The sequence below is a fragment of the Ranitomeya imitator genome, chromosome 2 (assembly GCF_032444005.1).
Source record: "Ranitomeya imitator isolate aRanImi1 chromosome 2, aRanImi1.pri, whole genome shotgun sequence".
Taxonomy (NCBI): domain Eukaryota; kingdom Metazoa; phylum Chordata; class Amphibia; order Anura; family Dendrobatidae; genus Ranitomeya; species Ranitomeya imitator.
Genome location: NC_091283.1, coordinates 437,413,129 through 437,701,486, shown reverse-complemented (window position 1 = coordinate 437,701,486; position 288,358 = coordinate 437,413,129).

Here is a 288,358-nt window from a genome sequence, read left to right as displayed (position 1 = left end):
TAGCATCTCTAGTATCAGCACAGGGCACTCTCTGTACTGAGCAGCATCTCTAGTATCAGCACAGGGCACTCTCTGTACTGAGTAGCATCTCTAGTATCAGCACAGGGCGCTCTCTGTACTGAGTAGCATCTCTAGTATCAGCACAGGGCACTCTCTGTACTGAGTAGCATCTCTAGTATCAGCACAGGGCACTCTCTGTACTGAGTAGCATCTCTAGTATCAGCACAGGGCACTCTCTGTACTGAGTAGCATCTCTAATATCAGCACAGGGCACTCTCTGTACTGAGTAGCATCTCTAGTATCAGCACAGGGCACTCTCTGTATTGAGTAGCATCTCTAGTATCAGCACAGGGCACTCTCTGTATTGAGTAGCATCTCTAGTATCAGCACAGGGCGCTCTCTGTACTGAGTAGCATCTCTAGTATCAGCACAGGGCACTCTCTGTACTGAGTAGCATCTCTAATATCAGCACAGGGCACTCTCTGTACTGAGTAGCATCTCTAATATCAGCACAGGGCACTCTCTGTACTGAGCAGCATCTCTAGTATCAGCACATGGCACTCTCTGTACTGAGTAGCATCTCTAATATCAGCACAGGGCACTCTCTGTACTGAGCAGCATCTCTAGTATCAGCACATGGCACTCTCTGTATTGAGCAGCATCTCTAGTATCAGCACAGGGCACTCTCTGTACTGAGTAGCATCTCTAGTATCAGCACAGGGCACTCTCTGTACTGAGTAGCATCTCTAGTATCAGCACAGGGCACTCTCTGTACTGAGTAGCATCTCTAATATCAGCACAGGGCACTCTCTGTACTGAGCAGCATCTCTAGTATCAGCACATGGCACTCTCTGTATTGAGCAGCATCTCTAGTATCAGCACAGGGCGCTCTCTGTACTGAGTAGCATCTCTAGTATCAGCACAGGGCACTCTCTGTACTGAGTAGCATCTCTAGTATCAGCACAGGGCACTCTCTGTACTGAGTAGCATCTCTAGTATCAGCACAGGGCACTCTCTGTACTGAGCAGCATCTCTAGTATCAGCACAGGGCACTCTCTGTACTGAGTAGCATCTCTAGTATCAGCACAGGGCGCTCTCTGTACTGAGTAGCATCTCTAGTATCAGCACAGGGCACTCTCTGTACTGAGTAGCATCTCTAGTATCAGCACAGGGCACTCTCTGTACTGAGTAGCATCTCTAGTATCAGCACAGGGCACTCTCTGTACTGAGTAGCATCTCTAATATCAGCACAGGGCACTCTCTGTATTGAGTAGCATCTCTAGTATCAGCACAGGGCACTCTCTGTACTGAGTAGCATCTCTAATATCAGCACATGGCACTCTCTGTACTGAGTAGCATCTCTAGTATTAGCACAGGGCACTCTCTGTACTGAGTAGCATCTCTAATATCAGCACAGGGCACTCTCTGTACTGAGTAGCATCTCTAGTATCAGCACAGGGCACTCTCTGTATTGAGTAGCATCTCTAGTATCAGCACAGGGCACTCTCTGTACTGAGTAGCATCTCTAGTATCAGCACAGGGCACTCTCTGTATTGAGTAGCATCTCTAATATCAGCACAGGGCACTCTCTGTACTGAGTAGCATCTCTAGTATCAGCACAGGGCACTCTCTGTATTGAGTAGCATCTCTAGTATCAGCACAGGGCACTCTCTGTACTGAGTAGCATCTCTAGTGTCAGCACATGGCACTCTCTGTATTGAGTAGCATATCTAGTATTAGCACAGGGCACTCTCTGTATTGAGTAGCATCTCTAGTATTAGCAAAGGGCGCTCTCTGCACTGAGTAGCATCTCTAGTATCAGTACAGGGCACTCTCTGTACTAAGTAGCATCTCTAGTATCAGCACAGGGCACTCTCTGTACTGAGTAGCATCTCTAGTATCAGCACATGGCACTCTCTTTATTGAGTAGCATCTCTAGTATTAGCAAAGGGCGCTCTCTGTACTGAGTAGCATCTCTAGTATCAGCACAGGGCACTCTATGTATTGAGTAGCATCTCTAGTATTAGCACAGGGCACTCTCTGTACTGAGTAGCATCTCTAGTATCAGCACAGGGCGCTCTCTGTACTGAGTAGCATCTCTAGTATCAGCACAGGGCACTCTCTGTATTGAGTAGCATCTCTAGTATCAGCACAGGGCACTCTATGTATTGAGTAGCATCTCTAGTATCTAGGGCACTCTCTGTACTGAGTAGCATCTCTAGTATCAGCACAGGGCACTCTCTGTATTGAGTAGCATCTCTAGTATCAGCACAGGGCGCTCTCTGTACTGAGTAGCATCTCTAGTATCAGCACAGGGCACTGTCTGTACTGAGTAGCATCTCTAGTATCAGCACAGGGCACTCTCTGTATTGAGTAGCATATCTAGTATCAGCACAGGGCACTCTCTGTATTGAGTAGCATCTCTAGTATTAGCAAAGGGCGCTCTCTGTACTGAGTAGCATCTCTAGTATCAGTACATGGCACTCTCTGTACTGAGTAGCATCTCTAGTATCAGCACAGGGCACTCTCTGTATTGAGTAGCATCTCTAGTATTAGCAAAGGGCACTCTCTGTACTGAGTAGCATCTCTAATATCAGCACAGGGCACTCTCTGTATTGAGTAGCATCTCTAGTATCAGCACAGGGCACTCTCTGTATTGAGTAGCATCTCTAGTATCAGCACAGGGCACTCTCTGTATTGAGTAGCATCTCTAGTATCAGCACAGGGCGCTCTCTGTACTGAGTAGCATCTCTAGTATCAGCACAGGGCACTCTCTGTACTGAGTAGCATCTCTAATATCAGCACAGGGCACTCTCTGTACTGAGTAGCATCTCTAATATCAGCACAGGGCACTCTCTGTACTGAGCAGCATCTCTAGTATCAGCACATGGCACTCTCTGTACTGAGTAGCATCTCTAATATCAGCACAGGGCACTCTCTGTACTGAGCAGCATCTCTAGTATCAGCACATGGCACTCTCTGTACTGAGTAGCATCTCTAGTATCAGCACAGCGCACTCTCTGTACTGAGTAGCATCTCTAGTATCAGCACAGGGCACTCTCTGTATTGAGTAGCATCTCTAGTATCAGCACAGGGCGCTCTCTGTACTGAGTAGCATCTCTAGTATCAGCACAGGGCACTCTCTGTACTGAGCAGCATCTCTAGTATCAGCACAGGGCACTCTCTGTACTGAGTAGCATCTCTAGTATCAGCACAGGGCGCTCTCTGTACTGAGTAGCATCTCTAGTATCAGCACAGGGCACTCTCTGTACTGAGTAGCATCTCTAGTATCAGCACAGGGCACTCTCTGTACTGAGTAGCATCTCTAGTATCAGCACAGGGCACTCTCTGTACTGAGTAGCATCTCTAATATCAGCACAGGGCACTCTCTGTACTGAGTAGCATCTCTAGTATCAGCACAGGGCACTCTCTGTATTGAGTAGCATCTCTAGTATCAGCACAGGGCGCTCTCTGTACTGAGTAGCATCTCTAGTATCAGCACATGGCACTCTCTGTACTGAGTAGCATCTCTAGTATCAGCACAGGGCACTCTCTGTACTGAGTAGCATCTCTAGTAGCAGCACAGGGCACTCTCTGTATTGAGTAGCATCTCTAGTATTAGCACAGGGCACTCTCTGTACTGAGTAGCATCTCTAATATCAGCACAGGGCACTCTCTGTACTGAGTAGCATCTCTAGTATCAGCACAGGGCACTCTCTGTATTGAGTAGCATCTCTAGTATCAGCACAGGGCACTCTCTGTACTGAGTAGCATCTCTAGTATCAGCACAGGGCACTCTCTGTATTGAGTAGCATCTCTAATATCAGCACAGGGCACTCTCTGTACTGAGTAGCATCTCTAGTATCAGCACAGGGCACTCTCTGTATTGAGTAGCATCTCTAGTATCAGCACAGGGCGCTCTCTGTACTGAGTAGCATCTCTAGTATCAGCACAGGGCACTCTCTGTACTGAGTAGCATCTCTAGTGTCAGCACATGGCACTCTCTGTATTGAGTAGCATATCTAGTATTAGCACAGGGCACTCTCTGTATTGAGTAGCATCTCTAGTATTAGCAAAGGGCGCTCTCTGCACTGAGTAGCATCTCTAGTATCAGTACAGGGCACTCTCTGTACTAAGTAGCATCTCTAGTATCAGCACAGGGCACTCTCTGTACTGAGTAGCATCTCTAGTATCAGCACATGGCACTCTCTTTATTGAGTAGCATCTCTAGTATTAGCAAAGGGCGCTCTCTGTACTGAGTAGCATCTCTAGTATCAGCACAGGGCACTCTATGTATTGAGTAGCATCTCTAGTATCAGCACAGGGCGCTCTCTGTACTGAGTAGCATCTCTAGTATCAGCACAGGGCACTCTCTGTATTGAGTAGCATCTCTAGTATCAGCACAGGGCACTCTATGTATTGAGTAGCATCTCTAGTATCAGCACAGGGCACTCTCTGTATTGAGTAGCATCTCTAGTATCTAGGGCACTCTCTGTACTGAGTAGCATCTCTAATATCAGCACAGGGCACTCTCTGTATTGAGTAGCATCTCTAGTATCAGCACAGGGCGCTCTCTGTACTGAGTAGCATCTCTAGTATCAGCACAGGGCACTGTCTGTACTGAGTAGCATCTCTAGTATCAGCACAGGGCACTCTCTGTATTGAGTAGCATATCTAGCATCAGCACAGGGCACTCTCTGTATTGAGTAGCATCTCTAGTATTAGCAAAGGGCGCTCTCTGTACTGAGTAGCATCTCTAGTATCAGTACATGGCACTCTCTGTACTGAGTAGCATCTCTAGTATCAGCACAGGGCACTCTCTGTATTGAGTAGCATCTCTAGTATTAGCAAAGGGCACTCTCTGTACTGAGTAGCATCTCTAATATCAGCACAGGGCACTCTCTGTATTGAGTAGCATCTCTAGTATCAGCACAGGGCACTCTCTGTATTGAGTAGCATCTCTAGTATCAGCACAGGGCACTCTCTGTATTGAGTAGCATCTCTAGTATCAGCACAGGGCGCTCTCTGTACTGAGTAGCATCTCTAGTATCAGCACAGGGCACTCTCTGTACTGAGTAGCATCTCTAATATCAGCACAGGGCACTCTCTGTACTGAGTAGCATCTCTAATATCAGCACAGGGCACTCTCTGTACTGAGCAGCATCTCTAGTATCAGCACATGGCACTCTCTGTACTGAGTAGCATCTCTAATATCAGCACAGGGCACTCTCTGTACTGAGCAGCATCTCTAGTATCAGCACATGGCACTCTCTGTACTGAGTAGCATCTCTAGTATCAGCACAGGGCACTCTCTGTACTGAGCAGCATCTCTAGTATCAGCACAGGGCACTCTCTGTACTGAGTAGCATCTCTAGTATCAGCACAGGGCGCTCTCTGTACTGAGTAGCATCTCTAGTATCAGCACAGGGCACTCTCTGTACTGAGTAGCATCTCTAGTATCAGCACAGGGCACTCTCTGTACTGAGTAGCATCTCTAGTATCAGCACAGGGCACTCTCTGTACTGAGTAGCATCTCTAATATCAGCACAGGGCACTCTCTGTACTGAGTAGCATCTCTAGTATCAGCACAGGGCACTCTCTGTATTGAGTAGCATCTCTAGTATCAGCACAGGGCGCTCTCTGTACTGAGTAGCATCTCTAGTATCAGCACATGGCACTCTCTGTACTGAGTAGCATCTCTAGTATCAGCACAGGGCACTCTCTGTACTGAGTAGCATCTCTAGTAGCAGCACAGGGCACTCTCTGTACTGAGTAGCATCTCTAGTATTAGCACAGGGCACTCTCTGTACTGAGTAGCTTCTCTAGTATCAGCACAGGGCACTCTCTGTACTATAAAGCATCTCTAGTATCAGCACAGGGCACTCTCTGTATTGAGTAGCATCTCTAGTATTAGCAAAGGGTGCTCTCTGTACTGAGTAGCATCTCTAGTATCAGCACATGGCACTCTCTGTATTGAGTAGCATCTCTAGTATCAGCACAGGGCACTCTCTGTATTGAGTAGCATCTCTAGTATCAGCACAGGGCTCTCTCTGTATTGAGTAGCATCTCTAGTATCAGCACAGGGCACTCTCTGTACTGAGTAGCATCTCTAGTATCAGCACAGGGCACTCTCTGTACTGAGTAGCATCTCTAGTATCAGCACAGGGCACTCTCTGTATTGAGTAGCATCTCTAGTATCAGCACAGGGCACTCTCTGTACTGAGTAGCATCTCTAGTATCAGCACATGGCACTCTCTGTACTGAGTAGCATCTCTAGTATCAGCACAGGGCACTCTCTGTATTGAGTAGCATCTCTAGTATCAGCACAGGGCACTCTCTGTACTGAGTAGCATCTCTAGTATCAGCACATGGCACTCTCTGTACTGAGTAGCATCTCTAGTATCAGCACAGGGCACTCTCTGTACTGAGTAGCATCTCTAGTATCAGCACAGGGTGCTCTCTGCACTGAGTAGCATCTCTAGTATCAGCACATGGCACTCTCTGTACTGAGTAGCATCTCTAGTATCAGCACAGGGCGCTCTCTGTATTGAGTAGCATCTCTAGTATCAGCACAGGGCCCTCTCTGTACTGAGTAGCATCTCTAGTATCAGCACAGGGCACTCTCTGTATTGAGTAGCATCTCTAGTATCAGCACAGGGCACTCTCTGTATTGAGTAGCATCTCTAGTATCAGCACAGGGCGCTCTCTGTACTGAGTAGCATCTCTAGTATCAGCACAGGGCGCTCTCTGTACTGAGTAGCATCTCTAGTATCAGCACAGGGCACTCTCTGTATTGAGTAGCATCTCTAGTATCAGCACAGGGCGCTCTCTGTATTGAGTAGCATCTCTAGTATCAGCACAGGGCGCTCTCTGTACTGAGTAGCATCTCTAGTATCAGCACAGGGCACTCTCTGTACTGAGTAGCATCTCTAGTATCAGCACAGGGCACTCTCTGTACTGAGTAGCATCTCTAATATCAGCACAGGGCACTCTCTGTATTGAGTAGCATCTCTAGTATCAGCACAGGGCACTCTCTGTACTGAGTAGCATCTCTAGTATTAGCACAGGGCACTCTATATACTGTGTAGCTTCTCTAGTATCAGCACAGGGCGCTCTCTGTACTGAGTAGCATCTCTAGTATTAGCACAGGGCACTCTATATACTGTGTAGCTTCTCTAGTATCAGCACAGGGCGCTCTCTGTACTGAGTAGCATCTCTAGTATCAGTACAGGGCGCTCTCTGTACTAAGTAGCATCTCTATATATCAGCACAGGGCACTCTCTGCACTGAGTAGCATCTCTAGTATCAGCACAGGGCACTCTCTGTACTGAGTAGCATCTCTAGTATCAGCACAGGGCACTCTCTGTACTGAGTAGCATCTCTAATATCAGCACATGGCACTCTCTGTACTGAGTAGCATCTCTAGTATCAGCACAGGGCGCTCTCTGTACTGAGTAGCATCTCTAGCATCAGCACAGGGCACTCTCTGTATTGAGTAGCATCTCTAGTATCAGCACAGGGCGCTCTCTGTACTGAGTAGCATCTCTAGTATCAGCACATGGCACTCTCTGTACTGAGTAGCATCTCTAGTATCAGCACAGGGCACTCTCTGTATTGAGTAGCATCTCTAGTATCAGCACAGGGCACTCTCTGTATTGAGTAGCATCTCTAGTATCAGCACAGGGCGCTCTCTGTACTGAGTAGCATCTCTAGTATCAGCACAGGGCACTCTCTGTACTGAGTAGCATCTCTAGTATCAGCACAGGGCACTCTCTGTACTGAGTAGCATCTCTAGTATCAGCACAGGGCACTCTCTGTACTGAGTAGCATCTCTAGTATCAGCACAGGGCACTCTCTGCACTGAGTAGCATCTCTAGTATCAGCACAGGGCGCTCTCTGTACTGAGTAGCATCTCTAGTATCAGCACAGGGCACTCTCTGTACTGAGTAGCATCTGTAGTATCAGCACAGGGCACTCTCTGTATTGAGTAGCATCTCTAGTATCAGCACAGGGCGCTCTCTGTACTGCGTAGCATCTCTAGTATCAGCACAGGGCGCTCTCTGTACTGAGCAGCATCTCTAGTATCAGCACAGGGCACTCTCTGTACTGAGTAGCATCTCTAGTATCAGCACAGGGCACTCTCTGTAGTGAGTAGCATCTCTAGTATCAGCACAGGGCACTCTCTGTACTGAGTAGCATCTCTAGTATCAGTACAGGGCACTCTCTGTACTGAGTAGCATCTCTAGTATCAGCACAGGGCACTCTCTGTACTGAGTAGCATCTCTAGTATCAGTACAGGGCACTCTCTGTACTGAGTAGCATCTCTAGTATCAGCACAGGGCGCTCTCTGTACTGAGTAGCATCTGTAGTATCAGCACAGGGCACTCTCTGCACTGAGTAGCATCTCTAGTATCAGCACAGGGCGCTCTCTGTACTGAGTAGCATCTCTAGTATCAGTACAGGGCACTCTCTGTACTGAGTAGCATCTCTAGTATCAGCACAGGGCGCTCTCTGTACTGAGTAGCATCTGTAGTATCAGCACAGGGCACTCTCTGCACTGAGTAGCATCTCTAGTATCAGCACAGGGCACTCTCTGTACTGAGTAGCATCTCTAGTATCAGCACAGGGCGCTCTCTGTACTGAGTAGCATCTCTAGTATCAGCACAGGGCACTCTCTGCACTGAGTAGCATCTCTAGTATCAGCACAGGGCACTCTCTGTACTGAGTAGCATCTCTAGTATCAGCACAGGGCACTCTCTGTACTGAGTAGCATCTCTAGTATCAGCACAGGGCACTCTCTGCACTGAGTAGCATCTCTAGTATCAGCACAGGGCGCTCTCTGTACTGAGCAGCATCTCTAGTATCAGCACAGGGCACTCTCTGTACTGAGTAGCATCTCTAGTATCAGCACAGGGCACTTTCTGTAGTGAGTAGCATCTCTAGTATCAGCACAGGGCACTCTCTGTGCTGAGTAGCATCTCTAGTATCAGCACAGGGCGCTCTCTGTACTGCGTAGCATCTCTAGTATCAGCACAGGGCGCTCTCTGTCCTGAGTAGCATCTCTAATATCAGCACAGGGCGCTCTCTGTATTGAGTAGCATCTCTAGTATCAGCACAGGGCACCCTCTGTATTGAGTAGCATCTCTAGTATCAGCACAGGGCACTCTCTGTATTGAGTAGCATCTCTAGCATCAGCACAGGGCACTCTCTGTATTGAGTAGCATCTCTAGTATCAGCACAGGGCGCTCTCTGTATTGAGTAGCATCTCTAGTATCAGCACAGGGCACTCTCTGTACTGAGTAGCATCTCTAGTATCAGCACAGGGCGCTCTCTGTATTGAGTAGCATCTCTAGTATCAGCACAGGGCACCCTCTGTATTGAGTAGCATCTCTAGTATCAGCACAGGGCACTCTCTGTATTGAGTAGCATCTCTAGCGTCAGCACAGGGCACTCTCTGTATTGAGTAGCATCTCTAGTATCAGCACAGGGCGCTCTCTGTACTGAGTAGCATCTCTAGTATCAGCACAGGGCGCTCTCTGTACTGAGTAGCATCTCTAGTATCAGCACAGGGCGCTCTCTGTACTGAGTAGCATCTCTAGTATCAGCACAGGGCACTCTCTGTATTGAGTAGCATCTCTAGTATCAGCACAGGGCACTCTCTGTACTGAGTAGCACAGGGCCGCCATCAGGGCATGACGGCCGTGACTGGCGTATGGGGCCCGGTGAGCAGAGGGGGCCCGCATCGGGCCCCCTCTTATCTGCTCACCGGGCCCCTACCGGCAGCCGCTGGCTAATCGGGCCCTTAGCGCCGACGCTGCAGCTGTTTAAAGCTATTGACGTGCGGGCGCGGGCCCGCACGTCAATAGTTAACAGCCGCGGCGCCGCCAGCCAATCTGAGGCTGGCAGGCGCTGACGTCAGCCGCAGCGTGCGTGCATGTTGCCGGCGTCTGACATCATTGTCAGTCGCCGGCGAGTGCATGCACGCTGCAGCTGCGTGGAGACTTCGCCCGCCGCAGGAGCGCGGCAGGTAAGAAGAACTTCTTTTTTTTTTTTTTAGAGCGGCGATCCGGGGGCCCAAGGAAGAACGCTGGACAGAGATGGGGCAGAGTGCTGGGAAGAGATGGGGCAGAGTGCTGGGAAGAGATGGGGCAGAGTGCTGGACAGAGATGGGGCAGAGTGCTGGACAGAGATGGGGCAGAGTGCTGGACAGAGATGGGGCAGAGTGCTGGACAGAGATGGGGCAGAGTGCTGGACACAGGGGCAAAACGCTGGACAGAGATGGGGCAGAGTGCTGGGAAGAGATGGGGCAGAGTGCTGGGAAGAGATGGGGCAGAGTGCTGGGCAGAGTGCTGGACAGAGATGGGGCAGAGTGCTGGACAGAGATGGGGCAGAGTGCTGGACACAGGGGCAAAACGCTGGACAGAGATGGGGCAGAGCGCTGGACAGAGATGGGGCAGAGCGCTGGACAGAGATGGGGCAGAGCGCTGGACACAGATGGGGCAGGATTGGACACAGATGGGGCAGAGTGCTGAACACAGATGGGGCAGAGTGCTGGACACAGATGGGGCAGGATTGGAAACAGATGGGGCAGAGTGCTGGACACAGATGGGGCAGAGTGCTGGACACAGATGGGGCAGGATTGGAAACAGATGGGGCAGAATGGAGACAGATGGGGCAGGATTGGAGACAGATGGGGCAGGATGGATACGATGGAGACAGATGGGGCAGGATGGGGAGATCATATGGGGCAGAATGGATACTCATGAGGGCAGGATGAGAGAACATATGGCTGGAGCCTGCAATGAGACACACGGGGGCTAGGATGGCGAATATTACCATAGGGGCTAATTAAGGGATATTATTATTGCAGTGATGTATTTATTTTATTTTTTGAGTATACTGTTTTAAATGGGGGGAGGTCCTGTTACTGTGCAGAGTGATACTATGTCACCTTCTTTATGTGGTGTAATGTAGAGGCTGTGAAAATTAAGTAATGTATTCTGCAAGTGGAACTCGAGATAACTGTGTTATTTCCTGCAGAGACGAGTCCTGGCTGGAAGAAATGATGGCGGTCTGTGCTGGATGAAAGATGAAGGACTTCTCCTAGAGACGTCACTGGTGAGTCAGTGTTAACTATACACTGACACTATACACTGTATACTATATACAGAGCTCCTGTGTATAATGTCACCGGTGATCACTGTATTACCTGTACACAGACACTGCTTACTAATTACAGATCTCCTGTGTATAATGGCACTGATGGTGATAGTATTGTGGTTGTTTTTTTTTATTACTGATCAGTATTGTAGTATTCAGTCACTATGTGGTGGTAATATGCGGTCTGGTCATGGTGTTGTGGTATTTGTTCCTTGTATTTTATATTATTCGATCACTGTGGTGGTAATATGTCATCTGGTCATAGTGTTGTGGTATTTGTTCCTTGTATGTAGTATTATAGGTCATTTTAAAAATTGAAAAATAAATAAAAATATACCTAAATTGTATTGCATATTTTAACAAATATTTAGTAGGTTACAGTACAGTAGGGCCCGGCCAAAAGTGTCTACCGTGTTCTGGTGGCGGCTTAAAAAATCTTTTGGCCAAAACAAAAGCTGCCGGCTATATGTGTGATCTGGTGATGGGAACTGTTAATGTGTGATAGGTGAGAAGTGGATATTTTCCAAGAGATAGCGGTGGGACTGTGGACAGTTCGAGGGGTGGAGCCTGGAGGCGGAGCTGGGGTGGAGCCTGGGCGGAGTCTCAAGGGGGCCCCGAAAATTTTGCCAGTATGGGGCCCCAAAATTTCTAGTGGCAGCCCTGGAGTAGCATCTCTAGTATCAGCACAGGGCACTCTCTGTATTGAGTAGCATCTCTAGTATCAGCACAGGGCACTCTCTGTACTGAGTAGCATCTCTAGTATCAGCACATGGCACTCTCTGTACTGAGTAGCATCTCTAGTATCAGCACAGGGCACTCTCTGTACTGAGTAGCATCTCTAGTATCAGCACAGGGCACTCTCTGTATTGAGTAGCATCTCTAGTATCAGCACAGGGCGCTCTCTGTACTGAGTAGCATCTCTAGTATCAGCACATGGCACTCTCTGTACTGAGTAGCATCTCTAGTATCAGCACAGGGCACTCTCTGTATTGAGTAGCATCTCTAGTATCAGCACAGGGCACTCTCTGTATTGAGTAGCATCTCTAGTGTCAGCACAGGGCACTCTCTGTATTGAGTAGCATCTCTAGCATCAGCACAGGGCACTCTCTGTATTGAGTAGCATCTCTAGTATCAGCACAGGGCGCTCTCTGTACTGAGTAGCATCTCTAGTATCAGCACATGGCACTCTCTGTACTGAGTAGCATCTCTAGTATCAGCACAGGGCACTCTCTGTACTGAGTAGCATCTCTAGTATCAGCACAGGGCACTCTCTGTACTGAGTAGCATCTCTAGTATCAGCACAGGGCACTCTCTGTACTGAGTAGCATCTCTAGTATCAGCACAGGGCACTCTCTGTACTGAGTAGCATCTCTAGTATCAGCACAGGGCACTCTCTGTATTGAGTAGCATCTCTAGTATCAGCACAGGGCACTCTCTGTACTGAGTAGCATCTCTAGTATCAGCACATGGCACTCTCTGTACTGAGTAGCATCTCTAGTATCAGCACAGGGCACTCTCTGTACTGAGTAGCATCTCTAGTATCAGCACAGGACACTCTCTGTATTGAGTAGCATCTCTAGTATCAGCACAGGGCACTCTCTGTATTGAGTAGCATCTCTAGTATCAGCACAGGGCGCTCTCTGTACTGAGTAGCATCTCTAGTATCAGCACATGGCACTCTCTGTACTGAGTAGCATCTCTAGTATCAGCACAGGGCACTCTCTGTACTGAGTAGCATCTCTAGTATCAGCACAGGGCACTCTCTGTATTGAGTAGCATCTCTAGTATCAGCACAGGGCACTCTCTGTATTGAGTAGCATCTCTAGCATCAGCACAGGGCACTCTCTGTATTGAGTAGCATCTCTAGTATCAGCACAGGGCGCTCTCTGTACTGAGTAGCATCTCTAGTATCAGCACAGGGCACTCTCTGTACTGAGTAGCATCTTTAGCATCAGCACAGGGCACTCTCTGTACTGAGTAGCATCTCTAGTATCAGCACAGGGCACTCTCTGTACTGAGTAGCATCTCTAGCATCAGCACAGGGCACTCTCTGTATTGAGTAGCATCTCTAGTATCAGCACAGGGCGCTCTCTGTACTGAGTAGCATCTCTAGTATCAGCACATGGCACTCTCTGTACTGAGTAGCATCTCTAGTATCAGCACAGGGCGCTCTCTGTACTGAGTAGCATCTCTAGTATCAGCACAGGGCACTCTCTGTATTGAGTAGCATCTCTAGTATCAGCACAGGGCACTCTCTGTATTGAGTAGCATCTCTAATATCAGCACAGGGCACTCTCTGTACTGAGTAGCATCTCTAGTATCAGCACAGGGCACTCTCTGTACTGAGTAGCATCTCTAGTATCAGCACAGGGCACTCTCTGTACTGAGTAGCATCTCTAGTATCAGCACAGGGCACTCTCTGTACTGAGTAGCATCTCTAGTATCAGCACAGGGCACTCTCTGTACTGAGTAGCATCTCTAATATCAGTACAGGGCGCTCTCTGTACTGAGTAGCATCTCTAGTATCAGTACAGGGCGCTCTCTGTACTGCGTAGCATCTCTAGTATCAGCACAGGGCGCTCTCTGTCCTGAGTAGCATCTCTAATATCAGCACAGGGCGCTCTCTGTATTGAGTAGCATCTCTATTATCAGCACAGTGCACTCTCTGTATTGAGTAGCATCTCTAGTATCAGCACAGGGCACTCTCTGTATTGAGTAGCATCTCTAGTATCAGCACAGGGCACTCTCTGTATTGAGTAGCATCTCTAGAATCAGCACAGGGCGCTCTCTGTACTGAGTAGCATCTCTAGTATCAGCACATGGCACTCTCTGTACTGAGTAGCATCTCTAGTATCAGCACAGGGCGCTCTCTGTACTGAGTAGCATCTTTAGTATCAGCACAGGGCGCTCTCTGTACTGAGTAGCATCTCTAGTATCAGCACATGGCACTCTCTGTATTGAGTAGCATCTCTAGTATCAGTACAGGGCACTCTCTGTACTGAGTAGCATCTCTAGTATCAGCACAGGGCACTCTCTGTACTGAGTAGCATCTCTAGTATCAGTACAGGGCACTCTCTGTACTGAGTAGCATCTCTAGTATCAGCACAGGGCACTCTCTGTATTGAGTAGCATCTCTAGTATCAGTACAGGGCACTCTCTGTACTGAGTAGCATCTCTAGTATCAGCACAGGGCACTCTCTGTACTGAGTAGCATCTCTAGTATCAGTACAGGGCACTCTTTGTACTGAGTAGCATCTCTAGTATCAGCACAGGGCGCTCTCTGTACTGAGCAGCATCTCTAGTATCAGCACAGGGCACTCTATGTATTGAGTAGCATCTCTAGTATCAGCACAGGGCACTCTCTGTATTGAGTAGCATCTCTAGTATCAGCACAGGGCACTCTCTGTACTGAGTAGCATCTCTAGTATCAGTACAGGGCACTCTCTGTACTGAGTAGCATCTCTAGTATCAGCACAGGGCACTCTCTGTACTGAGTAGCATCTCTAGTATCAGCACAGGGCACTCTCTGTACTGAGTAGCATCTCTAGTATCAGCACAAGGCGCTCTCTGTACTAAGTAGCATCTCTAGTATCAGCACAGGGCGCTCTCTGTACTAAGTAGCATCTCTAGTATCAGCACAGGGCACTCTCTGTACTGAGTAGCATCTCTAGTATCAGCACAGGGCACTCTCTGTACTGAGTAGCATCTCTAGTATCAGCACAGGGCACTCTCTGTATTGAGCAGCATCTCTAGTATCAGCACAGGGCCCTCTCCGTACTGAGTAGCATCTCTAGTATCAGCACAGGGCACTCTCTGTATTGAGTAGCATCTCTAGTATCAGCACAGGGCAATCTCTGTATTGAGTAGCATCTCTAGTATCAGCACAGGGCGCTCTCTGTATTGAGCAGCATCTCTAGTATCAGCACAGGGCACTCTCTGTACTGAGTAGCATCTCTAGTGTCAGCACAGGGCGCTCTCTGTACTGAGTAGCATCTCTAGTATCAGCACAGGGCGCTCTCTGTACTGAGCATCATCTCTAGTATCAGCACAGGGCACTCTCTGTATTGAGTAGCATCTCTAGAATTAGCACATGGCGCTCTCTGTACTGAGTAGCATCTCTAGTATCAGCACAGGGCACTCTCTGTATTGAGTAGCATCTCTAGTATCAGCACAGGGCACTCTCTGTACTGAGTAGCATCTCTAGTATCAGTACAGGGCGCTCTCTGTACTGAGTAGCATCTCTAGTATCAGTACAGGGTACTATCCGTACTGAGTAGCATCTCTAGTATCAGCACAGGGCACTCTCTGTACTGCGTAGCATCTCTAGTATCAGCACAGGGCGCTCTCTGTACTAAGTAGCATCTCTAGTATCAGCACAGGGCACTCTCTGTACTGAGTAGCATCCCTAGTATCAGCACATGGCACTCTCTGTACTGAGTAGCATCTCTAGTATCAGCACAGGGCACTCTCTGTATTGAGTAGCATCTCTAGTATCAGTACAGGGCGCTCTCTGTACTGAGTAGCATCTCTAGTATCAGCACAGGGCACTCTCTGTACTGAGTAGCATCTCTAGTATCAGCACAGGGCACTCTCTGTATTGAGTAGCATCTCTAGTATCAGTACAGGGCACTCTCTGTACTGAGTAGCATCTCTAGTATCAGCACAGGGCACTCTCTGTACTGAGTAGCATCTCTAGTATCAGTACAGGGCACTCTCTGTACTGAGTAGCATCTCTAGTATCAGCACAGGGCGCTCTCTGTACTGAGCAGCATCTCTAGTATCAGCACAGGGCACTCTATGTATTGAGTAGCATCTCTAGTATCAGCACAGGGCACTCTCTGTATTGAGTAGCATCTCTAGTATCAGCACAGGGCACTCTCTGTACTGAGTAGCATCTCTAGTATCAGCACAGGGCACTCTCTGTACTGAGTAGCATCTCTAGTATCAGCGCAGGGCGCTCTCTGTACTGAGTAGCATCTCTAGTATTAGCACAGGGCGCTCTCTGTTCTGAGTAGCATCTCTAGTATCAGCACAGGGCACTCTCTGTACTGAGTAGCATCTCTAGTATCAGCACAAGGCGCTCTCTGTACTAAGTAGCATCTCTAGTATCAGCACAGGGCGCTCTCTGTACTAAGTAGCATCTCTAGTATCAGCACAGGGCACTCTCTGTACTGAGTAGCATCTCTAGTATCAGCACATGGCACTCTCTGTACTGAGTAGCATCTCTAGTATCAGCACAGGGCACTCTCTGTATTGAGTAGCATCTCTAGTATCAGCACAGGGCACTCTCTGTATTGAGTAGCATCTCTAGTATCAGTACAGGGCACTCTCTGTATTGAGTAGCATCTCTAGTATCAGTACAGGGCACTCTCTGTACTGAGCAGCATCTCTAGTATCAGCACAGGGCACTCTATGTATTGAGTAGCATCTCTAGTATCAGCACAGGGCACTCTCTGTATTGAGTAGCATCTCTAGTATCAGCACAGGGCACTCTCTGTATTGAGTAGCATCTCTAGTATCAGTACAGGGCACTCTCTGTATTGAGTAGCATCTCTAGTATCAGTACAGGGCACTCTCTGTACTGAGTAGCATCTCTAGTATCAGCACAGGGCACTCTTTGTACTGAGTAGCATCTCTAGTATCAGCACAGGGCACTCTCTGTACTGAGTAGCATCTCTAGTATCAGCACAGGGCACTCTCTGTACTGAGTAGCATCTCTAGTATCAGCACAGGGCGCTCTCTGTACTGAGTAGCATCTCTAGTATCAGCACAGGTCACTCTCTGTACTGAGTAGCATCTCTAGTATCAGCACAGGGCACTCTCTGTACTGAGTAGCATCTCTAATATCAGCACAGGGCACTCTCTGTACTGAGTAGCATCTCTAGTATCAGCACAGGGCACTCTCTGTACTGAGTAGCATCTCTAGTATTAGCACAGGGCACTCTATATACTGTGTAGCTTCTCTAGTATCAGCACAGGGCGCTCTCTGTACTGAGTAGCATCTCTAGTATCAGCACAGGGCCCTCTCTGTACTGAGCAGCATCTCTAGTATTAGCACAGGGCACTCTATATACTGTGTAGCTTCTCTGGTATCAGCACAGGGCGCTCTCTGTACTGAGTAGCATCTCTAGTATCAGTACAGGGCGCTCTCTGTACTAAGTAGCATCTCTATATATCAGCACAGGGCACTCTCTGCACTGAGTAGCATCTCTAGTATCAGCACAGGGCACTCTCTGTACTGAGCAGCATCTCTAGTATCAGCACAGGGCACTCTCTGTACTGAGTAGCATCTCTAATATCAGCACATGGCACTCTCTGTACTGAGTAGCATCTCTAGTATCAGCACAGGGCGCTCTCTGTACTGAGTAGCATCTCTAGCATCAGCACAGGGCACTCTCTGTATTGAGTAGCATCTCTAGTATCAGCACAGGGCGCTCTCTGTACTGAGTAGCATCTCTAGTATCAGCACAGGGCGCTCTCTGTACTGAGTAGCATCTCTAGTATCAGCACATGGCACTCTCTGTACTGAGTAGCATCTCTAGTATCAGCACAGGGCACTCTCTGTATTGAGTAGCATCTCTAGTATCAGCACAGGGCACTCTCTGTATTGAGTAGCATCTCTAGTATCAGCACAGGGCGCTCTCTGTACTGAGTAGCATCTCTAGTATCAGCACAGGGCGCTCTCTGTACTGAGTAGCATCTCTAGTATCAGCACAGGGCACTCTCTGTACTGAGTAGCATCTCTAGTATCAGCACAGGGCGCTCTCTGCACTGAGTAGCATCTCTAGTATCAGCACATGGCACTCTCTGTACTGAGTAGCATCTCTAGTATCAGCACAGGGCCCTCTCTGTACTGAGTAGCATCTCTAGTATCAGCACAGGGCACTCTCTGTATTGAGTAGCATCTCTAGTATCAGCACAGGGCACTCTCTGTATTGAGTAGCATCTCAAGTATCAGCACAGGGCGCTCTCTGTACTGAGTAGCATCTCTAGTATCAGCACAGGGCACTCTCTGTCCTGAGTAGCATCTCTAGTATCAGCACAGGGCACTCTCTGTACTGAGTAGCATCTCTAGTATTAGCACAGGGCGCTCTCTGTACTGAGTAGCATCTCTAGTATCAGTACAGGGCACTCTCTGTACTGAGTAGCATCTCTAGTATCAGCACAGGGCGCTCTCTGTACTGAGTAGCATCTCTAGTATCAGCACAGGGCCCTCTCTGTACTGAGTAGCATCTCTAGTATCAGCACAGGGCGCTCTCTGTACTGAGTAGCATCTCTAGTATCAGCACATGGCACTCTCTGTATTGAGTAGCATCTCTAGTATCAGCACAGGGCACTCTCTGTACTGAGTAGCATCTCTAGTATCAGCACAGGGCGCTCTTTGTACTGAGTAGCATCTCTAGTATCAGCACAGGGCGCTCTCTGTACTGAGTAGCATCTCTAGTATCAGTACAGGGCGCTCTCTGTACTAAGTAGCATCTCTATATATCAGCACAGGGCACTCTCTGCACTGAGTAGCATCTCTAGTATCAGCACAGGGCACTCTCTGTACTGAGTAGCATCTCTAGTATCAGCACAGGGCACTCTCTGTACTGAGTAGCATCTCTAGTATCAGCACAGGGCACTCTCTGTATTGAGTATCATCTCTAGTATCAGCACAGGGCGCTCTCTGTACTGAGTAACATCTCTAGTATCAGCACAGGGCACTCTCTGTACTGAGTAGCATCTCTAGTATCAGCACAGGGCACTCTCTGTACTGAGTAGCATCTCTAGTATCAGCACAGGGTACTCTCTGTAATGAGTAGCATCTCTAGTATCAGCACAGGGCGCTCTCTGTATTGAGTAGCATCTCTAATATCAACACAGGGCACTCTATGTGTTGAGTAGCATCTCTAGCATCAGCACAGGGCACTCTCTGTATTGAGTAGCATCTCTAGTATCAGCACAGGGCGCTCTCTGTACTGAGTAGCATCTGTAGTATCAGCACAGGGCGCTCTCTGTACTGAGTAGCATCTCTAGTATCAGCACAGGGCGCTCTCTGTACTGAGTAGCATCTCTAGTATCAGCACAGGGCGCTCTCTGTACTGAGTAGCATCTGTAGTATCAGCACAGGGCGCTCTCTGTACTGAGTAGCATCTCTAGTATCAGCACAGGGCGCTCTCTGTACTGAGTAACATCTCTAGTATCAGCACAGGGCACTCTCTGTACTAATTAGCATCTCTAGTATCAGCACAGGGCGCTCTCTGTACTGAGTAGCATCTCTAGTATCAGCACAGGGCGCTCTCTGTATTGAGTAGCATCTCTAATATCAACACAGGGCACTCTATGTGTTGAGTAGCATCTCTAGCATCAGCACAGGGCACTCTCTGTATTGAGTAGCATCTCTAGTATCAGCACAGGGCGCTCTCTGTACTGAGTAGCATCTGTAGTATCAGCACAGGGCGCTCTCTGTACTGAGTAGCATCTCTAGTATCAGCACAGGGCACTCTCTGTACTGAGTAGCATCTCTAGTATCAGCACAGGGCGCTCTCTGTATTGAGTAGCATCTCTAGTATCAGCACAGGGCGCTCTCTGTACTGAGTAGCATCTCTAGTATCAGCACAGGGCACTCTCTGCACTGAGTAGCATCTCTAGTATCAGCACAGGGCACTCTCTGTACTGAGTAGCATCTCTAGTATCAGCACAGGGCACTCTCTGTATTGAGTAGCATCTCTAGTATCAGCACAGGGCACTCTCTGTACTGAGTAGCATCTCTAGTATCAGCACAGGGCACTCTCTGCACTGAGTAGCATCTCTAGTATCAGCACAGGGCACTCTCTGTGCTGAGTAGCATCTCTAGTATCAGCACAGGGCACTCTCTGTACTGAATAGCATCTCTAGTATCAGCACAGGGCACTCTCTGTACTGAGTAGCATCTGTAGTATCAGCACAGGGCACTCTCTGCACTGAGTAGCATCTCTAGTATCAGCACAGGGCACTCTCTGTACTGCGTAGCATCTCTAGTATCAGCACAGGGCGCTCTCTGTACTGAGCAGCATCTCTAGTATCAGCACAGGGCACTCTCTGTACTGAGTAGCATCTCTAGTATCAGCACAGGGCACTCTCTGTACTGAGTAGCATCTCTAGTATCAGCACATGGCACTCTCTGTAGTGAGTAGCATCTCTAGTATCAGCACAGGGCACTCTCTGTACTGAGTAGCATCTCTAGTATCAGTACAGGGCACTCTCTGTACTGAGTAGCATCTCTAGTATCAGCACAGGGCACTCTCTGTACTGAGTAGCATCTCTAGTATCAGTACAGGGCACTCTCTGTACTGAGTAGCATCTCTAGTATCAGTACAGGGCACTCTCTGTACTGAGTAGCATCTCTAGTATCAGCACAGGGCACTCTCTGTACTGAGTAGCATCTCTAGTATCAGCACAGGGCACTCTCTGTACTGAGTAGCATCTCTAGTATCAATACAGGGCACTCTCTGTACTGAGTAGCATCTCTAGTATCAGCACAGGGCACTCTCTGTATTGAGTAGCATCTCTAGTATCAGCACAGGGCGCTCTCTGTGCTGAGTAGCATCTGTAGTATCAGCACAGGGCACTCTCTGCACTGAGTAGCATCTCTAGTATCAGCACAGGGCACTCTCTGCACTGAGTAGCATCTCTAGTATCAGCACAGGGCACTCTCTGTACTGAGTAGCATCTCTAGTATCAGCACAGGGCACTCTCTGTACTGAGTAGCATCTCTAGTATCAGCACAGGGCACTCTCTGTACTGAGTAGCATCTCTAATATCAGCACAGGGCACTCTCTGTACTGAGTAGCATCTCTAGTATCAGCACAGGGCGCTCTCTGTACTGAGCAGCATCTCTAGTATCAGCACAGGGCACTCTCTGTACTGAGTAGCATCTCTAGTATCAGCACAGGGCACTTTCTGTAGTGAGTAGCATCTCTAGTATCAGCACAGGGTACTATCCATACTGAGTAGCATCTCTAGTATCAGCACAGGGCGCTCTCTGTACTGAGCAGCATCTCTAGTATCAGCACAGGGCACTCTCTGTACTGAGCAGCATCTCTAGTATCAGCACAGGGCACTCTCTGTACTGAGTAGCATCTCTAGTATCAGCACAGGGTACTATCCATACTGAGTAGCATCTCTAGTATCAGCACAGGGCACTCTCTGTATTGAGTAGCATCTCTAGTATCAGCACAGGGCACTCTCTGTACTGCGTAGCATCTCTAGTATCAGCACAGGGCGCTCTCTGTCCTGAGTAGCATCTCTAGTATCAGCACAGGGTACTATCCATACTGAGTAGCATCTCTAGTATCAGCACAGGGCACTCTCTGTACTGAGTAGCATCTCTAATATCAGCACAGGGCGCTCTCTGTATTGAGTAGCATCTCTAGTATCAGCACAGGGCACCCTCTGTATTGAGTAGCATCTCTAGTATCAGCACAGGGCACTCTCTGTATTGAGTAGCATCTCTAGTATCAGCACAGGGCACTCTCTGTACTGAGTAGCATCTCTAGTATCAGCACAGGGCACTCTCTGTATTGAGTAGCATCTCTAGTATCAGCACAGGGCGCTCTCTGTACTGAGTAGCATCTCTAGTATCAGCACAGGGCACTCTCTGTATTGAGTAGCATCTCTAGTATCAGCACAGGGCACTCTCTGTACTGAGTAGCACAGGGCCGCCATCAGGGCATGACGGCCGTGACTGGCGTATGGGGCCCGGTGAGCAGAGGGGGCCCGCATCGGGCCCCCTCTTATCTGCTCACCGGGCCCCTACCGGCAGCCGCTGGCTAATCGGGCCCTTAGCGCCGACGCTGCAGCTGTTTAAAGCTATTGACGTGCGGGCGCAGGCCCGCACGTCAATAGTTAACAGCCGCGGCGCCGCCAGCCAATCTGAGGCTGGCAGGCGCTGACGTCAGCCGCAGCGTGCGTGCATGTTGCCGGCGTCTGACACCATTGTCAGTCGCCGGCGAGTGCATGCACGCTGCAGCTGCGTGGAGACTTCGCCCGCCGCAGGAGCGCGGCAGGTAAGAAGAACTTCTTTTTTTTTTTTTTAGAGCGGCGATCCGGGGGCCCAAGGAAGAACGCTGGACAGAGATGGGGCAGAGTGCTGGGAAGAGATGGGGCAGAGTGCTGGGAAGAGATGGGGCAGAGTGCTGGACAGAGATGGGGCAGAGTGCTGGACAGAGATGGGGCAGAGTGCTGGACAGAGATGGGGCAGAGTGCTGGACAGAGATGGGGCAGAGTGCTGGACACAGGGGCAAAACGCTGGACAGAGATGGGGCAGAGTGCTGGGAAGAGATGGGGCAGAGTGCTGGGAAGAGATGGGGCAGAGTGCTGGGCAGAGTGCTGGACAGAGATGGGGCAGAGTGCTGGACAGAGATGGGGCAGAGTGCTGGACACAGGGGCAAAACGCTGGACAGAGATGGGGCAGAGCGCTGGACAGAGATGGGGCAGAGCGCTGGACAGAGATGGGGCAGAGCGCTGGACACAGATGGGGCAGGATTGGACACAGATGGGGCAGAGTGCTGAACACAGATGGGGCAGAGTGCTGGACACAGATGGGGCAGGATTGGAAACAGATGGGGCAGAGTGCTGGACACAGATGGGGCAGAGTGCTGGACACAGATGGGGCAGGATTGGAAACAGATGGGGCAGAATGGAGACAGATGGGGCAGGATTGGAGACAGATGGGGCAGGATGGATACGATGGAGACAGATGGGGCAGGATGGGGAGATCATATGGGGCAGAATGGATACTCATGAGGGCAGGATGAGAGAACATATGGCTGGAGCCTGCAATGAGACACACGGGGGCTAGGATGGCGAATATTACCATAGGGGCTAATTAAGGGATATTATTATTGCAGTGATGTATTTATTTTATTTTTTGAGTATACTGTTTTAAATGGGGGGAGGTCCTGTTACTGTGCAGAGTGATACTATGTCACCTTCTTTATGTGGTGTAATGTAGAGGCTGTGAAAATTAAGTAATGTATTCTGCAAGTGGAACTCGAGATAACTGTGTTATTTCCTGCAGAGACGAGTCCTGGCTGGAAGAAATGATGGCGGTCTGTGCTGGATGAAAGATGAAGGACTTCTCCTAGAGACGTCACTGGTGAGTCAGTGTTAACTATACACTGACACTATACACTGTATACTATATACAGAGCTCCTGTGTATAATGTCACCGGTGATCACTGTATTACCTGTACACAGACACTGCTTACTAATTACAGATCTCCTGTGTATAATGGCACTGATGGTGATAGTATTGTGGTTGTTTTTTTTTATTACTGATCAGTATTGTAGTATTCAGTCACTATGTGGTGGTAATATGCGGTCTGGTCATGGTGTTGTGGTATTTGTTCCTTGTATTTTATATTATTCGATCACTGTGGTGGTAATATGTCATCTGGTCATAGTGTTGTGGTATTTGTTCCTTGTATGTAGTATTATAGGTCATTTTAAAAATTGAAAAATAAATAAAAATATACCTAAATTGTATTGCATATTTTAACAAATATTTAGTAGGTTACAGTACAGTAGGGCCCGGCCAAAAGTGTCTACCGTGTTCTGGTGGCGGCTTAAAAAATCTTTTGGCCAAAACAAAAGCTGCCGGCTATATGTGTGATCTGGTGATGGGAACTGTTAATGTGTGATAGGTGAGAAGTGGATATTTTCCAAGAGATAGCGGTGGGACTGTGGACAGTTCGAGGGGTGGAGCCTGGAGGCGGAGCTGGGGTGGAGCCTGGGCGGAGTCTCAAGGGGGCCCCGAAAATTTTGCCAGTATGGGGCCCCAAAATTTCTAGTGGCAGCCCTGGAGTAGCATCTCTAGTATCAGCACAGGGCACTCTCTGTATTGAGTAGCATCTCTAGTATCAGCACAGGGCACTCTCTGTACTGAGTAGCATCTCTAGTATCAGCACATGGCACTCTCTGTACTGAGTAGCATCTCTAGTATCAGCACAGGGCACTCTCTGTACTGAGTAGCATCTCTAGTATCAGCACAGGGCACTCTCTGTATTGAGTAGCATCTCTAGTATCAGCACAGGGCGCTCTCTGTACTGAGTAGCATCTCTAGTATCAGCACATGGCACTCTCTGTACTGAGTAGCATCTCTAGTATCAGCACAGGGCACTCTCTGTATTGAGTAGCATCTCTAGTATCAGCACAGGGCACTCTCTGTATTGAGTAGCATCTCTAGTGTCAGCACAGGGCACTCTCTGTATTGAGTAGCATCTCTAGCATCAGCACAGGGCACTCTCTGTATTGAGTAGCATCTCTAGTATCAGCACAGGGCGCTCTCTGTACTGAGTAGCATCTCTAGTATCAGCACATGGCACTCTCTGTACTGAGTAGCATCTCTAGTATCAGCACAGGGCACTCTCTGTACTGAGTAGCATCTCTAGTATCAGCACAGGGCACTCTCTGTACTGAGTAGCATCTCTAGTATCAGCACAGGGCACTCTCTGTACTGAGTAGCATCTCTAGTATCAGCACAGGGCACTCTCTGTACTGAGTAGCATCTCTAGTATCAGCACAGGGCACTCTCTGTACTGAGTAGCATCTCTAGTATCAGCACAGGGCACTCTCTGTACTGAGTAGCATCTCTAGTATCAGCACAGGGCACTCTCTGTACTGAGTAGCATCTCTAGTATCAGTACAGGGCGCTCTCTGTACTGAGTAGCATCTCTAGTATCAGTACAGGGCGCTCTCTGTACTGCGTAGCATCTCTAGTATCAGCACAGGGCGCTCTCTGTCCTGAGTAGCATCTCTAATATCAGCACAGGGCGCTCTCTGTATTGAGTAGCATCTCTATTATCAGCACAGGGCACTCTCTGTATTGAGTAGCATCTCTAGTATCAGCACAGGGCACTCTCTGTATTGAGTAGCATCTCTAGTATCAGCACAGGGCACTCTCTGTATTGAGTAGCATCTCTAGAATCAGCACAGGGCACTCTCTGTACTGAGTAGCATCTCTAGTATCAGCACAGGGCGCTCTCTGTACTGAGTAGCATCTCTAGTATCAGCACATGGCACTCTCTGTACTGAGTAGCATCTCTAGTATCAGCACAGGGCACTCTCTGTATTGAGTAGCATCTCTAGTATCAGTACAGGGCGCTCTCTGTACTGAGTAGCATCTCTAGTATCAGCACAGGGCACTCTCTGTACTGAGTAGCATCTCTAGTATCAGCACAGGGCGCTCTCTGTTCTGAGTAGCATCTCTAGTATCAGCACATGGCACTCTCTGTACTGAGTAGCATCTCTAGTATCAGCACAGGGCACTCTCTGTATTGAGTAGCATCTCTAGTATCAGTACAGGGCACTCTCTGTACTGAGTAGCATCTCTAGTATCAGCACAGGGCACTCTCTGTACTGAGTAGCATCTCTAGTATCAGCACAGGGCACTCTCTGTATTGAGTAGCATCTCTAGTATCAGTACAGGGCACTCTCTGTACTGAGTAGCATCTCTAGTATCAGCACAGGGCACTCTCTGTACTGAGTAGCATCTCTAGTATCAGTACAGGGCACTCTCTGTACTGAGTAGCATCTCTAGTATCAGCACAGGGCGCTCTCTGTACTGAGCAGCATCTCTAGTATCAGCACAGGGCACTCTATGTATTGAGTAGCATCTCTAGTATCAGCACAGGGCACTCTCTGTATTGAGTAGCATCTCTAGTATCAGCACAGGGCACTCTCTGTACTGAGTAGCATCTCTAGTATCAGCACAGGGCACTCTCTGTACTGAGTAGCATCTCTAGTATCAGCGCAGGGCGCTCTCTGTACTGAGTAGCATCTCTAGTATCAGCACAGGGCGCTCTCTGTTCTGAGTAGCATCTCTAGTATCAGCACAGGGCACTCTCTGTACTGAATAGCATCTCTAGTATCAGCACAAGGCGCTCTCTGTACTAAGTAGCATCTCTAGTATCAGCACAGGGCGCTCTCTGTACTAAGTAGCATCTCTAGTATCAGCACAGGGCACTCTCTGTACTGAGTAGCATCTCTAGTATCAGCACAGGGCACTCTCTGTACTGAGTAGCATCTCTAGTATCAGCACAGGGCACTCTCTGTACTGAGTAGCATCTCTAGTATCAGCACAGGGCACTCTCTGTATTGAGCAGCATCTCTAGTATCAGCACAGGGCCCTCTCCGTACTGAGTAGCATCTCTAGTATCAGCACAGGGCACTCTCTGTATTGAGTAGCATCTCTAGTATCAGCACAGGGCACTCTCTGTATTGAGCAGCATCTCTAGTATCAGCACAGGGCCCTCTCTGTACTGAGTAGCATCTCTAGTATCAGCACAGGGCACTCTCTGTATTGAGTAGCATCTCTAGTATCAGCACAGGGCATTCTCTGTATTGAGTAGCATCTCTAGTATCAGCACAGGGCGCTCTCTGTATTGAGCAGCATCTCTAGTATCAGCACAGGGCACTCTCTGTACTGAGTAGCATCTCTAGTATCAGCACAGGGCACTCTCTGTATTGAGTAGCATCTCTAGTATCAGCACAGGGCGCTCTCTGTATTGAGCAGCATCTCTAGTATCAGCACAGGGCACTCTCTGTACTGAGTAGCATCTCTAGTATCAGCACAGGGCACTCTCTGTATTGAGTAGCATCTCTAGTATCAGCACAGGGCGCTCTCTGTACTGAGTAGCATCTCTAGTATCAGCACAGGGCACTCTCTGTACTGAGTAGCATCTCTAGTATCAGCACAGGGCACTCTCTGTACTGAGTAGCATCTCTAGTATCAGCACAGGGCATTCTCTGTATTGAGTAGCATCTCTAATATCAGCACAGGGCGCTCTCTGTATTGAGCAGCATTTCTAGTATCAGCACAGGGCACTCTCTGTACTGAGTAGCATCTCTAGTATCAGCACAGGGCACTCTCTGTATTGAGTAGCATCTCTAGTATCAGCACAGGGCATTCTCTGTATTGAGTAGCATCTCTAGTATCAGCACAGGGCGCTCTCTGTACTGAGTAGCATCTCTAGTATCAGCACAGGGCACTCTCTGTACTGAGTAGCATCTCTAGTATCAGCACAGGGCACTCTCTGTACTGAGTAGCATCTCTAGTATCAGCACAGGGCATTCTCTGTATTGAGTAGCATCTCTAGTATCAGCACAGGGCGCTCTCTGTACTGAGTAGCATCTCTATTATCAGCACAGGGCACTCTCTGTACTGAGTAGCATCTCTAGTATCAGCACAGGGCACTCTCTGTACTGAGTAGCATCTCTAGTATCAGCACAGGGCACTCTCTGTACTGAGTAGCATCTCTAGTATCAGCACAGGGCACTCTCTGTACTGAGTAGCATCTCTAGTATCAGCACAGGGCACTCTCTGTACTGAGTAGCATCTCTAGTATCAGCACAGGGCACTCTCTGTATTGAGTAGCATCTCTAGTATCAGCACAGGGCGCTCTCTGTACTGAGTAGCATCTCTAGTATCAGCACAGGGCACTCTCTGTACTGAGTAGCATCTCTAGTATCAGCACAGGGCACTCTCTGTACTGAGTAGCATCTCTAGTATCAGCACAGGGCACTCTCTGTACTGAGTAGCATCTCTAGTATCAGCACAGGGCACTCTCTGTACTGAGCAGCATCTCTAGTATCAGCACAGGGCGCTCTCTGTATTGAGTAGCATCTCTAGAATTAGCACAGGGCGCTCTCTGTACTGAGTAGCATCTCTAGTATCAGCACAGGGCACTCTCTGTACTGAGCAGCATCTCTAGTATTAGCACAGGGCACTCTCTGTATTGAGTAGCATCTCTAGAATTAGCACAGGGCGCTCTTTGTACTGAGTAGCATCTCTAGTATCAGCACAGGGCGCTCTCTGTACTGAGTAGCATCTCTAGTATCAGCACAGGGCACTCTCTGTACTGAGTAGCATCTCTAGTATCAGCACAGGGCACTCTCTGTACTGAGTAGCATCTCTAGTATCAGCACAGGGCACTCTCTGTACTGAGTAGCATCTCTAGTATCAGCACAGGGCACTCTCTGTACTGAGCAGCATCTCTAGTATCAGCACAGGGCGCTCTCTGTATTGAGTAGCATCTCTAGAATTAGCACAGGGCGCTCTCTGTACTGAGTAGCATCTCTAGTATCAGCACAGGGCCCTCTCTGTACTGAGCAGCATCTCTAGTATTAGCACAGGGCACTCTCTGTATTGAGTAGCATCTCTAGAATTAGCACAGGGCGCTCTTTGTACTGAGTAGCATCTCTAGTATCAGCACAGGGCACTCTCTGTATTGAGTAGCATCTCTAGTATCAGCACAGGGCACTCTCTGTATTGAGTAGCATCTCTAGAATTAGCACAGGGCGCTCTCTGTATTGAGTAGCATCTCTAGTATCAGCACAGGGCGCTCTCTGTATTGAGTAGCATCTCTAGTATCAGCACAGGGCACTCTCTGTACTGAGTAGCATCTCTAGTATCAGCACAGGGCACTCTCTGTATTGAGTAGCATCTCTAGTATCAGCACAGGGTGCTCTCTGTATTGAGTAGCATCTCTAGTATCAGCACATGGCACTCTCTGTACTGAGTAGCATCTCTAGTATCAGCACAGGGCGCTCTCTGTATTGAGTAGCATCTCTAGTATCAGCACAGGGCACTCTCTGTACTATAAAGCATCTCTAGTATCAGCACAGGGCACTCTCTGTATTGAGTAGCATCTCTAGTATCAGCACAGGGCCCTCTCTGTACTGAGCAGCATCTCTAGTATCAGCACAGGGCACTCTCTGTATTGAGTAGCATCTCTAGTATCAGCACAGGGCGCTCTCTGTATTGAGTAGCATCTCTAGTATCAGCACAGGGCACTCTCTGTACTGAGCATCATCTCTAGTATCAGCACAGGGCACTCTCTGTATTGAGTAGCATCTCTAGTATCAGCACAGGGCGCTCTCTGCACTGAGTAGCATCTCTAGTATCAGCACAGGGCGCTCTCTGTACTGAGTAACATCTCTAGTATCAGCACAGGGCACTCTCTGTACTGAGCAGCATCTCTAATATCAGCACAGGGGACTCTCTGTATTGAGCAGCATCTCTAGTATCAGCACAGGGCGCTCTCTGTACTGAGTAGCATCTCTAGCATCAGCACAGGGCACTCTCTGTATTGAGTAGCATCTCTAGTATCAGCATAGGGCACTCTCTGTACTGAGTAGCATCTCTAGTATCAGCACAGGGCACTCTCTGTACTGAGTAGCATCTCTAGTATCAGCACAGGGCGCTCTCTGTACTGAGTAGCATCTCTAGTATCAGCACAGGGCACTCTCTGCACTGAGTAGCATCTCTAGTATCAGCACAGGGCACTCTCTGTACTGAGTAGCATCTCTAGTATCAGCACAGAGCACTCTCTGTACTGAGTAGCATCTCTAGTATCAGCACAGAGCACTCTCTGTACTGAGTAGCATCTCTAGTATCAGCAGATGGCACTCTCTGTACTGAGTAGCATCTCTAGTATCAGCACATGGCGCTCTCTGTACTGAGTAGCATCTCTAGTATCAGTACAGGGCACTCTCTGTACTAAGTAGCATCTCTAGTATCAGCACAGGGCACTCTCTGTACTGAGTAGCATCTCTAGTATCAGCACAGGGCACTCTCTGTATTGAGTAGCATCTCTAGTATCAGCACAGGGCACTCTCTGTACTAAGTAGCATCTCTAGTATCAGCAGATGGCACTCTCTGTACTGAGTAGCATCTCTAGTATCAGCACATGGCGCTCTCTGTACTGAGTAGCATCTCTAGTATCAGTACAGGGCACTCTCTGTACTAAGTTGCATCTCTAGTATCAGCACAGGGCACTCTCTGTACTGAGTAGCATCTCTAGTATCAGCACAGGGCGCTCTCTGTATTGAGTAGCATCTCTAGTATCAGTACAGGGCACTCTCTGTACTAAGTAGCATCTCTAGTATCAGCACAGGGCACTCTCTGTACTGAGTAGCATCTCTAGTATCAGCACAGGGCACTCTCTGTACTGAGTAGCATCTCTAGTATCAGCACAGGGCGCTCTCTGTATTGAGTAGCATCTCTAGTATCAGTACAGGGCACTCTCTGTACTAAGTAGCATCTCTAGTATCAGCACAGGGCACTCTCTGTACTGAGTAGCATCTCTAGTATCAGCACAGGGCACTCTCTGTACTGAGTAGCATCTCTAGTATCAGCACAGGGCGCTCTCTGTATTGAGTAGCATCTCTAGTATCAGTACAGGGCACTCTCTGTACTAAGTAGCATCTCTAGTATCAGCACAGGGCACTCTCTGTACTGAGTAGCATCTCTAGTATCAGCACAGGGCACTCTCTGTATTGAGTAGCATCTCTAGTATAAGCACAGGGCACTCTCTGTATTGAGTAGCATCTCTAGTATCAGTACAGGGCGCTCTCTGTACTGAGTAGCATCTCTAGTATCAGCACAGGGCGCTCTCTGTACTGAGTAGCATCTCTAGTATCAGCACAGGGCGCTCTCTGTACTGAGTAGCATCTCTAGTATCAGCACAGGGCGCTCTCTGTACTATAAAGCATCTCTAGTATCAGCACATGGCACTCTCTGTATTGAGTAGCATCTCTATTATCAGCACAGGGCACTCTCTGTATTGAGTAGCATCTCTAGTATCAGCACAGGGCACTCTCTGTATTGAGTAGCATCTCTAGTATCAGCACAAGGCGCTCTCTGTACTGAGTAGCATCTCTAGTATCAGCACAGGGCACTCTCTGTACTGAGTAGCATCTCTAGTATCAGCTCAGGGCACTCTATATACTGTGTAGCATCTCTAGTATCAGCACAGTAGACTCTCTGTATTGAGTAGCATCTCTAGTATCAGCACAGCGCACTCTCTGTACTGAGTAGCATCTCTAGTATCAGCACAGTGCACTCTCTGTACTGAGTAGCATCTCTAGTATCAGCACAGTGCACTCTCTGTATTGAGTAGCATCTCTAGTATCAGCACAGCGCACTCTCTGTACTGAGTAGCATCTCTAGAATCAGCACAGCGCACTCTCTGTACTGAGTAGCATCTCTAGTATCAGCACAGGGCACTCTGTACTATAAAGCATCTCTAGTATCAGCACAGGGCACTCTCTGTATTGAGTAGCATCTCTAGTATCAGCACAGGGCACTCTCTGTACTGAGTAGCATCTCTAGTATCAGCACAGGGCACTCTCTGTACTGAGTAGCATCTCTAGAATCAGCACAGCGCACTCTCTGTACTGAGTAGCATCTCTAGTATCAGCTCAGGGCACTCTGTACTATAAAGCATCTCTAGTATCAGCACAGGGCACTCTCTGTATTGAGTAGCATCTCTAGTATCAGCACAGGGCACTCTCTGTACTGAGTAGCATCTCTAGTATCAGCACAGGGCACTCTCTGTACTGAGTAGCATCTCTAGTATCAGCACAGGGCACTCTCTGTACTGAGTAGCATCTCTAGTATTAGCACAGGGCGCTCTCTGTACTGAGTAGCATCTCTTTTATCAGTACAGGGCGCTCTCTGTACTGAGTAGCATCTCTAGTATCAGCACAGGGCACTCTCTGTATTGAGTAGCGTCTCTGATATCAGCACAGGGCACTCTCTGTATTGAGTAGCATCTCTAGCATCAGCACAGGGCACTCTCTGTATTGAGTAGCATCTCTATATATCAGCACAGGGCACTCTCTGTACTGAGTAGCATCTCTAGTATCAGCAGATGGCACTCTCTGTACTGAGTAGCATCTCTAGTATCAGCACATGGCGCTCTCTGTACTGAGTAGCATCTCTAGTATCAGTACAGGGCACTCTCTGTACTAAGTAGCATCTCTAGTATCAGCACAGGGCACTCTCTGTACTGAGTAGCATCTCTAGTATCAGCACAGGGCACGCTCTGTATTGAGTAGCATCTCTAGTATCAGTACAGGGCACTCTCTGTACTAAGTAGCATCTCTAGTATCAGCACAGGGCACTCTCTGTACTGAGTAGCATCTCTAGTATCAGCACAGGGCACTCTCTGTACTGAGTAGCATCTCTAGTATCAGCACAGGGCGCTCTCTGTATTGAGTAGCATCTCTAGTATCAGTACAGGGCACTCTCTGTACTAAGTAGCATCTCTAGTATCAGCACAGGGCACTCTCTGTACTGAGTAGCATCTCTAGTATCAGCACAGGGCACTCTCTGTATTGAGTAGCATCTCTAGTATAAGCACAGGGCACTCTCTGTATTGAGTAGCATCTCTAGTATCAGTACAGGGCGCTCTCTGTACTGAGTAGCATCTCTAGTATCAGCACAGGGCGCTCTCTGTACTGAGTAGCATCTCTAGTATCAGCACAGGGCGCTCTCTGTACTGAGTAGCATCTCTAGTATCAGCACAGGGCGCTCTCTGTACTATAAAGCATCTCTAGTATCAGCACATGGCACTCTCTGTATTGAGTAGCATCTCTATTATCAGCACAGGGCACTCTCTGTATTGAGTAGCATCTCTAGTATCAGCACAGGGCACTCTCTGTATTGAGTAGCATCTCTAGTATCAGCACAAGGCGCTCTCTGTACTGAGTAGCATCTCTAGTATCAGCACAGGGCACTCTCTGTACTGAGTAGCATCTCTAGTATCAGCTCAGGGCACTCTATATACTGTGTAGCATCTCTAGTATCAGCACAGTAGACTCTCTGTATTGAGTAGCATCTCTAGTATCAGCACAGCGCACTCTCTGTACTGAGTAGCATCTCTAGTATCAGCACAGTGCACTCTCTGTACTGAGTAGCATCTCTAGTATCAGCACAGTGCACTCTCTGTATTGAGTAGCATCTCTAGTATCAGCACAGCGCACTCTCTGTACTGAGTAGCATCTCTAGAATCAGCACAGCGCACTCTCTGTACTGAGTAGCATCTCTAGTATCAGCACAGGGCACTCTGTACTATAAAGCATCTCTAGTATCAGCACAGGGCACTCTCTGTATTGAGTAGCATCTCTAGTATCAGCACAGGGCACTCTCTGTACTGAGTAGCATCTCTAGTATCAGCACAGGGCACTCTCTGTACTGAGTAGCATCTCTAGAATCAGCACAACGCACTCTCTGTACTGAGTAGCATCTCTAGTATCAGCTCAGGGCACTCTGTACTATAAAGCATCTCTAGTATCAGCACAGGGCACTCTCTGTATTGAGTAGCATCTCTAGTATCAGCACAGGGCACTCTCTGTACTGAGTAGCATCTCTAGTATCAGCACAGGGCACTCTCTGTACTGAGTAGCATCTCTAGTATCAGCACAGGGCACTCTCTGTACTGAGTAGCATCTCTAGTATTAGCACAGGGCGCTCTCTGTACTGAGTAGCATCTCTTTTATCAGTACAGGGCGCTCTCTGTACTGAGTAGCATCTCTAGTATCAGCACAGGGCACTCTCTGTATTGAGTAGCGTCTCTGATATCAGCACAGGGCACTCTCTGTATTGAGTAGCATCTCTAGCATCAGCACAGGGCACTCTCTGTATTGAGTAGCATCTCTATATATCAGCACAGGGCACTCTCTGTACTGAGTAGCATCTCTAGTATCAGCAGATGGCACTCTCTGTACTGAGTAGCATCTCTAGTATCAGCACATGGCGCTCTCTGTACTGAGTAGCATCTCTAGTATCAGTACAGGGCACTCTCTGTACTAAGTAGCATCTCTAGTATCAGCACAGGGCACTCTCTGTACTGAGTAGCATCTCTAGTATCAGCACAGGGCACTCTCTGTACTGAGTAGCATCTCTAGTATAAGCACAGGGCGCTCTCTGTATTGAGTAGCATCTCTAGTATCAGTACAGGGCACTCTCTGTACTAAGTAGCATCTCTGGTATCAGCACAGGGCACTCTCTGTACTGAGTAGCATCTCTAGTATCAGCACAGGGCACTCTCTGTACTGAGTAGCATCTCTAGTATCAGCACAGGGCCCTCTCTGTATTGAGTAGCATCTCTAATATCAGTACAGGGCACTCTCTGTACTAAGTAGCATCTCTAGTATCAGCACAGGGCACTCTCTGTACTGAGTAGCATCTCTAGTATCAGCACAGGGCACTCTCTGTATTGAGTAGCATCTCTAGTATAAGCACAGGGCACTCTCTGTATTGAGTAGCATCTCTAGTATCAGTACAGGACGCTCTCTGTACTGAGTAGCATCTCTAGTATCAGCACAGGGCACTCTCTGTACTGAGTAGCATCTCTAGTATCAGCACAGGGCGCTCTCTGTACTATAAAGCATCTCTAGTATCAGCACAGGGCACTCTCTGTATTGAGTAGCATCTCTATTATCAGCACAGGGCACTCTCTGTATTGAGTAGCATCTCTAGTATCAGCACAGGGCACTCTCTGTACTGAGTAGCATCTCTAGTATCAGCATAGGGCACTCTCTGTACTGAGTAGCATCTCTAGTATCAGCACAGGGCACTCTCTGTACTGAGTAGCATCTCTAGTATCAGCACAAGGCGCTCTCTGTACTGAGTAGCATCTCTAGTATCAGTACAAGGCACTTTCTGTATTGAGTAGCATCTCTAGTATTAGCACAGGGCGCTCTCTGTATTGAGTAGCATCTCTAGTATCAGCACATGGCACTCTCTGTACTGAGTAGCATCTCTAATATCAGCACAGGGCACTCTCTGTATTGAGTAGCATCTCTAGTATCAGCACAGGGCGCTCTCTGTATTGAGTAGCATCTCTAGTATCAGCACAGGGCGCTCTCTGTATTGAGTAGCATCTCTAGTATCAGAACAGGGCACTCTCTGTACTGAGTAGCATCTCTAGTATCAGCACAGGGCACTCTCTGTATTGAGTAGCATCTCTAGTATCAGCACATGGCGCTCTCTGTATTGAGTAGCATCTCTAGTATCAGCACAGGGCGCTCTCTGTATTGAGTAGCATCTCTAGTATCAGAACAGGGCACTCTCTGTACTGAGTAGCATCTCTAGTATCAGCACAGGGCGCTCTCTGTACTGAGTAGCATCTCTAGTATCAGCACAGGGCATTTTCTGTATTGAGTAGCATCTCTAGTATCAGAACAGGGCACTCTCTGTACTGAGTAGCATCTCTAGTATCAGCGCAGGGCGCTCTCTGTACTGAGTAGCATCTCTAGTATCAGCACAGGGCACTCTCTGTACTGAGTAGCATCTCTAGTATCAGCACAGGGCACTCTCTGTACTGAGTAGCATCTCTAGTATCAGCACAGGGCACTCTCTGTACTGAGTAGCATCTCTAGTATCAGCACAGGGCACTCTCTGTACTGAGTAGCATCTCTAGTATCAACACAGGGCACTCTCTGTACTGAGTAGCATCTCTAGTATCAGCACAGGGCACTCTCTGTACTGAGTAGCATCTCTAGTATCAGCACAGTGCACTCTCTGTACTGAGTAGCATCTCTAGTATCAGCACAGTGCACTCTCTGTATTGAGTAGCGTCTCTAGTATCAGCACAGCGCACTCTCTGTACTGAGTAGCATCTCTAGTATCAGCACAGGGCACTCTCTGTACTGAGTAGCATCTCTAGTATCAGCACAGGGCACTCTCTGTACTGAGTAGCATCTCTAGTATCAGCTCAGGGCACTCTGTACTATAAAGCATCTCTAGTATCAGCACAGGGCACTCTCTGTATTGAGTAGCATCTCTAGTATCAGCACAGGGCACTCTCTGTACTGAGTAGCATCTCTAGTATCAGCACAGGGCACTCTCTGTACTGAGTAGCATCTCTAGTATCAGCACAGGGCACTCTCTGTACTGAGTAGCATCTCTAGTATTAGCACAGGGCACTCTCTGTATTAAGTAGCGTCTCTAGTATCAGCACAGGGCACTCTCTGTATTGAGTAGCATCTCTAGCATCAGCACAGGGCACTCTCTGTATTGAGTAGCATCTCTATATATCAGCACAGGGCACTCTCTGTACTGAGTAGCATCTCTATATATCAGCACAGGGCCCTCTCATTACTGAGTAGCATCTCTATATATCAGCACAGGGCACTCTCTGTACTGAGTAACATCTCTAGTTTCAGCCCAGGGCTCTCTCTGTATTGAGTAGCGTCTCTAGTATCAGCACAGGGCACTCTCTGTATTGAGTAGCATCTCTAGCATCAGCACAGGGCACTCTCTGTATTGAGTAGCATCTCTAGTATCAGCACAGGGCGCTCTCTGTACTGAGTAGCATCTCTAATATCAGCACAGGGCACTCTCTGTATTGAGTAGCATCTCTAGCATCAGCACAGGGCACTCTCTGTACTGAGTAGCATCTCTAATATCAGCACAGGGCGCTCTCTGTACTGAGTAGCATCTCTAATATCAGCACAGGGCACTCTCTGTATTGAGTAGCGTCTCTAGTATCAGCACAGGGCGCTCTCTGTACTGAGTAGCATCTCTAGCATCAGCACAGGGCACTCTCTGTATTGAGTAGCATCTCTAGCATCAGCACAGGGCACTCTCTGTATTGAGTAGCATCTCTAGTATCAGCACAGGGCGCTCTCTGTACTGAGTAGCATCTCTAGTATCTGTCGGATCGGGGGGTGTCGATGGACCGTATCCTCTTTTGGGTACGGTACATCGACGACATTTTCCTGATCTGGCAGCGGAATCACATCCAATTATCAGAATTTATGGAGGCAGTCAATCAGAATGATAAAAACATTCATATCACCTACCACCAGGATGTCACCTGTGTTGACTTCCTGGATGTTAAGGTATGGAGGGATTCTGAAGATACTCTGCAAACGACCATCTTTAGGAAAGAAACTGCATCGAATATGTTGCTACATGCTTCCTCTGCCCACCCGAGGCCGCTCATTGACTCGATTCCGGTCGGACAATTCCTGCGTCTCCGCAGGATTTGTTCTGACGAGAGTGATTTCAAAGTTAAAGCCCATGAGCTAAGCGTGAGGTTTCGTGAAAGGGGCTACAGTGGACGCTCTATAAAGAGAGCATACAATAGAGCTCAACATTCAACTAGGCAATCTTTGCTCTATAAAAATAAAACCCCCAAGAGTAACCAAAACGTTAGGTTTATTACCAACTATCACGCTCAGTTTTCACGGATGCGGAGTTGTCTTCAAAAAGCATGGCCGATTTTACAAACCGATCCGATCTTGAATCAATTATTGCCCGCTGCCCCTAGTATTACGGTAAGACGTTCTCGGAATTTGAGAGATCATCTGGTGCATAGTCACTATCAGGGTGAAAGTAAATCTACGTTTCTTGATGGGGGTCGTCCTGGGTGTGGCTGTGCTCCTTGTGGCCGGTGCGTCGCCTGCCCCAATGTTGAACGCACCCGCTCCTTTGTTAATTCTGCTGGTACCAAGACATACGAGATCAGGAGGCACATCACATGCACCTCACGGTATGTGGTGTATTTTGCTACGTGCCCCTGTAATCTCATATATGTCGGTATGACTACTCGCCAGCTCAAGGTGCGGGTGCGTGAACATGTGTTGGGGATACGGGCGGCGGCCGGCCATGATGACGTAGCCACGCTCAGGACGTTACCACGTCATTTTAAAATCCATCATGATTGTGACAGCTCCCTTCTTAGGGTTAGGGGCATTGATACCATCATTCCTGGAATCCGTGGGGGTAGCTTGAGCCAAAAACTAGCCCGCTGCGAAACGAGGTGGATTTGGGTTTTGGACACTGTACAGCCCAAGGGGCTGAACGAAACAATTAGTTTTGTTTCCTTTTTATGAGGTTGTTCTCTCTCTCTCTCTCTGGGCCTGAAACGTATATCTACCTACATATTATTATGTAGGGTTTCCTCTGTTGTGTGCGCAAGTAGGCGGTTCTTTGTTTTTAACTTTTTTACATTATATTTTTTATTTAGCATTCATCCGCTTCCTTGCTGCTCAGTTTTTGCATCGCTGACGATGTCTGGATATTTTGGAATATGCTGGAGTGATGTGACATCATGTTGATTGAAGATATGCGGCCATACTAACATCTGGACGTACCCCATACTATCATCTATACCCATGAAGGATTGCTCTTTGTGTATATTAACATGATGTATTTATATACTTTATTATTGTTGTGTATTATTACAGTTGGACAATTTATGCTATCGATGTGAACAGCTATGCTCATTTTTATATGTTATTCTGTTTCATTTTTGTAGGATCATATATATATCTCTATGGGTGGATTGTAATGTATGGTATGCCTCTGACATGCTACACACATGTCTTATGGTGCCGCCGCCTTACTCTTGCCCCCAATGGCTGTCACTCTGACGCGTGCGCGCTGAGGCGCCTGGTCCGGCGTCCGGCTTCCGGCGTCTTAGTTGTTGTGGAGTGAGGAGTCTTTCCTCGGTCCCGGCTTCTGACGCCGGCGCCGCTCGGCGTCTCTGGTTGCCTCGGTGATGTACGCGTCACTCGAGGTGGGCGGTCATTGGTGGGTTCGGGCACTTCCTGTACCGTCTTCCGTCTGTTGCCAGACGCCGGCATTGCCTGGCGTCTATTGTTGTTATGGTGACGAACTTGTCACCGGAAGTGGGTGTGCTCTACCTCAGTTGGGCGCATGTTGCCGGCATTGCCTGGCACTGCCTGGCGTCCATTGTCGCTATGGTGACGTCTTAGTCACCGGAAGTGGGCGGGCACTAGCTGAGTTGGGCGTGTGAGGTCATTCTATCATGGCGGCGACTCCATGACATGTGGTAATGGCGGTATAGTAGTATCTGAGTGACCGGTATGGCTGTAATATGTGGTTTCATTACATCTCACTTCCGGCATCCTCCAATTGTGATGATATTGTCTAGCTGATGCTCTGAGCGGTGATTGGTGGGCGTCTGCTATTTTATCCTTCCTACTTTCCTTGACCCATCACCCCTTGAAAAAGGCTCATTACGCCGAAACGTGCGTTGGGGTGGGTACACGCTGTGGTCCGTGGTTATATTCTGTGCCTACGCAGGTAATTATTTGTCATCTTTGATGTATTTTGTGATTTTTTGATTCCTGCCATGGCGATTCTTAGGACTCCTTATTTGGAACCTAGTTATTGATAAGTTCTATTTGGTCCACATGCCTGTACCCCTGGCCGTTTCTTGCTGCATATGTGATCTGAGTGTTTTCATTCTTCCCCCCTGGTTCTTTCCTGAATACCCTGTTTTATGTATATTTAATAAAGCAACATTTTTCCATTATATAGTTTCTGGGTGTTTGATCGTCTTTTTTCTATGGCAGTATAGTTTCAGTCAGCGATTATCCCATAGTTTATCCTATATGGCCCATTACTACTTTTGATTATATTTTATGTTGTTATTACTGTTATATGGGCATGCTTCTCATGAAGTTGTGGTTCTTATGTTTTGTTACTGTGTTTTGCACAGGTGTTTTATCCTTCTGGGATATGGATTTCCGAGCCAAAGATAAGACCTGGCTTGGCCAAATTGATCAGGTATTCGGGGCCAGTGGTGTGGATCCTCAGCCACCATTGGATCAAGCAGTGGAAAATCAGGCCCATGAGATTGAGAGACTACTGATTAAAAGGACAAAGATTTGGTGGAATCGAGTATTTTTAGAACGCTATATCTCTAATAAACTTGTTCCGCGAGGCTTGCGGGTGAGGGTTATCCCCTCATTTCCAGTGGAAGATGACGATTTCATTACCAAATGGGAGGAAGCATGTGGTACATGCTCATTAACCTTCATGCAATTACTAGTAGAGTTAAATACGAAATCAATTTCCAACCTTGATAAGACTATTGATGAGGTGGAGAATAATTTTAAAAAAATATGCCCTGTTGAGAAAATCAACGGATATGAATCCAAGATTGAGAAAAGCCTGGATGCGTGTGTCAAGAAGATTCTTGATTCGCAAGCCTCTAAATTTCAGAGGGATACCAGAGATTTTTCATCCAAAAATGTCTATCATTGGAGGAAGGCTAATTTACATATCCCGCGCTTGACAGGTGCTCCATCTGAGAGTTCATTGTCTAATATGAGTGATTCATCAGAATGGTCCACCCCGTCTATGGTAACACGCTCGGGGCCTAGAAATAAAAGAACGAGAGATGTGGACTTTCATCCATATAAACGGTTACAACATAGATCGCCTGAACGTAAAAAGAATAACAACCAGGTAATTAACCTTAGCTCCCATCCACTTACTGACACTGACTTGACTCTTCTGGGTAGGGGTCTTACCTTCTCGCCTAAATCAAGATTTGACATATTTACAGCGATCAAGGACTTACACTTATTTGCTAGGACCTTGATATTTAAAAGACACTTTTTTGATCCCCATTTGCAATCTTTGTTCCCTACAGAAAAGGAACAAATAGCACTACAAGATCTGGAGGAATTGGCGTTGGAGCATCAAATTGGTGAAGGAGGTAAGATCCCGCCATCCATTAGAGTCAAGTCTAAGAAATTTCCCCCCCTATCTACATGTACAGCTATAGATCTATTTGTGCAAGTTGTCACAAGGGAATTTGATAAAATTCCCAGAGATAACCTTACTCGTACTGAACGTGAGAGATTGGAGGTCCTGCGGGAGCTTCCGGATGTAGTGCTAAAGCCAGCCGATAAAGGCGGTAATGTTGTAATCTGGCCCAAATCCTCTTATGAAGCTGAAGCCTTTCGTCAGTTGGGGAATAAGACATGTTACAGACGGCTGACATTCAACCCTCTGTTGTCCTTTACTGACCAGCTTAAGAAAATTCTCAAAACTGCTGTAAATAATGAGGTTATTACGAAAGAGCTGGCTTTGGCACTACTGGTGGATGAACCAACCATTTCCACCATGTATCTGTTACCAAAGATACACAAGAACTGTGAGGCTCCCCCGGGACGTCCAATCATCTCGGGTTCAGGGAATTATCTCGAGAGGGTTAATTTGTGGTTGGACTCTAAACTTCAACCTCTCGTTGAGAGTCTCCCTTCATTTCTGTTAGATACGGGGGAGTTCCTTAGGAGGGTGGATGGTCTCCATATTGGACCAGAAACCATACTTGTAACAGGTGATGTTGAATCCCTGTATACAAGTATTAAACATGAAGATGGTCTGGCCGCAACCAAATTCTTTCTGGACATGTCCAATTTAGATATGGGGATCATCCACCTGATTATGGAACTCCTTCATTTTGCCCTTACCCATAATTTTTTTATTTTCAAGGGGTCCTTCTTCCTACAGCTCCAGGGCACTGCCATGGGTGCGGCCTTTGCCCCGGCATATGCTAACTTGTTCCTGGGGCTGTGGGAGAGGGACCTCCCCCTGTCGGATCGGGGGGTGTCGATGGACCGTATCCTCTTTTGGGTACGGTACATCGACGACATTTTCCTGATCTGGCAGGGGAATCACATCCAATTATCAGAATTTATGGAGGCAGTCAATCAGAATGATAAAAACATTCATATCACCTACCACCAGGATGTCACCTGTGTTGACTTCCTGGATGTTAAGGTATGGAGGGATTCTGAAGATACTCTGCAAACGACCATCTTTAGGAAAGAAACTGCATCGAATATGTTGCTACATGCTTCCTCTGCCCACCCGAGGCCGCTCATTGACTCGATTCCGGTCGGACAATTCCTGCGTCTCCGCAGGATTTGTTCTGACGAGAGTGATTTCAAACTTAAAGCCCATGAGCTAAGCGTGAGGTTTCGTGAAAGGGGCTACAGTGGACGCTCTATAAAGAGAGCATACAATAGAGCTCTACATTCAACTAGGCAATCTTTGCTCTATAAAAATAAAAACCCAAGAGTAACCAAAACGTTAGGTTTATTACCAACTATCACGCTCAGTTTTCACGGATGCGGAGTTGTCTTCAAAAAGCATGGCCGATTTTACAAACCGATCCGATCTTGAATCAATTATTGCCCGCTGCCCCTAGTATTACGGTAAGACGTTCTCGGAATTTGAGAGATCATCTGGTGCATAGTCACTATCAGGGTGAAAGTAAATCTACGTTTCTTGATGGGGGTCGTCCTGGGTGTGGCTGTGCTCCTTGTGGCCGGTGCGTCGCCTGCCCCAATGTTGAACGCACCCGCTCCTTTGTTAATTCTGCTGGTACCAAGACATACGAGATCAGGAGGCACATCACATGCACCTCACGGTATGTGGTGTATTTTGCTACGTGCCCCTGTAATCTCATATATGTCGGTATGACTACTCGCCAGCTCAAGGTGCGGGTGCGTGAACATGTGTTGGGGATACGGGCGGCGGCCGGCCATGATGACGTAGCCACGCTCAGGACGTTACCACGTCATTTTAAAATCCATCATGATTGTGACAGCTCCCTTCTTAGGGTTAGGGGCATTGATACCATCATTCCTGGAATCCGTAGGGGTAGCTTGAGCCAAAAACTAGCCCGCTGCAAAACGAGGTGGATTTGGGTTTTGGACACTGTACAGCCCAAGGGGCTGAACGAAACAATTAGTTTTGTTTCCTTTTTATGAGGTTGTTCTCTCTCTCTCTCTCTGGGCCTGAAACGTATATCTACCTACATATTATTATGTAGGGTTTCCTCTGTTGTGTGCGCAAGTAGGCGGTTCTTTGTTTTTAACTTTTTTACATTATATTTTTTATTTAGCATTCATCCGCTTCCTTGCTGCTCAGTTTTTGCATCGCTGACGATGTCTGGATATTTTGGAATATGCTGGAGTGATGTGACATCATGTTGATTGAAGATATGCGGCCATACTAACATCTGGACGTACCCCATACTATCATCTATACCCATGAAGGATTGCTCTTTGTGTATATTAACATGATGTATTTATATACTTTATTATTGTTGTGTATTATTACAGTTGGACAATTTATGCTATCGATGTGAACAGCTATGCTCATTTTTATATGTTATTCTGTTTCATTTTTGTAGGATCATATATATATCTCTATGGGTGGATTGTAATGTATGGTATGCCTCTGACATGCTACACACATGTCTTATGGTGCCGCCGCCTTACTCTTGCCCCCAATGGCTGTCACTCTGACGCGTGCGCGCTGAGGCGCCTGGTCCGGCGTCCGGCTTCCGGCGTCTTAGTTGTTGTGGAGTGAGGAGTCTTTCCTCGGTCCTGGCTTCTGACGCCGGCGCCGCTCGGCGTCTCTGGTTGCCTCGGTGATGTACGCGTCACTCGAGGTGGGCGGTCATTGGTGGGTTCGGGCACTTCCTGTACCGTCTTCCGTCTGTTGCCAGACGCCGGCATTGCCTGGCGTCTATTGTTGTTATGGTGACGAACTTGTCACCGGAAGTGGGTGTGCTCTACCTCAGTTGGGCGCATGTTGCCGGCATTGCCTGGCACTGCCTGGCGTCCATTGTCGCTATGGTGACGTCTTAGTCACCGGAAGTGGGCGGGCACTAGCTGAGTTGGGCGTGTGAGGTCATTCTATCATGGCGGCGACTCCATGACATGTGGTAATGGCGGTATAGTAGTATCTGAGTGACCGGTATGGCTGTAATATGTGGTTTCATTACATCTCACTTCCGGCATCCTCCAATTGTGATGATATTGTCTAGCTGATGCTCTGAGCGGTGATTGGTGGGCGTCTGCTATTTTATCCTTCCTACTTTCCTTGACCCATCACCCCTTGAAAAAGGCTCATTACGCCGAAACGTGCGTTGGGGTGGGTACACGCTGTGGTCCGTGGTTATATTCTGTGCCTACGCAGGTAATTATTTGTCATCTTTGATGTATTTTGTGATTTTTTGATTCCTGCCATGGCGATTCTTAGGACTCCTTATTTGGAACCTAGTTATTGATAAGTTCTATTTGGTCCACATGCCTGTACCCCTGGCCGTTTCTTGCTGCATATGTGATCTGAGTGTTTTCATTCTTCCCCCCTGGTTCTTTCCTGAATACCCTGTTTTATGTATATTTAATAAAGCAACATTTTTCCATTATATAGTTTCTGGGTGTTTGATCGTCTTTTTTCTATGGCAGTATACTCTCTGTATTGAGTAGCATCTCTAGCATCAGCACAGGGCACTCTCTGTATTGAGTAGCATCTCTAGTATCAGCACAGGGCACTCTCTGTACTGAGTAGCATCTCTAGTATAAGCACAGGGCGCTCTCTGTACTGAGTAGCATCTCTAGTATCAGCACAGGGCGCTCTCTGTACTGAGTAGCATCTCTAGTATCAGCACAGGGCACTCTCTGTACTGAGTAGCATCTCTAGTATCAGCACAGGGCATTCTCTGTATTGAGTAGCATCTCTAGTATCAGCACAGGGCACTCTCTGTATTGAGTAGCATCTCTAGTATCAGCACAGGGCGCTCTCTGTACTGACTAGCATCTCTAGTATCAGCACAGGGCACTCTCTGTATTGAGTAGCATCTCTAGTATCAGCACAGGGCACTCTCTGTATTGAGTAACATCTCTAGTATCAGCACAGGGCACTCTCTGTATTGAGTAGCATCTCTAGTATCAGCAAAGGGCACTCTCTGTACTGAGTAGCATCTCTAGCATCAGCACAGGGCACTCTCTGTACTGAGTAGCATCTCTAGTATCAGCACAGGGCACTCTCTGTACTGAGTAGCATCTCTAGTATCAGCACAGGGCGCTCTCTGTATTGAGTAGCATCTCTAGTATCAGCACAGGGCACTCTCTGTACTGAGTAGCATCTCTAGTATCAGTACAGGGCGCTCTCTGTATTGAGTAGCATCTCTAGTATCAGCACATGGCACTCTCTGTACTGAGTAGCATCTCTAGTATCAGCACAGGGCACTCTCTGTATTGAGTAGCATCACTAGTATCAGCACAGGGCACTCTCTGTACTGAGTAGCATCTCTAGTATCAGCACAGGGCACTCTCTGTACTGAGTAGCATCTCTAGTATCAGCACAGGGCACTCTCTGTACTGAGTAGCATCCCTAGTATCAGCACAGGGCACTCTCTGTATTGAGTAGCATCTCTAGTATCAGCACAGGGCACTCTCTGTATTGAGTAGCATCTCTAGTATCAGCACAGGGCGCTCTCTGTACTGAGTAGCATCTCTAGTATCAGCACAGGGCCCTCTCTGTACTGAGTAGCATCTCTAGTATCAGCACAGGGCACTCTCTGTATTGAGTAGCATCTCTAGTATCAGCACAGGGCACTCTCTGTATTGAGTAGCATCTCTAGTATCAGCACAGGGCGCTCTCTGTACTGAGTAGCATCTCTAGTATCAGCACAGGGCACTCTCTGTATTGAGTAGCATCTCTAGTATCAGCACAGGGCACTCTCTGTATTGAGTAACATCTCTAGTATCAGCACAGGGCACTCTCTGTATTGAGTAGCATCTCTAGTATCAGCACAGGGCACTCTCTGTACTGAGTAGCATCTCTAGCATCAGCACAGGGCACTCTCTGTACTGAGTAGCATCTCTAGTATCAGCACAGGGCACTCTCTGTACTGAGTAGCATCTCTAGTATCAGCACAGGGCGCTCTCTGTATTGAGTAGCATCTCTAGTATCAGCACAGGGCGCTCTCTGTACTGAGTAGCATCTCTAGTATCAGCACAGGGCGCTCTCTGTATTGAGTAGCATCTCTAGTATCAGCACAGGGCACTCTCTGTACTGAGTAGCATCTCTAGTATCAGCACAGGGCGCTCTCTGTATTGAGTAGCATCTCTAGTATCAGCACAGGGCACTCTCTGTACTGAGTAGCATCTCTAGTATCAGTACAGGGCGCTCTCTGTATTGAGTAGCATCTCTAGTATCAGCACAGGGCACTCTCTGTATTGAGTAGCATCTCTAGTATCAGCACAGGGCGCTCTCTGTACTGAGTAGCATCTCTAGTATCAGCACAGGGCACTCTCTGTACTGAGTAGCATCTCTAGTATCAGCACAGGGCACTCGCTGTACTGAGTAGCATCTCTAGTATCAGCACAGGGCACTCTCTGTACTGATTAGCATCTCTAGTATCAGCACAGGGCGCTCTCTGTACTGAGTAGCATCTCTAGTATCAGCACATGGCACTCTCTGTACTGAGTAGCATCTCTAGTATCAGCACAGGGCACTCTCTGTATTGAGTAGCATCTCTAGTATCAGCACAGGGCGCTCTCTGTACTGAGTAGCATCTCTAGTATCAGCACAGGGCACTCTCTGTACTGAGTAGCATCTCTAGTATCAGCACAGGGCACTCGCTGTACTGAGTAGCATCTCTAGTATCAGCACAGGGCACTCGCTGTACTGATTAGCATCTCTAGTATCAGCACAGGGCGCTCTCTGTACTGAGTAGCATCTCTAGTATCAGCACATGGCACTCTCTGTACTGAGTAGCATCTCTAGTATCAGCACAGGGCACTGTCTGTATTGAGTAGCATCTCTAGTATCAGCACAGGGCGCTCTCTGTACTGAGTAGCATCTCTAGTATCAGCACAGGGCACTCTCTGTACTGAGTAGCATCTCTAGTATCAGCACAGGGCACTCGCTGTACTGAGTAGCATCTCTAGTATCAGCACAGGGCACTCGCTGTACTGATTAGCATCTCTAGTATCAGCACAGGGCGCTCTCTGTACTGAGTAGCATCTCTAGTATCAGCACATGGCGCTCTCTGTACTGAGTAGCATCTCTAGTATCAGCACAGGGCACTCTCTGTACTGAGTAGCATCTCTAGTATCAGCACAGGGCACTCTCTGTACTGAGTAGCATCTCTAGTATCAGTACAGGGCGCTCTCTGTATTGAGTAGCATCTCTAGTATCAGCACAGGGCACTCTCTGTATTGAGTAGCATCTCTAGTATCAGCACAGGGCGCTCTCTGTACTGAGTAGCATCTCTAGTATCAGCACAGGGCACTCTCTGTACTGAGTAGCATCTCTAGTATCAGCACAGGGCGCTCTCTGTACTGAGTAGCATCTCTAGTATCAGCACATGGCACTCTCTGTACTGAGTAGCATCTCTAGTATCTGCACAGGGCACTCTCTGTATTGAGTAGCATCTCTAGTATCAGCACAGGGCACTCTCTGTACTGAGTAGCATCTCTAGTATCAGCACAGGGCACTCTCTGTACTGAGTAGCATCTCTAGTATCAGCACAGGGCGCTCTCTGTACTGAGTAGCATCTCTAGTATCAGCACAGGGCACTCTCTGTACTGAGTAGCATCTCTAGTATTAGCACAGGGCGCTCTCTGTACTGAGTAGCATCTCTAGTATCAGGACAGGGCGCTCTCTGTACTGAGTAGCATCTCTAGTATCAGCACAGGGCACTCTCTGTACTGAGTAGCATCTCTAGTTTCAGCACAGGGCGCTCTCTGTACTGAGCAGCATCTCTAGTATCAGCACAGGGCACTCTCTGTACTGAGCAGCATCTCTAGTATCAGCACAGGGCACTCTCTGTACTGAGTAGCATCTCTAGTATCAGCACAGGGCGCTCTCTGTACTGAGTATCATCTCTAATATCACCACAGGGCACTCTCTGTATTGAGTAGCATCTCTAGTATCAGCACAGGGCACTCTCTGTATTGAGTAGCATCTCTAGTATCAGCACAGGGCACTCTCTGTATTGAGTAGCATCTCTGGTATCAGCACAGGGCGCTCTCTGTATTGAGTAGCATCTCTAGTATCAGCACATGGCACTCTCTGTATTGAGTAGCATCTCTAGTATCAGCACATGGCACTCTCTGTATTGAGTAGCATCTCTAGTATCAGCACAGGGCACTCTCTGTACTGAGCAGCATCTCTAGTATCAGCACAGGGCACTCTCTGTACTGAGTAGCATCTCTAGTATCAGCACAGGGCACTCTCTGTACTGAGTAGCATCTCTAGTATCAGCACAGGGCACTCTCTGTATTGAGTAACATCTCTAGTATCAGCACAGGGCACTCTCTGTACTAAGTAGCATCTCTATATATCAGCACAGGGCGCTCTCTGTATTGAGTAGCATCTCTAGTATCAGCACAGGGCACTCTCTGTACTGAGTAGCATCTCTAGTATCAGCACAGGGCACTCTCTGTACTGAGTAGCATCTCTAGTATCAGCACAGGGCACTCTCTGTATTGAGTAGCATCTCTAGTATCAGCACAGGGCGCTCTCTGTACTGAGTAGCATCTCTAGTATCAGCACAGGGCACTCTCTGTACTGAGTAGCATCTCTAGTATCAGCACAGGGCACTCTCTGTATTGAGTAGCATCTCTAGTATCAGCACAGGGCACTCTCTGTATTGAGTAGCATCTCTAGTATCAGCACAGGGCGCTCTCTGTACTGAGTAGCATCTCTAGTATCAGCACAGGGCACTCTCTGTATTGAGTAGCATCTCTAGTATCAGCACAGGGCACTCTCTGTATTGAGTAACATCTCTAGTATCAGCACAGGGCACTCTCTGTATTGAGTAGCATCTCTAGTATCAGCAAAGGGCACTCTCTGTACTGAGTAGCATCTCTAGCATCAGCACAGGGCACTCTCTGTACTGAGTAGCATCTCTAGTATCAGCACAGGGCACTCTCTGTACTGAGTAGCATCTCTAGTATCAGCACAGGGCGCTCTCTGTATTGAGTAGCATCTCTAGTATCAGCACAGGGCACTCTCTGTACTGAGTAGCATCTCTAGTATCAGTACAGGGCGCTCTCTGTATTGAGTAGCATCTCTAGTATCAGCACATGGCACTCTCTGTACTGAGTAGCATCTCTAGTATCAGCACAGGGCACTCTCTGTATTGAGTAGCATCACTAGTATCAGCACAGGGCACTCTCTGTACTGAGTAGCATCTCTAGTATCAGCACAGGGCACTCTCTGTACTGAGTAGCATCTCTAGTATCAGCACAGGGCACTCTCTGTACTGAGTAGCATCTCTAGTATCAGCACAGGGCACTCTCTGTATTGAGTAGCATCTCTAGTGTCAGCACAGGGCACTCTCTGTATTGAGTAGCATCTCTAGTATCAGCACAGGGCGCTCTCTGTACTGAGTAGCATCTCTAGTATCAGCACAGGGCCCTCTCTGTACTGAGTAGCATCTCTAGTATCAGCACAGGGCACTCTCTGTATTGAGTAGCATCTCTAGTATCAGCACAGGGCACTCTCTGTATTGAGTAGCATCTCTAGTATCAGCACAGGGCGCTCTCTGTACTGAGTAGCATCTCTAGTATCAGCACAGGGCACTCTCTGTATTGAGTAGCATCTCTAGTATCAGCACAGGGCACTCTCTGTATTGAGTAACATCTCTAGTATCAGCACAGGGCACTCTCTGTATTGAGTAGCATCTCTAGTATCAGCACAGGGCACTCTCTGTACTGAGTAGCATCTCTAGCATCAGCACAGGGCACTCTCTGTACTGAGTAGCATCTCTAGTATCAGCACAGGGCACTCTCTGTACTGAGTAGCATCTCTAGTATCAGCACAGGGCGCTCTCTGTATTGAGTAGCATCTCTAGTATCAGCACAGGGCACTCTCTGTACTGAGTAGCATCTCTAGTATCAGTACAGGGCGCTCTCTGTATTGAGTAGCATCTCTAGTATCAGCACAGGGCACTCTCTGTATTGAGTAGCATCTCTAGTATCAGCACAGGGCGCTCTCTGTACTGAGTAGCATCTCTAGTATCAGCACAGGGCACTCTCTGTACTGAGTAGCATCTCTAGTATCAGCACAGGGCACTCGCTGTACTGAGTAGCATCTCTAGTATCAGCACAGGGCACTCGCTGTACTGATTAGCATCTCTAGTATCAGCACAGGGCGCTCTCTGTACTGAGTAGCATCTCTAGTATCAGCACATGGCACTCTCTGTACTGAGTAGCATCTCTAGTATCAGCACAGGGCACTGTCTGTATTGAGTAGCATCTCTAGTATCAGCACAGGGCACTCTCTGTACTGAGTAGCATCTCTAGTATCAATACAGGGCGCTCTCTGTATTGAGTAGCATCTCTAGTATCAGCACAGGGCACTCTCTGTATTGAGTAGCATCTCTAGTATCAGCACAGGGCGCTCTCTGTACTGAGTAGCATCTCTAGTATCAGCACAGGGCACTCTCTGTACTGAGTAGCATCTCTAGTATCAGCACAGGGCGCTCTCTGTACTGAGTAGCATCTCTAGTATCAGCACATGGCCCTCTCTGTACTGAGTAGCATCTCTAGTATCTGCACAGGGCACTCTCTGTATTGAGTAGCATCTCTAGTATCAGCACAGGGCGCTCTCTGTACTGAGTAGCATCTCTAGTATCAGCACAGGGCACTCTCTGTACTGAGTAGCATCTCTAGTATCAGCACAGGGCGCTCTCTGTACTGAGTAGCATCTCTAGTATCAGCACAGGGCACTCTCTGTACTGAGTAGCATCTCTAGTATTAGCACAGGGCGCTCTCTGTACTGAGTAGCATCTCTAGTATCAGCACAGGGCGCTCTCTGTACTGAGTAGCATCTCTAGTATCAGCACAGGGCACTCTCTGTACTGAGTAGCATCTCTAGTTTCAGCACAGGGCGCTCTCTGTACTGAGCAGCATCTCTAGTATCAGCACAGGGCACTCTCTGTACTGAGCAGCATCTCTAGTATCAGCACAGGGCACTCTCTGTACTGAGTAGCATCTCTAGTATCAGCACAGGGCGCTCTCTGTACTGAGTATCATCTCTAATATCACCACAGGGCACTCTCTGTATTGAGTAGCATCTCTAGTATCAGCACAGGGCACTCTCTGTATTGAGTAGCATCTCTAGTATCAGCATATGGCACTCTCTGTATTGAGTAGCATCTCTGGTATCAGCACAGGGCGCTCTCTGTATTGAGTAGCATCTCTAGTATCAGCACATGGCACTCTCTGTATTGAGTAGCATCTCTAGTATCAGCACATGGCACTCTCTGTATTGAGTAGCATCTCTAGTATCAGCACAGGGCACTCTCTGTACTGAGCAGCATCTCTAGTATCAGCACAGGGCACTCTCTGTACTGAGTAGCATCTCTAGTATCAGCACAGGGCACTCTCTGTACTGAGTAGCATCTCTAGTATCAGCACAGGGCACTCTCTGTATTGAGTAGCATCTCTAGTATCAGCACAGGGCACTCTCTGTACTAAGTAGCATCTCTATATATCAGCACAGGGCGCTCTCTGTATTGAGTAGCATCTCTAGTATCAGCACAGGGCGCTCTCTGTATTGAGTAGCATCTCTAGTATCAGCACAGGGCACTCTCTGTACTGAGTAGCATCTCTAGTATCAGCACAGGGCACTCTCTGTACTGAGTAGCATCTCTAGTATCAGCACAGGGCACTCTCTGTATTGAGTAGCATCTCTAGTATCAGCACAGGGCACTCTCTGTACTGAGTAGCATCTCTAGTATCAGCACAGGGCACTCTCTGTATTGAGTAGCATCTCTAGTATCAGCACAGGGCACTTTCTGTACTGAGCAGCATCTCTAGTATCAGCACAGGGCACTCTCTGTACTGAGTAGCATCTCTGGTATCAGCACAGGGCACTCTCTGCACTGAGTAGCATCTCTGGTATCAGCACATGGCACTCTCTGTACTAAGTAGCATCTCTATATATCAGCACAGGGCGCTCTCTGTATTGAGTAGCATCTCTAGTATCAGCACAGCGCACTCTCTGTACTGAGTAGCATCTCTAGTATCAGCACAGGGCACTCTCTGTACTGAGTAGCATCTCTAGTATCAGCACAGGGCGCTCTCTGTACTGAGTAGCATCTCTAGTATCAGCACAGGGCACTCTCTGTATTGAGTAGCATCTCTAGTATCAGCACAGGGCGCTCTCTGTACTGAGTAGCATCTCTAGTATCAGCACATGGCACTCTCTGTATTGAGTATCATCTCTAGTATCAGCACAGGGCACTCTCTGTATTGAGTAGCATCTCTAGTATCAGCTCAGGGCACTCTGTACTATAAAGCATCTCTAGTATCAGCACAGGGCACTCTCTGTATTGAGTAGCATCTCTAGTATCAGCACAGGGCGCTCTCTGTACTGAGTAGCATCTCTAGTATCAGCACATGGCACTCTCTGTATTGAGTAGCATCTCTAGTATCAGCACAGGGCACTCTCTGTATTGAGTAGCATCTCTAGTATCAGCACAGGGCGCTCTCTGTACTGAGTAGCATCTCTTGTATCAGTACAGGGCACTCTCTGTACTGAGTAGCATCTCTAGTATCAGCACAGGGCGCTCTCTGTACTGAGTAGCATCTCTAGTATTAGCACAGGGCGCTCTCTGTACTGAGTAGCATCTCTAGTATTAGCACAGGGCGCTCTCTGTACTGAGTAGCATCTCTAGTATCAGCACAGGGCGCTCTCTGTACTGAGTAGCATCTCTAGTATTAGCACAGGGCGCTCTCTGTACTGAGTAACATCTCTAGTATCAGCACAGGGCGCTCTCTGTACTGAGTAGCATCTCTAGTATCAGCACAGGCCCTCTCTGTATTGAGCAGCATCTCTAGTATCAGCACAGGGCCCTCTCTGTACTGAGTAGCATCTCTAGTATCAGCACAGGGCACTCTCTGTATTGAGTAGCATCTCTAGTATCAGCACAGGGCACTCTCTGTACTGAGTAGCATCTCTAGTATCAGCACAGGGCGCTCTCTGTATTGAGTAGCATCTCTCGTATCAGCACAGGGCACTCTCTGTATTGAGCAGCATCTCTAGTATCAGCACAGGGCACTCTCTGTATTGAGTAGCATCTCTAGTATCAGCACAGGACACTCTCTGTATTGAGTAGCATCTCTAGTATCAGCACAGGGCGCTCTCTGTATTGAGTAGCATCTCTAGTATCAGCACAGGGCGCTCTCTGTATTGAGTAGCATCTCTCGTATCAGCACAGGGCACTCTCTGTATTGAGCAGCATCTCTAGTATCAGCACAGGGCACTCTCTGTACTGAGTAGCATCTCTAGTATCAGCACAGGGCACTCTCTGTATTGAGTAGCATCTCTCGTATCAGCACAGGGCACTCTCTGTATTGAGCAGCATCTCTAGTATCAGCACAGGGCACTCTCTGTATTGAGTAGCATCTCTAGTATTAGCACAGGGCACTCTCTGTACTGAGTAGCATCTCTAGTATCAGCACAGGGCACTCTCTGTACTGAGTAGCATCTCTAGTATTAGCACAGGGCACTCTCTGTACTGAGTAGCATCTCTAGTATTAGCACAGGGCACTCTCTGTACTGAGTAGCATCTCTAGTATCAGCACAGGGCACTCTCTGTACTGAGTAGCATCTCTAGTATCAGCACAGGGCACTCTCTGTATTGAGTAGCATCTCTAGTATCAGCACAGGGCATTCTCTGTATTGAGTAGCATCTCTAGTATCAGCACAGGGCGCTCTCTGTACTGAGTAGCATCTCTAGTATCAGCACATGGCACTCTCTGTACTGAGTAGCATCTCTAGTATCAGCACAGGGCACTCTCTGTACTGAGTAGCATCTCTAGTATCAGCACAGGGCACTCTCTGTGTTGAGTAGCATCTCTAGTATCAGCACAGGGCGCTCTCTGTACTGAGTGGCATCTCTAGTATCAGCACAGGGCACTCTCTGTACTGAGTAGCATCTCTAGTATCAGCACAGGGCACTCTCTGTACTGAGTAGCATCTCTAGTATCAGCACAGGGCACTCTCTGTACTGAGTAGCATCTCTAGTATCAGCACAGGGCACTCTTTGTACTGAGTAGCATCTCTAGTATCAGCACAGGGCACTCTCTGTACTGAGCAGCATCTCTAGTATCAGCACAGGGCGCTCTCTGTATTGAGTAGCATCTCTAGAATTAGCACAGGGCGCTCTCTGTACTGAGTAGCATCTCTAGTATCAGCACAGGGCGCTCTCTGTATTGAGTAGCATCTCTAGTATCAGCACAGGGCCCTCTCTGTACTGAGCAGCATCTCTAGTATTAGCACAGGGCACTCTCTGTATTGAGTAGCATCTCTAGAATTAGCACAGGGCGCTCTTTGTACTGAGTAGCATCTCTAGTATCAGCACAGGGCACTCTCTGTATTGAGCAGCATCTCTAGTATCAGCACAGGGCACTCTCTGTATTGAGTAGCATCTCTAGAATTAGCACAGGGCGCTCTCTGTATTGAGTAGCATCTCTAGTATCAGCACAGGGCGCTCTCTGTATTGAGTAGCATCTCTAGTATCAGCACAGGGCACTCTCTGTACTGAGTAGCATCTCTAGTATCAGCACAGGACGCTCTCTGTATTGAGTAGCATCTCTAGTATCAGCACAGGGCGCTCTCTGTATTGAGTAGCATCTCTAGTATCAGCACAGGGCACTCTCTGTACTATAAAGCATCTCTAGTATCAGCACAGGGCACTCTCTGTACTGAGTAGCATCTCTGGTATCAGCACAGGGCACTCTCTGTACTGAGTAGCATCTCTAGTATCAGCACAGGGCCCTCTCTGTACTGAGTAGCATCTCTAGTATCAGCACAGGGCGCTCTCTGCACTGAGTAGCATCTCTAGTATCAGCACAGGGCGCTCTCTGTACTGAGTAACATCTCTAGTATCAGCACAGGGCACTCTCTGTATTGAGTAGCATCTCTAGTATCAGCACAGGGCACTCTCTGTATTGAGTAGCATCTCTAGTATCAGCACAGGGTGCTCTCTGCACTGAGTAGCATCTCTAGTATCAGCACAGGGCGCTCTCTGTACTGAGTAACATCTCTAGTATCAGCACAGGGCACTCTCTGTACTGAGCAGCATCTCTAATATCAGCACAGGGGACTCTCTGTATTGAGCAGCATCTCTAATATCAGCACAGGGCGCTCTCTGTACTGAGTAGCATCTCTAGCATCAGCACAGGGCGCTCTCTGTATTGAGTAGCATCTCTAGTATCAGCACAGGGCGCTCTCTGTACTGAGTAGCATCTGTAGTATCAATACAGGGCGCTCTCTGTACTGAGTAGCATCTCTAGTATCAGCACAGGGCACTCTCTGCACTGAGTAGCATCTCTAGTATCAGCACAGGGCACTCTCTGTACTGAGTAGCATCTCTAGTATCAGCACAGGGCACTCTCTGTACTGAGTAGCATCTCTAGTATCAGCACAGAGCACTCTCTGTACTGAGTAGCATCTCTAGTATCAGCACAGTGCACTCTCTGTACTGAGTAGCATCTCTAGTATCAGCACAGAGCACTCTCTGTACTGAGTAGCATCTCTAGTATCAGCAGATGGCACTCTCTGTACTGAGTAGCATCTCTAGTATCAGCACATGGTGCTCTCTGTACTGAGTAGCATCTCTAGTATCAGTACAGGGCACTCTCTGTACTAAGTAGCATCTCTAGTATCAGCACAGGGCACTCTCTGTACTGAGTAGCATCTCTAGTATCAGCACAGGGCACTCTCTGTATTGAGTAGCATCTCTAGTATAAGCACAGGGCACTCTCTGTATTGAGTAGCATCTCTAGTATCAGTACAGGGCACTCTCTGTACCAAGTAGCATCTCTAGTATCAGCACAGGGCACTCTCTGTACTGAGTAGCATCTCTAGTATCAGCACAGGGCACTCTCTGTACTGAGTAGCATCTCTAGTATCAGCACAGGGCGCTCTCTGTATTGAGTAGCATCTCTAGTATCAGTACAGGGCACTCTCTGTACTAAGTAGCATCTCTAGTATCAGCACAGGGCACTCTCTGTACTGAGTAGCATCTCTAGTATCAGTACAGGGCGCTCTCTGTACTGAGTAGCATCTCTAGTATCAGCACAGGGCACTCTCTGTACTGAGTAGCATCTCTAGTATCAGCACAGGGCGCTCTCTGTACTATAAAGCATCTCTAGTATCAGCACATGGCACTCTCTGTATTGAGTAGCATCTCTATTATCAGCACAGGGCACTCTCTGTATTGAGTAGCATCTCTATTATCAGCACAGGGCACTCTCTGTATTGAGTAGCATCTCTAGTATCAGCACAAGGCGCTCTCTGTACTGAGTAGCATCTCTAGTATCAGCATAGGGCACTCTCTGTACTGAGTAGCATCTCTAGTATCAGCTCAGGGCGCTCTCTGTACTGAGTAGCATCTCTAGTATCAGTACAAGGCACTCTCTGTATTGAGTAGCATCTCTAGTATTAGCACAGGGCGCTCTCTGTATTGAGTAGCATCTCTAGTATCAGCACAGGGCACTCTCTGTATTGAGTAGCATCTCTAGTGTCAGCACAGGGCACTCTCTGTATTGAGTAGCATCTCTAGTATCAGCACAGGGCGCTCTCTGTATTGAGTAGCATCTCTAGTATCAGCACAGGGCGCTCTCTGTATTGAGTAGCATCTCTAGTATCAGAACAGGGCACTCTCTGTACTGAGTAGCATCTCTAGTATCAGCACAGGGCGCTCTCTGTATTGAGTAGCATCTCTAGTATCAGCACAGGGCGCTCTCTGTATTGAGTAGCATCTTTAGTATCAGAACAGGGCACTCTCTGTACTGAGTATCATCTCTAGTATCAGCACAGGGCACTCTCTGTACTGAGTAGCATCTCTAGTATCAGCACAGGGCGCTCTCTGTATTGAGTAGCATCTCTAGTATCAGCACAGGGCACTTTCTGTATTGAGTAGCATCTCTAGTATCAGCGCAGGGCGCTCTCTGTACTGAGTAGCATCTCTAGTATCAGCACAGGGCACTCTCTGTACTGAGTAGCATCTCTAGTATCAGCACAGGGCACTCTCTGTACTGAGTAGCATCTCTAGTATCAGCACAGGGCACTCTCTGTACTGAGTAGCATCTCTAGTATCAGCACAGCGCACTCTCTGTACTGAGTAGCATCTCTAGTATCAGCAAAGTGCACTCTCTGTACTGAGCAGCATCTCTAGTATCAGCACAGGGCACTCTCTGTATTGAGTAGCATCTCTAGTATCAGCACAGCGCACTCTCTGTACTGAGTAGCATCTCTAGTATCAGCACAGGGCGCTCTCTGTATTGAGTAGCATCTCTATTATCAGCACAGGGCGCTCTCTGTGCTAAGTAGCATCTCTAGTATAAGCACAGGGCGCTCTCTGTATTGAGTAGCATCTCTAGTATCAGTACAGGGCACTCTCTGTACTGAGTAGCATCGCTAGTATCAGCACAGGGCGCTCTCTGTACTGAGTAGCATCTCTAGTATCAGCACAGGGCACTCTCTGTACTGAGTAGCATCTCTAGTATCAGCACAGGGCACTCTCTGTACTGAGTAGCATCTCTAGTATCAGCACAGGGCACTCTCTGTACTAAGTAGCATCTCTAGTATCAGCACAGGGCACTCTCTGTACTGAGTAGCATCTCTAGTATCAGCACAGGGCACTCTCTGTACTAAGTAGCATCTCTAGTATCAGCACAGCGCACTCTCTGTACTGAGTAGCATCTCTAGTATCAGCACAGGGCACTCTCTGTACTAAGTAGCATCTCTAGTATCAGCACAGGGCACTCTCTGTACTGAGTAGCATCTCTAGTATCAGCACAGGGCACTCTCTGTACTGAGTAGCATCTCTAGTATCAGCACAGGGCACTCTCTGTACTAAGTAGCATCTCTAGTATCAGCACAGGGCACTCTCTGTACTAAGTAGCATCTCTAGTATCAGCACAGGGCACTCTCTGTACTGAGTAGCATCTCTAGTATCAGTACAGGGCGCTCTCTGTACTGAGTAGCATCTCTAGTATCAGCACAGGGCACTCTCTGTACTGAGTAGCATCTCTAGTATCAGCACAGGGCGCTCTCTGTACTATAAAGCATCTCTAGTATCAGCACATGGCACTCTCTGTATTGAGTAGCATCTCTATTATCAGCACAGGGCACTCTCTGTATTGAGTAGCATCTCTAGTATCAGCACAGGGCACTCTCTGTATTGAGTAGCATCTCTAGTATCAGCACAAGGCGCTCTCTGTACTGAGTAGCATCTCTAGTATCAGCATAGGGCACTCTCTGTACTGAGTAGCATCTCTAGTATCAGCTCAGGGCACTCTATATACTGTGTAGCATCTCTAGTATCAGCACAAGGCGCTCTCTGTACTGAGTAGCATCTCTAGTATCAGTACAAGGCACTCTCTGTATTGAGTAGCATCTCTAGTATTAGCACAGGGCGCTCTCTGTATTGAGTAGCATCTCTAGTGTCAGCACATGGCACTCTCTGTACTGAGTAGCATCTCTAATATCAGCACAGGGCACTCTCTGTATTGAGTAGCATCTCTAGTATCAGCACAGGGCGCTCTCTGTATTGAGTAGCATCTCTAGTATCAGCACAGGGCGCTCTCTGTATTGAGTAGCATCTCTAGTATCAGCACAGGGCCCTCTCTGTATTGAGTAGCATCTCTAGTATCAGAACAGGGCACTCTCTGTACTGAGTATCATCTCTAGTATCAGCACAGGGCACTCTCTGTATTGAGTAGCATCTCTAGTATCAGCACAGGGCCCTCTCTGTACTGAGTAGCATCTCTAGTATCAGCACAGGGCACTCTCTGTACTGAGTAGCATCTCTAGTATCAGCGCAGGGCGCTCTCTGTACTGAGTAGGATCTCTAGTATCAGCACAGGGCACTCTCTGTACTGAGTAGCATCTCTAGTATCAGCACAGGGCACTCTCTGTACTGAGTAGCATCTCTAGTATCAGCACAGGGCACTCTCTGTACTGAGTAGTATCTCTAGTATCAGCACAGCGCACTCTCTGTACTGAGTAGCATCTCTAGTATCAGCACAGGGCACTCTCTGTACTGAGTAGCATCTCTAGTATCAGCACAGTGCACTCTCTGTATTGAGTAGCATCTCTAGTATCAGCACAGCGCACTCTCTGTACTGAGTAGCATCTCTAGTATCAGCACAGGGCACTCTCTGTACTGAGCAGCATCTCTAGTATCAGCACAGGGCACTCTCTGTACTGAGTAGCATCTCTAGTATCAGCACAGTGCACTCTCTGTACTGAGCAGCATCTCTAGTATCAGCACAGCGCACTCTCTGTACTGAGTAGCATCTCTAGTATCAGCACAGGGCACTCTCTGTACTGAGTAGCATCTCTAGTATCAGCACAGGGCGCTCTCTGTACTGAGCAGCATCTCTAGTATCAGCACAGTGCACTCTCTGTACTGAGCAGCATCTCTAGTATCAGCACAGCGCACTCTCTGTACTGAGTAGCAACTCTAGTATCAGCACAGGGCACTCTCTGTATTGAGTAGCATCTCTAGTATCAGCACAGGGCGCTCTCTGTACTGAGTAGCATCTCTAGTATCAGCACAGGGCACTCTCTGTACTGAGTAGCATCTCTAGTATCAGCACAGGGCACTCTCTGTACTGAGTAGCATCTCTAGTATCAGCACAGGGCGCTCTCTGTACTGAGTAGCATCTCTAGTATCAGCACAGGGCACTCTCTGTACTGAGTAGCATCTCTAGTATCAGCACAGGGCACTCTCTGTACTGAGCAGCATCTCTAGTATCAGCACAGTGCACTCTCTGTACTGAGCAGCATCTCTAGTATCAGCACAGCGCACTCTCTGTACTGAGTAGCAACTCTAGTATCAGCACAGGGCACTCTCTGTATTGAGTAGCATCTCTAGTATCAGCACAGGGCACTCTCTGTATTGAGTAGCATCTCTAGTATCAGCACAGGGCGCTCTCTGTACTGAGTAGCATCTCTAGTATCAGCACAGGGCACTCTCTGTACTGAGTAGCATCTCTAGTATCAGCACAGGGCACTCTCTGTACTGAGTAGCATCTCTAGTATCAGCACAGGGCGCTCTCTGTACTGAGTAGCATCTCTAGTATCAGCACAGGGCACTCTCTGTACTGAGTAGCATCTCTAGTATCAGCACAGGGCACTCTCTGTATTGAGTAGCATCTCTAGTATCAGCACAGCGCACTCTCTGTACTGAGTAGCATCTCTAGTATTAGCACAGGGCACTCTCTGTACTGAGTAGCATCTCTGGTATCAGCACAGGGCGCTCTCTGTACTGAGTAGCATCTCTAGTATCAGCACAGGGCACTCTCTGTACTGAGTAGCATCTCTAGTATCAGCACAGGGCGCTCTCTGTACTAAGTAGCATCTCTAGTATCAGCACAGGGCACTCTCTGTACTGAGTAGCATCTCTAGTATCAGCACAGGGCACTCTCTGTACTGAGTAGCATCTCTAGTATCAGCACAGTGCACTCTCTGTATTGAGTAGCATCTCTAGTATCAGCACAGCGCCCTCTCTGTACTGAGTAGCATCTCTAGTATCAGCACAGGGCACTCTCTGTACTGAGTAGCATCTCTAGTATCAGCACAGGGCACTCTCTGTACTGAGTAGCATCTCTAGTAATAGCACAGGGCACTCTCTGTACTGAGTAGCATCTCTAGTATCAGCACAGGGCACTCTCTGTACTGAGTAGCATCTCTAGTATCAGCTCAGGGCACTCTGTACTATAAAGCATCTCTAGTATCAGCACAGGGCACTCTCTGTATTGAGTAGCATCTCTAGTATCAGCACAGGGCACTCTCTGTACTGAGTAGCATCTCTAGTATCAGCACAGGGCACTCTCTGTACTGAGTAGCATCTCTAGTATCAGCTCAGGGCACTCTGTACTATAAAGCATCTCTAGTATCAGCACAGGGCGCTCTCTGTATTGAGTAGCATCTCTAGTATCAGCATAGGGCACTCTCTGTACTGAGTAGCATCTCTAGTATCAGCACAGGGCACTCTCTGTATTGAGTAGCATCTCTAGTATCAGCACAGGGCACTCTCTGTACTGAGTAGCATCTCTAGTATCAGCACAGGGCACTCTCTGTACTGAGTAGCATCTCTAGTATCAGCACAGGGCACTCTCTGTACTGAGTAGCATCTCTAGTATTAGCACAGGGCGCTCTCTGTACTGAGTAGCATCTCTTGTATCAGTACAGGGCGCTCTCTGTACTGAGTAGCATCTCTAGTATCAGCACAGGGCGCTCTCTGTATTGAGTAGCGTCTCTGATATCAGCACAGGGCACTCTCTGTATTGAGTAGCGTCTCTGATATCAGCACAGGGCACTCTCTGTATTGAGTAGCATCTCTAGCATCAGCACAGGGCACTCTCTGTATTGAGTAGCATCTCTATATATCAGCACAGGGCACTCTCTGTACTGAGTAGCATCTCTAGTATCAGCAGATGGCACTCTCTGTACTGAGTAGCATCTCTAGTATCAGCACATGGCGCTCTCTGTACTGAGTAGCATCTCTAGTATCAGTACAGGGCACTCTCTGTACTAAGTAGCATCTCTAGTATCAGCACAGGGCACTCTCTGTACTGAGTAGCATCTCTAGTATCAGCACAGGGCACTCTCTGTATTGAGTAGCATCTCTAGTATAAGCACAGGGCGCTCTCTGTATTGAGTAGCATCTCTAGTATCAGTACAGGGCACTCTCTGTACTAAGTAGCATCTCTGGTATCAGCACAGGGCACTCTCTGTACTGAGTAGCATCTCTAGTATCAGCACAGGGCACTCTCTGTACTGAGTAGCATCTCTAGTATCAGCACAGGGCGCTCTCTGTATTGAGTAGCATCTCTAGTATCAGTACAGGGCACTCTCTGTACTAAGTAGCATCTCTAGTATCAGCACAGGGCACTCTCTGTACTGAGTAGCATCTCTAGTATCAGCACAGGGCACTCTCTGTATTGAGTAGCATCTCTAGTATAAGCACAGGGCACTCTCTGTATTGAGTAGCATCTCTAGTATCAGTACAGGGCGCTCTCTGTACTGAGTAGCATCTCTAGTATCAGCACAGGGCACTCTCTGTACTGAGTAGCATCTCTAGTATCAGCACAGGGCGCTCTCTGTACTATAAAGCATCTCTAGTATCAGCACATGGCACTCTCTGTATTGAGTAGCATCTCTATTATCAGCACAGGGCACTCTCTGTATTGAGTAGCATCTCTAGTATCAGCACAGGGCACTCTCTGTATTGAGTAGCATCTCTAGTATCAGCACAAGGCGCTCTCTGTACTGAGTAGCATCTCTAGTATCAGCATAGGGCACTCTCTGTATTGAGTAGCATCTCTAGTATCAGCACAGGGCGCTCTCTGTATTGAGTAGCATCTCTAGTATCAGCACAGGGCGCTCTCTGTATTGAGTAGCATCTCTAGTATCAGAACAGGGCACTCTCTGTACTGAGTAGCATCTCTAGTATCAGCACAGGGCGCTCTCTGTACTGAGTAGCATCTCTAGTATCAGCACAGGGCATTTTCTGTATTGAGTAGCATCTCTAGTGTCAGCGCAGGGCGCTCTCTGTACTGAGTAGCATCTCTAGTATCAGCACAGGGCACTCTCTGTACTGAGTAGCATCTCTAGTATCAGCACAGGGCACTCTCTGTACTGAGTAGCATCTCTAGTATCAGCACAGGGCACTCTCTGTACTGAGTAGCATCTCTAGTATCAGCACAGCGCACTCTCTGTACTGAGTAGCATCTCTAGTATCAGCACAGGGCACTCTCTGTACTGAGTAGCATCTCTAGTATCAGCACAGTGCACTCTCTGTACTGAGTAGCATCTCTAGTATCAGCACAGTGCACTCTCTGTATTGAGTAGCATCTCTAGTATCAGCACAGGGCACTCTCTGTACTATAAAGCATCTCTAGTATCAGCACATGGCACTCTCTGTATTGAGTAGCATCTCTATTATCAGCACAGGGCACTCTCTGTATTGAGTAGCATCTCTAGTATCAGCACAGGGCACTCTCTGTATTGAGTAGCATCTCTAGTATCAGCACAGGGCACTCTCTGTATTGAGTAGCATCTCTAGTATCAGCACAAGGCGCTCTCTGTACTGAGTAGCATCTCTAGTATCAGCACAGGGCACTCTCTGTACTGAGTAGCATCTCTAGTATCAGCTCAGGGCACTCTATATACTGTGTAGCATCTCTAGTATCAGCACAGGGCACTCTCTGTACTGAGTAGCATCTCTAGTATCAGCACATAGCGCTCTCTGTACTGAGTAGCATCTCTAGTATCAGTACAAGGCACTCTCTGTATTGAGTAGCATCTCTAGTATTAGCACAGGTCGCTCTCTGTATTGAGTAGCATCTCTAGTATCAGCACATGGCACTCTCTGTACTGAGTAGCATCTCTAATATCAGCACAGGGCACTCTCTGTATTGAGTAGCATCTCTAGTATCAGCACAGGGCGCTCTCTGTATTGAGTAGCATCTCTAGTATCAGCACAGGGCGCTCTCTGTATTGAGTAGCATCTCTAGTATCAGCACAGGGCGCTCTCTGTATTGAGTAGCATCTCTAGTATCAGCACAGGGCGCTCTCTGTATTGAGTAGCATCTCTAGTATCAGAACAGGGCACTCTCTGTACTGAGTATCATCTCTAGTATCAGCACAGGGCGCTCTCTGTACTGAGTAGCATCTCTAGTATCAGCACAGGGCACTCTCTGTACTGAGTAGCATCTCTAGTATCAGCGCAGGGCGCTCTCTGTACTGAGTAGCATCTCTAGTATCAGCACAGGGCACTCTCTGTACTGAGTAGCATCTCTAGTATCAGCACAGGGCACTCTCTGTACTGAGTAGCATCTCTAGTATCAGCACAGGGCACTCTCTGTACTGAGTAGTATCTCTAGTATCAGCACAGCGCACTCTCTGTACTGAGTAGCATCTCTAGTATCAGCACAGGGCACTCTCTGTACTGAGTAGCATCTCTAGTATCAGCACAATGCACTCTCTGTATTGAGTAGCATCTCTAGTATCAGCACAGCGCACTCTCTGTACTGAGTAGCATCTCTAGTATCAGCACAGGGCACTCTCTGTACTGAGCAGCATCTCTAGTATCAGCACAGGGCACTCTCTGTACTGAGTAGCATCTCTAGTATCAGCACAGTGCACTCTCTGTACTGAGCAGCATCTCTAGTATCAGCACAGCGCACTCTCTGTACTGAGTAGCATCTCTAGTATCAGCACAGTGCACTCTCTGTACTGAGCAGCATCTCTAGTATCAGCACAGTGCACTCTCTGTACTGAGCAGCATCTCTAGTATCAGCACAGCGCACTCTCTGTACTGAGTAGCAACTCTAGTATCAGCACAGGGCACTCTCTGTTCTGAGTAGCATCTCTAGTATCAGCACAGGGCACTCTCTGTATTGAGTAGCATCTCTAGTATCAGCACAGGGCACTCTCTGTATTGAGTAGCATCTCTAGTATCAGCACAGGGCGCTCTCTGTACTGAGTAGCATCTCTAGTATCAGCACAGGGCACTCTCTGTACTGAGTAGCATCTCTAGTATCAGCACAGGGCGCTCTCTGTACTGAGTAGCATCTCTAGTATCAGCACAGGGCACTCTCTGTACTGAGTAGCATCTCTAGTATCAGCACAGGGCACTCTCTGTACTGAGTAGCATCTCTAGTATCAGCACAGGGCACTCTCTGTACTGAGTAGCATCTCTAGTATCAGCACAGGGCGCTCTCTGTACTGAGTAGCATCTCTAGTATCAGCACAGGGCACTCTCTGTACTGAGTAGCATCTCTAGTATCAGCACAGGGCACTCTCTGTATTGAGTAGCATCTCTAGTATCAGCACAGCGCACTCTCTGTACTGAGTAGCATCTCTAGTATTAGCACAGGGCACTCTCTGTACTGAGTAGCATCTCTGGTATCAGCACAGGGCGCTCTCTGTACTGAGTAGCATCTCTAGTATCAGCACAGGGCACTCTCTGTACTGAGTAGCATCTCTAGTATCAGCACAGGGCGCTCTCTGTACTAAGTAGCATCTCTAGTATCAGCACAGGGCACTCTCTGTACTGAGTAGCATCTCTAGTATCAGCACAGGGCACTCTCTGTACTGAGTAGCATCTCTAGTATCAGCACAGTGCACTCTCTGTATTGAGTAGCATCTCTAGTATCAGCACAGCGCACTCTCTGTACTGAGTAGCATCTCTAGTATCAGCACAGGGCACTCTCTGTACTGAGTAGCATCTCTAGTATCAGCACAGGGCGCTCTCTGTACTGAGTAGCATCTCTAGTATCAGCACAGGGCACTCTCTGTACTGAGTAGCATCTCTAGTATCAGCTCAGGGCACTCTGTACTATAAAGCATCTCTAGTATCAGCACAGGGCACTCTCTGTATTGAGTAGCATCTCTAGTATCAGCACAGGGCACTCTCTGTACTGAGTAGCATCTCTAGTATCAGCACAGGGCACTCTCTGTACTGAGTAGCATCTCTAGTATCAGCACAGGGCACTCTCTGTACTGAGTAGCATCTCTAGTATTAGCACAGGGCGCTCTCTGTACTGAGTAGCATCTCTTGTATCAGTACAGGGCGCTCTCTGTACTGAGTAGCATCTCTAGTATCAGCACAGGGCACTCTCTGTATTGAGTAGCGTCTCTGATATCAGCACAGGGCACTCTCTGTATTGAGTAGCATCTCTAGCATCAGCACAGGGCACTCTCTGTATTGAGTAGCATCTCTATATATCAGCACAGGGCACTCTCTGTACTGAGTAGCATCTCTAGTATCAGCAGATGGCACTCTCTGTACTGAGTAGCATCTCTAGTATCAGCACATGGCGCTCTCTGTATTGAGTAGCATCTCTAGTATAAGCACAGGGCGCTCTCTGTATTGAGTAGCATCTCTAGTATCAGTACAGGGCACTCTCTGTACTAAGTAGCATCTCTGGTATCAGCACAGGGCACTCTCTGTACTGAGTAGCATCTCTAGTATCAGCACAGGGCACTCTCTGTACTGAGTAGCATCTCTAGTATCAGCACAGGGCGCTCTCTGTATTGAGTAGCATCTCTAGTATCAGTACAGGGCACTCTCTGTACTAAGTAGCATCTCTAGTATCAGCACAGGGCACTCTCTGTACTGAGTAGCATCTCTAGTATCAGCACAGGGCACTCTCTGTATTGAGTAGCATCTCTAGTATAAGCACAGGGCACTCTCTGTATTGAGTAGCATCTCTAGTATCAGTACAGGGCGCTCTCTGTACTGAGTAGCATCTCTAGTATCAGCACAGGGCACTCTCTGTACTGAGTAGCATCTCTAGTATCAGCACAGGGCGCTCTCTGTACTATAAAGCATCTCTAGTATCAGCACATGGCACTCTCTGTATTGAGTAGCATCTCTATTATCAGCACAGGGCACTCTCTGTATTGAGTAGCATCTCTAGTATCAGCACAGGGCACTCTCTGTATTGAGTAGCATCTCTAGTATCAGCACAAGGCGCTCTCTGTACTGAGTAGCATCTCTAGTATCAGCATAGGGCACTCTCTGTATTGAGTAGCATCTCTAGTATCAGCACAGGGCGCTCTCTGTATTGAGTAGCATCTCTAGTATCAGCACAGGGCGCTCTCTGTATTGAGTAGCATCTCTAGTATCAGAACAGGGCACTCTCTGTACTGAGTAGCATCTCTAGTATCAGCACAGGGCGCTCTCTGTACTGAGTAGCATCTCTAGTATCAGCACAGGGCATTTTCTGTATTGAGTAGCATCTCTAGTATCAGCACAGGGCACTCTCTGTACTGAGTAGCATCTCTAGTATCAGGACAGGGCACTTTCTGTACTAAGTAGCATCTCTAGTGTCAGCGCAGGGCGCTCTCTGTACTGAGTAGCATCTCTAGTATCAGCACAGGGCACTCTCTGTACTGAGTAGCATCTCTAGTATCAGCACAGGGCACTCTCTGTACTGAGTAGCATCTCTAGTATCAGCACAGGGCACTCTCTGTACTGAGTAGCATCTCTAGTATCAGCACAGCGCACTCTCTGTACTGAGTAGCATCTCTAGTATCAGCACAGGGCACTCTCTGTACTGAGTAGCATCTCTAGTATCAGCACAGTGCACTCTCTGTACTGAGTAGCATCTCTAGTATCAGCACAGTGCACTCTCTGTATTGAGTAGCATCTCTAGTATCAGCACAGGGCACTCTCTGTACTGAGTAGCATCTCTAGTATTAGCACAGGGCGCTCTCTGTACTGAGTAGCATCTCTAGTATTAGCACAGGGCACTCTCTGCACTGAGTAGCATCTCTAGTATCAGCACAGGGCACTCTCTGTATTGAGTAGCATCTCTAGTATCAGCACAGGGCACTCTCTGTACTGAGTAGCATCTCTAGTATCAGCACAGGGCACTCTCTGTACTGAGTAGCATCTCTAGTATCAGCACAGGGCACTCTCTGTATTGAGTAGCATCTCTAGTATCAGCACAGGGCACTCTCTGTACTGAGTAGCATCTCTAGTATCAGCACAGGGCGCTCTCTGTACTGAGTAGCATCTCTAGTATCAGCACAGGGCACTCTCTGTACTGAGTAGCATCTCTAGTATTAGCACAGGGCGCTCTCTGTACTGAGTAGCATCTCTTGTATCAGTACAGGGCGCTCTCTGTACTGAGTAGCATCTCTAGTATCAGCACAGGGCACTCTCTGTATTGAGTAGCGTCTCTAGTATCAGCACAGGGCACTCTCTGTATTGAGTAGCATCTGTAGCATCAGCACAGGACACTCTCTGTATTGAGTAGCATCTCTATATATCAGCACAGGGCACTCTCTGTACTGAGTAGCATCTCTATATATCAGCACAGGGCCCTCTCATTACTGAGTAGCATCTCTATATATCAGCACAGGGCACTCTCTGTACTGAGTAGCATCTCTAGTTTCAGCCCAGGGCTCTCTCTGTATTGAGTAGCGTCTCTAGTATCAGCACAGGGCACTCTCTGTATTGAGTAGCATCTCTAGCATCAGCACAGGGCACTCTCTGTATTGAGTAGCATCTCTAGTATCAGCACAGGGCGCTCTCTGTACTGAGTAGCATCTCTAATATCAGCACAGGGCACTCTCTGTATTGAGTAGCGTCTCTAGTATCAGCACAGGGCACTCTCTGTATTGAGTAGCATCTCTAGCATCAGCACAGGGCACTCTCTGTATTGAGTAGCATCTCTAGTATCGGCACAGGGCGCTCTCTGTACTGAGTAGCATCTCTAGTATCAGCACAGGGCGCTCTCTGTACTGAGTAGCATCTCTAATATCAGCACAGGGCACTCTCTGTATTGAGTAGCATCTCTAGTATCAGCACAGGGCACTCTCTGTATTGAGTAGCATCTCTAGTATCAGCACAGGGCACTCTCTGTATTGAGTAGCATCTCTAGTATCAGCACAGGGCACTCTCTGTACTGAGTAGCATCTCTAGTATCAGCACAGGGCACTCTCTCTACTGAGTAGCATCTCTAGTATCAGCACAGGGCACTCTCTGTATTGAGTAGCATCTCTAGTATCGGCACAGGGCACTCTCTGTATTGAGTAGCATCTATAGCATTAGCACAGGGCACTCTCTGTATTGAGTAGCATCTCTAGTATCAGCACAGGGCACTCTCTGTACTGAGTAGCATCTCTAGTATAAGCACAGGGCACTCTCTGTATTGAGTAGTATCTCTAGTATCAGCACAGGGCACTCTCTGTACTGAGTAGCATCTCTAGTATCAGCACAGGGCGCTCTCTGTACTGAGTAGCATCTCTAGTATCAGCACATGGCACTCTCTGTACTGAGTAGCATCTCTAGTATCAGCACAGGGCACTCTCTGTATTGAGTAGCATCTCTAGTATCAGCACAGGGCACTCTCTGTACTGAGTAGCATCTCTAGTATCAGCACAGGGCACTCTCTGTACTGAGTAGCATCTCTAGTATCAGCACAGGGCACTCTCTGTATTGAGTAGCATCTCTAGTATCAGCACAGGGCACTCTCTGTATTGAGTAGCATCTCTAGTATCAGCACAGGGCACTCTCTGTATTGAGTAGCATCTCTAGTATCAGCACAGGGCGCTCTCTGTACTGAGTAGCATCTCTAGTATCAGCACAGGGCACTCTCTGTACTGAGTAGCATCTCTAGTATCAGCACAGGGCACTCTCTGTAGTGAGTAGTATCTCTAGTATCAGCACAGGGCACTCTCTGTATTGAGTAGCATCTCTAGTATCAGCACAGGGCGCTCTCTGTACTGAGTAGCATCTCTAGTATCAGCACAGGGCACTCTCTGTATTGAGTAGCATCTCTAGTATCAGCACATGGCACTCTCTGTACTGAGTAGCATCTCTAGTATCAGCACAGGGCACTCTCTGTATTGAGTAGCATCTCTAGTATCAGCACAGGGCACTCTCTGTACTGAGTAGCATCTCTAGTATCAGTACAGGGCGCTCTCTGTATTGAGTAGCATCTCTAGTATCAGCACAGGACACTCTCTGTATTGAGTAGCATCTCTAGTATCAGCACAGGGCACTCTCTGTACTGAGTAGCATCTCTAGTATCAGTACAGGGCGCTCTCTGTATTGAGTAGCATCTCTAGTATCAGCACAGGGCACTCTCTGTATTGAGTAGCATCTCTAGTATCAGCACAGGGCACTCTCTGTACTGAGTAGCATCTCTAGTATCAGCACAGGGCGCTCTCTGTATTGAGTAGCATCTCTAGTATCAGCACAGGGCACTCTCTGTATTGAGTAGCATCTCTAGTATCAGCACAGGGCGCTCTCTGTACTGAGTAGCATCTCTAGTATCAGCACAGGGCACTCGCTGTACTGAGTAGCATCTCTAGTATCAGCACAGGGCGCTCTCTGTACTGAGTAGCATCTCTAGTATCAGCACATGGCACTCTCTGTACTGAGTAGCATCTCTAGTATCAGCACAGGGCACTCTCTGTATTGAGTAGCATCTCTAGTATCAGCACAGGGCGCTCTCTGTACTGAGTAGCATCTCTAGTATCAGCACAGGGCACTCTCTGTACTGAGTAGCATCTCTAGTATCAGCACAGGGCGCTCTCTGTACTGAGTAGCATCTCTAATATCAGCACAGGGCACTCTCTGTATTGAGTAGCATCTCTAGTATCAGCACAGGGCACTCTCTGTATTGAGTAGCATCTCTAGTATCAGCATATGGCACTCTCTGTATTGAGTAGCATCTCTGGTATCAGCACAGGGCGCTCTCTGTATTGAGTAGCATCTCTAGTATCAGCACATGGCACTCTCTGTATTGAGTAGCATCTCTAGTATCAGCACATGGCACTCTCTGTATTGAGTAGCATCTCTAGTATCAGCACAGGGCACTCTCTGTACTGAGCAGCATCTCTAGTATCAGCACAGGGCACTCTCTGTACTGAGTAGCATCTCTAGTATCAGCACAGGGCACTCTCTGTACTGAGTAGCATCTCTAGTATCAGCACAGGGCACTCTCTGTACTGAGTAGCATCTCTAGTATCAGCACAGGGCACTCTCTGCACTGAGTAGCATCTCTAGTATCAGTACAGGGCACTCTCTGTACTAAGTAGCATCTCTATATATCAGCACAGGGCGCTCTCTGTATTGAGTAGCATCTCTAGTATCAGCACAGGGCACTCTCTGTACTGAGTAGCATCTCTAGTATCAGCACAGGGCACTCTCTGTACTGAGTAGCATCTCTAGTATCAGCACAGGGCGCTCTCTGTACTGAGTAGCATCTCTAGTATCAGCACAGGGCGCTCTCTGTATTGAGTATCATCTCTAGTATCAGCACAGGGCACTCTCTGTATTGAGTAGCATCTCTAGTATCAGCACAGGGCACTCTCTGTATTGAGTAGCATCTCTAGTATCAGCTCAGGGCACTCTGTACTATAAAGCATCTCTAGTATCAGCACAGGGCGCTCTCTGTATTGAGTAGCATCTCTAGTATCAGCACAAGGCGCTCTCTGTACTGAGTAGCATCTCTAGTATCAGCACAAGGCACTCTCTGTACTGAGTAGCATCTCTAGTATCAGCACAGGGCGCTCTCTGTACTGAGTAGCATCTCTAGTATCAGCACAGGGCACTCTCTGTACTGAGTAGCATCTCTAGTATCAGCACAGGGCACTCTCTGTACTGAGTAGCATCTCTAGTATCAGCACAGGGCACTCTCTGTACTGAGTAGCATCTCTAGTATTAGCACAGGGCGCTCTCTGTACTGAGTAGCATCTCTAGTATCAGTACAGGGCACTCTCTGTACTGAGTAGCATCTGTAGAATCAGCACAGGGCACTCTCTGTACTGAGTAGCATCTCTAGTATCAGCACAAGGCACTCTCTGTACTGAGTAGCATCTCTAGTATCAGCACAGGGCACTCTCTGTATTGAGTAGCATCTCTAGTATCAGCACAGGGCGCTCTCTGTACTGAGTAGCATCTCTAGTATCAGCACAGGGCACTCTCTGTATTGAGTAGCATCTCTAGTATCAGCACAGGGCGCTCTCTGTATTGAGTAGCATCTCTAGTATCAGCACAGGGCGCTCTCTGTACTGAGTAGCATCTCTAGTATCTGCACAGGGCACTCTCTGTACTGAGTAGCATCTCTAGTATCAGCACAGGGCACTCTCTGTACTGAGTAGCATCTCTAGTATTAGCACAGGGCGCTCTCTGTACTGAGTAGCATCTCTAGTATCAGCACAGGGCACTCTCTGTACTGGGCAGCATCTCTAGTATCAGCACAGGGCACTCTCTGTACTGAGTAGCATCTCTAGTATCAGCACATGGCACTCTCTGTATTGAGTAGCATCTCTAGTATCAGCACAGGGCACTCTCTGTACTGAGTAGCATCTCTAGTATTAGCACAGGGCGCTCTCTGTACTGAGTAGCATCTCTAGTATCAGCACAGGGCACTCTCTGTACTGGGCAGCATCTCTAGTATCAGCACAGGGCACTCTCTGTACTGAGTAGCATCTCTAGTATCAGCACATGGCACTCTCTGTACTGAGTAGCATCTCTAGTATTAGCACAGGGCGCTCTCTGTACTGAGTAGCATCTCTTGTATCAGTACAGGGCGCTCTCTGTAATGAGTAGCATCTCTAGTATCAGCACATGGCCCTCTCTGTACTGAGTAGCATCTCTATATATCAGCACAGGGCACTCTCTCTACTGAGTAGCATCTCTAGTATCAGCACAGGGCACTCTCTGTACTGAGTAGCATCTCTAGTATCAGCACAGGGCACTCTCTGTATTGAGTAGCATCTCTAGTATCAGCACAGGGCACTCTCTGTATTGAGTAGCATCTCTAGTATCAGCACAGGGCGCTCTCTGTATTGAGTAGCATCTCTAGTATCAGCACAGGGCGCTTTCTGTACTGAGTAGCATCTCTAGTATCAGCACATGGCACTCTCTGTACTGAGTAGCATCTCTAGTATCAGCACAGGGCACTCTCTGTATTGAGTAGCATCTCTAGTATCAGCACAGGGCACTCTCTGTATTGAGTAGCATCTCTAGTATCAGCACAGGGCACTCTCTGTATTGAGTAGCATCTCTAGTATCAGCACAAGGCGCTCTCTGTATTGAGTAGCATCTCTAGTATCAGCACAGGGCACTCTCTGTATTGAGTAGCATCTCTAGTATCAGCACAGGGCGCTCTCTGTATTGAGTAGCATCTCTAGTATCAGCACAGGGCGCTTTCTGTACTGAGTAGCATCTCTAGTATCAGCACATGGCACTCTCTGTACTGAGTAGCATCTCTAGTATCAGCACAGGGCACTCTCTGTATTAAGTAGCATCTCTAGTATCAGCACAGGGCACTCTCTGTACTGAGTAGCATCTCTTGTATCAGCACAGGGCACTCTCTGTACTGAGTAGCATCTCTAGTATCAGCACAGGGCACTCTCTGTATTGAGTAGCATCTCTAGTATCAGCACAGGGCACTCTCTGTATTGAGTAGCATCTCTAGTATCAGCACAGGGCACTCTCTGTACTGAGTAGCATCTCTAGTATCAGCACAGGGCACTCTCTGTACTGAGTAGCATCTCTAGTATTAGCACAGGGCGCTCTCTGTACTGAGTAGCATCTCTTGTATCAGTACAGGGCGCTCTCTGTAATGAGTAGCATCTCTAGTATCAGCACATGGCCCTCTCTGTACTGAGTAGCATCTCTATATATCAGCACAGGGCACTCTCTGTACTGAGTAGCATCTCTAGTTTCAGCCCAGGGCTCTCTCTGTATTGAGTAGCGTCTCTAGTATCAGCACAGGGCACTCTCTGTATTGAGTAGCATCTCTAGCATCAGCACAGGGCACTCTCTGTATTGAGTAGCATCTCTAGTATCAGCACAGGGCGCTCTCTGTACTGAGTAGCATCTCTAATATCAGCACAGGGCACTCTCTGTATTGAGTAGCATCTCTAGCATCAGCACAGGGCACTCTCTGTATTGAGTAGCATCTCTAGTATCAGCACAGGGCGCTCTCTGTACTGAGTAGCATCTCTAATATCAGCACAGGGCACTCTCTGTATTGAGTAGCATCTCTAGTATCAGCACAGGGCACTCTCTGTATTGAGTAGCATCTCTAGTATCAGCACAGGGCACTCTCTGTATTGAGTAGCATCTCTAGCATCAGCACAGGGCACTCTCTGTACTGAGTAGCATCTCTAGTATCAGCACAGGGCACTCTCTGTATTGAGTAGCATCTCTAGTATCAGCACAGGGCACTCTCTGTATTGAGTAGCATCTCTAGTATCAGCACAGGGCACTCTCTGTACTGAGTAGCATCTCTAGCATCAGCACAGGGCACTCTCTGTACTGAGTAGCATCGCTAGTATCAGCACAGGGCACTCTCTGTACTGAGTAGCATCTCTAGTATCAGCACAGGGCACTCTCTGTATTGAGTAGCATCTCTAGTATCAGCACAGGGCACTCTCTGTATTGAGTAGCATCTCTAGTATCAGCACAGGGCACTCTCTGTACTGAGTAGCATCTCTAGTATCAGCACAGGGCACTCTCTCTACTGAGTAGCATCTCTAGTATCAGCACAGGGCACTCTCTGTATTGAGTAGCATCTCTAGTATCAGCACAGGGCACTCTCTGTATTGAGTAGCATCTCTAGTATCAGCACAGGGCGCTCTCTGTATTGAGTAGCATCTCTAGTATCAGCACAGGGCGCTTTCTGTACTGAGTAGCATCTCTAGTATCAGCACATGGCACTCTCTGTACTGAGTAGCATCTCTAGTATCAGCACAGGGCACTCTCTGTACTGAGTAGCATCTCTAGTATCAGCACATGGCACTCTCTGTACTGAGTAGCATCTCTAGTATCAGCACAGGGCACTCTCTGCACTGAGTAGCATCTCTAGTATCAGCACAGGGCACTCTCTGTACTGAGTAGCATCTCTAGTATCAGCACAGGGCACTCTCTGTACTGAGTAGCATCTCTAGTATCAGCACAGGGCACTCTCTGTATTGAGTAGCATCTCTAGTATCAGCACAGGGCACTCTCTGTATTGAGTAGCATCTCTAGTATCAGCACAGGGCACTCTCTGTACTGAGTAGCATCTCTAGTATCAGCACAGGGCACTCTCTGTACTGAGTAGCATCTCTAGTATTAGCACAGGGCGCTCTCTGTACTGAGTAGCATCTCTTGTATCAGTACAGGGCGCTCTCTGTAATGAGTAGCATCTCTAGTATCAGCACATGGCCCTCTCTGTACTGAGTAGCATCTCTATATATCAGCACAGGGCACTCTCTCTACTGAGTAGCATCTCTAGTATCAGCACAGGGCACTCTCTGTACTGAGTAGCATCTCTAGTATCAGCACAGGGCACTCTCTGTATTGAGTAGCATCTCTAGTATCAGCACAGGGCACTCTCTGTATTGAGTAGCATCTCTAGTATCAGCACAGGGCGCTCTCTGTATTGAGTAGCATCTCTAGTATCAGCACAGGGCGCTTTCTGTACTGAGTAGCATCTCTAGTATCAGCACATGGCACTCTCTGTACTGAGTAGCATCTCTAGTATCAGCACAGGGCACTCTCTGTATTAAGTAGCATCTCTAGTATCAGCACAGGGCACTCTCTGTACTGAGTAGCATCTCTTGTATCAGCACAGGGCACTCTCTGTACTGAGTAGCATCTCTAGTATCAGCACAGGGCACTCTCTGTATTGAGTAGCATCTCTAGTATCAGCACAGGGCACTCTCTGTATTGAGTAGCATCTCTAGTATCAGCACAGGGCACTCTCTGTACTGAGTAGCATCTCTAGTATCAGCACAGGGCACTCTCTGTACTGAGTAGCATCTCTAGTATTAGCACAGGGCGCTCTCTGTACTGAGTAGCATCTCTTGTATCAGTACAGGGCGCTCTCTGTAATGAGTAGCATCTCTAGTATCAGCACATGGCCCTCTCTGTACTGAGTAGCATCTCTATATATCAGCACAGGGCACTCTCTGTACTGAGTAGCATCTCTAGTTTCAGCCCAGGGCTCTCTCTGTATTGAGTAGCGTCTCTAGTATCAGCACAGGGCACTCTCTGTACTATAAAGCATCTCTAATATCAGCACAGGGCACTCTCTGTATTGAGTAGCGTCTCTAGTATCAGCACAGGGCACTCTCTGTATTGACTAGCATCTCTAGCATCAGCACAGGGCACTCTCTGTATTGAGTAGCATCTCTAGTATCAGCACAGGGCGCTCTCTGTACTGAGTAGCATCTCTAATATCAGCACAGGGCACTCTCTGTATTGAGTAGCATCTCTAGCATCAGCACAGGGCACTCTCTGTATTGAGTAGCATCTCTAGTATCAGCACAGGGCGCTCTCTGTACTGAGTAGCATCTCTAATATCAGCACAGGGCACTCTCTGTATTGAGTAGCATCTCTAGTATCAGCACAGGGCACTCTCTGTATTGAGTAGCATCTCTAGTATCAGCACAGGGCACTCTCTGTATTGAGTAGCATCTCTAGCATCAGCACAGGGCACTCTCTGTACTGAGTAGCATCTCTAGTATCAGCACAGGGCACTCTCTGTATTGAGTAGCATCTCTAGTATCAGCACAGGGCACTCTCTGTATTGAGTAGCATCTCTAGTATCAGCACAGGGCACTCTCTGTACTGAGTAGCATCTCTAGCATCAGCACAGGGCACTCTCTGTACTGAGTAGCATCGCTAGTATCAGCACAGGGCACTCTCTGTACTGAGTAGCATCTCTAGTATCAGCACAGGGCACTCTCTGTATTGAGTAGCATCTCTAGTATCAGCACAGGGCACTCTCTGTATTGAGTAGCATCTCTAGCATCAGCACAGGGCGCTCTCTGTACTGAGTAGCATCTCTAGTATCAGCACAGGGCACTCTCTGTATTGAGTAGCATCTCTAGTATCAGCACAGGGCGCTCTCTGTACTGAGTAGCATCTCTAGTATCAGCACAGGGCACTCTCTGTACTGAGTAGCATCTATAGTATCAGCACAGGGCGCTCTCTGTACTGAGTAGCATCTCTAGTATCAGCACAGGGCGCTCTCTGTACTGAGTAACATCTCTAGTATCAGCACATGGCACTCTCTGTACTGAGTAACATCTCTAGTATAAGCACAGGGCACTCTCTGTACTGAGTAGCATCTCTAGTATCAGCACAGGGCACTCTCTGTATTGAGTAGCATCTCTAGTATCAGCACAGGGCGCTCTCTGTACTGAGTAGCATCTCTAGTATCAGCACAGGGCACTCTCTGTACTGAGTAGCATCTCTAGTATCAGCACACGGCACTCTCTGTACTGAGTAGCATCTCTAGTATCAGCACAGGGCGCTCCCTGTACTGAGTAGCATCTCTAATATCAGCACAGGGCACTCTCTGTATTGAGTAGCATCTCTAGTATCAGCACAGGGCACTCTCTGTATTGAGTAGCATCTCTAGTATCAGCACATGGCACTCTCTGTATTGAGTAGCATCTCTGGTATCAGCACAGGGCGCTCTCTGTATTGAGTAGCATCTCTATTATCAGCACAGGGCACTCTCTGTACTGGGCAGCATCTCTAGTATCAGCACAGGGCACTCTCTGTACTGAGTAGCATCTCTAGTATCAGCACAGGGCCCTCTCTGTATTGAGTAGCATCTCTAGTATCAGCACATGGCACTCTCTGTATTGAGTAGCATCTCTGGTATCAGCACAGGGCGCTCTCTGTACTGAGTAGCATCTCTAGTATCAGCACAGGGCACTCTCTGTACTGAGTAGCATCTCTAGTATCAGCACAGGGCGCTCTCTGTACTGAGTAGCATCTCTAGTATCAGCACAGGGCACTCTCTGTACTGAGCAGCATCTCTAGTATCAGCACAGGGCGCTCTCTGTACTGAGCAGCATCTCTAGTATCAGCACAGGGCGCTCTCTGTACTGAGTAGCATCTCTAGTATCAGCACATGGCACTCTCTGTATTGAGTAGCATCTCTGGTATCAGCACAGGGCACTCTCTGTACTGAGTAGCATCTCTAGTATCAGCACAGGGCGCTCTCTGTACTGAGCAGCATCTCTAGTATCAGCACATGGCACTCTCTGTATTGAGTAGCATCTCTGGTATCAGCACAGGGCACTCTCTGTACTGAGCAGCATCTCTAGTATCAGCACAGGGCGCTCTCTGTACTGAGCAGCATCTCTAGTATCAGCACATGGCACTCTCTGTATTGAGTAGCATCTCTGGTATCAGCACAGGGCACTCTCTGTACTGAGTAGCATCTCTAGTATCAGCACAAGGCACTCTCTGTACTGAGCAGCATCTCTAGTATCAGCACAGGGCGCTCTCTGTACTGAGTAGCATCTCTGGTATCAGCACAGGGCACTCTCTGTACTGAGTAGCATCTCTAGTATCAGCACATGGCACTCTCTGTACTGAGCAGCATCTCTAGTATCAGCACAGGGCCCTCTCTGTACTGAGTAGCATCTCTAGTATCAGCACAGGGCGCTCTCTGTACTGAGTAGCATCTCTAGTATCAGCACAGTGCACTCTCTGTACTGAGTAGCATCTCTAGTATCAGCACAGGGCACTCTCTGTACTGAGTAGCATCTCTAGTATCAGCACAGGGCACTCTCTGTACTGAGTAGCATCTCTAGTATCAGCACAGTGCACTCTCTGTACTGAGTAGCATCTCTAGTATCAGCACAGGGCACTCTCTGTACTGAGTAGCATCTCTAGTATCAGCACAGTGCACTCTCTGTACTGAGTAGCATCTCTAGTATCAGCACAGGGCACTCTCTGTACTGAGTAGCATCTCTAGTATCAGCACAGGGCACTCTCTGTACTGAGTAGCATCTCTAGTATCAGCACAGGGCACTCTCTGTACTGAGTAGCATCTCTAGTATCAGCACAGGGCGCTCTCTGTACTGAGTAGCATCTCTAGTATCAGTACAGGGCACTCTCTGTACTGAGTAGCATCTCTAGTATCAGCACAGGGCACTCTCTGTACTGAGTAGCATCTCTAGTATCAGCACAGGGCGCTCTCTGTACTGAGTAGCATCTCTAGTATCAGTACAGGGCACTCTCTGTACTAAGTAGCATCTCTATATATCAGCACAGGGCACTCTCTGTATTGAGTAGCATCTCTATGTATCAGCACAGGGCACTCTCTGCACAGAGTAGCATCTCTAGTATCAGCACAGGGCGCTCTCTGCACTGAGTAGCATCTCTAGTATCAGCACAGGGCACTCTCTGTACTGAGTAGCATCTCTAGTATCAGCACATGGCACTCTCTGTATTGAGTAGCATCTCTGGTATCAGCACAGGGCGCTCTCTGTACTGAGTAGCATCTCTAGTATCAGCACAGGGCACTCTCTGTACTGAGTAGCATCTCTAGTATCAGCACAGGGCACTCTCTGTACTGAGCAGCATCTCTAGTATCAGCACAGGGCGCTCTCTGTACTGAGCAGCATCTCTAGTATCAGCACAGGGCGCTCTCTGTACTGAGTAGCATCTCTAGTATCAGCACATGGCACTCTCTGTATTGAGTAGCATCTCTGGTATCAGCACAGGGCACTCTCTGTACTGAGTAGCATCTCTAGTATCAGCACAGGGCGCTCTCTGTACTGAGCAGCATCTCTAGTATCAGCACATGGCACTCTCTGTATTGAGCAGCATCTCTGGTATCAGCACAGGGCACTCTCTGTACTGAGCAGCATCTCTAGTATCAGCACAGGGCGCTCTCTGTACTGAGCAGCATCTCTAGTATCAGCACATGGCACTCTCTGTATTGAGTAGCATCTCTGGTATCAGCACAGGGCACTCTCTGTACTGAGTAGCATCTCTAGTATCAGCACAAGGCACTCTCTGTACTGAGCAGCATCTCTAGTATCAGCACAGGGCGCTCTCTGTACTGAGTAGCATCTCTGGTATCAGCACAGGGCACTCTCTGTACTGAGTAGCATCTCTAGTATCAGCACATGGCACTCTCTGTACTGAGTAGCATCTCTAGTATCAGCACAGGGCGCTCTCTGTACTGAGTAGCATCTCTAGTATCAGCACAGGGCACTCTCTTTATTGAGTAGCATCTCTAGTATCAGCACAGGGCACTCTCTGTACTGAGCAGCATCTCTAGTATCAGCACAGGGCCCTCTCTGTACTGAGTAGCATCTCTAGTATCAGCACAGGGCGCTCTCTGTACTGAGTAGCATCTCTAGTATCAGCACAGTGCACTCTCTGTACTGAGTAGCATCTCTAGTATCAGCACAGGGCACTCTCTGTACTAAGTAGCATCTCTATATATCAGCACAGGGCACTCTCTGTATTGAGTAGCATCTCTATATATCAGCACAGGGCACTCTCTGTACTAAGTAGCATCTCTAGTATCAGCACAGGGCACTCTCTGTATTGAGTAGCATCTCTGGTATCAGCACAGGGCGCTCTCTGTACTGAGTAGCATCTCTAGTATCAGCACAGGGCACTCTCTGTATTGAGTAGCATCTCTGGTATCAGCACAGGGCGCTCTCTGTACTGAGTAGCATCTCTAGTATCAGCACAGGGCGCTCTCTGTACTAAGTAGCATCTCTAGTATCAGCACAGGGCACTCTCTGTACTGAGTAGCATCTCTAGTATCAGCACAGGGCGCTCTCTGTACTGAGCAGCATCTCTAGTATCAGCACAGGGCACTCTCTGTATTGAGTAGCATCTCTAGTATCAGCACAGTGCACTCTCTGTACTGAGTAGCATCTCTAGTATCAGCACAGGGCACTCTCTGTACTAAGTAGCATCTCTATATATCAGCACAGGGCACTCTCTGTATTGAGTAGCATCTCTATATATCAGCACAGGGCACTCTCTGTACTAAGTAGCATCTCTAGTATCAGCACAGGGCACTCTCTGTATTGAGTAGCATCTCTGGTATCAGCACAGGGCGCTCTCTGTACTGAGTAGCATCTCTAGTATCAGCACAGGGCACTCTATGTATTGAGTAGCATCTCTGGTATCAGCACAGGGCGCTCTCTGTACTGAGTAGCATCTCTAGTATCAGCACAGGGCGCTCTCTGTACTAAGTAGCATCTCTAGTATCAGCACAGGGCACTCTCTGTACTGAGTAGCATCTCTAGTATCAGCACAGGGCGCTCTCTGTACTGAGCAGCATCTCTAGTATCAGCACAGGGCACTCTCTGTACTGTGTAGCATCTCTAGTATCAGCACAGGGCACTCTCTGTACTGAGTAGCATCTCTAGTATCAGCACAGGGCGCTCTCTGTACTGAGCAGCATCTCTAGTATCAGCACAGGGCCCTCTCTGTACTGAGTAGCATCTCTAGTATCAGCACAGGGCGCTCTCTGTACTGAGTAGCATCTCTAGTATCAGCACAGTGCACTCTCTGTACTGAGTAGCATCTCTAGTATCAGCACAGGGCACTCTCTGTACTAAGTAGCATCTCTATATATCAGCACAGGGCACTCTCTGTATTGAGTAGCATCTCTATATATCAGCACAGGGCACTCTCTGTACTAAGTAGCATCTCTAGTATCAGCACAGGGCACTCTCTGTATTGAGTAGCATCTCTGGTATCAGCACAGGGCGCTCTCTGTACTGAGTAGCATCTCTAGTATCAGCACAGGGCACTCTCTGTATTGAGTAGCATCTCTGGTATCAGCACAGGGCGCTCTCTGTACTGAGTAGCATCTCTAGTATCAGCACAGGGCGCTCTCTGTACTAAGTAGCATCTCTAGTATCAGCACAGGGCACTCTCTGTACTGAGTAGCATCTCTAGTATCAGCACAGGGCGCTCTCTGTACTGAGTAGCATCTCTAGTATCAGCACAGGGCGCTCTCTGTACTGTGTAGCATCTCTAGTATCAGCACAGGGCACTCTCTGTATTGAGTAGCATCTCTAGTATCAGCACAGGGCGCTCTCTGTACTGAGTAGCATCTCTAGTATCAGTACAGGGCACTCTCTGTACTAAGTAGCATCTCTATATATCAGCACAGGGCACTCTCTGTATTGAGTAGCATCTCTATGTATCAGCACAGGGCACTCTCTGCACAGAGTAGCATCTCTAGTATCAGCACAGGGCGCTCTCTGCACTGAGTAGCATCTCTAGTATCAGCACAGGGCACTCTCTGTACTGAGTAGCATCTCTAGTATCAGCACAGGGCACTCTCTGTACTGAGTAGCATCTCTAGTATCAGCACAGGGCACCCTCTGTATTGAGTAGCATCTCTATATATCAGCACAGGGCACTCTCTGTACTGAGTAGCATCTCTAGTATCAGCACAGGGCACTCTCTGTACTGAGTGGCATCTCTAGTATCAGCACAGGGCACTCTCTGCACTGAGTAGCATCTCTAGTATCAGCACAGGGCGCTCTCTGTATTGAGTAGCATCTCTAGTATCAGCACAGGGCGCTCTCTGTATTGAGTAGCATCTCTAGTATCAGCACAGGGCACTCTCTGTACTGAGTAGCATCTCTAGTATCAGCACAGGGCACTCTCTGTACTGAATAGCATCTCTAGTATCAACACAGGGCACTCTCTGTATTGAGTAGCATCTCTAGTATCAGCACAGGGCACTCTCTGTACTGAGTAGCATCTCTAGTATCAGCACAGGGCACTCTCTGTATTGAGTAGCATCACTACTATCAGCACAGGGCCCTCTATATACTGTGTAGCATCTCTAGTATCAGCACAGGGCACTCTCTGTACTGAGTAGCATCTCTAGTATCAGCACAGGGCACTCTCTGTACTGAGTAGCATCTCTAGTATCAGCACAGGGCACTCTCTGTATTGAGTAGCATCTCTAGTATCAGCACAGGGCACTCTCTGTACTGAGTAGCATCTCTAGTATCAGCACAGGGCACTCTCTGTACTGAGTAGCATCTCTAGAATCAGCACAGGGCACTCTCTGTATTGAGTAGCATCTCTAGTATCAGCACAGGGCGCTCTCTGTATTGAGTAGCATCTCTAGAATCAGCACAGGGCACTCTCTGTATTGAGTAGCATCTCTAGTATCAGCACAGGGCACTCTCTGTATTGAGTAGCATCTCTAGTATCAGCACAGGGCACTCTCTGTACTGAGTAGCATCTCCAATATCAGCACAGGGCACTCTCTGTATTGAGTAGCATCTCTAGTATCAGCACAGGGCACTCTCTGTATTGAGTAGCATCTCTAGTATCAGCACAGGGCACTCTCTGTATTGAGTAGCATCTCTAGTATCAGCACAGGGCACTCTCTGTACTGAGTAGCATCTCTAGTATCAGCACAGGGCGCTCTCTGTATTGAGTAGCATCTCTAGTATCAGTACAGGGCACTCTCTGTACTAAGTAGCATCTCTAGTATCAGCACAGGGCACTCTCTGTACTGAGTAGCATCTCTAGTATCAGCACAGGGCACTCTCTGTACTGAGTAGCATCTCTAGTATCAGCACAGGGCACTCTCTGTACTGAGTAGCATCTCTAGTATCAGCACAGGGCACTCTCTGTACTGAGTAGCATCTCTAGTATCAGTACAGGGCACTCTCTGTACTGAGTAGCATCTCTAGTATCAGCACAGGGCACTCTCTGTACTGAGTAGCATCTCTAGTATCAGCACAGGGCACTCTCTGTACTGAGTAGCATCTCTAGTATCAGCACAGGGCACTCTCTGTACTGAGTAGCATCTCCAATATCAGCACAGGGCACTCTCTGTATTGAGTAGCATCTCTAGTATCAGCACAGGGCACTCTCTGTATTGAGTAGCATCTCTATGTATCAGCACAGGGCACTCTCTGCACAGAGTAGCATCTCTAGTATCAGCACAGGGCACTCTTTGTACTGAGTAGCATCTCTAGTATCAGCACAGGGCACTCCCTGTACTGAGTAGCATCTCTAGTATCAGCACAGGGCACTCTCTGTATTGAGTAGCATCTATAGTATCAGCACAGGGCGCTCTCTGTACTGAGTAGCATCTCTAGTATCAGCACAGGGCGCTCTCTGTACTGAGTAGCATTTCTAGTATCAGCACAGGGCACTCTCTGTACTGAGTAGCATCTCTAGTATCAGCACAGGGCACTCTCTGTACTAAGTAGCATCTCTAGTATCAGCACAGGGCGCTCTCTGTACTGAGTAGCATCTCTAGTATCAGCACAGGGCGCTCTCTGTATTGAGTAGCATCTCTAGTTTAAGCACAGGGCACTCTCTGTACTGAGTAGCATCTCTAGTATCAGTACAGGGCACTCTCTGTACTGAGTAGCATCTCTAGTATCAGCACAGGGCACTCTCTGTATTGAGTAGCATCTCTAGTATCAGCACAGGGCACTCTCTGTACTGAGTAGCATCTCTAGTATCAGCACAGGGCACTCTCTGTACTGAGTAGCATCTCTAGTTTCAGCACAGGGCACTCTCTGTACTAAGTAGCATCTCTAGTATCAGCACAGGGCGCTCTCTGTATTGAGTAGCATCTCTAGTATCAGCACAGGGCGCTCTCTGCACTGAGTAGCATCTCTAGTATCAGCACAGGGCGCTCTCTGTATTGAGTAGCATCTCTAGTATCAGCACAGGGCGCTCTCTGCACTGAGCAGCATCTCTAATATCAGCACAGGGCACTCTCTGTACTGAGTAGCATCTCTAGTATCAGCACAGGGCGCTCTCTGTACTGAGTAGCATCTCTAGTATCAGCACAGGGCACTCTCTGTACTGAGTAGCATCTCTAGTATCAGCACAGGGCGCTCTCTGTACTGAGTAGCATCTCTAGTATCAGCACAGGGCACTCTCTGTACTGAGTAGCATCTCTAGTATCAGCACAGGGCACTCTCTGTACTAAGTAGCATCTCTAGTATCAGCACAGGGCGCTCTCTGTACTAAGTAGCATCTCTAGTATCAGCACAGGGCACTCTCTGTACTGAGTAGCATCTCTAGTATCAGCACAGGGCGCAATCTGTACTGAGTAGCATCTCTAGTATCAGCACAGTGCGCTCTCTGTACTGAGTAGCATCTCTAGTATCAGCACAGGGCGCAATCTGTACTGAGTAGCATCTCTAGTATCAGCACAGTGCGCTCTCTGTACTGAGTAGCATCTCTAGTATCAGCACAGGGCACTCTCTGTATTGAGTAGCATCTCTAGTATCAGCACAGTGTGCTCTCTGTACTGAGTAGCATCTCTAGTATCAGCACAGGGCACTCTCTGTACTAAGTAGCATCTCTAGTATCAGCACAGGGCACTCTCTGTACTGAGTAGCATCTCTAATATCAGCACATGGCACTCTCTGTACTGGGTAGCATCTCTAGTATCAGCACAGGGCGCTCTCTGTACTAAGTAGCATCTCTAATATCAGCACATGGCACTCTCTGTACTGGGTAGCATCTCTAGTATCAGCACAGGGCGCTCTCTGTACTAAGTAGCATCTCTAGTATCAGCACAGGGCGCTCTCTGTACTGAGTAGCATCTCTAATATCAGCACATGGCACTCTCTGTACTGGGTAGCATCTCTAGTATCAGCACAGGGCGCTCTCTGTACTAAGTAGCATCTCTAGTATCAGCACAGGGCGCTCTCTGTACTGAGTAGCATCTCTAGTATCAGCACAGGGCACTCTCTGTACTGAGTAGCATCTCTAGTATCAGCACAGGGCACTCTCTGTACTAAGTAGCATCTCTAGTATCAGCACAGGGCACTCTCTGTACCGAGTAGCATCTCTAGTAACAGCACAGGGCACTCTCTGTATTGAGTAGCATCTCTAGTATCAGCACAGGGCACGCTCTGTACTGAGTAGCATCTCTAGTATCAGCACAGGGCACTCTCTGTACTAAGTAGCATCTCTAGTATCAGCACAGGGCGCTCTCTGTACTAAGTAGCATCTCTAGTATCAGCACAGGGCGCTCTCTGTACTGAGTAGCATCTCTAGTATCAGCACAGGGCGCTCTCTGTACTGAGTAGCATCTCTAGTATCAGCACAGGGCACTCTCTGTACTGAGTAGCATCTCTAGTATCAGCACAGGGCGCTCTCTGTACTGAGTAGCATCTCTAGTATCAGCACAGCGCACTCTCTGTACTGAGTAGCATCTCTAGTATCAGCACAGGGCACTCTCTCTACTAAGTAGCATCTCTAGTATCAGCACAGGGCGCTCTCTGTATTGAGTAGCATCTCTAGTATCAGCACAGGGCACTCTCTGTACTGAGTAGCATCTCTAGTATCAGCACAGGGCCCTCTCTGTACTGAGTAGCATCTCTAGTATCAGCACAGCGCACTCTCTGTACTGAGTAGCATCTCTAGTATCAGCACAGGGCACTCTCTGTACTAAGTAGCATCTCTAGTATCAGCACAGGGCGCTCTCTGTATTGAGTAGCATCTCTAGTATCAGCACAGGGCACTCTCTGTACTGAGTAGCATCTCTAGTATCAGCACAGGGCACTCTCTGTACTAAGTAGCATCTCTAGTATCAGCACAGGGCACTCTCTGTACTGAGTAGCATCTCTAGTATCAGCACAGGGCACTCTCTGTACTAAGTAGCATCTCTAGTATCAGCACAGGGCGCTCTCTGTACTAAGTAGCATCTCTAGTATCAGCACAGGGCGCTCTCTGTACTGAGTAGCATCTCTAGTATCAGCACAGGGCGCTCTCTGTACTGAGTAGCATCTCTAGTATCAGCACAGGGCACTCTCTGTACTGAGTAGCATCTCTAGTATCAGCACAGGGCACTCTCTGTACTGAGTAGCATCTCTAGTATCAGCACAGCGCACTCTCTGTACTGAGTAGCATCTCTAGTATCAGCACAGGGCACTCTCTCTACTAAGTAGCATCTCTAGTATCAGCACAGGGCGCTCTCTGTATTGAGTAGCATCTCTAGTATCAGCACAGGGCACTCTCTGTACTGAGTAGCATCTCTAGTATCAGCACAGGGCACTCTCTGTACTAAGTAGCATCTCTAGTATCAGCACAGGGCACTCTCTCTGTACTGAGTAGCATCTCTAGAATCAGCACATGGTACTCTCTGTATTGAGTAGCATCTCTAGTATCAGCACATGGCACTCTCTGTACTGAGTAGCATCTCTAGTATCAGCACAGGGCGCTCTCTGTACTGAGTAGCATCTCTAGTATCAGCACAGGGCACTCTCTGTACTGAGTAGCGTCTCTAGAATCAGCACATGGTACTCTCTGTATTGAGTAGCATCTCTAGTATCAGCACACGGCACTCTCTGTACTGAGTAGCATCTCTAGTATCAGCACAGGGCGCTCTCTGTACTGAGTAGCATCTCTAGTATCAGCACAGGGCACTCTCTGTACTGAGTAGCATCTCTAGTATCAGCACAGGGCGCTCTCTGTATTGAGTAGCATCACTAGTATCAGCACAGGGCACTCTCTGTACTGAGTAGCATCTCTAGAATCAGCACATGGTACTCTCTGTATTGAGTAGCATCTCTAGTATCAGCACAGGGCGCTCTCTGTATTGAGTAGCATCTCTAGTATCAGCACAGGGCACTCTCTGTACTGAGTAGCATCTCTAGAATCAGCACATGGTACTCTCTGTATTGAGTAGCATCTCTAGTATCAGCACATGGCACTCTCTGTACTGAGTAGCATCTCTAGTATCAGCACAGGGCGCTCTCTGTACTGAGTAGCATCTCTAGTATCAGCACAGGGCACGCTCTGTATTGAGTAGCATCTCTAGTATCAGCACAGGGCACTCTCTGTACTGAGTAGCATCTCTAGTATCAGCACAGGGCACGCTCTGTATTGAGTAGCATCTCTAGTATCAGCACAGGGCACGCTCTGTATTGAGTAGCATCTCTAGTATCAGCACAGGGCACGCTCTGTATTGAGTAGCATCTCTAGTATCAGCACAGGGCACTCTCTGTACTGAGTAGCATCTCTAGTATCAGCACAGGGCACTCTGTACTATAAAGCATCTCTAGTATCAGCACAGGGCACTCTCTGTATTGAGTAGCATCTCTAGTATCAGCACAGGGCACTCTCTGTACTGAGTAGCATCTCCAATATCAGCACAGGGCACTCTCTGTATTGAGTAGCATCTCTAGTATCAGCACAGGGCACTCTCTGTATTGAGTAGCATCTCTAGTATCAGCACAGGGCACTCTCTGTATTGAGTAGCATCTCTAGTATCAGCACAGGGCACTCTCTGTACTGAGTAGCATCTCTAGTATCAGCACAGGGCGCTCTCTGTATTGAGTAGCATCTCTAGTATCAGTACAGGGCACTCTCTGTACTAAGTAGCATCTCTAGTATCAGCACAGGGCACTCTCTGTACTGAGTAGCATCTCTAGTATCAGCACAGGGCACTCTCTGTACTGAGTAGCATCTCTAGTATCAGCACAGGGCACTCTCTGTACTGAGTAGCATCTCTAGTATCAGCACAGGGCACTCTCTGTACTGAGTAGCATCTCTAGTATCAGTACAGGGCACTCTCTGTACTAAGTAGCATCTCTGGTATCAGCACAGGGCGCTCTCTGTACTGAGTAGCATCTCTAGTATCAGCACAGGGCACTCTCTGTACTGAGTAGCATCTCTAGTATCAGCACAGGGCACTCTCTGTACTGAGTAGCATCTCTAGTATCAGCACAGGGCACTCTCTGTACTGAGTAGCATCTCCAATATCAGCACAGGGCACTCTCTGTATTGAGTAGCATCTCTAGTATCAGCACAGGGCACTCTCTGTATTGAGTAGCATCTCTATGTATCAGCACAGGGCACTCTCTGCACAGAGTAGCATCTCTAGTATCAGCACAGGGCACTCTTTGTACTGAGTAGCATCTCTAGTATCAGCACAGGGCACTCTCTGTACTGAGTAGCATCTCTAGTATCAGCACAGGGCACTCTCTGTACTGAGTAGCATCTCTAGTATCAGCACAGGGCACTCTCTGTACTGAGTAGCATCTCTAGTATCAGCACAGGGCACTCTCTGTACTGAGTAGCATCTCCAATATCAGCACAGGGCACTCTCTGTATTGAGTAGCATCTCTAGTATCAGCACAGGGCACTCTCTGTATTGAGTAGCATCTCTATGTATCAGCACAGGGCACTCTCTGCACAGAGTAGCATCTCTAGTATCAGCACAGGGCACTCTTTGTACTGAGTAGCATCTCTAGTATCAGCACAGGGCACTCTCTGTACTGAGTAGCATCTCTAGTATCAGCACAGGGCACTGTCTGTACTGAGTAGCATCTCTAGTATCAGCACAGGGCACTCTCTGTACTGAGTAGCATCTCTAGTATCAGCACAGGGCACTCTCTGTACTAAGTAGCATCTCTAGTATCAGCACAGGGCGCTCTCTGTACTGAGTAGCATCTCTAGTATCAGCACAGGGCGCTCTCTGTATTGAGTAGCATCTCTAGTTTAAGCACAGGGCACTCTCTGTACTGAGTAGCATCTCTAGTATCAGTACAGGGCACTCTCTGTACCGAGTAGCATCTCTAGTATCAGCACAGGGCACTCTCTGTATTGAGTAGCATCTCTAGTATCAGCACAGGGCACTCTCTGTACTGAGTAGCATCTCTAGTATCAGCACAGGGCACTCTCTGTACTGAGTAGCATCTCTAGTTTCAGCACAGGGCACTCTCTGTACTAAGTAGCATCTCTAGTATCAGCACAGGGCGCTCTCTGTATTGAGTAGCATCTCTAGTATCAGCACAGGGCGCTCTCTGCACTGAGTAGCATCTCTAGTATCAGCACAGGGCGCTCTCTGTATTGAGTAGCATCTCTAGTATCAGCACAGGGCGCTCTCTGCACTGAGCAGCATCTCTAATATCAGCACAGGGCACTCTCTGTACTGAGTAGCATCTCTAGTATCAGCACAGGGCGCTCTCTGTACTGAGTAGCATCTCTAGTATCAGCACAGGGCACTCTCTGTACTGAGTAGCATCTCTAGTATCAGCACAGGGCGCTCTCTGTACTAAGTAGCATCTCTAGTATCAGCACAGGGCACTCTCTGTACTGAGTAGCATCTCTAGTATCAGCACAGGGCGCTCTCTGTACTAAGTAGCATCTCTAGTATCAGCACAGGGCACTCTCTGTACTGAGTAGCATCTCTAGTATCAGCACAGGGCACTCTCTGTACTGAGTAGCATCTCTAGTATCAGCACAGGGCACTCTCTGTACTAAGTAGCATCTCTAGTATCAGCACAGGGCGCTCTCTGTACTAAGTAGCATCTCTAGTATCAGCACAGGGCACTCTCTGTACTGAGTAGCATCTCTAGTATCAGCACAGGGCGCAATCTGTACTGAGTAGCATCTCTAGTATCAGCACAGTGCGCTCTCTGTACTGAGTAGCATCTCTAGTATCAGCACAGGGCACTCTCTGTACTGAGTAGCATCTCTAGTATCAGCACAGGGCGCAATCTGTACTGAGTAGCATCTCTAGTATCAGCACAGTGCGCTCTCTGTACTGAGTAGCATCTCTAGTATCAGCACAGTGTGCTCTCTGTACTGAGTAGCATCTCTAGTATCAGCACAGGGCACTCTCTGTACTAAGTAGCATCTCTAGTATCAGCACAGGGCACTCTCTGTACTGAGTAGCATCTCTAATATCAGCACATGGCACTCTCTGTACTGGGTAGCATCTCTAGTATCAGCACAGGGCGCTCTCTGTACTAAGTAGCATCTCTAATATCAGCACATGGCACTCTCTGTACTGGGTAGCATCTCTAGTATCAGCACAGGGCGCTCTCTGTACTAAGTAGCATCTCTAGTATCAGCACAGGGCGCTCTCTGTACTGAGTAGCATCTCTAATATCAGCACATGGCACTCTCTGTACTGGGTAGCATCTCTAGTATCAGCACAGGGCGCTCTCTGTACTAAGTAGCATCTCTAGTATCAGCACAGGGCGCTCTCTGTACTGAGTAGCATCTCTAGTATCAGCACAGGGCACTCTCTGTACTGAGTAGCATCTCTAGTATCAGCACAGGGCACTCTCTGTACTAAGTAGCATCTCTAGTATCAGCACAGGGCACTCTCTGTACCGAGTAGCATCTCTAGTAACAGCACAGGGCACTCTCTGTATTGAGTAGCATCTCTAGTATCAGCACAGGGCACGCTCTGTACTGAGTAGCATCTCTAGTATCAGCACAGGGCACTCTCTGTACTGAGTAGCATCTCTAGTATCAGCACAGGGCACTCTCTGTACTAAGTAGCATCTCTAGTATCAGCACAGGGCGCTCTCTGTACTAAGTAGCATCTCTAGTATCAGCACAGGGCGCTCTCTGTACTGAGTAGCATCTCTAGTATCAGCACAGGGCGCTCTCTGTACTGAGTAGCATCTCTAGTATCAGCACAGGGCACTCTCTGTACTGAGTAGCATCTCTAGTATCAGCACAGGGCACTCTCTGTACTGAGTAGCATCTCTAGTATCAGCACAGCGCACTCTCTGTACTGAGTAGCATCTCTAGTATCAGCACAGGGCACTCTCTGTACTAAGTAGCATCTCTAGTATCAGCACAGGGCGCTCTCTGTATTGAGTAGCATCTCTAGTATCAGCACAGGGCACTCTCTGTATTGAGTAGCATCTCTAGTATCAGCACAGGGCACTCTCTGTACTGAGTAGCATCTCTAGTATCAGCACAGGGCACTCTCTGTACTAAGTAGCATCTCTAGTATCAGCACAGGGCACTCTCTGTACTGAGTAGCATCTCTAGAATCAGCACATGGTACTCTCTGTATTGAGTAGCATCTCTAGTATCAGCACAGGGCGCTCTCTGTATTGAGTAGCATCTCTAGTATCAGCACAGGGCACTCTCTGTACTGAGTAGCATCTCTAGAATCAGCACATGGTACTCTCTGTATTGAGTAGCATCTCTAGTATCAGCACAGGGCGCTCTCTGTATTGAGTAGCATCTCTAGTATCAGCACAGGGCACTCTCTGTACTGAGTAGCATCTCTAGAATCAGCACATGGTACTCTCTGTATTGAGTAGCATCTCTAGTATCAGCACATGGCACTCTCTGTACTGAGTAGCATCTCTAGTATCAGCACAGGGCGCTCTCTGTACTGAGTAGCATCTCTAGTATCAGCACAGGGCACGCTCTGTATTGAGTAGCATCTCTAGTATCAGCACAGGGCACTCTCTGTACTGAGTAGCATCTCTAGTATCAGCACAGGGCACTCTGTACTATAAAGCATCTCTAGTATCAGCACAGGGCACTCTGTACTGAGTAGCATCTCTAGTATCAGCACAGGGCACTCTCTGTACTAAGTAGCATCTCTAGTATCAGCACAGGGCACTCTCTGTACTGAGTAGCATCTCTAGTATCAGCACATGGCACTCTCTGTATTGAGTAGCATCTCTAGTATCAGCACAGGGCACTCTCTGTACTGAGTAGCATCTCTAGTATCAGCACAGGGCGCTCTCTGTACTGAGTAGCATCTCTAGTATCAGCACAGGGCACTCTCTGTACTAAGTAGCATCTCTAGTATCAGCACAGGGCGCTCTCTGTACTGAGTAGCATCTCTAGTATCAGCACAGGGCACTCTCTGTACTGAGTAGCATCTCTAGTGTCAGCACAGGGCACTCTCTGTACTAAGTAGCATCTCTAGTATCAGCACAGGGCACTCTCTGTACTGAATAGCATCTCTAGTATCAGCACAGGGCGCTCTCTGTACTGAGTAGCATCTCTAGTATCAGCACAGGGCACTCTCTGTATTGAGTAGCATCTCTAGTATCAGCACAGGGCACTCTCTGTACTGAGTAGCATCTCTAGTATCAGCACAGGGCACTCTCTGTACTGAGTAGCATCTCTAGAATCAGCACATGGTACTCTCTGTATTGAGTAGCATCTCTAGTATCAGCACAGGGCACTCTCTGTATTGAGTAGCATCTCTAGTATCAGCACAGGGCGCTCTCTGTACTGAGTAGCATCTCTAGTATCAGCACATGGTACTCTCTGTACTGAGTAGCATCTCTAGAATCAGCACATGGTACTCTCTGTACTGAGTAGCATCTCTAGTATCAGCACAGGGCGCTCTCTGTACTGAGTAGCATCTCTAGTATCAGCACAGGGCACTCTCTGTATTGAGTAGCATCTCTAGTATCAGCACAGGGCACTCTCTGTACTGAGTAGCATCTCTAGTATCAGCACAGGGCACTCTCTGTACTGAGTAGCATCTCTAGTATCAGCACAGGGCACTCTCTGTACTAAGTAGCATCTCTAGTATCAGCACAGGGCGCTCTCTGTACTGAGTAGCATCTCAAGTATCAGCACAGGGCACTCTCTGTACTAAGTAGCATCTCTAGTATCAGCACAGGGCGCTCTCTGTACTGAGTAGCATCTCTAGTATCAGCACAGGGCACTCTCTGTACTGAGTAGCATCTCTAGTATCAGCACAGGGCACTCTCTGTACTGAGTAGCATCTCTAGTATCAGCACAGGGCACTCTCTGTACTAAGTAGCATCTCTAGTATCAGCACAGGGCACTCTCTGTACTGAATAGCATCTCTAGTATCAGCACAGGGCGCTCTCTGTACTGAGTAGCATCTCTAGTATCAGCACAGGGCACTCTCTGTATTGAGTAGCATCTCTAGTATCAGCACAGGGCACTCTCTGTACTGAGTAGCATCTCTAGTATCAGCACAGGGCGCTCTCTGTACTGAGTAGCATCTCTAGTATCAGCACAGGGCACTCTCTGTACTGAGTAGCATCTCTAGTATCAGCACAGGGCGCTCTCTGTACTGAGTAGCATCTCTAGTATCAGCACAGGGCACTCTCTGTACTGAGTAGCATCTCTAGTATCAGCACAGGGCACTCTCTGTACTGAGTAGCATCTCTAGTATCAGCACAGGGCACTCTCTGTACTGAGTAGCATCTCTAGTATCAGCACAGGGCACTCTCTGTACTAAGTAGCATCTCTAGTATCAGCACAGGGCACTCTCTGTACTGAGTAGCATCTCTAGTATCAGCACATGGCACTCTCTGTACTGAGTAGCATCTCAAGTATCAGCACAGGGCACTCTCTGTATTGAGTAGCATCTCTAGTATCAGCACAGGGCACTCTCTGTACTGAGTAGCATCTCTAGTATCAGCACAGGGCGCTCTCTGTACTGAGTAGCATCTCTAGTATCAGCACAGGGCACTCTCTGTACTGAGTAGCATCTCTAGTATCAGCACAGGGCACTCTCTGTACTGAGTAGCATCTCTAGTATCAGCACAGGGCACTCTCTGTACTGAGTAGCATCTCTAGTATCAGCACAGGGCGCTCTCTGTACTGAGTAGCATCTCTAGTATCAGCACAGGGCACTCTCTGTATTGAGTAGCATCTCTAGTATCAGCACAGGGCACTCTCTGTACTGAGTAGCATCTCTAGTATCAGCACAGGGCGCTCTCTGTACTGAGTAGCATCTCTAGTATCAGCACAGGGCACTCTCTGTACTGAGTAGCATCTCTAGTATCAGCACAGGGCACTCTCTGTACTGAGTATCATCTCTAGTATCAGCACAGGGCACTCTCTGTACTGAGTAGCATCTCTAGTATCAGCACAGGGCGCTCTCTGTATTGAGTGGCATCTCTAGTATCAGCACAGGGCGCTCTCTGTACTGAGTAGCATCTCTAGTATCAGCACAGGGCGCTCTCTGTACTGAGTAGCATCTCTAGTATCAGCACAGGGCGCTCTCTGTACTGAGTAGCATCTCTAGTATCAGCACAGGGCACTCTCTGTACTGAGTAGCATCTCTAGTATCAGCACAGGGCACTCTCTGTACTGAGTAGCATCTCTAGTATCAGCACAGGGCGCTCTCTGTACTGAGTAGCATCTCTAGTATCAGCACATGGCACTCTCTGTATTGAGTAGCATCTCTAGTATCAGCACAGGGCACTCTCTGTACTGAGTAGCATCTCTAGTATCAGCACAGCGCACTCTCTGTACTGAGTAGCATCTCTAGTATCAGCACAGGGCACTCTCTGTACTGAGTAGCATCTCTAGTATCAGCACAGGGCACTCTCTGTATTGAGTAGCATCTCTAGTATCAGCACAGGGCGCTCTCTGTACTGAGTAGCATCTCTAGTATCAGCACAGGGCGCTCTCTGTACTGAGTAGCATCTCTAGTATCAGCACAGGGCGCTCTCTGTACTGAGTAGCATCTCTAGTATCAGCACAGGGCACTCTCTGTACTGAGTAGCATCTCTAGTATCAGCACAGGGCACTCTCTGTACTGAGTAGCATCTCTAGTATCAGCACAGGGCGCTCTCTGTACTGAGTAGCATCTCTAGTATCAGCACAGGGCACTCTCTGTATTGAGTAGCATCTCTAGTATCAGCACAGGGCACTCTCTGTACTGAGTAGCATCTTTAGTATCAGCACAGGGCACTCTCTGTACTGAGTAGCATCTCTAGTATCAGCACAGGGCACTCTCTGTATTGAGTAGCATCTCTAGTATCAGCACAGGGCACTCTCTGTACTGAGTAGCATCTCTAGTATCAGCACAGGGCGCTCTCTGTACTGAGTAGCATCTCTAGTATCAGCACAGGGCACTCTCTGTACTGAGTAGCATCTCTAGTATCAGCACAGGGCGCTCTCTGTACTGAGTAGCATCTCTAGTATCAGCACAGGGCACTCTCTGTATTGAGTAGCATCTCTAGTATCAGCACAGGGCACTCTCTGTACTGAGTAGCATCTCTAGTATCAGCACAGGGCACTCTCTGTACTGAGTAGCATCTCTAGTATCAGCACAGGGCACTCTCTGTACTGAGTAGCATCTCTAGTATCAGCACAGGGCGCTCTCTGTACTGAGTAGCATCTCTAGTATCAGCACAGGGCACTCTCTGTATTGAGTAGCATCTCTAGTATCAGCACAGGGCACTCTCTGTACTGAGTAGCATCTTTAGTATCAGCACAGGGCGCTCTCTGTACTGAGTAGCATCTCTAGTATCAGCACAGGGCACTCTCTGTACTGAGTAGCATCTCTAGTATCAGCACAGGGCGCTCTCTGTACTGAGTAGCATCTCTAGTATCAGCACAGGGCACTCTCTGTATTGAGTAGCATCTCTAGTATCAGCACAGGGCACTCTCTGTACTGAGTAGCATCTCTAGTATCAGCACAGGGCACTCTCTGTACTGAGTAGCATCTCTAGTATCAGCACAGGGCACTCTCTGTACTGAGTAGCATCCCTAGTATCAGCACAGGGCACTCTCTGTATTGAGTAGCATCTCTAGTATCAGCACAGGGCACTCTCTGTACTGAGTAGCATCTCTAGTATCAGCACAGGGCGCTCTCTGTACTGAGTAGCATCTCTAGTATCAGCACAGGGCACTCTCTGTACTGAGTAGCATCTCTAGTATCAGCACAGGGCACTCTCTGTACTGAGTAGCATCTCTAGTATCAGCACAGGGCGCTCTCTGTACTGAGTAGCATCTCTAGTATCAGCACAGGGCGCTCTCTGTACTGAGTAGCATCTCTAGAATTAGCACAGGGCACTCTCTGTACTGAGTAGCATCTCTAGTATCAGCACAGGGCACTCTCTGTATTGAGTAGCATCTCTAGTATCAGCACAGGGCGCTCTCTGTACTGAGTAGCATCTCTAGTATCAGCACAGGGCACTCTCTGTATTGAGTAGCATCTCTAGTATCAGCACAGGGCGCTCTCTGTACTGAGTAGCATCTCTAGTATCAGCACAGGGCACTCTCTGTACTGAGTAGCATCTCTAGTATCAGCACAGGGCACTCTCTGTATTGAGTAGCATCTCTAGTATCAGCACAGGGCACTCTCTGTACTGAGTAGCATCTCTAGTATCAGCACAGGGCGCTCTCTGTACTGAGTAGCATCTCTAGTATCAGCACAGGGCACTCTCTGTACTGAGTAGCATCTCTAGTATCAGCACAGGGCGCTCTCTGTATTGAGTAGCATCTCTAATATCAGCACAGGGCACTCTCTGTACTGAGTAGCATCTCTTGTATCAGCACAGGGCACTCTCTGTATTGAGTAGCATCTCTAGTATCAGCACAGGGCACTCTCTGTATTGAGTAGCATCTCTAGTATCAGCACAGGGCGCTCTCTGTACTGAGTAGCATCTCTAGTATCAGCACAGGGCACTCTCTGTACTGAGTAGCATCTCTAGTATCAGCACAGGGCGCTCTCTGTATTGAGTAGCATCTCTAGTATCAGCACAGGGCACTCTCTGTATTGAGTAGCATCTCTAGTATCAGCACAGGGCGCTCTCTGTATTGAGTAGCATCTCTAGTATCAGCACAGGGCGCTCTCTGTATTGAGTAGCATCTCTAGTATCAGCACAGGGCGCTCTCTGTACTGAGTAGCATCTCTAGTATCAGCACAGGGCACTCTTTGTACTGAGTAGCATCTCTAGTATCAGCACAGGGCGCTCTCTGTACTGAGTAGCATCTCTATTATCAGCACAGGGCTTTCTCTGTACTGAGTAGCATCTCTAGAATCAGCACATGGTACTCTCTGTATTGAGTAGCATCTCTAGTATCAGCACAGGGCGCTCTCTGTATTGAGTAGCATCTCTAGTATCAGCACAGGGCACTCTCTGTACTGAGTAGCATCTCTAGAATCAGCACATGGTACTCTCTGTATTGAGTAGCATCTCTAGTATCAGCACAGGGCGCTCTCTGTATTGAGTAGCATCTCTAGTATCAGCACAGGGCACTCTCTGTATTGAGTAGCATCTCTAGTATCAGCACAGGGCACTCTCTGTACTGAGTAGCATCTCTAGTATCAGCACATGGCACTCTCTGTATTGAGTAGCATCTCTAGTATCAGCACAGGGCGCTCTCTGTACTGAGTAGCATCTCTAGTATCAGCACAGGGCACTCTCTGTACTGAGCAGCATCTCTAGTATCAGCACAGGGCACTCTCTGTACTGAGTAGCATCTCTAGTATCAGCACAGGGCACTCTCTGTATTGAGTAGCATCTCTAGTATCAGCACAGGGCACTCTCTGTATTGAGTAGCATCTCTAGTATCAGCACAGGGCGCTCTCTGTATTGAGTAGCATCTCTAGTATCAGCACAGGGCGCTCTCTGTACTGAGTAGCATCTCTAGTATCAGTACAGGGCACTCTCTGTACTGAGCAGCATCTCTAGTATCAGCACAGGGCACTCTCTGTACTGAGTAGCATCTCTAGTACCAGCACAGGGCACTCTCTGTATTGAGTAGCATCTCTAATATCAGCACAGGGCGCTCTCTGTACTGAGTAGCATCTCCAGTATCAGCACAGGGCTCTCTCTGTACTGAGTAGCATCTCCAGTATCAGCATAGGGCACTCTCTGTACTGAGTAGCATCTCTAATATCAGCACATGGCACTCTCTGTACTGAGTAGCATCTCCAGTATCAGCACAGGCCGCTCTCTGTACTGAGTAGCATCTCCAGTATCAGCATAGGGCACTCTCTGTACTGAGTAGCATCTCTAATATCAGCACATGGCACTCTCTGTACTGAGTAGCATCTCCAGTATCAGCACAGGCCGCTCTCTGTACTGAGTAGCATCTCCAGTATCAGCATAGGGCACTCTCTGTACTGAGTAGCATCTCTAGTATCAGTACAGGGCACTCTCTGTACTGAGCAGCATCTCTAGTATCAGCACAGGGCACTCTCTGTACTGAGTAGCATCTCTAGTACCAGCACAGGGCACTCTCTGTATTGAGTAGCATCTCTAATATCAGCACAGGGCGCTCTCTGTACTGAGTAGCATCTCCAGTATCAGCACAGGGCTCTCTCTGTACTGAGTAGCATCTCCAGTATCAGCATAGGGCACTCTCTGTACTGAGTAGCATCTCTAATATCAGCACATGGCACTCTCTGTACTGAGTAGCATCTCCAGTATCAGCACAGGCCGCTCTCTGTACTGAGTAGCATCTCCAGTATCAGCATAGGGCACTCTCTGTACTGAGTAGCATCTCTAGTATCAGCACAGGGCACTATTTGTACTGAGTAGCATCTCTAGTATCAGCACAGGGCACTCTCTGTACTGAGTAGCATCTCTAGTATCAGCACAGGGCACTCTCTGTACTGAGTAGCATCTCTAGTATCAGCACATGGCACTCTCTGTACTGAGTAGCATCTCTAGTATCAGCACAGGGCACTCTTTGTACTGAGTAGCATCTCCAGTATCAGCACAGGGCACTCTCTGTATTGAGTAGCATCTCTAGTATCAGCACAGGGCACTCTCTCTATTGAGTAGCATCTCTAGTATCAGCACAGGGCGCTCTCTGTACCAAGTAGCATCTCTAGTACCAGTACAGGGCACTCTCTGTATTGAGTAGCATCTCCAGTATCAGCACAGGGCGCTCTCTGTACTGAGTAGCATCTCCAGTATCAGCACAGGGCGCTCTCTGTACTGAGTAGCATCTCTAGTATCAGCACAGGGCGCTCTCTGTACTGAGTAGCATCTCTAGTATCAGCACAGGGCACTATTTATACCAAGTAGCAACTCTATTACCAGTACTGGGCACTCTCTGTAGTGAGCAACAAAACCAGGTAACAAGTTGGTGAAATAGGGAAATTAGCACTAAATAGTGCAGAAGAACTCAAAACCAGAAGAAAACACGAACTCCATACTATATGGCAAAGAAGTAGAGTGAAGGTTTTTATAGGCATAAAAAAGTTATCTTTTATTATATTAACAATACATTAAGCAGTAAAATACAAAAGGTACAAGATCAATAAAGTGCACAAGGATGGAATAAGGAGGACACCCCCCCCCCCCCCGGGTGTGAGTGGCCGGCTTGGTCAGTACATGTAGTGACAGAGAGCTGCTCAATGAGATATTTGCACCAATCAAATTAATAAATATCACCGCAAGAACCCAATGGGCATAAACAGCAGCGCTTACCAGTATATAGCTGGCGGCAGACACCGGGTTGGATCCAAAATAGCCTGCGGTTCACCGGTGGGTTGACATGACAACCAGAAGTCTCCTGGAGATCTCTATGGTTGTCACTGCCTGATTGCTGTAAGCACCACCCAGTGGTCAGCGCTCATAGCAAGTGAGTAATTCAGCTACATATAAGGGGATCTGAGCATCGCCTGCAGGTACCTGAGCCAATCGGGTTATGGCAGCTTCTAGTCTCACATGGAGACTATTGAAGCATGCCAAAAGTAAAAAAAATATATATTTAAATACAAAAAAATAAAAAGCTCAAATCCCCCGCTTTCACCCCATTCAAAAAAAAACAAAAACAAAAATCAAACATACCCATATTTGGTATCGCTGCATTCAGAGTCACCCGATCTATCAATAAAAAAAAAGGATTAACCTGATCGCTAACCTGCGTAGCGAGAAAAAAAGTCAAAATGCCAGAATTACGTTTTTTTGGTCGCCATGATATTGCATTAAAATACAAAAACGGGCAATCAAAAATCGTACCTACACCAAAATGATATCATTAAAATCATCAGCTCGGCACACAAAAAATAAGCCCTCTCCCCACCGGAGATCACAAAAAATGAAGACGCTATGGTTATCGGAAAATGGCACCATTTTTTTTTTTTTTAACAAAGTTTGGAATTTTTTTTCTCCACTTAGATAAAAAAGAGCCTAGACATGTTTGGTGTCTATAAACTCATAATGACCTGGAAAATCATAATGGCAGGTCAGTTTTACCATTTAGTGAACCTAGTAAAAAAGTCAAAACAAAAAACAAGTGTGGGATTGCACTTTTTTTTTCAATTTCACCGCACTTGGAATTTTTTTCATGTTTTCTAGAACGCGAAATGGTAAAACCAATGGTGTCGTTCAAAAGTACAACTCGTCCTGCAAAAGAAAACCCTTACATGGCCATTTTAACCAAATAATAAAAGGGTTATAGCTCTGGGAAGAAGGGGAGTAGAAAATTAAAATGCAAAACCAAAAATACCTCTAGTCGTTAAGGACTTAATGTTGCCTTTTTTGAAGTTTTTACCTATTTTCTAACATATTTATTTCCTGCTGCTAACAAATTGTCTGCAAGCAGACGAGTCACTTCTAGTGTAAATGATCCAGTCAGACCCACAACATATTCACAACTAGGCATTATTATACACTCATAGAACTAATTATAAGTATACAACAGGAATGAAAGATCCATGATCAGCAACTTGCTTACGGTTTACAGCAGCAGATGTTAATGTTTAAACCAATGAGGGAAAATAAACTAAAATTTGATACAAATAGAACAAACAAGGCGGCAGAGCACAAAACCACCCAGGAGTAGTGTTGAGCATTCCGATACCGCAAGTATCGGGTATCGGCCGATACTTGCGGTATCGGAATTCCGATACCGAGATCCGATATTTTTGTGATATCGGGTATCGGTATCGAATCAATAGGGATGTGTAAAATAAAGAATTAAAATAAAAAATATTGATATGCTCACCTCTCCGGCGGCCCCTGGACTTCACACTGCTAACCGGGAGGCTTCTTTGTTTAAAAAGCGCGCCTTTCGGACCTGTGAATGACGTCCCGGCTTCTGATTGGTCGCGTGCCGCCCATGTGACCGGCACGCGACCAATCAGAGGCCGCGACGTCATTCGCAGGTCCTCAATTCCTATAATTAGCAGTTTTGTGAATGAGAATGACGTCGCGGCTTCTGATTGGCCGGGTGCCGGTCACATGGGCGGCACGCGGCCAATCAGAAGCCGCGACGTCATTCTCATTCACAAAACTGCTAATTCTAGGAATTGAGGACCTGCGAATGACGTCGCGGCCTCTGATTGGTCGCGTGCCGGTCACATGGGCGGCACGCGACCAATCAGAAGCCGGGACGTCATTCACAGGTCCGAAAGGCGCGCTTTTTAAACAAAGAAGCCTCCCGGTTAGCAGCGTGAAGTCCAGGGGCCGCCGGAGAGGTGAGCATATCAATATTTTTTATTTTAATTCTTTATTTTACACATCCCTATGGATCCCAGGGCCTGAAGGAGAGTTTCCTCTCCTTCAGACCCTGGGAACCATGAGAATACCTTCCGATACTTGATGTCCCATTGACTTGTATTGGTATCGGATATCGGTATCGGCGATATCCGATATTTTTCGGGTATCGGCCGATACTATCCGATACCGATACTTTCAAGTATCGGACGGTATCGCTCAACACTACCCAGGAGTATCCAGACAATACAAATGCATGTCAAAACTAGAGTGGACATACTTTGCAGGTGGCTCAGTGATAGATATAGAAATTACAGGGTTAAGTGTTGTATTTTTGTTGAGAGCTATGAGCATAATGATTAGACTGTCTCAATGAGGGCATAAACTTAATGGTTAAATAGCAGTACATACAATTTGTAACAGTTCCATTTGGCTATCAAGATGGAGGCACTAAGCTTGTTGGTTATAATACAACTAGATGGTGGCCTAATTCTAATGCATCGGGTATTCTAGCATATGTATGTATGTATATAGCAGCCACATAGTGTATAGCACAGGCCACGTAGTATATAGGAGCCATGTAGTATATAGCAGACACGCAGTCTATAGCACAGCCACATAGTATATAACACAGCCCGCGTAATATATAACAGCCCACGCAGTATATAACACTGCCCACGTAGTATATAATACAGTCCACGCAGTATATAACACAACCCACGCAGTATATCACACAGGCCACATAGTATATAACACAGCCCACGCAGTATATTACACTGGCCACTAGGGTTGAGCGAAACGGGTCGTTCATTTTCAAAAGTCGCCGACTTTTGGCAAAGTCGGGTTTCATGAAACCCGATCCGACCCCTGTGTGGAGTCGGCCATGTGGTACGCGACTTTCACGCCAAAGTCGCGTTTCAATGACGCGAAAAGCGCCATTTCTCAGCCAATGAAGGTGAACGCAGAGTGTGGGCAGCGTGATGACATACAGTGGGGCAAAAAAGTATTTAGTCAGTCAGCAATAGTGCAAGTTCCACCACTTAAAAAGATGAGAGGTGTCTGTAATTTACATCATAGGTAGACCTCAACTATGGGAGACAAACTGAGAAAAAAAAATCCAGAAAATCACATTGTCTGTTTTTTTAATATTTTATTTGCATATTATGGTGGAAAATAAGTATTTGGTCAGAAACAAAATTTCATCTCAATACTTTGTAATATATCCTTTGTTGGCAATGACAGAGGTCAAACGTTTTCTGTAAGTCTTCACAAGGTTGCCACACACTGTTGTTGGTATGTTGGCCCATTCCTCCATGCAGATCTCCTCTAGAGCAGTGATGTTTTTGGCTTTTCGCTTGGCAACACGGACTTTCAACTCCCTCCAAAGGTTTTCTATAGGGTTGAGATCTGGAGACTGGCTAGGCCACTCCAGGACCTTGAAATGCTTCTTACGAAGCCACTCCTTCGTTGCCCTGGCGGTGTGCTTTGGATCATTGTCATGTTGAAAGACCCAGCCACGTTTCATCTTCAATGCCCTTGCTGATGGAAGGAGGTTTGCACTCAAAATCTCACGATACATGGCCCCATTCATTCTTTCATGTACCCGGATCAGTCGTCCTGGCCCCTTTGCAGAGAAACAGCCCCAAAGCATGATGTTTCCACCACCATGCTTTACAGTAGGTATGGTGTTTGATGGATGCAACTCAGTATTCTTTTTCCTCCAAACACGACAAGTTGTGTTTCTACCAAACAGTTCCAGTTTGGTTTCATCAGACCATAGGACATTCTCCCAAAACTCCTCTGGATCATCCAAATGCTCTTTAGCAAACTTCAGACGGGCCCGGACATGTACTGGCTTAAGCAGTGGGACACGTCTGGCACTGCAGGATCTGAGTCCATGGTGGCGTAGTGTGTTACTTATGGTAGGCCTTGTTACATTGGTCCCAGCTCTCTGCAGTTCATTCACTAGGTCCCCCCGCGTGGTTCTGGGATTATTGCTCACCGTTCTTGTGATCATTCTGACCCCACGGGGTGGGATTTTGCGTGGAGCCCCAGATCGAGGGAGATTATCAGTGGTCTTGTATGTCTTCCATTTTCTAATTATTGCTCCCACTGTTGATTTCTTCACTCCAAGCTGGTTGGCTATTGCAGATTCAGTCTTCCCAGCCTGGTGCAGGGCTACAATTTTGTTTCTGGTGTCCTTTGACAGCTCTTTGGTCTTCACCATAGTGGAGTTTGGAGTCAGACTGTTTGAGGGTGTGCACAGGTGTCTTTTTATACTGATAACAAGTTTAATCAGGTGCCATTAGTACAGGTAATGAGTGGAGGAAAGAGGAGACTCTTAAAGAAGAAGTTACAGGTCTGTGAGAGCCAGAAATCTTGATTGTTTGTTTCTGACCAAATACTTATTTTCCACCATAATATGCAAATAAAATATTAAAAAAACAGACAATGTGATTTTCTGGATTTTTTTTCTCAGTTTGTCTCCCATAGTTGAGGTCTACCTATGATGTAAATTACAGACGCCTCTCATCTTTTTAAGTGGTGGAACTTGCACTATTGCTGACTGACTAAATACTTTTTTGCCCCACTGTAGGTCCTGGTCCCCACCATCTTAGAGAAGGGCATTGCAGTGATTGGCTTGCTGTCTGCGGCGTCACAGGGGCTATAAAGGGGCGTTCCCGCCGACCGCCATCTTACTGCTGCTGATCTGAGCTTAGGGAGAGGTTGCTGCCGCTTCGTCAGAAGCAGGGATAGCGTTAGGCAGGGTCCATTAACCACCAAACCGCTTGTGCTGTAGCGATTTCCACAGTCCAACACCACCTTCGGTGTGCAGGGACAGTGGAAGCTACATTTTTTTTTTTTTCTCAGCGCTGTAGCTCATTGGGCTGCCCTAGAAGGCTCCCTGATAGCTGCATTGCTGTGTGTACGCCGCTGTGCAAACCAACTGCTTTTTTTAAAGCACAAATCCTGTTGTTCTGCACAGCTATCTTGTTTGTTTGTCCACACTTTTTATTTCATTTGTGCATCAGTCCACTCTTTATTGCTGCCTGCCATACCTGGCTGAGATTACTGCAGGGAGATAGTAATTGTAGGACAGTCCCTGTTTTTTTTATTTTTTGTGGGAGATTAAGATTGGCATTTCTGCTAGAGTGCCATCCCTGTGTGTGCCATCTCTCACTCAGTGGGCCATAGAAAGGCTATTTATTTTTTTGCTTGATTTGGGTTCTAAAATCTACCTGAAAAAATCACTACATCAATCAGTGGGAGATAAATATTGGCCTCTGGGCTTGTGTGCCACTCCTGACTCCTGTGTGTGCCATCTCTCACTCAGTGGGGCATAGAAAGCCTATTTATTTTTTTGCTTGATTTGGGTTCTAAAATCTACCTGAAAAAATCACTACATCAATCAGTGGGAGAAAAATATTGGTCTCAGGGCTTGTGTGCCACTCCTGACTCCTGTGTGTGCCATCTCTCACTCAGTGGGCCATAGAAAGCCTATTTATTTTTTTTGCTTGATTTGGGTTCTAAAATCTACCTGAAAAAATCACTACATCAATCAGTGGGAGAAAAATATTGGCCTCAGGGCTTGTGTGCCACTCCTGACTCCTGTGTGTGCCATCTCTCACTCAGTGGGACATAGAAATGCCTATTTATTTTTTTGCTTGATTTGGGTTCTAAAATCTACCTAAAAAAATCACTACATCAATCAGTGGGAGAAAAATATTGGCCTCTGGGCTTGTGTGCCACTCCTGACTCCTGTGTGTGCCATCTCTCACTCAGTGGGCCATAGAAAGCCTTTATTTTATTTTTTTTATTTGGTTTCTAAATTGTCCTTGAAAAAAGCATTTTATTTTATTTGATTTCTAAATTCTTTCTGAAAAAATCATTTTATTTTATTTTGTTTCTAAAGTCTCCCTGAAAAAAAAAATAAAATAAAACAGTGGGAGATTAATATTGCCCTTTCTGCTTGTGTGCCAGTCTTGACTCCTGGGTGTGCCATCTCTCTCTCTCTCTCTCAAATTGTGGGCCATAGAAAGCCTATTTTTTTTTTTTGCTTGATTTGGGTTCCAAAATCTACCTGAAAAAATCACTACATCAATCAGTGGGAGAAAAATATTGGCCTCTGGGCTTGTGTGCCACTCCTGACTCCTGTGTGTGCCATCTCTCACTCAGTGGGGCATAGAAAGCCTATTTTTTTTTTGCTTGATTTGGGTTCTAAAATCTACCTGAAAAAATCACTAAATCAATCAGTGGGAGATAAATATTGGCCTCTGGGCTTGTGTGCCACTCCTGACTCCTGTGTGTGCCATCTCTCACTCAGTGGGAAATAGAAAGCCTATTTATTTTTTTGCTTGATTTGGGTTCTAAAATCTACCTGAAAAAATCACTACATCAATCAGTGGGAGAAAAATATTGGCCTCAGGGCTTGTGTGCCACTCCTGACTCCTGTGTGTGCCATCTCTCACTCAGTGGGCCATAGAAAGCCTATTTATTTTTTTGCTTGATTTGGGTTCTAAAATCTACCTGAAAAAATCACTACATCAATCAGTGGGAGAAAAATATTGGCCTCTGGGCTTGTGTGCCACTCCTGACTCCTGTGTGTGCCATCTCTCACTCAGTGGGCCATAGAAAGCCTATTTATTTTTTTGCTTGATTTGGGTTCTAAAATCTACCTGAAAAAATCACTACATCAATCAGTGGGAGAAAAATATTGGCCTCAGGGCTTGTGTGCCACTCCTGACTCCTGTGTGTGCCATCTCTCACTCAGTGGGCCATAGAAACCCTATTTATTTTTTTGCTTGATTTGGGTTCTAAAATCTACCTGAAAAAATCACTACATCAATCAGTGGGAGAAAAATATTGGCCTCAGGGCTTGTGTGCCACTCCTGACTCCTGTGTGTGCCATCTCTCACTCAGTGGGCCATAGAAAGCCTATTTATTTTTTGCTTGATTTGGGTTCTAAAATCTACCTGAAAAAATCACTACATCAATCAGTGGGAGAAAAATATTGGCCTCAGGGCTTGTGTGCCACTCCTGACTCCTGTGTGTGCCATCTCTCACTCAGTGGGCCATAGAAAGCCAATTTATTTTTTTGCTTGATTTTGGTTCTAAAATCTACCTGAAAAAATCACTACATCAATCAGTGGGAGAAAAATATTGGCCTCTGGGCTTGTGTGCCACTCCTGACTCCTGTGTGTGCCATCTCTCACTCAGTGGGCCATAGAAAGCCTTTATTTTATTTTTTTATTTGGTTTCTAAATTGTCCTTGAAAAAATCATTTTTTTTATTTGGTTTCTAAATTCTTTCTGAAAAAATCATTTTATTTTATTTTGTTTCTAAAGTCTCCCTGAAAAAAAAAAATAAAAAAAACAGTGGGAGATTAATGTTGCCCTTTCTGCTTGTGTGCCAGTCTTGACTCCTGGGTGTGCCATCTCTCTCTCTCTCTCTCAAATTGTGGGCCATAGAAAGCCTATTTTTTTTTGCTTGATTTGGGTTCCAAAATCTACCTGAAAAAATCACTACATCAATCAGTGGGAGAAAAATATTGGCCTCTGGGCTTGTGTGCCACTCCTGACTCCTGTGTGTGCCATCTCTCACTCAGTGGGGCATAGAAAGCCTTTATTTTATTTTTTTTATTTGGTTTCTAAATTGTCCTTGAAAAAATCATTTTATTTTATTTGGTTTCTAAATTCTTTCTGAAAAAATCATTTTATTTTATTTTGTTTCTAAAGTCTCCCTGAAAAAAAAAAAAAATAAAACAGTGGGAGATTAATATTGCCCTTTCTGCTTGTGTGCCAGTCTTGACTCCTGGGTGTGCCATCTCTCTCTCTCTCTCAAATTGTGGGCCATAGAAAGCCTTTTTTTTTTTTTTTTGCTTGATTTGGGTTCCAAAATCTACCTGAAAAAATCACTACATCAGTCAGTGGGAGAAAAATATTGGCCTCTGGGCTTGTGTGCCACTCCTGACTCCTGTGTGTGCCATCTCTCACTCAGTGGGCCATAGAAAGCCTACTTATTTTTTTGCTTGATTTGGGTTCTAAAATCTAACTGAAAAAATCAATACATCAATCAGTGGGAGAAAAATATTGGCCTCAGGGCTTGTGTGCCACTCCTGACTCCTGTGTGTGCCATCTCTCACTCAGTGGGCCATAGAAAGCCTATTTATTTTTTTGCTTGATTTGGGTTCTAAAATCTACCTGAAAAAATCACTACATCAATCAGTGGGAGAAAAATATTGGCCTCAGTGCTTGTGTGCCACTCCTGACTCCTGTGTGTGCCATCTCTCACTCAGTGGGCCATAGAAAGCCTATTTATTTTTTTGCTTGATTTGGGTTCTAAAATCTACCTGAAAAAATCACTAAATCAATCAGTGGGAGATAAATATTGGCCTCTGGGCTTGTGTGCCACTCCTGACTCCTGTGTGTGCCATCTCTCACTCAGTGGGCCATAGAAAGCCTATTTATTGTTTTGCTTGATTTGGGTTCTAAAATCTACCTGAAAAAATCACAACATCAATCAGTGGGAGAAAAATATTGGCCTCAGGGCTTGTGTGCCACTCCTGACTCCTGTGTGTGCCATCTCTCACTCAGTGGGCCATAGAAAGCCTATTTATTTTTTTGCTTGATTTGGGTTCTAAAATCTACCTGAAAAAATCACTACATCAATCAGTGGGAGATAAATATTGGCCTCTGGGCTTGTGTGCCACTCCTGACTCCTGTGTGTGCCATCTCTCACTCAGTGGGCCATAGAAAGCCTATTTATTTTTTTGCTTGATTTGGGTTCTAAAATCTACCTGAAAAAATCACTACATCAATCAGTGGGAGAAAAATATTGGCCTCAGGGCTTGTGTGCCACTCCTGACTCCTGTGTGTGCCATCTCTCACTCAGTGGGCCATAGAAAGCCTATTTATTTTTTTGCTTGATTTGGGTTCTAAAATCTACCTGAAAAAATCACTACATCAATCAGTGGGAGATAAATATTGGCCTCTGGGCTTGTGTGCCACTCCTGACTCCTGTGTGTGCCATCTCTCACTCAGTGGGCCATAGAAAGCCTATTTATTTTTTTGCTTGATTTGGGTTCTAAAATCTACCTGAAAAAATCACTACATCAATCAGTGGGAGAAAAATATTGGCCTCAACGCTTGTGTGCCACTCCTGACTCCTGTGTGTGCCATCTCTCACTCAGTGGGCCATAGAAAGCCTTTATTTTATTTTTTTTATTTGGTTTCTAAATTGTCCTTGAAAAAAGCATTTTATTTTCTTTGGTTTCTAAATTCTTCTGAAAAAATCATTTTATTTTATTTTGTTTCTAAAGTCTCCCTGAAAAAAAAAAAATAATTAAAACAGTGGGAGATTAATATTGCCCTTTCTGCTTGTGTGCCAGTCTTGACTCCTGGGTGTGCCATCTCTCTCTCTCTCTCTCTCTCTCAAATTGTGGGCCATAGAAAGCCTATTTATTTTTTTTGCTTGATTTGGGTTCCAAAATCTACCTGAAAAAATCACTACATCAATCAGTGGGAGAAAAATATTGGCCTCTGGGCTTGTGTGCCACTCCTGACTCCTGTGTGTGCCATCTCTCACTCAGTGGGGCATAGAAAGCCTATTTTTTTTGCTTGATTTGGGTTCTAAAATCTACCTGAAAAAATCACTACATCAATCAGTGGGAGATAAATATTGGCCTCTGGCCTTGTGTGCCACTCCTGACTCCTGTGTGTGCCATCTCTCACTCAGTGGGAAATAGAAAGCCTATTTATTTTTTTGCTTGATTTGGGTTCTAAAATCTACCTGAAAAAATCACTACATCAATCAGTGGGAGAAAAATATTGGCCTCAGGGCTTGTGTGCCACTCCTGACTCCTGTGTGTGCCATCTCTCACTCAGTGGGCCATAGAAAGCCTATTTATTTTTTTGCTTGATTTGGGTTCTAAATTCTACCTGAAAAAATCACTACATCAATCAGTGGGAGAAAAATATTGGCCTCAGGGCTTGTGTGCCACTCCTGACTCCTGTGTGTGCCATCTCTCACTCAGTGGGCCATAGAAAGCCTATTCATTTTTTTGCTTGATTTGGGTTCTAAAATCTACCTGAAAAAATCAGTACATCAATCAGTGGGAGAAAAATATTGGCCTCTGGGCTTGTGTGCCACTCCTGACTCATGTGTGTGCCATCTCTCACTCAGTGGGCCATAGAAAGCCTATTTATTTTTTTGCTTGATTTGGGTTCTAAAATCTACCTGAAAAAATCACTACAACAATCAGTGGGAGAAAAATATTGGCCTCAGGGCTTGTGTGCCACTCCTGACTCCTGTGTGTGCCATCTCTCACTCAGTGGGCCATAGAAAGCCTATTTACTTTTTTGCTTGATTTGGGTTCTAAAATCTACCTGAAAAAATCACTACATCAATCAGTGGGAGAAAAATATTGGCCTCAGGGCTTGTGTGCCACTCCTGACTCCTGTGTGTGCCATCTCTCACTCAGTGGGCCATAGAAAGCCTATTTATTTTTTTGCTTGATTTGGGTTCTAAAATCTACCTGAAAAAATCACTACATCAATCAGTGGGAGAAAAATATTGGCCTCAGGGCTTGTGTGCCACTCCTGACTCCTGTGTGTGCCATCTCTCACTCAGTGGGCCATAGAAAGCCTATTTATTTTTTTGCTTGATTTGGGTTCTAAAATCTACCTGAAAAAATCACTACATCAACCAGTGGGAGAAAAATATTGGCCTCTGGGCTTGTGTGCCACTCCTGACTCCTGTGTGTGCCATCTCTCACTCAGTGGGCCATAGAAAGCCTTTATTTTATTTTTTTTATTTGGTTTCTAAATTGTCCTTGCAAAAATCATTTTTTTTATTTGGTTTCTAAATTCTTTCTGAAAAAATCATTTTATTTTATTTTGTTTCTAAAGTCTCCCTGAAAAAAAAAAATTAAAACAGTGGGAGATTAATATTGCCCTTTCTGCTTTTGTGCCAGTCTTGACTCCTGGGTGTGCCATCTCTCTCTCTCTCTCTCTCAAATTGTGGGCCATAGAAAGCCTATTTTTTTTTTTGCTTGATTTGGGTTCCAAAATCTACCTGAAAAAATCACTACATCAATCAGTGGGAGAAAAATATTGGCCTCTAGGCTTGTGTGCCACTCCTGACTCCTGTGTGTGCCATCTGTCACTCAGTGGGGCATAGAAAGCCTTTATTTTATTTTTTTTTATTTGGTTTCTAAATTGTCCTTGAAAAAATCATTTTATTTTATTTGGTTTCTAAATTCTTTCTGAAAAAATCATTTTATTTTATTTTGTTTCTAAAGTCTCCCTGAAAAAAAATAAATAAATAAAACAGTGGGAGATTAATATTGCCCTTTCTGCTTGTGTGCCAGTCTTGACTCCTGGGTGTGCCATCTCTCTCTCTCTCTCAAATTGTGGGCCATAGAAAGCCTTTTTTTTTTTGCTTGATTTGGGTTCCAAAATCTACCTGAAAAAATCACTACATCAATCAGTGGGAGAAAAATATTGGCCTCTGGGCTTGTGTGCCACTCCTGACTCCTGTGTGTGCCATCTCTCACTCAGTGGGCCATAGAAAGCCTATTTATTTTTTTGCTTGATTTGGGTTCTAAAATCTAACTGAAAAAAGCAATACATCAATCAGTGGGAGAAAAATATTGGCCTCAGGGCTTGTGTGCCACTCCTGACTCCTGTGTGTGCCATCTCTCACTCAGTGGGCCATAGAAAGCCTTTATTTTATTTTTTTTATTTGGTTTCTAAATTGTCCTTGCAAAAATCATTTTTTTTATTTGGTTTCTAAATTCTTTCTGAAAAAATCATTTTATTTTATTTTGTTTCTAAAGTCTCCCTGAAAAAAAAAAAATTAAAACAGTGGGAGATTAATATTGCCCTTTCTGCTTTTGTGCCAGTCTTGACTCCTGGGTGTGCCATCTCTCTCTCTCTCTCTCTCAAATTGTGGGCCATAGAAAGCCTATTTTTTTTTTTGCTTGATTTGGGTTCCAAAATCTACCTGAAAAAATCACTACATCAATCAGTGGGAGAAAAATATTGGCCTCTAGGCTTGTGTGCCACTCCTGACTCCTGTGTGTGCCATCTGTCACTCAGTGGGGCATAGAAAGCCTTTATTTTATTTTTTTTTATTTGGTTTCTAAATTGTCCTTGAAAAAATCATTTTATTTTATTTGGTTTCTAAATTCTTTCTGAAAAAATCATTTTATTTTATTTTGTTTCTAAAGTCTCCCTGAAAAAAAATAAATAAATAAAACAGTGGGAGATTAATATTGCCCTTTCTGCTTGTGTGCCAGTCTTGACTCCTGGGTGTGCCATCTCTCTCTCTCTCTCAAATTGTGGGCCATAGAAAGCCTTTTTTTTTTTGCTTGATTTGGGTTCCAAAATCTACCTGAAAAAATCACTACATCAATCAGTGGGAGAAAAATATTGGCCTCTGGGCTTGTGTGCCACTCCTGACTCCTGTGTGTGCCATCTCTCACTCAGTGGGCCATAGAAAGCCTATTTATTTTTTTGCTTGATTTGGGTTCTAAAATCTAACTGAAAAAAGCAATACATCAATCAGTGGGAGAAAAATATTGGCCTCAGGGCTTGTGTGCCACTCCTGACTCATGTGTGTGCCATCTCTCACGCAGTGGGCCATAGAAAGCCTATTTATTTTTTTGCTTGATTTGGGTTCTAAAATCTACCTGAAAAAATCACTACATCAATCAGTGGGAGAAAAATATTGGCCTCAGTGCTTGTGTGCCACTCCTGACTCCTGTGTGTGCCATCTCTCACTCAGTGGGCCATAGAAAGCCTATTTATTTTTTTGCTTGATTTGGGTTCTAAAATCTACCTGAAAAAATCACTAAATCAATCAGTGGGAGATAAATATTGGCCTCTGGGCTTGTGTGCCACTCCTGACTCCTGTGTGTGCCATCTCTCACTCAGTGGGCCATAGAAAGCCTACTTATTTTTTTGCTTGATTTGGGTTCTAAAATCTACCTGAAAAAATCACTACATCAATCAGTGGGAGAAAAATATTGGCCTCAGGGCTTGTGTGCCACTCCTGACTCCTGTGTGTGCCATCTCTCACTCAGTGGGCCATAGAAAGCCTATTTATTTTTTTGCTTGATTTGGGTTCTAAAATCTATCTGAAAAAATCACTACATCAATCAGTGGGAGATAAATATTGGCCTCTGGGCTTGTGTGCCACTCCTGACTCCTGTGTGTGCCATCTCTCACTCAGTGGGCCATAGAAAGCCTATTTAATTTTTTGCTTGATTTGGGTTCTAAAATCTACCTGAAAAAATCACTACATCAATCAGTGGGAGAAAAATATTGGCCTCAGGGCTTGTGTGCCACTCCTGACTCCTGTGTGTGCCATCTCTCACTCAGTGGGCCATAGAAAGCCTATTTATTTTTTTTGCTTGATTTGGGTTCTAAAATCTACCTGAAAAAATCATTACATCAATCAGTGGGAGAAAAATATTGGCCTCAGGGCTTGTGTGCCACTCCTGACTACTGTGTGTGCCATCTCTCACTCAGTGGGCCACAGAAAGCCTATTTATTTTTTTGCTTGATTTGGGTTCTAAAATCTACCTGAAAAAATCACTACATCAATCAGTGGGAGAAAAATATTGGCCTCTGGGCTTGTGTGCCACTCCTGACTCCTGTGTGTGCCATCTCTCACTCAGTGGGCCATAGAAAGCCTTTATTTTATTTTTTTTATTTGGTTTCTAAATTGTCCTTGAAAAAAGCATTTTATTTTATTTGGTTTCTAAATTCTTTCTGAAAAAATCATTTTATTTTGTTTCTAAAGTCTCCCTGAAAAAAAAAAATAATTAAAACAGTGGGAGATTAATATTGCCCTTTCTGCTTGTGTGCCAGTCTTGACTCCTGGGTGTGCCATCTCTCTCTCTCTCTCTCTCTCTCAAATTGTGGGCCATAGAAAGCCTATTTTTTTTTTTGCTTGATTTGGGTTCCAAAATCTACCTGAAAAAATCACTACATCAATCAGTGGGAGAAAAATGTTGGCCTCTGGGCTTGTGTGCCACTCCTGACTCCTGTGTGTGCCATCTCTCACTCAGTGGGGCATAGAAAGCCTATTTTTTTTGCTTGATTTGGGTTCTAAAATCTACCTGAAAAAATCACTAAATCAATCAGTGGGAGATAAATATTGGCCTCTGGGCTTGTGTGCCACTCCTGACTCCTGTGTGTGCCATCTCTCACTCAGTGGGAAATAGAAAGCCTATTTATTTTTTTGCTTGATTTGGGTTCTAAAATCTACCTGAAAAAATCACTACATCAATCAGTGGGAGAAAAATATTGGCCTCAGGGCTTGTGTGCCACTCCTGACTCCTGTGTGTGCCATCTCTCACTCAGTGGGCCATAGAAAGCCTATTTATTTTTTTGCTTGATTTGGGTTCTAAATTCTACCTGAAAAAATCACTACATCAATCAGTGGGAGAAAAATATTGGCCTCAGGGCTTGTGTGCCACTCCTGACTCCTGTGTGTGCCATCTCTCACTCAGTGGGCCATAGAAAGCCTATTCATTTTTTTGCTTGATTTGGGTTCTAAAATCTACCTGAAAAAATCAGTACATCAATCAGTGGGAGAAAAATATTGGCCTCTGGGCTTGTGTGCCACTCCTGACTCCTGTGTGTGCCATCTCTCACTCAGTGGGCCATAGAAAGCCTATTTATTTTTTTGCTTGATTTGGGTTCTAAAATCTACCTGAAAAAATCACTACATCAATCAGTGGGAGAAAAATATTGGCCTCAGGGCTTGTGTGCCACTCCTGACTCCTGTGTGTGCCATCTCTCACTCAGTGGGCCATAGAAAGCCTATTTACTTTTTTGCTTGATTTGGGTTCTAAAATCTACCTGAAAAAATCACTACATCAATCAGTGGGAGAAAAATATTGGCCTCAGGGCTTGTGTGCCACTCCTGACTCCTGTGTGTGCCATCTCTCACTCAGTGGGCCATAGAAAGCCTATTTATTTTTTTGCTTGATTTGGGTTCTAAAATCTACCTGAAAAAATCACTACATCAATCAGTGGGAGAAAAATATTGGCCTCAGGGCTTGTGTGCCACTCCTGACTCCTGTGTGTGCCATCTCTCACTCAGTGGGCCATAGAAAGCCTATTTATTTTTTTGCTTGATTTGGGTTCTAAAATCTACCTGAAAAAATCACTACATCAACCAGTGGGAGAAAAATATTGGCCTCTGGGCTTGTGTGCCACTCCTGACTCCTGTGTGTGCCATCTCTCACTCAGTGGGCCATAGAAAGCCTTTATTTTATTTTTTTTTATTTGGTTTCTAAATTGTCCTTGCAAAAATCATTTTATTTTATTTTGTTTCTAAAGTCTCCCTGAAAAAAAAAAAATTAAAACAGTGGGAGATTAATATTGCCCTTTCTGCTTTTGTGCCAGTCTTGACTCCTGGGTGTGCCATCTCTCTCTCTCTCTCAAATTGTGGGCCATAGAAAGCTTTTTTTTTTTTTTGCTTGATTTGGGTTCCAAAATCTACCTGAAAAAATCACTACATCAATCAGTGGGAGAAAAATATTGGCCTCTAGGCTTGTGTGCCACTCCTGACTCCTGTGTGTGCCATCTGTCACTCAGTGGGGCATAGAAAGCCTTTATTTTATTTTTTTTTATTTGGTTTCTAAATTGTCCTTGAAAAAATCATTTTATTTTATTTGGTTTCTAAATTCTTTCTGAAAAAATCATTTTATTTTATTTTGTTTCTAAAGTCTCCCTGAAAAAAAATAAAAAATAAAACAGTGGGAGATTAATATTGCCCTTTCTGCTTGTGTGCCAGTCTTGACTCCTGGGTGTGCCATCCCTCTCTCTCAAATTGTGGGCCATAGAAAGCCTTTTTTTTTTTTGCTTGATTTGGGTTCCAAAATCTACCTGAAAAAATCACTACATCAATCAGTGGGAGAAAAATATTGGCCTCTGGGCTTGTGTGCCACTCCTGACTCCTGTGTGTGCCATCTCTCACTCAGTGGGCCATAGAAAGCCTATTTATTTTTTTGCTTGATTTGGGTTCTAAAATCTACCTGAAAAAATCACTACATCAATCAGTGGGAGAAAAATATTGGCCTCAGGGCTTGTGTGCCACTCCTGACTCCTGTGTGTGCCATCTCTCACTCAATGGGCCATAGAAAGCCTATTTATTTTTTTGCTTGATTTGGGTTCTAAAATCTACCTGAAAAAATCACTACATCAAACAGTGGGAGAAAAATATTGGCCTCAGGGCTTGTGTGCCACTCCTGACTCCTGTGTGTGCCATCTCTCACTCAGTGGGCCATAGAAAGCCTATTTATCTTTTTGCTTGATTTGGCTTCTAAAATCTACCTGAAAAAATCACTACATCAATCAGTGGGAGAAAAATATTGGCCTCAGGGCTTGTGTGCCACTCATGACTCCTGTGTGTGCCATCTCTCACTCAGTGGGCCATAGAAAGCATATTTATTTTTTTGCTTGATTTGGGTTCTAAAATCTACCTGAAAAAATCACTACATCAATCAGTGGGAGAAAAACATTGGCCTCAGGGCTTGTGTGCCACTCCTGACTCCTGTGTGTGCCATCTCTCACTCAGTGGGCCATAGAAAGCCTATTTATTTTTTTGCTTGATTTGGGTTCTAAAATCTACCTGAAAAAATCACTACATCAATCAGTGGGAGAAAAATATTGGCCTCTGGGCTTGTGTGCCACTCCTGACTCCTGTGTGTGCCATCTCTCACTCAGTGGGCCATAGAAAGCCTATTTATTTTTTTGCTTGATTTGGGTTCTAAAATCTACCTGAAAAAATCACTACATCAATCAGTGGGAGAAAAATATTGGCCTCAGGGCTTGTGTGCCACTCCTGACTCCTGGGTGTGCCATCTCTCTCTCTCAAATTGTGGGCCATAGAAAGCCTTTTTTTTTTGCTTGATTTGGGTTCCAAAATCTACCTGAAAAAATCACTACATCAATCAGTGGGAGAAAAATATTGGCCTCTGGGCTTGTGTGCCACTCCTGACTCCTGTGTGTGCCATCTCTCACTCAGTGGGCCATAGAAAGCCTATTTATTTTTTTGCTTGATTTGGGTTCTAAAATCTACCTGAAAAAATCACTACATCAATCAGTGGGAGAAAAATATTGGCCTCAGGGCTTGTGTGCCACTCCTGACTCCTGTGTGTGCCATCTCTCACTCAGTGGGCCATAGAAAGCCTATTTATTTTTTTGCTTGATTTGGGTTCTAAAATCTACCTGAAAAAATCACTACATCAATCAGTGGGAGAAAAATATTGGCCTCAGGGCTTGTGTGCCACTCCTGACTCCTGTGTGCCATCTCTCACTCAGTGGGCCATAGAAACCCTATTAATTTTTTTGCTTGATTTGGGTTCTAAAATCTACCTGAAAAAATCACTACATCAATCAGTGGGAGAAAAATATTGGCCTCAGGGCTTGTGTGCCACTCATGACTCTTGTGTGTGCCATCTCTCACTCAGTGGGCCATAGAAAGCCTATTTATTTTTTTGCTTGATTTGGGTTCTAAAATCTACCTGAAAAAATCACTACATCAATCAGTGGGAGAAAAATATTGGCCTCAGGGCTTGTGTGCCACTCATGACTCTTGTGTGTGCCATCTCTCACTCAGTGGGCCATAGAAAGCCTATTAATTTTTTTGCTTGATTTGGGTTCTAAAATCTACCTGAAAAAATCACTACATCAATCAGTGGGAGAAAAATATTGGCCTCAGGGCTTGTGTGCCACTCATGACTCTTGTGTGTGCCATCTCTCACTCAGTGGGCCATAGAAAGCCTATTTATTTTTTTGCTTGATTTGGGTTCTAAAATCTACCTGAAAAAATCACTACATCAATCAGTGGGAGAAAAATATTGGCCTCAGGGCTTGTGTGCCACTCATGACTCTTGTGTGTGCCATCTCTCACTCAGTGGGCCATAGAAAGCCTATTTATTTTTTTGCTTGATTTGGGTTCTAAAATCTACCTGAAAAAATCACTACATCAATCAGTGGGAGAAAAATAATGGCCACTGGGCTTGTTTGCCACTCCTGACTCCTGTGTGTGCCGTCTCTCACTCAGTGGGGCATAGAAAGCCTATTTATTTATTTGCTTGATTTGGGTTCTAAAATCTACCTGAAAAAAATCACTAAATCAATCAGTGGGAGAAAAATATTGGCCTCTGGGCTTGTGTGCCACTCCTGACTCCTGTGTGTGCCATCTCTCTTCATCAGTGGGCCATAGAAAGCCTTTATTTTATTTTTTTTATTTGGTTTCTAAATTGTCCTTGAAAAAATCATTTTATTTTATTTGGTTTCTAAATTCTTTCTGAAAAAAATCATTTTATTTTATTTTGTTTCTAAAGTTTCCCTTAAAAAAATAAAAAATAAAACAGTGGGAGATTAATATTGCCCTTTCTGCTTGTGTGCCAGTCTTGACTCCTGGGTGTGCCATCTCTCTCTCTCTCAAATTGTGGGCCATAGAAAGCCTATTTTTTTTTTTTGCTTGATTTGGGTTCCAAAATCTACCTGAAAAAATCACTACATCAATCAGTGGGAGAAAAATATTGGCCTCTGGGCTTGTGTGCCACTCCTGACTCCTGTGTGTGCCATCTCTCACTCAGTGGGGCATAGAAAGCCTTTATTTTATTTTTTTTATTTGGTTTCTAAATTGTCCTTGAAAAAATCATTTTATTTTATTTGGTTTCTAAATTCTTTCTGAAAAAATCAATTTATTTTATTTTGTTTCTAAAGTCTCCCTGAAAAAAAATAAAATAAATAAAACAGTGGGAGATTAATATTGACATTTGTGCTTGAGTGACAGTCCTGCGTGTGTGGCATCTCTGTGATTTGGTGCCACAGAAAACAGAGTGTGTAACATTGTGCCTGATTTTCCTTGTGGTCTCACCAACCTGTAAAGGGATATTGAAATCATACTGAAGTTATAGCTCACCATGTAAGTTGTTTGACAGAAACAAATAAAGTTACTTTGGTTAAGTTTTTAAAACAATGAGGAAGTCTGGTGCAAGAGGTCGTGGCCGTGGGCGTTCATTGTCAGCTGGTAATGATGGTAGTGGTAGTGGAGCATCAGGTGGTCGTGGGAAAAAAAATATTCCACCTAAGTCTGGAGCTGTGGAGCCAGGTTCGTCGTCTGGCTACACAAGGCCTCGAACGCTCTCTTTTCTGGGAGTAGGAAAACCGCTTTTAAAGCCGGAGCAGCAACAGCAAGTTTTGGCTTACCTTGCAGACTCAGCCTCTAGCTGTTTTGCCTCCTCTTTTACCTCTGAAACTGGTAAATGTAAAAGCAGCGCGTCGCTTGTGGATGTTCACGGTCAGGGACAAGTCACTTCCTTGTCCTCTTCAGCAAAAACAACAACAAGAGAGAAGGATGCAGCAGGCGACACAACGGGTTACTCCATAGAGCTCTTTACACATACCGTCCCTGGCTTAGAAAGTGAAACACTTAACAGGCCATGCCCATTACAAGTAGATTCTGACATGGAGTGCACTGATGCACAGCCACAGCCAGACTACTATGCTGGTCCTTTGACTCAGACCACAACATTGCCCTCTCAGGGTACTGATCCACAATCAGACCCTGATGAGACTATGATGCCCCGTCACGAACGCTATACCACCGACCGACACGGTGACACAGACGAAGTTGCACACGAGCTAGAAGAGGAGGTAATAGATGACCCAGTTGTTGACCCCGATTGGCAGCCATTGGGGGAACAGGGTGCAGGCGGCAGTAGATCAGAAGCGGAGGTGGAGGAGGAGCCGCAGCAGGCATCAACATCGCAACAGGTTCCATCTGCCGGGCCCGTATCTGGCCCAAAACGCGTGTCAAAGCCAAAACCTGTTGGAGGACAGCGTGGCCATCCGGTTAAAGCTCAGTCTGCAATCCCTGAAAAGGGATCCGATGCTAGGAAGAGTGCAGTCTGGCATTTTCTTAAACAACATCCAATTGATCAGCGCAAAGTCATCTGTCAAAAATGTTCAACTAGCTTAAGCAGAGGTCAGAATCTGAAAAGTCTCAATACAAGTTGCATGCATAGACAATTAACCACCATGCATTTTCAAGCCTGGACTAACTACCAAACGTCCCTTAAGGTTGTAGCACCCTCGGCCAATGAAGCTAGTCAGCAACGCAACATCCCTTCCGTCACTGTAAGGCCACGATTTTCCACACCACCGGCAGTATCTGTGCAGGTTTCTTTGCCAGCCCAAAGCAGTCAGGGTCAGGGAATCACCAGTTTTGTAGGAGGAAACACTGCATCTAGGGCACCGGCGGAAACAATACCGTCTCCAACCGTCTCTCAGTCTGCCATGTCCACCGGCACACCCGCTAGTTCCACGATCTCCAGCTCTCCAGTCCAGCTCACCCTACATGAGACTCTGGTTAGAAAAAGGAAGTACTTATTCTCGCATCCACGTACACAGGGTTTTAACGCCCACATAGCTAGACTAATCTCGTTAGAGATGATGCCCTACCGGTTAGTTGAAAGTGAAGCTTTCAAAGCCCTGATGGAGTACGCTGAACCACGCTACGAGCTACCCAGTCGACACTTTTTTCCAGAAAAGCCATCCCAGCCCTGCACCAACATGTTAAACAGCGCATCGTCCATGCACTCAGGCAATCTGTGAGTACAAAGGTGCACCTGACTACAGATGCATGGACCAGTAGGCATGGCCAGGGACGTTACGTGTCCATCACGGCACACTGGGTGAATGTGGTGGATGCAGGGTCCACAGGGGACATCAATTTCGGGACAGTTGTGCCTAGCCCACGGTCTAGGAAACAGTTGGCTGTAGGCGTTCGCACCTCCTCCTCCTCCTCGTCCTCCTGCAGAAGCGAGAGCTCTTCCACAGACCGCAGTCGCCCAACCACTCCATCGGCAGCTGACACTGTTGCACACCAGTTGTCCCATTATGGGCCAGCTACTGGCAAGCGTCAGCAGGCTGTATTGGCTATGAAGTGTTTGGGCGACAACAGACACACCGCGGAAGTTCTGTCCGAGTTCTTGCAGCAAGAAACGCAGTCGTGGCTGGGCACAGTAGATCTTGAGGCAGGCAAGGTAGTGAGTGATAACGGAAGGAATTTCATGGCTGCCATCTCCCTTTCCCAACTGAAACACATTCCTTGCCTGGCTCACACCTTAAACCTGGTGGTGCAGTGCTTATTGAAAACTTATCCTGGGTTCTCCGACCTGCTCCTCAAAGTGCGTGGACTTTGCTCACATATCCGACGTTCGCCTGTACACTCCAGCCGTATGCAGACCTATCAGCGGTCTTTGAACCTTCCCCAGCATCGCCTAATCATAGACGTTGCAACAAGGTGGAACTCAACACTGCACATGCTTCAGAGACTGTGCCAACAGAGGCGGGCTGTTATGTTTTTGTGGGAGGATACACATACACGGGCAGGCAGTAGGATGGCAGACATGGAGTTGTCAGGTGTGCAGTGGTCGAAGATACAAGACATGTGTCAAGTCCTTCAGTGTTTTGAGGAATGCACACGGCTGGTTAGTGCAGACAACGCCATAATAAGCATGAGCATCTCCCTAATGTGTCTGCTGATGCAAAGTTTGACGCACATAAAGGATCAGGCGTCTGCACCAGAGGAAGAGGAAAGCCTTGATGACAGTCAGCCATTATCTGGTCAGGGCAGTGTACAGGACGAGGTAGCGGGCGAAGAGGAGGTGGAGGACGAGGAGGATGATGGGGATGAGTATATTTTTAATGAGGAAGCTTTCCCGGGGGCACTGGAAATTGGTTGCGTGGCAATGCCGGGTTCTGGTTTTTTGAGGGACACAAGTGACGTAGATTTGCCTGAAACTGCCCCTCAACCAAACACAACCGCAGATTTGACAACTGGAACTTTGGCCCACATGGCGGATTATGCCTTACATATCCTCAAAAGGGACACACGCATTACTAAAATGATGAACGATGACGATTACTGGTTGGCCTGCCTCCTTGATCCACGCTATAAAGGCAAATTGCAAAATATTATGCCACATGAGAACTTGGAACTAATATTAGCAACCAAACAATCAACTCTTGTTGACCGTTTGCTTCAGGCATTCCCAGCACACAGCGCACGTGATCGTTCTCACACGAGCTCCAGGGGGCAGCAGACCAGGAGTGTTAGGGGTGCACACATCAGAAGTGGCGTTGGACAGAGGGGTTTTCTGACCAGGTTGTGGAGTGATTTTGCTATGACCGCAGACAGGACAGGTACTGCTGCATCAATTCAAAGTGACAGGAGACAACATTTGTCCAGTATGGTTACTATTTTTCATCCCTTATCGATGTTCTCCCTCAACCGTCATTCCCATTTGATTACTGGGCATCAAAATTAGACACCTGGCCAGAATTGGCAGAATATGCATTGCAGGAGCTTGCTTGCCCGGCAGCTAGTGTCCTATCAGAAAGAGTATTCAGTGTTGCAGGTTCAATATTAACTGAAAAAAGGACTCGTCTGGCTACCCATAATGTTGATGATCTAACATTCATTAAAATGAACCACAACTGGATTTCGAATTCTTTTGCCCCACCTTGCCCGGCAGACACCTAGCTTTCCTAGGAAAAGCTCTTGCCTGTGGACTACTGTGAATTACTTTTCTAATGTCTAATTTGCTGCAGCTGATTGTCCAGCATACGACATGTTTACACCTCTTTAAATGGCCAAACTCCCCACACCGGGCCGTGGTATAGCGACTTGGCGCAAGCACCCGTGAGAGTGCTGTTTGTCTGAAGAGGTGGGTGTGCCCGCTTTTGGTCTACGGCACTGCCACTGGGTCCCTCATAGTACAATAAAGTGTCTCTGGCGGTGGTGGTGCGCACCCAACGTCAGACACACTGTTGTAACATGAGGGGCCCTGGGCCTGTACCGCCGGCCACAAGAGAGTTCACCCAACCTCAGGTCAAACATTGCTCTACCACTTCCACAGTTATCTCTCACACTTCCACCAATGTTTAGTCTATGCGCTGACATCCTTCCATTCCTGCCACTGACAATACCATTGTGTTGACATGTATGATGGTACTTAACATAGTCAGGGGCAGTGTCCTCTATTTACCACAGTAAATACTTTGCGCTAAATTAGTAGGTCTGAAACTACGCAGATGATCCCACCCCTGAACCTAATGATTGCACCCTTTAGTGTTTTTGTTTTGTTTTAATGCGAGACATTCACATTTATTTATTGTTTTGGACTACTAACTGGCAGACACTCATTACAATCGGCCTCCGCTGACCAGACCACTGCTGCCCGTCTACCCCTGGAACCAATTTTAAATTGCCTACAGCCAGCCCATTTTATTATGTTAGGCCTTCGAAGCCTGTCTGTGGCCCGTTCTTTCAACTATTACTACACTGACCTGTCTACAGCTGCCCGTGTACTCCTGGAACCAATTATAAAGTGCCTACAGCCTGTCCAATTTTATTATGTTAGGCCTTCGAAGCCTGTCTGCGGTCCCTCCTTCCACTAGACCTCCACTGACCAGACCACTGCTGCCCGTGTACCCCTGGAACCAATTTTAAATTGCCAACAGCCCTATTTTGTTATGTTAGGCCTTCGAAGCCTGTCTGCGGTCCCTTCTTTCTACTACTACTACACTGACCAGACCATTGCTGCCCGTGTACCCCTGGAAGCAATTTTAAATTGCCAACAGCCCTATTTTGTTATGTTAGGCCTTCGAAGCCTGTCTGCGGTCCCTTCTTTCTACTACTCCTACACTGACCAGACCACTGCTGCCCGTGTACCCCTGGAACCTATTTTTTATTGCATAGAGCATCCTTTTTTTAATAGTAGGCGTACAAAGTCTGTCTGCGGTCCACTATTGAAATTGTCCTCCACTGCCCAGAGCAATGCTGCCTGTGTACCCCTGTAACCTTTTTTAAGCTGCAGTGAGCCACAATTTTTGGTTTAAGGCCTACTACCTGTGTCTGTCTGCGCCACTCAATTCAGCTGTGTTCCTTTGAAAAAAGCTGAGCGTCAATAGTCTTGTTTTCAGCCTCTAGGAATTTTAAAACTGCATTGGGGGTACAACTTTGGTAGGGCCTACTAACGGTGTCTGCCGCCCCAAGGTGTGCCCCAGGTTTCGTCCACATTGCTTCGGTCTTCCGACTCTCGTTTAGTAGTTGTAGAAAACTACACTGCATTAGGCATACAAATTGGGTATGGGGTGTAGAGAGATGGTGTGTTCCACTCCAAGGTGTTCCCCAGGTTTCGTCCACATTGCTTCGGTCTTCCGACTCTCGTTTAGTAGTTGTAGAAAACTACACTGCATTAGGCCTACAAATTGGTTATGGGGTGTAGAGACGGTGTGTTCCACTCCAAGGTGTTCTCCAGGTTGCCTTTCCTGAGCTTCTATCTTCAGGCTCTCGTTTAGTAGTTGTTGGAAACTACACTGCATTAGGCCTACAAATTGGGTATGGGGTGTAGAGAGATGGTGTGTTCCACTCCAAGGTGTTCCCCAGGTTTCCTCTCCATTGCTTCGATCTTCTGGCTCTCGTTTAGTAGTTGTTGGAAACTACACTGCATTAGGCCTACAAATTGGGTATGGGGTGTAGAGAGATGGTGTGTTACACTCCAAGGTGTTCCCCAGGTTTCCTCTCCATTGCTTCGATCTTCTGGCTCTCGTTTAGTAGTTGTTGGAAACTACACTGCATTAGGCCTACAAATTGGGTATGGGGTGTAGAGACGGTGTGTTCCACTCCAAGGTGTTCTCCAGGTTGCCTTTCCTGAGCTTCTATCTTCAGGCTCTTGTTAAATAGTGGTTAAATGGAACAACTGCATTTGGCGTACTAGTTGGTTTGGGGCCTACTAACAGTGTCTGCCGCTCTTTGCTGTTCTCCTGGTTTCCTGTCCTGAAATTCCATTTTCAGGCTCTCGTTAAGTAGTTGTTAATGTTAGACTGCATTTGGCCTACTAGTTGGGTTGGGGCCTACTATCGGTGTCTGCCACTCCTTGCTGTTCTCCTCCACTGAACAAAGCTGTGCCGCCTGTTTACTACGGTTGCCAATTTTGAACTGCATTTCGACTACTTACTGATTTGGGCCTACTCTCTGTGTCAGCCTCTCATTCCAGTTGTCCTCCACTGCAATGCCCCCTGGTTAATCCTGTGTTACCAATTTTGAACTGCATTTAGCCCACTTTATTCTTTGGGCCTATATCTGTGTTTCCTCCTCATCCTGCCCATTGCCCAGCCAGTGATAGATGAGTCTGCTGGTACATTGACCCATAACGCAAAATTCCCCGTGCACGCTACACAGCAAGATTGTGACCCTGCTGAAAGTCAGGTTCCTCTTCCCGCATACCATACCACCTTACACGGGGACAAAGAGGAAGGTGCAGATGAAAGTGCAGGTTCCTTCATCAGGTGGGGGGAGGAATACTAGTTGGCGACGTCACTGGCACAGGGCCTCTCATAGTACGCAAAAGTGTTGCTGCCGGTGGGAGGCGCCCCCGCCGTGCAAACACACCGCTGTACTTTGAGGGGCCCTGTGCCAGTGCCAATGCCAACGAGTGGGCCCCCCCTGCTTGCTCAGGATCTCAGCACTTGCAAAGTTGAAATACTTACCTCTCCCTGCTCCACTGCCGTGACGTGTTCCAGATTTCCTGGGCCCACTAATTACTTGAACCAGCCCTACCCCCCCCCACAACTTTAGCCAAATGACCCCCAATTTCAAATGCCTTCCAATTATTATAAGGTAAATTACGATTGACAAGCTTCTGTAACAAGAATGGATGTTTTTGCCATTAAAATGGGCAGTGTAGGTGTTTTCCTGGCCTCCACTCACTGCCGACTATGCTCCCCCATTGACTTGCATTGGGTTTCGTGTTTCGGGCGATACCCGACTTTTCGCGATAATCGGCCGATTCCACTCGACTCGACTTCTAAGATAGTCGGGTTTCGCGAAACACGACTCGACTCTAAAAAGGTCAAGGTCGCTCAACCCTACTGGCCACGTAGTATATAGCAGCCACGCAGTATATAACACAGCCCATGTAGTATATAGCAGTGTGGGCACCATCTCCCTGTTAAAAAAAATAATTAAAATAAAAAATAGTTATATACTCACCCGCCGGTGTCCAGCGAAGCTGTCACGATGCGCACGCTGCTGCCGCCAGCTTCCGTTCCCAGAGATGCATTGTGAAATTACCCAGATGACTTAGCGGTTTCGCGAGACCGCTAAGTCTTCTGGGTAATTTCGCGATGCATCTCTGGGAATGGAAGCTGGCGGCAACCGCGCGCGCATCGGCGGACGACGGAAGGTGAGAATAGAAGGGTTTTTTTAAAAAAAATTTTAACATTAGATCTTTTTACTATTGATGCTGCATATGCAGCATCAATAGTAAAAAGTTGATTATACTGGGTTAATAGCAGCGTTAACAGAGTGCGTTAACCGCAGCATAACACGGTCCGTTAATGCTGCTATTAACCCTGTGTCAGCACTGACTGGAGGGGAGTATGAAGCAGGCGCCGGGCACTGACTGGACAAAAGTACTAATTCTCGGCCGGACTGTGCCCGTCGCTGATTTCTGGGACAGACAGAAAAACAGACAGTAAGACAGACAGATGGAAGTACCCCATAGACAATTATATAGTAGACTAGATTGTGGCCCGATTCTAACGCATCGGGTATTCTAGAATATGCATGTCCCCGTAGTATATGGACAATGATGATTCCAGAATTCGCGGCAGACTGTGCCCGTCGCTGATTGGTTGAGGCAACCTTTAGGACATCATCGTCGCCATGGCAACCATTATGACATCTACGTAGATACTGTGCCTGGCGGCCTCAACCAATCAGACGCGGGATATTTACGTCCTTTATGACATCATCGTCGCTGTGCCTGGCGGCCTCGACCAATCAGAGACGTGGGATTTCCAGGACAGACAGACAGACAGAAAGACAGACAGACAGACAGACAGAAAGACAGACAGACGGAAAAACCCTTAGGCAATTATATATATAGGTAGTACAGCCTATAGATTTGGTGGTAACACTTCTAGGCACAGAGCTTGGCAGTTATATTTATAACTGCAGAGTTTGGTGGCTATGCTTCCAGCCACAGAGCATGGCTGTTACACTTCTAGGCACAGAGAGTGGCGGATTTACTTGTAACAGAAAAGTTTGGTGGTCACCCTTCTAAACACACAGCTTGGTGATTACATATCTATGCACAAAGCCTGCCAGTTATATTTCAAGCCATAGAGCTTGGCGGTTATATTTTTAGCCCCTTAGCATGGTGGTTACACTTCTAGCCCCCTAGCATGGTGGTTGCACTTCTAGCCACAGAGCGTGGTGGTTATGCAGCACCCCAGGAGTCCGGATGCCACAGTGGCAATGCCTCCCTCACAGGGGGTAATGCCATGCCTGGAAGCAAGAAGGGACCCCCTTAACAGGTAACACCAGCATGCCACACTTTCCTGACTCCAGACCAGAAGGGGGAGCTCTAAACACAGTTTCAGGGGAGCTTCCCTGATAAGTTCTGGTCTGGAGGCAGGGTTAGTTAGTCAGTCAGAGACAGTGAAGGAAGAGGAAGCAAGTGAGAAGTTGGGGATAGGAGCTGCAATTGAGCTCACCCCAGGACTGAGCGCCACAGACAGGACACCAGAGTCCATAGTTGTGTGGGAACTGTATGCCCCACAACTGAATCCGGAGAACAGGAGATTACAGGTCTCCTGGTCACATCTGACGCCCAAAGGCACAGTAGCAACCTAGAGAGCCTGGAGCCACCACGAGGGAGTGTCATCAAGAAAAGGCTCGAGCTGCCTGCCATGTGGGTAGTATTCCACTTAAAGGGCAGACTAGGATAGGGACTTGAGGAGAGCTTAAGGCATCAAGAAGCTAAAGAACAGCGCAGTAGGGAGGCTTCCAACCCCACCTGGCTAGGGGGAATTTGAACTGGTTCCAGACTGCCCGGATTTCCAATACCACCTGTACCTGTGCCCCGGGACTGCACCTACAATTAAAGGTAAAAAAACTACAGTCCCTGTGTCCTCAAATTATTCCTGCACCCCAACTTCCACAACACCTCATAGACTGTTCTGGTAGCCCTGGGGCCCCGCTCCACCTGTGGTGAGCAGGACCATCCTAGCTGCATCACAATCGTCCCCAGTGGTCCCTTTAAGCAGCGTCGGCCATATATAGCCAAATACCACAGGTGGCTTCACAAATAATCCCCTACAAACATTTCCCTCATCCCTTCTATTGCACACCCAGGGCCAACGACCGGGTCACTGCTGCCAATACCACCCCTTTAAGAACTGTCTGACCTGGTTCCGAGTACCCCACGGCCCTAGCGGCTGTTGCAGTTATACTTCTAGCCACAGAGCATGGAGGACACAAATCTAGCCACATAGCATGGAGGACACACTTCTAGCCACAAAGCATAGTGGTTACACTTCTAGTCACAGAGCGTGGTGGTGGAGAGACCAGGTGGCAGACAGGGAACCGGCCCCAACTTAGTGGAATACTTTAAGTTCAGCTAAGAAACCAGAAGCTGTGGCTTTTGCAAGAGTCACAGCCACATCCACCCATACTTCACCAAAAAGGCAGCCTTATAGAATCCAGGAGACTCAGAAGACATTGCCTGACCAGGTTCGTGGCTGCTGGCTTGGAACACTGTGGGTAAGGTGCTGGGCAGGAGAAGTGGAAGCCAGTGTAGTGAGACGGCCAGAGGAAGGCATACGAACATAATCCTGGAAAGGTGCATCCCAAACTACCTGGGAGTTTGCTGGACCACTGACCCAGAGAACACAGGATTCGGCTGGCATTTGTGGACTGGAGAACTGTGAGTAAAGTGGAAACTGCACCTCACTATATCCTTGCATTATTTCGACAACACCTGCCCGGCCTACCACAACCACCATCATCTCATCATTTATTCATACAGTTGCCCTGGGGTCTAGCTCTACCTGTGGAGAGCTGCACCAACTCTGCTGCATCACCATCGGCCCCAGCGGACTCTAAAGCAGCATCGGCTAACACCTTTATTGCCGAGTACCACAGGTGGCATCACAAACATTTTCCCACATAACCTTTATTTTTCCCTTTAATTACAATTTTACTTCTTTTGGACGCCCAGAGCCATGGACTCTGCCATGACACATCCCCTTTAAGAACTGTGCCCATTCAATACCGAGTACCCCACGGCCCTTGGGGGTGCTCCACTATCATTATGCTAACATGGCCATAGTTAAGAATTTCAAGCAAAGTGGTACTACCCCAGTGATTAAAGGACACTGCTCGGTCAATCCCTTCTCAAGCACTATATTATTAACAAATATACTCACCTCCAGTGTGAGTCTCCTTCCAGCGGTGTCAGCACTGGCTCTCCTGTGGCTCGTGTGATATTGATATGTTGCCCTGGTGCCAATCAGCAAACACTTTACTTTGGCTACGTTCACACTAGCGTTATGCTAGTTTGCGTCGGGCGACACAGCGGCAATGCATGCGTCATGCGCCCCTATATTTAACATGGGGGACGCATGCATTTTTGTTTGTTGCGTTGTGCGACGCATGCGTCTTTTTTGCCGTAAGCGTCGGACCAAGAAAACGCAACAAGTTGCATTTTTCTTGCGTCCGAATTTCGGAAAAAAACGACGCATGCATCGCAAAGCGCAGCGTTTTTGCGTGCATTTTGGTGCGTTTTTGCGTGCGTTGTGCGTTGCGTCGCCGACGCAGCGGCGCACAACGCTAATGTGAACGTAGCCTTTCTTCTCCTTCGGACAAATCAGATATCCGGATGAAGTGAGAACTGCTGCTGCTCTCTGACTTCCTCCGAACGTCAGTTATATCCAAAGGAAGTGAGAGTGCTGCTGATTGGCTGCAGGGCTCACATGATATTATTATGTCAAGCAAGCCTCGGGAGAGCCAGTGCCAATAACACTGGAATCATGGTAATGTTTGAATAGTGGATTTTCTCAGCGCCGCTGAAATTTCAGTGAAGGGTCCAAGAGCCAGAAGATAATTCAAAGTGGTTTATTGTCACACCACAGTTCTTATTTGAAGATAAAGATATGCTCAAACTCCTCATTTTACACCCAATATAATTCTTACTTTGTATAATATTGACTATTATGTTTCTACCAATACAATATATAATCTCACTTTCTTCTATCCATTTTCTTTCTTTACCTATACATTTTCCATGTATATATACACATTTATATTCCTCACAGTCACCTGTTTATCCATCTTCGGTATAGCTCTTCACCTTGATACACTCACCATTACTAACATGTCACAATTTAATAGTTCAAATCCATCATTCATCTTTTAATGTGTAGTTTTTATGTATTGCATTTTCTCATATTTTTTTCACGGCTTTTGTACTTTGCACAATATACACATATTGTTATTATGATTAATTGATTGTACATGTGGTTATCCTGAAGAAGAAGTTGGATGACTTTGAAACGTGTTGACAAAAAAACACATTGAATTATTTTCTGACTTGTGAATCCTTTACTGGAATTTCAGCAGTGCAGAACCCACTTTTATTATTATTATAATTATTTATTATTATAGCGCCATTTATTCCATGGTGTTTTACATGTGAGGAGGAGGGGTATACATAAAAAAACGATTACAGTAATCTAAAACAATACAAGTCACGACTGGTATAGGAGGAGAGAGGACCCTGCCCGCGAGGGCTCACAATCTACAAGGGATGGGTAAAGATACAGTAGGTGATGCGGTTTGGTGGAACAAGGGTTACCGCAAGTTGTTGGCTATCCCAACATTACCATGAGTTATCCTTGTGGGCAGCGGTTGAATATAAGGTGCATATAGTGGTTGTGTCACACGCAACCCCATCAGGTGAGCACCTTCTGAATTTTTAATAATTAAATCTAACCTGGATAAGAACCTATTGCGCTTTTCATTTTTTCTCAGCACAAAAAATAACACTGGCTATTATTATTACCAATTGTTATTTTATAAAGGGTAACAGTGATCGAGGAGGGGTTGTCTGAGTATTGGACAATCCATTTAAAGGGCTAGGATCCTAATTACTTTGTAAAGAGAAGCAATAATCAAAAAAAAATTACCTATTGAATAAATCATATTTTTGTGTTAAATGTATTTTTAAAAAATTTTTATCATTTTTTTTACACATTACAATCTATATTAAAACAAAAATATTGAAAAATTGCAATTTTCACACTTGATACTAGGGCTTTTTTAGACTCTAAATTCCTGTTGTTTCAGGAAACAACACCTGTACATAGCCACAAAAGTCAAACTTAGACTCTATATTTTGTATTGATGCACCTATTGAGCGTGTGCAAAGGTCATTGTGAAGCAAGAGGCAGCAGGGTCACCTGTGACCTATTGTGTTTGGGGCATCCTGTGTAATTAGCTGTGCATAGAGGTGCTATAAGTTATTATAATCCTGCCTCTGATTATAATGATCTTGCTGAAAAGGACAGGGAGTGTGAGTCTAAAAAAGTCTTTGGCCAGTGTGAAAATTGCAAGATTATCACATTGCTTTTGTTTTAAGATCATAATATGAAAAAAAAAAATTTAAATACATGTTACACAAAAATCTTATTTAAAAAAATGTAGTCATTTTTCTGACATTAGTTTTATTTTAAAGAGCGAGTGCCCATAACAGACTGCAACAACTAATATGCTATAAGCACAGCAATAGACCAACTCAACAATACAATTTCAGGATATGTTCTCTCTAAGTAGCTTTGCCGAAACTTCAACGTCAACCTCCTTTACATGATAACCTATTAAATTGCAGTCTACTACATCTGTATAATCGGCTCAATCAACACAAAGCTCCTACTGAACCTGAATACTTAAGAGGCTTGAAACGCGTCTTCTTATATTGCAGATGACTTTACTTTGTCTTAAGCCTATACTGAGCTGCTATTAAACTCTTCACATGGTTACATGGAAAGCAAAATGAGCAATGAGACCATTTGAGGACTGAAAAATGAAAAGGCAAAGTACTTTCCCCGGTAAGTAAATGGCCCCCATGATATCTTTCCAATATCCTTTTCATTCATTCGGCAATGACACAGACTACAAAAAAAAAGAAGATATGATAGTTCAATAAATATTCACTCTGGGTCACATTTAACTCTGTTTGCATTATTCACGTCCTGTATAGAAGTTTTGCCTCCTGCCTTATCAGCACAGCCACGTCTGGGGAAAGTAAGTGCGCACCCACTAGATCCATTTAGAGATGGCTATTATATTCGTTTGAATTCATTCATTTGAGCATTACACTGATTCTTTATTCGGGAATTGACAGCAGCTTCAGTATGAAAAGCTCAGTAAAATGTAACTGGCCCATTTCCCTGAGATCATTTATATATAAAGCTAAAAGTATATTAAATTGAAAAAGGGAAAAGTGCCAACCCGCCATTACAAAAATAATGCAATAAAAAACTGCAGAAAAGTCACATATTTGCCAGAGGCAACAGCCTATACATCACTGTGATCATTATCCAGGGGCTCGGAGCATAAATAATATAGAGTCCAAACTCAAACCACTGTACAAAATAACATAACTGCTTCCCTAAGGCAAGCTGCCAAGCACAAAAACATGGATCACAGATCATGACGATGATCTCATGATCAGGTCAACTTAAAAGCAACATCCCAAGAACACTCACGTCTGATCATGTGAAAAGCCAACATTGCATTATGTGTATTCAGAAGTACCTGTACAGAGATTAAAGCAATGTGACACCCCCCAAAGGAAAAAATATATGTGATCAAAATATATAAAAATAATTAATTACTAATTACTTGAACTAGTAAAGGAAAGGTAATCTGTTCACTTCAAATGATCTACACTAGATATGGAAAAAAGGAGGGATCAGAGAAGATGAGGAGGGGCGGGGTGGTTGTACATAGAAGAGACAGGGTTCTATATTGACATTTTCAATGGGGACCCCATTATCTGTTGGGTCTTTCGGAGTCAAGTGTATCCAACACTTGCTCACTGCCCAAACTGTTCATACGTCTCCACAAACTCTTCCCTCGCCCATTCTGGCTACATCTCCTTTAGACATATTCTCTAGGGATGAGCGAACGGGCTTGGTGATACTCGAAAATCACTTGAGTATCTGGGTGCTCGGAAGTGCTTGGCACTCGGCAAACATTAGCCGGTGTTTGAATTTGAAACTCAACCAATAAGCATGGGGGATTGCCCGCGAGTCACTGTAATGCCGTAGCTATCTTTGTAGTGACATTGCTGGGATTGGCTGGCCTTATGACATCATCAGTTGTTATAAAAGGACAGGAGCCGCCAGGCTCGACACACTGATGACATTGCACAGCTCAGGAGCAACTCTTATTGGTGGGAGAGAGTGCTTATCCAGGTCTGTATATGCACAGTTTAATGAATCAGAGTCCTCTAGTGTTAATACTGCTATTGTTGCTGAACCAAAAATAAATAAATAATAAATAAATAAATAACCATTATAATAACAGTATTTCTAAGGTCTAATTATATGCTTTGCTGTTTGTATCAGATACATTCTGCATTTCACCTAGGGAGGGACAGTTGCAGGAGCAGGGGGAGTGGCTGAATACAGTCACCAAGCAGGGTTTAGGGTTTTGCAGTTAATTGCCAAAAATATAGCTGCAGCAGTTAACCAAATTCTTTTTTGTTGGGAGAAATAAATTGACTATCTAGTAATTCATATAGTATTATGTGCTTTGGTGGTACATTTCATTGTTATATAACACTCCCAGAAAGCGTTGACATTTTTTTTCTGGACTCAATTACTCATCCATAGAGTATTACATGCTCTGTGGTACATGTCTGTGGTATATAACACTCCAAAAAAGAGTTGAAAAATAATTATGGGTTCAATTACTTACTCATAGAGTATTACATGCTTTGTGATGCCTTTCAGTGTTATATAACAATCCAAAAAATCTTTGAAAAATGTTTCTGCATTAAATTAGTCATCCATACAGTTTAACGTGCTTAGTGGGCGACAGACATGGCAGAATCACGGGATACTCTCGAGGAAGTGACAGGAGGAATATCAGAGCCAGACCAAGCTGCGCAAGAGCGGACTTGGAGGGAGCCTGTGGTCCTGAACCGGTTGCTATCCTGGAACCACCAAGGCTTGAATCCAGGCACAGCTTTCACTGCCGGGGTTCTTGTGGACAGTGGAAGAGAGAGCCAGGATCCAGAAGCTGGCAAGCAGATTGTGGGGCTTAGCCTGGTCAGAAGAGACACACAGGCAAGCTGCAAGGTACCAACAGTTGGCATCCCACGGGGAGGTCATTACGTATGACCAGCTGTGAAGAAGGGGGTCCATCAAAGAGTTTGGAACCCATTATCACATCTCATTCAATCAGAGAGCAGTAGAGATGGAACACTTGCCTCGAAGGCTACAAGAGCTGAAGGCTGGAAGAAAGGTCACCTTTCTAAAAATGAAGGGGTAACATCGCTAGTATGAGGTGGTTGTGATCCTGAGAAGGAAGGTAGCAGGATGAAACCTTGAGAAATGAACAGGCCTTGGAGAGAGGCTCCTCAAGATGGCTCGATACCACCTCTGAGAGATTGGACTGTTCTTGGGGTTAACCACCTCCTGTGTGAGAGCAGGTGATGTGGCAGGGGACTGTTCACATTTCTACATGTGGAGGGCTCTGGCACTAGCCGATGCCGAGTCACTTATACCGGGTTCCAGGTAACAGGTGTTGGCAGTCCCCTCAACCTCCCAAGGAAGGAGAAGAAGTGGACACCTGAAGAGGATTACTGTATTACCTTCCTTATAAATTTTTTTGCACTTTCAACAAAGCGTTTATGAGTGTAGGAGTACAGCTACTACACTTTCAAAATATTTACTTTTAAATATTTTTTTCTGGATTCAATTAGTCATCCATACAGTTTAAAGTGCTTTCTGTCAAATTATAAATGGTTAACATTTTTAAAAACCGGTTAGCATGGCACAGTTCACAACATTTTCTTTTACAAAAATGTACTATTGTCATATTTAATGTATGTCCTGCTTTACGTGAAATTTTGTTGGTTTGAAATAAAAACCAAAATTGACCTGCTATAGGAATACAAATTTGGTTGTTCAAAAATTGACTATTATCATATATACGGTAGAACTTGGTATGTGTGAAATTTTGTTGGTTTGAAATAAGAACAAAAATTGACCTGCTACAGGTGTACAAATTTAGTTGTTCAAAAAAGTACTATTATCATACATACTGTATAACCTGCTTTGTGTGAAATTTTGTTGGTTTGAATAAAAAAGAAAAATTGACCTGCTATTGGTGTACAAATTTGGTTGCTCAAAAATTGACTATTATCATAAATACTGTAGAACTTGGTTCATGTGAAATTTCATTGGTTTGAAATAAAAAACAAAATTGGCCTGCTATAGGTATACAAAATTGGTCCTTCTGTGGTCAGTCCCCAGCCGCCACTATTTCCCCTGGTGTGGTGTCACCACCTTGTATCACCATGTGGTGTCTTTACCAATGCGGTTACTGGGATTGTTCACTTAATGACCAACATGTGGACAAGCGTTTGTGGTGAGGTATGCTACATTTCCCTGATGGCACACTGGGTGAACGTTGTGAAGTCTGGGGCTGAGTAACACCCTGGCATGGAGACACACAGCAGAGGCAGGATACACTGTCAAAGGCTTGAGCCAATTTCATGGCACCCTCCTAGCGTCTAGGCCCTGATGACCAGGTATTTTTGTCAAGAAGGGAGAACTTTTTAAAGATGATCAAGCAAAACCTGGCCAGCAAAGCAGCATACTCCCTAATTCCTCTGCGACCTTCAGCTATTGGGTCTCAAAACTGAACACCTGGCAAAAGCTGTCCCTCTATGCATTGGAGGTGTTATGGTGCCCTGCTGCTAGTGTCTTGTCTGAGTGGGTTTTTTGTGCAGCTGGTGGGGTCAGAACAGAGAGGCACTTTCGCCTGTCAACAGAAAGTGCCGACAGGCTCACTCTGATAAAAATGAACAAGGCTTGGATTAGCCCCAACTTTTCCACACCACCAGATGACAGCAGCACATAAAGTGTTCTTAATCTTCAATATTTGAATGAGGCCCAGCAGCTGTTGCCTTCAAGGGTCTATGGATGACTTGATGACCCTACTTATAATTTTTTCCTGGCTTTGCACTTTACTCAAAGCCTTTATGACTGTAGGAGTAAAACAACTACACTTTCAAAATATTTCAATGAAGCCCGCAAGTTCTTGTCTTCAAGGGTCTATGGATGACTGCATTACCCTGTGTGGAGAGCCTTTCTGAGTGTAGAAGTGTCACAACTATACTTTCTTAACTTTTTCTGTGAGGCATTCCAGTTGATGCTTTCAAGGGTGTATGGATGACCTGGCCTGCTTGTAAATTTTGGCAGTTATGTGTATGAGGTCCTCCTTTATCTATAATACAGGATGTATCTTAGACTCTCTTCATAGTTCATCATAGTTTTTGCAGTTCTTGTTTCCTTCATAAGTTACACTGAAATTTGCAATGTTTTAATAAAAATGGAAATTTTGGTTTACTTAAATTATTATTTTTTTTAAATCCTTTTAAAATGTTGCCTTATATACAAGTCATTACACAGGAAAGAATGTTTCTTAAAAATTTTTTCCTGTAAACTCCAATTTTTTTGTCAGTTTTTGAATGTTTTATTGTCAGCCCTTAAAGTGGAGTAAAAGAGTGACACCATTGTTCTTAGCAGTGATCTGGGAGTCAGAGATGCTTCCAAGGGTCTTCCCCATGCTGTGCTCCTCCTGTTTAGACCTTTATTCATCCATTTCAACATTTTCACTGCCCCCCAAACCTCCTTGTAGGGACTGCCAGAAAAATACTTGTATTACTTATTGACTCCAATTATACTCATTACTCGAAATGAGCATCTGAACATATGGAATTGCTTGGTTCAAGTTATAAGCATCCGAAGATTTTAATGCTCTCTAATCTCTAATATTCTCGTCTGTCCCATATAAATCTCCATAAACCACCTCCTGATATGTCCCACCTACAAATTATAATGCACATCCTTATTTTTTCTTTCTACATCTTCATAAAAGTATACTACTTACATTTCCAACATTTCCATAAACCACACCCAGACTCCCAGATCACTGCTAAGAACAATGGTGTCACTCTTTAACTCCACTTTAAGGGCTGACAATTCCTGCATTCCTGTCATTCCTGCATTGCTAAAATGATCAAATCCTGGTCTGTCCTTCCCATATCTCTATAAGCCACACCCTGATCAAACCACCCTGGGTTGTCCTGCCCACATCTCTATAGCCAACACCCTGGTGTATACTGCCCATATCTCTTTAACCCACTGTCCGGTCAGACCTGTCTACAGCTCTATAACCCACATCCTGTCCTGTCCTTATGCATCTCTATAACCCACACCCAGGTGTGTGCTACCCACATCTTTGTAAATTGCAACATGATGTGTCCTACAAACATTTCTCACCTAAATATATTCTTCCTAATGAATTGCAGTATTAACTAGCTCCTGACCTGCCCGGGTATATTACCAGACCCTTCTTTCCTGCCTCCCATGAAGCAAACCCTTTTTTATAAAACTTTTCCACTTCCAATGCCTACAAAAAAATGACCCCAGGGCAAGTGGCTAATATTTTGAAAGTACAACATCTGATGGACATGCCTTTTCATTTAATACAAGGAAATGACTGGATTTACTAAATAATAAAGATGGAAACTCACAAATATTTTTTACACTTTGTGTTTGAAGTTAAGAGACAATTTTACCTCAAACATGTCGGAGTGTTGACCCAAGATAAAACACGACAAACCTTCTCTCCATTTTCTCTTGACAGCTGGAAGGTTGCAGAGTATCTTGCAGTGCTGTATTTATACCACGTTTTGACTTAAGTAAATCAATTGATGATGTTCAGCTTGTAGTTTCCTCATCAGCAGAGGATTTTTATCTCTACAAAGCAAGGCGAAAACCAGATCCCTGAATAATTGAATAATTATGTCGTTATGTGGATTTGCTAATTACGGTAGTTTTCTCTTGATACTTTCCTTAAAAGATGGAAAATAGTGACAGCGAACAAATTAACCAAAAATTGTATCAAACACTCAAGGAGAATCTAAGTTTACACAGAAAATGTCATGACTTTTGGATATGGGATGGACCCTACTCCTTCTTAAAACCACCATAACTACTGTAAACCTAGGCACTAAAATAAAAACACAAAACACTTTATTTTGGTTGTCAAAATGGCCACAGCTTTTATTCAAATCACATGATTAAATAATCACAGTAGGAGTCAGGTGGAGTGCTAGTACATTGGGATTCACAAGTACTGCGATATCCCCAGCTGTCTGACATACAGCACCAGGACAGCCAGCCATAAAGGGGTGGCACGCACTGGCTTGCCATTCAAGCAGAGCCAGTAAACTTTCAGGGCACCAATGACCCAAATTATCGTCACTCCTATGCTTAACCACTGTACCCACCCCTGATTGATGTTACCATTACAACGTCCTTGAGCCTGGCCACCAAAGCCGAGCCTGCTCACCACCATGAGGTTTTACATCCTCTATTAGTTAAAATGAGTCCACCTTAACTTGCCTGCAACTTCCACCTGACTCCTAAACCGCAAAGCCATGACTCGTTATAAATTCCAAGTCTCATTTGACACTGTTTTTTTAAAATAATGAAATCATTTTTGTAAACTTAAAAACTAGAAGTCCCTGCAAAAGCATTAATAGGACTAAACTTGGCAAACCCCCGACTCACAAAGAGTCATCCTACAGCGCTCAGGAGAGGAAAAAACCCCTGTGGAGGAAACCTCCAGGGAACCATGGCTGAAGGATTGCCCTTCCCTTGGGCTTAGAAGGTTACCTCAAATAACTCTTTATAGCCAATATACAATTGAACCTGGTACAAGATATACAATGACAAATTCAAAAATACAATAAAGCATTTATCATTATACAAGCAATAATTAAAAAGTTTAAGGACAGAGATTATAAACAGGGCGGGAGGGCGGGTAATGTTTCCTCCTGTCCATCCTGTGAGAGAAAGAGGGAGAGCCAGAGTTGCCTCTCCTATATAAGCCTCACCGTCCTCACAGTAATACACCAGGCACAAATGGAGAGAAAATCAATCACGTACACCCACCCTAAATATAAGATGAGAAAAACAAGCAAAAGTAATACACACCTCAACACTCACCTTTCTGGCCCTATTTCTGTTTGCTGCCAACTGTCCGGTCTTCTTCTTTCTGATATCATGTGCCATATCACCTTCACTTCCTTCGCTATAGTCCAGGACTTCTGGCCCTGTCACGACGTTGCGACCTTATGACACCCAAGGCCTGAAAATCCTGGCCTAATGTTTAAAGGCCGGAATGGCAGAAAAAAAGGACTGGGCAGTGAGTAGCAGAGTGAAAAACACCATCAGAAATCTGTGCCGAAAATTTTTTTTAGTGCCGCTGGGGGAATTATAACAGATATGCGCATTCACCTGTCAACTGAAAATGCTCACAGGCTGATTCTTATAAAAATGAACAAGGGCTGGATTGGGCAAGATTTCTGTACACCACCAATTGAAAACAGTGAAACATAACCTGTAATACATTGTCTTTTTTGTGGAGGTGTATTGTTATGCACCTCTCCCCAACTACACATGGGAATCGGCTTCCTGATTTTGAGTGTTTGGTGTTATCCTCCTCCTTATTCTCATCCTCATCATCCACAGCCAGTACAACACCAGGGTGAACATATTAAGTGATGCAAAAGTCACTCAATTTTTGTGCGAGGGTGTTTTTCTGATGCCCGTTACTAATTAGAAACCAAAATAAACTTCCCCAGGGGGAACTGTCATCAAAATGAGATGTACGTATATTTTTCCCATTTATTCTTATATATTCCAGTTTAAAATATCTCTGCACCATCCTTTTATGACCCAGTGTATACCTCTACAGTATGTGAATATTGAAATACTATTTTTTTTTATATCCCTGTCTCTCAGCTGTTGCTAGGGACAAACATATCTTGTTGAATACAATCTGGCATCATATATATGAACCTGTGTTCGCCCCTCACTTTTGTCACTTACTTTCATGGGTGGATTCACATCCTTTTTTTCTTATTATTTCAGTATGATTTATCTTTATGTCTCCTCATTCTCCATCACTAGATCGCCAGGCTTAACGTTTTCTGTGCAGCTACAGGCAGTCCAATTTTTGGCAAGGGTGTCTATGATGCCCATTGTATATTTTTAAAAAATGTATCCCCCTTGGGGAAATGTTTGTCAGCCCATGCACTTGCGTGTATGGGCATTACAAGTCTAGGAGACACACTCCTTTACATTGGGCCTAGTTTTTAATGAGGCTTTCAGCAATGTCTCCACATTCTCTACCACTAGATCACCACGCTTAACGTATTCTGTGCAGCTATATTAAGTCCAATATTTGGCAAGGGTGTCTATGATGCCCATAGTATATTTTAAAAAATGTATCCCCCTTGGGGAAATGTTTATCAGCCCATGCACTGCGTGTATGGGCATTACAAGTCTAGGTGACCCGCTCCTTTAAATTGGGCCTAGTTTTTAATGAGGCCATCCTCCACCTTTCATCATTTTCCACCACTAGATCACCAGGGTTCACGTGTTCCGTGCTGCTACAGACAGTACCACGCTTAACGTATTCTGTGCTGCTATAGGAAGTCCAATATTTGGCAAGGGTGTCTGTGATTCCAATTAAATATTTTTTTAAAAATGTATCCCCCATGTGGAAATGTTTGTCAGCCCATACACTTAGTGTATGGGCATTACAAGTCTAGGAGACCCACTCCTTTGTAATGGGACAGATTTTTTATAAGGCCCTCCTCCATGTTTCTTTTAAGGAGGATTGGGGTGTGTGCAAATTTGGGCAAGGTGGCCCTTGCATTCAATGCATAAGAAAACAGTATGGCAAGACCAACTGAAGAATGTGAAGTGGGTTTTCCTGTGGCCATCCAGTATCTGGGTTCAAAGGCTTATTGGGGTGCATATGACTTGATAGCAGGGCAGACCTTGCAGGTAATAGATAAGAAAACAGTATGGCAGGACCAACTGAAGAATGTGAAGTGGGCTTTCCTGTGGCCATCCAGTACCTGGGTCCAAAGGCTTATTGGGGTGCATATGACTTGGTAGCAGGGCAAGCCTTGCAGGTAACACATTAGAAAACAATATGGCAGGACCAACTGCAGAATGTGAAGTGGGTTTTCCTGTGGCATCCAGTACTGGGTTCAAAGGCTTATTTGGTGCATATAACTTGAAAGCAGGGCAGGCCTTGCATTCAATGCAACATTTTTTCAGGAGTCCATCCTGTAGCTCTCATGAAAGGGCTATTGGGGTGCGTTGTAATTGTTGGCAGCCAAGCCACTCATTTCATAGGCAATAACAGCATAGGAGACCCACTGTTTAATAACGGCCCTTTAAGAATATTAATGCCACCTGATGCCCTTCTAAAAATAGGCTTTGAGACTTTAAGACTGAGTCCCTCTTTCATAAATGAAACAAGATGTGTCTCCTTATGTATCACACACCACATGGCCAGCTAGGGTTGTTAAATGTTACAATGACATTTCCCAGTGAATGCATTTGTATTGGTTGAAACCAATGTAAAAGTTGAAAAAAGCATCACAAACGATGTGTGTGAACATAACCCAAGTGGTGTAGGAACATTTTGGTCTGGGATTAATTATGTTGCCTTATATCCCTGGAAAGGATGTACCTTAACATATTTCCCAGTAAAAACCATTTTGGTTTCATTTTTGTTTTTTGGTGCACCTGTAAAAATGGCGTGAAACTCTGACAGCATTCCTTACAGCTGTGACCATGGAGTCAGGAATGCTTCCAGGAGCGGTCTCCATGATGTTCCTATGTCATATATGCAGTGTTTCCATAATTTTCAGAAGTTTTTAGACCTTAAAAAGACCCCGTAGGGGTCACGGTAAAAATACTTGGGTTTCCCATAGACTTACATTGGGCTTGTTGCTCGGGTTGAGCTCGACCCGAGCAATGAGCATCTGAGCATTTTAGTACTCACTCATCACTATTAATGTGTGATTGGTAAGGATGTAGTGCAGAAGTGGAGTTTTCCCAAGAGTGGGCGGTGGGACTGTGAAAGGTTCGAGTTGTGGACGCAGAGTTGGGAAGAGCCTGGTCGGAGTCTCAAAGGGGACTGAAAATGTTGCCATTATGGGACCCTGAAATTTCTGGTGGCAGCCCTGCAGCCAAGATCCTTATATATTTTGAGGAGATTTCCCACCAACTCTTCATTGTTATCTGACCCTGAGTCTCTCAAAAAATTAGCACTAGTGTTGAGCATTCCGATACCGCAAGTATCAGGTATCGGCCGATATTTGCGGTATCGGAATTCCGATACCGAGTTCCGATATTTTCAGTATATCAGATACCGGAATCGAAAGTTTCCATAATTCAAAGAGCCCGAATTCAGCCAATGAGGACTGATTGGAAGTGTGGGCACATCCTGTTCTGCATGGTAGGCATGTATGTTATGAATAGGTAATTCAGAACCACAATGGACCTTGAAGTTCAGAGCACACAAAGTGACCTGACAATAAGCAAAAAACATAGGACGAGCTCTGAGACGTGGGAACTCTGCTGACCGCAATCCCTAATCCTATCACACCACACTAGAGGTAGCCGTAGATTGCGCCTAACGCTCCCTATGCAACTCGGCACAGCCTGAGAAACTAGCTAGGCCTGAAGATAGAAAAATAAGCCTACCTTGCCTCAGAGAAATTCCCCAAAGGAAAAGGCAGCCCCCCACATATAATGACTGTGAGTTAAGATGAAAGTACAAACACAGAAATAAAATAGATTTAGCAAAGCGAGGCCCGACTTACTGAACAGACCGAGGACAGGAAAGATAGCTTTGCGGTCAACACAAAAACCTACAAACAACCACGCAGAGGGGCAAAAAGACCCTCCGCACCGACTAACGGTACGGAGGTGCTCCCTCTGCGTCTCAGAGCTTCCAGCAAGCAAGAAAAACAAATTAAAGCAAGCTGGACAGAAAATATAGCAACAAAAGTAACACAAGCAGAACTTAGCTTATGCTGAGCAGACAGGCCACAGGAACAATCCAGGAGGAAGCAAGACCAATACTAGAACATTGACTGGAGGCCAGGATCAAAGCACTAGGTGGAGTTAAATAGAGCAGCACCTAACGACTTAACCTCATCACCTGAGGAAGGAAACTCAGAAGCCGCAGTACCACTTGTGACCACAGGAGGGAGCTTGATCACAGAATTCACAACACATGTAACTACTGGCATGGCTCTGATTGGCTGCTGAAATGATGTCATGATGCACTATAAAAGTCGCCACCGCCATTTTGGGCTCACTTTGCTGTGAATCCAGTTAGGGACAGGATGCTGTGTTCTGACTGAGGGCCAGTTTAGAGATAGCAATTTGCTTCATTGTGCTTTACCCAGGCTAATTTAGCAACCACTGTGTGAGAACCTTGCTTTTGCCTTGCAGCGCTGTTCACAGCTGTCTGCATGGTCTCTGTGTGTGTGAGGGCAGCTCACTCTGTAGTCTGTCTGCAGCCACCGCTGGTTGTAGTCAGCTCAGGGTGCGTCACTGCCTCATACTGTTCAATCCATTGTCCTTTTTTGCAATTAGTGCAGCCTGCTGCACATTTTTTCAAATTTATACTATTAGTGGCTTTCCATCCGTATCCTGCTAGATTGTGGAAAAACACTATATAGGATTATATAGAGGAGCTTGTTTTGGCCTTGCACCGCCGTTTATGGCTGTCTGCACGGTCTCTGTGTGAGTGCAGCTTGCTCTGTAGTCTGTTCTGCCGCCACAGCAGGATGTAGTCAGCTCAGGATGCGTCACTGCCTCATACCGCTCCATTGTCCGTTTCTCAAAGCAGCCTGCTCCACATTTTTTCAAATTTATCCTATTAGTGGCTTTCCATCCTGCTAGATTGTGGAAATTGTTATGACCTGGTGGTCAGGACAATAATGGACCTGGTGGTTAAGAGCACACGGAATGACCTGATAGTTACTGATTATAAGGACGAGCTCTGGGACGTGGGAACTCTGCTGACCGCAATCCCTAAACCTATTAAACACACTAGAAATAGCCGTGGATTGCGCCTAACGCTCCCTATGCAACTCGGCACAGCCTAAAAAACTAGCTAGCCCTGAAGATAGAAAAATAAAGCCTACCTTGCCTCAGAGAAATTCCCCAAAGGAAAAGGCAGCCCCCCACATATAATGACTGTGAGTAAAGATGAAAATACAAACACAGAGATGAAATAGATTTAGCAAAGTGAGGCCCGACTTACTGAACAGACCAAGGATAGGAAAGGTAACTTTGCGGTCAGCACAAAAACCTACAAAAAGACCACGCAGAGGGCGCAAAAAGACCCTCCGCACCGACTCACGGTACGGAGGCGCTCCCTCTGCGTCCCAGAGCTTCCAGCAAGCAAGACAACAAATTAAATAGCAAGCTGGACAGAAAAATAGAAAACCAAAGAAATACAAGCTGGAACTTAGCTTCTGATGGGAAGACAGGTCACAAGAACGATCCAGGAGTGAACTAGACCAATACTGGAACATTGACAGGTGGTATAGAGCAAAGATCTAAGTGGAGTTAAATAGAGCAGAAGCTAACGAATTAACCTAGTCACCTGTGAAACTCAGAAACACCCACCAGAGGAAGTCCATGGACAGAACCAGCCGAAGTACCATTCATGACCACAGGAGGGAGCCCGACAACAGAATTCACAACAGTACCCCCCCTTTGAGGAGGGGTCACCGAACCCTCACCAGAGCCCCCAGGCTGACCAGGATGAGCCAAATGAAAGGCACGAACCAGATTGGCAGCATGGACATCAGAGGCAAAAACCCAGGAATTATCTTCCTGACCATAACCCTTCCATTTGACCAGGTACTGGAGTTTCCGTCTCGAAACACGAGAATCCAAAATCTTCTCCACCACATACTCCAACTCCCCCTCAACTAACACCGGGGCAGGAGGATCAACGGATGGAACCACAGGCGCCATGTATCTCCGCAATAACGACCTATGGAACACATTATGGATGGCAAAAGAAGCAGGAAGGGCCAAACAAAATGACACAGGATTGATAACCTCAGAAATCTTATACGGACCAATGAAACGAGGCTTAAACTTAGGAGAGGAAACCTTCATAGGAACATAACGAGACGACAACCAAACCAAATCCCCAACACGAAGTCGGGGACCCACACAGCGCCGGCGGTTAGCGAAACGTTGAGCCTTCTCCTGGGACAATGTCAAATTGTCCACCACATGAGTCCAAATCTGCTGCAACCTATCCACCACAGTATCTACACCAGGACAGTCTGAAGACTCAACCTGCCCTGAAGAGAAACGAGGATGGAAACCAGAATTGCAGAAAAATGGCGAAACCAAAGTAGCCGAGCTGGCCCGATTATTAAGGGCGAACTCAGCCAATGGCAAAAAGGACACCCAATCATCCTGATCAGCAGAAACAAAGCATCTCAGATATGTTTCCAAAGTTTGATTAGTTCGTTCGGTTTGGCCATTTGTCTGAGGATGGAAAGCCGAGGAAAAAGACAAATCAATGCCCATCCTAGCACAAAAGGATCGCCAAAACCTTGAAACAAACTGGGAACCTCTGTCAGAAACGATGTTCTCCGGGATACCATGTAAACGAACCACATGCTGGAAAAATAATGGCACCAAATCAGAGGAGGAAGACAATTTAGACAAAGGTACCAAATGGACCATCTTAGAAAAGCGATCACAAACCACCCAAATGACCGACATCTTTTGAGAGACGGGGAGATCCGAAATAAAATCCATAGAAATATGCGTCCAGGGCCTCTTCGGGACCGGCAAGGGCAAAAGCAACCCACTGGCACGAGAACAGCAGGGCTTAGCCCGAGCACAAGTCCCACAGGACTGCACAAAAGAACGCACATCCCGCGACAAGGACGGCCACCAGAAGGATCTAGCCACCAAATCTCTGGTACCAAAGATTCCAGGATGCCCAGCCAACACTGAACAATGAATTTCAGAGATAACTCTACTAGTCCATCTATCAGGGACAAACAGTTTCTCCGCTGGGCAACGGTCAGGTCTATCAGCCTGAAATTTTTGCAGCACCCGCCGCAAATCAGGGGAGATGGCAGACAAAATTACCCCCTCTTTGAGAATACCCGCCGGCTCAGGAACATCCGGAGAGTCAGGCACAAAACTCCTTGACAGGGCATCAGCCTTCACATTCTTAGAGCCCGGAAGGTACGAAACCACAAAATCAAAACGGGAGAAAAATAACGACCATCGAGCCTGTCTCGGATTCAACCGTTTGGCAGACTCAAGATAAGTCAAATTCTTGTGATCTGTCAAGACCACCACGCGATGCTTGGCTCCTTCAAGCCAATGACGCCACTCCTCGAATGCCCACTTCATGGCCAACAATTCACGATTACCAACATCATAGTTACGCTCAGCAGGCGAAAACTTTCTAGAAAAGAAAGCACATGGCTTCATCACCGAGCCATAGTAACATAGTAACATAGTAACATAGTTAGTAAGGCCGAAAAAAGACATGTGTCCATCCAGTTCAGCCTATATTCCATCATAATAAATCCCCAGATCTACGTCCTTCTACGTCCTTCAGAACTTCTTTGCGACAAAACAGCCCCTGCTCCAATCTCAGAAGCATCAACCTCAACCTGAAACGGAAGCGAAACATCTGGCTGGCACAACACAGGGGCAGAAGAAAAACGACGCTTCAACTCCTGAAAAGCCTCTACAGCCGAAGAAGACCAATTGACCACATCAGCACCCTTCTTGGTCAAATCAGTCAACGGTTTAGCAACAGTAGAAAAATTAGCGATGAAGCGCCGATAAAAATTAGCAAAGCCCAGGAACTTTTGCAGGCTCTTCACAGATGTCGGCTGAGTCCAATCGTAAATGGCCTAGACTTTAACAGGGTCCATCTCGATAGTAGAAGGGGAAAAAATGAACCCCAAAAATGAAACCTTCTGAACTCTAAAGAGACACTTTGACCCCTTCACAAACAAGGAATTCGCACGAAGGACCTGGAACACCATTCTGACCTGCTTCACATGAGACTCCCAATCATCCGAAAAGACCAAAATATCATCCAAATACACAATCAGGAATTTATCCAGGTACTCTCGGAAGATGTCATGCATAAAGGACTGAGATACTGATGGAGCATTGGAAAGCCCGAATGGCATAACCAGGTACTCAAAATGACCCTCGGGCGTATTAAATGCAGTTTTCCATTCATCGCCTTAATACGCACAAGATTATACGCCCCTCGAAGATCTATCTTGGTGAACCAACTAGCCCCCTTAATCCGAGCAAACAAATCAGACAGCAGCGGCAAAGGATACTGAAATTTGACTGTAATTTTATTAAGAAGGCGGTAATCAATACAAGGTCTCAAAGAACCATCCTTCTTGGCCACAAAAAAGAACCCTGCTCCTAACGGTGATGACGACGGGCGAATATGGCCTTTCTCCAAGGATTCCTTTATATAACTCCGCATAGCGGCGTGTTCTGGCACAGATAAATTGAACAATCGGCCCTTAGGAAACTTACTACCAGGAATCAAATTAATTGCACAATTGCAATCCCTATGAGGAGGTAGGGCACTGGCTTTGGGCTCATCAAATACATCCCGATAATCCGACAAAAACTCTGGAACTTCAGAAGGAGTGGAAGACGAAATAGACAAAAATGCAACATCATCATGTACCCCCTGGCAACCCCAGCTGGACACAGACATAGATTTCCAGTCCAATACTGGATTATGAACCTGTAGCCATGGCAACCCCAAAACGACCACATCATGCAGATTATGCAACACCAGAAAGCGGATATCCTCCTGATGTGCAGGAGCCATGCACATGGTCAATTGGGTCCAATACTGAGGCTTATTCTTGGCCAAAGGCGTAGTATCAATTCCTCTCAATGGAATAGGATACTGCAAGGGCTCCAAGAAAAAACCACAGCGCCTAGCATACTCCAAGTCCATCAAATTCAGGGCAGCGCCTGAATCCACAAATGCCATGACAGAATAGGATGAAAAAGAGCAAATCAGAGTAACAGACAATAGAAATTTAGACTGTACCGTACCAATGGTGGCAGACCTAGCGAACCGCTTAGTGCGCTTAGGACAATCGGAGATAGCATGAGTGGAATCACCACAGTAAAAACATAGCCCATTCCGACGTCTGTGTTCTTGCCGTTCAGCTCTGGTCAAAGTCCTATCACATTGCATAGGCTCAGGCCCATGCTCAGATAGTACCGCCAAATGGTGCACAGCTTTACGCTCACGCAAGCGTCGATCGATCTGAATGGCCAAGGACATAGACTCATTCAGACCAGCAGGCATGGGAAACCCCACCATGACATCCTTAAGGGCTTCAGAGAGACCCTTTCTGAAGATTGCTGCCAGGGCACATTCATTCCACTGAGTGAGCACAGACCACTTTCTAAACTTCTGACAATATATCTCGGCTTCATCCTGACCCTGACACAGAGCCAGCAAGATTTTCTCTGCCTGATCCACTGAATTAGGTTCGTCATAAAGCAATCCAAGCGCCAGGAAAAACGCATCAACATCACGCAATGCCGGATCTCCTGGCGCAAGGGAAAATGCCCAGTCTTGAGGGTCACCACGTAACAAAGAAATAATGATCTTTACTTGTTGAACAGGGTCACCTGAGGAGAGAGGTTTCAAGGCAAGAAACAATTTACAATTATTTTTGAAATTCAAGAACTTAGATCTATCACCAAAAAACAAATCAGGAATTGGAATCCTAGGCTCTGACATCGGATTCTGAACCACAAAATCTTGAATGTTTTGTATCCTTGTAGTGAGATTATCCATCCAAGAGGACAGACCTTGAATGTCCATGTTTACACCAGTGTCCTGAACCACCCAGAGGTAAAGGGGAAAATAGAGACAAAACACACTGCAAAGAAAAAAAAATGGTCTCAGAACTTCTCTTATCCCTCTATTGAGATGCATTAGTACTTTGGGCCACCTGTACTGTTATGACCTGGTGGTCAGGACAATAATGGACCTGGTGGTTAAGAGCACACGGAATGACCTGATAGTTACTGATTATAAGGACGAGCTCTGAGACGTGGGAACTCTGCTGACCGCAATCCTTAAACCTATCAAACACACTAGAAATAGCCGTGGATTGCGCCTAACGCTCCCTATGCAACTCGGCACAGCCTAAGAAACTAGCTAGCCCTGAAGATAGAAAAATAAAGCCTACCTTGCCTCAGAGAAATTCCCCAAAGGAAAAGGCAGCCCCCCACATATAATGACTGTGAGTAAAGATGAAAATACAAACACAGAGATTAAATAGATTTAGCAAAGTGAGGCCCGACTTACTGAACAGACCGAGGACAGGAAAGATAGCTTTGCGGTCAACACAAAAACCTACAAACAACCACGCAGAGGGGCAAAAAGACCCTCCGCACCGACTAACGGTACGGAGGTGCTCCCTCTGCGTCTCAAAGCTTCCAGCAAGCAAGAAAAACAAATTAAAGCAAGCTGGACAGAAAATATAGCAACAAAAGTAACACAAGCAGAACTTAGCTTATGCTGAGCAGACAGGCCACAGGAACGATCCAGGAGGAAGCAAGACCAATACTAGAACATTGACTGGAGGCCAGGATCAAAGCACTAGGTGGAGTTAAATAGAGCAGCACCTAACGACTTAACCTCATCACCTGAGGAAGGAAACTCAGAAGCCGCAGTACCACTTGTGACCACAGGAGGGAGCTTGATCACAGAATGCACAACACATGTAACTACTGGCATGGCTGTGATTGGCTGCTGAAATGATGTCATGATGCACTATAAAAGTCGCCACCGCCATTTTGGGCTCACTTTGCTGTGAATCCAGTTAGGGACAGGATGCTGTGTTCTGACTGAGGGCCAGTTTAGAGATAGCGATTTGCTTCATTGTGCTTTACCCAGGCTAATTTAGCAACCACTGTGTGAGAACCTTGCTTTTGCCTTGCAGCGCTGTTCACAGCTGTCTGCATGGTCTCTGTGTGTGTGAGGGCAGCTCACTCTGTAGTCTGTCTGCAGCCACCGCTGGTTGTAGTCAGCTCAGGGTGCGTCACTGCCTCATACTGTTCAATCCATTGTCCTTTTTTGCAATTAGTGCAGCCTGCTGCACATTTTTTCAAATTTATACTATTAGTGGCTTTCCATCCGTATCCTGCTAGATTGTGGAAAAACACTATATAGGATTATATAGAGGAGCTTGTTTTGGCCTTGCACCGCCGTTTATGGCTGTCTGCACGGTCTCTGTGTGAGTGCAGCTTGCTCTGTAGTCTGTTCTGCCGCCACAGCAGGATGTAGTCAGCTCAGGATGCGTCACTGCCTCATACCGCTCCATTGTCCGTTTCTCAAAGCAGCCTGCTCCACATTTTTTCAAATTTATCCTATTAGTGGCTTTCCATCCTGCTAGATTGTGGAAATTGTTATGACCTGGTGGTCAGGACAATAATGGACCTGGTGGTTAAGAGCACACGGAATGACCTGATAGTTACTGATTATAAGGACGAGCTCTGGGACGTGGGAACTCTGCTGACCGCAATCCCTAAACCTATCAAACACACTAGAAATAGCCGTGGATTGCGCCTAACGCTCCCTATGCAACTCGGCACAGCCTAAAAAACTAGCTAGCCCTGAAGATAGAAAAATAAAGCCTACCTTGCCTCAGAGAAATTCCCCAAAGGAAAAGGCAGCCCCCCACATATAATGACTGTGAGTAAAGATGAAAATACAAACACAGAGATGAAATAGATTTAGCAAAGTGAGGCCCGACTTACTGAACAGACCGAGGATAGGAAAGGTAACTTTGCGGTCAGCACAAAAACCTACAAAAAGACCACGCAGAGGGCGCAAAAAGACCCTCCGCACCGACTCACGGTACGGAGGCGCTCCCTCTGCGTCCCAGAGCTTCCAGCAAGCAAGACAACAAATTAAATAGCAAGCTGGACAGAAAAATAGAAAACCAAAGAAATACAAGCTGGAACTTAGCTTCTGATGGGAAGACAGGTCACAAGAACGATCCAGGAGTGAACTAGACCAATACTGGAACATTGACAGGTGGTATAGAGCAAAGATCTAAGTGGAGTTAAATAGAGCAGAAGCTAACGAATTAACCTAGTCACCTATGAAACTCAGAAACACCCACCAGAGGAAGTCCATGGACAGAACCAGCCGAAGTACCATTCATGACCACAGGAGGGAGCCCGACAACAGAATTCACAACAGTACCCCCCCTTGAGGAGGGGTCACCGAACCCTCACCAGAGCCCCCAGGCCGACCAGGATGAACCAAATGAAAGGCACGAACCAGATTGGCAGCATGAACATCAGAGGCAAAAACCCAGGAATTATCTTCCTGACCATAACCCTTCCACTTGACCAGGTACTGGAGTTTCCGTCTCGAAACACGAGAATCCAAAATCTTCTCCACCACATACTCCAACTCCCCCTCAACTAACACCGGGGCAGGAGGATCAACGGATGGAACCACAGGCGCCATGTATCTCCGCAATAACGACCTATGGAACACATTATGGATGGCACAAGAAGCAGGAAGGGCCAAACGAAATGACACAGGATTGATAACCTCAGAAATCTTATACGGACCAATGAAACGAGGCTTAAACTTAGGAGAGGAAACCTTCATAGGAACATAACGAGACGACAACCAAACCAAATCCCCAACACGAAGTCGGGGACCCACACAGCGCCGGCGGTTAGCGAAACGTTGAGCCTTCTCCTGGGACAATGTCAAATTGTCCACCACATGAGTCCAAATCTGCTGCAACCTATCCACCACATTATCTACACCAGGACAGTCTGAAGACTCAACCTGCCCTGAAGAGAAACGAGGATGGAAACCAGAATTGCAGAAAAACGGCGAAACCAAAGTAGCCGAGCTGGCCCAATTATTAAGGGCGAACTCAGCCAATGGCAAAAAGGACACCCAATCATCCTGATCAGCAGAAACAAAGCATCTCAGATATGTTTCCAAAGTTTGATTAGTTCGTTCGGTTTGGCCATTTGTCTGAGGATGGAAAGCCGAGGAAAAAGACAAATCAATGCCCATCCTAGCACAAAAGGATCGCCAAAACCTTGAAACAAACTGGGAACCTCTGTCAGAAACGATGTTCTCCGGGATACCATGTAAACGAACCACATGCTGGAAAAATAATGGCACCAAATCAGAGGAGGAAGGCAATTTAGACAAAGGTACCAAATGGACCATCTTAGAAAAGCGATCACAAACCACCCAAATGACCGACATCTTTTGAGAGACGGGGAGATCCGAAATAAAATCCATAGAAATATGCGTCCAGGGCCTCTTCGGGACCGGCAAGGGCAAAAGCAACCCACTGGCACGAGAACAGCAGCGCTTAGCCCGAGCACAAGTCCCACAGGACTGCACAAAAGAACGCACATCCCGCGACAAGGACGGCCACCAGAAGGATCTAGCCACCAAATCTCTGGTACCAAAGATTCCAGGATGCCCAGCCAACACTGAACAATGAATTTCAGAGATAACTCTACTAGTCCATCTATCAGGGACAAACAGTTTCTCCGCTGGGCAACGGTCAGGTCTATCAGCCTGAAATTTTTGCAGCACCCGCCGCAAATCAGGGGAGATGGCAGACAAAATTACCCCCTCTTTGAGAATACCCGCCGGCTCAGGAACATCCGGAGAGTCAGGCACAAAACTCCTTGACAGGGCATCAGCCTTCACATTCTTAGAGCCCGGAAGGTACGAAACCACAAAATCAAAACGGGAGAAAAATAACGACCATCGAGCCTGTCTCGGATTCAACCGTTTGGCAGACTCAAGATAAGTCAAATTCTTGTGATCTGTCAAGACCACCACGCGATGCTTGGCTCCTTCAACCCAATGACGCCACTCCTCGAATGCCCACTTCATGGCCAACAATTCACGATTACCAACATCATAGTTACGCTCAGCAGGCGAAAACTTTCTAGAAAAGAAAGCACATGGCTTCATCACCGAGCCATCAGAACTTCTTTGCGACAAAACAGCCCCTGCTCCAATCTCAGAAGCATCAACCTCAACCTGAAACGGAAGCGAAACATCTGGCTGGCACAACACAGGGGCAGAAGAAAAACGACGCTTCAACTCCTGAAAAGCCTCTACAGCCTAAGAAGACCAATTGACCACATCAGCACCCTTCTTGGTCAAATCAGTTAACGGTTTAGCAATAGTAGAAAAATTAGCGATGAAGCGCCGATAAAAATTAGCAAAGCCCAGGAACTTTTGCAGGCTCTTCACAGATGTCGGCTGAGTCCAATCGTAAATGGCCTAGACTTTAACAGGGTCCATCTCGATAGTAGAAGGGGAAAAAATGAACCCCAAAAATGAAACCTTCTGAATAGAGTTGAGCGACCTTGACCTTTTTAGAGTCGAGCCGGGTTTCGCGAAACCCGACTATCTCAAAAGTCGGGTCAAGTGAAATCGGCCGATTATGACGTAAAGTCGGGATCGACCGAAACACGAAACCCAATGCAAGTCAATGGGGCAGCATAGTCGGCAGTGAGTGGGGGCCAGGAAAACACCTAGAGTGCCCATTTTAATGTCAAAACCATCCATTCTTCTTAATGAAGCTTGTCAAGCGTAATTTACCTTATAATAATTGGAAGGCATTTGAAATTGGGGTTCATTTGGCTAAAGTTGTGGTGGGTAGGGCTGGTTCAAGTAATTAGTGGGCCCAGGAAATCTGGACCACGTCACGGCAGTGGAGCAGGGAGAGGTAAGTATTTCAACTTTGCAAGTGCTGTGAACCTGAGCAAGCAGGGGGGGCCCACTCGTTGGCATTGGCACTGGCACAGGGCCCCTCAAAGTACAGCGGTGTGTTTGCACGGCGGGGGCGCCTCCCACCGGCAGCAACACTTTTGCGTACTATGAGAGGCCCTGTGCCAGTGACGTCGCCAACTAGTATTCCTCCCCCCACCTGATGAAGGAACCTGCACTTTCATCTGCACCTTCCTCTTTGTCCCCGTGTAAGGTGGTATGGTATGTGGGAAGAGCAACCTGACTTTCAGCAGGGTCACAATGTTGTTGTGTAGCGTGCACGGGGAATGTTGCGTTATGGGTCAATGTACCAGCAGACTCATCTATCACTGGCTGGGCAATGGGCAGGATGAGGAGGAAACACGATATAGGCCCAAAGAATAAAGTTGGCTAAATGCAGTTCAAAATTGGTAACACAGGAATAACCAGGGGGCATTGCAGTGGAGGACAACTGGAATGAGAGGCTGACACAGAGAGTAGGCCCAAAACAGTAAGTAGTCGAAATGCAGTTCAAAATTGGCAACCGTAGTAAACAGGCGGCACAGCTTTGTTCAGTGGAGGAGAACAGCAAGGAGTGGCAGACACCGATAGTAGGCCCCAACCCAACTAGTAGGCCAAATGCAGTCTAACATTAACAACTACTTAACGAGCGCCTGAAAACGGAATTTCAGGACAGGAAACCAGGAGAACAGCAAGGAGTGGCAGACACCGATAGTAGGCCCCAAACCAACTAGTACGCCAAATGCAGTTGTTCCGTTTAACCACAATTTAATGAGAGCCTGAAGATAGAAGTTCAGGAAAGGCAACCTGGAGAACACCTTGGAGTGGAACACACCATCTCTCTACACCCTATACCCAATTTGTAGGCCTAATGCAGCGTAGTTTCCAACAACTACTAAACGAGAGCCGGAAGATCGAAGCTCAGGAAAGGCAACCTGGAGAACACCTTGGAGTGGAACACACCATCTCTCTACACCCCATACCCAATTTGTAGGCCTAATGCAGCGTAGTTTCCAACAACTACTAAACGAGAGCATGATGATCGAAACATTGGCGAGGAAACCTGGGGAACACCTTGGAGTGGAACACACCATCTCTCTACACCCCATACCCAATTTGTAGGCCTAATGCAGCGTAGTTTCCAACAACTACTAAATGAGAGCCGGAAGATCGAAGCTCAGGAAAGGCAACCTGGAGAACACCTTGGAGTGGAACACACCATCTCTCTACACCCCATACCCAATTTGTAGGCCTAATGCAGCGTAGTTTCCAACAACTACTAAGCGAGAGCATGATGATCGAAGCATTGGCGAGGAAACCTGGGGAACACCTTGGAGTGGAACACACCATCTCTCTACACCCCATACCCAATTTGTAGGCCTAATGCAGCGTAGTTTCCAACAACTACTAAACGAGAGCATGATGATCGAAGCATTGGCGAGGAAACCTGGGGAACACCTTGGAGTGGAACACACCATCTCTCTACACCCCATACCCAATTTGTAGGCCTAATGCAGCGTAGTTTCCAACAACTACTAAACAAGAGCCGGAAGATCGAAGCTCAGGAAAGGCAACCTGGAGAACACCTTGGAGTGGAACACACCATCTCTCTACACCCCATACCCAATTTGTAGGCCTAATGCAGCGTAGTTTCCAACAACTACTAAACGAGAGCATGATGATCGAAGCATTGGCGAGGAAACCTGGGGAACACTTTGGAGTGGAACACACCATCTCTCTACACCCCATACCCAATTTGTAGGCCTAATGCAGCGTAGTTTCCAACAACTACTAAACGAGAGCCGGAAGATCGAAGCTCAGGAAAGGCAACCTGGAGAACACCTTGGAGTGGAACACACCATCTCTCTACACCCCATACCCAATTTGTAGGCCTAATGCAGCGTAGTTTCCAACAACTACTAAACGAGAGCCGGAAGATCGAAGCTCAGGAAAGGCAACCTGGAGAACACCTTGGAGTGGAACACACCATCTCTCTACACCCCATACCCAATTTGTAGGCCTAATGCAGCGTAGTTTCCAACAACTACTAAACGAGAGCATGAAGATCGAAGCATTGGCGAGGAAACCTGGGGAACACCTTGGAGTGGAACACACCATCTCTCTACACCCCATACCCAATTTGTAGGCCTAATGCAGCGTAGTTTCCAACAACTACTAAACGAGAGCATGATGATCGAAGCATTGGCGAGGAAACCTGGGGAACACCTTGGAGTGGAACACACCATCTCTCTACACCCCATACCCAATTTGTAGGCCTAATGCAGCGTAGTTTACAACAACTACTAAACGAGAGCCGGAAGATCGAAGCTCAGGAAAGGCAACCTGGAGAACACCTTGGAGTGGAACACACCATCTCTCTACACCCCATACCCAATTTGTAGGCCTAATGCAGCGTAGTTTCCAACAACTACTAAACGAGAGCATGATGATCGAAGCATTGGCGAGGAAACCTGGGGAACACTTTGAAGTGGAACACACCATCTCTCTACACCCCATACCCAATTTGTAGGCCTAATGCAGCGTAGTTTCCAATAACTACTAAACGAGAGCCGGAAGATCGAAGCTCAGGAAAGGCAACCTGGAGAACACCTTGGAGTGGAACACACCATCTCTCTACACCCCATACCCAATTTGTAGGCCTAATGCAGTGTAGTTTCCAACAACTACTAAACGAGAGCCGGAAGATCGAAGCTCAGGAAAGGCAATCTGGAGAACACCTTGGAGTGGAACACACCATCTCTCTACACCCCATACTCAATTTGTAGGCCTAATGCAGCGTAGTTTCCAACAACTACTAAACGAGAGCATGATGATCGAAGCTTTGGCGAGGAAACCTGGGGAACACCTTGGAGTGGAACACACCATCTCTCTACACCCCATACCCAATTTGTAGGCCTAATGCAGCGTAGTTTCCAACAACTACTAAACGAGAGCATGATGATCGAAGCATTGGCGAGGAAACCTGGGGAACACCTTGGAGTGGAACACACCATCTCTCTACACCCCATACCCAATTTGTAGGCCTAATGCAGCGTAGTTTCCAACAACTACTAAACGAGAGCCGGAAGATCGAAGCTCAGGAAAGGCAACCTGGAGAACGCCTTGGAGTGGAACACACCATCTCTCTACACCCCATACCCAATTTGTAGGCCTAATGCAGCGTAGTTTCCAACAACTACTAAACGAGAGCATGATGATCGAAGCATTGGCGAGGAAACCTGGGGAACACTTTGGAGTGGAACACACCATCTCTCTACACCCCATACCCAATTTGTAGGCCTAATGCAGCGTAGTTTCCAACAACTACTAAACGAGAGCCGGAAGATCGAAGCTCAGGAAAGGCAACCTGGGGAACACCTTGGAGTGGATCACACCATCTCTTTACACCCCATACCCAATTTGTAGGCCTAATGCAGTGTAGTTTCCAACAACTACTAAACGAGAGCCGGAAGATCGAAGCTCAGGAAAGGCAACCTGGAGAACACCTTGGAGTGGAACACACCATCTCTCTACACCCCATACCCAATTTGTAGGCCTAATGCAGCGTAGTTTCCAACAACTACTAAACGAGAGCATGAAGATCGAAGCATTGGCGAGGAAACCTGGGGAACACCTTGGAGTGGAACACACCATCTCTCTACACCCCATACCCAATTTGTAGGCCTAATGCAGCGTAGTTTCCAACAACTACTAAACGAGAGCATGATGATCGAAGCATTGGCGAGGAAACCTGGGGAACACCTTGGAGTGGAACACACCATCTCTCTACACCCCATACCCAATTTGTAGGCCTAATGCAGTGTAGTTTCCAACAACTACTAAACGAGAGCCGGAAGATCGAAGCTCAGGAAAGGCAACCTGGGGAACACCTTGGAGTGTAACACACCATCTCTCTCCACCCGATACCCATTTTGTAGGCCTAATGCAGTGTAGTTTTCTACAACTACTAAACGAGAGTCGGAAGACCGAAGCAATGGCAAGGAAACCTGGGGAACACCTTGGAGTGTAACACACCATCTCTCTCCACCCCATACCCAATTTGTAGGCCTAATGCAGCCTACTTTCCGACAACTACTAAACGAGAGCATGAAGATCGAAGCTCAGGAAAGGCAACCTGGGGAACACCTTGGAGTGTAACAAACCCTCTCTCTACACCACGGAAGGGCTGATTCTTTGGAAGGAAGGCTGTCGGAAAGAAGCAGGGCGCGTCCGAGGGTGATTATATTCTTATTAGGTATATACTCACCCTCGGACGCGCCCTGCTTCTTTATTTGTAATGAATGTTTATTTGCAATGTGGTTTTGACTTACTCTATTTTTTTGGTAAATAATGATTTTATTATTTTCATTGTTTTGCATCTTCTTGGCAATAATATAAAGAAGACGCGACAGGACAACACTCGGTGGATGCCATATCTGTGTTTTAAATTGAAAAAAACTTTCAGTTAACTACTTGCAGGAGAAAGTTATTGTAGCTGGTGGCCATTTTTAGTACTGTACCAGATTTTTGTTGTATGTGTTTGTTTTTAACCCTTATCCGGCTGAATAGGTACAATTGTAACTATTCCGTTTTAAAATTGCAATAACTTTTTTTTGAAAAGACGTAGAGGGCTGAAATTTCGTGACATCTCTACATTTTTGGTCCAGAATATATTGGCCAAATTTCAATAAAATATCTCCACCCGCTTCCGAGATAAGGGGTCGAGATCTTTTTGCATCCATAACAAGCTGCATAGGTACAAATGTACCTCATATATTTTGAATGAAGATAATGCAAGGGAAAAAGCATAAATTTTTTTTTAATGATAATGCTATTTAACTATTATAAACAAGTAAAAAACTGTTCATTTACATTATAAGAGAAAATGTAAGAAACTTTTTTTTATTGATTTTCTTTGCAAGTAATGCATGTTGGCTTTGCTACAGAGTGTTCATCGCAAATGGGTTTCACACAAACCACACAAGACTTTCTAGTCTTGCGTTGTTTTCGCCTCAGGTCTCTGCAGACATAGCAACTACCAACAACAGGGGAGGGTCCACGACTACCATGAGGTATTTTGGGGCCAGCTGCTGGCTGCGATGCTACCACAATGCATCGTCCAAGCACCATTTCTACTGCACCTCGAAGAAAATGGTTTCTCATTATCATTTTGTTTGTACTACGATCTTCAATTGCAATCATACACAGCTGATTTGCGAGATCTTTCAGGAACTTTCTTCGTTGATCCTTTGCCCTGAAGCTTGGATTGTGTTCTCTGTAGATGATGTAGGATGCTAACCCACTGACATCAATCATATTGTAGAAAAATGCCAAAGTCCAACGTGATGTTCGTCGTTTCACAGTGTACTCTCCCAACATTTTATCCATAACATCAACGCCACCTTTTGTTATGTTGTAGTATTTTATTATCTCTGGCTTGGCTGCTAGTGTCTCTTCAACTTCTCCCGTCATGTGCATAGATGATAGAAGCACGACTGATTTGTTCTTCTTTGGTACATATGAACAGACTGTTGCATCATGATTGTAGGCAAAATTTGTCGAGTATACAGGCCTTTCTTTGGCAGGCTGCATGTTGTTAGGTAGGAACCTTTTGTTTTTTCTCACTGTACCAACTAGTGTCATGTTCCAGGAGTTCAATACCTTAGCTAGTTCCATGGTTGTAAAGAAGTTATCGGTGGTGACATTTCTTCCAGAGCCTTTATACGAGCTCACTAGGTCCAATACTGTTCGTTCTCCAATGTTTACTTGTCGAGGACCATCAGTTGGTTTCCCAGTGTAGAGCTGACCTTGTAAAGGGTAGGCATTTGATGAGTCACAAGCCCAGAAAATCTTTATGCCATATTCAGCTGGTTTTGAAGGTATATACTGGGTAAATTTAGTATGACCTCTAAATGGAAATAATTGCTCGTCGACGGTGATACAATGATATGGCTTGTAGGCTCTCTCCAGATTACTGTTCAGCATTGTCCAGATGTCCCGTATTGGTGCAGCTTTATCTGTTTGCACACGTTCTGCACGTGTATTTTCGTTGTCAAACCTGATAAATCTGAGTATCATCTTGAAGCGGTCACGAGACATGGCTGCACGTATAAGAGGCAGAGCAGCAACATTCCACATTTCCTCCAGATTCTCTTTGTTGGCTCTGTGCACACCAGCAGCAATCAGTATGCCCAAAAATGCATGAAGTTCAGTTTCAGTAAATTGCTTGAATGTTTTTTGTGGTGGCCGTTTGGAAGAATCAGGAAAACGTTGTACCAGTTCGTTGTTGTAAGCATCACAAACTCTCTTGGCCTTTCGATTCGTTTCCCGTAATATGATGTCACACATCTCGGGAGTCATGATGGACTTGAATAGCTCTTTTGCTGTATATAGGTTGCTGATTGCTGCAGGGCCACCTCTTTGTCGTAGGACATTACGAGATTTTGTTTGTGCATTTGGCAGTGGATTACTGCACCATTGAGTTTCATCCTTAGCAGTCCAAATGTCGCCTGCACTTTGAGGCACAGAATCATCCTCAACACTTTCGTCTGATTCATATTCATTTTCATGCTCTATGACCATTTCTTGTTCAATGTCTGAATCTTCTTCAGTAACATCCACTTGTGGTACATAGTTTTCATCATCAGATGGAACATATGGTTCATCCTCATGCTCAGAATCAGATTCTTCTAGCATTCGCATTATTTCGTCAGACGTAAATCTGTAAATATGAAAAAATGTAAAATAAATAATTTTCCGAAATACTACATTATTGGCTTTTCACAAAATTATACTAACCTGCAAACACGTTTTCTTGGATTATGGCGGAAACTAGATCCAGCATTACTATCACTCATGATGACTTGCTAGATGAATTTTGGCTTCGTATTTTGTGCTGAATATAAATAAAACATCGTAAAATAATATGTAGATACTAATTATTATCCATTTTTCGTATAAAAATTATACCTATAGTGATAAGTTTCATACAAAATATATGTAAGCCAAGTCCAGGCTGAAAGACAATTTGACTGTTCTGTCCCCACATAATGAGAATAAAGGTATAACTGGCTGTTAGATGCTGTGAGACTTTCCTACCTTCGTTTCCAAGAAACTGAAGACTTCACAAGCCTAGAAATGTGTGCTCACAGCAATGAGATGAACAGCAAAATGGCTAATGAGAGGAGGGAGGCAGGAAGACAAGTAGAAGCCACTCCCAGTTTGAATTAACTTAATTGACAGCAACATAAGTGACCAGTAACAACACTGAACAATAGATATCAGCATAACATTTGTAGCTGAATGAACTTTAGTTTCTGAAACCAAGTAAAGTCTTCCCACAGTGGAGGTATATGTGAAGGTACAATTGTACCTATGCAGCCTGTTAAGGTTGTAAAATTATGCAGCCTGACAAGGGTTAATGTTAAAATGTCTGCATTTGATATCTCTCCAGTATTTTCTTTTTTATAAGCAAAATACTTATTTTTATATTTTCTGATGTTGGTTCCAGGGGTACACGGGCAGCAGTGGTGTGGTCAGTGGAGGCCTAGTGGAAGGAGTGACCGCAGACAGGCATCGAAGGCCTAAAATAATAACACATGGCTGTAGGCAATTTTAAATTGGTTCCAGGGGTACACGGGCAGCAGTGGTGTGGTCAGTGGAGGCCTAGTGGAAGGAGTGACCGCAGACAGGCATCGAAGGCCTAAAGTAAAAAAATTGGGCTGGCTGTAGGCAATTTTAAATTGGTTCCAGGGGTACACGGGCAGCAGTGGTGTGGTCAGTGGAGGCCTAGTGGAAGGAGTGACCGCAGACAGGCATCGAAGGCCTAAAATAATAACACATGGCTGTAGGCAATTTTAAATTGGTTCCAGGGGTACACGGGCAGCAGTGGTGTGGTCAGTGGAGGCCTAGTGGAAGGAGTGACCGCAGACAGGCATCGAAGGCCTAAAGTAAAAAAATTGGGCTGGCTGTAGGCAATTTTAAATTGGTTCCAGGGGTACACGGGCAGCAGTGGTGTGGTCAGTGGAGGCCTAGTGGAAGGAGTGACCGCAGACAGGCATCGAAGGCCTAAAATAATAACACATGGCTGTAGGCAATTTTAAATTGGTTCCAGGGGTACACGGGCAGCAGTGGTGTGGTCAGTGGAGGCCTAGTGGAAGGAGTGACCACAGACAGGCATCGAAGGCCTAAAATAATAACACATGGCTGTAGGCAATTTTAAATTGGTTCCAGGGGTACACGGGCAGCAGTGGTGTGGTCAGTGGAGGCCTAGTGGAAGGAGTGACCACAGACAGGCATCGAAGGCCTAAAATAATAACACATGGCTGTAGGCAATTTTAAATTGGTTCCAGGGGTACACGGGCAGCAGTGGTGTGGTCAGTGGAGGCATATTGTAAGGAGTGACCGCAGACAGGCATCGAAGGCCTAAAATAATAACACATGGCTATAGGCAATTTCAAATTGGTTCCAGGGGTACACGGGCAGCAGTGGTGTGGTCAGTGGAGGCATATTGTAAGGAGTGACCGCAGACAGGCATCGAAGGCCTAAAATAATAACACATGGCTGTAGGCAATTTTAAATTGGTTCCAGGGGTACACGGGCAGCAGTGGTGTGGTCAGTGGAGGCCTAGTGGAAGGAGTGACCACAGACAGGCATCGAAGGCCTAAAATAATAACACATGGCTGTAGGCAATTTTAAATTGGTTCCAGGGGTACACGGGCAGCAGTGGTGTGGTCAGTGTAGGCCTAGTGGAAGGAGTGACCATAGACAGGCATCGAAGGCCTAAAATAATAACACATGGCTGTAGGCAATTTTAAATTGGTTCCAGGGGTACACGGGCAGCAGTGGTGTGGTCAGTGGAGGCCTAGTGGAAGGAGTGACCGCAGACAGGCATCGAAGGCCTAAAGTAAAAAAATTGGGCTGGCTGTAGGCAATTTTAAATTGGTTCCAGGGGTACACGGGCAGCAGTGGTGTGGTCAGTGGAGGCCTAGTGGAAGGAGTGACCGCAGACAGGCATCGAAGGCCTAAAATAATAACACATGGCTGTAGGCAATTTTAAATTGGTTCCAGGGGTACACGGGCAGCAGTGGTGTGGTCAGTGGAGGCATATTGTAAGGAGTGACCTTAGACAGGCATCGAAGGCCTAAAATAATAACACATGGCTGTAGGCAATTTTAAATTGGTTCCAGGGGTACACGGGCAGCAGTGGTGTGGTCAGTGGAGGCATAGTGGAAGGAGTGACCGCAGACAGGCTTCGAAGGCCTAACATAACAAAAATGTCAATACAATGGTGTTGTCAATGGCAGGCATTGAAGGATGTCAGCGCATAGACTAAACATTGGTGGAGCTGTGAGATAATTTTGCAAGTGGTAGAGCACTGTTTGAGCTGGGGGGGGGGAACTGTCTTGTGGCCGGCGGTACAGGCCCAGGGCCCCTCATATTACAACGATGTGTCTGACGTTGGGTGCGCACCACCACCGCCAGAGACACTTTATTGTACTAGGAGGGACCCAGTGGCAGTGCCGTCGACCAAAAGCGGGCACACCCACCTCTTCAGACAAACAGCACTCTCACGGGTGCTGTCGCCAAGTGTCGATACCACGGCCCCGTGTGGGGAGTTTGGCCATTTAGTGAGGTGTAAACATGTCGTATGCTGGACAATCAGGTGCAGAAAATTACGAGATTGGAAAAGGCATTCAGAATAGTCCACAGGCAAGACCTTTTCATAGGAAAGCTAGGTGTCAGCCGGGCAAGGTGGGGCAAAAGATTTCGAAATCCAGTTGCGGTTCATTTTAATGAAGGTTAGATCATCTACATTTTGGGTAGCCAGACGAGTCCTTTTTTCTGTTAGTATTGAACCTGCAGCACTGAATACTCTTTCTGATAGGACACTAGCTGCCGGGCAAGCAAGCTCCTGCAATGCATATTCTGCCAATTCTGGCCAGGTGTCTAATTTTGATGCCCAGTAATCAAATGGGAATGACGGTTGAGGGAGAACATCGATAAGGGATGAAAAATAGTTTGTAAACATACTGGACAATTGTTGTCTCCTGTCACTTTGAATTGATGCTGCAGTACCTGTCCTGTCTGCGGTCATAGCAAAATCACTCCACAACCTGGTCAGAAAACCCCTCTGGCCAACGCCACTTCTGATTTCTGCCCCTCTAACTCCTCTGGTCTGCTGGCCCCTGCAGCTTGTGTGAGAACGATCACGGGCGCTGTGTGCAGGGAATGCCAGAAGCAAACGGTCAACAAGAGTTGATTGTTTGGTTGCTAATATTAGTTCCAAGTTCTCATGTGGCATTATATTTTGCAATTTGCCTTTATAGCGAGGATCAAGGAGGCAGGCCAACCAGTAATCGTCATCGTTCTTCATTTTAGTTATGCGTGTGTCCCTTTTGAGGATACGTAAGGCATAATCCGCCATGTGTGCCAAAGTTCCAGTTCTCAAATCTGCGGTTGTGCTTGGTTGAGGGGCAGTTTCAGGCAAATCCACGTCACTTGTGTCCCTCCAAAAACCAGAACCCGGCCTTGCCGCGCCACCAATTTCCAGTGGCCCCGGAAAAGCTTCCTCATTAAAAATATAATCATCCCCATCATCCTCCTCGTCCTCCTCCTCCTCTTCGCCCGCTAACTCGTCCTGTACACTGCCCTGGCCAGACAATGGCTGACTGTCATCAAGGCTTTCCTCTTCCTCAGCTGCAGACGCCAGATCCTTTATGTGCGTCAAACTTTGCATCAGCAGACGCATTAGGGGGATGCTCATGCTTATTATGGCGTTGTCTGCACTAACCAGCCGTGTGCATTCCTCAAAACACTGAAGGACTTGACACATGTCTTGAATCTTCGACCACTGCACACCTGACAACTCCATGTCTGCCATCCTACTGCCTGCCCGTGTATGTGTATCCTCCCACAAAAACATAACAGCCCGCCTCTGTTCGCACAGTCTCTGAAGCATGTGCAGTGTTGAGTTCCACCTAGTTGCAACGTCTATGATTAGGCGATGCTGGGGAAGGTTCAAAGAACGCTGATAGGTCTGCATACGGCTGGAGTGTACGGGCGAACGGCGGATATGTGAGCAAAGTCCACGCACTTTGAGGAGCAGGTCGGATAACCCCGGATAACTTTTCAGGAAGCACTGCACCACCAGGTTTAAGGTGTGAGCCAGGCAAGGAATGTGTTTCAGTTGGGAAAGTGAGATGGCAGCCATGAAATTCCTTCCGTTATCACTCACTACCTTGCCTGCCTCAAGATCTACAGTGCCCAGCCACGACTGCGTTTCTTTCTGCAAGAACTCGGACAGAACTTCCGCGGTGTGTCTGTTGTCGCCCAAACACTTCATAGCCAATACAGCCTGCTGACGTTTGCCAGTAGCTGCCCCATAATGGGAGACCTGGTGTGCAACAGTGGCAGCTGCGGATGGAGTGGTTGTGCGACTGCGGTCTGTGGATGAGCTCTCGCTTCTGCAGGAGGACGAAGAGGAGGAGGAGGGGTGCGAACGGCTACAGCCAACTGTTTCCTACACCGTGGGCTAGGCAGAACTGTCCCAAACTTGCTGTCCCCTGTGGACCCTGCATCCACCACATTTACCCACTGTGCCGTGATGGACACGTAACGTCCCTGGCCATGCCTACTGGTCCATGCATCTGTTGTCATGTGCACCTTTGTGCTCACAGATTGCCTGAGTGCATGGACGATGCGCTCTTTAACATGCTGGTGGAGGGCTGGGATGGCTTTTCTGGAAAAAAGTGTCGACTGGGTAGCTCGTAGCGTGGTACAGCGTAGTCCATCAGGGCTTTGAAAGCTTCGCTTTCAACTAACCGGTAGGGCATCATCTCTAACGAGATTAGTCTAGCTATGTGTGCGTTCAAACCCTGTGTACGCGGATGCGAGGCTAAGTACTTCCTTTTTCTAACCATAGTCTCATGTAGGGTGAGCTGGACTGGAGAGCTGGAGATCGTGGAACTAGCGGGGGTGCCGGTGGACATGGCAGACTGAGAGACGGTGGGAGATGGTATTGTTGCCGCCGGTGCCCTAGATGCAGTGTTTCCTACTACGAAACTGGTGATTCCCTGACCCTGACTGCTTTGGCCTGGCAAAGAAACCTGCACAGATACTGCAGGTGGTGCGGAAAATGGTGGCCCTACACTGCCGGAAGGGATGTTGCGTTGCTGACTAGCTTCATTGGCCGAGGGTGCTACAACCTTAAGGGACGTTTGGTAGTTAGTCCAGGTTTGCAAATGCATGGTGGTTAAATGTCTATGCATGCAACTTGTATTGAGACTTTTCAGATTCTGTCCTCTGCTTAAGGTAGTTGAACATTTTTGACAGATGACTTTGCGCTGATCAATTGGATGTTGTTTAAAAAAATGCCAGACTGCACTCTTTCTAGCATCGGATACCTTTTCAGGCATTGCAGACTGAGCTTTAACCGGATGGCCACGCTGTCCTCCAACAGGTTTTGGCTTTGCCACGCGTTTTGGGCAAGATACGGGCCCGGCAGATGGAACCTGTTGCGATGTTGATGCCTGCTGCGGCCCCTCCTCCTCCGCTTCAGAACTGCTGCCGCCTGCACCCTGTTCCCCCAATGGCTGCCAATCGGGGTCAAGAACTGGGTCATCTATTACCTCTTCTTGTAGCTCGTGTGCAACTTCGTCTGTGTCACCGTGTCGGTCGGTGGTATAGCGTTCGTGATGGGGCAACATAGTCTCATCAGGGTCTGATTCTTGATCATTACCCTGCGAGGGCAATGTTGTGGTCTGAGTCAAAGGACCAGCATAGTAGTCTGGCTGTGGCTGTGCATCAGTGCACTCCATGTCAGATTCAACTTGTAATGGGCATGGACTGTTAACTGCTTCACTTTCTAAGCCAGGGACGGTATGTGTAAAGAGCTCCATGGAGTAACCCGTTGTGTCGCCTGCTGCATTCTTCTCTGTTGTTGTTTTTGCTGAAGAGGACAAGGAAGCGACTTGTCCCTGACCGTGAACATCCACTAACGACACGCTGCTTTGACATTTACCAGTTTCACGAGAGGAGGCAAAAGAGCTAGAGGCTGAGTCAGCAAGATAAGCCAAAACTTGCTCTTGCTGCTCCGGCTTTAAAAGCGGTTTTCCTACTCCCAGAAAAGGGAGCGTTCGAGGCCTTGTGTAGCCAGACGACGAACCTGGCTCCACAGCTCCAGACTTAGGTGCAATATTTTTTTTCCCATGACCAGCTGATGCTCCACCACTACCACTACCCTCATTACCAGCTGACAATGAACGCCCCCGGCCACGACCTCTTCCACCAGACTTCCTCATTGTTTTAAAAACGTAAACAAATTAACGGTATTTGTTGCTGTCACACAAATTACACGGTGAGCTATAACTTCAGTATGATTTAGCTACCCCTTTACAGGTGAGTGAGACCACAACGAAAATCAGGCACAATGTTACACACTCTGTTGTTGGTGGCAACAAATGAGAGAGATGCCACACATGCAGGACTGTCACTGAAGCACAAATGTAAATATTAATCTCCCACTGATTTGATTTTTTTTTTTTTTTCAGGGAGACTTTAGGAAAAAAAAATAATAGAATAAAATGATTTTTTCAGGAAGAATTTAGAAACCAAATAAAATAAAATGATTTTTTCAGGGAGAATTTAGAAAACAAATAAAACAAAAAAAGGCTTTCTATGGCCCACTGAGTGAGAGATGACGCACACAGGAGTCAGGAGTGGCACACAAGCCCAGAGGCCAATATTTATCTCCCACTGATTGATGTAGTGATTTTTTCAGGTAGATTTTGGAACCCAAATCAAGCTAAAAAAATAATAGGCTTTCTATGGCCCACAATTGGAGAGAGAGAGAGAGATGGCACACCCAGGAGTCAAGACTGGCACACAAGCAGAAAGGGCAATATTAATCTCCCACTGATTAGTTTTTTTTTTTTTTTTCAGGGAGACTTTAGGAAAAAAAATAATAGAATAAAATGATTTTTTCAGGAAGAATTTAGAAACCAAATAAAATAAAATGATTTTTTCAGGGAGAATTTAGAAAACAAATAAAACAAAAAAAGGCTTTCTATGGCCCACTGAGTGAGAGATGACGCACACAGGAGTCAGGAGTGGCACACAAGCCCAGAGGCCAATATTTATCTCCCACTTTTTTTTTTTGTTCCAGGGAAAATTTATAAACCCAATAAAAAAAATAATAAATAGGCTTTCTATGGCCCACTATCTGAGAGAGAGAGAGAGAGAGATGGCACGCTTAGGACTGGCACACAAGCCCAAAGGCCAATATTAATCTCCCTTTTTTTTTCAGGGAGAATGTATAAAACCAAAAAAAAATAAATAAATAGGCTTTCTATGGCCCACTCTTTGTGAGAGAGATGGCACGCTCAGGACTGGCACACAAGCCCAGAGGCCAATATTAATCTCCCACTTTTTTTTTTTTTTTCCAGGGAAAATTTATAAACCCAATAAAAAAATAATAAATAGGCTTTCTATGGCCCACTATCTGAGAGAGAGAGATGGCACGCTTAGGACTGGCACACAAGCCCAAAGGCCAATATTAATCTCCCACTGATTGATTTATTGATTTTTTCAGGTAGAATTTAGAACCCAAATAAAGCAAAAAAAAAAAAAAAAGGGCTTTCTATGGCCCACTGAGTGAGTGATGATGCACACAGGAGTCAGGAGTGGCACACAAGCCCTGAGGCCAATATTTTTCTCCCACTGATTGATGTAGTGATTTTTTCAGGTACATTTTAGAACCCAAATCAAGCAAAAAAATACTTCTGACAATATATCTCGGCTTCATCCTGACCCTGACACAGAGCCAGCAAGATTATCTCTGCCTGATCCACTGAATTAGGTTCGTCATAAAGCAATCCAAGCGCCAGGAAAAACGCATCAAAATCACGCAATGCCGGATCTCCTGGCGCAAGGGAAAATGCCCAGTCTTGAGGGTCACCACGTAACAAAGAAATAATGATCTTTACTTGTTGAACAGGGTCACCTGAGGAGCGAGGTTTCAAGGCAAGAAACAATTTACAATTATTTTTGAAATTCAAGAACTTAGATCTATCACCAAAAAACAAATCAGGAATTGGAATCCTAGGCTCTGACATCGGATTCTGAACCACAAAATCTTGAATGTTTTGTATCCTTGTAGTGAGATTATCCATCCAAGAGGACAGACCTTGAATGTCCATGTTTACACCAGTGTCCTGAACCACCCAGAGGTAAAGGGGAAAATAGAGACAAAACACACTGCAAAGAAAAAAAAATGGTCTCAGAACTTCTCTTATCCCTCTATTGAGATGCATTAGTACTTTGGGCCACCTGTACTGTTATGACCTGGTGGTCAGGACAATAATGGACCTGGTGGTTAAGAGCACACGGAATGACCTGATAGTTACTGATTATAAGGACGAGCTCTGAGACGTGGGAACTCTGCTGACCGCAATCCTTAAACCTATCAGGATTTAGGAAGGATATAATGGAACTAGAGAGAGTACAAAGGAGGGCAACAAAATTAATAAAGGGGATGGGAGAACTACAATACCCAGATAGATTAGCGAAATTAGGATTATTTAGTCTAGAAAAAAGACGACTGAGGGGCGATCTAATAACCATGTATAAGTATATAAGGGGACAATACAAATACCTCGCTGAGGATCTGTTTATACCAAGGAAGGTGACGGGCACAAGGGGGCATTCTTTGCGTCTGGAGGAGAGAAGGTTTTTCCACCAACATAGAAGAGGATTCTTTACTGTTAGGGCAGTGAGAATCTGGAATTGCTTGCCTGAGGAGGTGGTGATGGCGAACTCAGTCGAGGGGTTCAAGAGAGGCCTGGATGTCTTCCTGGAGCAGAACAATATTGTATCATACAATTATTAGGTTCTGTAGAAGGACGTAGATCTGGGTATTTATTATGATGGAATATAGACTGAACTGGATGGACAAATGTCTTTTTTCGGCCTTACTAACTATGTTACTATGTTACTATGTATCAAACACACTAGAAATAGCCGTGGATTGCACCTAACGCTCCCTATGCAACTCGGCACAGCCTAAGAAACTAGCTAGCCCTGAAGATAGAAAAATAAAGCCTACCTTGCCTCAGAGAAATTCCCCAAAGGAAAAGGCAGCCCCCAGTGGCGTAACTACCACGGTCGCAGCAGTCGCCACTGCGACCGGGCCCGGGGGAAGTCAGGGGCCCCGGCAGGTCAGATGCACGCCAACACCAGCAAAAAGTTAAAAACTGTTGCCGTGCAGGTGATTCCTCCCGCACGGCAACAGACAGACCGGCCCTCCACCTGACCTGCCGGGCGCACACATCAGATCAGCAGCCGACGCCTGGTCTGAAAGGAAGAGCTGAAGATCCTGTGGTGACGTCATCACTATCATAGGTCTTTCACCATTTATCAGCTCCGCCTCCTGATCACATGACGATGACGTCACCACAGGTCCTTCAGCTCTCAGCAGCTCAGTCCTGGTTGTGTGCAGCTCGTGTTCTCTGGTATCAACCAGCAGCAGATTTCCGGTTCCTGCTGTTCTGGTGAGATGTGGAGACAGGGGCAGAATGTGGAGACGGATGGGGCAGAATGTGGAGACGGATGGGGCAGAATGTGGAGACGGATGGGGCAGAATGCGGAGACGGATGGGGCAGAATGCGGAGACGGATGGGGCAGAATGCGGAGACGGATGGGGCAGAATGGGGAGACGGATGGGGCAGAATGGGGAGACGGATGGGGCAGAATGCGGAGACGGATGGGGCAGAGTGCAGAGTCAGATGGGGCAGAGTGAGGAGTCGGATGGGGCAGAGTGAGGAGTCGGATGGGGCAGAATGAGGAGTCGGATGGGGCAGAGTGTGGAGTCGGATGGGGCAGAGTGCGGAGTCGGATGGGGCAGAGTGAGGAGTCGGATGGGGCAGAGTGAGGAGTCGGATGGGGCAGAGTGAGGAGTCGGATGGGGCAGAGTGAGGAGTCGGATGGGGCAGAGTGAGGAGTCGGATGGGGCAGAGTGAGGAGTCTGATGGGGCAGAGTGCGGAGTCTGATGGGGCAGAGTGCGGAGTCTGATGGGGCAGAGTGCGGAGTCTGATGGGGCAGAGTGCGGAGTCTGATGGGGCAGAGTGCGGAGTCGGATGGGGCAGAGTGCGGAGTCAGATGGGGCAGAGTGCGGAGTCGGATGGGGCAGGAGCATGGGCAGGATGTGGATTTGGGTGAAAAATATTTTGGCGGGGGGGGGCCCCATTTGAAAGTTCGCACCGGGGCCCATAACTTTGTAGTTACGCCACTGGCAGCCCCCCACATATAATGACTGTGAGTAAAGATGAAAATACAAACACAGAGATGAAATAGATTTAGCAAAGTGAGGCCCGACTTACTGAACAGACCGAGGATAGGAAAGGTAACTTTGCAGTCAGCACAAAAACCTACAAAAAGACCACGCAGAGGGCGCAAAAAGACCCTCCACACCGACTCACGGTACGGAGGCGCTCCCTCTGCGTCCCAGAGCTTCTAGCAAGCAAGACAACAAATTAAATAGCAAGCTGGACAGAAAAATAGAAAACCAAAGAAATACAAGCTGGAACTTAGCTTCTGATGGGAAGACAGGTCACAAGAACGATCCAGGAGTGAACTAGACCAATACTGGAACATTGACAGGTGGCATAGAGCAAAGATCTAAGTGGAGTTAAATAGAGCAGAAGCTAACGAATTAACCTAGTCACCTGTGAAACTCAGAAACACCCACCAGAGGAAGTCCATGGACAGAACAACCGAAGTACCATTCATGACCACAGGAGGGAGCCCGACAACAGAATTCGCAACAGGAAATACACTATATAGGATTACATAGTGGAGCTTGTTTTGGCCTTGCAGCACCGTTCACGGCTGTCTGCACTGTCTGTGTGTGAGTGCAGCTCACTCTGTAGTCTGTTGTGCAAAAAAAAAATAATAAAGTTCACCAAACACACCACTTTACAGTTGTGTAGGTCACATTAGCTCATATAAAAGTCTAGTCCACACTTTAGAAAATTAGTGTTTCGTATACCAGTTAGGAGATGTTCAGGAATAAGCACACTAAGCCCTTAGTACTTTTCTGCCTATCTTTATCAGTCCACAAAGATGAAGAAGGTAGGGAGTAAGGCACGTGGGCGTGGGCGTGGAGCAAGGAGAGGACATGGGGATTCTTTGCCTGCTGGGGGCACCGGTGACTCATCATCCCCCAGTTTCAGCAGGGAACTGTCCTTCATGCGCAGCTTTGTAGGAGATCGCCGTACCCCGCTGCTGCGGGAAGAACAAATTGGAGCCATTGTCGGATGGATGGCAGCTAATGCATCGACTTCAATTAGTGCCCCATCCTCTCAGGCACAGAGTACTGGAGAGCACCCATCTGTCTCTTCACCACCTGCCAAATTGCCCAAGCAGTCAGAGAGCCTAGGAAAGGAGCCATCTCTACTAGGGTTGAGTGAAACGGATCGTTCATTTTTAAAAGTCGCCGACTTTTGGCAAAGTCGGGTTTCATGAAACCCGACCCGACCCCTGTGTGGGGTCGGCCATGCGGTACGCGACTTTCGCGCCAAAGTCACGTTTCAATGACGCTAAAAGCGCCATTTCTCAGCCAATGAAGGTGAACGCAGAGTGTGGGCAGCGTGATGACATAGGTCCTGGTCCCCACCATTTTAGAGAAGGGCATTGCAGTGATTGGCTTGCTGTTTGCGGCGTCACAGGGGCTATAAAGAGGCGTTAACGCCGACCGCCATCTTACTGCTGCTGATCTGAGCCTAGGGAGAGGTTGCTGCCGCTTCGTCAGAAGCAGGGATAGCGTTAGGCAGGGTCCATTAACCACCAAACCGCTTGTGCTGTAGCGATTTCCACTGTCCAACACCACCTTTTGTTTGCAGGGACAGTGGAAGCTACATTTTTTTTTTCTCAGCGCTGTAGCTCATTGGGCTGCCCTAGAAGGATCCCTGATAGCTGCATTGCTGTGTGTACGCCGCTGTGCAAACCAACTGCTTTTTTCAAAGCACAAATCCTGCTGTACCTTCCTTTCTGCACAGCTATCTTGTTTGTTTGTCCACACTTTTTATTAAATTTGTGCATCAGTCCACTCCTTATTGCTGCCTGCCATACCTGGCTGAGATTACTGCAGGGAGATAGTAATTGTAGGACAGTCCCTGTTTTTTTTTCTCCTTAAAAAAATAAGTTGTGGGAGATTAAGATTGGCATTTCTGCTAGAGTGCCATCCCTGTGTGTGCCATCTCTCTCACATAGTGGGCCATAGAAAGCCTTTTTATTTTTCTGTTTTTTTTTTTGTGGGGTTTATAAATTCTCCCTGAAAAAAAAAAAACAGTGGGAGATTAATATTGGCCTTTGGGCTTGTGTGCCAGTTCTGAGTGTGCCATCTCTCTCTCAAATAGTGGGCCATAGAAAGCCTATTAATATTTTTTTTTTGGGGGGTTTCTAAATTCTCCCTGGAAAAATAAAAAAAAATCAGTGGGAGATTAATATTGCCCTTTCTGCTTGTGTGCCACTCCTGACTCCTGGGTGTGCCATCTCTCTCTCTCAAATAGTGGGCCATAGAAAGCCTATTTTTTTTTTTTTGGTTTCTAAATTCTCCCTGAAAAAATAAAAAAAAACAGTGGGAGAATAATATTGCCCTTTCTGCTTGTGTGCCACTCCTGACTGCTGGGTGTGCCATCTCTCTCTCTCAAATAGTGCGCCATAGAAAGGCTATTTTTTTATTTTTTGGTTTCTAAATTCTCCCTGAAAAAAACATTTTTTTTTTATTTGGTTTCTAAATTCTCCCTGAAAAAAATCATTAAAAAATCAGTGGGAGATTAATATTGCCCTTTCTGCTTGTGTGCCACTCCTGACTCCTGGGTGTGCCATCTCTCTCTCTCAAATAGTGGGCCATAGAAAGCCTATTTTTTTTTTTTTGCTTTCTAAATTCTCCCTGAAAAAATAAAAAAAAACAGTGGGAGATTAATATTGCCCTTTCTGCTTGTGTGCCACTCCTGACTCCTGGGTGTGCCATCTCTCTCTCTCAAATAGTGGGCCATAGAAAGGCTATTTTTTTATTTTTTGGTTTCTAAATTCTCCCTGAAAAAAACATTTTTTTTTATTTGGTTTCTAAATTCTCCCTGAAAAAAATCATTAAAAAATCAGTGGGAGATTAATATTGCCCTTTCTGCTTGTGTGCCAGTCTTGACTCCTGGGTGTGCCATCTCTCTCTCAAATAGTGGGCCATAGAAAGCCTATTTTTTTTTTATTTGGTTTCTAAATTCTCCCTGAAAAAATCATTTTTTTTTATTTGGTTTCTAAATTCTCCCTGAAAAAAATCATTTTTTTTAATTTGGTTTCTAAAGTCTCCCTGAAAAAATTAAAAAAAATCAGTGGGAGATTAATATTGCCCTTTCTGCTTGTGTGTCAGTCTTGACTCCTGGGTGTGCCATCTCTCTCTCTCTCTCTCTCAAATAGTGGGCCATAGAAAGCCTTTTTTTTTTTTTTAATTTGGTTTCTAAATTCTCCCTGAAAAAAAAAAAAAAATCAGTGGGAGATTAATATTACCCTTTCTGCTTGTGTGCCACTCCTGAGTCCTGGGTGTGCCATCTCTCTCTCTCAAATAGTGGGCAATAGAAAGCCTATTTTTTTTTTCTATTTGGTTTCTAAATTCTCCCTGAAAAAATAAAAAAAAATCAGTGGGAGATCAATATTGATATTTGTGCTTGAGTGACAGTCCTGCGTGTGTGGCATCTCTCTCATTTGGTGCCACCGAAAACAGAGTGTGTAACATTGTGCCTGATTTTCCTTGCGGTCTCACCCACCTGTAAAGGGATATCTAAATCATACTGAAGTTATAGCTCACCGTGTAAGTTGTTGGACAGCAACAAATACCGTTACTTTGGTTAAGTTTTTAAAACAGTGAGGAAGTCTGGTGGAAGAGGTCGTGGCCGTGGGCGTTCATTGTCAGCTGGTAATGATGGTAGTGGTAGTGGAGCATCAGGTGGTCGTGGGAAAAAAAATATTGCACCTAAGTCTGGAGCTGTGGAGCCAGGTTCGTCGTCTGGCTACACAAGGCCTCGAACGCTCCCTTTTCTGGGAGTAGGAAAACCGCTTTTAAAGCCGGAGCAGCAAGAGCAAGTTTTGGCTTACCTTGCAGACTCAGCCTCTAGCTCTTTTGCCTCCTCTTTTGAAACTGGTAAATGTAAAAGCAGCGCGTCGTTAGTGGATGTTCACGGTCAGGGACAAATCGCTTCCTTGTCCTCTTCAGCAAAAACAACAACAGAGAAGGATGCAGCAGGCGACACAACGGGCTACTCCATGGAGCTCTTTACACATACCGTCCCTGGCTTAGAAAGTGAAGCAGTTAACAGGCCATGCCCATGACAAGTTGAATCTGACATGAAGTGCACTGATGCACAGCCACAGCCAAACTACTATGCTGGTCCTTTGACTCAGACCACAACATTGCCCTCGCAGGGTACTGATCCAGAATCAGACCCTGATGAGACTATGTTGCCCCGTCACGAACGCTCTACCACCGACTTACACGGTGACACAGACGAAGTTGCGCACGAGCTAGAAGAGGAGGTTATAGATGACCCAGTTGTTGACCCCGATTGGCAGCCATTGGGGGAACAGGGTGCAGGCGGCAGTAGTTCTGAAGCGGAGGAGGAGGGGCCGCAGCAGGCATCAACATCGCAACAGGTTCCATCTGCCGGGCCCATAGATGGCCCAAAACGCGTGGCAAAGCCAAAACCTGTTGGAGGACAGCGTGGCCATCCGGTTAAAGCTCAGTCTGCAATGCCTGAAAAGGGATCCGAGGCTCGAAAGAGTGCAGTCTGGCATTTTTTTAAACAACATCCAATTGATCAGCGCAAAGTCATCTGTCAAAAATGTTCAACTACCTTAAGCAGAGGTCAGAATCTGAAAAGTCTCAATACAAGTTGCATGCATAGACATTTAACCACCATGCATTTGCAAGCCTGAACTAACTACCAAACGTCCCTTAAGGTTGTAGCACCCTCGGCCAATGAAGCTAGTCAGCAACGCTACATCCCTGCCTTGACTGTAAGGCCACCATTTTCCGCACCACCTGCAGTATCTGTGCAGGTTTCTTTGCCAGGCCAAAGCAGTCAGGGTCAGGGAATCACCAGTTTCGTAGTAGGAAACACTGCATCTAGGGCACAGGCGGAAACAATACCGTCTCCAACTGTCTCTCAGTCTGCCATGTCCACCGGCATACCCGCTAGCTCCACGATTTCCAGCTCTCCAGTCCAGCTCACCCTACATGAGACTCTGTTTAGAAAAAGGAAGTACTTATCCTCGCATCCGCGTACACAGGGTTTGAACTCCCACATAGCTAGACTAATCTCGTTAGAGATGATGCCCTACCGGTTAGTTGAAAGTGAAGCTTTCAAAGGTCTGATGGACTACGCTGTACCACGCTAAGAGCTACCCAGTCGACACTTCTTTTCGAGAAAAGCCATCCCAGCCCTCCACCAGCATGTTAAAGAGCGCATCGTCCATGCACTCAGGCAATCTGTGAGTACAAAGGTGCACCTGACAACAGATGCATGGACCAGTAGGCATGGCCAGGGACGTTACGTGTCCATCACGGCACACTGGGTGAATGTGGTGGATGCAGGGTCCACAGGGGACATCAATTTCGGGACAGTTCTGCCTAGCCCACGGTCTAGGAAACAGTTGGCTGTAGGTGTTCGCACCCCCTCCTCCTCCTCTTCGTCCTTCTGCAGAAGCGAGAGCTCGTCCACAGACCGCAGTCGCCAAACCACTCCATCCGCAGCTGCCACTGTTGCACACCAGTTGTCGCATTATGGGGCAGCTATTGGCAAGCGTCAGCAGGCTGTATTGGCTATGAAGTGTTTGGGCGACAACAGACACACCGCGGAAGTTCTGTCCAAGTTCTTGCAGAGAGAAACGCAGTCGTGGCTGGGCACAGTAGATCTTGAGGCAGGCAAGGTAGTGAGTGATAACGGAAGGAATTTCATGGCTGCCATCTCCCTTTCCCAACTGAAACACATTCCTTGCCTGGCTCACACCTTAAACCTGGTGGTGCAGTGCTTCCTGAAAAGTTATCCGGGGTTATCCGACCTGCTCCTCAAAGTGCGCGGACTTTGCTCACATATCCGCCGTTCGCCCGTACACTCCAGCCGTATGCCGACTTATCAGCGGTCTTTCAACCTTCCCCAGCATCGCCTAATCATAGACGTTGCAACAAGGTGGAACTCAACACTGCACATGCTTCAGAGACTGTGCGAACAGAGGCGGGCTGTTATGTTTTTGTGGGAGGATACACATACATGGGCAGGCAGTAGGATGGCAGACATGGAGATGTCAGGTGTGCAGTGGTTGAAGATACAAGACATGTGTCAAGTCCTTCAGTGTTTTGAGGAATGCACACGGCTGGTTAGTGCAGACAACGCCATAATAAGCATGAGCATCCCCCTAATGCGTCTGCTGATGCAAAGTTTGACGCACATAAAGGAGCAGGCATCTGCAGCCGAGGAAGAGGAAAGCCTTGATGACAGTTAGCCATTGTCTGGTCAGGGCAGTGTACAGGACGAGGTAGCGGGCGAACAGGAGGAGGAGGACGAGGAGGATGATGGGGATGAGTATTTTTTTAATGAGGAAGCTTCTCCGGGGCCACTGGAAATTGGTGGCGTGGCAAGGCCGGGTTCTGGGTTTCTGAGGGACACAAGTGACGTAGATTTGCCTGAAATTGCCCCTCAACCAAGCACAACCGCAGGTTTGACAACTGGAACTTTGGCACACATGGCAGATTATGCCTTACGTATCCTCAAAAGGGACACACGCATTACGAAAATGATGAACGATGACGATTACTGGTTGGCCTGCCTCCTTGATCCTCGCTATAAAGGCAAATTGCAAAATATTATGCCACATGACAATTTGGAACTAATATTAGCAACCAAACAATCAACTCTTGTTGACCGTTTGCTTCAGGCATTCCCAGCACACAGCGCCCGTGATCGTTCTCACACGAGCAGCAGGGGACAGCAGACCAGAAGTGTTAGAGGTGCAGAAATCAGAAGTGGCTTTGGACAGAGGGGTTTTCTGACCAGGTTGTGGAGTGATTTTGCTATGACCGCAGACAGGACAGGTACTGCTGCATCAATTCAAAGTGACAGGAGACAACAATTGTCCAGTATAGTTACTAACTATTTTTCATCCCTTATCGATGTTCTCCCTCAACCGTCATTCCCATTCGATTACTGGGCATCCAAATTAGACACCTGGCCAGAATTGGCAGAATATGCATTGCAGGAGCTTGCTTGCCCGGCAGCTAGTGTCCTATCAGAAAGAGTATTCAGTGCTGCAGGTTCAATATTAACCGAAAAAAGGACTCGTCTGGCTACCAAAAATGTTGATGATCTAACCTTCATTAAAATGAACCACAACTGGATTTCGAATTCTTTTGCCCCACCTTGCCCAGCCGACACCTAGCTTTCCTATGAAAAGGTATTGCCTGTGGACTACTCTGAATGACTTTACCAATCTCGTAATTTGCAGCAGCTGATTGTCCAGCATACGACATGTTTACACCTCCCTAAATGGCCAAACTCCCCACACGGGGCCGTGGTATCGCCACTTGGCGCAGGCACCCATGAGAGTGCTGTTTGTCTGAAGAGGTGGGTGTGCCCGCTTTTGGTCTACGGCACTGCCACTGGGTCCCTCATAGTACAATAAAGTGTCTATGGCGGTGGTGGTGCGCAGCCAACGTCAGACACACTGTTGTAACATGAGGGGCCCTGGGCATGTACCGCCGGCCACAAGAGAGTTCCCCCACCCCCAGCTCAAACATTGCTCTACCACTTGCACAATTATCTCTCACAGTCCCACCAATGTTTAGTCTATGCGCTGACATCCGTAAATTCCTGCCACTGACAATACCATTGTGTTGACATGTATGATGGTACTTAACATAGTCAGGGGCAGTGTCCTATATTTACCCAAGTAAATACTTTGTGCCAAATTACTAGGTCTGAAACTACGCAGAGGAGCCCACCCCTGTACCTAATGATTGCACCCTTTTGGTTTATCTTTTTGTTGTAATGCGAGACATTAACATGTATTTATTTTTTGGGACTACTAACTGGCAGACACTCATTACAATCGGCCGCCGCTGACAACACCAATGGTGCCCACTGCCTGTGTACCCCTGCAAGAGAATTCAAAGTGCCTATAGCCCTAATTTATTATGTTAGGCCTTCGAAGCCTGTCTGCGGTCCCTCCTTCCACTAGTCCTCCACTGACCTGTCTTACTGCTGCCCGTGTTCCCCTGGAACCAATTTTAAAGTGCCTACAGCCCTAATTTAATATGTTAGGCCTTCGAAGCCTGTCTGCGGTTCCTCCTTCCACTAGTCCTCCACTGACCTGTCTACTGCTGCCCGTGTTCCCCTGGAACCAATTTTAAAGTGCTTACAGCCCAATTTTATTATGTTAGGCCTTCGAAGCCTGTCTGCGGTCCCTCCTTCCACTAGGCCTCCACTGACCTGTCTACTGCTGCCCGTGTACCCCTGGAACCAATGATAAAGTGCCTACAGCCCTAATTTATTATGTTAGGCCTTCGAAGCCTGTCTGCGGTCCCTCCTTCCACTAGGCCTTCACTGACCTGTCTACTGGTGCCCGTGTACCCCTGGAACCAATGTTAAAGTGCCTACAGCCCTAATTTATTATGTTAGGCCTTCGAAGCCTGTCTGCGGTCCCTCCTTCCACTAGGCCTCCACTGACTTGTCTACTGCTGCCCGTGTACCCCTGGAACCAATGTTAAAGTGCCTACAGCCCTAATTTATTATGTTAGGCCTTCGAAGCCTGTCTGCGGTCCCTCCTTCCACTAGTCCTCCACTGACCTGTCTACTGCTGCCCGTGTTCCCCTGGAACCAATTTTAAAGTGCCTACAGCCCAATTTTATTATGTTAGGCCTTCGAAGCCTGTCTGCGGTCCCTCCTTCCAATAGTTCTCCACTGACCAGACCAATGCTGGCCGTGTACCCCTGGAACCCAGCTGAAAGTGCATGGAGCCTCCTTTTTTCTTTGTTTTATATTTAGAAAGCCCAGATGAACTACGCTGTACCACGGTTCAAGCTACCCAGTCGACATTTCTTTTGCGAGAAAAGCCATCCCAGCCCTTCACCGGCATGAAAAAGTCTGCATTGTCATAGCACTCAGGCAATCAAACAGTAGAAAGGTGCACCTGACAAGAGACGCATGGACCAGTAGGCATGTCCACAAAAAGTTACGTGTCCATTACGGCGCACTGGGTTAATGTGTTGGATGCATGGTCCACAGGGGACAGCCTACAAAGTCTGTCTGCAGTCCCTAATTCAAATTGTCCTCCGCTGACCACACCAATGCTGCCCGTGTACCCCTGGAACCAATTTTAAAGTGCCTACAGCCTAATTTTGTTATGATAGGCCCACTACGCCTGTCTGCGGTCCCTCCTTCCAATACTCCTCCACTGACCACACCACTGCTGCCCGTGGACCCCTGGAACCTATTTTTAATTGCATAGAGCATCCTTTTTTTAATAGTAGGCGTACAAAGTCTGTCTGCGGTCCACTATTGAAATTGTCCTCCACTGACCAGAGCAATGCTGCCTGTGTACCCCTGTAACCTTTTTTAAACTGCAGTGAGCCACATTTTTGGTTTAAGGCCTACTACCTGTGTCTGTCTGTGCCACTCAATACAGCTGTTCTCCTTTGAAAAAAGCAGAGCGTCAATAGTCTTGTTTTCAGCCTCTAGGAATTTGAAAACTGCATTGGGGCTACTACTTTGGTAGGGCCTACTAACGGTGTCTGCCGCTCCAAGGTGTGCCACAGGTTTCCTCTCCATTGCTTGGGTCTTCCGACTCTCGTTTAGTAGTTGTTGAAAACTACACTGCATTAGGCCTACAAATTGGGTATGGGGTGTAGAGACTGTGTGTTCCACTCCAAGGTGTTCCCCAGGTTTCGTCCACATTGCTTCGATCTTCCGACTCTCGTTTAGTAGTTGTTGAAAACTACACTGCATTAGGCCTACAAATTGGGTATGGGGTGTAGAGACGGTGTGTTCCACTCCAACGTGTTCCCCAGGTTTCCTCCACATTGCTTCGATCTTCCGACTCTCGTTTAGTAGTTGTTGAAAACTACACTGCATTAGGCCTACAAATTGGGTATGGGGTGTAGAGACGGTGTGTTCCACTCCAAGGTGTTCCCCAGGTTTCCTCCACATTGCTTCGATCTTCCAACTCTCGTTTAGTAGTTGTTGAAAACTACACTGCATTAGGCCTACAAATTGGGTATGGGGTGTAGAGACGGTGTGTTCCACTCCAAGGTGTTCCCCAGGTTTCCTCTCCATTGCTTCGATCTTCCGACTCTCGTTTAGTGGTTGTTGAAAACTACACTGCATTAGGCCTACAAATTGGGTATGGGGTGTAGAGACGGTGTGTTCCACTCCAAGGTGTTCCCCAGGTTTCCCCTACATTGCTTCGGTCTCCCGACTCTCGTTTAGTAGTTGTTGAAAACTACACTGCATTAGGCCTACAAATTGGGTATGGGGTGTAGAGACGGTGTGTTCCACTCCAAGGTGTTCCCCAGGTTTCGTCCACATTGCTTCGATCTTCCGACTCTCGTTTAGTAGTTGTTGAAAACTACACTGCATTAGGCCTACAAATTGGGTATGGGGTGTAGAGACGGTGTGTTCCACTCCAAGGTGTTCCCCAGGTTTCCTCTCCATTGCTTCGGTCTTCCGACTCTCGTTTAGTAGTTGTTGAAAACTACACTGCATTCGGCCTACAAGTTGGGTCTGGGGTGTAGAGACGGTGTCTTCCACTGCAAGGTGTTCCCCAGGTTTCCTCTCCATTGCTTCGATCTTCTGGCTCTCATTTAGTATTTGTTGAAAACAACACTGCATTAGGCCTACTAGTTGGGTTGGGGCCTTCTATCTGTGTCTGCCGCTCCTTGCTGTTCTCCTCCAGTGAACAAAGCTGTGCCGCCGGTTTACTACTGTTGCCAATTTTGAACTGCATTTAGAATACTTACTGATTTGGGCCTACTCTCTGTGTCAGCCTCTCATTCCAGTTGTCCTCCACTGAACAAAACAATGCCCCCTGGTGAGTCCTGTTACCAATTTTGAACTGCATTTAGCCCACTTTATTCTTTGGGCCCATATCTGTTTCCCCCTCATCCTGCCCATTGCCCAGCCAGTGATAGATGAGTCTGCTGGTACATTGACCCATAATGCAACATTCCCCGTGCACGCTACACTGCAAGATTGTGACCCTGCTGAAAGTCAGGTCCCCCTTCACGCATACCATACCACCTTACACGGGGACAAAGAGGAAGGTGCAGATGAAGGTGCAGGTTCCTTCATCAGGTGGGGGGAGGAATACTCGTTGGGGACGTCACTGGCACAGGGCCCCTCATAGTACGCAAAAGTGTTGCTGCCGGTGGGAGGCGCCCCTGCCGTGCAAACACACCGCTGTACTTTGAGGGGCCCTGTGCCAGTGCCAATGCCAACGAGTGGGCCCCCCCTGCTTGCTCAGGATCACAGCACTTGCAAAGTTGAAATACTTACCTCTCCCTGCTCCACTGCCGTGACGTGGTCCAGATTTACTGGGCCCACTAATTACTTGAACCAGCCCTACCCCCCACAACTTTAGCCAAATGACCCCCAATTTCAAATGCCTTACAATTATTATAAGCTAAATTATGATTGACAAGCTTCAGTAGCAAGAATGGATGTTTTTGCCAATACAATGGGCTCTGTACATCTTTTCCTGGCCTCTACTCACTGCCGACTATGCTCCCCCATTGACTTGCATTGGGTTTCGTGTTTCGGTCGATCCCCGACTTTTCGCGATAATCGGCCGATTCCACTCGACTCGACTTTTGAGATAGTCGGGTTTCGCGAAACACGGCTCGACTCTAAAAAGGTCAAGGTCGCTCAACTCTAATCTCTACTTCTGTTCTCTGAATATTTTGGCTTGGAAAGAGGGGGCCAGCCATGCAGCATTGGAGAAATGGAAGAAGAAGCAGTATGCAGTGATGCCCAACAGCTTTGTCTCTCTGATTCTGAAGAGGCGGGTGGGCCAGTGCCTCCGGTTAGCACACTTCAGTACGCATCAGATGATGAGACTCAGGTGCCACTTTCTGGTGCATACTGTGCTGCTGAGACTACCAAGGAGAAGCAGTTGGTGGAAGAAGGTAGTGTAGATGATGAGGTCCTTGACCCATTGTGGCGTGAGGTACAGGAAGGTGGTGGGAGCATCTCTGAGGAAGAAATTCCCCAGCGGCCCAAAGAGGGAGAGGAAGGGGGAAGACTGTGGTGCCTGTAGCCTCCACTTCGGCACCCATTCGGAGCATGGCTCTTCCAAAAAGCCAAAACGGGCGCTCCCAAGACTTGCAGTGCCTGGTCCTTTTTTGACACAGTTGCAGATGACATTTGCTTAGTCAAATGCAAGGTGTGTCATCAGAAAGTCAAAAGAGGGAAAAGTGTCAGCAACCTCAATACCACAAATGTGGAACATGTGCGGACCAAGCACGCGGTGGTGTTACAAAAACACACTGAAGACCTAGGCCAACCTACAGCGGCACCTACCACCTCTTCAGCTCGTGTCTTCCTCCAGCTCACACACAGCTGGTTCGGCTTCCTCCCAGGATCGCCATGGAAGAACCTCTGGCACTGTTGTCCAGAGACCCAGTATAATTCCACCCAAAGCACCACGTTCCCAGTCATCCTCACACTCCCGGCCCAGTCTACAGCCATCGGTAGCACAGGCATGGGAGAAAAGGCGGCCATTCTCGGTAAACCACCCCCAAGCACAGGCTCTGAATGCTGGCATTACAAAACTACTGTCCATTGAAATGCTGTCATTGAGGCTGGTGGAGACTGACACCTTCTGTAACTTGATGGCATTGGCAGTCCCACAATACAATGTGCCCAGCCGCTTTTATTTCAGCAGGCAAGCCGTCCCTGCCCTGCAAAAGCATGTGGAGGGACACATAAAACACACGCTACTGAATGCCGTCAGTAGCAAGGTCCACCTCACCACCGATGCGTGGTCCAGTCACCATGGATAAAGGTGATACCTTTCCCTCATTGCCCATTGGGTAAATGTTGTAGAGCCGGGTACAGATCGTGCGAGTGGCGCAGGACGTGTTCTGCCAACTCCAAGGATTGCAGGAATCCAGTCTGTACACATTGCCTCCTCATACTCCAGTTCCTCAGAATCATCGCTGCAGGAGCCGTCGCGGTCTACCTCCACCTTGACCTGTGAACGGTTACCTGTTACGAGCAATATGAGCTCAGCCGTGGCCAAACGTCAACATGCCATACTGAAATTAATTTCTTTGGGGAATCAAAGCCACATAGCGCAGAAGCACTGGAATGCCATCAAGCAGGAGAGCGACGTGTGGTTTGTGCCAGCAAATCTCCAACCAGGCATGGTAGTGTGTGACAATGGCCGAAATCTGGTGGCAGCTCTGGCCCTAGGCAACCTCACTCACATCCCATGTCTGGCAAATGTGCTCAGCTTGGTCATGCAGAGTTTTTTGAGGGACTATCCGGATCTTGATGCACTGCTGCACAAGGGCCACCTAGAGTGTGCTCACTTGCGGCGTTCAGCATGGCAAGATCGCGCATTGCAGCTCTGCAGCGCTGATTCCGCCTTCCGGAACATTGCATCATATGTGACCTACCCACCAGCTGGAACTCCACGTTACATATGTTGGAGCGGTTGTGTGAGCAGCAGCCAGCAGTAATGGAGTACCAGCTGTTATGATAAGGTAATTCAGTACCACAATGGACATAGAGGTCAGAGCACATACAGTGACCTGACAATAACCCAAAAACATAGAACGAGCTCTGAGACGTGGGAACTCTGCTGACCGCAATCCCTAATCCTCTCCAACCACACTAGAGGCAGCCGTGGATTGCGCCTAACGCTCCCTATGCAACTCGGCACAGCCTGAGAAACTAGCTAGCCTGAAGATAGAAAATAAGCCTACCTTGCCTCAGAGAAATACCCCAAAGGAAAAGGCAGCCCCCACATATAATGACTGTGAGTTAAGATGAAAAGACAAACGTAAAGATGAAATAGATTTAGCAAAGTGAGGCCCGACTTTCTGAACAGAGCGAGGATAGGAAAGGTAACTTTGCGGTCAACACAAAACCCTACAAAAAACCACCAAAGGGGGCAAAAAGACCCTCCATACCGAACTAACGGCACGGAGGTACACCCTCTGCGTCCCAGAGCTACCAGCAAGCAATAAAAAACAAATAGACAAGCTGGACAGAAAAAACAGCAAACAAAATAGCAAAGCGGAACTTAGCTATGCAGAGAAGCAGGCCACAGGAACGATCCAGGAGGAAACAGGTCCAATACTAGAACATTGACTGGAGGCCAGGATCAAAGCACTAGGTGGAGTTAAATAGAGCAGCACCTAACGACTTCGCCACATCACCTGAGGAAGGAAACTCAGAAGCCGCAGTACCACTTTCCTCCACCAACGGAAGCTCACAGAGAGAATCAGCCGAAGTACCACTTGTGACCACAGGAGGGAGCTCTGCCACAGAATTCACAACAGTACCCCCCCCCTTGAGGAGGGGTCACCGAACCCTCACCAGAGCCCCCAGGACGACCAGGATGAGCCATATGAAAGGCACGAACAAGATCAGGAGCATGGACATCAGAGGCAAAGACCCAGGAATTATCTTCCTGAGCATAGCCCTTCCACTTAACCAGATACTGGAGTTTCCGTCTTGAAACACGAGAATCCAAAATCTTCTCCACAATATACTCCAACTCCCCCTCCACCAAATCCGGGGCAGGAGGATCAACAGATGGAACCATAGGTGCCACGTATCTCCGCAACAATGACCTATGGAATACGTTATGTATGGAAAAAGAATCTGGAAGGGTCAGACGAAAAGACACAGGATTAAGAACCTCAGAAATCCTATACGGACCAATGAAACGAGGTTTAAACTTAGGAGAGGAAACCTTCATAGGAATATGACGAGAAGATAACCAAACCAAATCCCCAACACGAAGTCGGGGACCCACACAGCGTCTGCAATTAGCGAAACGTTGAGCCTTCTCCTGGGACAAGGTCAAATTGTCCACTACATGAGTCCAAATCTGCTGCAACCTGTCCACCACAGTATCCACACCAGGACAGTCCGAAGACTCAACCTGCCCTGAAGAGAAACGAGGATGGAACCCAGAGTTGCAGAAAAACGGCGAAACCAAGGTAGCCGAGCTGGCCCGATTATTAAGGGCGAACTCAGCCAAAGGCAAAAAGGACACCCAGTCATCCTGATCAGCAGAAACAAAGCATCTCAGATATGTTTCCAAGGTCTGATTGGTTCGTTCGGTCTGGCCATTAGTCTGAGGATGGAAGGCCGAGGAAAAAGACAAGTCAATGCCCATCCTACCACAAAAGGCTCGCCAAAACCTCGAAACAAACTGGGAACCTCTGTCAGAAACGATATTCTCTGGAATGCCATGTAAACGAACCACATGGTGGAAGAACAATGGCACCAAAACAGAGGAGGAAGGTAATTTAGACAAGGGTACCAAATGGACCATCTTAGAGAAGCGATCACAGACCACCCAAATGACTGACATCTTTTGAGAGACGGGAAGATCTGAAATAAAATCCATAGAGATATGTGTCCAAGGCCTCTTCGGGACCGGCAAGGGCAAAAGCAACCCACTGGCACGAGAACAGCAGGGCTTAGCCCGAGCACAAATCCCACAGGACTGCACAAAAGAACGCACATCCTGCGACAGAGATGGCCACCAAAAGGATCTAGCCACTAACTCTCTGGTACCAAAGATTCCAGGATGACCAGCCAACACCGAACAATGAACCTCAGAGATAACTTTATTCGTCCACCTATCAGGGACAAACAGTTTCTCCGCTGGGCAACGACCAGGTTTATTAGCCTGAAATTTTTGCAGCACCCGCCGCAAATCAGGGGAGATGGCAGACACAATTACTCCCTCTTTGAGGATACCCGCCGGCTCAGATAAACCCGGAGAGTCGGGCACAAAACTCCTAGACAGAGCATCCGCCTTCACATTTTTAGAGCCCGGAAGGTACAAAATCACAAAGTCAAAATGGGCAAAAAACAGCGACCAACGAGCCTGTCTAGGATTCAACCGCTTGGCAGACTCGAGATAAGTCAAGTTCTTATGATCAGTCAAGACCACCACGCGATGCTTAGCTCCTTCAAGCCAATGACGCCACTCCTCGAATGCCCACTTCATGGCCAGCAACTCTCGATTGCCCACATCATAATTTCGCTCAGCAGGCGAAAACTTCCTGGAAAAGAAGGCGCATGGTTTCATCACCGAGCAATCAGAGCTTCTCTGCGACAAAACAGCCCCGGCTCCAATCTCAGAAGCATCAACCTCGACCTGGAATGGAAGCGAAACATCTGGTTGACACAACACAGGGGCAGAAGAGAAACGACGCTTCAACTCTTGAAAAGCTTCCACAGCAGCAGAAGACCAATTGACCACATCAGCACCCTTCTTGGTCAAATCGGTCAATGGTTTAGCAATACTAGAAAAATTACAGATGAAGCGACGATAAAAATTAGCAAAGCCCAGGAACTTTTGCAGACTTTTCAGAGATGTCGGCTGAGTCCAATCATGGATGGCTTGGACCTTAACAGGGTCCATCTCGATAGTAGAAGGGGAAAAGATGAACCCCAAAAATGAAACCTTCTGAACACCAAAGAGACACTTTGATCCCTTCACAAACAAAGAATTAGCACGCAGGACCTGAAACACCGTTCTGACCTGCTTCACATGAGACTCCCAATCATCCGAGAAGATCAAAATGTCATCCAAGTACACAATCAGGAATTTATCCAGGTACTCTCGGAAGATGTCATGCATAAAGGACTGAAACACTGATGGAGCATTGGCAAGTCCAAATGGCATTACTAGATACTCAAAATGGCCCTCGGGCGTATTAAATGCAGTTTTCCATTCATCGCCTCGCTTAATACGCACAAAATTATACGCACCACGAAGATCTATCTTGGTGAACCAACTAGCCCCCTTAATCCGAGCAAACAAATCAGATAACAACGGCAAAGGGTACTGAAATTTAACCGTGATCTTATTTAGAAGGCGGTAATCTATACAAGGTCTCAGCGAACCATCCTTCTTGGCTACAAAAAAGAACCCTGCTCCTAATAACGACGATGATGGACGAATATGCCCCTTCTCCAAGGACTCCTTCACATAACTCCGCATAGCGGCGTGCTCAGGCACAGATAAATTAAACAGTCGACCTTTTGGGAATTTACTACCAGGAATCAAATCGATAGCACAATCACAATCCCTATGCGGAGGTAGGGTATCGGACTTGGGCTCATCAAATACATCCCGGTAATCAGACAAGAACTCTGGAACCTCAGAAGGGGTGGATGACGAAATAGTCAGAAATGGAACATCACCATGTACCCCCTGACAACACCAGCTGGACACAGACATGGATTTCCAATCTAATACTGGATTATGGACTTGTAGCCATGGCAACCCCAACACGACCACATCATGCAGATTATGCAACACCAGAAAGCGAATAACCTCCTGATGTGCAGGAGCCATGCACATGGTCAGCTGGGTCCAGTACTGAGGCTTATTCTTGGCCAAAGGCGTAGCATCAATTCCTCTCAATGGAATAGGACACTGCAAGGGCTCCAAGAAAAACCCACAACGCCTAGCATACTCCAAGTCTATCAAATTCAAGGCAGCGCCTGAATCCACAAATGCCATGACAGAATACGATGACAAAGAGCAGATCAAGGTAACGGACAAAAGAAATTTTGACTGTACCGTACCAATGGTGGCAGACCTAGCGAACCGCTTAGTGCGCTTAGGACAATCAGAGATAGCATGAGTGGAATCACCACAGTAGAAACACAGCCCATTCAGACGTCTGTGTTCTTGCCGTTCAACTCTGGTCAAAGTCCTATCGCACTGCATAGGCTCAGGTTTAAGCTCAGGTAATACCGCCAAATGGTGCACAGATTTACGCTCACGCAAGCGTCGACCGATCTGAATGGCCAAAGACATAGACTCATTCAGACCAGCAGGCATAGGAAATCCCACCATGACATCTTTAAGGGCTTCAGAGAGACCCTTTCTGAAAATAGCTGCGAGCGCACCTTCATTCCATTGAGTGAGTACGGACCACTTTCTAAATTTCTGACAATATACCTCTATCTCATCCTGACCCTGACACAGAGCCAGCAAATTTTTCTCTGACTGATCCACTGAATTAGGTTCATCGTACAGCAATCCGAGCGCCAGGAAAAACGCATCGATATTACTTAATGCAGGATCTCCTGACGCAAGAGAAAATGCCCAGTCCTGAGGGTCGCCACGTAAAAAAGAAATAATGATCCTAACTTGTTGAACTGGGTCACTAGAGGAGCGAGGTTTCAAAGCCAGAAATAGTTTACAATTATTTTTGTAACTCAGAAATTTAGTTCTATCTCCAAAAAACAAATCAGGAATAGGAATTCTCGGTTCTAACATATAATTCTGAACCACAAAGTCTTGAATATTTTGAACTCTTGCCATGAGCTGATCCACACATGAAGACAGACCTTTAATGTCCATCGCTACACCTGTGTCCTGAACCACCCAAATGTCTAGGGGAAAAAAAAGGCAAAACACAGTGCAGAGAAAAAAAAATGGTCTCAGAACTTCTTTTTTCCCTCTACTGAGAACCATTAGTACTTTGGGCCTCCAGTACTGTTATGATAAGGTAATTCAGTACCACAATGGACATAGAGGTCAGAGCACATACAGTGATCTGACAATAACCCAAAAACATAGAACGAGCTCTGAGACGTGGGAACTCTGCTGACCGCAATCCCTAATCCTCTCCAACCACACTAGAGGCAGCCGTGGATTGCGCCTAACGCTCCCTATGCAACTCGGCACAGCCTGAGAAACTAGCTAGCCTGAAGATAGAAAATAAGCCTACCTTGCCTCAGAGAAATACCCCAAAGGAAAAGGCAGCCCCCACATATAATGACTGTGAGTTAAGATGAAAAGACAAACGTAGAGATGAAATAGATTTAGCAAAGTGAGGCCCGACTTTCTGAACAGAGCGAGGATAGGAAAGGTAACTTTGCGGTCAACACAAAACCCTGCAAAAAACCACGCAAAGGGGGCAAAAAGACCCTCCGTACCGAACTAACGGCACGGAGGTACACCCTCTGCGTCCCAGAGCTACCAGCAAGCAATAAAAAACAAATAGACAAGCTGGACAGAAAAAACAGCAAACAAAATAGCAAAGCGGAACTTAGCTATGCAGAGAAGCAGGCCACAGGAACGATCCAGGAGGAAACAGGTCCAATACTAGAACATTGACTGGAGGCCAGGATTAAAGCACTAGGTGGAGTTAAATAGAGCAGCACCTAACAACTTCACCACATACCTGAGGAAGGAAACTCAGAAGCCGCAGTACCACTTTCCTCCACCAACGGAAGCTCACAGAGAGAATCAGCCGAAGTACCACTTGTGACCACAGGAGGGAGGTCTGCCACAGAATTCACAACTACCAGCTGCATTAGGTGCAAAGAAGTCACTCTGCGCGCAGTTCAGACTTCACAACCACTGAGTGGGCCACTATGAAGGACGTCTGCCAGGTTTTGCATGCCTTCGATGATTCCACGCAGATGGCGAGTGCAGATGATGCACTAGTCAGCATGACTGTCCCCCTTATCTGTCTGCTTGAAAGAACACTGCAAGCGCTAAGGGATGATGTTGTGGAAGAGGTGGAGGATGAGGAGTCACCAATTCCATCTGCTTCTGGACAGTCAGCGCAACGTGGTCCCACACAAAGGCCTAGGCAGTGGACACTTTGTGAGGATGAGGAGGGCTCAATGGAGGAGGAAGACATCGGTCCAGAGGAGGGAGGTACAAAACTCTCAAGTAGTCAGTGTGTAGAGCGAGGGTGAGGTGATGCAGAGCAGGCAGAGAGCATGCCTCAAGCAGGGGACAGCGTATCTTGGCCAGTTGGCAGTCTGCAGCACATGGTTGATTTCATGCTGCAGTGCCTGAGAAATGACCGCCGCATCGCCCACATGCTCAACACGGCTGATTATTGGGTGTACACCTTTCTAGATCCACGCTACCAGGACAACTAACAAACCCCCATAACACCATTGAACCGGGAGCGTAAAATGCGGGAGTACCAAGACACACTGGTGCATTCCATCATCTTCTCTTATCCAACTGAGAGCAGTGCTGCTAGTGCTTTACAAAGCAGCTCAGTGCATTGAGGCAGTGGAAGAAGGTCAGCACAAACTGGGAGCAGAAGCAGTGCCTCAGCACAAGGCAAGACCAGTATGACCAAACTGTGGCATACTTTTGTGTGCCCGCCACAAATATCTACACCATCACAGATGGCTCCAGTCAGCAGGAGGCAACGTTTCTGTCAGATGGTGACAGACTACATGGCTTGCCCTCTCAGTGTACTCCCAGACGGCTCTTCCCCCTTCAAGTTTTGGGTCTCTAAGCTGGATACATGGCCAGAGCTTAACCAGTATGCATTGGAGGTGCTGGCTTGCCCTGCTGCCAGTGTATTATCGGAACATGTCTTTAGTGCAGCAGGTGGTGTACTAACAGACCGTCGCATGCGAGTATCCTCCGATAACGTTGACCAGCTTACTTTTCTGAAAATGAACAAGGCCTGGATCTCGCAGGAATTTGCAACTCCTCTTCCAGATTAAAAAATTGGTTGGCTACAATATCCAGGTCTCCTGTTGCGGTTATGTTTCTACCACCTGAACTGTAATCCCTGGGCTCCAACACCACCAGTTGCTGCTCAGAAGTGCCATTAAAACACATGACCCAGTGTTATTGGGTTTCAGCAACGTCGGCAGATCCCCAGCCATGTATCTGGCAATGTGTCCTGCTACCTCCACGCTGACACTACATCTGAAATTTAAGGCAACCTGTCCCCCCCAGGCGTTTGTTACTGAAAGAGCGCCCTTGTGCAGCAACAATGCTGCACAAGGAAAAAGTGGCTCTTTTAGTTATGCTCCTTGCACATGCTGAACTTAACACTTAACAGCGAAGGCTCCGGGACAGATTCAAACAACGCTGAGGAAGCGGCACCCTGCGCCAAGGGGGTAGGGATGACGGCTGTGCTTTGTCTCATTACGAAGGAAAGTCCCACCTCCGGGACGGTTTCACGGTATCAGGGGACACATTTTAGAAGTGTTTAGTTCTGTATTTGCAAGGAGCATAATTGAAAGAGCCACCTTTTCCTTTTGCAGCATTACTGCTACACAAGGTGGCTATTTCAGTTACAAACGCCTGCGGGGGTTAAAGGTTCCCTTTCAACTTGCTACAATTAGGCCTCAGCCTACACTCTGCTTCTCCTGCTTTCCCTGGGCTTCAACACCGCCAGTTGTTGCCCGGAAGTGCTGTCTGCACAGTCAACAGTTGCTCCTCTGTTATTGGGGTTCAGTAATGCCAGCTGTTCCCCTGCTGTGTGTGTGGCAAAAACTAAAGTCTGCTCCTCCTGCTTTCCCTGGGCTTCAACACCGCCAGCTGTTGCCCGGAAGTGCTGTCTGCACAGAGAAAAACACTCACTCCTGTGTTAGTGGGGTTCAGTAACGCCAGCTGCTCCCCTGCTGTGTAGCTGGCAATGTGTCCTGTGACCACCACGCTGACACTTCAACTGAAATTAAAGGGAACCTGTCCCCTCCCCCAAACGTTTGTATCTGAAAGAGCCACCTTGTGCAGCAGTAATGTTGCCCAAGGAAAATGTGGCTCTTTTAGTTATGCTAATTGCACACGCTGAACTTAATACTTATAAAATGTGTCCCGTCACACCGTGAAAACGGCCCAGAGGTGGAACTTTCCTTTCTAATGAGATGAAATGCAGCCATCATTCCTACCCCCTTGGCGCCAGGCGCTGCCTCCTCAGCCTTGTTTAAATCTGTCCCATTGCCTGTGCTGTTATGTTCAACCGTGGCGATGCGCAGTTAGTGCTGCCCGTCTCCTGACATCATTTGGTGTCTGGCGGACTGTGCCTGTGCGGCTGCGCTGCCCGAGATCCCGCTTCGCAGTGTCTTCGGATTTAATCACACTGTGGGCCTGGGATTCATGGGCATGTGCAGTGCATATCTTCACCTCAGGCTCTCACCAATCTCCCTCCGCCTTCTTCAGACTGTGCGCCATCAGCTGATCCCTAATAGCATGCCACGGCCGTCACGCCACACAGTCTGAAGAAGCCGGAAGGAGGTGAGTGAGAGGCGAAGATATGCACTGCGCATGCACATGAATCCCAGGCCCACAGTGTGATTAAATCAGAAGACACTGCGAGGTGGGATCTTGGGCAGCGCGGCCGCACAGGCGCATTCCACCTGACACCAAATGTTGTCAGAAGACGGGCAGCGCTAACTGTGCATGGCCAAGGTTTAACATAACAGCGCAGGTTTCGGGACAGATTCAAACAACGCTGAGGAAGCTGCGCCCTGTGCCATGGGGGTAGGAATGACGGCTGTGCTGCGTCTCATTATGAAGGAAAGTCTCACCTCCGGGACGGTTTCACGGTATCAGGGGACACATTTTAGAAGTGTTTAGTTCTGCATTTGCAAGGAGCATAATTAAAAGAGCCACCTTTTCTTTTTGCAACATTACTGCTACACAAGGTGGCTCTTTCAGTTACAAACACCTGGGGGAGGGGTTAAAGGTTCCCTTTCAACTTGCTACAATTAGGCCTCAGCCTACACTCTGCTTCTCCTGCTTTCCCTGGGCTCCAACACCGCCAGTTGTTGCCCGGAAGTGCAGTCTGCACAGTCAACAGTTGCTCCTCTGTTATTGGCGTTCAGTAATGCCAGCTGTTCCCCTGCTGCGTGTGTGGCAAAAACTAAAGTCTGCTCCTCCTGCTTTCCCTGGGCTTCAACACCGCCAGTTGTTGCCCGGAAGTGCTGTCTGCACAGTCAACAGTTGCTTCTCTGTTATTGGGGTTCAGTAACGCCAGCTGCTCCCCTGCTGTGTGTGCAGCAAAAACTAAAGTCTGCTCCTCCTGCTTTCCCTGGGCTTCAACACAGCCAGTTGTTGCCCGAAAGTGCTGTCTGCACAGAGAAAAACACTCGCTCCTGTATTAGTGGGGTTTAGTAACGCCAGCTGCTCCCCTGCTGTGTAGCCGGCAATGTGTCCTGTGACCGCCACGCTGACACTACAACTGAAATTAAAGGGAACCTGTCCCCTCCCCCCAAACGTTTGTATCTGAAAGAGCCACCTTGTGCAGCAGTAATCTTGCACAAGGAAAAGGTGGCTCTTTTAGTTATGATCCTTGCACACGCTGAACTTAATACTTATAAAATGTGTCCCGTCACACCGTGAAAACGGCCCAGAGGTGGAACTTTCCTTTCTAATGAGACAAAATGCAGCCGTCATTCCTACTCCCTTGGCGCCAGGTGCCGCCTCCTCAGCGTTGTTTGATTCTGTCACGTTGCCTGCGCTGTTATGTTTAACCTTGGCCATGTGCAGTTAGTGCTGCCCGTCTCCTGACATCATTTGGTGTCTGGCGGATTGTGACTGTGCGGCTGCGCTGCCCAAAATCCCGCCTTGCAGTGTCTTCGGATTTAATCACACTGCGGGCCTGGGATTGATGGGCATGCGCAGTGCATATCTTCACCTCAGGCTCTCACTCATCTCCCTCCGCCTTCTTCAGACTGTGCGCCGTCAGCTGATCCCTAATAGCATGCCACGGTTGTGACGCCACACAGTCTGAAAAAGCCAGAAGAAGGTGAGTGAGAGGCGAAGACATGTATTGCGCATGCCCATGAATCCCAGGCCCATAGTGTGATTACATCAGAAGACACTGCGAGGTGGGATCTTGGGCAGCGCGGCCGCACAGGCGCAGTCCGCCAGACAACAAATGTTGTCAGAAGACGGGCAGCGCAAACTGCGCATGGCCAAGATTTAACATAACAGCGCAGCTTCCGGGACAGATTCAAACAACGCTGAGGAATCGGCGCTCTGCGCCAAGGGGGTAGGAATGACGGCTGTGCTGTGTCTCATTATGAAGGAAAGTCTCACCTCCGGGATGGTTTCACCGTATCAGGGGACACATTTTAGAAGTGTTTAGTTCTGCATTTGCAAGGAGAATAATTAAAAGAGCCACCTTTTTTTTGCAGCATTACTGCTCCACAAGGTGGCTCTTTCAGTTACAAACACCTGGGGGCTTAAAGGTTCCCTTTCAACTTGCTACAATTAGGCCTTGGCCTACACTCTGCTTCTCCTGCATTCCCTGGCCTCAAACACCGCCAGTTGTTGCCCGGAAGTGCTGTCTGCACAGTCAACAGTTGCTCCTCTGTTATTGGGGTTCAGTAATGCCAGCTGTTCCCTTGCTGTGTGTGCGGAAAAAACTAAAGTCTGCTCCTCCTGCTTTCCCTGGGCTTCAACACCGCCAGTTGTTGCCCGGAAGTGCTGTCTGCACAGAGAATAGTACTCGCTCCTTTGTCAGTGGGGTTCATTAACGCCAGCTGCTCCCCTGCTATGTAGCCGGCAATGTGTCCTGTGACCGCCACGCTGACACTACAACTGAAATTAAAGGGAACCTGTCCCCTCCCCCCAAACGTTTGTATCTGAAAGAGCCACCTTTGTGCAGCAGTAATCTTGCACAAGGAAAAGGTGGCTCTTTTAGTTATGATCCTTGCACACGCTGAACTTAATACTTATAAAATGTGTCCCCTCACACCGTGAAAACGGCCCAGAGGTGGAACTTTCCTTTCTAATGAGACAAAATGCAGCCGTCATTCCTACCCCCTTGGCGCCAGGTGCCGCCCTCCTCAGCGTTGTTTGATTCTGTCACGTTGCCTGCACTGTTATGTTTAACCTTGGCCATGTGCAGTTAGTGCTGCCCGTCTCCTGACATCATTTGGTGTCTGGCGGATTGTGCCTGTGCGGCTGCGCTGCCCAAGATCCCGCCTTGCAGTGTCTTCGGATTTATTCACACTGCGGGCCTGGGATTGATGGGCATGCGCAGTGCATATCTTCACCTCAGGCTCTCACTCGTCTCCCTCCGCCTTCTTCAGACTGTGCGCCGTCAGCTGATCCCTAATAGCATGCCACGGTTGTGACGCCACACAGTCTGAAACAGCCAGAAGAAGGTGAGTGAGAGGCGAAGATATGCACTGCGCATGCCCATGAATCCCAGGCCCATAGTGTGATTAAATCAGAGGACACTGCGAGGTGGGATCTTGGGCAGCGCGGCCGCACAGGCGCAGTCCGCCAGACAACAAATGTTGTCAGAAGACGGGCAGCGCAAACTGCGCATGGCCAAGATTTAACATAACAGCGCAGCTTCTGGGACAGATTCAAACAACGCTGAGGAATCGGCGCTCTGCGCCAAGGGGGTAGGAATGACGGCTGTGCTGTGTCTCATTATGAAGGAAATAAAGGCACAGATGATTGGCCTCGGGGAGACCAAAACATCCAACACCGCGGAGACACCATCACGTGTTTCTCAACGCAGTGATTCCAGAACACTGCCCCCATCCCTTATGGGAAATCTGCAGATGCATGTAAAGAAGCTGCGGAGACACCATCACGTGTTTCTCGACGCAAGCAGTGAATAGCCAGGCCTTTCCCCGGGAAGGAACAACCACGGGAAGGGCAGCATCCTATGAAGGAAAGCCACCTATGCCAAGCATGGTATCCATCCACAGACAGCTGTTTCGGGGTTTTTGCCCCTCATCAGTGTGGAGTAGGAATCTGGCTATTAGGAGCAGTGCCTGGTAAAAAGGCTATAAAGGCACAGATGATTGGCCTCGGGGAGACCAAAACATCCAACACCGCGGAGACACCATCACGTGTTTCTCAACGCAGTGATTCCAGAACACTGCCCCCATCCCTTATGGGAAATATGCAGATGCATGTAAAGAAGCTGCGGAGACACCATCACGTGTTTCTCGACGCAAGCAGTGAATAGCCAGGCCTTTCCCCGGGAAGGAACAACCACGGGAAGGGCAGCATCCTATGAAGGAAAGCCACCTATGCCAAGCATGGTATCCATCCACAGACAGCTGTTTCGGGGTTTTTGCCCCTCATCAGTGTGGAGTAGGAATCTGGCTATTAGGAGCAGTGCCTGGTAAAAAGGCTATAAAGGCACAGATGATTGGCCTCGGGGAGACCAAAACATCCAACACCGCGGAGACACCATCACGTGTTTCTCAACGCAGTGATTCCAGAACACTGCCCCCTTCCCTTATGGGAAATATGCAGATGCATGTAAAGAAGCTGCTGAGACACCATCACGTGTTTCTCGACGCAAGCAGTGAATAGCCAGGCCTTTCCCCGGGAAGGAACAACCACGGGAAGGGCAGCATCCTATGAAGGAAAGCCACCTATGCCAAGCATGGTATCCATCCACAGACAGCTGTTTCTTTCTTTCTTTTCTTCCCTCAGATGGGAAAATCCACGGTCCAGAAATCCAAGACCAAAGAAAAATCCCAAACAGCTGCGTCAAATCCAAAACACAAAAGCTGTTCCCATCATCATCGGAAAATTTCAGTTTACTACAACATCAGAAAAAACAAGTCAAGACATATTTACAAGGTATCTCCACTTCTTCACCTTCCAAATCCCTTCGGCATCCACCTCCCCCCTTCTTCTTTTATCCCATAGAAAACACACATACATCTTCCCCAAAATCACTTTTAGACTATTCTTTACTACAATTTCCTTTCTCTTAAAAACATACACATTCCTCACATCCCATAATACTTCCTTTATACATGCAACTATTAACCACATTACTCTCTCCTTCACTCCATCACACATTCCCAAGCCAAACATGAACAACTCGAATGATAACAAGCTCACACCACACAATTCTTTACACAACGGTCCCATTCTTCCAATCACCTCCCTAGCATAATGACAATTCCAAAACACATGTATTACACTTTCCCTTCCACCACACCCACCTCTCGGACACATATCATTTCTCCCCAACCCACGATTCTTCTGAAATTCCCTAACTGGTAACACTCCATGCAAAGACTGCCACACAATCTCACTCTGCCTATTCGTCATACCGTCTAACCGCACTTTCTTCCATACTTTTTCTATATCATTCCCTCTTACCATGTTTATTCCACACTCTGTCTCTCTACATTCAATCATCCTATATACAGCCTTCTTATTACTCAACAACCTAACATCCACATCACATAACTCATACTTCACCAAAAATTTATAAACCCACACATACCATCTAGGCACGTCAAAAGCAACCGGATACCTCAGATCCCTCTCTCGCCACTTCAAACGAAATAAATACGCCCCAAACAAAAACCTACACAGACAAGAAAACTCGCCATCCATCCTAATCACCCTCAACACAAAAACCACAATATTTACACCAAAAAACACCTCAAGGTTTGGAAAACCCAACCCACCTTTTTCTAAACGTTTCACCAAAACCTCCCTCCTAGCCCTCTCCATTCTAGAATTCCACAAAAACACAAACAGAATCCTATTTAACCCCCTCATACACATATACCCCGGCGGAAAGACCACTGCAATATATAAGAAAATAGGCAAAATCACACTTTTAATAACTAAGATTTTTCCAAAAAATGAAAGACTTCTCATCTTCCAAAAACATAACTTCCACTCAACCTTTCCTTTCGCATCATCCCAACTTTCTTTCCCATCCAAACTCTCTGAAAATTTCACCCCCAAAACCTTAATAGACCCAGTCACCTCATTCACTCCTACATCCTTACTTAAAACCCCTCCCCCAAAAACCTTACACTCACTCTTCTCCCAATTCACCTTAAATGCTGACGCACCACAAAAAATAGACGCTAATAACTTCACCCGCCTCACAGAATACTCTGAATCACACAACACACACACGTCATCCATATAAGCACTAACCTTCCATTCCCTCCCTCCACCTCCTGGCACTTGTACTCCTCTAATCACTTTATCTTTCCTCAACATACAAAGCAACGGTTCAATCGCACAAATAAAAACCACAGGAGACAAAGGACAACCTTGTCGCACACCTGAAAAAACATTCACTCTTCTACCCACAGAACCATTCATCAAAACACAACTATAAATGTCTTTATATAAGCTCCTCACCCTCCAAACAAAATCAGGCGGAAACCCCATTCTCAATAATACCCGGAACAAAAAACTATGTGATAACCGATCATACGCCTTTTCAAAGTCCAAACTCAAAACAAATACACTCTTCTTCCGACTCATACAGTCCCACAAACAATCTCTCAACATACACACACACTCATGTATACGTCTCCCAGGCACTGCACAACACTGTTCATCCCCAATCACACTCTCTATCACATCACGCATCCTATTCGCCATTACTTTCGCATAGATCTTATAATCGCAATTCAACAACGTTATCGGTCTCCAATTTTTTAAACTCTTCAAATCTCCTTTTTTAGGTATTAACACAACCATCCCTGCACGCATACTCTCAGCCACCTCCATACTAGACCACATATACTTACACATATCAACAAAATCCTTACCAATCACATGCCACATCACCCTATAAAACTCTATAGGAAGTCCATCCTCTCCTGGAGTCTTATTTAACGCCATGCTATTCATTACCTTCCATACCTCATCACCTGTCACCTCACCCATCACTCTCTCTCTCTCCATCTCACTCAATTTATTTTCTAATACACTTAGTACATCCTCCTCCAAAGCCTCATCACTCCACTTCACTGCATACAGCTCCTCATAAAACTTAGCCACATGTTCACACATATCCTCCCCACTTACCTCTCTTCCATCCTCTGCATTCAAAACACCCATACTCTGCTTTTTCCCAAAAACCTTTTTAAAGAAAAACCTCGAACACCTTTCATCTTGCTCCATTCTATCAATTTTTGCCCTAAAAATAATACTCTTCCCTTTCTCTTCCAAAAACTCTTTAATTTCTTTTTTAACCTTTTTTATCCCCTCCTCCACCTCCATTCCTCCTTCCCTCAATTTATACAATAAACATAAACGGGCATTAAACTTAACAAACTTTTCCCTCTTAATTGCCGCAAATTCATACCCCACACTTTTAAAAAACTTTTTTGTCTGCCTCTTAACCCAATCCCACCACTCACAAACATTCCCAAAACTTTCCTTACTTTTACACCACTGTTCATACTTTCTCACATACTCCTTCCTCACAGCTTCATTTTCCAACAATTTCACATTCAATTTCCACAAACCCTTTCCAAACACACCACTAACATTAATATCTAACTCGCACAACACACAAACATGGTCCGAAAAAACGACCCTATCCTGCTTATATCCAACAGGAATAATATTTTTAGAAATAAAACAATAATCCAACCTGGACTGTGCTCTTCCACTATCAGAAAAAAAGGTATCTAACAAAGGGTTAACCTTACACACACGCTGCATATCACTCAAATCAAAGTCAGTAACTAACTCCAGCAAAACTTTTCCAGACACATCCACATTCACTCCCCCCACATCACAATTCATATCACCCACAATCACCACAGGCACTCTTCCTGGAACAAAAAGCTTCACTTTTTCAAATAATAACTTACGCTCATTTTTTTCTACTGGCGCATACATATTGATAACACAAAACTTAGCATTTTTATATTCAAAATTTGCTAAGATACACCTCCCCACCTCCACCACCAAATAATTATTCAAAACAACCTCCTGCCCCTTAACTAAAATACCCACACCATCATTTCTATTATTTGCACTACCAGACCACACAGACGCACCATAAGACCACTCATCCCCTTTCACACCATCCACAATCCCACATTCTTGCAAACAAAAAATAGATGCACTCTGCATAGCTAAAAAATCCAAAATTGCTGCTCTCCTCCTCGCTTTCTTAAAAACTCTCACATTTTGAGAAACTATAGAAAAACCCATACTATAAAAACAAAAAAAACAATGCAAAAATTACCACAAAACTACACACATTACACAAAAAGCCCTTGACAAAGGTCAAGACTCACAGAAAGGAGAGAAAAAAAAAAACAGATCCACTGAGCTTTCATTTTACCCAGTATCACCATTGTCCTCCTCTGCCATTTGGACTGAACAGCAAGTCTCTGAACCACTAACCCCTTCGTGCTCACTCCATTTTTTTTTAGCTGGCCCAATTTTCCTCTTAGGCATACTACTGCATGCCTCATCACTTTCCCCATCCTCCTCCCTCTGACACTTATTCGCACCCCTGTCCTGATCTGAAGAAAGCCCTCTAATATTCTGAGAATCTGAGGGGTGCACAGGGCTCTCAGCTTCAGAAATATGCACGTCTTCCTCCGTTGCATCCATTGCTTCCTCAAGAGAAAACATTTCAGGCACAGTAGAGTCATCTTCTTCCTCATCTTCTTCCTGATCTTCCTTATTAAACCCCTTCTCTACTTTTTTTGCCGCCAACCAAAACTCCTTATCTTCCTTCTGTGCATCACTCATAGTACCACGGGGTGCTAGCACAATGTCATCTGGAGTCACAGAGCGTCTTTCCCTCTCCCTCTCCCTCCTTTCCTCTCCATTCTTTCAGTTTCCTTCCTGATAGTCGCCAACCTCCTCCTTCTCTCCTCCTCCTCTCTCCATTCACTCTCTGAGCGTCTAGGCGCCCTCCACGGACAATCCTTATACATGTGGTCACTACTACCACACACGTCACAGGTCTTAGCCATCGGGCAATCACCAGCCATATGCCCCTCCTTCTTGCAGTTTCGGCAACACTGCCCCTTCTGCCAGTCTGCCTGGACATGTCCAAAAGAGAAACATCTCCTGCAAAACAGAGGCTGCCCAGGGTACGTGAGGAAACCCCTATGCCCTGCCACAGAGAAGTTCGCCGGAGGGTGTCTGAACCCACCCACACTGCCAGGATCTCTTCTGAACTTTACACGATATTTGTATCGACAATTGAAGATTCCTAAACAGTTCACTTGCTTCTCTCCCTTTGAAACAAAGTCACAATACTGTGAGAGGAAGCTCTCCAACAATGCAGGTTCAGTAAAGGGGTTATAGACAGTGATAGTCACCTGCCTTTCCTGAAGACCAAACAGTGGTTCACATTTAACTCCCTTCAAACAGGGATCTCCGGCATGATTCCGAAACCACTCATAGACATTCAAGCAATAGTGCTCCGACATAAAAGTAACATCATAGTTACCTTGATTAGGGAACTCATTGATGCTATAGATGTTCTCCCGCTTTCCTCCAGCCTTTTCCTCAATAAGGTCACGTACAATAAAGACCACGCTGTTCCTTGCCCGTATAGATGGCTCCAACGTCACTCGGATGGTGTTCTTCACATAACTCATCTTCAAAGCTGTCGGTACAAATGACCACAGAAAAAAACAGAATTCTCTGCAAAAGGGTCTGGATTGCTCCAGAAAACCTCACTCCAGACAGCTGTTTCGGGGTTTTTGCCCCTCATCAGTGTGGAGTAGGAATCTGGCTATTAGGAGCAGTGCCTGGTAAAATGGCTATAAAGGCACAGATGATTGGCCTCGGGGAGACCAAAACATCCAACACCGCGGAGACACCATCACGTGTTTCTCAACGCAGTGATTCCAGAACACTGCCCCCATCCCTTATGGGAAATATGCAGATGCATGTAAAGAAGCTGCGGAGACACCATCACGTGTTTCTCGACGCAAGCAGTGAATAGCCAGGCCTTTCCCCGGGAAGGAACAACCACGGGAAGGGCAGCATCCTATGAAGGAAAGCCACCTATGCCAAGCATGGTATCCATCCACAGACAGCTGTTTCGGGGTTTTTGCCCCTCATCAGTGTGGAGTAGGAATCTGGCTATTAGGAGCAGTGCCTGGTAAAAAGGATATAAAGGCACAGATGATTGGCCTCGGGGAGACCAAAACATCCAACACCGCGGAGACACCATCACGTGTTTCTCAACGCAGTGATTCCAGAACACTGCCCCTATCCCTTATGGGAAATATGCAGATGCATGTAAAGAAGCTGCGGAGACACCATCACGTGTTTCTCGACGCAAGCAGTGAATAGCCAGGCCTTTCCCCGGGAAGGAACAACCACGGGAAGGGCAGCATCCTATGAAGGAAAGCCACCTATGCCAAGCATGGTATCCATCCACAGACAGCTGTTTCGGGGTTTTTGCCCCTTATCAGTGTGGAGTAGGAATCTGGCTATTAGGAGCAGTGCCTGGTAAAAAGGCTATAAAGGCACAGATGATTGGCCTCGGGAAGACCAAAACATCCAACACCACGGAGACACCATCACGTGTTTCTCAACGCAGTGATTCCAGAACACTGCCCCCATCCCTTATGGGAAATATGCAGATGCATGTAAAGAAGCTGCGGAGACACCATCACGTGTTTCTCGATGCAAGCAATGAATAGCCAGGCCTTTCCCCGGGAAGGAACAACCACGGGAAGGGCAGCATCCTATGTAGGAAAGCCACCTATGCCAAGCATGGTATCCATCCACAGACAGCTGTTTCGGGGTTTTTGCCCCTCATCAGTGTGGAGTAGGAATCTGGCTATTAGGAGCAGTGCCTGGTAAAAAGGCTATAAAGGCACAGATGATTGGCCTCGGGGAGACCAAAACATCCAACACCGCGGAGACACCATCACGTGTTTCTCAACGCAGTGATTCCAGAACACTGCCCCCATCCCTTATGGGAAATATGCAGATGCATGTAAAGAAGCTGCGGAGACACCATCACGTGTTTCTCGACGCAAGCAGTGAATAGCCAGGCCTTTCCCCGGGAAGGAACAACCACGGGAAGGGCAGCATCCTATGAAGGAAAGCCACCTATGCCAAGCATGGTATCCATCCACAGACAGCTGTTTCGGGGTTTTTGCCCCTCATCAGTGTGGAGTAGGAATCTGGCTATTAGGAGCAGTGCCTGGTAAAAAGGCTATAAAGGCACAGATGATTGACCTCGGGGAGACCAAAACATCCAACACCGCGGAGACACCATCACGTGTTTCTCAACGCAGTGATTCCAGAACACTGCCCCCATCCCTTATGGGAAATATGCAGATGCATGTAAAGAAGCTGCAGAGACACCATCACGTGTTTCTCGACGCAAGCAGTGAATAGCCAGGCCTTTCCCCGGGAAGGAACAACCACGGGAAGGGCAGCATCCTATGAAGGAAAGCCACCTATGCCAAGCATGGTATCCATCCACAGACAGCTGTTTCGGGGTTTTTGCCCCTCATCAGTGTGGAGTAGGAATCTGGCTATTAGGAGCAGTGCCTGGTAAAAAGGCTATAAAGGCACAGATGATTAGCCTCGGGGAGACCAAAACATCCAACACCGCGGAGACACCATCACGTGTTTCTCAACGCAGTGATTCCAGAACACTGCCCCCATCCCTTATGGGAAATATGCAGATGCATGTAAAGAAGCTGCGGAGACACCATCACGTGTTTCTCGACGCAAGCAGTGAATAGCCAGGCCTTTCCCCGGGAAGGAACAACCACGGGAAGGGCAGCATCCTATGAAGGAAAGCCACCTATGCCAAGCATGGTATCCATCCACAGACAGCTGTTTCGGGGTTTTTGCCACTCATCAGTGTGGAGTAGGAATCTGGCTATTAGGAGCAGTGCCTGGTAAAAAGGCTATAAAGGCACAGATGATTGGCCTCGGGGAGACCAAAACATCCAACACCGCGGAGACACCATCACGTGTTTCTCAACGCAGTGATTCCAGAACACTGCCCCCATCCCTTATGGGAAATATGCAGATGCATGTAAAGAAGCTGCGGAGACACCATCACGTGTTTCTCGACGCAAGCAGTGAATAGCCAGGCCTTTCCCCGGGAAGGAACAACCACGGGAAGGGCAGCATCCTATGAAGGAAAGCCACCTATGCCAAGCATGGTATCCATCCACAGACAGCTGTTTCGGGGTTTTTTCCCCTCATCAGTGTGGAGTAGGAATCTGGCTATTAGGAGCAGTGCCTGGTAAAAAGGCTATAAAGGCACAGATGATTGGCCTCGGGGAGACCAAAACATCCAACACCGCGGAGACACCATCACGTGTTTCTCAACGCAGTGATTCCAGAACACTGCCCCCATCCCTTATGGGAAATATGCAGATGCATGTAAAGAAGCTGCTGAGACACCATCACGTGTTTCTCGACGCAAGCAGTGAATAGCCAGGCCTTTCCCCGGGAAGGAACAACCACGGGAAGGGCAGCATCCTATGAAGGAAAGCCACCTATGCCAAGCATGGTATCCATCCACAGACAGCTGTTTCGGGGTTTTTGCCCCTCATCAGTGTGGAGTAGGAATCTGGCTATTAGGAGCAGTGCCTGGTAAAAAGGCTATAAAGGCACAGATGATTGGCCTCGGGGAGACCAAAACATCCAACACCGCGGAGACATCTGTGCCTTTATAGCCTTTTTACCAGGCACTGCTCCTAATAGCCAGATTCCTACTCCACACTGATGAGGGGCAAAAACCCCGAAACAGCTGTCTGTGGATGGATACCATGCTTGGCATAGGTGGCTTTCCTTCATAGGATGCTGCCCTTCCCGTGGTTGTTCCTTCCCGGGGAAAGGCCTGGCTATTCACTGCTTGCGTCGAGAAACACGTGATGGTGTCTCCGCAGCTTCTTTACATGCATCTGCATATTTCCCATAAGGGATGGGGGCAGTGTTCTGGAATCACTGCGTTGAGAAACACGTGATGGTGTCTCCGCGGTGTTGGATGTTTTGGTCTCCCTGAGGCCAATCATCTGTGCCTTTATAGCCTTTTTACCAGGCACTGCTCCTAATAGCCAGATTCCTACTCCACACTGATGAGGGGCAAAAACCCCGAAACAGCTGTCTGGAGTGAGGTTTTCTGGAGCAATCCAGACCCTTTTGCAGAGAATTCTGTTTTTTTCTGTGGTCGTTTGTACCGACAGCTTTGAAGATGAGTTATGTGAGGAACACCATCCGAGTGACGTTGGAGCCATCTATCCGGGCAAGGAACAGCGTGGTCTTTATTGTTCGTGACCTTATTGAGGAAAAGGCTGGAGGAAAGCGAGAAAACATCTTTAGTATCAATGAGTTCCCTAATCAAGGTAACTACGACATTACTTTTATGTCAGAGCATTATTGCCTGAATATCTATGACTGGTTCCGGAATCATGCCAGAGATCCCTGTTTGAAGGGAGTGAAATGTGAACCACTGTTTGGTCTTCAGGAAAGGCAGGTGACTATCACTGTCTATAACCCCTTTACTGAACCTGCATTGTTGGAGAGCTTCCTCTCACAGTATTGTGACTTTGTTTCAAGGGGAGAGAAGCAAGTGAACTGCTTAGGAATCTTTAATTGTCGATACAAGTATCGTGTAAGGTTCAGAAGAGATCCTGGCAGTGTGGGTGGGTTCAGACACCCTCCGGCGAACTTCTCTGTGGCAGGGCATAGGGGTTTCCTGACGTACCCTGGGCAGCCTCTGTTTTGCAGGAGATGTTTCTCTTTTGGACATGTCCAGGCAGACTGCCAGAAGGGGCAGTGTTGCCGAAACTGCAAGAAGGAGGGGCATATGGCTGGTGATTGCCCGATCGCTAAGACCTGTGACGTGTGTGGTAGTAGTGACCACATGTATAAGGATTGTCCGCAGAGAGCGCCTAGACGCTCAGAGAGTGAATGGAGAGAGGAGGAGGAGAGAAGGAGGAGGTTGGCGATTATCAGAAAGGAATCTGAAAGAATGGAGAGGGAGGAAAGGAGGGAGAGGGAGAGGGAAAGACGCTCTGTGACTCCAGATGACATTGTGCTAGCACCCCGTGGTGCTATGAGTGATGTACAGAAGGAAGATAAGGAGTTTTGGTTGGCGGCAAAAAAAGTAGAGAAGGGGTTTAAGAAGAAGGAAGAAGATCAGGAAGAAGATGAGGAAGAAGATGATGAATCTACTGTGCCTGAAATGTTTTCTCTTGAGGAAGCAATGGATGCAACGGAGGAAGACGTGCGCATTTCTGAAGCTGAGAGCCCTGTGCACCCCTCAGATCCTCAGAATATTGGAGGGCTTTCTTCAGATGAGGACAGGGGTGGGAATAAGTGTCAGAGGGAGGAGGATGGGGAAAGTGATGAGGCATGCACTAGTATGCCTAAGAGAAAAATTGGGCCGGCTATAAAAAAATGGAGTGAGCACGAAGGGGCTAGTGGTTCAGAGACTTGCTGTTCAGTCCGAATGGCAGAGGAGGACAATGGTGATACTGGGTAAAATGAAAGCTCAGTGGATCTGTTGTTTTTTTTTTCTCTCCTTTCTGTGAGTCTTGACCTTTGTCAAGGGCTTTTTGTGTAATGTGTGTAGTTTTGTGGTAATTTTTGCATTGTTTTTTGTTTTTATAGTATGGGTTTTTCTATAGTTTCTCAAAATGTGAGAGTTTTTAAGAAAGCAAGGAGGAGAGCAGCAATTTTGGATTTTTTAGCTATGCAGAGTGCATCTATTTTTTGTTTGCAAGAATGTGGGATTGTGGATGGTGTGAAAGGGGATGAGTGGTCTTATGGTGCATCTGTATGGTCTGGTAGTGCAAATAATAGAAATGATGGTGTGGGTATTTTAGTTAAGGGGCAGGAGGTGGTTTTGAATAATTATTTGGTGGTGGAGGTGGGGAGGTGTATCTTAGCAAATTTTGAATATAAAAATGCTAAGTTTTGTGTTATTAATATTTATGCGCCAGTAGAAAAAAATGAGCGTAAGTTATTATTTGAAAAAGTGAAGCTTTTTGTTCCAGGAAGAGTGCCTGTGGTGATTGTGGGTGATATGAATTGTGATGTGGGGGGAGTGAATGTGGATGTGTCTGGAAAAGTTTTGCTGGAGTTAGTTACTGACTTTGATTTGAGTGATATGCAGCGTGTGTGTAAGGTTAACCCTTTGTTAGATACCTTTTTTTCTGATAGTGGAAGAGCACAGTCCAGGTTGGATTATTGTTTTATTTCTAAAAATATTATTCCTGTTGGATATAAGCAGGATAGGGTCGTTTTTTCGGACCATGTTTGTGTGTTGTGCGAGTTAGATATTAATGTTAGTGGTGTGTTTGGAAAGGGTTTGTGGAAATTGAATGTGAAATTGTTGGAAAATGAAGCTGTGAGGAAGGAGTATGTGAGAAAGTATGAACAGTGGTGTAAAAGTAAGGAAAGTTTTGGGAATGTTTGTGAGTGGTGGGATTGGGTTAAGAGGCAGACAAAAAAGTTTTTTAAAAGTGTGGGGTATGAATTTGCGGCAATTAAGAGGGAAAAGTTTGTTAAGTTGAATGCCCGTTTATGTTTATTGTATAAATTGAGGGAAGGAGGAATGGAGGTGGAGGAGGGGATAAAAAAGGTTAAAAAAGAAATTAATGAGTTTTTGGAGGAGAAAGGGAAGAGTATTATTTTTAGGGCAAAAATTGATAGAATGGAGCAAGATGAAAGGTGTTCAAGGTTTTTCTTCAAAAAGGTTTTTGGGAAAAAGCAGAGTATGAGTGTTTTGAATGCAGAGGATGGAAGAGAGGTAAGTGGGGAGGATATGTGTGAACATGTGGCTAAGTTTTATGAGGAGCTGTATGCAGTGAAGTGGAGGGATGAGGCTTTGGAGGAGGATGTACTAAGTGTATTAGAAAATAAATTGAGTGAGATGGAGAGAGAGAGAGTGATGGGTGAGGTGACAGGTGATGAGGTATGGAAGGTAATGAATAGCATGGCGTTAAATAAGACTCCAGGAGAGGATGGTCTTCCTATAGAGTTTTATAGGGTGATGTGGCACGTGATTGGTAAGGATTTTGTGGATGTGTGTAAGTATATGTGGTCTAGTATGGAGGTGGCTGAGAGTATGCGTGCAGGGATGGTTGTGTTAATACCTAAAAAAGGAGATTTGAAGAGTTTAAAAAATTGGAGACCGATAACGTTATTGAATTGCGATTATAAGATCTATGCAAAAGTAATGGCGAATAGGATGCGTGATGTGATAGAGAGTGTGATTGGGGATGAACAGTGTTGTGCAGTGCCTGGGAGACGTATACATGAGTGTGTGTGTATGTTGAGAGATTGTTTGTGGGACTGTATGAGTCGGAAGAAGAGTGTATTTGTTTTGAGTTTGGACTTTGAAAAGGCGTATGATCGGTTATCACATAGTTTTTTGTTCCGGGTATTATTGAGAATGGGGTTTCCGCCTGATTTTGTTTGGAGGGTGAGGAGCTTATATAAAGACATTTATAGTTGTGTTTTGATGAATGGTTCTGTGGGTAGAAGAGTGAATGTTTTTTCAGGTGTGAGACAAGGTTGTCCTTTGTCTCCTGTGGTTTTTATTTGTGCGATTGAACCGTTGCTTTGTATGTTGAGGAAAGATAAAGTGATTAGAGGAGTACAAGTGCCAGGAGGTGGAGGGAGGGAATGGAAGGTTAGTGCTTATATGGATGACGTGTGTGTGTTGTGTGATTCAGAGTATTCTGTGAGGCGGGTGAAGTTATTAGCGTCTATTTTTTGTGGTGCGTCAGCATTTAAGGTGAATTGGGAGAAGAGTGAGTGTAAGGTTTTTGGGGGAGGGGTTTTAAGTAAGGATGTAGGAGTGAATGAGGTGACTGGGTCTATTAAGGTTTTGGGGGTGAAATTTTCAGAGAGTTTGGATGGGAAAGAAAGTTGGGATGATGCGAAAGGAAAGGTTGAGCGGAAGCTATGTTTTTGGAAGATGAGAAGTCTTTCGTTTTTTGGAAAAATCTTAGTTATTAAAAGTGTGATTTTGCCTATTTTCTTATATATTGCAGTGGTCTTTACGTCGGGGTATATGTGTATGAGGGGGATAAATAGGATTCTGTTTGTGTTTTTATGGAATTCTAGAATGGAGAGGGCTAGGAGGGAGGTTTTGGTGAAACGTTTAGAAAAAGGTGGGTTGGGTTTTCCAAACCTTGAGGTGTTTTTTGGTGTAAATATTGTGGTTTTTGTGTTGAGGATGATTAGGATGGATGGCAAGTTTTCTTGTCTGTGTAGGTTTTTGTTTGGGGCGTATTTATTTCGTTTGAAGTGGCGAGAGAGGGATCTGAGGTATCCGGTTGCTTTTGACGTGCCTATATGGTATGTGTGGGTTTATAAATTTTTGGTGAAGTATGAGTTGTGTGATGTGGATGTTAGGTTGTTGAGTAATAAGAAGGCTGTGTATAGGATGATTGAATGTAGAGAGACAGAGTGTGGAATAAACATGGTTAGAGGGAATGATATAGAAAAAGTATGGAAGAAAGTGCGGTTGGATGGTATGACGAATAGGCAGAGTGAGATTGTGTGGCAGTCTTTGCATGGAGTGTTACCAGTTAGAGAATTTCAGAAGAATCGTGGGTTGGGGAGAAGTGATATGTGTCCGAGAGGTGGGTGTGGTGGAAGGGAAAGTGTAATACATGTGTTTTGGAATTGTCATTATGCTAGGGAGGTGATTGGAAGAATGGGACCGTTGTGTAAAGAATTGTGTGGTGTGAGCTTGTTATCATTCGAGTTGTTCATGTTTGGCTTGGGAATGTGTGATGGAGTGAAGGAGAGAGTGTTGTGGTTAATAGTTGCATGTATAAAGGAAGTATTATGGGATGTGAGGAATGTGTATGTTTTTAAGAGAAAGGAAATTGTAGTAAAGAATAGTCTAAAAGTGATTTTGGGGAAGATGTATGTGTGTTTTCTATGGGATAAAAGAAGAAGGGGAGAGGTGGATGCCGAAGGGATTTGGAAGGTGAAGAAGTGGAGATACCTTGTAAATATGTCTTGATTTGTTTTTTCTGATGTTGTATTAAACTGAAATTTTCCGATGATGATGGGAACAGCTTTTGTGTTTTGGATTTGATGCAGCTGTTTGGGTTTTTTCTTTGGTCTTGGATTTCTGGACCGTGGATTTTCCCATCTGAGGGAAAAAAAAAAAAAAAAAAAAAAAAAGAAACAGCTGTCTGTGGATGGATACCATGCTTGGCATAGGTGGCTTTCCTTCATAGGATGCTGCCCTTCCCGTGGTTGTTCCTTCCCGGGGAAAGGCCTGGCTATTCACTGCTTGCGTCGAGAAACACGTGATGGTGTCTCCGCAGCTTCTTTACATGCATCTGCATATTTCCCATAAGGGATGGGGGCAGTGTTCTGGAATCACTGCGTTGAGAAACACGTGATGGTGTCTCCGCGGTGTTGGATGTTTTGGTCTCCCCGAGGCCAATCATCTGTGCCTTTATAGCCTTTTTACCAGGCACTGCTCCTAATAGCCAGATTCCTACTCCACACTGATGAGGGGCAAAAACCCCGAAACAGCTGTCTGTGGATGGATACCATGCTTGGCATAGGTGGCTTTCCTTCATAGGATGCTGCCCTTCCCGTGGTTGTTCCTTCCCGGGGAAAGGCCTGGCTATTCACTGCTTGCGTCGAGAAACACGTGATGGTGTCTCCGCAGCTTCTTTACATGCATCATTATGAAGGAAAGTCTCACCTCCGGGATGGTTTCACCGTATCAGGGGACACATTTTAGAAGTGTTTAGTTCTGCATTTGCAAGGAGAATAATTAAAAGAGCCACCTTTTTTTGCAGCATTACTGCTCCACAAGGTGGCTTTTTCAGTTACAAACACCTGGGGGGTTAAAGGTTCCCTTTCAACTTGCTACAATTAGGCCTCGGCCTACACTCTGCTTCTCCTGCATTCCCTGGCCTCAAACACCGCCAGTTGTTGCCCGGAAGTGCTGTCTGCACAGTCAACAGTTGCTCCTCTGTTATTGGGGTTCAGTAATGCCAGCTGTTCCCTTGCTGTGTGTGCGGAAAAAACTAAAGTCTGCTCCTCCTGCTTTCCCTGGGCTTCAACACCGCCAGTTGTTGCCCGGAAGTGCTGTCTGCACAGAGAATAGTACTCGCTCCTTTGTCAGTGGGGTTCAGTAACGCCAGCTGCTCCCCTGCTGTGTGTGCGGCAAAAACTAAAGTCTGCTCCTCTTGCTTTCCCTGGGCTTCAACACCGCCAGCTGTTGCCTGGAAGTGCTGTATGCACAGAGAAAAACACTCGCTCCTGTGTTTATGGGGTTCAGTAAAGCCAGCTGCTCCCCTGCTGTGTGTGCGGCAAAAACTAAAGTCTGCTCCTCCTGCTTTCCCTTGGCTTCAACACCGCCAGTTGTTGCCCGGAAGAGCTGTCTGCACAGAGAAAAACACTCGCTCCTGTGTTAGTGGGGTTCAGTAACGCCAGCTGCTCCCCTGCTGTGTAGCCGGCAATGTGTTGTGTGGCCGCCACGCTGACACCACAAATTAAAGGGAACCTTTCCCTTCTCCCCAGATGTTTGTATCTGAAAGAGCCACCTTGTGCAGCAGTAATACTGCACAAGGAAAAGGTGGCTCTTTTAGTTATGCTCCTTGCACACGCTGAACTTAACACTTATAAAATGTGTCCCCTCACACCGTGAAAATGGCCCGGAGGTGGAACTTTCCTTTCTAATGAGACGCAACACAGCCGTCATTCCTACCCCCTTGGTGCCAGGCGCCGCCTCCTCAGCGTTGTTTGTATCTGTCCTGTAGCCTGCGCTGTTATGTTCAACCTTTGCCATGCGCAATTAGCGCTGCCCATCTTCTGACATCATTTGGTATCTGGCGGACTGTACCTGTGCGGCCGCGCTGCACGAGATCCCACCTCGCAGTGCCTTCGGATTTAATCACACTGTGGGCCTGGGATTGATGGGCATGCGCAGTGCACATCTTCACCTCAGGCTCTCACTCATCTCCCTCCGCCTTCTTCAGACTGTGCGCCGTCAGCTGATCCCTAATAGCATGCCACGGCCGTGACGCAACACAGTCTGAAGAAGCCGGAATGAGGTGAGTGAGAGGCGAAGATATGCACTGCGCATGCCCATGAATCCCAGGCCCGCAGTGGGATTAAATCAGAAGACACTGCGTTGCGGGATCTCGGGCAGCGCGGCCGCACAGGCGCAGTCAGCCTGACACCAAATGTTGTCAGAAGGCGGGCAGCGCTAACTGCGTATGGCCAAGGTTGAACATAACAGCGTGGGCTATGGGACAGATTCAAACAACGCTGAAGAGGTGGCACACGGCGCCAAGGGGGTAGGAATGACGGCTGTGCTGCTTTCCATTACGAAGGAAAGTCCCACCTTTGGGACGGTTTCACGGTATCAGGGGGCACATTTTAGAAGTGTTTAGTTCTGCGCTTGCAAGGAGCATAATTAAAAGAGCCACATTTTCCATGTGCAGCATTATTGCTGCACAAGGTGGCTCTTTCAGTTTCAAACGCCTGGGGGGGTTAAAGGTTCCCTTTCAACTTGCTCCAAATAGGCCTCGGCCTACACTCTGCTTCTCCTGCATTCCTTGAGCTCCAACACCGCCAGTTGTTGCCCGGAAGTGCTGTCTGCACAGTCAACACTTGCTGCCGTGTTATTGGGGTTCAGTAACGCCAGCTGTTCCCCTGCTATGTATCCGGCAACGTGTCCTGCAACTGCCACGCAGATACAACAACAGATATTAAACTGCCTCCAGTGCAGGCCTTGGCCTACACTCTGCTCCTCCTGGATTCCCTGGGCTCCAATACCGCCAGTTGGTGCTCGGAAGTGCTGGCTGCACAGAGAAAAACACTCGCCACTGTGTCAGTGGGGTTCAGTAGCGTCAGCTGTTCCCTTGCTGTGTAGCCGGCAATGTATCATGCGACCACCACGCTGACACAACAACAGACATTAAACTGCCTCCAGTGCAGGCCTTGGCCTACTCTCTGCTCCACCTGGATTCCCTGGGCTCCATTACCACCAGTTGGTGCTCGGAACTGCTGGCTGCACAGAGAAAAACACTCGCTCATGTGTCAGTGGGGTTCAGTAATGCCAGCTATTCCCCTGCTGTGTAGCCTGCAAAGTGTCCTGCGACGGCCACGTAGACACAACAACAGACATTAAACACCTCCAGTGCAGGCCTTGGCCTACACTCTGCTCCACCTGGATTCCCTAGGCTCCAATACCGCAAGTTGGTGCTCGCAAGTGCTGGCTGCACAGAGAAAAACACTCGCTCATGTGTCAGTGGGGTTCAGTAACGCCAGCTGTCCCCTGTTGTGTAGCTGGCAATGTGTCCTGCGACCACCAAGCTGACACAACAACAGACATTAAACTGCCTCCAGTGCAGGCCTTGGCCTACATTCTGCTCCACCTGGATTCCCTGGGCTCCAAGACCACCAGTTGGTGCTCGGAACTGCTGGCTGCACAGAGAAAAACAGTCTCTCATGTGTCAGTGGGGTTCAGTAATGCCAGCTATTCCCCTGCTGGGTAGCCTGCAACGTGTCCTGCGACGGCCATGTAGACACAACAACAGACATTAAACACCTCCAGTGCAGGCCTTGGCCTACACTCTGCTCCACCTGGATTCCCTAGGCTCCAATACCGCCAGTTGGTGCTCGGAAGTGCTGGCTGCACAGAGAAAAACACTCGCCACTGTGTCAGTGGGGTTCAGTAGCGTCAGCTGTTCCCTTGCTGTGTAGCCGGCAATGTATCATGCGACCACCACGCTGACACAACAACAGACATTAAACTGCCTCCAGTGCAGGCCTTGGCCTACTCTCTGCTCCACCTGGATTCCCTGGGCTCCATTACCACCAGTTGGTGCTCGGAACTGCTGGCTGCACAGAGAAAAACACTCGCTCATGTGTCAGTGGGGTTCAGTAATGCCAGCTATTCCCCTGCTGTGTAGCCTGCAACGTGTCCTGCGACGGCCACGTAGACACAACAACAGACATTAAACACCTCCAGTGCAGGCCTTGGCCTACACTCTGCTCCACCTGGATTCCCTAGGCTCCAATACCGCAAGTTGGTGCTCGCAAGTGCTGGCTGCACAGAGAAAAACACTCGCTCATGTGTCAGTGGGGTTCAGTAACGCCAGCTGTCCCCTGTTGTGTAGCTGGCAATGTGTCCTGCGACCACCAAGCTGACACAACAACAGACATTAAACTGCCTCCAGTGCAGGCCTTGGCCTACATTCTGCTCCACCTGGATTCCCTGGGCTCCAAGACCACCAGTTGGTGCTCGGAACTGCTGGCTGCACAGAGAAAAACAGTCTCTCATGTGTCAGTGGGGTTCAGTAATGCCAGCTATTCCCCTGCTGGGTAGCCTGCAACGTGTCCTGCGACGGCCATGTAGACACAACAACAGACATTAAACACCTCCAGTGCAGGCCTTGGCCTACACTCTGCTCCACCTGGATTCCCTAGGCTCCAATAGCGCCAGTTGGTGCTTGCAAGTGCTGGCTGCACAGAGAAAAACACTGGCTCATGTGTCAGTGGGGTTCAGTAACGCCAGCTGTTCCCCTGTTGTGTAGCTGGCAATGTGTCCTGCGACCGCCACACAGACACTACAACAGATATTAAACTGCCTCCACTGCAGGCCACGGCCTAAAATCTGCTCCTCCTGGATTCCTTGGGCTCCAATACCACCAGTTGGTGCTCGCAAGTGCTGGCTGCACAGAGAAAAACAGTCGCTCATGTGTCAGTGGGGTTCAGTAACGTCAGCTGTTCCCCTGCTGTGTAGCTGGCAACGTGTCCTGCGACAGCCACTCAGACAAAACAACAGAAATTAAACTGCCTCCAGTGCAGGCCTCGGCCTAAACTCTGCTCCCCCAGGAGTCCCTGGGCTCCAATACTGCCAGTTGGTGCTCGGAAGTGCTGGCTGCACAGAGAAAAACACTCGCCACTGTGTCAGTGGGGTTCAGTAATGCCAGCTGTTCCCCTGCTGTGTAGACGGCAATGTGTCCTGCGACTGCCACGCAGACAAAACAACAGATATTAAACTGCCTTTAGTGCAGGCCTCGGCCTACACTCTGCTCCTCCTGGATTCCCTGCGCTCCAATACCACCAGTTGGTACTCGGAAGTTCTGGCTGCACAGATAAAAACACTCGCCACTGTGTCAGTGGGGTTCAGTAACGTCAGCTGTTCCCCTGCTGTGTAGCCGACAATGTGTCCTGCGACTGCCACACTGACACAAAAACCATAGCTCCCAACGGTTCCTCATTCTGCGGGCCTGTCCCGATTTTGAGGCTTTGCCCCGCAGTCCCGCATGGGACTCTGCTTCTCCCGTAGACAGCAGGAAAAGCAGCCGACACGCCCCCTTTCATGAGGCCACGCCCCTTCCCCTGCAGTCTGTTTATTTACCAGTGTGCGCGGTACAGCTCAGAGAGAGAGGGGACATTTTTGACGTACGTGTCATGGAGAAGGTGTGTGTGTAGGTGCTGAAATCTTTGCCTGTAAGCAGAGCTGCTGGGAGTGGGACACATCTACAGCCGGGAGCCCCACCTGTACACTGGCATCTAACACCAGGGCTCTTACCTGCTGGACACAGCCTGGGCATGAATGTAAGCAGCAGTGGCGCTAATGCCTGGCTTATCCTGCGTGGAATGAGTGGGGCTGAGCATGGTGGGATGGACACTGACAGCTTCCTCTGTTACTAGCCTCTGCTACTGTGATAGCAGATCGACGTATCAGGTATGGAGAAGTCTGTGCAGTTAGCCATGTGTGTACGAGGTGTATGGAGCGGAGCTGAATGTGTACGAGGTGTATAGAGCGGAGCTGAATGTGTACAAGGTGTATGGAGAGGAGCCATGTGGGTATGAGGTGTATGGAGCGGAGCCGTGTGTGCATGAGTTTTATGGAGTGGAGCTGAATGTGAACGAGGTGTATGGAGCGGAGCTGAATGTTTACAAGGTGTATGGAGCAGAACTGAATGTGTACGAGGTGTATGGAGCAGAGCCGTGTGTGTATGGTGTATGGAGCTGAGCTGAATGTGGCCGAGGTGTATGGAGCAGAGCCGTGTGTGTATGGAGCAGAGCTGAATGTGTACGAGGTGTATGGAGCGCAGCTGAATGTGTACGAGGTGTATGGAGTGGAGCTGAATGTGTTCAAGGTGTATGGAGTGGAGCTGAATGTTTGCGAGGTGTATGGAGTGGAGCTGAAAGTGTACAAGGTGTACAGAGCGGAGCCGTATGTGCATGAGATGTATGGAGTGGAACCATGTGTACGGAGCGGAGCCATATGTGCAAAGTGTAGGGAGTGCAGCCGAGTGTGTAGGAGTAGCTATGTGTGGCCACTATACGGTACTAAGTATCATGTGCGGCCAATATACAGTATGGAGCATCATGTGCGGTCATTATACAGTATGGAACATCATGTGCGGTCATTATACAGTATGGAGCATCATGTGCGGTCATTATACAGTATGGAGCATCATGTGCAGTCATTATACAGTATGGAGCATCACGTGCAGTCATTATACAGTATGGAGCATCACGTGCAGTCATTATAGAGTATGGAGCATCATGTGTGGCCATTATACAGTATGGAGCATCATGTGCGGTCATTATACAGTATGGAGCATCATGTGCGGTCATTATACAGTATGGAGCATCATGTGCAGTCATTATACAGTATGGAGCATCATGTGTGGTCATTATACAGTATGGAGCATCATGTGTGGACATTATACAGTATGGAGCATCATGTGTGGCCATTATACAGTATGGAGCACTGTGTGGCCATTATACAGTATGGAGCATCATGTGTGGCCATTATACAGTATGGAGCATCATATGCGACCATTATACAGTATGGAGCATCATGTGCAGCCAACTTACAGTATGGAGCATCATGTGCAGTCATTATACAGTATGGAGCATCATGTGCAGCCATTATACAGTATGGAGCATCATGTGCAGTCATTATACAGTATGGAGCATCATGTGTGGCCATTATACAGTATGGAGCATCATGTGTGGCCATTATGCAGTACGAAGTATCATGTGTGGCCAATATACAGTATGGAGCATCATGTGTGGTCATTATACAGTATTGAGCATCATGTGTGGCAATTATACAGTATGGAGCATCATGTGCAGCCATTATACAGTATGGAGCATCATGTGTGGCCATTATACAGTATGGAGCATCATGTGTGGCCATTATACAGCATGGAGCATCATGTGTGGCCATTATACAGTATGCAGCATCATGTGTGGCCATTATACAGTATGGAGCATCATGTGTGGCCATTATACAGTATGGAGCACTGTGTGGCCATTATACAGTATGGAGCATCATGTATGGCCATTATACAGTATGGAGCATCATATGCGACCATTATACAGTATGGAGCATCATGTGCAGCCAACTTACAGTATGGAGCATCATGTGCAGTCATTATACAGTATGGAGCATCATGTGCAGCCATTATACAGTATGGAGCATCATGTGCAGTCATTATACAGTATGGAGCATCATGTGTGGCCATTATACAGTATGGAGCATCATGTGTGGCCATTATGCGGTACGAAGTATCATGTGTGGCCAATATACAGTATGGAGCATCATGTGCGGTCATTATACAGTATTGAGCATCATGTGTGGCAATTATACAGTATGAAGCATCATGTGCAGCCATTATACAGTATGGAGCATCATGTGTGGCCATTATACAGTGTGGAGCATCATGTGTGGCCATTATAGAGCATGGAGCATCATGTGTGGCCATTATACAGTATGCAGCATCATGTGTGGCCATTATACAGTATGGAGCATCATGTGCGGCCATTATACAGCATGGAGCATCATGTGCGGTCATTTTACAGTTTGGAGCATCATGTGCGGTCATCATACAGTATGGAGCATCATGTGTGGCCATTATACAGTATTGAGCATCATGTGTGGCCATTATACAGTATGGAGCATCATGTGTGGCCATTATGCTATGCGGTACGAAGTATCATGTGCGGCCAATATACAGTATGGAGCATCATGTGCGGTCATTATACAGTATGGAGCATCATGTGTGGCAATTATACAGTATGGAGCATCATGTGCGGCCATGATACAGTATGGAGCATCATGTGTGGCCATTATACAGTATGGAGCATCATGTGTGGCCATTATACAGCATGGAGAATCATGTGTGGCCATTATACAGTATGCAGCATCATGTGTGGCCATTATACAGTACGGAGCATCATGTGCGGCCATTATACAGCATGGAGCATCATTTGCGGTCATTATACAGTATGGAGCATCATGTGCGGTCATTATACATAGAATATGGAGCATCATGTGTGGCCATTATACAGTATGGAGAATCATGTGTGGCCATTATACAGTATGGAGCATCATGTGTGGCCATTATACAGTATGGAGAATCATGTGTGGCCATTATACAGTATGGAGCATTATGTGTGGACATTATACAGTATGGAGCATCATGTGTGGCCATTATACAGTATGGAGCACTGTGTGGCCATTATACAGTATGGAGCATCATGTGTGGCCATTATACAGTATGGAGCATCATGTGTGGCCATTATGCTATGCGGTACGAAGTATCATGTGCGGCCAAAATACAGTATGGAGCATCATGTGTGGCCATTATACAGTATGGAGCATCATGTGCGGCCATTATACAGCATGGAGCATCATTTGCGGTCATTATACAGTATGGAGCATCATGTGCAGCCATTATACAGTATGGAGCATCATGTGCAGTCATTATACAGTATGGAGCATCATGTGTGGCCATTATACAGTATGGAGCATCATGTGTGGCCATTATGCAGTACGAAGTATCATGTGTGGCCAATATACAGTATGGAGCATCATGTGCGGTCATTATACAGTATTGAGCATCATGTGTGGCAATTATACAGTATGGAGCATCATGTGCAGCCATTATACAGTATGGAGCATCATGTGTGGCCATTATACAGTATGGAGCATCATGTGTGGCCATTATACAGCATGGAGCATCATGTGTGGCCATTATACAGTATGCAGCATCATGTGTGGCCATTATACAGTATGGAGCATCATGTGTGGCCATTATACAGTATGGAGCACTGTGTGGCCATTATACAGTATGGAGCATCATGTATGGCCATTATACAGTATGGAGCATCATATGCGACCATTATACAGTATGGAGCATCATGTGCAGCCAACTTACAGTATGGAGCATCATGTGCAGTCATTATACAGTATGGAGCATCATGTGCAGCCATTATACAGTATGGAGCATCATGTGCAGTCATTATACAGTATGGAGCATCATGTGTGGCCATTATACAGTATGGAGCATCATGTGTGGCCATTATGCGGTACGAAGTATCATGTGTGGCCAATATACAGTATGGAGCATCATGTGCGGTCATTATACAGTATTGAGCATCATGTGTGGCAATTATACAGTATGAAGCATCATGTGCAGCCATTATACAGTATGGAGCATCATGTGTGGCCATTATACAGTGTGGAGCATCATGTGTGGCCATTATAGAGCATGGAGCATCATGTGTGGCCATTATACAGTATGCAGCATCATGTGTGGCCATTATACAGTATGGAGCATCATGTGCGGCCATTATACAGCATGGAGCATCATGTGCGGTCATTTTACAGTTTGGAGCATCATGTGCGGTCATCATACAGTATGGAGCATCATGTGTGGCCATTATACAGTATTGAGCATCATGTGTGGCCATTATACAGTATGGAGCATCATGTGTGGCCATTATGCTATGCAGTACGAAGTATCATGTGCGGCCAATATACAGTATGGAGCATCATGTGCGGTCATTATACAGTATGGAGCATCATGTGTGGCAATTATACAGTATGGAGCATCATGTGCGGCCATGATACAGTATGGAGCATCATGTGTGGCCATTATACAGTATGGAGCATCATGTGTGGCCATTATACAGCATGGAGAATCATGTGTGGCCATTATACAGTATGCAGCATCATGTGTGGCCATTATACAGTACGGAGCATCATGTGCGGCCATTATACAGCATGGAGCATCATTTGCGGTCATTATACAGTATGGAGCATCATGTGCGGTCATTATACATAGAGTATGGAGCATCATGTGTGGCCATTATACAGTATGGAGAATCATGTGTGGCCATTATACAGTATGGAGCATCATGTGTGGCCATTATACAGTATGGAGAATCATGTGTGGCCATTATACAGTATGGAGCATTATGTGTGGACATTATACAGTATGGAGCATCATGTGTGGCCATTATACAGTATGGAGCACTGTGTGGCCATTATACAGTATGGAGCATCATGTGTGGCCATTATACAGTATGGAGCATCATGTGTGGCCATTATGCTATGCGGTACGAAGTATCATGTGCGGCCAAAATACAGTATGGAGCATCATGTGTGGCCATTATACAGTATGGAGCATCATGTGCGGCCATTATACAGCATGGAGCATCATTTGCGGTCATTATACAGTATGGAGCATCATGTGCGGTCATTATACATACAGTATGGAGCATCATGTGTGGCCATTATACAGTATGGAGAATCATGTGTGGCCATTATACAGTATGGAGCATCATGTGTGGCCATTATACAGTATGGAGAATCATGTGTGGCCTTTATACAGTATGGAGCATCATGTGTGGACATTATACAGTATGGAGCATCATGTGTGGCCATTATACGGTATGGAGCACTGTGTGGCCATTATACAGTATGGAGCATCATGTGTGGCCATTATACAGTATGGAGCATCATGTGTGGCCATTATGCTATGCGGTACGAAGTATCATGTGCGGCCAAAATACAGTATGGAGCATCATGTGCGGTCATTATACAGTATGGAGCATCATGTGTGGCAATTATACAGTATGGAGCATCATGTGCGGCCATTATACAGTATGGAGCATCATGTGTGGCCATTATACAGTATGGAGCATCATGTGTGGCCATTATACAGCATAGAGAATCATGTGTGGCCATTATACAGTATGCAGCATCATGTGTGGCCATTATACAGTATGGAGCATCATATGCGACCATTATACAGTATGGAGCATCATGTGCAGCCAACTTACAGTATGGAGCATCATGTGCAGTCATTATACAGTATGGAGCATCATGTGCAGCCATTATACAGTATGGAGCATCATGTGCAGTCATTATACAGTATGGAGCATCATGTGTGGCCATTATACAGTATGGAGCATCATGTGTGGCCATTATGCAGTACGAAGTATCATGTGTGGCCAATATACAGTATGGAGCATCATGTGTGGTCATTATACAGTATTGAGCATCATGTGTGGCAATTATACAGTATGGAGCATCATGTGCAGCCATTATACAGTATGGAGCATCATGTGTGGCCATTATACAGTATGGAGCATCATGTGTGGCCATTATACAGCATGGAGCATCATGTGTGGCCATTATACAGTATGCAGCATCATGTGTGGCCATTATACAGTATGGAGCATCATGTGTGGCCATTATACAGTATGGAGCACTGTGTGGCCATTATACAGTATGGAGCATCATGTGCGGTCATTATACAGTATGGAGCATCATGTGTGGCAATTATACAGTATGGAGCATCATGTGCGGCCATTATACAGTATGGAGCATCATGTGTGGCCATTATACAGTATGGAGCATCATGTGTGGCCATTATACAGCATGGAGAATCATGTGTGGCCATTATACAGTATGCAGCATCATGTGTGGCCATTATACAGTATGGAGCATCATGTGCGGCCATTATACAGCATGGAGCATCATTTGCGGTCATTATACAGTGTGGAGCATCATGTGCGGTCATTATACATACAGTATGGAGCATCATGTGTGGCCATTATACAGTTTAGAGAATCATGTGTGGCCATTATACAGTATGGAGCATCATGTGTGGCCATTATACAGTATGGAGAATCATGTGTGGCCATTATACAGTATGGAGCATAATGTGTGGACATTATACAGTATGCAGCATCATGTGTGGCCATTATACAGTATGGAGCATCATGTGCGGCCATTATACAGCATGGAGCATCATGTGCGGTCATTATACAGTATGGAGCATCATGTGCGGTCATTATACAGTATGGAGCATCATGTGTGGCCATTATACAGTATTGAGCATCATGTGTGGCCATTATACAGTATGGAGCATCATGTGTGGCCATTATGCGGTATGAAGTATCATGTGCGGCCAATATACAGTATGGAGCATCATGTGCGGTCATTATACAGTATGGAGCATCATGTGCGGTCATTATACAGTATTGAGCATCATGTGTGGCAATTATACAGTATGGAGCATCATGTGCAGCCATTATACAGTATGGAGCATCATGTGTGGCCATTATACAGTATGGAGCATCATGTGTGGCCATTATACAGCATGGAGCATCATGTGTGGCCATTATACAGTATGCAGCATCATGTGTGGCTATTATACAGTATGGAGCATCATGTGTGGCCATTATACAGCATGGAGAATCATGTGTGGCCATTACACAGTATGCAGCATCATGTGTGGCCATTATACAGTATGGAGCATCATGTGCGGCCATTATACAGCATGGAGCATCATTTGCGGTCATTATACAGTATGGAGAATCATGTGTGGCCATTATACAGTATGGAGAATCATGTGTGGCCATTATACAGTATGGAGAATCATGTGTGGCCATTATACAGTATGGAGCATCATGTGTGGACATTATACAGTATGGAGCATCATGTGTGGCCATTATACAGTATGGAGCACTGTGTGGCCATTATACAGTATGGAGCATCATGTGTGGCCATTATACAGCATGGAGCATCATGTGCGGCCATTATACAGTATGGAGCATCATGTGCAGCCAATTTACAGTATGGAGCATCATGTGCAGTCATTATACAGTATGGAGCATCATGTGCAGCCATTATACAGTATGGAGCATCATGTGCAGTCATTATACAGTATGGAGCATCATGTGTGGCCATTATGCAGTATGGAGCATCATGTGTGGCCATTATATAGTATGGAGCATCATGTGTGGCCATTATGCAGTACGAAGTATCATGTGCGGCCAATATACAGTATGGAGCATCATGTGCGGTCATTATACAGTATGGAGCATCATGTGCGGTCATTATACAGTATGGAGCACCATGTGTGGCAATTATACAGTATGGAGAATCATGTGCGGCCATTATACAGTATGGAGCATCATGTTTGGCCATTATACAGCATGGAGCATCATGTGTGGCCATTATACAGTATGCAGCATCATGTGTGGTCATTATACAGTATGGAGCATCTTGTGCGGCCATTATACAGTATGGGGCATCATGTGTGGTCATTATACAGTATGGAGCATCATGTGCGGCTATTATACAGTATTGAGCATCATGTGTGGCCATTATACAGTATGGAGCACTGTGTGGCCATATTTTTTTGTTTATAATTATTGTTTATGAAACAGTGTGATCAGCAGTGCTAAATGGGTGTGGTTGGGACATGGATATGGGTGTGAGTAGTTATGAATGGGTGTGGTCAGAGGCATGGCCTAACATTTGCAAATGCGCGCGTTGCGCGCTGCAAACTTTTTCCCTCCTTCCCATCTTCAAAAGTTGGGAGGTATGCAACAACAGATATTAAAGGGAACCTGTCCCCCCCCAAGGCGTTTTTAACTAAAAGAGCAAGCTTGTGTGGCACTAATGCTGCACAAGGAAAAGGTGCCTCTTTTCATTATGCTCCTTGAACACACTGAAGTTAACACTTTAAAAATCTGTCCCCTCATACTCTGAAACCGCCCTGAAGGCTGGACTTTCCTTCTTAATGAGATGCAGCACAGCTGTCATTCACACCTCTGTTGTGAATTCTGTGGTCAAGCTCCCTCCTGTGGTCATGAGTGGTACTTCAGCTGGTTCTGTCTATGAGCTTCCTCTGGTAGATGTGAGTGGGGCTGCGGCTTCTGAGTTTACTTCCTCAGGTGAAGTTGTTAGGTGCTGCTCTATTTAACTCCACCTAGTTCTTTGTTCCTGGCCTCCAGTCAATGTTCCAGTATTGGTCTAGCTCTCTCCTGGATCGTGCTTGTGGCCTGTCTGCCCTGCATAAGCTAAGTTTTGCTTGTGTTACTTTTGTTTGCTATATTTTCTGTCCAGCTTGCTATATTGGTTTTTCTTGCTTGCTGGAAGCTCTGAGACGCAGAGGAAGCACCTCCGTATCGTTAGTCAGTATGGAGGGTCTTTTTGCCCCCTCTGCGTGGTTGTTTGTAGGTTTTTTTGCTGACCGCAAAGCTATCTTCCCTATCCTCGGTCTATTCAGTAAGTCGGGCCTCACTTTGCTAAAATCTATTTCATCTCTGTGTTTGTATTTTCATCTTAACTCACAGTCATTATATGTGGGGGGCTGCCTTTTCCTTTGGGGAATTTCTCTGAGGCAAGGTAGGCTTATTTTTCTATCTTCAGGGCTAGCTAGTTTCTCAGGCTGTGCCGAGTTGCATAGGGAGCGTTAGGAGCAATCCACGGCTACCTCTAGTGTGGTATGATAGGATTAGGGATTGCGGTCAGCAGAGTTCCCACGTCTCAGAGCTCGTCCTATGTTGGTAACTATCAGGTCACTTTGTGTGCTCTTAACCACTAGGTCCATTGTGGTTCTGAATCACCTGTTCATAACAGTACTGGAGGCCCAAAGTACTAATGCTTCTCAATAGAGGGAAAAGAGAAGTTCTGAGACCATTTTTTTTTCTTTGCATTGTGTTTTGTCTTTTTTTTTCCCCTTTACATCAGGGTGGTTCAGAACACAGGTGTAGACATGGACATTCAAGGTCTGTCCTCTTTGATGGATAATCTCGCTATAAGTGTACAGAACATTCAAGATTTAGTGGTTCAGAATCCTATGTTAGAACCTAAACTTCCTATTCCTGAGTTATTTTCTGGAGATAGAGCTAAGTTTCTGAATTTCAAAAATAATTGTAAACTATTTCTGGCTTTGAAACCCCGCTCCTCTGGTGACCCAGTTCAACAAGTAAAGATCATTATTTCTTTATTACGTGGCGACCCTCAAGACTGGGCATTTTCCCTTGCGCCAGGAGATCCTGCATTATGTGATATTGATGCGTTTTTTCTGGCGCTCGGGTTGCTTTATGATGAACCTAATTCAGTGGCTCAGGCAGAGAAAATCTTGCTGGCTCTGTGTCAGGGTCAGGATGAGGTAGAGATATATTGTCAGAAATTTAGGAAGTGGTCTGTGCTCACTCGATTGAATGAATGTGCTCTGGCCGCAATTTTCAGAAAGGGTCTCTCTGAAGCCCTTAAGGATGTCATGGTGGGATTTCCTATGCCTGCTGGTCTGAATGAGTCTATGTCTTTGGCCATTCAGATCGATCGACGCTTGCGTGAGCGTAAAACTGTGCACCATTTGGCGGTATTACCTGAGCATAAACCTGAGCCTATGCAATGTAATAGGACTTTGACCAGAGCTGAACAGCAAGAACACAGACGACGGAATGGGCTGTGTTTTTACTGTGGTGATTCCACTCATGCTATCTCTGATTGTCCTAAGCGTATTAAGCGTTTCGCTAGGTCTGCCACCATTGGTACGGTACAGTTGAAATTTCTTTTGTCCGTTACTTTGATCTGCTCTTTGTCATCCTTTTCTGTCATGGCATTTGTGGATTCAGGCGCTGCCCTGAATTTGATGGACTTGGAGTTTGCTAGGCGCTGTGGGTTTTTCTTGGAGCCCTTGCAGCATCCTATTCCATTGAGAGGAATTGATGCTACGCCTTTGGCCAAGAATAAGCCTCAGTATTGGACCCAACTGACCATGTGCATGGCTCCTGCGCATCAGGAGGATATTCGCTTTTTGGTGTTGCAGAATCTGCATGATGTGGTCGTGTTGGGGTTGCCATGGCTACAAGTCCATAACCCAGTATTGGATTGGAAATCAATGTCTGTGTCCAGCTGGGGTTGTCAGGGGGTACATGGTAATGTTCCATTTCTGTCTATTTCATCATCCACCCCTTCTGAGGTCCCAGAGTTCTTGTCAGATTACCGGGATGTATTTGATGAGCCCAAGTCCAGTGCCCTACCTCCGCATAGGGATTGCGATTGTGCTATCGATTTGATTCCTGGTAGTAAGTTTCCTAAAGGTCGACTGTTTAATTTGTCTGTACCTGAGCACGCCGCTATGCGGAGTTACGTAAAGGAATCCTTCGAGAAGGGTCATATTCGCCCCTCGTCGTCGCCATTGGGGGCACTGTTCTTTTTTGTGGCCAAGAAGGATGGTTCGTTGAGACCTTGTATTGATTACCGCCTTCTAAATAAAATCACAGTCAAATTTCAGTACCCCTTGCAGCTACTGTCTGATTTGTTTGCCGGATTAAGGGGGCTAGTTGGTTCACCAAGATAGATCTTCGTGGTGCGTATAATCTTGTGCGTATTAAACAGGGCGATGAATGGAAAACAGCATTTAATACGCCCGAGGGCCATTTTGAGTACCTGGTTATGCCATTCGGGCTTTCTAATGCTCCATCAGTGTTTCAGTCCTTTATGCATGACATCTTCCGAGAGTACCTGGATAAATTCCTGATTGTATACTTGGATGATATTTTGGTCTTCTCGGATGATTGGGAGTCTCACGTGAAGCAGGTCAGAATGGTGTTCCAGGTCCTGCATGCAAATTCTTTGTTTGTGAAGGGGTCAAAGTGTCTCTTTGGTGTTCAGAAGGTTTCATTTTTGGGTTTCATTTTTTCCCCTTCTGCTATCGAGATGGACCCTGTTAAAGTTCAGGCCATTTATGATTGGACTCAGCCGACATCTCTGAAGAGTCTGCAAAAGTTCCTGGGCTTTGCTAATTTTTATCGTCGCTTCATCAATAATTTTTCTAGTATTGCTAAACCGTTGACTGATTTAACCAAGAAGGGTGCTGATGTGGTCAATTGGTCTTCTGCTGCTATGGAAGCTTTTCAAGAGTTGAAGCGTCGTTTTTCTTCTGCCCCTGTGTTGTGCCAACCAGATGTTTCGCTTCCGTTCCAGGTCGAGGTTGATGCTTCTGAGATTGGAGCAGGGGCTGTTTTGTCGCAAAGAAGTTCTGATGGCTCAGTGATGAAACCATGCGCCTTCTTTTCCAGGAGGTTTTTGCCTGCTGAGCGTAATTATGATGTTGGCAATCGAGAGTTGCTGGCCATGAAGTGGGCATTCGAGGAGTGGCGTCATTGGCTTGAAGGAGCTAAGCATCGCGTGGTGGTCTTGACTGATCACAAGAACTTGACTTATCTCGAGTCTGCCAAACGGTTGAATCCTAGACAGGCTCGTTGGTCGCTGTTTTTCTCCCATTTTGACTTTGTGGTTTCGTACCTTCCGGGCTCTAAAAATGTGAAGGCGGATGCCCTGTCTAGGAGTTTTGTGCCCGACTCTCCGGGTTTGCCTGAGCCGGCGGGTATTCTCAAAGAGGGGGTAATTTTGTCTGCCATCTCCCCTGATTTGCGGCGGGTGCTGCAGAAGTTTCAGGCTAATAGACCTGACCGTTGCCCAGCGGAGAAACTGTTTGTTCCTGACAAATGGACGAGTAGAGTTATCTCTGAGGTTCATTGTTCGGTGTTGGCTGGTCATCCTGGAATCTTTGGCACCAGAGATTTGGTGGCTAGATCCTTTTAGTGGCCGTCTCTGTCACGGGATGTGCTTTCGTTTGTGCAGTCCTGTGGGATTTGTGCTCGGGCTAAGCCCTGCTGTTCTCGTGCCAGTGGGTTGCTTTTGCCCTTGCCAGTCCTGAAGAGGCCCTGGACACATATCTCTATGGATTTTATTTCGGATCTCCCCGTCTCTCAAAAAATGTCGGTCATTTGGGTGGTTTGTGATCGCTTCTCTAAGATGGTCCATTTGGTACCCTTGTCTAAATTGCCTTCTTCCTCTGATTTGGTGCCATTGTTCTTCCAGCATGTGGTTCGTTTACATGGCATTCCGGAGAACATCGTTTCTGACAGAGGTTCCCAGTTTGTTTCGAGGTTTTGGCGAGCCTTTTGTGCTAGGATGGGCATTGATTTGTCTTTTTCCTCGGCTTTCCATCCTCAGACAAATGGCCAGGCTGAACGAACCAATCAGACCTTGGAAACATATCTGAGATGTTTTGTTTCTGCTGATCAGGATGATTGGGTGTCCTTTATGCCTTTGGCTGAGTTCGCCCTTAATAATTGGGCCAGCTCGGCTACTTTGGTTTCGTCATTTTTCTGCAATTCTGGTTTCCATCCTCGTTTCTCTTCAGGGCAGGTTGAGTCTTCTGACTGTCCTGGTGTGGATACTGTGGTGGATAGGTTGCAGCAGATTTGGACTCATTTAGTGGACAATTTGATATGGTCTCAGGAGAAGGCTCAACGTTTCGCTAACCGCAGGCGCTGTGTGGGTCCCCGACTTCGTGTTGGGGATTTGGTTTGGTTGTCATCTCGTTATATTCCTATGAAAGTTTCCTCTCCTAAGTTTAAGCCCCGTTTCATTGGTCCGTATAGGATTTCTGATTTTCTTAATCCTGTGTCCTTTCGTTTGACCCTTCCAGCTTCTTTTCCATCCATAACGTATTCCATAGGTCATTGTTGCGGAGATACGTGGCACCTGTGGTTCCATCCGTTGATCCTCCTGCCCTGGTTTTGGTTGAGGGGGAGTTGGAGTATATAGTGGAGAAGATTTTGGATTCTCGTATTTCGAGACGGAAACTCCAGTACCTGGTTAAGTGGAAGGGTTATGGTCAGGAAGATAATTCCTGGGTTTTTGCCTCTGATGTTCATGCTGCCGATCTGGTTCGTGCCTTTCATTTGGCTCATCCTGGTCGGCCTGGGGGCTCTGGTGAGGGTTCGGTGACCCCTCCTCAAGGGGGGGGGTACTGTTGTGAATTCTGTGGTCAAGCTCCCTCCTGTGGTCATGAGTGGTACTTCGGCTGGTTCTGTCTATGAGCTTCCTCTGGTAGATGTGAGTGGGGCTGTGGCTTCTGAGTTTCCTTCCTCAGGTGACGAGGTTAAGTCGTTAGGTGCTGCTCTATTTAACTCCACCTAGTTCTTTGTTCCTGGCCTCCAGTCAATGTTCCAGTATTGGTCTAGCTCTCTCCTGGATCATGCTTGTGGCCTGTCTGCCCTGCATAAGCTAAGTTTTGCTTGTGTTACTTTTGTTTGCTATATTTTCTGTCCAGCTTGCTATATTGGTTTTTCTTGCTTGCTGGGAGCTCTGAGACGCAGAGGAAGCACCTCCGTACCGTTAGTCGGTGTGGAGGGTCTTTTTGCCCCCTCTGCGTGGTTGTTTGTAGGTTTTTGTGCTGACCGCAAAGCTATCTTTCCTATCCTCTGTCTGTTCATTTGGGCCTCACTTTGCTAAAATCTATTTCATCTCTGTGTTTGTATTTTCATCTTAACTCACAGTCATTATATGTGGGGGGCTGCCTTTTCCATTGGGGAATTTCTCTGAGGCAAGGTAGGCTTATTTTTCTATCTTCAGGGCTAGCTAGTTTCTCAGGCTGTGCCGAGTTGCATAGGGAGCGTTAGGAGCAATCCACGGCTACCTCTAGTGTGGTATGATAGGATTAGGGATTGCGGTCAGCAGAGTTCCCACGTCTCAGAGCTCGTCCTATGTTGGTAACTATCAGGTCACTTTGAATCACCTGTTCATAACACACCCCCTTGGCGCCGTGCGCCGCCTCCTCAGCATTGTTTGAATCTGTCCCGGAGCCTGCACTGTTATGTTGTCCCTTGGCCCTGCGCAGTTAGCGCTGCCCGTCTTCAGACATCATTTGTTGTCAGGCTGGCTGCGCCACTGCAGCCACCCTACCCGAGATCACGCCTCACAGTGTCTTCCGATTTATTCACACTGCGGGGCTGTGATTCATGGGCATGCGCAGTGCATATTTTCGCCTCTCACTCATCTCCTTCCTCCTTCTTCTGACTGTGCCGCGTCACGGCCGTGGCATGCAATTTGGGATCAGCTGGCGTGGCACAGTCTGAAGAAGGCGGAAGGAGATGAGTGAGAGGCGAAGATATGCACTGCGGATGCCCATAAATCCCAGGCCTGCAGTGTCTTCAGATTTATTCACACTGCGGGCCTGTGATTCATGGGCATGCGCAGTGCATTTATTCGCCTCTCACTCATCTCCTTCCGCCTTCTTCTGAATGTGCCACGTCACGGCCGTGGCATGCAATTTGGGATCAGCTGGGGCACACAGCCTGCAGAAGGCGGAAGGAGATGAGTGAGAGGCGAAGATATGCACTGCGGATGCCTATGAATCCCAGGCCCGCAGTGTGAATAAATCAGAAGACACGGCGGGGCGGGATCTCCGGCAGGGCAGTCGCGCAGGCTCAGCCAGCCTGAGAACAAATGATGTCTGAAGACGGGCAGCGCTAACTGCGCATGGCCAAGGGATAACATAACAGCGCAGGCTCCGGGACAGATTCAAACAATGCTGAGGAGGCGGCGCATGGCACCAAAGGGGTGTGAATGACAGCTGTGCTGCATCTCATTAAGACGGAAAGTCCCGCCTCCGGGATGGTTTCAGGGTTTGAGGGGACACATTTTATAAGTGTTAACTTCAGCATGTACAAGGAGCATAATGAAAAGAGGCACATTTTCCTTATGCAGCATTAGTGCCACACAAGGAGGCTATTTTAGTTGCAAACACCTTTGGGGGTTAAAGGTGCCCTTTCACCTGGCTCCAATTAGGCCTCAGCCTATACTCTGCTTCTCCTGGATTCTCTGGGCTCCAACACTGCCAGTAGCTGCTCACTGTTCTCAGAAGTGTCTTTGTCACGGATAGTCCCTCCTGCCCATCCTGGTTCCAGTACCGTCAGCTACTTCCAGGCAGAGCCTTTGGCTTAGGTGCCTCCTTCTGGGTATCCGAGTTCCACCAATGTCAGGTGGTCCTTGGTAGTGCTTTCTGGCACGGGTACCTCCTGTTTAGTAACTGGGTTCCAGTAACGTCAGTTGGTCCTCGGTAGTTCCATTGGCTCTTGTACCTTCGGCTAGCCATCTGGGTTCCAGTACCGTCTGCTGGTTCTCGGCAGTGTCTTTTGCTCTTGTACCTTCTGCTACATTTCCAAGTTCAAAACCCTAAAGAGGATGATGAAGAAGAAAGTGTGGGAGAAGTTAAAAAGAAGGTGAACAGCATGGAAGTAGTGAAACATAAATATCTGACGAAATATAAAAAATCGTAACATAGTCAATAGCTTTGTAACTCCGAATGTCTTAAAAAAAATTAATTCCTGCTATTCCATTTGATTGGGCTAAACCTCTATGCCTTTAATGTCTCCGCCACCTCCCCCAATACATCCTACATTATTCTTAGTTGTTTTCCTTCATGTAGAATTAACCTACAAGGAAAGAAAGGGTTTATTTTAATTCTAATATTTTGGTCCCATTGACTTGCATTGGTATCGGGTATCGGGTATTGGTATCGGCGATATCTGATATTTTTTGAATATCGGCCAATCCAATCCGATACCGATACTTTTGGATATCGGAAGGTATCGCTCAACACTAGTTAGCACTAATGCGAATGTTACCCGTGCAGTCTTTTCCTTACCTTACAACAAATGAAGACTTCTTCCTTTATCCGTGCTTCATTCAACCTTGGAAATATATCAGTGAGATACTTGAATGATTTAGCATTTTTATCCATTACATTTTCAAAGTTCTTCATTAGGCCCAACTTGATATGCAATAGTGGTAACAAAATCTTATGTGGGTCAACAATTGCAGGATGCAGGACATTATTATTCCCTGGCTGAAGTGAATGTCGGAGAGGCCAGTCTCTTTTTTGGTTGTGATATTCTCTTGCACGACTATTCCACTCACAGAAAGCAGCAGTACTTTGTGTATCCACCCTGGATAGCAGGCAAAAGGGTAACCACAGAGGGGCCAGAAATGTTGGTCATACTTTAGGCACCTGAACAGCTGTTTCATGTTATAGGTTTCTTTCTTGTGGACTGTATAACCAACTAGATTTGAAGGTAGCGCATTGCCATTATGCAGCAAGATGGCCTTCAGGCTTATTTTGCCTCTTGATTATAATTTATCTTCAGAGCTTTCATTAAACTGTTGATTTTGTTGCATGCCTCAAAATCATTCCTGATGAAGAATTAGACAAGTTCTTTATCACGGTTGCAGAACAAAGAAATCCAAACATCGCCCACTAGGAGATTCCACTGCTGTAGCTTGGAACCTAAGAGCTCAGACTTACTCTTGGGCAGATCCAAAACTCTAAAAAGATCAACATTTCACTTTGTGTTATAAGATGTGGCTCAATTGAGGTTGCTGACAGAAAGTCTGGGCTGTGAGAGGAAGATGCTTGATGCTTTCTCACTTGACTCATAGTAACATAGTAACATAGTAACATAGTTAGTAAGGCCGAAAAAAGACATTTGTCCATCCAGTTCAGCCTATATTCCATCATAATAAATAAATACCCAGATCTACGTCCTTCTACAGAACCTAATAATTGTATGATACAATATTGTTCTGCTCCAGGAAGACATCCAGGTCTCTCTTGAACCCCTCGACTGAGTTCGCCATCACCACCTCCTCAGGCAAGCAATTCCAGATTCTCACTGCCCTAACAGTAAAGAATCCTCTTCTATGTTGGTGGAAAAACATTCTCTCCTCCAGACGCAAAGAATGCCCCCTTGTGCCCGTCACCTTCCTTGGTATAAACAGATCCTCAGCGAGATATTTGTATTGTCCCCTTATATACTTATACATGGTTATTAGATCGCCCCTCAGTCGTCTTTTTTCTAGACTAAATAATCCTAATTTCGCTAATCTATCTGGGTATTGTAGTTCTCCCATCCCCTTTATTAATTTTGTTGCCCTCCTTTGTACTCTCTCTAGTTCCATTATATCCTTCCTGAGCACCGGTGCCCAAAACTGGACACAGTACTCCATGTGCGGTCTAACTAGGGATTTGTACAGAGGCAGTATAATGCTCTCATCATGTGTATCCAGACCTCTTTTAATGCACCCCATGATCCTGTTTGCCTTGGCAGCTGCTGCCTGGCACTGGCTGCTCCAGGTAAGTTTATCATTAACTAGGATCCCCAAGTCCTTCTCCCTGTCAGATTTCCCCAGTGGTTTCCCGTTCAGTGTGTAATGGTGATATTGATTCCCTCTTCCCATGTGTATAACCTTACATTTATCATTGTTAAACCTCATCTGCCACCTTTCAGCCCAAGTTTCCAACTTATCCAGATCCATCTGTAGCAGAATACTATCTTCTCTTGTATTAACTGCTTTACATAGTTTTGTATCATCTGCAAATATCGATATTTTACTGTGTAAACCTTCTACCAGATCATTAATGAATATGTTGAAGAGAACAGGTCCCAATACTGACCCCTGCGGTACCCCACTGGTCACAGCGACCCAGTTAGAGACTATACCATTTATAACCACCCTCTGCTTTCTATCACTAAGCCAGTTACTAACCCATTTACACACATTTTCCCCCAGACCAAGCATTCTCATTTTGTGTACCAACCTCTTGTGCGGCACGGACTCAACTGAAAATGTTTCTGGTGCTTTTGTAACCTTCAGTTTTTCTGTAAGTGGTACTGGGCATATTGCAGATGGAATGTTTGGATACAGTGAATTCCAATCCTTCTTCTTCGAAACACCTTCCTAACGGGGGGCACCATGCAGAAATAGCAATTGGTAGTGTGATTGGTTGGCTCTCTCCAGATCATTTGGACTGCAAAAGACATAGGTTGTCTCTTCAAATGCACTGAGTAAGATGTGATGCACATCTATTTCACCAAATGTGTGGAGCCTACCTCTTGTCCTGATCTCCTATTATGCAACCAAAATGCAGGTTGTAGGCTTTCCTTATCATATTAGCCAAGTTATGCTAATAGCTATCCACTTTGTTAATGCAAGAACAAAGCATATCTGAAAAAATATATAGAAGCATGTCAATATGCTAAGAAACTAAGCTAAGAAATCATAAAACAGTATACCTTACACAGAGAGCATTTATAAAAGTAGGTGATGCAACTGTAATTAGGATTACATCATCGGAGCTGTGTTGGCATTTTTTGATTGATCTTCCTAAGATGACAGAATACTGAAGGCTCAATAGACTAAATAGGTAATGTAATAGACTAGCTAGTAGCTACTAACAATACCATAATGATGAAATAATAAAGATGTAATTTTCCTATAAGCCTGTATGAATGGTGCCGTAAGTAATTACAACTTACAAATTAGAGCCAATCAAATTTAAGCATCATATTCATTTTAGTTAAGCTCAACTGTTTTCGTCTCTGAACAAATTTTGCTGTAGAGCTGTGTAATTGTAGTATGGATACTGGACCCTATACAGGTGAAAGGTCATATTTTCAGGATCTGTGGGGGTCCCAGTGGTTGGAACCCCAGCAGATGAGAAGTTACTCCCTATCCTAGAGCTAAGGGATAACTTCTAAACTTGGCACAACCCCTTTAAGTCCTGCATGATGATTTTTAGAAAGCATTTCATTGGAATCTAAGGGAACTTGCCCCATCTCATCTCTTAATGTATTGCAGCTATCTGTTCTACTGTATCTAGGACTGAAATAATTCAGAGGTAATGAATTTGAACAATTGTACAAATTATCAATTTCATGTTCAACCCAATCAAACATGAAGCTCTCTTGATTCACTGATCTGCATGCAATCCTTTTTTTTCTTATAATAAAAAAAAATTATAAGCAGATCTGTAAGCAAACTCAGAAAATAGATTTTTTGCATTTTCTCTGTTTTGCTTATTTATTTGCTGTTTTTTTACTTTTAACCCCGCATTAATTTATTATTGCATCTGCTAAACACAAGGAGCCTGGAGAAAGCATGTGAATGTTGTGAATGTAAACTTGCTGTCCCCTGCTGTCTATTAAATCAAAAGTTAGCAAGGTCAGGGTTGAATAGAGAGAAAAATTCACATTTTTTTTATTTTGAAAATCAAAATAAATTCTTAAAAAGTTTTGTTGCTTTAGGAGGAGACATTTATCTAACAACCAGCTTGTTTTCTTCAGTGCAAACTGTTTTTCCAACCAGAAAACAAATCAGAATATTTTACCAAGTTTGCCCATTAAAATTGAACAAACTCAAAGCAATAGTCAGTATTTTGGATGAAGAAAACACAGCCAAATGTGCACGTAAAGTGTTTCCTTGGAAAGCATGTACTGAGTAGGATGTACGAATTGAAAGTGAAGGTATCAACAGAAAAAAAAACATTATTTCAATCCATCTGTTGTTATAAACCTTTTTTTCACTACTTCTTCTGAATACGTTAAATATTTTTTTGACTATCAACATAAAAAGTACTGAAATATTGTAGGTCTTACACTGAAGCATTCTCTAGGTTAACACTTCATGTTCTTTGTATCTCATTATCACTAATGGGTAGGAGTGTTAATGACAACATATTGTCTCAATATTGTTCTTCTTATATCTAATTACTAGAGATGAGTGGATGAAGAAAAATTGAATTTCACCGGTTTGAGCAGATTTTCCTGGGAAATTCAATTAGCAGAGACGTCATTTGCCACAAATGTATTGTCCCTTTTATGCCCTAGGGCCCCTCCAGACTCCAGAGCAAAATGAACATAAAATGTAAAAAAAAAAATCCTTATACTCATAATCACCTCAACTTACACCTTTGCGGCCCCTTCATTTCTCAGTCCACTCCAGTCCTCATCGCATTTTCAGATCACTGCTGTGAGCAATGAAATCCTCACATAAGCCAATATGTGGATTTTTTGCAACTTGCTTCTGCGTGGCCGCAGGCTGCCATTTTTCTGAGCCATAAAGGGCAATCAAAAGGATGAAAAAAGAAAACTTATGCTCACCTTATTGCTTACTTTACCAGCCTCTCTACTCTTCATCGTCCCCCGTCCAGTCACTGAGACATCTTTCGATTGCCCTCATGAGCTCTGAAATCCCCATGTCTCAAATGCTGGGCTGAGATGGTTCTCCACTGTGAACAATGAAATCACTAGTGTTTCCACACTAGGCCAGTACTTATGGCTCTCATGAGGCTCAGGAAGGTTTTGTGCAAGCGTGCAAAACATCAAGACTTCATAAAATAATGATATGCGCTGTATCCTTGTGCACACATGCATAAAACATTCCCAAGCCTCATGGGCATAGTATGTGAACCCAAGGCTTTTATTTCACAATGAAGAATCGTACCAGTCTGGTGTTAGTGTATGTTTCCACGTTAAGGATTCGTTCAGGACTTCATTCTGTGTACAGCCGCAGCGTCCAATCCGCAGCATCCAGATGTTACAGCATAGTGGAGTGGATTTTATGTTATATATATTTATGCTTTTTTATTATAAGTCCCGTCTCCACTATGCGTGCTTGGCCACATACTTAGTCCAACACCAGACCTCTCAGGGCCCAGGATGAGCTAGGTAGAGGGTGTAGGTGGAGGAAGTGGAGAGAGTGACAGAGGAGTTGTCATGGAAACAAGAGGGAGAAGTGAGTTAGGGAGTTAAATGTGATGGTGAATGTTGTGATGCAGTGCAGGTGGCACAGCAATAATTCAGAGGACACAGCAGGGTGCAGTTTCCACACCTTACTCACAGTTCGGATGTTATTCACCAGCCGGAGGGCTGTGTCCTCCAGGTCAGTGGTCCATCCAGCTCTCAGCTAGTTTGGGGTGCACTCCACCAGAACCCTGTTGTTATTTTCCTTCCCTGGCCATCTCACTGCGCTGGCTCCACCTCTCCTGCCCTGTGCCTTCACACGCAGTGTCCCAAGCCAGCAGCCTCGGATCCTTTTGGGCGATGTACTCTAGGTCCGCTTGATTCTATGCGGCTGCCTTTTCAGCGATTATGTGTGGAAGCGGCTGCAGCATTTACAGATGCTGTAGCCTCTGATTGGCTAGCTGAGTCCTCAGTTCCTCCACTAGTCTTGGGGGCCAGTTCCCCTACTGCAACCTGGTCCCTCCACCCGACTACAGTCGTGTGGATGCGGGCCCCATGAGTGGATTTCTCACTACTTGTGCCCCTAGGACCCCTTCTTTCTATCTTCCACTGAAACTTATCTTTCTGTTTCTTCTGTCCTTCCTTTGCCTTTTTCTACTGCCTTCTGGCCCAGGGATGAGCTCAGCTTCAGTCCCCAGCACCAACTCTCTCTGCTCTCCCTGTCGCTACCTTAAGCACTCCCTCTGCTGCTTTCTCCACCAACACCCTCTGCCTAGCTTCTCCCCGCGCCTGAGAGGTCTGACATTGGATGCAAGTATCTGGGTGACTGGATCCTCAGGGGCACCACAAATGTTTGATCAGTGGCCATGGCACAGAAACAAAGCTCTGCTGGAGACCACTGGTTGTCATGCCAACCCATCGGTGACCTGAGATCATGTGACAGGGTCATCCATGGGCAGGATTTCCAGCGTGCTTCCCGGAATCGCAAGTTAAATGCCGCTGTCAGAGATTGACAGTGGCATTTAACTACTTAACAGCCACAGGTGGATCACGATTCCACCTGCGGCTGTTGCAAGGACATCAGCTGTATATATCAGCTGACATGTGCCCAGAAAGGTACAGGCTCAGCACCTCAGCCTGCGCCAAACAAAGGGAGTTCAACATCGGCGTACAATTACGCCCGATGTCAGAAAGGGTTTTAAAATTCAAAGGCTATTTTTTCCATGTGGAAGGGGAAGCATAGATATTTCTGAAAAGTTCTTGCAGAAGGTCATATTAGAGGATAAAGGCTGTCATCTGCTGGCCAGGCAATATGAAAGGGAGCAAATTTGCTCTACAAGATTTGCAGGGGCAGCTACTTTGGGTGCTTGATCAGGTGACCGGCAGGCCAGAGTTCTTGAATATAAAAATCCTGCTCACCAAACAGCATGCAGATTTGGCACCGGAGAAGAGAGCAGAACACACGCACTCCAGGGATGCCCCCAAGACCAGCCTTAGTGGGACGTCTATTCGACCAAGGTATCAGTTACTGCCTGGCAGGGCCCAGATTTCTCTTAGCAAGACTCTGAGTTCTGCCTGCACTGGTCAGGACCAGAATCTGCACCCCATATCGGTCCACCGTCAAAGATCAGACGTTGCCTGTCAAGAGCCAAGGCCTAGTCCTTTCTGCACCAAGCCCAAGAGACTTCCATTGACGGTAAACCCAAGAAGGTCCACAAGGAGACTGTGACAGGAGAGGCATGCCTGCGATTGAGGGACAGCGTAAGAGAGCAGGGCCATCACTTCCATTTATAAACCATGGTACCGGGGACAGCTAGGACTATCGCAACAAGTTGAGAGGGGGCTGATGGTGCGTGGGAGAGTCAACGCACTTTAATAGACTATGTAAGAGAGAGACTTGTGGCCTAGCAGGAAACCCTTTAACCCCCTCTAGAACTGGAGCTGCAGAAAGAACTTATGTGGTGACTCTCCAGAATGGGTGCACCACCTTTATTAAAGGGAATGTACCGCGTTTGTATATCATTCATAAATCAATGTAATGTAGCATAACATGCTGTTGTAACCAAGTTTTGAATGCATTTGAAACATATTTTGTGTGTTATAGGAGTTTAAAGAAGGCACTGGGGGCTGACATCTTGTTTTCACAGCAGCAGTAGCACTACACTATCAGTGTCATAACATGGTACCCCATGGCCATAGGAGATAACAGACTGCCCTGACCCTATCTCTAACATTGCAGCCCCATTAGCAGTGAACTGGGCACGCCTCTGTGGGCTGCACAATTTGCAGTAGTTGGAGTGTTCTGCTGCCATTTTCATGGAGCCCTCCGATCTGCTAACTAAACGTAAGCAGTACTGCTTCCAGCACAACCAATCCTAGACTGAGGGCTGACAGTAGTAAAATGCAGGAGAAAAGCATGGGCAGAATAGCAGAGACATCAAGGAAGAACATTGTATCATTAGCATTATTTTAGGAACAGCTGTCAGCAGCTCCTGCAGGAGGTGTGATTAATCCCTTCATAAGATAAGGAGCTGCAGTGAATGGCCAGGTGTTGTGGAGGGAGGTGAGAGAATCATGTCATCTGGGTGAGAGAGACTGATGGGAGAGAGACAGTAATTGCTTGTGATAGCAGATCACAGGGCAGTCTCCCACAAAATGGTACTGCCCTGTGATGCTACACTTCATTCTGCCCCAGGGATACTAGACCACCCAAAAGGGGAGGGAAATGGTGATGTCAGCAGCAGTTACTGACCCAATTTTGCTGCTAACAGTAAAGCTGGTAAGTCTTATTATAGCTGCTTGAGGTCTAAAACGGAAAATGCTCCCCCTAGTGGTAAATATATATTTGTAAGAAAATATATAATATTTTTCATATAGAAATATTTGCACAGTGCAAACATTGCATTAATACATTTTAATTACTATGTTAAGCTTATTTTCACAAAAAAACAAACTACAAGAAAACTGGTGGCACCTTCCCTTTTATGGGAACCCCTCTTCACATGTAAAGCGCCATGGAATAAATGGCGCTATAATAATAAATAATAATAATAATAATGGAACATTAATGATATATAATGATTTTATTTGACATTCCAAGCTTATTGTTTGTTTTATTGTTGACTTTCTTTGCTATTATCACTAATTGCACAGAGTTACTTTAAATTACTGTAAAATTAATATTCCTTTTAAATAGACATAAATATTTTGATCACTGACTGCTCCTGCCTTGCGTCATCTGTGTGTTGCATCCAGACACCTGTATTACACATGCACCCTTTGACCTCAGATCCAACAAATGCAGCTTAGATACGTAGTTAGTTGCAATAACAAATGTTACTTAAAGGGAACCTGTCACCCCGTTTTTTGAGATTGAGCTATAAATACTGTTAAATAGGGCCTGCGCTGTGTGTTCCTATAGTGTATGTAGTGTACCCCGATTCCCCATGTATGCTGAGAAATAACTTACCAAAGTCGCCGTTTTCGCCTGTCAATCAGGCTGGTCAGGTCGGGAGGGCGTGGTGACATCGGTGGTTCTTCCTCAGCTTTACGTTGGTGGCGTAGTGGCATAGTGGTGAACAAGCAGCGCGCGATCTGCGCTGTAATCCCTTGCATCGGTGGGGGCGGCCATCTTCCTGGGGCCGCGCGTGCGCAGATCGAGTGCTCTGCTGCACGGGGCTTCAGGAAAATGGCCGCGGGATGCCGCGCGTGCGCATTAGAGATCGCGGCAGCCATTTTCCCAAAGCCGAGATGCAAACTCGGCTTTGGGAAAATGGCCGCCGCGATCTCTAATGCACACGCGCGGCATCCCGCGGCCATTTTCCTGAAGCCCCGTGCAGCAGAGCACTCGATCTGCGCATGCGCGGCCCCAGGAAGATGGCCGCCCCCACCGATGCAAGGGATTACAGCGCAGATCGCGCGCTGCTTGTTCACCACTACGCCACTACGCCACCAACGTAAAGCTGAGGAAGAACCAGCGATGTCACCACGCCCTCCCGACCTGACCAGCCTGATTGACAGGCGAAAACGGCGACTTTGGTAAGTTATTTCTCAGCATACATAGGGAATCGGGGTACACTACATACACTATAGGAACACACAGCGCAGGCCCTATTTAACAGTATTTATAGCTCAATCTCAAAAAACGGGGTGACAGGTTCCCTTTAACAGTCGCACCTATTAAGGACATTGCAGGTTTCTACAGAGATGATTAATACCAGCAACAAAAATATAGACAGTTCCTGTAATGAAGAGGACAGATAGAATATGTTGACAGGCTGCTGGGACACTATTCCCTCTTTTCTTGCAAGATTTATTGCCGTGATACCACTGAGATTGGTGTTGGGCTCTATTATGTATGAGTTATGCATATCAGGTTACAAAAGGACAGATTTTTTGCTTCGCTTTTTCTAGTTAAATGAACTTTTCATAAGTACAAGAACGGATAATGCCACGGAGGTGTCAGTGTCAGTGGTAACTAGTGTTGAGCGATTCCGTCCGATACTTGAAAGTATCGGTATCGGAGAGTATCGGCCGATACCCGAAAAATATCGGATATCGCCGATACCGATATCCGATACCAATACAAGTCAATGGGACATCAAGTATCGGAAGGTATTCTCATGGTTCCCAGGGTCTGAAGGAGAGGAAACTCTCCTTCAGGCCCTGGGATCCATAGGGATGTGTAAAATAAAGAATTAAAATAAAAAATATTGATATGCTCACCTCTCCGGCGGCCTCTGGACATCATGCTGCTAACCGGGAGGCTTCTTTGTTTAAAATGCGCGCCTTTAGGACCTGGGAATGACGTCCCGGGTTCTGATTGGTCGCGTGCCGCCCATGTGGCCGGCACGCGACCAATCAGAAGCCGCGACGTCATTCTCATTCACAAAAACTCCTAATTCTAGGAATTGAGGACCTGCGAATGACGTCACGGCTTCTGATTGGTCGCGTGCCGGTCACATGGGCGGCACGCGACCAATCAGAACCCGGGACGTCATTCCCAGGTCCTAAAGGCGCGCATTTTAAACAAAGAAGCCTCCCGGTTAGCAGCATGATGTCCAGGGGCCGCCGGAGAGGTGAGCATATCAATATTTTTTATTTTAATTCTTTATTTTACACATCCCTATTGATCCGATACCGATACCCGATATCACAAAAGTATCGGATCTCGGTATCGGAATTCCGATACCGCAAGTATCGGCCGATACCCGATACTTGCGGTATCGGCCGATACCCGATACTTGCGGTATCGGAATGCTCAACACTAGTGGTAACGCTTCCTACATAGATGATCAAATCTGATTGTTTTAGCAAAAGGAAGGTTTCTATAGACAGAATTTAGCATAAATTGTTCTTCATTCTCAGATCTTTCCTATCATCCTGGTAGTTGTTAAAGCCAAAAGAATGCAGCATCTGGAATGTTTAAAAAAAATGAACATTTAGCTTTTTTTCACAAAACATTTACTTCTGATCCAATTTGTTTAATTTTACTAAGGATAACAGGAGAAATTGAACCCCAAAAGTTGTTGTACAAATTGTCCTGAGTACGCCGATATCCCAAATGTGGGGGTAAACCACTGTTTGGGCGCATGGCAGAGCTCAGATGGGAAGGAGACCCATTTGACTTTTCAATGCAAAATTAGCTGGAATTGAGATAGGATGCCATGTCGCGTTTGGAGAGCCCCTGATGTGACTAAACAGTGGAAACCCCCCAAAAGTGATACCATTTTGGAAAGTAGACACCCTAAGGAACTTATCTAGATGTGTGGTATGCACTTTGACCCCCCAAGTGCTTCACAGAAGTTTAACATGTAGAGCCGTAAAAATAAAAAATCCTTTTTTTCCCACAAAAATGATTTTTAGCCCCCAATTTTGTATTTTCCCAAGGGTTTCTGAAGAAATTGGACCCCAAAATTTGTTGTGCAATTTGTCCTGAGTACGCTGATACCCCATATGTGGGAGAAAACTACTGTTTGGGCGCATGGCAGAGCTCGGAAGGGAAGAAGTGGCGTTTTGGAATGCAGACTTTGATGCAATGGTCTGCGGGCATCACATTGCGTTTGCAGAGCCCTTGATGTACATAAGCATTATAAACCCCCCACAAGTGACCCAATTTTGGAAACTAGACCCCCCCAAGGAACTTTTCTAGATGTGTGTTGAGCACTTTGAACCCCCAAGTGTTTCACAAAAGTTTATAACGCAGAGCCATGAAAGTAAAAAATCTTTTTTTCCACAAAAATTATTTTTAGCCCCTAGTTTTGTATTTTCCCATAGGTAACAGGAGAAATTGGACCCCAAATGTTGTTGTCCAATTTGTCCTGAGTACGCTGATACCCCATATGTGGGGGTAAACCACTGTTTGGTCGCACGGCAGAGCTCGGAAGGGAAGGAGCACCGTTTTACTTTTTCAACGCATAATTGTATGATTTGAGATCGGACGTCATGTTGCGTTTGCAGAGCCCCTGGTGTGCCTAAATAGTGGAAACCTCCCAATTCTAACTCTAACCCCAACACAACCCTAAACCTAATCCCAACCCAAACCACACCCCTAACCCCAACACCTCTCTAACCCAAACACATCCCTAACCCTAATCCCAACCCTAACCACATCCCTAACCTGAACACACCCCTAACCCTAATCCCAACCCCAACACACCCCTAACCCCAACACACCCCTAACCCTAATCCCAACCCTAACCATACCCCTAACCCTGACACACCCCTAACCCAACCGTAAACGTAATCCAAACCCTAACCCCAACTCTAGCCCCAACCCTAACTTTAGCCCCAACCCTAACTTTAGCCCCAACCCTAACCCTAACTTTAGCCCCAATCCTAATTTTTAGCCCTAACCCTAACCTTAATGGGAAAATGGAAATAAATACATTTTTTTATTTTATTATTTCTCCCTAACTAAGGCGGTGATGATGGGGGTTTGATTTTCTATTTACAGTGGGTTTTTATAGCGGGTTTTTATGTTTGGCAGTTGGCACACACTAAAAGATGCATTTTATTGCAAAAAATATTTTTTATGTTACCACATTCTGAGAGCTATAATTTTTCCATATTTTGGTCCACAGAGTCATGCGAGGTCTTGTTTTTTGTGGGACAAGTTAACATTTCTATTGGTATAATTTTTGGGCACATGACATTTTCTGATCACTTTGTATTCTGATTTTTGTAAGGCAGAGTGAACAAAAACCAGCAATTCGTGAATATTTATTGGGGGGGCGTTTATACCATTCCGCGTTTGGTCAAATTGATAAAGCAGTTTTATTCTTCGGGTCAGTACGATTAAAGCGATACCTCACTTATATCATTTTTTTATGTTTTGGCATGTTTATACAATAAAAACTATTTTATAGAAAAAATAATTATTTTTGCAACGCTTTATTCTGCAGGACCCGGAAGAAGCTTTGTGGCCATCTTGGACCCGGGGCGATGCTCAGGAAAGCACGCAGGGAGCCCCCTCCCTGCGCGATGCTTCCCTATGCCGCCGGAATCGCTGCAATCATGTTTGATCACAGTGTTTTGGGGGTTAATGTGCCAGGAGCGGTCCGATACCACTGGTTTAGGTATGAGGAGAGCTGTATACACATCACTTGTTTATGTAGGACTGGAGCTATATATATTGTATTTTGTACAGGGGTGGAGCTGTATACACATTCCTTGTGCAGAGGTGGAGCTATATACACATTCACTTTTATGCAGGGGAGGAGCCATTTTTCACATCTTTTGTATAGTGGTAAAGATATACACACATTCCTTGTTTATATAAGAACAGAAATATAAACATTCTTTATTAAGCATGTCCGAAGCTACTTATGCATTCCCTGCAGGGGTGAAGCTATTTACACATTCATTGTTTTGTACAGGGTTGGAGCTACAGTACATAGTCATTTTTATACAGGGGCGGAGCTATGTAAACATTCTTTGTTTATGTAGGGGTAGAGCTATACATTGCTTGTTTGTATCGGGGTGGAGCTATATACACATCTTTATATGCAAGGGTGGAGCTTTTTACAAAATCATTATTTGTACATGGATGCAGCTTTATATACAATTTTTATATGCAGAGTTATATGCAATTTCAATTTAATTATTCTGGGGCCAAGCTATGTACTCATTCCTTGTTTCTACAGGAGCTGAACTGCAGTATACCTATATGTACATGCCTTATTTAAAAGAAAATCCCTTAATTAGGCATGTGCTTTACTATATACATGCTCTTTTATGCATAGTACCAATATTAATTTTTCTGGACTATGTACTGTAGGTGAAGATGTTTTCATTGTCATGGGGCTCATGGAGAAAGTGATGCAGGTAAGCTTAAAATTGTAAACCTTCCATAAGGGCAATTTGGATATAAACAATCATTTGTTCAATCTAAACATGCTATTTTAGAATTTTGGATAACTAGAGGAGGAAGACTTGTGAAGACTCAGACTTCAAGGTTAAATATCAGAACGGCAGATTTTAAAGGGAACCTGTCACCCCGTTTTTTCAGATTGAGATAAAAAATACTGTTAAATAGGGCCTGCGCTGTGCGTTACAATAGTGTATGTAGTGTACCCTGATTCCCCACCTATGCTGCGAAATACATTACCAAAGTCGCCGTTTTCGCCTGTCAATCAGGCCGGTCAGCTCAGGTGGGCGTGGTGACATCGCTGTTTCTTCCCCAGCTTTCCGTTGGTGGCGTAGTGGTGGCTTTCCTGAAGCCGAGATGCAAACTCGGCTTTGGGAATATGGCCACCACGATCTCCATCTGCGCACGCGCGGCATCCCGCGGCCATTTTCCTGAAGCCCCGTGCAGCAGAGCACTCCATCTGCGCACGCGCGGCCTCAGGAAGATGGCCGCCCCCACCGATGACAAGGGTAATAGCGCAGATCGCGCACTTTTTCTTCACCTGCGCGCAGTGGATTCGGCACTTGGACATGCGCACACCACTACGCCACCAACGGAAAGCTGGGGAAGAAACAGCGATGTCACCACGCCCACCTGACCTGACCAGCCTGATTGACAGGCGAAAACGGCAACTTTGGTAATGTATTTCGCAGCATAGGTGGGGAATCAGGGTACACTACATACACTATTGTAACGCACAGCGCAGGCCCTATTTAACAGTATTTTTATCTCAATCTGAAAAAACGGGGTGACAGGTTCCCTTTAAGGGACTCAGAAAGAGAATTGGAGGGATCCAATGGCTGGATATCCTTAAGGACAAAAATGTCCAGGAAGGATGGGAAATCTTGAAAAATTAGATTCTTAAAGCACAAGCAGTAACAATTCCAAAAAGAGAGAAGAATACGAAGCATTTAAGGAAACCAGAATGGATGAACACAGAACTTAAACACATGCTAAAAAGGAATAAAAAGATGTTTATCAAATGGAAAGAGAGAGGCATATCTAAAGAAGAATATAATATTGTCTGCAGAACCTGCAGGGCACGAATCAGATTAGGTAAAGCTGACAATGAATTAAGGCTTGCAAGAGACGTCACAAGCAATAAAAAAAGGATTTTGGGGATATGTCAAAAGTAAAAGAAAAGTCAAAGATTCTATAGGATTTTTGCAGGATGAAAATGATGAAATGGTAAGAAAGGATGTTGAGAAGGCTGAACTTTTAAATTCCTATTTTGCATCTGTTTTCTCTCAGAAAGGAAATATAACGTCAACTGATCTTCACTGTCTTATTAAAGGAATAGAAGAATCCAGGATATCTATAAACAGAAAGATACTGAGGAAACACTTAGCTAACATAAATGAATTCAAGTCTCCAGGTCCAGATGAATTACACCCCAGAGTACTGAAGGAGATAGCAGAAGAAATTTTTGAACCACTCTCCATAATCTTTGAAAATTCTTGGAGAAGAGAAGAAGTCCCAGAGGATTGGAGAAGAGCAAATGTTGTTCCTATCTTCAAAAAGGGGAAAAAGGTGGACCCAGGGAACTATAGGCCAATGAGCCTGACTTCTATACCAGGAAAGATCTTTGAACAAATATGTATGTAAGTACCTGGATAAGAAAGAAGTGATTAACCAGAGTCAGCATGGGTTTGTAACTAATAAGTCGTGTCAGACTAACTTAATTTCCTTCTATGACATAATCACTGACTGGGTGGATCAGGGAAGTGCTGTATATACAGTGGGGCAAAAAAGTATTTAGTCAGTCAGCAATAGTGCAAGTTCCACCACTTAAAAAGATGAGAGGCGTCTGTAGTTTACATCATAGGTAGACCTCAACTATGGGAGACAAGCTGAGAAAAAAAAATCCAGAAAATCATATTGTCGTTTTTTTTAACATTTTATTTGCATATTATGGTGGAAAATAAGTATTTGGTCAGAAACAAACAATCAAGATTCCTGGCTCTCACAGACCTGTAACTTCTTCTTTAAGAGTCTCCTCTTTCCTCCACTCATTACCTGTAGTAATGGCACCTGTTTAAACTTGTTATCAGTATAAAAAGACACCTGTGCACACCCTCAAACAGTCTGACTCCAAACTCCACTATGGTGAAGACCAAAGAGCTGTCAAAGGACACCAGAAACAAAATTGTAGCCCTGCACCAGGCTGGGAAGACTGAATCTGCAATAGCCAACCAGCTTGGAGTGAAGAAATCAACAGTGGGAGCAATAATTAGAAAATGGAAGACATACAAGACCACTGATAATCTCCCTCGATCTGGGGCTCCACGCAAAATCCCACCCCGTGGGGTCAGAATGATCACAAGAACGGTGAGCAAAAATCCCAGAACTACGCGGGGGGACCTAGTGAATGAACTGCAGAGAGCTGGGACCAATGTAACAAGGCCTACCATAAGTAACACACTACGCCACCATGGACTCAGATCCTGCAGTGCCAGACGTGTCCCACTGCTTAAGCCAGTACATGTCCGGGCCCGTCTGAAGTTTGCTAGAGAGCATTTGGATGATCCAGAGGAGTTTTCAGAGAATGTCCTATGGTCTGATGAAACCAAACTGGAACTGTTTGGTAGAAACACAACTTGTCATGTTTGGAGGAAAAAGAATACTGAGTTGCATCCATCAAACACCATACCTACTGTAAAGCATGGTGGTGGAAACATCATGCTTTGGGGCTGTTTCTCTGCAAAGGGGCCAGGACGACTGATCCGGGTACATGAAAGAATGAATGGGGCCATGTATCGTGAGATTTTGAGTGCAAACCTCCTTCCATCAGCAAGGGCAATGAAGATGAAACGTGGCTGGGTCTTTCAACATGACAATGATCCAAAGCACACCGCCAGGGCAAAGAAGGAGTGGCTTCGTAAGAAGCATTTCAAGGTCCTGGAGTGGCCTAGCCAGTCTCCAGATCTCAACCCTATAGAAAACCTTTGGAGGGAGTTGAAAGTCCGTGTTGCCAAGCGAAAAGCCAAAAACATCACTGCTCTAGAGGAGATCTGCATGGAGGAATGGGCCAACATACCAACAGTGTGTGGCAACCTTGTGAAGACTTACAGAAAACTTTTGACCTCTGTCATTGCCAACAAAGGATATATTACAAAGTATTGAGATTAAATTTTGTTTCACTAGGTCCCCCCGCGTGGTTCTGGGATTTTTGCTTACCGTTCTTGTGATCATTCTGACCCCACGGGGTGGGATTTTGCGTGGAGCCCCAGATCGAGGGAGATGATCAGTGGTCTTGTATGTCTTCCATTTTCTAATTATTGCTCCCACTGTTGATTTCTTCATTCCAAGCTGGTTGGCTATTGCAGATTCAGTCTTCCCAGCCTGGTGCAGGGCTACAATTTTGTTTCTGGTATCCTTTGACAGCTCTTTGGTCTTCACCATAGTGGAGTTTGGAGTCAGACTGTTTGAGGGTGTGCACAGGTGTCTTTTTATACTGATAACAAGTTTAAACAGGTGCCATTACTACAGGTAATGAGTGGAGGAAAGAGGATACTCTTATAGAAGAAGTTACAGGTCTGTGAGAGCCAGAAATCTTGATTGTTTGTTTCTAACCAAATACTTATTTTCCACCATAATATGCAAATAAATTGTTAAAAAAACAGACAATGTGATTTTCTGGATTTTTTTTCTCAGTTTGTCTCCCATAGTTGAGGTCTACCTATGATGTAAATTACAGACGCCTCTCATCTTTTTAAGTGGTGGAACTTGCACTATTGCTGACTGACTAAATACTTTTTTGCCCCACTGTATAGTATTTGTTGACTTCAGCAAAGCATATGATAAAGTATCTCACACCATCTTTATTGTAAAAATGACTAAGTGTGGAAAGGACAAGGCAACTGTTAGGTGGATTCATAACTGGGTTAGTGATTGGACCCAAAGAGTGGTCATAAATGGCTACACATCCAGATGGAAGAATGTCTCAAGTGGGGTACCACAGGAATCTGTCCTTGGCCCTGTATTGTTCAACATCTTTATCAATGACTTAGATGAAGTAATTGAGGGTACACTGATTAAATTTGCTGATGACACAAAGCTAGGAGGGATAGCTAATACTAGAGAAGAGAGAGGAACCAACAGAATAGTTTTTAACAGGGAAAAATGCAAAGTACAACATCTGGGCAATAAAAATTAAAAAAAAATATACAGAATGGGAGGAATATGGCTAAGCAACAGCACATGTGACAAAGACTTGGGTATACTAATAGATCATATACTGAACATGAGTCAACAGTGTGATGCAGCAGCAAAAAAGGCAAATGCAATTTTGGGATGTATTAACAGAAGCATACACTGTAGATCACATGAAGTCATTATTGCCCTCCTCTTTGGTCCGACCTCATCTGGAATACTGTGCCCAGTTTTGGGCACCACACTTTAAAAAAGACATCAACAAACTGGAGCAAGTTCAGAGAAGAGTGACCAGAATGATGACCGGTCTGCAAACCATGTCCTATGAGGAACGGTTACAGGATTTGGGAATGTTTAGCTTGCAAAAAAGAAGACTGAGAGGAGACTTAATGGAAGTCTTCAAACAGAGGCTGGACAGACATCTGTCTGGGATGATTTAGTGAATCCTGCTTTGAGCAGGTGGTTGGACCAGATAACCCAGGAGGTCCCTTCCAATTCTATCATTCTATGATTCTATGATTTCAATCAAAGATTTTTTTTACTGTCATAGTGAGGGTATGACATACTTTACAGGCAAAGGAGGTACTGCTTTTGTATTCTCTGTCCACCAATTCGATTGGCACAAATTGAACAAATTTTCTAGAAATCCATGAACAAAGTTGTCTAGAATTGTGCTAACATTAAAGGGTTTACTCAGGACTAAATAATCTTTTACTATAACATAGTAACATAGTAACATTGAAGGAAGACTTTAAGTCCATCTAGTTCAACCCATAGCCTAACCTAACATGCCCTAACATGTTGATCCAGAGGAAGGCAAAAAAAAAAACATGTGGCAAAGAGTAAGTTTCACATTGGGGAAAAAAATTCCTTCCCGACTCCACATACGGCAATCAGACTAGTTCCCTGGATCAACGCCCTATCAAGGAATCTAGTGTATATACTGTATAACCTGTAACATTATACTTTTCAAGATAGGTATCCCCTCTTAAATTTTAGTAATGAATCACTCATTACAACATCATACAGCAGAGAGTTCCATAGTCTCCTTGATCTTACAGTAAAGAATCCATGTCTGTTATTATGCTTAAACCTTCTTTCCTCCAGACGTAGAGGATGCCCCCTTTTCCCTGTCTCAGGTCTATGATTAAAAAGATCATTAGAAAGGTCTTTGTACTGTCCCCTCATATATTTATACATTAAAATAAGATCGCCCCTTAGCCTTCATTTTTCCAAATTAGCCCCAATTGTAATAACCTATCTTGGTATTGCAGACCCCCCAGTCCTCTAATAACCTTGGTCGCTCTTCTCTGTACCCGCTCTAGTTCTGCTCTGTCTTTCTTATACACCGGAGACCAGAACTGTGCACAGTATTCTAAGTGTGGTCGAACTAGTGACTTGTATAGAGGTAAAATTATGTTCTCCTCATGAGCATCTATGGCTCTTTTAATGCTTCCCATCATTTTATTTGGCTTTGTAGCAGCTGCCTGACACTGGCCACTAAATGTGAGTTTGTCATCCACCCATACACCCAGGTCTTTTTCATTGACGGTTTTGCCCAGTGTTTTACAATTAAGCACATAGTTATACATCTTATTACTTCTACCCAAGGGCATGACCTTACATTTATCCCCATTAAAGCTCATTTGCCATTTATCAGCCCAAGCTTCTAGTTTACATAAATCATCCTGTAATATAAAATTGTCATCCTCTGTATTGATTATCCTGCAGAGTTTAGTGTCATCTGCAAATATTGAAATTCTGCTCTGTATGCCCCCTACAAGGTTATTAATAAATATGTTAAAAAGAAGAGGGCCCAATACTGACCCCTGTGGTACCCCACTGCTAACCGCGACCCAGTCCGAGTGTGCTCAATTAATAACCACCCGTTGTTTCCTATCCCTGAGCCAGCTCTTAACCCACTTACACATATTTTCCCATATCACCATTATTCTCATTTTATGTATCAACCTTTTGTGTGGCACCGTATCAAAAGCATTTGAAAAGTCCATATACACTACGTCCACTGCATTCCCTTGGTCCAGTCCGGAACTTACCTCTTCATAGAAGCTGATCAGATTAGTCTGACATGAACGGTCCCTAGTAAACCCGTGCTGATACTGGGTCATGAGGTTATTCCTCTTCAGATACTCCAGTATAGCATCCCTTAGAATGCCCTCCAGGATTTTACCCACAGTAGAGGTTAAGCTTACTGGCCGATAATTTCCGAGTTCAGTTTTTGTCCCCTTTTTGAATATTGGCACCACATTTGCTATACGCCAGTCCTGTGGTACAGACCCCGTTATTATGGTGTCTTTAAAGATTAAAAATAATGGTCTATCAATGACTGTACTTAATTCCTGCAGCTCTCAGGTGTGTGTCCCATCCGGGCCCAGAGATTTGTCAATTTTAGTGATTTTTAGACGCCGCCGCACTTCCTGCTGGGTTAAGCAGGTGACATTTAATGGGGAATTTTTGTTATCACTGATCATGTTGTCTGTCATGGATTTTCTTGTGTAAATACTGATGAGAAAAAGTTATTTAGCATATTGGCTTTTTCCTCATCCTCATCCACCATTTCACCCAGACTATTTTTAAGGGGGCAAACACTATCATTTACAGTTAGTGATGAGCGAACGTGCTCATCACTATGCTCGGTGTACTCGGCGAGCAGTGAGCATTTCCGGGATTATTCGTCGGTAACAGTTGTCTCTACCCAGCATTTTTGGCAGACTTTAGAGACCCAATCACGATGCAGGGACTGTCTGCCAGGCCATAAAATGCCGCAGACATCTTTGTTCTGGTCATGCAGTGATTGGCTGGGCCGCACAGCATCATCCCGAGTATAAGAGACCTGGCTCCGCCCTGCTCGCCACATTCTGCTCCAGATTCAGCGAGAGTAGGGAGAGCTGCTGTCGAGACAGGGTCAGAATCGTGGTTTTTAGAGTTAGTGTAGGTCTGCAACTCTTAAATCCACAACTCCTGGGAAACCAACAGTCCTTTTTCGGGGTAATTCGTGGGTCCCAATATTGCAGCGCTAGGTAGGCAGGGCACAGCATATCCACATCAGTGCAAGGTCTGCAGGCACTGTCTGTGCGTACATAGCTTCCACTGCATCCCTCCAAAAGCTCCATAACTGTCTGCTGCTGCAGCTTCTTTACTATATACCTAGTTGCATTTTTTTCCCCAAAAATTCACTCCCCCCAAAAAAATATACAGTGTGTTCTGTCAGACTGAGGCCTGTTTAAAAGTCACAGTGTGTCAGGCATACGTAGCATAGTTGTGTGTGCTAGCCTTGTGCCACTTTTTTTTTTGTGTGTGTTTAAAATTCACCAAAAAAGGCCTCATATATCTGTTTGCTCCAAGTTTGGTCATTGTAGGCCGGAGGACCACTTTTTTTGCTCTCTGTTACTGTAATTTTATACAGCACTATTTAGCATAAAAAAATATAAAAAGGCCACATATTTGCCAGTGTGGTATTTCCGTGACAGGCCTCATATATCTGCGTTCTCCAAGTTTGGTCATTGTAGGCCTAAGGACCACTTTTTTTTGCTGTCTGATACTCGAATTATATACAACACTATTTAGCATAAAAAAATATAAAATGGCCACATATTTGCCATTGTGGTATTTCCGTGACAGCCCTCGTATATCTGTTTGCTCCAAGTTTGGTCATTGTAGGCTGGAGGACCACTTTTTTTGCTCTCTGTTACTGTAATTATATACAGCACTATTTAGCATAAAAAAATATAAAAAGGCCACATATTTGCCAGTGTTGTATTTCCGTGATAGCCCTCATATATCTGTTTGCTCCAAGTTTGGTCATTGTAGGCCGGAGGACCACTTTTTTTTGCTCTCTGTTACTGTAATTATATACAGCACTATTTAGCATGGAAAAATATAAAAATACCAGATATTTGCCAGTGTGGTATTTCCGTGACAGCCCTCATATATCTGCGTTCTCCAAGTTTGGTCATTGTAGGCCTAAGAACCACTTTTTTTGCTGTCTGTTATTCTAATTATATTTGCAGCGCCCCAGAGTCCTGGTCATTGCAGTAATGTCGTTCTTCCACCAGGGAGAGCGGTGTTACGTCTGATGGCACCAAAGGAGTTCACCCTGCCAGGTATCACTGCCACACACACACTTCACACGCCGGTCCACCAGGGGGAGCTAAGGGTTCTGTTCACTAGACCACTCCTCACATAGGGTAAAACTGGTGGGTGGTTAGGAAGTCAGTCAGTCATTCGGAGGGAGTCAGAAGGAGAGGGAGAGAAGCAGGCTGGGCTCGGCCCAAGGAATTCCTGTCAGGCAGACAGAGGAAAAAGGAAAGAACATCAGCGGCTCAGTAGGAAAGAAGGATACGGAGCTGCGCCTGCAATCCATGTGGCAGCCTCCTAAGAAAGGACACGAAAGGAAGTGTGCCGTAGTGAGTGAGCACAGAAGTCATAGCAACAGGAGTAAAACATCAGTGGGAGACCAGCTAGAAGAAGGCTGCCTCCATCTGAAGCGTAGATCCGGTGGCCGGAATACTGAGGGAGTAATAGACTCTATGCTTTACTTCAGAGACCGGCAGGGCAGTCAATTCCAAGTTGGCTGTCCGACCCAAACACCTAAGCAGACAAGGTGGCAACGCGGAGGAGGGGCGACACTAGGGTCCCTATAAAATAGCCTCAGGCCACCACCATCATACGGGTATGTCCTATGCATCTGGGGGACAGAGAGAGAGAGAAGTAACAACAGTGAGTACCTTATGGTAGCTAATGCAAGTAGGGACCTACTACATTACTGTGCGCGAGGGGAAGGCTACTGATTTCCACCTGGATAAGGGGACTCTGGAATTGCCATCAGACCGGCCGGACCCTGCCTACCCTGTCATCCGGCACTCTGGACTGTGGATGCTGAAGCCTTCAGTAAAGGTAAAGAGACTGCACCCATTGTGTCCTCGTTATTCACTGTGCCTTGCACCATCCACCATTAACATCTACACTTCTGGGAAGCCCTGGGGATATACTTCACCTGTGGGAAGGTATACCATCTAGCTGCCATTCCATCACCCCAGCGGACCCCTAAGCAGCGTCGGTCACTCTGACCGAATACCACAGGTGGCGTCAAGAACACTACCGTTATCTACGAACTCTGCCTTTTATTGGGCGCCCCTCATAGGGCCACGGTCCGGATCGGGCCACCATGACATCCTCGCTGAGGGAACTGTAGGATCCATTACAGAGTACCACATTGCCCTCATGTGGGGGCGATACATATACAGCACTATTTAGCATAAAAAATATAAAAAGGCCACATATTTGCCAGTGTTTATCGCTGTCAGACGTCTGATGTATTTGTGGCCTACAAAATGTGGAAATTCAGGTCTATATTCAGCTTTATTTGCTGTCTGTTACCCTATTTCGGTACACTATATTAGTTTAAAAAATTAACAAATACAGGCCACATATCGAACAGAGTGGTATTTCGTTAAAAATACTTCTCTTTCTAGTTGGTATGGCTGCTTCATGACTGTAATAAATGCTCCAACTACCACCACCATCATCATCTTCTCCCTACAGGCAGTCACTGCACAAATAGAAAGTCTGAGGAGCAGAGCGTGAACGCTTGAGTGGTGTTGTACTCTGTCTCTGTATTACGAAGGCATGTGCTCCCACCAATAAAAGCGTTACTGCCAGAAAGCGAGTTATGTTCAGAGTGGCCGCCAGAGAGTGATACACCATGCGCTCCATGACCGTGAGTACAGCGCACGTTTGCATTAGAGAGAGAGACAGTTCATGCTCCATGTTCAGCTTTGCAAAACAATAATTAAAGGGCACAGAGGAATGACAGAGGATGTTGATAAGGTCAGCAAGGTACTCCCTCAGCATTTTCCCAAACAAAGCACTCCTTATGAGAGTCCCCCACACCTCAGGGCCAGGGCGATAGAAGGGTCTGAGAAAACTCTCCCCAAACTTTGCCAGTGTTCCACTGCCTCTGCTGGATTGGAGTTGTGTCTCTCTCACCTGTGCTTCTTGCTTGGCCAATGAACTGTGACCTCTTCTGCCAGCATTTTCAGATGTGAATTTTTTTAATAATTCAGCAAGAAGGGCCCTATGGTCCTCCAACATTGTAGTTCACCTGTCTGCCTCTGGAACAAGAGAAATAAAGTTCTCCTTGTAGCGTGGGTCTAGAAGTGTCACCAATCATTATTCCCTGTCATTCAACATTTTGAGAACATGAGGGTGATGGGAAAGGCAGCGGAACATAACTAAGCCATGTGTGCAAGACTGCTAACAGTCGATACTTCCGTGTCATCACCAAGAGGACAACTGACCATGCTCTCCTCCTCCTTGTCCTCAGGCCTCCAAAACTTTCGACAAACCTCAGTAATGTCATTGTAAATACATAATTGTAAATACATTCCCCTGTAGTTTTTATCTCCCCCACCTCATTGTAGATTGTAAGTTGTCACGAGCAGGATGTTTTTTGGGGGGTTTAATTATTGTTATCGTTGTTACTTAGTGTAGATTGTAAGCTGTCATGAGCAGGGTTGTTTTATTTCTGTTTAATTATTGTATTATTGTTATCATTGTTACTTAGGACTGTTGTGCTTGAAATATGTAAATGTTATATAAATAACTATAAATATTAATATTAGAACACTAACCTAACCTAACACTAACTAGAACACTGTTAATTATGGGTCATTGCCGCTCACCATCTTGGTGAATTCCTCCAAGTTTTGGAGGATGGTACATATGTCTGACATCCATGTCCACTCCTGAGATCTTATGTGTGAAGTTAGAACTGAATACCAACAGCCTTGTTGATGCTGGTAGTCAACAACTACCCTTTCCAAAATATGTAGAGTTCCAATGCATGGGGAGGACATCACACACCATTCGGTGAGCCAGAAGATGCAAGCGCTGCAGAAGCACGGCAAGAGCGGATGAAGCTCTAGCTGACTTTCTAAAATGGGTACTCAGAGCCTCGCACTTTTCCTAGCAGATCTGGCACCTCCGTGTCGCTTTTCAGAAAACGTTGAACAATGAGGTTAAGCACATGCGCCAGGCATGGCACATGTGAGAGCTCGCCTCGACAGAGCAGCCTCTAAGTTCCAGCCATTGTCACACACGACAATGCCTGGCTGTAGGTTCAGTAGTCTCAGCCACAGATCTGCCTGCTCCTTCAGAGCTGTCCACAACTCTTCATCATTGTGCGATTTGTCACCTAAGCATATTAGCTTCAGCACAGCCTGTTGCCCCTTGCATGTGGCAGTGCTGCAGTTCTTCCAGCTTGTGATTGATGTGTTACTTTCGGAGATGGAGGCAGAAGATGATGCAAATGAGAAGGAGGTACAGGAGCTGTAGACTGTGATGGCAACCCAGATTGATATAGGGCCTGCAATACTTGGGGTTGGGAGGACATGCACCATCCCAAGGTCGGACTGGGTCCCTCCTTCCACTGTGTTAACCCAGTGTGCTGTTAGTGAGATGTACTGTCCCTGACCACAAGCACTTGTCTACGTGTCTGTGGTTAGGTGGACTTTCCCAATAACCGCATTGTGGAGGGCAAGGGTAATGATGTATATATATACCTATTAGGAATATACTCACCCTCGGACGCGCCCTCGTTCTAACCCGCAGCCTTCCTTCCTAAGAATCAGCGCTTGAAGGATCTTTCGATGATGTTGCGGCTTGTGATTGGTCGCGTGACGCCCATGTGACCGCTCACGCGACCAATCACAAGCCGTGACATCATCGAAAGGTCCTTCAGGCACTCATTCTTAGGAAGGAAGGCTCCCGGTTACAACCAGGGCACGTCCGAGGGTGAGTATAGCAATATTTTTTATTTTTATTCTTTATTTTACACATTAATATGGATCGCAGGGCCTGAAGGAGAGTTTCCTCTCCTTCAGACCCTGGGAACCATTAGAAACCCAATGCACTGCATTGGGTTTCGAGTTTCGGCCGACCCCGACCCCGACTTTTCTATAGGATCGGCCGATTTCACTCGACCCGACTTTTGAAAAAGTCGGGTTTCGTGAAACCCGACCCGATCCTATAAAAACAAAAGTCGCTCAACCCTAGTCCCGCATGTTCGGGGCCTCGGGGTGATCCTCGACTCTGTCCTCTCTTTCAAGATACATATCCAAGCCCTTGCCTCCTCCTGCCCACTGCAACTCAAAAACATTTCCAGGATCTGTACATTCCAAGAAACTGGTAAAATGTTTGTGCACGCCCTCATGATCTCCCGCCTCCACTATTGCAACCTTCTACTCTCTGGCCTCCCCTCTAGCACTCTTGCACCACTCCAATCTATCCTAAAGTCTGATGCCCGAGTAATCCAACTGTCTCTCTGTTGTTCCCCAGCCTCTCCTCTCTGTCAGGCCCTTCAGTGCCTTCCAATTGCCCAGAGGCTACAGTTCAAAACCCTAACTATGACAGACAAAGCCTTCCACAACCTGTCTCCATACATCTGCAACATGGTCTCCCAATGACTGGGTCATGGCTTCCTCTACGCTAACCCAGTGTGCTATCAGCGAGATGTACCATCCCTGCCCACATGCACTTGTCCAAGTTATTATTATTATTATACATTTTTATAGCGCCATTTATTCCATGGCGCTTTACATGTGAATACGGGGCAAATATAGACAAATACATTAAACATGAGCAGATAACAAGGCACACGAGTACATAAGGAGGGAGGACCCTGCCCGCGAGGGCTCACAGTCTGCAGGGGGTGGGTGAGGATACACTAGGAGAGGGAAGAGCTGGCTGTGCGGCTGTTCAGTAGGTTGAGGATCACTGCAGGCTGTAGGCTTGTCGGAAGAGATGAGTCTTCAGGTTCTTTTTGAAGGTTTCTATGGTAGGCGCAAGTCTGATGTGTTGGGGTAGAGAGTTCCAGAGTATGGGGGAAGCACGGGAGAAGTCTTGGATGCGGTTATGGGAAGAAGAGATGAGAGGGGAGTAGAGAAGGAGGTCTTGGGAGGACCGGAGGTCGCGTGTAGGTAGGTACCGGGAGACCATGTCACAGATGTATGGAGGAGACAGGTTGTGGATGGCTTTGTATGTCAGTGTGAGGGTTTTGAACTGGAGTCTCTGGGCGATAGGAAGCCAGTGAAGGGCTTGACACAGGGGAGAGGCTGGGGAATAGCGGGGGGACAGGTGGATTAGTCGGGCAGCAGAGTGTAGGATGGATTGGAGCAGTGCCAGAGTGCTAGAGGGGAGTCCAGAGAGTAGGAGGTTGCAGTAGTCGAGGCGGGAGATGATAAGGGCATGCACTAGCGTTTTTGCAGTGTTGCGGTCAAGGAAAGCACGGATCCAGGAAATATTTTTGAGTTTGAGACGACAGGAGGAGGCAAGGGCTTGGATATGTGGCTTGAAAGAGAGGGCAGAGTCGAGGATCACCCCGAGGCACCGGGCGTGTGGGACTGGGGATAGTGAGCAGCCATTGACATTGATGGATAGGTCTGGTGGAGGGGTAGAGTGAGATGGGGGAAAGATGATGAATTCTGTTTTGTCCATGTTCAGTTGTAGAAAGCGAGCAGAAAAGAAGGCTGAAATGGCAGACAGACAGTGCGGGATTTTGGTAAGCAAGGAGGAGAGGTCAGGTCCGGAGAGGTAGATCTGCGTGTCGTCAGCGTAGAGATGGTACTGCATACCGTGGGATTCTATGAGCTGTCCCAGGCCGAAAGTGTAGATGGAGAAGAGTAGGGGTCCTAGAACAGAGCCTTGAGGAACACCGACTGACAAGGGGCGAAGTGAGGAGGTGGTGTGGGGGAGGGAGACACTGAATGTTCGGTCTGTCAGATATGACGAGATCCAGGAAAGGGCCAAGTCTGTGATGCCAAGGGATGAGAGGATTTGTAGCAAAAGGGAGTGGTCTACAGTGTCAAAGGCAGAAGACAAGTCCAGGAGAAGGAGGACAGAGTAGTGTCGCTTGCTCCTGGCAGTTAGTAGGTCATTGGTGACTTTAGTTAGGGCAGTTTCAGTTGAGTGATGGGAACGGAAGCCTGATTGTAACCGATCAAAGAGGGAGCAGGAGGAGAAGTGGGAGGACAGTTCAAGATGGACGTGTTGCTCCAGCAATTTGGAGGCATAAGGGAGAAGAGATATCGGGCGATAGCTAGACACAGAGGATGGGTCGAGGGAGGGCTTTTTGAGGATGGGTGTGATCTTGGCATGCTTGAAGGATGAGGGAAAGACACCTGTTGTGAGTGAGAGGTTGAAGAGGTGCGTTAGGGTTGGGATGAAGACCGTGGAAAGGTTAGGGATGAGGTGGGATGGGAGCGGGTCAAGCGTGCAGGTGGTGAGGTGTGATCTTTACAGGAGGGTGGAGAGCTGATCTTCTGTCATGGTGGAGAAGCTGGTTTTGGAGGAGCAGGGTTGAGCAGCTAAGAGGGGCAGTGGGCGCTGTGGGCCAAAGCTTTCTCTGATCGTATCGATCTTCTGTTTAAAGAAAGAGGCGAAGTCATCAGCAGAAATGAGGGGGGAAGGAGGAGGTGCGGGGGGACGGAGTAGAGAATTGAAAGTGTTGAAAAGCTGTTTAGGGTTGTGGGACAGGGAGGATATGAGGGATGAGAAGTAATTTTGGTTTGCGGCAGTGAGCGCAGACTTGAAGCTGGCGAGGGACTGCTTGTATGCAGTGAAGTGGTCGGCAGAGTGGGATCGCTTCCATCTCCGCTCAGCAATCCTGGAAGCCCGTCTCAATTCTTTGGTCAGGCTGGTCAGCCAGGGCTGCCTGTTAATTGTACGAGTTTTACTATGCATGAGTGGGGCGGCCGAATCGAGTGTTGTTGTTATTGTGGTGTTATAAAAAGTGGCAGCAGCATCTGTGTCATGAAGGGAAGCTATGTCTGTGAGAGGGAGAAGGGACTCAGAGAGTGATTGTAAGTTGAGATGTTTGAGATTTCGGCGAGGGTGAGTGAGTTTGTGGAGTGGGGGTTGCACACTAGGAGAGGAGAGGGACGAGAATGTCAGTAGGTTGTGGTCAGACAGGGGGAGGGGTGTGTTAGTGAGGTTAGTAAGGGAGCAGAGGCGGGTGAAGATGAGGTCCAGCGTGTGGCCATCTTTGTGAGTGGCCTCAGAGGACCATTGAGTGAGGCCAAAGGAGGCAGTCAGTGATAAAAGTTTAGAGGTAGCTGAGGTGAAAGTGTCAATGGGGACATTGAAATCACCCATGATGATAGTGGGGATGTCAACAGAGAGGAAATGAAGTAGCCAGGTGGTGAAGTGGTCGAGAAAGGTGGAGATGGCTAGTTCTGGGGGGCGGTAGATGACAGCCAGCTGGAGGTTGGAGGGGGTATAGATGCGGACAGAGTGCACCTCAAACGAGGGAAGAGTAGCGGAGGGTGGTAGCGGGATTGGAGTAAAGGAGCAGGTGTCGGACAGGAGCAAGCCAACTCCTCCACCGCGTTTGTTGCTGGGGCGAGGGGTGTGAGAGAGGTGGAATCCGCCATAGGAGAGCGCAGCTGGAGAGGCCGAGTCAGAGGGGGTGAGCCAGGTTTCAGTGAGGCCGAGGAAGGAGAGTTTGTTGGTGATGAAGAGGTCATGGATAAATGGCAGTTTGTTGCAGATGGAGCGTGCGTTCCATAGTGCTCCAAGTAGGGGGAGCGGGGGAGTGGGGGCTGGATGAATGGGTATGAGGTTGTCGTGGTTGGGAAAACGTGCGGAGGATCGTGGCAGGGGGTTAGAAACGAGTGTGGGGATGAATTGGGGAGGGCCGGGATTTGGGGATATGTCACCAGCAATGAGGAGTAACAGACAGATCATTAGAAGGTGGGAGCAGGATAGGACATGATGTGGCCGTGTGTGTCTGGAGAAAAAGGATTGTATGTGGAGGAACAGTTCTGAGGAGAAGGTGAGATGGCTGGGGAGTATGGAGGAAGAAATGACTAGTTCCTTACTAGGTGGAGTGATTGCAGGAGATTGTAAGAAGGAAAGTAGTATGGGGGTGAAAGAGAAAAGAAATCGAAACATTGTAGTGGTTGGTGTTCTGTTACCTTCCAGTCAATTCCAGTCCAATTCAGTCTAATTCACAATCATAATTAAAAAGATGTAATTTAAAAGATTGAAGTTAAAAGATGAAATGCAGCAGACTGAGTCTATAGCAGACTCCTGCATGTGAATATATCCCCAGTTAAGGGCAATCAGGTGTGAATGAGGGGGTGGCTGGGTATGGGAGACCAGATGTAGAGAGTTAAGCAAAGGTCATAAAGTGTCCCTGTTTAGGTGCACTTTCCCTGTAACAGCATTGTAAAGGGGCCCGGGTAATGTTGTGGGACACGTGCTTACTTGTGTAATGTCGTGACGGCAGACCGGGAAAAATTGTGGCAGCTGGGTAATGAGTACCTTGTGATGGTCACCGGCATCAGGTTGCGGAAAGCTTACGTCTCCCACTTTTCGAGCTCAAGCAGATGAGAAATGTGTGAATTTTAGTGTTGAGCATTCCGATACCGCAAGTATCGGGTATCGGCCGATATTTGCGGTATCGGAATTCCGATACCGAGTTCCGATATTTTTGTGATATCAGGAATCGGTATCGGGATTAAGATTCATGTGTAAAATAAAAAATAAAAATAAAAAATATTGATATACTCATCCTCGGACGCGCCCTGGTTGTCACCACTGCAACCGCCATGCTTCCGTTCCTAAGAATGAGCGCGTTAAGGACCTTCGATGACATCGCGGCTTGTGATTGGTCACGTGAGCGGTCACATGACCGCTCACGCGACCAATCACAAGCCGCGACGTCATCGAAAGTCCTTAACGCGCTCATTCCTAAGAATGATTTTCCAAACATTCATGGCCTTTTTTGCAGCTGTGATCTTCATATTCTTGGTGTTGATGTGGTAAATTTCAAAATCGTTATCAATACCATCAATACCACATTGGGGAATTGGGCATACACCACATGGCCAGCTAGGGTTTTTGAATGTTACAATGACATTTCCCAGTGAACTCATTTGTAGTGGTTGAAAGCAATGTTAAAGTTAAAAAATGCTTCAAAAACACTGCGACTGAACTAAGCTTAAGTGGGGGAGGAAACTTTCGGTCTGGGGTTAATTAATTGGCCTTACAGGCAAGTCATTAACCTGCAAAGGATGTACCTTAACATAATTCCCAGCAAAATCCGTTTTGGTTTCTTTTTAATGTGTTTTTGGTAGCGGGAAAAATGGCATGAATCTGGGAAAAAATTGATTAAAGCTGTGAACTAGGAGTCAGGAATGCTTCCTGGGCGATCCCCATGATGTTCCTGTGTCATTTGAGCAGTGTTTCCATCATTTTCAGATGTTTTTAGACCTTAAAAGGACTCCTGGGGGGGATCAAGGTAAAAATACTCGGGTCTCCCATAGACTTACATTGGGCTCGTTGTTATGGCCGAGTACCCGAGTATTCCAATCTGCTCGACCCGAGCAATGAGCACCCGAGCATTTTAGTGCTCGCTCATCACTATTTATAGTAAATGTCAAACTGACAGGCAGGTAGATGTTAACCATTTATCAGCTACCTGCCTGTTCTATTAAGCGCAGGCTCAAAGCGGTCATTGACTGCTCCTGCCAGCAATTCAGCTGCTCCACATCAAGAGAGTCATAATGATTGACAGATGGCTTTCCGCAGTTAGGCAGCGGGATCCACCTGTCAGTCAGCATGACATCCACAGTAATTCCCTGTCAACAGAGTAGAGCGCATGAGAAGCCACTGCTATGTCGACATGACATCAGCAGAAGCCGCAGAATCGCTGGTAGGAGTGAACAGTGACTGCTCTGTGCCATCAGAGATGTGCACTGGGCAGAGCAGACCTGAAAGTTATTAGGCCTACAGTAGAATTGATGTAGTATTGAAAAACTATTTTAATCAAATTAGGAGCTGTAACACAATAGATGCATACATAGTTGTGTGAAGTAGTGTTTGCCTCCTTCCTAATTTCCTATTCTTTTACATGTTTGTCACATTTAAATGTTTCAGATAACCAAATAAATGTAAATATTAGACAAAGATAACACATGTAAAAACAAAATTAATTTTTAAATGAAGTTCTTTATTATTAAGGAAAAAAGAAAGCCAAACGTACAGGACCCTGTTTGAAAAAGTGATTGCCCCACCCCCTTAAAACATAAATTAACTGCGGTTTATCACATCTTAAAAAGCTGAGTTCAGATTCTCTAGACACATGCAGGCCTGATTACTGCCACACTTGTTCTCAATCAAGAAATCACTTAAAAAGTACTTGCTTGACAAAGCGAAGTAGACCAAAAGATCTTCAAAAGCTAGACATCATGCTGCAATCCAAAGAAATTCTGGAACAAATGAGAAACAAAGTATTTGAGATCTATCAGTCTGGAAAAGGTTATAAAGCCATTTCTCAAGCTTTGGGACTCCAGCAAACAAGCAAAAATATGGAATAGTGGTGAACCTTCCCAGGAGTACCAGTCAAACAAGAGCGTTACCCCAAGAGCACAGTATTGACTAATCTAAGAGGTCACAAAAGACTACATAACAACATTCAAAGAACTTCAGGCCACACTTGCCTCGGTTAAGATCAATGTTCATGACTCCACCATAAAAAAGTGACTGCGTAAAAATGGCCTGCATGGAAAGAGTTCCAAGATGAAAACCACTGCTGAGCAATAAGAACATAAAGGCTTTTCTCAGTTTTGCCAGAAAACATCTCGATGATCCCCAAGATTGTTGGGAGAATACATTGTTGACTGACGAGGTGCATGTCCCATTACATCTGGCATAGAAGTAACATAGCATTCCAGAAAAGGAACATCATACCAACAAAAAAATATGGTGGTGGTATTGTGGTGGTCTGGGGCTGTTTTTCTGCTTCAGAACCTGGAAGACTTGCTATGGTAAATGGAACCATGAATTCTGCTGTCTACCAAAAAAAGGAGAACGTCCGCCCATCTGTTCGTGACTTCAAGCTGAAGCGCAGGCGTGTACTACGGAGGACATAGAATGAACTTCAATCCAATATTGCGGCCAGCATGCAGCCAGCGGGTAAGGAAAGGGTGAATCAAACACCCAAAAACTACGCCTATATCACCAAAAACTGGTCCCGCCAAATTCGGGTGACAGGTTCCCTTTAACCCCTTAATCCCATATGATGTACTTTCCCGTCAAGGTGCCCTGGGACTTAATTCACGGGGGGAGCGTGGCCGATCGCGGCCGGGTGTCAGCTGCCTATCGCAGCTGACATCCGGCACTATGTGCCAGGAGCGGTCACGGACCGCTCCCGGCACATTAACCCCCGGCACACCGCGATCAAACATGATCGCGGTGTGCCGGCGGTGCAGGGAAGCATCGCGCAGGGAGGGGGCTCCCTGCAGGCTTCCCTGAGACCCCCGCAGCAACGCGATGTGATCGCGTTGCTGCGAGGGTCTCCTACCTTCCTCCCTGCAGCAAGGCCCAGATACAAAATGGCCGCGGCATCCGGGTCCTGCAGGGAGGGAGGTGGCTTACCAAGTGCCTGCTCAGAGCAGACGCTTGGTAAGCCTGCAGCACTGCAAGTCAGATCGTTGATCTGACAGAGTGCTGTGCAAACTGTCAGATCAACGATCTGTGATGTCCCCCCTGGGACAAAGTCAAAAAGTCCCAAAAAAAAATTTCCACATGTGTAAAAAAAAAATAGAAAAAAAAAATTCCTAAATACAGAAAAAAAAAAAATATTCCCATAAATACATTTCTTTATCTAAATTAAAAAAAAACAATAAAAGTACACATATTTAGTATCGCCGCGTCCGTAACAACCCCACCTATAAAACTGGCCCACTACTTAAACCCCTTCAGTAAACACCATAAGAAAAAAAAAAAAAAAAACGAGGCAAAAAACAACGCTTTATTATCTTACTGCCGAACAAAAAGTGGAATAACACGTGATCAAAAAGACGGACATAAATATCCATGGCACCGCTGAAAACGTCATCTTGTTCCGCAAAAAACGAGCTGCCATAGAGCATCATCAGCAAAAAAATAAAAAAGTTATAGTCTTGAGAATAAAGCGATGCCAAAATAATTATTTTTTCTATAAAATAGTTTTTATCATATAAAAGCGCCAAAACATAAAAAAATGATATAAATAAGGTATCGCTGTAATCGTACTGACCCGAAGAATAAAACGGCTTTATCCATTTTACCAAATGCGGAATGGTATAAACGCCTCCCCCAAAAGAAATTCATGAATAGCTGGTTTTTGGTCATTCTGCCTCACAAAAATCGGAATAAAAAGCGATCAAAAACTGTCACGTGTCAGAAAATGTTACCAATAAAAACGTCAACTCATCCCACAAAAAACAAGACCACACATGACTCTGTGGACCAAAATATGGAAAAATTATAGGTCTCAAAATGTGGAGACGCAAAAACTTTTTTGCTATAAAAAGCGTCTTTTAGTGTGTGACAGCTGTCAATCATAAAAAATCCGCTATAAAAAACGCTATAAAAGTAAATCAAACCACCCTTCATCACCCCCTTAGTTAGGGAAAAATAATAAAATAAAAAAAAAATGTATTTCTTTCCATTTTTCCGTTAGGGTTAGGGCTAGGGTTAGGGCTAGGGTTAGGGTTAGGGTAGGGTTAGGGCTGGGTTAGGGCTAGGGTTAGGGTTATGGCTAGGGTTAGGGCTAAGGTTAGGGTTAGGGTTGGGGCCAGGGTTGGAGTTAAAGTCAGGGTTAGGGTTGGGGCTAAAGTTAGGGTTAGGGTTGGGGCTAAAGTTAGGGTTAGGGTTGGGGCTAAAGTTAGGTTTAGGGTTGGGGCTAAAGTTAGGGTTTGGATTACATTTACGGTTGGGATTAGGGTTTGGATTAGAGTTAGGGGTGTGTCAGGGTTAGGGTTGTGGTTAAGGTTACTGTTGGGATTAGGGTTAGGGGTGTGTTTGGATTAGGGTTTCAGTTAGAATTGGGTTTCCATTGTTTAGGCACATCAGGGGCTCTCCAAACGCGACATGGCGTTCGATCTCAATTCCAGCTAATTCTGCTTTGAAAAAAAAAACCAGTGCTACTTCCCTTCCGAGCTCTCCCGTGCGCCCAAACAGGGGTTTACCCCAACATATGGGGTATCAACGTACTCGGGACAAATTGGACAACAACTTTTGGGGTCCAAGTTCTCTTGATATCCTTGGGAAAATAAAAATTTGAGGGGCTAAAAATAATTTTTGTGGGAAAAAAAGATTTTTTATTTTCACGGCTCTGCGTTAAAAACTGTAGTGAAACACTTGGTTCAAAGTTCTCACAACACATCTAGATAAGTTCCTTGGGAGGTCTAGTTTCCAATATGGGGTCACTTGTGGGGTGTTTCTACTGTTTGGGTACATCAGGGGCTCTGCAAATGCAACGTGACGCCTGCAGACCAATCCATCTAAGTCTGCATTCCAAATGGCGCTCCTTCCCTTCCAAGCTTTGCCATGCGCCCAAACAGTGGTTCCCCCCACATATATGGTATCAGCGTACTCAGGACAAATTGGACAACAACTTTTGGGGTCCAATTTATCCTGTTACCTTTGTGAAAATACAAAACTGGGGGCTAAAAAATCATTTTTGTGAAAAAAATATATATATTTTCACGGCTCTGCGTTATAAACTGTAGTGAAACACTTGGGGGTTCAAAATTCTCACAACACATCTAGATAAGTTCATTGGGAGGTCTAGTTTCCAATATGGGGCCACTTGTGGGGTGTTTCTACTGTTTGGGTACATCAGGGGCTCTGCAAATGCAACGTGACGCCTGCAGACCAATCCATCTAAGTCTGCATTCCAAATGGCGCTCCTTCCCTTCCGAGCTCTGCCATGCGCCCAAACAGTGGTTCCCCCCACATATGGGGTATCAACGTACTCAGCACAAATTGGACAGCAAATTTTGGGGTCCAATTTATCCTGTTACCCTTGTGAAAATACAAAACTGGGGGCTAAAAAATCATTTTTGTGAAAAAAAAAAGGAATTTTTTTTTCAAGGCTCTGCGTTATAAACTGTAGTGAAACACTTAAGGGTTCAAAGCTCTCAAAACACATCTAGATAAGTTCCTTAGGGGTCTACTTTCCAAAATGGTGTCACTTGTGGGGGGTTTCAATGTTTAGGCACATCAGGGGCTCTCCAAATGCGACATGGTGTACCATCTTAATTCCAGTCAATTTTGCATTGAAAAGTCAAACGGCGCTTCTTCCCTTCCGAGCTCTGCCATGCGCCCAAACAGTGATTTACCCCCCCATATCGGGTATCAGCGTACTCAGGACAAATTGCACAACAACATTTGGGGTCCAATTCCTTCTCGTACCCTTGGAAAAATAAAAAATTGGGGGCGAAAATGTAATTTTTGTGAAAAAATATGATTTTTTATTTTTACGGCTCTGCATTATAAACTTCTGTGAAGCACTGGTTGGGTGAAAGTGCTCACCACACATCTAGATAAGTTCCTTAAGGGGTCTACTTTCCAAAATAGTGTCACTTGTGGGGGGTTTCAATGTTTAGGCACATCAGGGGCTCTCCAAACACGACATGGCGTCCCATCTCAATTCCAGTCAATTTTGCATTGAAAAGTCAAATGGCGCTCCTTCCCTTCCGAGCTCTGCCATGCGCCCAAACAGTGGTTTACCCCAACATATGGGGTATCAGCGTACTCAGTACAAATTGTACAACAAAGTTTGGGGTCCATTTTCTCCTGTTACCCTTGGTAAAATAAAACAAATTGGAGCTGAAGTAAATTTTTTGTGAAAAAAAGTTAAATGTTCATTTTTGTTTAAACATTCCAAAAATTCCTGTAAAACACCTGAAGGGTTAATAAACTTCTTGAATGTGGTTTTGAGCACCTTGAGGGGTGCAGTTTTTAGAATGGTGTCAAACTTGGTTATTTTCTATCATATAGACCCCTCAAAATGACTTCAAATGTGATGTGGGCCCTAAAAAATATTGGTGTTGTAAAAATGAGAAATTGCTGGTCAACTTTTAACCCTTATAACTCCCTAAATAAAAATTTTTGGTTACAAAATTGTGCTGATGTAAAGTAGACATGTGGGAAATGTTACTTATTAATTATTTTGTGTGACATATCTCTGTGATTTAAGGGCATAAAAATTCAAAGTTGGAAAATTGCAAAATGTTCAAAATTTTCGCCAAATTTCCATTTTTTCGCAAATAAACGCACGTTATATCGAATAAATTTTACCACTATCATGAAGTACAATATATCATGAGAAAACAATGTCAGAATCACCAGGATCCGTTGAAGCGTTCCAGAGTTATAACCTCATAAAGGGACAGTGGTCAGAATTGTAAAAATTGGCCCGGTCATTAACATGCAAACCACCCCCGGGGCTTAAGGGGTTAATAATAAAGACCTTCATTTAAAAACTGCCTTTTGTGTTTACTTGTGCAATCTTTGTCTAATATTTACATTTGTTTAGTGATCTGAAACATTTAGGTGTGACAAACATGCAAAGGAATTAAGAAATCAGGATGGGGGCAAACACTTTTTCACACAGCTGCATAGTCCTTGCACATGGAAACATTTTGTCAAAATTCAACCCTGTCTAGGGTCCAATTTTCCATATATTTCCCTAAGTATAACCTGTAGCTACATTTAGAAGAAAATAACCAGCACATCCAAACTAGTGCGAACAGGTGCCAACCAAAAAAAAATAACTATAGAAAATGATTAAGTTGCACTCTGAATTGCTTAAGAATGATAACTCTAGTACATTGAAATTGCATTACTGCCATATAACATAGAAAAATTCTATATTATGTACATATGGAATTTTGGAAAAATGAAACTGCAATATTGTTACAGTAAAAAGGAAGGTACTTAGTGTAACAACCCTGCTGGCACTACTGCATGGCCTCCCATCCCCCACCTGCCTTACACACCAACTTACTCACTATCCCGGGCCATGTTGTGAGTTCTGTCTTCTGCCAGCTCAATGCTGGGTGCCTCTTGTCTTCTGCCTGCTCTCTGCATACTTCCTGGCTGTGTGCATAGGGGGGTGGCGCCGGCACTTCCCTAGCTCTTATAGAGACTGTGTGCACCTTCCTAAGGTGTCCCCTGCCAATTGCCAAGAGGCATCAGGTACTCAAAGCATTCCCACCCCTGAGCAACATCTTTACTCAGTTAGTGTCTTGCTACCGAGTTGCCAGATCCTGTCTTACTGTGTATCTTGTGTCAGCCACACAGGTTAGTTTCGTACCCTGGCCTGTACCTGTGTCTTGCTTTATCTTTCATGTCAGCCACTCATAGGGGCTTTGTACCCTGGCCTGTACCAGTGTCTCTTGTTTCAGCCACCCGGAGGGGCTTCATACCCTGGTCTGAGTCTTTGTTCTTGTTCCTAGTTCCTTTCCTGACCCTGTCTGAACTTAGTCCTATACCTGTGTCCATTTGTACCCCTGTTTGTAGCCTTTCTTGTTCTGCTGTGTGTTTCCTTGTTTTCACTCCTCTTTGCTTTGCCTCCTGCGGTTCTGCTCTTGGCTCTGCCTCCAGCGGTTCTGCTCTTGGCTCTGCCTCCAGCTGTTCTGCTCTTGGCTCCACCTCCAGTGGTTCTTCTCTATGCTGCACCTCCTTTGGCTTTTCTCTTTGCTCTGCCTCCTTCGGCTCTGCTCTTTGCTCTGCCTCCTTCGGCTCTGCTTTTTGCTCCGTCTCTTGTGGTTCTATCTTGCATCCGCTCCTTGCGGTTCTGCCTTGCATCCGCTCTTTGCGGTTCTGCCTTGCATCTGCTCCTTGCGGTTCTGCCTTGCTTTGGTCCTTGCGGTTCAGCTCACTGCACTGCAACCAGCGTCTCTGTTCTGCTCTCTGCTCCGCAACCTTGAGGTCCTGCTATACTTCCGTTCTGCAACCTGCAGGTTAGGTCCCAACTTGTTCCCATATACCTGCCAGTCTGAACAGGTCCCTACCTGTTTTCGTATACCAGCCTGTATTTCTGTCCCTACCAAGACAGTACCTGTCCTGCCTGAGTACCAGCCGTGTCTGCCTGTCCTGCCAGAGTGCCGGTGTCTCACCCATGCCTGCCTGCCATTGTCTCACCCATGCCTGCCTGCCAGTGTCTCACACATGCCCGCCTGCCAGTGTCTCTGCCGTGCCCATCTGCCTGTGTCTCAGTCATGCTAGTCTGCCAATCGAGCCCGTTGCCTGTACCTGTTCATAGTGATCAGTCCCTCAGTGGGATCAGCAGCCACAGCCAGACACCACCCTGGAGTGGTACCAGGCAGCTACCTGCCGCACAAGCCTGACCTCACCATCAGAGGCTCCAGTGAACACCAAGGTAGCTGCTTAGTCACACCCCTTCCAGGGTAGTCTGGTTTATGGCACAGTGGGGCCACACACCCAACACTCGCGCCAACCAGTCAGGGTGCGAGCGTAACACTTATCGCATAGATTGGCCAATATATGTAAGCCCAACAGCAAACGTAACGGTGTCCTCCGTTGTTGGTCCCTGTCCTGAGATGACACCTCTCCTGGGCAAGAAGTCTACTACAATTTATGGGGCAGGAAGGTGCCAGCTAAATACTTAAAATCACGTACGTAAGACTGAAGGGAGTAGGAGTAGGGATTTGGATCGCCCCTACGTAGCTGGCAATGGGGTACTCGGTACCGGGTCCTTCAGTTTCCTCAGCGGGGATGTCACGGTGGCCCGACCCGGACCATGGCCCTATGAGGGGCACCCAATAAAAGGGTAGAGTTTGCAGATAACGGTAGTGTTCGTGACGCCACCTGTGGTATTCGGTCAGGGTGACCGACGCTGCTTAGGGGTCCGCTGGGGTGATGGAATGGCAGCTAGATGGTGTATCTTCCCACAAGTGAAGTATATCCCCAGGGCTTCCCAGAAGTGTAGATGGTGATGGTGGATGATGGGAGGCTCGGCAAATAACGAGGACACAATGGGTGCAGTCTCATTACCTTTACTGAAGGCTTCAGCATCCACAGTCCAGAGTGCCGGATGACAGGGTAGGAGGGTCCGGTCGGTCTGATGGCAATTCCAGAGTCCCCTTATCCAGGTGGAAATCAGTAGCCTTCCCCTTGCGCACAGTAAGTCCCTATTTGCATTAGCTACCATAAGGTCCTCACTGTTGTTACTTCTCTCTCTCTGTCCCCAGATGGATAGGACATAACCCGTATGACGGTGGTGGCCTGAGGCTATTTTATAGGGACCCTAGCGTCACCCCTCCTCCGCGTTGCCACCTTGTCTGTTTAGGCTTTTAGGTCGGACAGCCAACTTGGAATCGACTGCCCTGCCGGTCTCTGAAGTAAAGCGTAGAGTCTATTACTCCCTCGATGTTCTGGCCACCGGATCTGCACTCAGAGGGAGGCAGCCTGCTTCTAGCTGGTCTCCCGCTGTTGTTTTACTCCTGTTGCTATGACTTCTGTGCTCACTCACTACGGCACACTTCCTTTCTTGTCCTTTCTTAGGAAACTGCCGCATGGGTTGCAGGCGCAGCTTCGTGTCCTTCTCTCCCTTTCCTGGGCCGAGCCCAGTCTGCTCCTCTCCTCTCCTCCTCTTGGCTCCAACTCCGACTGACTATCTCCTTCTCCCTCCAGTCAGCTTCTGTCTGACTTCCTAACCAACCCGCAGTTTTACCCAAGTGTGAGGAGTGGCCTAATAGATAGAACCTTTTGCTCCCCCTGGTGGCCGGTGTGTGAAGTGTGTGTGTGGCTGTGATTCCTGGCAGAGTGAACTCCTTTGGTGCCATCAGACGTAACATCGCTCCCCCTGGTGGAAGAACGACATTACTGCAACGAACAGGACCCTAAGGCGCTGCAGTTGAGCGAAACGGAACGGACAAATTAAAAAATCGCCGACTTTCGGCAAAGTCGGGTTTCATGAAACCCGACCCGATCCTAGTGTGGGATCGGCCATGAGGTCGGCGATCTGCGCACAAAAGTCGCATTTCATATGATGTTTTCAGCGCCATTTTTCAGCCAATGAAGGAGGACGCAGAGTGTGGGCAGCTTGATGACATAGGTCTCGGTCCCCACCATCTTAGAGAAGGGCATAACAGTGATTGGCTTGCTTTCTGCGGGGTCACTGGGGCTATAAAGGGGCGTGCATGCCGGCCGCCATCTTACTTCTGCCGATCTTAGCATAGGGAGAGGTTGCTGCAGCTTCATCAGAAGAAGGGATATAGTTAGGCAAGGAAGATTAACCCCCAAACCGCTTGTGCTTTAGCGATTTCCACTGTCCAACACCACCATTTTTTTGCAGGGACAGTGGATGCTATATTTTTGTGTATCAGCTCTGTAGCTTATTTGGCTGCCTTATAAGGCTCCCTGATAGCTGTATTGCTGTTTGCACGCTGCTCTGCAAACCAACTGCTTTTTTAAAACAAAAATCCTGTTGCTCCTTTCTGCACAGTTATCTTGTTTATTTGTCCACACTTTTGTGTGCAGCATTCCTTTTTATTGCTGCCATACTTTTACCTGAAATCATTGTAGGGAGATTGAAATTGTACTACAGTCCTTGTATTTTTTCATATATCTTCCAGCTACTTTCTGCCACTTACATTGTGTTGTTTTATGCACTGGGCCTGAGTTTTGGTTCAGTCTCCCCCCCAAAAAAAAGTGAGATTCAAATTCTCACAAAGTGGATATATTGCAGTCCTGTTATTTTGTCGTATGTCAGCCAGCCACTTTCTGCCACTTAGATTGCGTTGTTACATACATTGGGCCTGAGTTTTGTTTCAGTCTCCCCCCAAAAAAGTGAGATTCAAATTCTCACAAAGTGGATTTACTGCAGTCCTGTTAGTTTGTAGTATATCAGCCAGCCACTTTCTGCCACTTACATTGTGTTGTTTTATGCACAGGGCCTGAGGTTTGGTTCAGTCTCCCAAAAAAATAAGTGAGATTCAAATTATCACAAAGTGGATATGTTTCAGTCCTGTTAGTTTGTAGTATATCAGCCAGCCACTTTCTGCCACTTACATTGTGTTGTTTTATGCACAGGGCCTGAGGTTTGGTTCAGTCTCCCAAAAAATAAGTGAGATTCAAATTCTCACAAAGTGGATATACTTCAGTCCTGTTAGTTGGTAGTATATCAGCCAGCCACTTTCTGCCACATACATTGTGTTGTTTTATGCACTGGGCCTGAGTTTTGGTTCAGTCTCCCCCCCCAAAAAAAAGTGAGATTCAAATTCTCACAAAGTGGATATATTGCAGTCCTGTTATTTTGTCGTATGTCAGCCAGCCACTTTCTGCCACTTAGATTGCGTTGTTACATACATTGGGCCTGAGTTTTGTTTCAGTCTCCCCCCAAAAAAGTGAGATTCAAATTCTCACAAAGTGGATTTACTGCAGTCCTGTTAGTTTGTAGTATATCAGCCAGCCACTTTCTGCCACTTACATTGTGTTGTTTTATGCACAGGGCCTGAGGTTTGGTTCAGTCTCCCAAAAAAATAAGTGAGATTCAAATTATCACAAAGTGGATATGTTTCAGTCCTGTTAGTTTGTAGTATATCAGCCAGCCACTTTCTGCCACTTACATTGTGTTGTTTTATGCACAGGGCCTGAGGTTTGGTTCAGTCTCCCAAAAAATAAGTGAGATTCAAATTCTCACAAAGTGGATATACTTCAGTCCTGTTAGTTGGTAGTATATCAGCCAGCCACTTTCTGCCACATACATTGTGTTGTTTTATGCACAGGGCCTGAGGTTTGGTTCAGTCTCCCCCCTCAAAAAGTGAGATTCAAATTCTCACAAAGTGGATATACTGCAGTCCTGTTAGTTTGTGGTATGTGAGGCAGCCACTTTCTGCCACTTAGATTGCGTTGTTATATACACTGGGCCTGAGTTTTGGTTCAGTCTCCCCCCAAAAAAGTGAGATTCAAATTCTCACAAAGTGGATATACTGCAGTCCTGTTAGTTTGTAGTATATCAGCCAGCCACTTTCTGCCACTTACATTGTGTTGTTTTATGCACAGGGCCTGAGGTTTGGTTCAGTCTCCCAAAAAAATAAGTGAGATTCAAATTATCACAAAGTGGATATATTTCAGTCCTCTTAGTTTGTAGTATATCAGCCAGCCACTTTCTGCCACTTACATTGTGTTGTTTAATGCACAGGGCCTGAGTTTTGGTTCAGTCTCCCCTAAAAAAGAGGGAGATTTAAATTCTCAACAAGTTTATATACACCTTCTACCTTGTTTTACAGTACCATATAACGGTTGTTATTTTGGTTAGATTTTCCAAAAAATGAGGAAGTCTGGTGGAAGAGCCCGTGGGCCGGGGTTGCCAGCTGGTACTGATGGTGGTGGTGGTGGTGATGCATCTGGTGGTAGTGGCAAAAGCACAATAGCACCTAAGGCTGGAGGTGTTGAGCCAGAGTCATCGTCTGGCTACACAATGCCTCGAAGGCTCCCTTATCTGGGAGTAGGAAAACAGCTTTTAAAGCCGGAGCAGCAGGAAAAAGTTTTGGCTTTCCTTGCTGACTCAGCCTCTAGCTCTTTCGCCTCCTCTTCAGAAAGTTCCAAATATAAAAGCAGCGAGTCGTCAGTGGATGCTCCCGGTCAGGAACAAGACGTTTTGTTGTGTCCTTCACCCAAACCAAAAGTGAAGGATACGTCAGGCGACACTACAGGTTACTCCATGGAGCTCTTTACACATACCGTGCCTGGGTTAGAAAGGGAAATTGTTAACTGCCCATTACAAGATGAATCGGACATGGAGTGTACTGATGCACAGCCACAGCTAGTTTATTATGCTGTTCCATTGACTCAGACCACTACATTGCCCTTGCAGTGTACTGAGCCAGAATCTGACCCTGCTGAGACTCTGGTGCCCCGTCCCGAATGCTATAGCACCTTACACGGTGACACAGAGGAAAGTGCACATGACATTGAAGAGGAGGTGATAGATGACCCAGTTGTTGACACAGATTGGCAGCCAGTGGGGGAAGAGGGTGCCGCTGCCAGTAGCTCAGAAGCGGAGGAGGATGATCTGCAGCAGCCATCTACATCGCAACAGCTGTCATCTGGCAGGCCCGTATCAGGCCAAAAACGTGTGTCAAAAACAATTTTAGGACAGCTTGGCCATCCAGTGAAAGTAGCACAGCGTGCAATGCCTGAAAAGGTATTCCATAGTAGGAAGAGTGTAGTCTGGTAATTTTTTAACCAAGATCCGAATGATCAGTCAAAAGTTATCTGTAAGAAATGCTCAAAGACCTTTAGCAGAGGGAAGAATCTTCAAAATTTAAATACAACGTGCATGCTTAGACATTTAACCAGCATGCACTTGCAAGCCTGGACTAACTACCAAACGTCCCGTACCGTTGGTGCACCTGCTCAGAATGAAGGTAGTCAGCAACGCAACATTCCTTCCCTCACTGTAAGGCCACCGGTTAGGACACCACCAGCAGCAAATGTGGAGGCATCATCGCAAGGCCAAAGCAGTCAGGGAATCACAAGGTTATTGGTAGGAAACACTGTATGTAGGCCAACATCAAGAATACCATCACCAAACCTCTCTCAATCTGCCATGACCACCACCACCACCAACGCCTGTTCCACCATATGCAGCTCCCCAGTCCAGCTCACCCTACAAGAGACTCTCATTAGGAAAAAAAAATACTCATCCTCTCATCCGCGTACACAGGGTTTGAATGCCCACATTGCTATACTAATCTCGTTAGAAATTATGCCCTACCGGTTGGTTGAAAGCGAAGCTTTCAAAGACCTGATGGCCTACGCAGTACCACGCTATGACCTACACAGTCGGCACTTCTTTGCGAGAAAAGCCATCCCAGCCCTCCACCAGCATGTCAAAGACCGCATTGTCCATGCACTGAGGCCATCAGTCAGTAGAAAGGTGCACCTCACAACAGATGCATGGACCAGTAGGCATGGCCAGGGACGTTACGTGTCCATCACGGCACACTGGGTTAATGTGGTGGATGCAGGGTCCACAGGGGACAGCCATAATGGGACAGTTCTGCCTACCCCATGGTCTAGGAAATAGTTGGCTGTAGGCATTCGCCACCCCTCCTCCTCCAGAAGCGAAAGCTCGTCCACAGAGTGCAGTCGCACGACCACTCCATCCGCATCTGCCAGTGTTGCACATGAGGTGTCCCATTATCGAACAGCTAGTGGTAAGCGTCAGCAGGCTGTGTATCAAATTAAGTGTTTGGGCGACAACAGACACACCGTGGAAGTACTGGCCGAGTACTTGCAGCAACAAACTCAGTCATGGCTGGGCAGTGTACATCTTGAGGCAGGCAAGGTAGTCAGTGATAACGGAAGTAAATTTATGGCTGCCATAGCCCTTTCAGAACTTAACCACATACCTTGCCTGGCTCACACCTTGAACCTGGTAGTGCAGTGCTTCCTCAAAAATTATCCAGAGTTACCAGCCCTGCTCCTCAAGGTGCGAAGACTTTGCTCGCACATCCGCCGGTCGCCCGTACACTCCAGCCGTATGCTGAACCATCAGCGATCGCTAAATCTTCCCCAGCACCGCCTAATAATCGACGATGCAACAAGGTGGAACTCCACACTGCTCATGGTTCAGAGGCTGTGCAAACAGAGGCGTGCTGTAATTAATTTGTGGGAGGATACACATACACGGGCAGGCACTTGGATGGCAGACATGGAGTTGTCTGGTGTGCAGTGGTTGAAGCTACAAGACCTCTGTCAAGTCCTTCAGTGTTTTGAGGAATGCGCACGGCTGATAAGTGCAGACGGCTCCATCATAAGCATGAGCATCCCACTAATGCATCTTCTGATGCAAAGTTTGACGCACATTAAGGAGCTGGCGTCTGCAGCCGAGGAGGAGGGAAGCCTTGATGACAGTCAGCCATTGTCTGCTCAGGGAATTCTCCTGGACGAGGTGGTGGACGAAGAGGAGGAGGATAATGGGGATGAATATTTATAGGAGGAGGATGCTACTCAGGGGACAATAACAACTGGTGGCGTTGCAAGGTCAGGTACAGGGTTTTTGTGGGACACAACTGATGTTGATTTGCAAGAAAGTGCTCCTCAACCCAGCACAAGCAATAAATTGGCACCTGGAACATTGGCCCACATGGCTGAGTATGCCTTGCATATCCTAAAAAGAGACCCCCACATTATCAAAATGATGACCGATGACGATTACTGGTTGGCTTGCCTCCTGAATCCACGATATAAAGGAAAATTACAAATATCATGCCGCATGAGAACCTTGAGCAAATATTGGCTACCAAACAAGCAACTCTAGTAGACCGTTTGGTTCAGGCATTCCCAGCTGCGGTGATGGTTCTCACACAAGCTGTAGGGGGCAACATGGCAGAGGTGTTAGAGGTGCACAAATCCAAAGTGGCGTTGGACAGAGGGGTTTTATGACCAGTTTGTGGAGTGATTTCGCAATGACCGCTGACACGACAGGTACTGCTGCATCAATTCAAAGTGACAGGAGACAGCATTTGTCCAGTGTGGTTATGAACTACTTTTCCTCCCTTATCGATGTTCTCCCTCACAGGTCATTCCCCTTTGATTACTGGGCATCAAAAATAGACACCTGGCCAGAATTGGCAGAATATGCATCACAGGAGCTCGCTTGCCCTGCTGCTAGTGTGCTATCAGAAAGAGTCTTCAGTGCTGCTGGTTCAATACTGACCGAAAAAAGGTCACGTCTGGCTACCCAGAATGTTGATGATCTAACCTTCATTAAAATGAACCAATCATAGATTTCAAATTATTTTGCCCCACCTTCCCCTGCTGACACGTAGCTTGCCGGAAAAATGTCTTGCTTTTGGCCTCCTCTTACTGACTTCTCCAATTCCTCCATTTGCAGCTGCTGAATGTCCACCATAGGCCATTTTTATACCTCCCTAAATGGGCTGACTCCCCCCAAAGGGCCGTGGTCACCACCTGGCGCAAGCAACCGTGCGAGTGCCGTATGCCTGGACAGGTGGGTGTGCCCACTTTTGGGTGACGGCACTGGCACAGGGTCCCTCATAGTACAATGAAGTGTCTCTGATGGTGGTGGTGCACAACCAACATCAGACACACCGTTGTAATATGTGGGGCCCTGTGCCAGTACCGCCGCCCATGAGAGAGTGTTCCCCCCAGCTCGAACACTGCTCTACCACTTGCAATACTTACCTCTCCCCTCCTCCACCACTGTGTAGTCTGTGCTGTTAAATCCTTCAATGGCACTGCCAATACAAATTTGTTGAAATGATAGATGATAGTTAAAATATACAGGGGCCCTTGCCTCCATTTAGACCAGTTAATACTTTGCACCTACTACCATTGTCTGCTGCTCAGCAGAGGAGCCCACCCCTGTACCTAGCTATGCCACAGTTTTAGTCCTGTTACCAATTTTGACCTGCTTTTAGCCTACTTTATTATTTGGGCCTACTAACTGTGCCTGCCACTCATTACAGTTGTCCTCCACTAAACAAAGCAATGCCGCCCGTTTAGTTCTGTTACCAATTTTGAACTGCATTTAGCCTACTTTAATATTTGGGCCTACTACTAACTGTGTCTGCCACTCATTACAGTTGTCCTCCAGTGAACAAAGCAATGCCGCCTGTTTAGTCCTGTTACCAATTTTGAACTGCATTTAGCCTATTTTATTATTTGGGCCTACTAACTGTGCCTGCCACTCATTACAGTTGTCCTCCAGTGAACAAAGCAATGCCGCCTGTTTAGTCCTGTTACCAATTTTGAACTGCATTTAGCCTATTTTAATATTTGGGCCTACTAACTGTGTCTGCCACTCATTACAGTTGTCCTCCACTGAACAAAGCAATGCCGCCCGTTTAGTCCTATTACTAGTGTTGAGCGATACCTTCCGATATCGGAAAGTATCGGTATCGGATAGGATCGGCCGATATTCAAAAAATATCGGATATCGCCGATACCGATACCCGATCCCAATGCAAGTCAATGGGACCAAAATATCGGAATTAAAATAAACCCTTTCTTTCCTTGTAGGTTCATTCTACTTGAAGGAAAACAACTAAGAATAATGCAGGATGTATTTGGGGAGGTGGCGGAGACATTAAAGTCATAGAGGTTTAGCCCAATCAAATAGAATAGCATGTTTTTTTTTTTTTAAAGACGTTCGGAGTGACAAAGATATTGACTATGTAAATTTTTTTTTATTTTGTCAGATATTGTTGTTTCTCTATTCCACGCCCTTCCCCTTCTTTTTTTTTTACTTTTCCCACACTTTCATCTTCATCATCATCAGCATCTTTGACATCAACTTCTTCTTCACCTTATTCATCTTCTTCTTCATCCTTTACCTTTTTTTTTTTTGTATTACATTCTTCATATTCATTTTATTCAACTATTATTATTCTTCCTATTCTACATATTCATTTTATTCAACTGCTATTATTCTTCCTATTCTACTTCTTTATCATATTCTCATTTGTGACAGGCATTCCCGTAGTTGTTATCTATAAAAGTTGGAAGATTACACCTTCCGTTCTGCCAGTCACAAAAGTTACATTTGTCCGCGTTCAGTTTGGCCTGCAGCATCAGGCTTTATCCAGGGGCACCACGAGGAGGAACGGACTCACCCCCATACACTGCTTAGTCTTCTTCTGCATATAATTTAGATAATATCTTTTGCTCTGATATTAAGTGTTATGCTTAATGTTCTTCTGCTCTTTGTTCTGCAGCCTCTTGTTCTTCTGCTTCTCGGTCTTCCATGTCGTCGTCTCCAGGGTCGTCGTCTCCAGTGTCGTCGTCTCCGCCGTCGTCGTCTCCGCCGTCGTCGTCGTCGTCATCAGGGTGGTCTTTCTGGTCGTCGACGTTAGGGTCTTCAACTTGGAAATGTAGCAGAAGGTACAAGAAGGCTGAGAAAATGCCAAGAACCAGCTGATGGAACTGGAACTCGGATGGCTACCCGAAGGTTCAAGAGCCTATGGAACTACCGAGGACCAGCTGACGTTACTGGAACCCGGTTACTATGCAGGAGGTGCCCGTGCTAAAAAGCACTACCAAGGACCGCCTGACGTTGGCGGAACTCGGATACCCAGAAGGAGGCACCTAAGCCAAAGGCTCTGCCCGGAACCAGCTGATGGTACTGGAACCAGGATGGGGAGCAGAAGGTACAAGAGCAAAAGACACTGCCGAGAACCAGCTGACGGTACTGGAACCCGGATGGGTAGCCGAAGGTCCAAGAGCCAATGGAACTACCGAGGACCAGCTGACGTTACTGGAACCTGGTTACTAAGCAGGAGGTACCCGTGCCTGAAAGCACTACCAAGGACCACCTGACGTTGGTGGAACTTGGATACCCAGAAGGAGGCACCTAAGCCAAAGGCTCTGCCCGGAACCAGCTGACGGTACTGGAACCAGGATGGGGAGCAGAAGGTACAAGAGCAAAAGACACTGCCGAGAACCAGCTGACGGTGCTGGAACCAGGTGGTGGACCCGAAGGCCCACAGGAGAGGAGAGAACAGCTAGGCCGCGAGGCAGCCACAGTTACCGAACCCCAACAGTCCTACAGGGGGAGCTGGGCCTACTGGCACTACAGAACCAGCCTTGACTACCAATTCATGCAGCCCACATAGGAAGCACCTAAACTGGAGGCACCCTGGAGTTGGCTAACCCGACCGCAACACGACGGGGCAAGCATAGGCGTCTCAGCGAGTTTGACACAACCCGGAAACAGCTGACGGTGCTGAAACCAGGTTTGGCACGAGGGAGTACCTGTGACAAAAACACTGCCGAGAACCAGCTGGCGGTGCTGGAACCCGGATGCGTTGCCCCAGTGTGCAAGTGCCAATGGCACGACCGAGGACCAGCTGACGGTGCTGGAACCCGGTTACTAAGCTGTAGGTGCCTGCGCTTAAAAGCACTACCGAGGACCGCCAGGCGTTGGCGGAACTCGGATACCCAGGAGGAGGCACCTAAGCCAAAGGCTCGGCCCGGAACCAGCTGACGGTGCTGGAACCAGGTGGTGGACCCGAAGGCCCACAGGAGAGGAGAGAACAGCTAGCCCGCGAGGCAGCCGCAGTTACCGAACCCCAACAGTCCTACAGGGGGAGCTGGGCCTACTGGCACTACAGAACCAGCCTTGACTACCAATTCATGCAGCCCACATAGGAAGCTCCTAAACTGGAGGCACCCTGGAGTTGGCTAACCCTACCGCAACACGACGGGGCAAGCATAGGCGTCTCAGCGAGTTTGACACAACCCGGAAACAGCTGACGGTGCTGAAACCAGGTTTGGCACGAGGGAGTACCTGTGACAAAAACACTGCCGAGAACCAGCTGGCGGTGCTGGAACCCGGATGCGTTGCCCCAGTGTGCAAGAGCCAATGGCACGACCGAGGACCAGCTGACGGTGCTGGAACCCGGTTACTAAGCTGTAGGTGCCCGCGCTTAAAAGCACTACCGAGGACCGCCTGGCGTTGACCCTGAATCTGACCCTGCTGAGACTCTGGTGCCCCGTCCCGAATGCTATAGCACCTTACACGGTGACACAGAGGAAAGTGCACATGACATTGAAGAGGAGGTGATAGATGACCCAGTTGTTGACACAGATTGGCAGCCAGTGGGGGAAGAGGGTGCCGCTGCCAGTAGCTCAGAAGCGGAGGAGGATGATCTGCAGCAGCCATCTACATCGCAACAGCTGTCATCTGGCAGGCCCGTATCAGGCCAAAAACGTGTGTCAAAAACAATTTTAGGACAGCTTGGCCATCCAGTGAAAGTAGCACAGCGTGCAATGCCTGAAAAGGTATTCCATAGTAGGAAGAGTGTAGTCTGGTAATTTTTTAACCAAGATCCGAATGATCAGTCAAAAGTTATCTGTAAGAAATGCTCAAAGACCTTTAGCAGAGGGAAGAATCTTCAAAATTTAAATACAACGTGCATGCTTAGACATTTAACCAGCATGCACTTGCAAGCCTGGACTAACTACCAAACGTCCCGTACCGTTGGTGCACCTGCTCAGAATGAAGGTAGTCAGCAACGCAACATTCCTTCCCTCACTGTAAGGCCACCGGTTAGGACACCACCAGCAGCAAATGTGGAGGCATCATCGCAAGGCCAAAGCAGTCAGGGAATCACAAGGTTATTGGTAGGAAACACTGTATGTAGGCCAACATCAAGAATACCATCACCAAACCTCTCTCAATCTGCCATGACCACCACCACCACCAACGCCTGTTCCACCATATGCAGCTCCCCAGTCCAGCTCACCCTACAAGAGACTCTCATTAGGAAAAAAAAATACTCATCCTCTCATCCGCGTACACAGGGTTTGAATGCCCACATTGCTATACTAATCTCGTTAGAAATTATGCCCTACCGGTTGGTTGAAAGCGAAGCTTTCAAAGACCTGATGGCCTACGCAGTACCACGCTATGACCTACACAGTCGGCACTTCTTTGCGAGAAAAGCCATCCCAGCCCTCCACCAGCATGTCAAAGACCGCATTGTCCATGCACTGAGGCCATCAGTCAGTAGAAAGGTGCACCTCACAACAGATGCATGGACCAGTAGGCATGGCCAGGGACGTTACGTGTCCATCACGGCACACTGGGTTAATGTGGTGGATGCAGGGTCCACAGGGGACAGCCATAATGGGACAGTTCTGCCTACCCCATGGTCTAGGAAATAGTTGGCTGTAGGCATTCGCCACCCCTCCTCCTCCAGAAGCGAAAGCTCGTCCACAGAGTGCAGTCGCACGACCACTCCATCCGCATCTGCCAGTGTTGCACATGAGGTGTCCCATTATCGAACAGCTAGTGGTAAGCGTCAGCAGGCTGTGTATCAAATTAAGTGTTTGGGCGACAACAGACACACCGTGGAAGTACTGGCCGAGTACTTGCAGCAACAAACTCAGTCATGGCTGGGCAGTGTACATCTTGAGGCAGGCAAGGTAGTCAGTGATAACGGAAGTAAATTTATGGCTGCCATAGCCCTTTCAGAACTTAACCACATACCTTGCCTGGCTCACACCTTGAACCTGGTAGTGCAGTGCTTCCTCAAAAATTATCCAGAGTTACCAGCCCTGCTCCTCAAGGTGCGAAGACTTTGCTCGCACATCCGCCGGTCGCCCGTACACTCCAGCCGTATGCTGAACCATCAGCGATCGCTAAATCTTCCCCAGCACCGCCTAATAATCGACGATGCAACAAGGTGGAACTCCACACTGCTCATGGTTCAGAGGCTGTGCAAACAGAGGCGTGCTGTAATTAATTTGTGGGAGGATACACATACACGGGCAGGCACTTGGATGGCAGACATGGAGTTGTCTGGTGTGCAGTGGTTGAAGCTACAAGACCTCTGTCAAGTCCTTCAGTGTTTTGAGGAATGCGCACGGCTGATAAGTGCAGACGGCTCCATCATAAGCATGAGCATCCCACTAATGCATCTTCTGATGCAAAGTTTGACGCACATTAAGGAGCTGGCGTCTGCAGCCGAGGAGGAGGGAAGCCTTGATGACAGTCAGCCATTGTCTGCTCAGGGAATTCTCCTGGACGAGGTGGTGGACGAAGAGGAGGAGGATAATGGGGATGAATATTTATAGGAGGAGGATGCTACTCAGGGGACAATAACAACTGGTGGCGTTGCAAGGTCAGGTACAGGGTTTTTGTGGGACACAACTGATGTTGATTTGCAAGAAAGTGCTCCTCAACCCAGCACAAGCAATAAATTGGCACCTGGAACATTGGCCCACATGGCTGAGTATGCCTTGCATATCCTAAAAAGAGACCCCCACATTATCAAAATGATGACCGATGACGATTACTGGTTGGCTTGCCTCCTGAATCCACGATATAAAGGAAAATTACAAATATCATGCCGCATGAGAACCTTGAGCAAATATTGGCTACCAAACAAGCAACTCTAGTAGACCGTTTGGTTCAGGCATTCCCAGCTGCGGTGATGGTTCTCACACAAGCTGTAGGGGGCAACATGGCAGAGGTGTTAGAGGTGCACAAATCCAAAGTGGCGTTGGACAGAGGGGTTTTATGACCAGTTTGTGGAGTGATTTCGCAATGACCGCTGACACGACAGGTACTGCTGCATCAATTCAAAGTGACAGGAGACAGCATTTGTCCAGTGTGGTTATGAACTACTTTTCCTCCCTTATCGATGTTCTCCCTCACAGGTCATTCCCCTTTGATTACTGGGCATCAAAAATAGACACCTGGCCAGAATTGGCAGAATATGCATCACAGGAGCTCGCTTGCCCTGCTGCTAGTGTGCTATCAGAAAGAGTCTTCAGTGCTGCTGGTTCAATACTGACCGAAAAAAGGTCACGTCTGGCTACCCAGAATGTTGATGATCTAACCTTCATTAAAATGAACCAATCATAGATTTCAAATTATTTTGCCCCACCTTCCCCTGCTGACACGTAGCTTGCCGGAAAAATGTCTTGCTTTTGGCCTCCTCTTACTGACTTCTCCAATTCCTCCATTTGCAGCTGCTGAATGTCCACCATAGGCCATTTTTATACCTCCCTAAATGGGCTGACTCCCCCCAAAGGGCCGTGGTCACCACCTGGCGCAAGCAACCGTGCGAGTGCCGTATGCCTGGACAGGTGGGTGTGCCCACTTTTGGGTGACGGCACTGGCACAGGGTCCCTCATAGTACAATGAAGTGTCTCTGATGGTGGTGGTGCACAACCAACATCAGACACACCGTTGTAATATGTGGGGCCCTGTGCCAGTACCGCCGCCCATGAGAGAGTGTTCCCCCCAGCTCGAACACTGCTCTACCACTTGCAATACTTACCTCTCCCCTCCTCCACCACTGTGTAGTCTGTGCTGTTAAATCCTTCAATGGCACTGCCAATACAAATTTGTTGAAATGATAGATGATAGTTAAAATATACAGGGGCCCTTGCCTCCATTTAGACCAGTTAATACTTTGCACCTACTACCATTGTCTGCTGCTCAGCAGAGGAGCCCACCCCTGTACCTAGCTATGCCACAGTTTTAGTCCTGTTACCAATTTTGACCTGCTTTTAGCCTACTTTATTATTTGGGCCTACTAACTGTGCCTGCCACTCATTACAGTTGTCCTCCACTAAACAAAGCAATGCCGCCCGTTTAGTTCTGTTACCAATTTTGAACTGCATTTAGCCTACTTTAATATTTGGGCCTACTACTAACTGTGTCTGCCACTCATTACAGTTGTCCTCCAGTGAACAAAGCAATGCCGCCTGTTTAGTCCTGTTACCAATTTTGAACTGCATTTAGCCTATTTTATTATTTGGGCCTACTAACTGTGCCTGCCACTCATTACAGTTGTCCTCCAGTGAACAAAGCAATGCCGCCTGTTTAGTCCTGTTACCAATTTTGAACTGCATTTAGCCTATTTTAATATTTGGGCCTACTAACTGTGTCTGCCACTCATTACAGTTGTCCTCCACTGAACAAAGCAATGCCGCCCGTTTAGTCCTATTACTAGTGTTGAGCGATACCTTCCGATATCGGAAAGTATCGGTATCGGATAGGATCGGCCGATATTCAAAAAATATCGGATATCGCCGATACCGATACCCGATCCCAATGCAAGTCAATGGGACCAAAATATCGGAATTAAAATAAACCCTTTCTTTCCTTGTAGGTTCATTCTACTTGAAGGAAAACAACTAAGAATAATGCAGGATGTATTTGGGGAGGTGGCGGAGACATTAAAGTCATAGAGGTTTAGCCCAATCAAATAGAATAGCATGTTTTTTTTTTTTTAAAGACGTTCGGAGTGACAAAGATATTGACTATGTAAATTTTTTTTTATTTTGTCAGATATTGTTGTTTCTCTATTCCACGCCCTTCCCCTTCTTTTTTTTTTACTTTTCCCACACTTTCATCTTCATCATCATCAGCATCTTTGACATCAACTTCTTCTTCACCTTATTCATCTTCTTCTTCATCCTTTACCTTTTTTTTTTTTGTATTACATTCTTCATATTCATTTTATTCAACTATTATTATTCTTCCTATTCTACATATTCATTTTATTCAACTGCTATTATTCTTCCTATTCTACTTCTTTATCATATTCTCATTTGTGACAGGCATTCCCGTAGTTGTTATCTATAAAAGTTGGAAGATTACACCTTCCGTTCTGCCAGTCACAAAAGTTACATTTGTCCGCGTTCAGTTTGGCCTGCAGCATCAGGCTTTATCCAGGGGCACCACGAGGAGGAACGGACTCACCCCCATACACTGCTTAGTCTTCTTCTGCATATAATTTAGATAATATCTTTTGCTCTGATATTAAGTGTTATGCTTAATGTTCTTCTGCTCTTTGTTCTGCAGCCTCTTGTTCTTCTGCTTCTCGGTCTTCCATGTCGTCGTCTCCAGGGTCGTCGTCTCCAGTGTCGTCGTCTCCGCCGTCGTCGTCTCCGCCGTCGTCGTCGTCGTCATCAGGGTGGTCTTTCTGGTCGTCGACGTTAGGGTCTTCAACTTGGAAATGTAGCAGAAGGTACAAGAAGGCTGAGAAAATGCCAAGAACCAGCTGATGGAACTGGAACTCGGATGGCTACCCGAAGGTTCAAGAGCCTATGGAACTACCGAGGACCAGCTGACGTTACTGGAACCCGGTTACTATGCAGGAGGTGCCCGTGCTAAAAAGCACTACCAAGGACCGCCTGACGTTGGCGGAACTCGGATACCCAGAAGGAGGCACCTAAGCCAAAGGCTCTGCCCGGAACCAGCTGATGGTACTGGAACCAGGATGGGGAGCAGAAGGTACAAGAGCAAAAGACACTGCCGAGAACCAGCTGACGGTACTGGAACCCGGATGGGTAGCCGAAGGTCCAAGAGCCAATGGAACTACCGAGGACCAGCTGACGTTACTGGAACCTGGTTACTAAGCAGGAGGTACCCGTGCCTGAAAGCACTACCAAGGACCACCTGACGTTGGTGGAACTTGGATACCCAGAAGGAGGCACCTAAGCCAAAGGCTCTGCCCGGAACCAGCTGACGGTACTGGAACCAGGATGGGGAGCAGAAGGTACAAGAGCAAAAGACACTGCCGAGAACCAGCTGACGGTGCTGGAACCAGGTGGTGGACCCGAAGGCCCACAGGAGAGGAGAGAACAGCTAGGCCGCGAGGCAGCCACAGTTACCGAACCCCAACAGTCCTACAGGGGGAGCTGGGCCTACTGGCACTACAGAACCAGCCTTGACTACCAATTCATGCAGCCCACATAGGAAGCACCTAAACTGGAGGCACCCTGGAGTTGGCTAACCCGACCGCAACACGACGGGGCAAGCATAGGCGTCTCAGCGAGTTTGACACAACCCGGAAACAGCTGACGGTGCTGAAACCAGGTTTGGCACGAGGGAGTACCTGTGACAAAAACACTGCCGAGAACCAGCTGGCGGTGCTGGAACCCGGATGCGTTGCCCCAGTGTGCAAGTGCCAATGGCACGACCGAGGACCAGCTGACGGTGCTGGAACCCGGTTACTAAGCTGTAGGTGCCTGCGCTTAAAAGCACTACCGAGGACCGCCAGGCGTTGGCGGAACTCGGATACCCAGGAGGAGGCACCTAAGCCAAAGGCTCGGCCCGGAACCAGCTGACGGTGCTGGAACCAGGTGGTGGACCCGAAGGCCCACAGGAGAGGAGAGAACAGCTAGCCCGCGAGGCAGCCGCAGTTACCGAACCCCAACAGTCCTACAGGGGGAGCTGGGCCTACTGGCACTACAGAACCAGCCTTGACTACCAATTCATGCAGCCCACATAGGAAGCTCCTAAACTGGAGGCACCCTGGAGTTGGCTAACCCTACCGCAACACGACGGGGCAAGCATAGGCGTCTCAGCGAGTTTGACACAACCCGGAAACAGCTGACGGTGCTGAAACCAGGTTTGGCACGAGGGAGTACCTGTGACAAAAACACTGCCGAGAACCAGCTGGCGGTGCTGGAACCCGGATGCGTTGCCCCAGTGTGCAAGAGCCAATGGCACGACCGAGGACCAGCTGACGGTGCTGGAACCCGGTTACTAAGCTGTAGGTGCCCGCGCTTAAAAGCACTACCGAGGACCGCCTGGCGTTGGCGGAACTCGGATACCCAGGAGGAGGCACCTAAGCCAAAGGCTCGGCCCGGAACCAGCTGACGGTGCTGGAACCAGGTGGTGGACGCGAAGGCCCACAGGAGAGGAGAGAACAGCTAGGCCGCGAGGCAGCCGCAGTTACCGAACCCCAACAGTCCTACAGGGGGAGCTGGGCCTACTGGCACTACAGAACCAGCTTGACTACCAATTCATGCAGCCCACATAGGAAGCTCCTAAACTGGAGGCACCCTGGAGTTGGCTAACCCGACCGCAACACGACGGGGCAAGCATAGGCGTCTCAGCGAGTTTGACACAACCCGGAAACAGCTGACGGTGCTGAAACCAGGTTTGGCACGAGGGAGTACCTGTGACAAAAACACTGCCGAGAACCAGCTGGCGGTGCTGGAACCCGGATGCGTTGCCCCAGTGTGCAAGAGCCAATGGCACGACCGAGGACCAGCTGACGGTGCTGGAACCCGGTTACTAAGCTGTAGGTGCCCGCGCTTAAAAGCACTACCGAGGACCGCCTGGCATTGGCAGAACTCGGATACCCAGGAGGAGGCACCTAAGCCAAAGGCTCGGCCCGGAACCAGCTGACAGTGCTGGAACCAGGTGGTGGACCCGAAGGCCCACAGGAGAGGTCCAAAACAGCTAGGCCGCGAGGCAGCCGCAGTTACCGAACCCCAACAGTCCTACAGGGGGAGCTGGGCCTACTGGCACTACAGAACCAGCCTTGACTACCAATTCATGCAGCCCACATAGGAAGCTCCTAAACTGGAGGCACCCTGGAGTTGGCTAACCCAACCGCTACACGACGGGGCAAGCATAGGCGTCTCAGCGAGTTTGACACAACCCGGAAACAGCTGACGGTGCTGAAACCAGGTTTGGCACGAGGGAGTACCTGTGACAAAAACACTGCCGAGAACCAGCTGGCGGTGCTGGAACCCGGATGCGTTGCCCCAG